The 288,358-nt window shown below is 39.8% G+C and overlaps 1 protein-coding gene, 2 long non-coding RNA genes and 1 other non-coding gene across 7 annotated transcripts; 1 reads left to right on the plus strand and 3 right to left on the minus strand.

Moving 5' to 3' along the window:
• Positions 1-49,779: 49,779 nt before the first annotated feature.
• LOC131489514 (U6 spliceosomal RNA) lies at positions 49,780-49,885 on the minus strand. Its single transcript, XR_009250616.1, has one exon. It is a non-coding gene; the product is annotated as a U6 spliceosomal RNA (small nuclear RNA).
• Positions 49,886-52,039: 2,154 nt separating this feature from the next.
• Positions 52,040-58,655, minus strand: LOC131509245 (uncharacterized). The gene is made up of 3 exons (XR_009260398.1): positions 58,531-58,655; positions 54,485-54,596; positions 52,040-52,393 (listed from the first exon to the last, which is right to left on the minus strand). It is a non-coding gene; the product is annotated as an uncharacterized LOC131509245 (long non-coding RNA).
• Positions 58,656-63,920: 5,265 nt separating this feature from the next.
• On the plus strand, positions 63,921-159,601 carry NPR3 (natriuretic peptide receptor 3). Of its 4 annotated transcripts, none has more exons than XM_058716799.1 (8): positions 63,921-64,711; positions 78,130-78,252; positions 88,813-88,979; positions 126,692-126,827; positions 132,759-132,853; positions 134,225-134,360; positions 136,926-137,013; positions 158,798-159,601. In XM_058716799.1, exons 1-8 carry the CDS (start codon positions 63,955-63,957, stop codon positions 158,814-158,816), a joined length of 1,521 nt encoding a protein of 506 aa, XP_058572782.1. In that variant the 5' UTR covers positions 63,921-63,954; the 3' UTR covers positions 158,817-159,601. The 4 variants fall into 4 exon arrangements, with proteins under 4 accessions (XP_058572782.1, XP_058572790.1, XP_058572766.1 ...); XM_058716807.1 differs by having other exon boundaries at positions 136,929-137,013; XM_058716783.1 differs by lacking the exon at positions 158,798-159,601 and adding an exon at positions 138,037-138,978.
• Positions 159,602-187,522: 27,921 nt separating this feature from the next.
• Positions 187,523-222,854, minus strand: LOC131504493 (uncharacterized). Its single transcript, XR_009258022.1, has 3 exons — positions 222,630-222,854; positions 221,066-221,133; positions 187,523-187,807 (listed from the first exon to the last, which is right to left on the minus strand). It is a non-coding gene; the product is annotated as an uncharacterized LOC131504493 (long non-coding RNA).
• Between the last annotated feature and the right edge of the window lie 65,504 nt (positions 222,855-288,358).

Genomic DNA, 288,358 nt, shown 5'->3' on the forward strand with positions numbered 1-288,358 from the left:
CTCTGCAGATAATTTGTGATATGTTGTTTGGGCGGAAGTATGAGAAGCAAGTTTAGCCTCACAGAAATGTGTAGTTGGAAAAAAGAGGAGTATTTTAATAGCTTCTCAGATACTGTAGATAATCTTTGATGACCATCCCAAAACATGGCAAGTGGTAGTTTCTTAAGGGTTAGTTGCACCATTGGCAACAACTCTAGTCAGTTGTTTTCCTTGAAGTGAGAGGCTCAGGTTCTTTATATTTGAGAAATGCCTGCCAGACCCACAAGTCTGAATAATCCTGTTCGGCAGTCATTCTTGCAAGTGAAAATGGTGCTCCATGGACGAAAGCATGGGTTTTAGTTCATAATCCAAATGGTCATGTTTGTGCTTTTCCTTGAGACAGCTATTGAACTTCAATATGTGTCTCCTAAGAATAAAAACATTTTCTACCTAGCTTCTCTATTATCACAACTTAGAAAAATTCACCGGTTTTACCCAATGTTCAGTTTATATTTAAATTTCTCCAATTGTTCCCCAAAACGTTCTTTGTTTCTTTCCCTGATACAGTGTCTGGTCAAGGTTCGTGCCCTTGAATTGGTTATCGGTCTCTTTTAATCTAGAATAATTACATACTGTTTCTGTTTTCCATAACACTGACTTTTTAAAAAGAGTCCAACTTGGGGTGTCTGGATGGCTCAGTCGGTTAAGCGTCCGACTTCGGCTCAGGTCATGATTTCGTGGATCGTGGGTCCGAGCCCCTCTTCGGGCTCTGGGCTGACAGCTCAGAGCCTGGACCCTGCTTCGGATTCTGTGTCTCCCTTTCTGTCCCTACCCCTCCCCTGCTTGTGCTTTCCCTCTTTCTCAAAAATAAATAAACATTAAAAAAAATTTTAAAGAGTCTTGTAACATGTCCTACTTTCTGGACTTGTTACTTCCTCATGGCTTAATTCAGGTGAAATGTCTTTTGCAAAAATACTACCTACGTGAGGTTCTGTACTTATTACAACACACCCTAAGGCCCATCAGGCTGGGTTGCTTCACTCACATCACTAGGTTAGTTAAGGTAATTGTCAGATCTTTCATTTTAAAGATACCTTCCCCAACCCTTTTAATTCCTTGAAAACCATGTAGGTTTGGGGGACTTAGTGTGGAAGGGAAGAATGGTTCCAGTGAATTGGTGGGAGACTGCCCTTGGCCATCCTGGACGTATCATGATTGAACCAGTGGACTGTCACTGGAAACTGGGCTGTGGAGAGCTATGGAAACCAGGAGAGTTAGTGGTAACCATTTATACCCCCTTGACCAGCTGTCCTGGTGAGTGACAAACTGCAACAGCCCATAAAGAAAATACTGCCAATGTCTCAGACACTATAGCAATGTAGAGTTTGAACCCTGGTGCAGCCACAATGCTGGGAGGGCTTAAGGGGCACATGGAGTACAGTGGGAGGAGGTAGGTACGATGGACCAACAGAAGTCAGTATTGAACAGTGTTTTATGTAACTTAGTTTTCTTTTTTTTTTTTTTTAAATTTAAATTCAAGTTAGTTAATATATAGTGTAGTGTTGGTTTCAGGAGTAGAATTTAGTGATTCATCACTTACATATAACACCCAGTGCTCATACCAACGAGTGCCCTCCTTAGTACCCATCACTCACGTAGCCTACCCCCTCCCACCTCCTCTCCAGCAACCCTCAGTTTGTTCTCTATAGTTAAGAGTCTGTTATGGTTCGCCTCCCTCCCTGTTTGTATCTTATTTTCCTTCCTTTCCTATGTTCATCTGTTTTGTTTCTTAATTCCACATATGAGTGAAATCGTATATTTGTCTTTCTCTGACTTAGTTCGTTTAGCATAATACCAGGTCCATCCACGTTGTTGCAAATGGCAAGATTTCATTCTTTTTAATGGCTGAATAATATTCCATTGTGTATACACATCGCATCTTTATTCATCAGTCAGTGGACATTTGGGCTGTCTTCATAGTGTGGTGATTGTTGATATGTTGCTGCTATAAACGTTGGTAATTTAGTTGTTTCTTGTCTCCCTTTTCGTTTAAAAAATTTTTTTTTAAATATTTACTTTTGAGAGTGAGAGAGAGAGACAGAGTGCAAGCTGGGGAGGGTCAGAGAGAGAGGGAGACAGAATCTGAAGCTGGCTCTAGGCTCTGGGCTGTCAGCCCAGAGACTGACGAGGGGCTTGAACTCACGAATGGCAAGATCATGACCTGAGCCAAAGTCGGATGCTTAACCAACTGAGCCACCCAGGCGCCTCTCTTTCTTTCTTTTTTATTTTTTATTTTTATTTTTATTTTTTTTTAAATTTTTTTTAACGTTTATTTATTTTGGAGACAGAGAGAGACAGAGCATGAACGGGGGAGGGTCAGAGAGAGGGAGACACAGAATCTGAAACAGGCTCCAGGCTCTGAGCTGTCAGCACAGAGCCCGACGTGGGGCTTGAACTCACGAACTGCGAGACCATGACCTGAGCTGAAGTCGGACGCTTAACCGACTGAGCCATCCAGGCGCCCCATCTTTCTTTCTTCTTTAGTTTTAAGCTTTTATTTAAATTCCAGTTAGTTAGCATACAGTATAATATTAGTTTCAGGACTTTTCTCTGAAAGAAGTTAATAGGGATAACACCAATATTGGCTAAAGTTTTAGGTTTAGTTGGGAGTATGAGGAAAATCAAAGCAACTTGCAATGACATGGTATTTGATAGAACTTCATGCCTACCCTGTGATGGGGGCTTAATCTTCCCACCAGATGAAAGACCAGAGAGGATGATAAAGGCGAAAAGTCTTGAGTGGTTCTGTGTATGTGTGTGCATGTGCACACACACACACGTACCATATATATATTCCATCAATTCCTCCAGATCCACTGTACCTTGGTCTGTGTCCTGGGAGGCTATATGTGTGGATCACAACAGGTCATCCTGTCTAGTTTCTGGTTGGGCTTAGTCCATCATGAAAAGGAGAGGGAGGTGGAATGGTTCACTTCAGGCTGGCTGTGTTTCTCATCACTGCTCTTCTCAAGGTGACTTTTTTTTTTTTTTAAATTAAAAACATTTTTTTGGTTTATTTTTGAGAGAGAGACACACAGAGAGAGAGAGAGACAGAACATGAGCAGGGGAGGGGCAGAGAGAGGGAGACACAGAATCCGAAGCAGGCTCGAGGCTCTGAGCTGTCAGCACAGATCTCAATGCGGGTCTCGAACCCATGAACTGTGAGATCATGATCTGAGCCAGAAGCTCAACCTACTGAGCTCCCTAGGCATCCCTCTCAAGGTGACTTCTCTGTGAGTTTCTTCTTTTGGGTTCCAGTAACTGCTCTTTCCCCTCACATTTTGGCTGTGGATGGTAAAAGTTCCCTCCATTGTTACCAGTTATAGTGTGGTAACCTTGCTGTCTTCCCCACTGGCTCAAGTCTTTTTACAGGGAAGGAATGTATTGAAAGCTAAGGGACTTGGCAATTTATAAAAGCGTTGGTGGGGCGCCTGGGTGGCTCAGTCGGTTGAGCGACCGACTTCGGCTCAGGTCATGATCTCACGGTTTGTGAGTTCGAGCCCTGCGTCGGGCTCTGTGCTGACAGCTCAGAGCCTGGAGCCTGCTTCTGATTCTGTGTCTCCCTCTCTCTCTGTCCCTCCCCTACTCATGCTGTCTCTCTCTGTCTCAGAAATAAACATTAAAAAAAAAAAAAAAAAACGTTGGTGATAAGCAGGTTGTTGTTATTACCCTTCCAGTGTGGCTGGAGAAATGGGTTGCTTTGGTGAACTTTGGCGTAGGTCATGGGTTATGGCCGGGCTCATCAGGGTTGGATTTCCATACATGTGAATGGAAAGCTTTGCATATTTCATTTGTGTTTTTAATAGAATCCAGCACATCTTTTAAATATAGGAATATTCTGTTGTGAGTGGCTCTTGAGGGAACAGCTGGTGTCATGGGCCATCTATTAATGTGGAGAGGTTGTCTTTCTGTTGGCTCTGGGTCTCACATTTGCAAGAGCTATGTGCAAGGCATCTGGCCTCATGAGTCTGTTCTATGGACTGACTTCAGCCAGTTATTTTTTAGAATTCTCTCCCGCTCTTCCACTGCCCTGCTGATTCTGGGTGCTGTGCACAGTGAAAGGGCTTTATAGACTTCCTTTGTAATTTGACCTGGAAGTAATTGGCTCCCGTTGTTACTATTGGACAAAGAAATCTCAAATGGAATCTTCTTGATGACAGTTGTTCTAACTAACAGCTTTGGTGTATAGATATGCTTCACTTCATGCAGGAAGCTATTAGCAACAATTAACAAAATGTATTTATACGAAAATACATATTTTCATTTGTATCAGCCAATCTCAACTTTTACAAATGTCCCATACAAAAGAGACTAAATTGCCTTCTCTGTGGGCTTGACAAAGTGGGAAAGGTCTGACAATTCTGCCAGACTACACTGGAAAAGTTCGTAGCATACAAAGTGCCTATTCTCCATTGGAGCTGCCATTCTGGAGGTCGCACAAGCAGTGGGAAGATCCTTGGATGCCATCTAGTGGCCATTTAGGGACTGTCAGGGGGACAGGAGTGCTGCCCAAATTATCTGCTCAAATAATTGTCATTTCCAATTGGTTGTGGACCAATACTTTTGTAAAATACAACAAAAAATTATCGCAAAAGTTATATAAAAATACACACAAAATACAAGTCACAATTTTTAATTATTAGATTCAACAAAGAACAAAATTTTAATAAATATCAGAACAAAAAGTAGAAAATTAAAACTACACATTGTTCATTGCAAATGTAAACAAAACTAAACAAGATGTTAGGGTGAAAAAGCTATCTTCCCATGTTAAATGCCTAAACGCAGTTTTTTTTAAAGTATTTTTTTTAATGTTTATTTTTTTTTTGAGAAAGAGTGTGAGCGTGGGAGGGGCAGAGAGAGAGGGAGACACAGAATCTGAAGCAGGCTCCAGGCTCTGAGCTGTCAGCACAGAGCCCATTGTGGGGCTCGAACTCATGAACCATGAGATCATGAGCTGAAGTCAGATGCTTAACTGACTGAGCCGCCCAGGCGCCCCATAAATGCAGTTTTGAACAAATGCCATAGTATTTAAATTTTGTACCAAATATTTGATACAGTTATTTAAGTTTTATATCAAATATTTGGTATAAACATGTACCAATATTTGCTGTGTACAAAAATTTTTAATGTGGTAAATGAACTTGTTTTTTTACTTGTTTCTGAAATAATTTCAGACTTCAAAAAGTAACAAAAACAGCCCAGAGGATTGCTATAAGCACTCACTTGCATTCTTACTTGTTATTATCTTATATAACCACAGTAAGATTGTCACAATCGGGAAGTGAACATCAACACAATACGTCGTCTTACGGACGTTGGAATTTCACCTTGTCCCACCAATGTCCTTACTTTTAGTCCTGGTTCCAGTTCAGGATCACAAACTGCATTTTTCTCATCATGTCTTCTTTGTTTCCTCTAACTTGAAGCACTTACTCAATCCTTCTTGACCTTGATACTCTGGAAACATGCTGGCCAGTTATTTCATAGGATATCTCTCAATTTGGGTTTTCTGACGTGCGCTGCTGATAACACTCAGGCTCTGCATTTTTTTTTTTTTTAAACATTTTTTTTTTTAATTTTTTTTTCAACGTTTTTTATTTATTTTTGGGACAGAGAGAGACAGAGCATGAACGGGGGAGGGGCAGAGAGAGAGGGAGACACAGAATCGGAAACAGGCTCCAGGCTCTGAGCCATCAGCCCAGAGCCCGACGCGGGGCTCGAACTCACGGACCGCGAGATCGTGACCTGGCTGAAGTCGGACGCTTAACCGACTGCGCCACCCAGGCGCCCCAGGCTCTGCATTTTTGACAAGGATGTAGCCTTTTTAGTACATCTTATCAGGGGGTACACGATGGTTATTTGTCCCATTACTGGTGACAACTTTGACAGTTTGGTTAAGGGGATATCTGTTAGATGTCTCCCGTGGAGTTTCCCAAGGGGGAGGACGAATAATGTGGGTCTGATGAGGAGCCCACTTTAAGGAGCAAGGAGGACCTCTCCCCTGCCTCTGCCTCTGAGCCACCAGGCGAGTGAGGGAAGCCCCAGCATCAGCGAAGAGGGCTGCAGGGCAGGGTCCTCAGAAGGTGCCACGTTTCTGCTAAAATGGGCATGTGGGGAACATTCTGAGAGGCTGGAAATGCTAAAGGATTTGCTGCTGATGGAAGCTGATTCTAGAAGGCACAGGGAAGGAAGGGAGATTGGGTGAGAGGAGGGAAGTGCAGAGCCACCTGGTGGGAAGAGGCTGTGAGGACAGGAGGCCTGGGGGCTCGGCCTGCGGCTGGTGGCCAAGGTGGAAAGGCTTGTGGGGCTGGGTGGGCTTAGGGTCATGGCCAAGTGACCTGAGAGCCCATTGGAAATGTGGAATTCGGGCCCAACTTCAGACACTGCGAAGCAGAATCTACAGTTTTCACAAGATGTTCCAGTGGCTTGTAAACATCTCCAAGTTCAGAGAGCACTGTCTCAGAGAAAGGGGAGTAAACACTTTCATCCACATCCGTGTCACTGGCATTGCTAATGTCAGCAGCCTGCACCTCCTCCCACGAGTCCAGCACTGGGGCGGCAAGCCACCTGCCGTCCCTGGCCCACAGCAGCGGCCCCTTTCCGACTGTCGTTCATGGCAGCTCCACCTGGAATCTGTTTCTTTAGCCCTCGCAGTGATTCCGAGATTCATACCCACAAACAGACCTCTTTCTACCTAAACCAGCTGGGCTAGTTTCTGTGGCCTGCCACTATGAAGCTTGACCAGTCTACCTCTTCTCTCAAAGTGGGTGCAACCAAGCAGTGCTCCATGGTGAGGTGAAAGAGGAGGCCACCTGCAGTGTGTCCAGCTTCATGAGTTTTCTCCTAATGGGACCACAGACCAGGAGAATTGAAAGATGGGATCCAGGCAATTCGGACCGGAGACTATGAGACTACACCCATGAGCTGACTTCACTACTGTCATGGGCTGAATGTTTGTGTCCCCCCCGATATTCAGATGTTGAAGCCCTAACCCCCAGCTGACTGTATTTGAAGATGGGACCTCTAAGGAAGTAAGTAAGGTTAAATGAGGTCATCAGGATGGGACCCTGATCCAATAGGATTAGTGTCCTTATAAGAGGCACCAGAGCTTCCTCTCACGATCTCTCTCTCTCTCCCTGTCTCTCTCTCACACAGAGAAGAGGTTATATGAGCATACAGAGAGATATACAAGCTAAGAGAAGAAGTCTAGAAATGAAACCTACTTACTAACACCTTGATCTTGGGCTTTCCAGCCTCCAGGACTGTGTCTGTTGCTTAAGCCATCCGGTCTAATACAACTCGGAGCTAATACAACTACTCTAGCTGTCCCCACACATGACTTTCTGAAGGATCAGTACTACTTAGGCTGCACAATGAGGTCTTTTTTATAGTGAGTGAATAAGGAATGGTATGATTTCATATTATATTATCTTCAGTAGGTAAAGATTTTGTTACAGAATCGATACATATACACCAAGAATTTATATATGTGTATCATATATAGTATAAAAATAAAATATATTTATATATAATATGGCATTTATAAATATATACATTTATTTTAATGTTAATAGAAGGGCACAAAACTTTGGGTGAAAATGTCAGGAGGGGCAGGGTGGGGGGAGGAGTGTGTCCTGTTCAGCAGGGACAGATGTGCCTTCTCCCTACAGGGCAGTCATTGCTCTGACTTCTCACAGTAGAGTTTGGTTTTGCCTGTGTGGTTTTATAATATATATATATTGTAAAATATATAAATAAATATTTAAATAAATTTTAAATATTTAAAATTTAAATTTATTTAAATATTAAATATTTAAATTAAAATTTAAATAAAATAAAATATATAATGTAAACAGCATTATATAGTATGCATCCTCTCACATCACACATCTTTCCCTCAGCATTTGGCTTGTGAGATTCATTCATGTTGGGATGCATGGTTACAGATTTCTCACTTTCATTGTGTTGCTCTTCTGTGTGCCATTTCTCTGCATAGTGTCTATGTTTCACGTGGATGATTCTGTCTAAAACTCTTTCCTTATGTACAGTGTGGGCAAATCTTCCTTGACAGTTGCCCATGTTGTTGAGGACCTATTTATCTTGCTTCCTTTGAATGACAGTTTAATGGCTGGGTATTCTTTTCCCTTTCCCTTTTTCTGTACGCCAACAATATGTGTTCCTTGTGGAGGGCAGGGTGTGGAGGGCAAGGTCAGCTCTTTTGGGACCAAGTGCAGCTATTGGTTGGAATCCTGGTCTTTCATTCTCTTCTGAGCCATTAAGATGTTCTGTCCAGGCTCATTTCACAAAGCCATTGGTGTGTCCCACCCTGGTGGGCATAAGCCCGGTCCCCTGACTCAACCTATTGCCCTGGACAAGCTATGGCTACACTTTCTGCTTCTGTTTTTAACCTCAATGGATGGATGCAGGGGAAATAAGTATACAACATGAAGTAAACAAAATAGTGGAAACTCATTCTAGCCAAAGATTTAAGATGTTCATTATTTTGCCAGAAGGTGGTAGCAAAGTTACAATCAGACCTTGGGTAAAAAATTTCAATACCCAGTGAAAAGCAAGCCAAGGCAAATGAACACAAAAAACGGGAACAAACCAGGAAAATGAGAAAGTGGCACCTGCTTATTTAATATGTAATTTTTATCTTATAATCCTGCTACCGGAGTTAGGTATTATTAGAAGAAAAAAGTCTACAAAGTAAACACAATTCTTACCTCTTAAGTGTGAAGAAATGAATGATTATGAAAACTTCTTTAAGAGTCAAAAGTCTCTATCCAACTAAATTCCTACCCTCTCCCTAGTATTTGCTACTGAATTAAGAGACTGGAAATGAAAACGGTAAACTAATAAAGTTCACAACATGCTATGAATTTTCACAATGGTATCCCATTTGGTGTCAAGTTACATTATTCCATACATCCTCCAACAGGGAAATGTTGGGAAAGAGACTAAGATCTGATGGTTAAAATGTTCTCTATTGAGATTATCATGATTAGTTTATGAAAATTGAAGTAAACAATGATGAGAAGAACCAAACAGATACTTTCCTTGCTTTTTTTCTACCCTGTTCAGGTTATTTTCAACATTTCTTCATTTTCTTTCCCATTGTTGCCTACCTAGTGAATCTTCCAGTTCGCTTGTTCATTCATTCATTCATTCATTCACTCATTCACTCATTCTTTATTCTTCACTGAGTCTACCGTATGCCAGGCATTGTTGTAGATGCTACAGAAATTATGGTGACCGAGAAAAATAAGGACTCTGCTTTGATTATAGTTGTGCTAGTGTCTTACTAGTTTTTAACAGACTGAAAGAGAAAATTTTAAGTCTTTAAGATTTTCAGAGGCTAACCCTGTTACCTAAAACCTTATATGACATGAACTTTTCCCCTCAGGTGTGGAGATGCTTTAATTATCTGGGGTTCTGAGAAAAAAAGAGCCCAAGGTGTTAAGATTCTGTAATTTTATTTCCACCAAACAAAATTCCAGACTCTTCTGGCAATTTCCAACGTCTCACAAGTCTCAGACTCAGAAAAGAAGTTCTAATCCATGGCGCACTTCTGAGCCATGCATATGGCAAGGTTTCCTTAACATATGAGGATGTGGGCCGTGACCAGAGCCAAGAATTAAAGGGTGCTTCTCTGCATCTGTGAACTTCTTACATGTGAATTCTCAACTCGGAAACTGGAAATGTTTTCAGGGAAGGATGAAAACCTCTGAAACCCAAACTCAAGTTTCTGCATGTGCTCTGCCCCAGAGTTGCAGGGGCTCTCTGGCATCTGCGATGGGGAGACTTGACCTGCAGGGACTTAGGGCGAAGTATGAGTGTTCACTGGTTAGTGCACAAGTCACGTGTTGACCTCAGTGCATCACGTGGGCCAAACCTGCCTTTCAAAACACTAGCGTGTACTAGAATGCCTTATAATCCATCCAGATAGCTTCAGTGGTGTTTACTTTCACAAATGGCTCCATGTTTTGCAAGAGGATGATCCTTGTTTGCTTGGATCCTTGTTTGATTGTCTTCTTTATAATGTCCTCACCATGGCATTAACATAGATGTTGGAGTCAGGTGATGTGGATTACAGTCTTAGATCTGGAAAGATTTGTTAGCATTTGGACCTTTATTAAGTTGCTTAATTTTTCACAGCCTCAATTTTCTCATCTGTGAAAGGGGATAATATTAGCAATGGTATTGTTGGAGTGAAATGAATATTTTATCATATATGGGCATGCATAGTAAACACTGCATAAGGGTTTATTCTTGCTTTTCTCCCCTGGGAGTTTAGGACAAGACAAGTGGCTCATCAGACTAGCTCATTATGTGATGCAACCAGCCGTACTCACACGCGCACCAGCCTTCACAACCCACTCCTCCTAGTCCATGTTGGTTGCAGGTTGTCTTATAACCGCCCAGAAGGGTTGGAGAGGAGACCGTCCTATTTTAGGAGCAGAAGGAGGCAGTAGGAAAGAGCTCTGGTTGTAAGCATTTTGCTGGAGCCCAAGGACCACAGCCTTCAGAAGACCGCGGCTGCTCAGGTGGAGGAAAAGTAGGCCTGCCTTTGTCGTTTTTCCTCTCTAAGGACCTCTCTCTGCCTAGCGGCTGTCGCCTCTACTGCCATGGCTCCCTGAGCGGTCCCGTCATCCACAGCATCCTAATTAGGCCCTGGACTCTCTCGGGAAAAGCCTTGAGATCAACCTATCGCCCCCCTCTTAGGAATATCGTTTGGCCCTTTCTTTCAAGGGTTTAGTGTGTTTTCTAAGCTGCTCCTGAATACATCCGAGTGCAGTTCAGCTCAGCAAGTGAGGAGGGGACACTGCATCATGTACTAATTACCTTCCATGTTTCCTGACAGATGTCCCCTCTGGTCTGGGCGAAAGCAAGGGGGCCAACAAGTAGAGGAAGAAGGCCCTGAAGATGGGGCACTTCGGTCTGCTTTTACATTCAACATGTGAAGGGCATCTTTGTGACTTTCTGTGTGTTGCTCAGGGGGAGCAGGAGAGACAGGACAAGGGCTTGGGGGCTTGGGCACATTGGGCCTGCTTGGCTTCTCTGCTCAGAAAGGGGAGCGCTTGTGGGAGAGGCGCTAAGGCAAGAGCACCCAGGCTGAAGATGCCAGCTCTGACCCCAAGGAAAGGCATGGAGCCACATTTCTCTGTGAGTGACAGGATCGTTCAGTCTTCTCATCGCTCTTGGTCTAGACCAGCACTGTCCAGTTGAACTTTATGCTATTATTTTGAACAATTATGGAAAATTAAATTAAAGAAAAATTTGAAGTCTGTTTTGTGGCCACGTGAGCCACATTTCAGGTGTTCAGTAGCCACACATGGCTAGTGGCTACCATTTTGGGAGCACAGGTTCTGACCAGCAGCCCTGTGGGGGTGGGATGGGCATTACTGTTGAGCTGCTGGTTGATGTCCTGATGCAGAGAAGAGACCAGAGACTCAGAGACCCTCAGGAGCCCAGTGGGTAAAGAAGGCGAGAGTGGTGGGTGGGTGAGGGGTGGCAGTGGTGGGCGCCAGGCCAAACTGAAGAGTGTGCATGCACCCTGCCCTGACAGCAGCTTTTACTCGGCTCGGGCTAATTGTTGCCGTTTTGGGGATGTGGGTCCAGGGGTGCCACATCTTCCTTTTTTCTTTTTGACATGGAAAATAATGATTTTTAAAAATTCAACATTATTCAGGTTAAAAACAAAAAATCCGAAAAGCCAAAACCTAATCACATTGGAGCCTTGACACAGTCCATGAGCCATCAATCTCCAGTTCTCCAGATGGATCAAACCCCTGTACCCGAAGCAGCTTCCGTGGAGGCAGCTTCATGTAGAGAGACAACACTGTGGGACTGTTGGCTGTGGGAGGCCAGAACTCGGCTGTGAGCTTCTAGAAATGGACAGACTAAAGGAAGGAAATTGTGCCAGGAGTAAAAAGAAAACAAAACACAAAGCACAAGCTGGTTGTTTTTTTTTTTTTTTTAAGTTTATTTATTTATTTTGAGAGATTGAGAGAGAGAGAGAGAGAGAGAGAGAGAGATTGAGAGCATGTGTGCACAGGGGAGGGGCAGAGAGAGAGGGAAAGAGACAATCTCAAGCAGGCTCTGTGCTGTCAGTGCAGAGCCCCACATGGGACTTGATCTCAGGAACCGAGAGAACATGACCTGAGCCGAAGTCTGATGCTTAATCAACTGAGCCACCCAGGTGCCCTGATTTTTTTTTTAAAGGTCAAAAGTCAGAGAAGCCTCCAATATGTCACAGGCTGGGAGAGAAGAATGCTAGGGGTTGGCATCCAGTGATGAAGGATCTCTACTAAGAGGCTGTGATTCCCCCCAGTGATCATAGTGTTCCCCACATCAGCGTGCTGCGGCTCATTCACAGGCAAGGAGGAGAAAAGTGTTTCTGTGCCTCAGTGCACACAGCTGTTTAATTGCCCCCAAATCTTCATCGTAGGGCTCCAAAGTCATAGTATAGGAAAGCATCTCAAAACAACAATACTAACATTTAAGTAAAAGGAATAGATGGTGGGGTGGGGGGAATATTTATTAGTTATAGAGATGTCAATTAATGAATAATTGTCCTGCTCTGTGTTGAATGCTATCCATATTCAATTCAATCAGTTGTTTTAACTTATAAGGATTAGAGATAGCTTTCAAATTATCAAAAGTAAAGAGTATAATACAGAAAGCGTCTGTTTTACAAATTCAACACTGCAAAAAAATTGCTGTCTCTTAAAGTTCCAGTCTCTTCAACCATCTATTTTACTAGATTGTATTTACCATGCATTTTGGTTCAGATACTTCAAGAAAAATGGTTTGTTTGCATTTCAAATTCCTGGATTATGTCTTAGTTATGACTCAAATGTTCTGCTGATTGTATTAACACTGCTGTTTTATAATGCTCTTCTTACATGATGCCAGGAATGTTGCAAAAACCAGATTGAGAAACCTCAGTCAAACTGAGGCAAACATGAACAAACTTCATCCAAACGGAAGTAGGACTAGCAGTTTTCAAACAGCTATTTAAAAGGGCTGCGTTTGGTGGTGGCTGGGTGGCTCAGTCAGTTGAGTGCCCTGTTCTTGGTTTTGGCTCAGGTCATGATCTCACAGTTTGTAGGTTTGAGTCCTGTGTGGGGCTCTGTGCTGATGATGTGGAACCTGCTTGGTATTCTCTCTCTCCATCTCTCTCTGCCCCTCTCTTACTCTCTCTCTCAAAATAAATAAATAAACTTAAAAAAATGGCTGAGTTTTGTTTTGTTAAATTTCACTGTAGCCAACATTTATTGAGTGACTAATTTTTTTTAATGTTTCTTTATTTTTTGAGAGAGAGAGAGAGAGACAGAGTGCAAGATGGGGAGGGGCAGAGAGAGAGGGAGACACAGAATCTGAAGCAGGTTCCAGGCTCTAAGCTCTCAGCACAGAGCTCAACACGGGGCTTGAACTCACAAACTGTGAGATCATGACCTGAGCTGAAGTTGGGTGCTTAACCCACTGAGGCACCCAGGCACCCCTTGAGTGACTATTGTATACCCTCTCTTAAGTGCTCTAGGGTTGGGATATAAGGATAAATTTAACACTTTCATTCTTGCCCTTAGCAAATTTGAAATTCAGAAATGCAGTCATTGAAGGGCACCTGGGTGGCTCAGTAGGTTAAGCATCCAACTCTTGATTTTGGCTCAGGTCATGATCTCACAATTTGTGAGATTGAGCCTGGCCTTGGGCCCTGCGCCAAGTGTGGAGCCTGCTTGGGATTCTCTCTCTCCCTCTCTCTCTGTCCCTCCCTCTCTCACAAGCGCACACACACACACACACACACACTCTCTCTCTCTCAAAATAAATAAATAAACATTAAAAAAATAAAAAGAAATGAAGTCATTGATATCTTCTTCTGAAGTTCGATGGAAGTTGGCCAGTGACGACTGAAGGCTTAAGGTATTCCAGGCAAAATGCTAAGCATTTGAGTCACTACATGATACAAACAGGAATAAGGAACTTACTGAGTAATGTAAAATACCATCAAGGTGTTTACAGATACAAGAGAATTAAATTCTCTCTCAGGACGTGGATGTTTCTGGAAAAGGAAATGCTATTAAGTGACAAAGAGGTTATTGCCTTCAGATCATGGAGTCATTTTCTCCTTGGAGCCTTGGACCTTGTACTTTACTGAAGCCCTTAGCAAGTTTGTTGAGATAACCTCTTTCCCCGGAGGCAAAGTCCTCAGAGAACTTGCATTCATGAATACAGTATTTTGACAGGCACTTCAGCAAAGGGCAAAACTGTTCTGGGAGGTAGGGGCCTTGCCTTCTCTATTTGTCTTCTTAAGCTGCCATGGCCAAATACCACAGACCAGGTGGCTTAAGCAACAGATTTTTTTTTTTCCCCCACAGTTCTGGAGGCTAGACGTCCAAGGTGAGGTGCTGATGGGGTTGGTTTCTGGTGAATCCTCTCTCCCTGGCTTGTAGACCGCCACTATTGTGGGCTCACTGGAGACAGATCTCTGGTGTTTCTTCTCCTTCTTGTTCTTCTTGTTCTTAAGTTTATTTATTTATTTTGAGAGAGAAAGAGAAAGAGCAGGGGAGGGGCAGACAGAGAGAGGGAGTGAAGGAGAATCCCAAGCAGACTCCACCTTGTCAGCACAGAGCCCAACACAGGGCTCCAACCCACGAACTGTGAGATCGTGACCTGAGTCAAAATCAAGAGTCAGACTCAACTGACTGAGCCACCCAGGCACCCCTCTTCCTCTTCTTATAATGACACCAGTCCTTCCTGTAGGATTAGGGTCCCACCCTTATGACTTCATTTGATTATAATTACCTTTTTAAAGGGACTCTCCAAATACAGTCAAAATGGGGGTTAGGGTTTTAACATATGAATTTTGGGGGGATAGAAATTAAGCCCATAACAACTTCTTTCGTTTTAGATATCAGATCATTTCATTTAGGAAACAGTAGTGCCTGAAAGTAATGACCCCCACCCCAATTTTATTATAAATAAATAAATAACAACCAGGTCCTTCGAGGTTAACCCTGGAAAGAGAATCTCCCGGAGAGGAGGAATGGCTAGATCCCACAGCCCTGTTTGTCTCCCAAGTTCCACTGACCTGCAGGGGGGATGTCTTGTGCACCCCAGCCACCAGCTCCATGCTGGCTGGGGGTAGTGGTGAGAGTAGCCAGCATCATTTCCCTTTTAACAAAACTGGCCTAACCAGGGAAGCATGGCCTTCCCACACATGACTACAGCACAGCTGAGCCGAGATTACGAGATTATGTCACTTAAGAGAGCTTTCAGAAGAGCTAGGAAGTGACAAAAGGCAGAAAATTACTGACTGCCAACAGGAAGCATAATCATCCCTTTGGCCAAGTGTTCTCTGGGGTCCACTGGAGCGAGCTGTCTTGTATCCTAGTTCCTGGGGTATTAAAGATACCCAACCTTCCAAATTCTATCCCAAGAGACAATTCCTAAGCAACTTTTTTTTTTTTTAATTTCCCATTTTCCCCACTAGCTGGTTACTCCAGCAGTGACCACCCTTCTCCAGGAGAAGTCATGAAGGCAGAACCCCGACACCATAACCGTGCCAGTGTGCCTCTCAGTATTTTGTAACAGGTCAGCCCTTTGTATCCATGCTTGTGGCTAAATGATGAGTCATCTTTATCTTTCTAGTGTTCCAACTTAAGCACCGAGCTGTGCTGGGCACCCTTGGTGGAATAAATTGCTCACATAACATCTTTCTGTTGGGGTGCTAGATGATCTCTATTTCATCCCACCTATTCACCCTTGCAGCTTTCTTCCTTCCAAATGACAGACGTCCAGTGCCCCTGCAAAAAGGAGTCAAATGGGATGAGAAAAAATAATTCTACTGAATCTTGCTGGCAGAGTTTAATTTTCATAATTACTCAACAAGCTCAGACAATATGAAAATCCACCCGAAAATCTCCATAGGCTGGCCCATAGTTGCACAGAAATAATGAAAGGACTAAAGCAACATATTTACACCTAGACATTCTGAGCATCTCATGTTTGTGACAACATTTAAAAAATACTGTTTCCCATACATGCATTTTATCTACCAAGTAAAAATTTATGGCAAATGCTTTCATGTAGTAAATTAGCAGTAAAAACCAAGGTTATTTTCCTAAATCAATCGAAGCTATAATTCTCAGCCTTCTGCTGTCGTTCTTCAAAGCAGGCCCCCAGTCTAAGGTCTGGGAGGCGATGCCAGTTCCCAAATCAGCTCCTGACTCTCAGTGCACAGGATTCCTCTTTGAGCATTCTCTTGAAGAACTAAACCTACTTCCTTAAAGAAAACATTATAGAAACTTAGAGCACTGTGTTGTGATCTTATTTGAGACAAATGTTCGAAAGGATTTCCCTTTTCTTTTAAAAATTTTAAACATGTTTATTTATTTTTGAGAGAGAGAGAGAGAGAAAGAGAGAGAGGGAGAGAGAGAGAGAGACAAAATATGAGCGGGGGAGGGGCAGAGAGAGAGAGAGAGGGAGACAGAATCCGAAGCAGGCTCCAGGCTCTGAGTTGTCAGTACAGACCCCGATGCAGGGCTTGAACCCATGAACCGTGAGATCATGACCTGGACTGAAGTTGGATGCTTAACCAACTGAGCCACCCAGATGCCCCAAAAGGAGTTCCTTTTTTAAAAATTTATTTTAATAATAAAAAAATAGACAATGATAGAAATGACCAGGAAGCCAGACTCAATTTTTCTTTGAGAATGTTTAATTTCCATGTTTCCAATTTTGAGTATTTGGGCAGGATGATAGCCATGAACAGGACCTTTTCAATCCAGTGATGACCCTGAATTAAAACAGGTCTCCCAATCATTCATTCATACAGTAAGCATTTGTTAAAGGTCACCAGGTAGGTCTGAGGGGTGCCCAAGTGGGATGTGACACTTCCTTTGCTTTCAAGGGTATATAGTCAGGACCCACAGCGGGGTGAGCGGTCCCCTCAAGCAGGCCACTCAGTAGCACAAGCAGCTTGGTGGCGTTTGTGGGAAGAAGAGTGACTGAGAGGTTTAGGGCAGTTTGGAACAAAATGGAGTCATGTGTCTTTCCACATAATACAGTAGGACGTGAGGGGAGACTGTGGCTGTCTGGCTCCCTGGGCTCAGCAGATGTCAGAAAAAAAGTTATGTAGATGACTCAATAAAACGAAAAGATAGGAACCAGGCTTTTGGTCAAATACAGCTTATTTGCAGGAGGATGGGCAGGGAGAGGAGAAAGTGAGGAGAAAACATGCCTACGTGCAGCAGTGCAAATGCTGAAGAGTCTAACGGGCAAGTGCAATCGACTGACCAGAGAACCCCAGGTAAATGGCATGGGGATGAGCTGATGGATGCAGAGGGCGTTAGGACGGTGATCAACATGCTTGCAGCAGCTCTCCTGGAAAAGACTCAAAGGACTTTGTGATAGTTAGAAATTCATTTTCATTGTCTGTAACCCTCTACGATGCTTTTTAATATCTGTGCTCTTCCTTCTCTATTAATCTCGCTCTAGACCATCCATGGGAATTCCCCGCCACCCCTCATTTTGCCTTCCTCTGAGCCTTCAAAGCTTAGCTAATTCCTATTTTATCTGTAAGGTGGCAGTGTCTAACACAGTCAGTAGATGTCACTGTCAAATAGTTAAGGTGTCTACCCAACCAAGCCCTTAGGTCAGAAGCTTCAGGTTCCCTTTGATGGATTTACTCCCTACTTGGTTGGCTCTGTAAGGTCTAAAATCTGAGCATAGTATTTACTTAAGAGAGTGATGTAGCCACCTCTCCATTTCAGATATGACGTTTGAGACTTGGTGTGCCTGGGGTCTGTGATCACAGGCTGTCACCGGCCTTCAGCCACAGCACATTGCCTCATGCTCTAAGAAGCCACAGTTGCCCTTCAAGGCTGATTCAATGGCATTTAATGGTATCTAACCCTGGCCCATTGCCCTCTGGACTTAGATCTTTAAGTTGTGGCCAAAATCTTAGCTCTGAAGATGGAGACAGGATCAGGTACCACATGGTCCTGAGCGTAGGAGCCAGTCTGAATGTGTCCTGTCACTTGATAGCAGACAGACACTCTTCATCAGCTACTCAGGACTCCAGGCGCCAGGAAGTAAGTTGAGGTCAGGGAGTTTGTTTTATCTACTGATTTGGAAAAATATTTAGCCTCCCTGGAACAGGGATGTGCATTCCGTGTGCCTGAAGCCATGAAATTTGGCAAGTCCTATATCAGATGCCTAAAACCATTATACAACTCAGTCTAATTTTGATTGTAAGGCTGCCAGAAGGAGTCAGGTCTCTTGTTTGGTCCAAAAGTCCCCTGTGACAATTCTTAGGGCCCAACAATCAATACCAACCCACAACAACAACAATAATAATCTTCGTTGCCTAGATTCGATAACATGGCTTTGGATAATCAGAAGCTAGAGTTTGGGCCAGAAGGACATGTGAGAGCTTATGCAATTATTTGGCCCTCCTGCAAATGAAGACAAAGGTATCTGACAGCGTGGATTAGAATGAAAACATCTCCCAAGCTAATGTTTCTTCTAAAATTGGCTCTGGCGACCCAAAAAGAAAAGCCATCTTTCTTATAATTTTTCAAAGAAGAGGCTGTTGCATGTCCGAGATAATTTTTATTCAAAATTGTCTTAAAATTTCATTTCTACTTAATTTTGCATAGTATATATGAGTCTGCAAGAGCAAACACTTAAAACTTCATTCCCTGGCAAAGTAACACTTAGAACAGAAAAGCAAACTCAAAACCAGTATGTCTAACACTTACCTTCCAAATGACTGATGACACTTAACGTTGTGTTTGTGATATGCACGAAACTGTGGAAAGAGCGTACGTTTTAGTTTCAAATAGATCTGGGTTCAACACATCCCTCAGCATATCCCTCGTCTTCCTCAGCTTTATGTTCTATTCATCACACCAAAGTGTATCCTATGGAATGCTGGTTTTGTAGAATAGAAAACAAGGATCTCAGGAAAGAAGAAAAGAAACTTAAAAAATTAAGTTTGGGGGGGGCGCCTGGGTGGCTCAGTCGGTTAAGCGTCCGACTTCAGCCCGGGTCACGATCTCGCGGTCCGTGAGTTCGAGCCCTGCGTCGGACTCTGGGCTGATGGCTCAGAGCCTGGAGCCTGCTTCCGATTCTGTGTCTCCCTCTTTCTCTGCCCTTCCCCCGTTCATGCTCTGTCTCTCTCTGTTTCAAAAATAAATAAACGTTAAAAAAAAAAATTAAAAAAAAAAATTAAGTTTGGGAAGCCCTAGGTTGAATGAAGTTCAACTGGCTTTTTAGTTGTAGGGTCACTCAGAGCCTTTACTATATTAACACAAAACCAAACTATCAAAGAGGGGAGCTATATAAATGAAAACACAATGGACATCCAACGGTCGCCCAAACTTAGCTATGGAAACTTTTTCTCTTAGAACATCTCATGGAATCCATGAATTTAGAAAAATCAGGACAACATATCTCAGGACTCTTCAGGTTGCAAATTATAGAGACCAAACACCAGCTGCAATATTTGCTTGAGTAACCAAACCAATGGCAGGACGAGGGTGGCAATAGTGTCATGGGCAGCTGGAGTAGCTTATAATAGTTAATATTTATTGTGGGAGGGCCATGTGCCAAGCCAAACACTGTTCAACATGCTTCACATGCGTTAATTCATTCAATCCTCACAACAGCCCCCTGAGTTAAATACTATTATTATCTTTTTACAAAAGTGAAACTCAAGTTCAGAGAGGTTCTTTCCCAAGGTTACCTAGGCAGTCTGACTCTGAGCGCACACTTGGAAACACTGTGTGTTGTGCATCTCCAGAGACTTAAATGCTGTCAAAGTTTATTTTCTCAGTGTGATTCTTGTGTCCTTGGGTCTGTTTCATTCTCTTCAACCAGCTTTCCCCATGAGAGTGGTGACCTGGCTCTCACCTCTTAGCTTGCCCCTCACCTATTTCCCAGGAAAGGCATCCTTCCATGTAATGCTCTATTGAAAACATTCTGGAGAAGGGCTTTGATTAGCCCGACTTGAGGTCACACTTCCAGTCTTCATGGGCAGGAGGGTGACGTGTGCTAATGAGCTCAGCTCACGGACTGCTACCGTGGCTGGCAGAGTGGAGAACACGATTAGCCACCTCCATTAGATCAACATGGTCTTCATGATAGCATGATGGGGAGCAGGTCTCTGAAAGGAGGAAGCTGTGTTTTCCAGAAGAAAAGGCTTGGGGCATTGGTATTCTGAACTCTGACACACCCTGGGATCTTTTAGGATCGAATGGGATATGTATGTAGAGATGCCAGCACAGTTCCTGGCACTGAAATAGGTTGTCAGTTTCTTGTGGCTACTCTTCTATTCAGGTTGCAGGAGAGAAAGACCCTCGTTTTAACAGGGACACTAAACTAAGTAGAGGCAGAACTAGCTGGGAAGTGTGCTTTGAATAAAAATCACAGTTAGTCAGGTCAAGATCTAGGCCTCAGAGGTCAGGCCAACCTGGAGGACAAACAAAACCAGGTCACAAGTCCAGGGAAGGACACACAATAACAAGATCCAGATTTGTCACAGAGCACAGACATGCTCAGATGGGACAGGTCAGGAGTCAACGTCTGGAGGTTTCCCATCTAAGTGAGAGGGTGCAGGCAGGAGTCCAGCCAGGCAGGAGGTCCAGCTCAAAGTGAGGTCAGAGTGTAGGATCCCAGATGGGTGGGGGGAGGGGGGAGGTCAGGGAGCAGCCCTCAGACCTAGAACAGACAGACAAGGCTTCAGATTCCAAAATCAGGGGTTGACTAGGAAGCAAGTGATACCAGAGAGTTTCCTCCAGATCCTGGATGGGAAAGATCACACAAACAACACACTGATTTACTGCAACCCACCACATCCGCAAAATTGTGGAGGCCATCACTGGCTACTTGCAGGGATGGGCTGCCAAATCCCAAATCCCAATGGGGATATGCACGGAGCTCTTGTGTTGCCTGCCAATGGCTGCAGTCCTGAAGGATGACGGTCTTCTTCAAGTTAGCCTTTGCACTGGCGGCTCTGTTCTCGGATGGGTAGGGTGAGGTGTGCCTCCTTTTCTGTGAGGATCCACAAGGTGGGTCCTCCTCCACCTTTGCTGTTGTTCATTTCATGCCACTGCTGTAATAAATTACCACAAACTCAGCGACTTAACACAAATGTATTACCTCACATTTCTGGAGGCCAGAAGTAAAAGCTGGGCCAAGATCACTAGGTTAAAATCAAGGTGCTGGGAAGGCTGTGTTCCTTCTGGAGGTTCTAAGGGAGGATCCCTTTCCTTGCCCTTTCCAGCTTCTAGAGGCTGCCACATTCCTTGGTTGGTGGCCCCTCCTCCATCTTCAAAGGCTTAGCATCTTCCAGCGTCCAACTCTGACCCTCCTGTCTTCCTCCTTAAGGACCCTTGTGATTACATTGGACCCCATTTCCTTCCAGATAATCCAGGATAGTCACCTCTTCTCAAGGTCCTTAACTTACTCATACCTGCACAGTCCCTTCTGCCAGGTGCAGAAACATATTCACAGGTTTCAGGGATTAGATGTGGAAATCTTTGGTGGGGGGAGGGGGGGCGCCATTAATCTGCCCACCACAGCTGTCGTGTTCACTGTTAAACCTCCAAACAGCTTTGGCTGTTTGCCACATACATACATCATTTCCACAGTGCTTCCATTGGTCTGTTCCAGGTTTTATAAGCACTAGCCTGGGTACCTTCAGGAGGAAAGCTGCATGCCCTGATGTATTACTAGCTCTCCCCATGGAGGAGGGTGAGGTGGGAAGGTTCCTGCTGTTCGCTGAGGGAGGGGGCTTCTGTAAGAGCCATTGTATATAGTAGAGGCCCAGGTCACCCACAGAGCCCTCCCTGGCCATTATGTTTTCCTCTGCGAAGGGAAGAATTTCTTGGCAACCTGTAGCTAGCTGCAGCCATATAAATCTGCTATATTTAAGCAACCTTTATGGAAAAGCAAATGGAATGGATAGGCCTCTGGAAAAACTCTCATGCCTGTGCTCCAGGAAAAATGCATGAGACTATTCATCAGAGTCTTGTTTGTAATGGTGAAAAACTGCAAACAACTCAGATTTCCTTCAGTAGCAGAACGGATACATAAACTACTGATACAACCTACAGTAACCAGCACAAATGACTTAGAAGTATGCATATTAACATGGAAGAAATATTAAAAATCTAGTGTTAAGTGAAAAAACCCAAGTTATAGAATTATATACTTAGGAGGTTAAAGTTTAAAAATATGCTTGGGATAGAAACACTTTGGCTTCAGAGTAGTGGGCTCCTCCGGGCAGGAGGGAGGGAACGACATCAGTAAGGGCTACATAGGCAGCAGCAACCTCATGGAAGGGGTTCATGTCTTTAACAAAAAAATGGGAAGTGAATATGGCAAGGCAAAAATATTTGTTATAGCTAAGTGGTAGGGACCATGTGTTTATTGTATCATTCTCTATACTCCCTTGTGTATTTTGAAATATTTAATAATAAAATAATAATTAATAAAAAAACTAAGCATGAGACATAACAGAGTTAGATTTTATTTTTTAAAGCAATCTTTTTTTTTAAGCAACAATTTTCTTTTTGTTTTTAATGCTTGTTTATATTTGAGATACAGTGCGAGAGGGGTAGGGGCAGAGAGAGGGAGACACAGAATCCGAAGCAGGCTCCAGGCTCTGAGCTGACAGCACGGAGCCTGACACGGGGCTCAAACCCACAAACAGTGAGATCATGACCTGAGCTGAAGTCGGACGCTTAACTGACTGAGCCACCCAGGCGCCCCAAAAGCAACATTTAAAAATGTATAATATAATGTTAAAAAGAAATTTGAACTAGTTCCATCATGGGGTCAAACTACATACTAAGCCAGTGAATGATGTGTAGATTTTCAACACTGTACCCTGACTTAGGACTTGAGCTGCAGTTCTTTAATTATAATACAGCTAGTAATCTGCTTGTCTGTCTAAATAGCATGGCCAGGGAGAGTGTATCCTCTTGTTTTACTCTTATACAAAATCCCACTTGAAAAGGGGATAAGGTGTTTGTGTGTGTGTGTGTGTGTGTGTGTGTGTGTGTGTGTGTTTTCTAACACTAACTCTTGCTAAAAAACCTCCAGTATGGTAATTTCAGCATGAACTTGCTTTAGCGGGGTAAAATTAATGTTCCAGATTCCCCCCCCCCCCCCCCCAGGGACTTAGGCAGTAGACATGAGTTTTCTCTATGGAACTATGTGCTAGGTAAATATTTTATAATGAACACAGGATTATCTCTTCACCATGATCATATTGAATATTGAATATGACATCATCCAAACGTAAGAAGGCCACTTTACCAGTTCTACATTTCTGCCTTATACGAATGTTACAGGTGAGTTTAAAAGTGACCACTATTTAGAAATTTGCTGCAATCCTCCTGTGGCCATTCTTTTTCACTCACCTAGTACTTTGTACAGTCTTTACTCTGCAAGTACCATGTTGTCCTATTTCTCCAGTTTTCTCAAATTGCAAGGAGAGGTTCCTGACACTCTGTAATGAAGGAGAATTTATAGCTGAAAAATAAGATTTTAAGGAGTTGAGGTAGTGGAGTCAGAAGTGAACATATAAAAGTTTTTACACCATTTTTTGTTGTTGTTCACTAAGAGAAGTAAAAATAATACATTCATGGATGCTGCTAGGCCATACATTTCCTCTGTGGAAAACTTAAAATGCATCTCTTTTTCTGGATGGACACAGCCTTAATCAGCCAGGTGCCCTTGTGCACAACTTGACCAACCTACGTGGCAGTTCTGAGAGGGATTATTCATAGCATTTTACACATCTTAAAATAGTCATATGGATATGCTACAAATAATTTAAATGTGCTTGATAGAAACTTTTTTTCTTTAAGTTTACTTATTTATTTCGAGAGACGGAGAGAGGCAGAGAGAGAATCCCAAGCAGGCTCCATGCTATCAGGACAGAACTGTGAGATCATGACCTGAGCTGAAATCAAGAGTCAGATGCTTAACTGGCTGAGCCACCCAGGCTCAGTCTCGACAGAAACTTTATAGGGTCTTTCTTCTGTACTTGAAGCAATATGCATGCAGATAATCTTTGCTGAGATGGCACGTAAGCAATAAGAAACATTTTTCTTCCTCTGCCTCTGTGTGTCCATCCCAAATAGTCAGTAAGTCGGGCTGTTGAGTCATTTCCCACACTCACTGTGGTTCCAAATGTGATGACCCCAGCAGAGCCCAGGGCAGGTGGTGGGAGCAGGCATCTGGAATGCAGTAACGCAGAGGTAAGTTGTTTCAGACACACGGTACCTATGAGGAGAAATAAAATAACTTGAGTGCCAAGCTCTGTTTCCTGTTTTTGCGATGCCCACACGCAGTCCCATCCAGTCAGTTAAAAGTAAGCAGTCCCAGGCAACTGGAATTCTGAAACCGAGGAAAGCATGGCACAGGGAACTTTGTGTGGATGGAAGAAATGATGGATTTCTTTTATTATTTAGTATACCTCCCGATAACTGGCTAGGATTAGAAAATTCCAAAAGGAAAGAACTACAGAAAAGCTGGAAATGTTCTGTTGACTTTTTTTCAGACCACTGACTCTGTTTCAATCAGAATCAAATTAGCATTTCTCATATACTTTTAAAATATACAATTTTGACCAATGACACAGGAAAGTTGCAAGTACAACACAGAACATTTTTACCTCTGAGACGTCTCTATTCCTCTTTGTAATTAGTATTTTGTGGGGAGAGCCTCTAAAACTGTATACACATCCTGTACCTCATTAAACTGACAATTCATTGATTGCTTTTCCAATATGAATATGGGTTCATGTGTTTGGGTAATAATCTGTGACGACTGTAATTTATCTTGATAAACTGTCCCTGTTTTGGCCCCTGCGCAGGCTGGCTTGTGTCCTTTTTGGCATGTCCCCTCATTCTTTGAGTGTTTTGCTTTCTGGCATAAGATTCTCCGGGTTCGTCTTCTACTTTCCCTGCCCCAGCCTGGGGCGGGTCAGCCATTTCCTCAGGGAGCCCTGGTTCCTTTAATGGCCGGTGGTGTTTAGGATTCAAATCTGGGTGCTGGGTGTATTCACTGTTATCAGAACATTGTTGCTTCCAGGCCCTTTTAGTAGGTAGATTCTTTCTCTGTCTCTCTTCTCTCTTCATATATGCATGTACAGAAACACACACTTAAGTTTATAATAAGTTCTGTATCGGCTATTTATTGAAGCTCTTGACCTCATGCCAATACCTTCAGTCTGAATCCATCACCATGAAAGTTCTTTCCTTCCTTTCAGTATTTGTACCTCTCTTCTGCATGAGAAACCTGGTTCCATTAGCTTTACAGTTGTCCCCCCTTTTGAGAGTTTTCGTTTTCCTTAGTTTCAGTCCAGAAGTAGACGACCTTCCTTCTAACCTATTGTCTAGTCGCTAGTAGCCTAATGCTAGGTCACCACACCTCTGTCATTCACCTCACTTCCTCTCATCACATAGGCATTGTATCATCTCACGTCATTACAAGAAATAGAAGCGTGAGTCCAGTAAGATCTTTTGAGAGACCACATGCATACAACTATTATTACTGTATATTGGTATAATTGTCCTACTTTATTAAAAAATTTTTTTTTAATGTTTATTTATTTTTGAGACAGAGAGAGACAGAGCATGAATGGGAGAGGGTCAGAGAGAGAGGGAGACACAGAATCTGAAGCAGGCTCCAGGCTCTGAGCTGTCAGCACAGAGCCCGACGCGGGGCTCGAACTCATGGATGGTGAGATCATGACCTGAGCCGAAGTTGGCCGCTTGACCGACTGAGCCACCCAGGCGCCCATAATTGTCCTACGTTATTATTATTGTTGTTAATCTCTTACTGTGCGCAATTTATAAATTAAAGTTTATCATAGATACGTATGTCCGGGAGAAAATATGGTATATATAGGATTGATACTCTCTGTGGTTTCAGGCCTCCACTGGGGGTCTTGCAATGTATCCTCTGCGGATAAAGGAGGACAACCATAGTTTACTTCTTTGATCACCCAATCTTCCATCTCCGCTGCCAACCCTTCCCCTGCCCAGGTGCTCTCTTCACTCCGGAGTGCTGGTGCCCTTTGCCCTGCTCCCCTCCACAGAGACACCCTTCTCCAGCTTGCCCCAGCACCCCCACCTGGTGCCTCCCAGGTAAGGACACACTCCTCTTGTGCAGAGCTCTGACAAACCCCACCGGGGCACCCCAGTGTGCAGATGGACACTGCACTCTCCCTGCTTGGCTGACATCCTGTTCTGGGCCACTGTGGCCTCTTCCCTCTTCCTCCCTTTTCCTGCCTCATCTGGTAGCTTTAGGACTGAATGGTTTGAGAAGGAAAGAGGAAAGCAGAAGGAGGAGGAGTTAGACGCACTTTTTAAGAATGAAAGGACCCTAACCTTAACCTCACTAAATAAATCTTGAACCATTTAAAAAAATAGCGTTGATCCGAAGACGTGCCAAATTGTTGGCCTTCTCGGGGCGCCCCGTGTCTCTGCTTGGCCCTGGCTGTCAAGTCTTCTTATCTATGTCTTAGTTCCTTCCTTCTGTACAGTCCCAGAGTACAATCCCAAGGAAGTAGGCTTCTCTCAGTTTCCTTTATCTTCCTGAGTTTTCATTGGAGAAATGCTCTGTGGTTTACCTTCATTTTCTATTTTCAGGCATTCTATTTCCACTTCCATTCTTTCTTTTCTAGAAATGCCCATCAGGGGCGACTTGGGTTTGCTGGCATCAGAGTTCTCAGGCTTGCCAAAGAGATGTATAGCAGTAGGTTTTTTGCTAGAATTGGTTTATCAGGAACTCGTCACTGAATTTCTATACATGTTTATTCCTGAGTCTAGAGCTGTTTTTCTTCTTTGGTTTGTTTGTGTTTTTAAGACTTGGCATTGCACCTGACACCCAAGAGGCAATCATTGCATGTTTGTTGCATGTTTGTTGGATCCTGACTGATATGTACCCCACAGTGTTTGAACACTTGATGAGCCAAAGCTGGGGAAACTCCTGACTTTTCATTTATTTGGTCAGCTGTCCCCTTGTTCTGGGGAAACTAGTCAAGACAGGCCTTTAGTAATGAAAGGAGATGCAAAGGCCTTCTTTTGGAACTGACAGGTATTAGCTAAATGACTTGTCTATGTGCACAGGGACCCACAGGGACAGAGCCGCCTTGCTATCCATTATTTTTGTATTAGTGGGGTTTTTCTAGGTGCGGATCCAGGCCATGATGTTTTGGATGTTAGTGCTCCAAATATTGGTGCAATGTGTATTCTTGCTCCCATATCAGAAGCAGAGACCCTGAAGAGTCTGGGAACACACGCAGTCCCCAGTCTTCTCTTATGCTGGAGGAGAAGCTGTGCCAAGAAACTTTGCTTGGGGCAAAGGGACATGGGTGGGATTTGGCTGACCCCACGTGGTGTTGTTAAAGATTGAATACCGCATTTGGGAAACGTATTGATATAGAAATGCGTTCTGATGTCTTTTGGGGCTAAAGAACAATAGTACAGTCCTGGGAGTTTCCTGTGAAACCACCATCAGTTGTCCTGGAAAGAGGTCTGTCTTGAGGAAGGAGGTGGGAGCATAAGGGGTGGGTCTTTGCAGAGGCAGAGAAGAACTCTTCTTTTGTCTAAGGCCTAAGGTTGGTTAGCCTGGAGTGCTTTGGGAATGATTTCCAGGAAAGCTTTTATTTCACATGCTCTTAGGCTTGCTTTGAGCACTTCATTCCAACTAAAAAACAAAACAAAAACAAAGCCCATTCTTTACCCCACAAGTCTTCATTTTGATCAACATGCTCATGTGTATCATGGTGGCTCACAGCATTTAATTATCTGGCTCATCCAACATGATTGTAAAGAAACAATGAAACTAAAATAAAAGCTAAAATGTCAAAGTGAAAAGGTCAGGGATGATCTAGTTAGTTTCACAAAAGGGCTATGTTGATTTCCTGATGGAACAATTCTTTGTTGTATGGGACTGTCATCCCCGCTACAGGGTATTCAGCATTCTTGATTCCCTTAATTTTGGGGACAACCAGAAACCACTCCACACATTTCCAAATGCCCCTGTGGAGAGGAAAGTAACCTTTCCTGTTGAGAACCACTAAAACATTCATTTTTTAGAAGATAGGAGGCTGGACTGGTCATGTGACTGTCCAAATGACAGCGTGAATTAGAGAGCGGGGAAAGAAACCAGGTTCTCTCACTCCTCCAGGTAAGTCTTATCACTCTCTTCACCTCAAATTATGAAACGAAAGTTCAGAGTGGTTAAGGGCATGCTTTGGATCACACAATTCATAAATGGCAAAGCCTGTAGTCAGACCCAGATTCAAAGTCTAGTTTCAAAGCCCACCCATTACACTTTATCATGCGATGCTCATAAGCTAGCTCATATCCAGTTTGAAAATGAAGACACTAGCATGATTGACACTTTCTGCAGGATAGTTCCTCCTCCCCCAACTCACAACTAATAAAGGGAGAATCCTAGATTTTTCTGATATTTCTAAAGTGTTCTAATTTTTCTTATAAAACATACTGTAAAAGGTGACATTTTAAAGTGACAGATGATGCAAAAATCTCTAATTTTTTTTTTTGCTATTTCTCAACAATCAACTCATTTTGAATTGTGCAAATAATTAAACTTGCTCAACCCTGCATTCTTTCAATGTGACCAATTTTATCATGGGAGTTTTCATACAGATAGATGTAAAATGTTGATAAAACATGCTGCTATTAATGTATTACTATTAAAAGCAAATTCTTTGGATTTCTAACTGTGGAGATTAGGGATTATATAGTATATTTTGTGTAAAATGAAACTAAATATTAAGAACATGTTTCTGTATAGCCTCTCTTCATAAACCTAGCCCATTAACTAGTTCTGTTGATCTATGTAATCAGAATCATTCAGATGATTTGGCATTTGGAACTGGCACACATGAGATTACTTTTTTCCTATATGGACAATATGAGAGCTATTCTTTACTGAAATATTCTCAGTGCTAGTTGTTCATGTTTCCAAGACACTTGTAAAGCAAGGCATAATTATAAATTAAAGAGACCTATGCCACCGGTGATAATTAAATCCTTCTCATTGTTGTAGATGGTCACCCAGATAATCATAACATGCTGATATTAAGCTTTCTGAGATTATTTTATAAATGTAAACGTAAAATTCAAACATTCTTGGAGGACTCTATCTTACATATGAAAGCATTTCCTTTTAGCTATCAGTGCTTTGTTCCTTATTAGGGGGCTGTAATTCTGAGTCTAACTCAGCCATATAATTTAGAATAATTTAAAAAATGTATTTAGAAAGTCAATGCTTGCAAAATTTGGTTGAGTTGATCTTTTTAAATAGAGCAGAATGTCGCTCAGCCTTACTGGATCAGAAACATTTTAAAATAAAGTGCTGTGTTTCACAATCACTGGAAAGCAAAATTCTCCACATGTGCATTTACTCAAAATAGCTAGATAATTATTAGCCATTTCATAACTAGAGGAATGGTCAGAATCTCAACCTCTGCTCAATTAACATGATTTTTTATGCAATTTGACAGACATGTATTACTGTATTCTTAGAAATTGGAGTTTTCGCCCACTCCATAGAGATTATCAAGAGGCTAAGTATTTTTTTCTCTTTATATACAGTATGTAGAATATCAAGGGCATAAGAACTATCAGAAGGCATATGGAAATTTTATACAAATACATATCTAGGAATTTATAGCAGCAAATCATTGTAATACCCTTTTCTTTTTTTTTTTTTAACTTTTTTTTTTTTTTTTTTTTTTTTTTTTTTTTGAGACAGGGAGAGACAGAGCATGAACAGGGGAGGGTCAGAGAGAGGGAGACACTGAATCTGAAACAGGCTCCAGGCTCTGAGCTGTCAGCACAGAGCCCGACGCGGGGCTCAAACCCACGGACCCCAAGATCATGACCTGAGTCGAAGTCGGCCACTTAACCGACTGAGCCACCCAGGCGCCCCTGTAATACCCTTTTCAAAGGGTTCCTCACACATTTATTCTAAGGATGATGCCATGGCTCTAAACACTGTTTCTCAAACTGGGGTTCACGATCCCTGGGTGCCAAAGGATGCAGTCTCAGATATCCATGAGTTCTCCATAAGAAAGTTTAAAAGTTGCACTTATGTGTCTAAGGTACTTGAAAAACTTTTAATATCAGCATGTTATGGATCACCTGAGCGACCATCTCATAACAGCACTGCCAGGAATTTTTGTGCCTCTACGTGAGTTTGTGTTTCTGACTCGTTCACATCAGAGAACAGTACTCTATCCTGGGTTAATAAGAAAAAAGCACAGATATTTTCATGCCAAATGAAGGCCAAGTAAGGACCGGGCCATGCTGTCCCGAGGTTTCCCCGTGGATTGAAGGGATAAAGTGGCGGGAGAATTGAGTCATCAGCAGGCATGCGATAGCACAGCAGTGCTGAACTCCAAAATGCCTGCAGTATAGCTGTCACTACCACCTGCACATCGGGAGCAGAGCAGCTCAGGTTCAGAAAAATGTCCTTTGTCAAGTTCAACTTATGTAAGTAACTTGAATGATAGTGGTTTTGTCATTTTTGTTTGCATTGAATTTTAAAATTTGTTGTGCTTCTCTCAACAATAGCCAAATTATGGAAAGAGCCTAAATGTCCATCAACTGATGAATGGATAAAGAAATTGTGGTTTATATACACAATGGAGTACTACGTGGCAATGAGAAAGAATGAAATATGGCCCTTTGTAGCAACATGGATGGAACTGGAGAGTGTGATGCTAGGTGAATAAGCCATACAGAGAAAGACAGATACTATATGGTTTCACTCTTATGTGGATCCTGAGAAACTTAACAGAAACCCATGGGGGAGGGGAAGGAAAAAAAAAAGAGGTTAGAGTGGGAGAGAGCCAAAGCATAAGAGACTTTTAAAAACTGAGAACAAACTGAGGGTTGATGGGGGGTGGGAGGGAGGAGAGGTGGGTGATGGGTATTGAGGAGGGCACCTTTTGGGATGAGCACTGGGTGTTGTATGGAAACCAAATTGACAATAAATTTCATATATTGAAAAAAAAAAAATAAAAAAGACCAGGGGGACACCAGGGTGGCTCAGTGGTTAAGCCTGGACTTCAACTCAGGAGTGCAGAGCCTGCTTAGGATCCGGTCTCTCTTTCTCAAAAATAAACAAACATTAAAAAAATAAATAAATAAAATTTGTTGTGCTTTATAATTTCATAAGTGCTACAAACCCAAGGATTTTTACTCCTGTTTTGATATTTGTACACATCTAAGTAACATTGCAGTAAAAAGTAACTTAAGACAACATTAGATGGTCCATAAAATCTTTTATTTATTTTGGGGCACCTGGATGGCTCAATTGGTTGAGTGTCTGACTCTTGATTTCAGCTCAAGTCATGATCCTAGGGTCGTGGGACCGAGCCCTGCATTGGGCCTCCGTGCTAAGTGTGGAGCCTGCTTGGGATTCTCTCTCCCTCTGCCCCTCTCCCCTGCTCTCTCTCTCTCTCTCTCTCTGAAAAATAAAAAAAATTAAAAAATCTTTTTTTTTTTTAATTTTGTTAAAAGCGGTCCTTTTGATACATGGTGCTCTAAACATTTTGAACCTTTTCTCTAGGAATAGCCTTTGTTGTGCATTTCTTTGGATATTTTCAGTAGTCCACGTCTTTCTCCTCTGGTCTTGGATGTGTTAAGGTCATTGCAGCAGACATTTTGTTGCCTGCCCAGCACCCACGAAGCCAACCTCTGGTTACTGCCCCTTTTTTTTTTCTTTTTTTTTCAACGTTTTTTATTTATTTTTGGGACAGAGAGAGACAGAGCATGAACGGGGGAGGGGCAGAGAGAGAGGGAGACACAGAATCGGAAACAGGCTCCAGGCTCCGAGCCATCGGCCCAGAGCCTGACGCGGGGCTCGAACTCACGGACCGCGAGATCGTGACCTGGCTGAAGTCGGACGCTTAACCGACTGCGCCACCCAGGCGCCCCTACTGCCCCTTGATTTTCCTTTCTGGAATGCAGTCTTGGTGGAACTGCCAGTCACAGTGCCCCCTCCTGCCTCCATTCCCATTCCCTGGCCTGGGGCTGGACAGGGGATCCAGATGATGTCAGGCAGACTCTCCCTGGAATCTGAGGCTTGAAGCACAGTGACACAAAGACTGAAAATAGTTGACGCTGATTCATTCCAATGGTGGAGGCTCCAAACAGCCTCCTGCTTATTAATTCCTGCTACTTTATTCCCTGGGTTTGCCTAGATTCTGTCCCTCCCCAAAGTTGCTGATCAGCCATTACTTTAATTCTGTAGGCTAACCTTACCTTTCAATGAATCCCTCTATTTTTGATAAGGTTAGCCAGAGTTGGTTTGTTATATACACAACCATTGATGGGGCCATAAGGGTAAAGTCTGGTAGAAAGGGTTAGCGATAATGCTAGGAAGTTTTGTCTGGGGTCAACAAAATAATGTGGAAATAAAGCCATATGGATAGCATTTACTGGGGCTCCTCATCTGGCTATTCATTCTATAAACACTACTGAAAGAAACTGTGGAGCTTAGCGGCTTTAGCATCAAATAGAGCTGGTTCTCTGACTTACCAGCTGTGTGTGACCTTGAGCATGCTACTTTAACTCTCCAGGCCTGTTTCCTCAGAGGTAAGTTGCAGATAGTAATAGTATAAACCACATGGTATTGTTGTGAAGATTAAATGAGACAAGATACGTAAAACTTACAGTAAATACTTACAATATAATGTGCTGTTATTACAGTTTTGATATGTATTATGAGACAGTCATTGAACTACGTGCTGGGGGCGCAGAAGTAGTAAGAGAAAAGAAATTAAATCCACCCATATTTTTCTTGGAAAAAACATTGACTTTGAAGAAGTACATTGATAATCTGCTTCAAGTGCAAAGCAAGGAATTAAGCATCTCCAGGGAAATGCTTAATTAAAAGCCAAGTGAGGATGGGAAAAGAAATTAGCCAAAGAATGACAGATCGGAGATTTTAGAGTAAAAAGTGATGTAATATGACGCAGCCTGTGTGAAGTTAGGGGACAGTTGTTATCTGTGGTTTATTTCTGGAGTTCTCTATGGGATTATGGAACTAAGGGATGGCACCCAGCCTATAATTTATATTATACTCCAAAAACAGACCCTTGAAATGGGATTTTGGGATTGGGTTGTGTATATATTCAAGAAGCACAGAGATAACTTGCTTGGTAGGGGAGAAAGCGACATAGATAATTCATGGCATGCAGTGGCATCATGCCTACCCAAATTATCACTGCCTGACAGCAAGAAGTGAAGTGCAGGTGAAGGGCACAGCGTGGAGAGATCAAGTGGCTGTGGGACTTAATTGCTATAGAGATAGTAGTGTTTGTAAGGATCATGGAGTCACCTGGCTCCTTCTGAGAACCCTAGACAGTCCAAGAGAAATGAAAAGCTTTAAAGATAAACTTAAGAATACACACAGGGAGCCAGAAGGCCTCCGTGACAGCTTTGAGGGAATCCTTCCTTTTTTGTGACTGCAGGGTTGATATGGCTGAGGGGTAAAGGGTGAAGAGGTACAAAAACGATCAAATGCTTATACCTGCTAGGCTTACCTGGGGTAAGGGCAGTGGTGGGCCTGGAGTGGGACATGAGACGAGGTTGGTTTGAAGACATTTGGGCAGACATGGACAAGGCTGAGAACTTTCAGTCTGTAAATTCCCCTTAACTCCCTTGCCAACTGAGGAAACCCCACCCCTCTTCGAGGGAACAAGCCTTCCTCTTCTATAAAAGTCTTTTATACCTGGCAATTGTCTCCCAAACTAATGTCATCACTCATTGCCTCCAGGCCCATAACAAGAGTTAAAGCCTAGAGAGCCCTGATAGAGAGGCACAAAGGCTGGTCTGGGAAGAGAGAGTTTATACAAAGCCACAAGATGTCACTAATCTGTACTGACAAGAGTCTGGGGAGCAACTGTGAGAGCAGGCTGTAAAGGTGTTAGACAAAAAGGGACACTATTTAAGGCTCTTTTGGTCTTAATTATTAACATTGGAGTGCTCTTCAGGGATTCTACATTTAGTGTATTGACTTTAGTGCGTTAAATTGGCTAACCAAAATCTGTACTCAGCGGCCATGTTGTGACAGATTGTATTTTCCGAAGCTTTTGGAATATATATCCCATCTCATATGCTTAGCCTTAGGCTAAGTCAGTTCTCTTGCTATCACAGTATAGTTTGGAGGAAAATGGTCATTTTGATATCCCGTAGAGGATGGAATTATGCTAATGGGACCTGGGGGTCAGGAGGTAGCAAACCCCTTTGATGTCTTACCAAGAAACGAGTATGCCTTAGGACAAATAGGATCTGGAATAAGAAATGGTTGTGCGGTAAGTCTGGCTGAGATCCCAGCTGCCCTGCCCCTTGAACCTTATGACCAGCCGAACCGGCAGTAGGAGAAAATTTCTTTGGGAAAAGAAACTCCAATATAGTAAAAATAAAATTTTTATTTTCTCATTTTTATAAAATAATATATGCTTCTTACGAAAAAATTAAAAATTTTTAAAATGTTTATTTAGAAAGAGGGGGGCGCCTGGGTGGCTCAGTCGGTTAAGCGTCCGACTTCAGCTCAGGTCATGATCTCGTGGTTCGTGGGTTCGAGCCCCACGTCAGGCTCTGTGCTGACAGCTCGGAGCCTGGAGCCTGCTTCAGATTCTGTGTCTCCCTCTCTCTCTGACCCTCCCCTGCTCATGCTCTCTCTCTGTCTCAAAAATAAATAAAACATTAAAAAAAAAATTAAAAAAAAAAAGAAAAAAAAAAGAAAGAGAGAGAGAGAGAGAGATTGTAAGTGGGGGAGGGACAGAGAGAGAGGGAGACACAGAATCCGAAACAGGCTTCAGGCTGTCAGAACAGAGCCTGATGCACAGCTCGAACTCACAAACTGTTAGGTCATGACCTGAGCCAAAGCCAGATGCTTAACCAACTGAGCCACCCAAGCACTCCCCCTGCCCTGCTTCTTATGAAAATGTTAAGAATACAAGAAAAAAGAAGAAAATAAGTAAACTATAACCCCACAACCCATATAACTGTGGATTCTATTTTGATGCATCTCCTCTCAGTGTTTTTTTTGTTGCTATTGTTTTTTAAATGCATATGTCTTTTTCTTCAGAAGAGCAAATTATATAGGACACAGAATTTTATAACTTATTCCATTAAGTATGTTAAAAGCACTTCTTTATTATTCAGTTAAATAATATTTAAACATTATAAAAATTTTTTAATGCTTATTTATTTTTGAGAGAGACAGAGAATGAGAATGGGTTAGAGGCAGAGAGAGAGGGAGACAGAATCTGAAGCAGGCTCCAGGATCTGAGCTGTCAACACAGAGCCCGACGTGGGGCTCAAACTCACAGAGCTGTGAGATCATGACCTGAGCCGAAGTCAGACGCTCAACCCACTGAGCCACCCAGGCTCCTCTAAACATTATTTTAAATACCTGTTTCATGGTTCGTTGTATGGATAGCTCATAATTTACTTAATTTCTTAGCTGTGGATAGTTAGATTGTTTTCAATCTTTAGCTGTTATGACAGGTTTTGCTGATCAACACATTAAAAATTTTATTCTATTAAACTAAAACCACAACCTATAAAAGAAAGAAAGCTATGACCTGAAAAGTAATATTTCTTTAAATAAAAAAAATTTATGTGGAAATAATATACATGCATTTGAAATTGGGGAGGAGGAGGGTAAAGCATGCATGTGTCCTTACAACAATGTAAAACTTACTGAACGTAATGCTTTTGTGATTTAGGTGATTAGTTCAGCTCCATATCCTACCGCTTGGAGTGATGTCTGGTACAGAATTATGTGTAAAAGCCACAGTTTGTATACATTTCCTTTTTTTTTTTTCCATAAGAGCTGATAAATATCAAATAGCACTTCTACATGACATTTCGGTTTTGGTTAATTCCGCCTAAGAACGACTTGCCTAATAGGGGCCTGTATTAATCACGATTTCTATTTTCCATATTTTATGACGTTTGACATCTTGGGAGGCCCTGGCTGGGGAGAGACTGCCCCTTCCAGGGCTGGCTGGTTCCTGGAGCCCCAACAGCTCCCTGGTGAGTGTCATTTTCATACGCACATTAACCCATCCAAAGTCTGACTCTCCAAAGTCTGACTCGCCAGCTACTTCCTTTATTTCACTCACATGCCAAGCCAATGTTTCCCCTGCCCTAAATCAGGTACTGGGCAACTGGAGACCACCCCTCTAGTTTAGAGCCCTGCAAAATTATTCAAACTACTCAATCTTAAACTTGCTCAAATCTGTCAGTCCTGCCTCACCCCTCCCTTCCCCCAGGAACCACAATAAAGACTCTGGGTCATCCTTTCTCCTTTGCTGCTTCTGCCTCCTGGCTTTCCCTTGGGGCCCTGGCCCTGTGTGGTGTGGTGGCCGCATCCACGCCCCCACCTTGGGAAATGTAAGGAATAAACTCTTCTTTCAAAGGCAATTGTCTCTCTGTCACCACCATACTTAACTAAAACAAATCCCTAGTACATCTTAGAACACCTACCTTTTCTCCTTAACCATAAACATTCTAAAGCTGCCTGGGGTCCCAATCCCTTAGCCTTTCCTGGTTTATGGCAACATCCATGCAGGGCTGGTGGGCATCTGAGGTTTTAGGAATGCCCAAACCCTGAAGTTCTATACACTGTGTGGACAAAGTGGTTCCCCCCATAATACAGAATGCCCTTTGTGTATTACAATCTGGGTTTTGTTTTTTACTTTTAACTGGATCTTCATGGTCTTCCCTTGTTCAAAAGAAGAAAATAATCCATTATTTTGCTTCATAATCTTTGAATAGCTGCATGAAACAAGAGGGCCCCTGGATTTTAAATGACAAAAATTTATCTATAGCAAACGGAAATTTTACCCAGTGCGATTCTTTCCCCAAAGCCCAGTAACTGGGCTTGTAAAAGATGTTAACCAAAGCCTCCATTTGATCTCCATAGCTCTGGCAGCTTAAAAATAACTCCTGCTGAGAAACAGAAAAGTGCCGGCAAACAATGAGATGAGGAAACACAGGCACTTCTAGGAAAACCTGTGATTCAATAGGAAAGTATAAATCAAACAGAAATAGAACCTGAGGGCTTATGTACATATTAAAAAAGACTTTTTTTCCCCTCTGAAAAATAAGCTTGGTAGATAGATTTTTTTAAAAAACGACTTACTTGATGAAATGCTGAATTGAGAAAATGTATAAAATTAACTCAAACATTAAATGCTCACCGAGTAGCACGTTTACACATTGCAGGCTCAGGACAAAAATTGCAAAAGTTCTTAATAACATAATGTGTGGTAATACAATAAAACCTGTCGTACCGAGGAATGATAGAGTCACCACGCCTTAATTCTTGGCTTGTCTTCAGTTGGTGGCAATTAAGGTATTCCCTTCACTTTCCAGGCCCTCCTCCATCCGTGAAATCAAAGAATTGGACTGGCTGAATTCTTCCAGTTCTAAAATTCTGACATATTAATAATTTACTTGAGACTCTTTCTGTGACAATTCCAAGCCCATCTTTAGATCTTCAAATTAGAAAACCCTCTGGTAGAGACCTTTCCTCTTAATTTATTAGCAGGACCAAACACTTCTGATATATGTCAAAATATAGATGCATGTATTTACAATTTATAATAAAGAAATGAAAAAAAAAAGATTAATGGCTAAAATGGAAAACTCTTTGACAATGATTTCTCAAAGCAAGGAGGGTAGATGGTGTGCAGCACAGTTATGGAGTCCGGAAGCCCACCACATTGGTAGGCTCTGAATCGTTCTTCACTATGAGAGTGACGGTTGACACTGGCAAGTTCGATCCTAGTTCTGGTTGAATCTAAACCCCTTATTTTGCTTGTGGAATACTCCTTAGGAATATGGGCTTTCAAATTAAATAAATGGGTTCGGATCCCAGCCCTGTCACATACTACCTCTGCTACTGCAGACAAATCATTCCATTTTTTTGAAGGCAGTTTCATCATCTCTGAAATGGAGCTGAAATGCCTACTTTGGAGAGTTACTGTGAGGTTTCAATGAGATAATGTATGTAGAGCACTCAACTGTGCTTTGTTCTTGTGGAGCGAGCACTCAAAAAGGAGTTCCTCTTACGGTTCTTCAAAAAACTGAAAACAGAACTACCCTACGACCCAACAATTGCACTACTAGGCAGTTGTCCACGGGATACAGGTTTGCTGTTTCGAAGGGACACATGCAGCCCCATGTTTATAGCAGCACTATCAACAATAGCCAAAGTATGGAAACAGCCTAAATGTCCATGGATGGATGAATGGATAAAGAAGATGTGGCAATACTACCCAAAGCTATCTACACATTCAATGCAATCCCAATCAAAATTGCACCAGCATTCTTCTCGAAACTAGAACAAGCAATCCTAAAATTCATATGGAACCACAAAAGGCCCCGAATAGCCAAAGTAATTTTGAAGAAGAAGACCAAAGCAGGAGGCATCACAATCCCAGACTTTAGCCTCTACTACAAAGCTGTCATCATCAAGACAGCATGGTATTGGCATAAAAACAGACACATAGACCAATGGAATCGAATAGAAACCCCAGAACTAGACCCACAAACGTATGGCCAACTCATTTTTGACAAAGCAGGAAAGAACATCCAATGGAAAAAAGACAGTCTCTTTAACAAATGGTGCTGGGAGAACTGGACAGCAACATGCAGAAGGTTGAAACTAGACCACTTTCTCACACCATTCACAAAAATAAACTCAAAATGGATAAAGGACCTGAATGTGAGACAGGAAACCATCAAAACCTTAGAGGAGAAAGCAGGAAAAGACCTCTCTGACCTCAGCCGTAGCAATCTCTTACTCGGCACATCCCCAAAGGCAAGGGAATTAAAAGCAAAAGTGAATTACTGGGACCTTATGAAGATAAAAAGCTTCTGCACAGCAAAGGAAACAACCAACAAAACTAAAAGGCAACCAACGGAATGGGAAAAGATATTTGCAAATGACACATCGGACAAAGGGCTAGTATCCAAAAGCTATAAAGAGCTCATCAAACTCCACACCCGAAAAACAAATAATCCAGTGAAGAAATGGGCAGAAAACATGAATAGACACTTCTCTAAAGAAGACATCCGGATGGCCAACAGGCACATGAAAAGATGTTCAACGTCGCTCCTCATCAGGGAAATACAAATCAAAACCACACTCAGATACCACCTCACGCCAGTCAGAGTGGCCAAAATGAAGAAATCAGGAGACTATAGATGCTGGAGAGGATGTGGAGAGACGGGAACCCTCTTGCACTGTTGGTGGGAATGCAAATTGGTGCAGCCGCTCTGGAAAGCAGTGTGGAGGTTCCTCAGAAAATTACAAATAGACCTACCCTATGACCCAGCAATAGCACTGCTAGGAATTTATCCAAGGGATACAGGAGTACTGATGCATAGGGGCACTTGTACCCCAATGTTTATAGCAGCACTCTCAACAATCGCCAAATTATGGAAAGAGCCTAAATGTCCATCAACTGATGAATGGATAAAGAAATTGTGGTTTATATACACAATGGAATACTACGTGGCAATGAGAAAGAATGAAATATGGCCTTTTGTAGCAACGTGGATGGAACTGGAGAGTGTGATGCTAAGTGAAATAAGCCATACAGAGAAAGACAGATACCATATGGTTTCACTCTTATGTGGATCCTGAGAAACGTAACAGAAACCCATGGGGGAGGGGAAGGGAAAAAAAAAAAGAAAAGAGGTTAGAGTGGGAGAGAGCCAAAGCATAAGAGACTGTTAAAAACTGAGAACAAACTGAGGGTTGATGGGGGGTGGGAGGGAGGGCAGGGTGGGTGATGGGTATTGAGGAGGGCACCTTTTGGGATGAGCACTGGGTGTTGTATGGAAACCAATTTGACAGTAAATTTCATATATTAAAAAATAAATAAATAAATAAATAAATAAAATGAAAAAAAAAAAAAAAAGAAGATGTGGCATATATACACAATGGAGTATTACTCGGCAATCAAAAAGAATGAAATCTTGCCATCTGCAACTACATGGATGGAATTGGAGGGTATTATGCTAAGTGAAATTAGTCAGTCAGAGAAAGACAAAAATCATATGACTTCACTCGTATGAGGACTTTAAGAGACAAAACAGATGAACATAAGTGAAGGGAAACAAAAATAATATAAAAACAGGGAGGGGGACAAAACAGAAGAGACTCATAAATATGGAGAACAAACTGAGGGTTCTGGAGGGGTTGTGGGAGGGAAGATGGGCTAAATGCGTAAGGGGCAGTAAGGAATCTACTCCCGAAATCATTGTTGCACTCTATGCTAACTAATTTGGATGTAAATTTTAAAAAATAAAAAATAAAATTAAAAAAAAAGGAGTTCCTCTTATTATACTATATTGCCTTCTTGGATCTCAATTCTGTGCCCTAATGATCTTGTGAGATTAGGAAAAAAAAAGAAAAAATGAGACATGATTTATAATAATATAAAGGAAGCTGGGGGGAATGGAACATCTAGTATAAGAGAAAGATGAATTGTTTTGCAAATATAGAGAGTAGATCCTAATAGAGTTTACAAAGGGAAATTAAGAAATGACAGATTAAAAAATTTCAGTATCAGATTGGGAAGGAACATGACATTTTTAAAAAAAAGTTTATTTTTGAGAGAGAGAGCGCACACAAGCAGGGGGAGGGGCAGAGAGAGGGAGACACAGAATCTGAAGCAGGCTCCAGGCTCTGAGCTGTCAGCACAGAGCCCGATGCGGGGCTCAAAACCCACGAACCAAACTGTGAGATCATGACCTGAGCCAAAGTCAGATGCCCAACCCACTAAGCAACCCAGGTGCCCTGGGAAGGAACATGACATTTTGACTGTCATAAAGCTTTCATACCACAGACATGTTGATAAGCAGATGGCAAAGGGTATGATTACTATTTGGGTGGTAACAGCAGAAAACAACCAGTGGCTTCACATCTTCTTCACCCTGGAGACTGAATGAAATACATTCAAGGCCATTACGTTTTTTTCTGCTTGGAGTAGACATTTGCCTTTTTTTCCCCTGTCTTTTAAGAGTTCAACTTTTTTTGTAAGAGCACCCAGCTCTTGTTACAAGTCTTGATGGGAGGAGACACCCACCTTCCATGTCAGAAGCCAAAGAGAACATTTTCTCCTTTCCAACCAGGCTAGCCCTGGAACTGAGGTCTGCAGACTGGACCATCTCTCAGACTCTGGCTCCTCTCAGAGATATGGAGGCATGTGGACTAGGCTCTCGCTGGGCCTACCCCTGCTGAGTTCTGTGGATTATCTATTTTATGGCTTGGTTGTGAGCTTTGCATTGCCTCCAGTGGCTTCCCAGTGAGATCCCTTTTTTCCTGAAGAAAACCTGTTTGGTGCCCCAGAAGCGGACTCTGAGGAAAGACTTTGAAAGCAAGTAGCTTATTTGGGGGGTGGCAGAAACATTGGTTAGGAGGATGGTGAAGTGAGATGGGAAGGGGGGCAGCTGATACAAGGTGTATAATCACAGCTACCACTGTGGGCCCCTGAAATGACCCCCCAGCGGAAGGAACTCTTCGAACCTGTGGAAACATGGATCTTTGAGTTAGCTTGCTTACGTGGGGCAGGCATTGGGATCGCGGGCATTGGGATCGTTATGCACTGACTTCTGTTAGTCCTAGCCTGGGGACCGCTCTGGGGCTGCTCACTGTCCCACCGTTCCATCTGCCCTTAGCACAGGGAGGGCAGGCTTCTCCTGCTCTGGGGAAAGCCTCCAGTTAGAAATGCAGCCAGTGGCCATTGACTCTGGGCTGCAGCACACAGAGGGGATATAGGTGAGGTGCTGAGAACAGCCAGTCCGAGTTGCTTGAGAATCAGAACCAGGACTGACACATGCCAGAAGCAAGGCTGCAGCCACGCCGGCCGCTCCCGGGTCAGTAATGCCAAGGTCACCTGCCTCTCTGACACGTCCACGTCTTCCTAATAGTCTCAGCCCCCCAGGCGCACCTCCTTCCAGATGACTGGACCTCGGCAAAAAGAGGCCAGGCAGCTGTGTGCTGGCTGGTAGGGAGTGGAAAGAGGAAAGGCTCTCCTTGACCTGATTTCCACAGTGGGAGGCAGAGCACCGAATCCCACCTAGATTGTCCTAAAATTGGGAGGAGTGGGGGTTGGGGAGGCCGTGGGGGAAAAACCCTGATGAATATGCATTGCAGAGATCACTTCGGCATCTCAATTTTCACCTTCATTGGCATCCCCAAACCATGCAGCCAAACAAGAAAATCACCTGCCTAACATGATGAATTATTCTTCATGTAACTAATATGAAGCCCCCTCAGGATCTACACCCATCTCCTGATCTGGCTATCAGGCCAAAAAGCAGGGTTAAATCACACAGTAAAACTCGGCTGGGGAAGTGCCAACCTGCTAGGGAGGATAGAGGCTGTATGAGGGAACGCACGGACATGCGCTAGCAGCAGCCGGGAGGATAGAGATGGAACTGGATCCTGAGGGTGCCAACTGAAGGGGGATTAGAGCATAATGAAATAAGAGTTGATCACGGGAGCATTCTTCCGTGATATGTGATTTAACACCTTTGGCAACGACCCTGGGAAATGATAGTTCTTGAAAGTTTGAAGAAAGGCAAGGCCCACACCAAGTGAAGTAGAAATTCCAGAACTGCTGTGGCAGATGGTGGAAAAGTAGGTCAGAAAGCTCAGAGAGGAGTGCATGCTGGAATGGACATATAATCGAAGGCCAGAAAGCCCATTCTGGGGAGGGGCCCAGAGAACAGTCCATTTATCAACATATTAAAGAATGCTCTGGTGAGAGGGCACCAGATTCACTCTTTGGTTGTTGTCCCTGTAGCACAGGGCTGACGATAGAACTGGGTTTCCTGATAAGAAGGGGATAAAAGAACTCCAAAATAATAAAGACCAGCAGGTCTTTAATCATCAGAAGCAATGAGGCTACAAAATTGAAGGGTCATGGGGGTGGGTGGATCTGATGTCTAAGAAGCCTACAGAGTTGGTTAATAGATGTGCTCCCCGGGAGAAAGACAGATGGGCAGGCAACAAAGGTATTGCTTAATTTAAACCATTGAGAGAAATCAAGGATGGATGATAAAAGGGTTGAATGCAGCCAGACCTAAAAGTCATAATCCTTTGCTCAGTTTTCAGACATGAGCTGTTTTAAGGCTCCGATACCCTGAATTTAGGAGCCATGTCTCCAGAAGGAAAGATACTGCAACAATATGACAAGTAGATATAGTAATGTTTCCTCTAGTCCTTTCCCAGAGAGACCTCTGGCCATTTGCTTAGATAACCAACCACTGGGGAAAAGGAATAACCAAACATTTCAAAAACTGTTGGACATAGGGTACAAGTTGACATTGCTATCTTAGAACCCAAAGCAGTTTTATGGATCACTGTTACAGTGGGGGCAAGTGGGAGGCCAGGTAATAGAGTCTTGACCCAGGTCTATTTTCTAGCGGGTTAGCTGGGTCTATAGACTGACCAGTGGCCATTTCCCTGGTCCCTAAATTGGTATATGGCAGAACCTCTACATTTGCTCCTGGGCCTGAAAGATAAGAGCACCACAGTGGGAATCCCTGAAGCTCCTTATCCCCTGCCCACTGCCCCAGCCCAGTTAATATTACATCCTCATGGGAAATAGCACAGGCTCATGTTACCCTAAGTGATGTAGGGGGTAGTGGCCCTCATGCATCCCTGTTTAATTCACAGATTTGGCCCCTACAAAATCTAGACTGATCACGGAGGACTACAGAAGATTACCACCACTCAACCAGGTAATATCTTGAACTGCAGCTGTTGTGCCAGATTTGGGCATGTACACAAAGCCTTAGGCACACAGGTAGTGGTTAATGAACACTGATGTGAATGAACACTGAAGAACACTGATGAATGTGTTCCTTTCCATTCCCGAAAGGAGGATTAGAACAGTTTGTATTTCACAGAGGTGGACAATGGTATACATTTATGGTCTGTGAATGCTCTTACCTCGAGCCCCTGCTCTTTCCACATGAAGTGGATGACTAAGTGTTCGGCCCAAAGCTCTGCTCCTTGTGAATACTTCCCTTCACTGACGTGTTTCAGGGCTGCCCCTGAATTGACTACAGCATGGCAGCAGTCCATTTTCAGCCCTGTGCCCCTTCATCAGTTGGTCAGAAGGGGGCTCTACTCCATACTGCTTTGGGTGTGAGCTGAAATAGGGAAACATGATAAACCCACCTAGAATGCATTCCTCTGCATTATATTAATGGATTTCTGTCACCTCAACTTTGTTTAACATTGGTCACCTTAGGTTAATATTGGAGAAACCCAAGCTGCCTGAGGTGGCATACCGTGAATCCAGAATCTTAGGTGAAGTTACCTGTATCAGTCTAGGTTCAACCAGAGAAACAGAACCAATGGGAGATATATATTAAAAGATTTATTCCACAGAATTGGCTTAGGTGATTGTGGGGATGGCAAGGCAAGTCCAAAATTTATAAGGTAGGTTTGCAGGAAAGGCAGGTCAAATTTCTTGAGTAAGAGCCTTATCTGCTATCCACGGGTGGAATTTCTTCCTCATGAAAGACTCAGTTCTACTCTTAAAAACGTTTCAACTGATTTAATCAGGACTATCCAGGTTATCTATAGTTTCCTTCAGTTAAAGTCAACAGGATTGTGGACTTTAATTATATCTACAAAATACCTAGAAACGCCTAGATTAGTGTTTGATTAAATAACTGTAGGACTACAGCTCAACCAAGTTGATGCATAAAAGTGACCATCACAGTACCTACAACATTAAATCCAATCTCATTTAAAAATCAAATCTTGTAATGTATAGCATGGCGACTATAGTGAATATAACTTTATTGCATTTTTGAAAGTTGCTAAGAGAGTAAAGTTCTCATCACAAGAAAAAAATTCTGTAGCTATGTTTGGTGACAGATGTAATCTACACTTAACGGTGGTGATCATTTCCCAGGGTATGCAAATATCTAATCATTATGTTGTACACCTGGAAATAATACATTGTATGTCATTTATACCTCGATCAAAAATCAAATATGAATGTTTTTCATTTCTTTAAAGAAATACTTCATTTTTTTCTTAAGTTTTTATTTAAATTTTAGTTAGTTAACATATAGTATAATATTAGTTTCAGGTATAGAATTTAATGATTCAACACTTCCATACCTCTTTGACATCGGTCATAGCAACACTGCTTACTAAATGTGTCTCCTGAGGCAAGGGAAACAAAAGCAAATATAAACTATTGGAACTTCATCAAAATAATAAGTTTCTTCAGAGCCAATGAAACAATCAACAAAACTAAAATGCAACCTATGGAATGGGAGAAGATTATTTGCAAGTGATATATCTGATAAAGAGTTGGAATCCCAAATATATAAAGAAGTTATAAAACTCAACACCCAAAATAGGGCAGTTAAGGGGCACCTGAGTAGCACAGTCAGTTAAGCGTCCGACTCTTGATCTAGGCTCAGGTCACGATCTCACGGTTTGTGAGTTTAAGTCCCACGTGGGGCTCTGAGCTGATGTTGTGGAGCCTGCTTGGGATTCTGTCTCTACTTCTCTCTTACGCTCCCTGCATGTGCTCTCTCTCTCTTTCTCAAAACAAATACACTTAAAAAAATAAAAAGAAATGGGCAGTTAAGAAATGGGCAGAAGATATAAACAGACATTTTTCCAAAGAAGACATCCAGATGTCCAAGAGACACATGAAAAGATGCTCAACGTCACTCATCATCAGGGAAATGCAAATCAAAACCACAATAAGATAGCACCTCACACCGGTCAGAATGACTAAAATTAACACAGGAAACAACAGATGTTGGCGAGGATGTGGAGAAAGGGGAACCGTCTTACACTGTTGGTGGGAATGCAAACTGGTGCAGTGACTCTGGAAAATAGTATGGAGGTTCCTCAAAAAGTTAAAAATAGAATTACCATACGACCCAGAAATGGCACTACTAGGTATTTATCCAAGAGATTAAAAAAAAAAAAAAGACTTCTTTTTTAAGGGCAGTTTTAAGTTCATAGCAAAATTAAGAGGAAGGTATAGAGGTTTCCCATATTCTTCTGCTTTCATATGTGTATAATTTCCTCCTAATTATCAATAGCTGACACCAGAATGGTACATTTGTTACAAATGATGAACCTACATTGACACATCATAATCACTGAAAGCCCACGGTTGACATTAGGATTCATTCATGGTGTACATTCTATGGGTTTGGACAAATGTATAATGACACATATCCATCATTATGGTATTAAAAAGATGATTTTCACATGCTCTGTGTTCTTTGTACTCATTTCTGTCCACTCCCCAAACTCTGGTAACCATTGATCTTTTACTATTTCCATAGCTTTGTCTTTCCAGAATGTCATATAGTTGGAATCGTACAGTATGCAGCCTTTGCAGATTGATTTCTTTCACTTAGTAATATGCATTTAAGGTTCCTTCATGTCTTTTCATGGCTTGACAGCTCATTTATTTTAGTGCTGAATAATATTCCATTGTCTGATGTGCCACAGTTGATTGATCCATTTACCTACTGAAGGACATCTTGATTGCTTCCAAGTTTTGGCAATTATGAATAAAGCTTCTATAAACATCCATGTGCACGTTTTGTATGGGTATAAGTTTTAAATTTCTTTGGGTAAAAGCCAAGGAACATGACTGCTGGATCATATAGTAAGAGTATGTTTAGTTTTGTAAGAAAAAGCCAAACTACTGTACCATTTTTCATTCCCATCAGCAATGAACGAGCGTTCCTGTTTCTTCACATCCTCATCAGTATTTGGTGTTGTTAGTGTTTCAGATTTTGGTCATTCTGGTAGGTGTGTTGTGGTTGAATTGTTTTTTGACCAGCAAGTTTTTAGATCTTTCCATTACTTTGTGAGTTATTTGGGAACACTTTTGAATAAAGAGTTCACCAATACCACAACAAATAAAACTGAGTGTTACTGGGTACTAGGCAGGGCACTTTGGATTTTACCCGTATTGTGTCCTTAAATACCATGAGATCAGTACTATTGTTGCCCTCTTTCATTTGTGAGGAAAGTGAGGTTTAGGGAAATTGCCTAAATTCATTCAGCTGGAGTTCAGTCTAGGTCTGATTGACTTCAAGTTTCTGGCTTTTTATTTTAGAACAGTTTTAGATTTACAGAAAAGTTACAAAGATATACAGAGAGTTCCTGTATTCCCAGTGCTATGGACTGAATGTTCTGTCCCAGAGTTCATACGTTGAACCCCAGTATGATGATATTGGGAGGTGTGACTCTTGGGAGGTGATTAGGTAATGAGGGTGGACCCCTAATGCATGGGATGAGTGCCCTTGTAAAAGAGAACCCAGAGAGCTCCCTCACCGCTTCCACAATCTGAGAACACAGTGAGAGATCGGCTCTCTACGAAACAGGAAGTGGGCCATCACCAGACGCTGAATCTTCCAGCACCTTGATCTTGGACTTCCAAGCCTCCAGAACTGTGAGAAATAAACGTTTTTGTTCAAGCCACCCAGTCTATGGTATTTTTGTTACAGCAGCCTGAATGGGCTAACATACTCAGTTTCCCCTAATAATAACATCTTATGTAACTATGGTACATTTGCTCAAACTATGAGTTTAATATTGGTACATTACTACTTACTAAGCTCTAGACTTTGTTCAGATTTCACCAGTTTTCCCACTAATGTCCTTTTTGTATCTCAGGATCCAGTCCAAAATACCAAACTGCATTTAGCAAAGCTTATAGTTTTGTGGTACCTGGGTGGCTCAGTCAGTTGAATGTCCGACTTCAGCTCAGGTCATGATCTCACAGTTTGTGAGTTCGAGCCCTGCATCAAACTCTCTGCTGTCAGCACTGAGCCATCTTCAGATCCTCTGTCTCCCTCTCTCTGCCCCTCCCCTGCTCATGTTCTCTGTCTCTCTCAAAAATAAATAAACATTAATAAAAAATTATAATAAAAAAAGCTTATGGTTTTAACCATTTCACTTGGATTGCCCTATAGAGAAGTTTATAAATCTACAAAAAGGTATACAGTTCCATAATCGTTCTATGGGTCTGGGTGGCACAGCTTAATAATGGGACTGTTCAGGTTGAACATTTTTGTTTTCTTTGACTATGTTTGACTGTTCTGATTTTCAGATATACTTTGACTTTGGTATCTGACCTAAAAACTCAGAAACTTTTCCTTAATGCTTTTTGGAATAGGTCTCAGTAACACTTTTTTAGTGTCTTAGTTTTTCAGAGAAACAAGCTCCCTAATAACCATGATAGTGCTACTTAAAACTTTTAAGTCCTCTTGTCCTGATGACTTCCTTCGATATGCCTTTAGTGACCTCTTCCTCTTCCTTTCCATTCCTGTTGCTATCAATTTAGTCCATCCAGGAAAAGACTGTTTCACATCTGGATTATTATAAGAACCCTCAAGGGCTCTTCTAACCTCTAGACTCCCTTCAGTTCCAAACCCATCTTTAATATCATGACCAGACTGACCTTTTAAAATCTTTAGTTTCATCATATTATCCCCCTACCTAGAAAATCCTCAGGCTCTGCTTGATGATTTCGGGAGAAATAATCAGGCTCTAAAATGTTATTAAAACCTTTCTCTATTCTTTTTCCAAACCATAGTCCTATGATTTTTCCAGATGAACCCTTCACCCTAACAAGTCCATTCCTCTGAGTCCATCCAGAACACTGTCACTGACTCAGAGTTCATGCTTATGAGACTACCCTTGTTTGGAATGTCCATTGTCTTCTCTTTTCTGTGTCCAAATATTTTCTATCTTTTAAAGAATGTTCAAGGTTTATCTGATGGCTCTCTAGGATGTATGAAGAATAACTCTCTTCTCTTAGTAATTCAGAACCTCTACTGTTTAAGTTTATCAATGTGTAAAAGTGATGAAGGAAGCCAATTTGTAGTTCTAATTATGACCTTGATGTGTCTTCTCATTTTGTTATTACCACCACCCACCTGTACACAGTCTCTGTCTGGGCAAAATTCTCTTGCCTTGTGCTCCTGGGTACAACTGGAACAAGAACAGAACTTCTAAAGACTTTCTGTAAAACAGAATAAAATGAAAATAAACACCAAATTTCAAGAAGCCACAAATAGCCCAATTTACAAAATATAAATTACTCAATTTACCTTGAGTAGTACTAGTTAGGATTAAGTTCAGATGTATTGGCCAAAAACTCAAACAAAGAATGGCTTAATAATATAGTTTGTTCATTCTTATAAAAGAAGCCTACCAGTCTGTCACTGGGGACTCAGATATTGATTTTTCTTTTCTTTTTTCAGTCATCACTATAAACATTTATTTTATTAACAATTTTTTTTCAATGTCTATTTGTTTTTGAGAGACAGAGAGAGACAGAGTGTGAGTAGGGAAGGGGCAGAAAGAGAGGGAGACACAGAATTCAAAGCAGGCTCCAGGCTCTGAGCTGTCAGCACAGAGCCCAATGTGGGGCTCGAACCCACGAACCGGGAGATCATGACCTGGGCCGAAGTCGGACACCCAACCAACTGAGCCACCCAGACACCCCTAAACATTTATTGACATATATCTAGCCACCATTGTTAAAATCTTTTCTTTTTAAATTTTTTATTTTAATCACCCGGTGCTCATCACAAGTGTACTCCTTAATCCACGTCACCTAAAAATGTGGAATGCTCACAAATTTGTGTGTCATCCTTGTTCAGGGACCACACTAATCTTCTTTGTATCATTCAAATTTTAGTATATGTGCTGCCAAAGCGAGTGCAGATACTGATTTTTCTACTCCACCATCGTTGGCACAAGGACTCCATTCCCAAGGTCATTTCACAGTCTAATATTACTGCTGGAACTCTAGCCATCATGTACATATTCCAGGGAGGAAGAAGAGAAAAGACCAAGGAGCTCAGTATGCCCCCCCTTTAAGAGTCTTCCTGAAGATTTTACCCAACAATTAATTTCCACTTACATTTGATTAGTCATATTTATTATTATTTTATTATTTTTTATCCTTTTGGGTTTTTGATTTTATCTTTAAAAAATGCTTATTTATTTTTTGAGAGAGAGCGAGCGAGAGACAGAGAGAGACCATGAATGGGGGAAGGGTATAGAGAGATGGCGACAGAGGATTGGAAGCCGGTTCTGCACTGACAGCAGTGAGCCTAACGTGTGGCTCGAACTCACGAACTGTGAGATCATGACCCTAGGCAAATTCAGATGCTCAACCAACAGCCACCCAGGCGCTCCTCAAGTTTTTATTTAAATTACAGTTTATTAACCTACAGTGTAATCTTAGTTTCAGGTGTAGAATTTAGTGATTCATCCATCATTTAATAAAACACTCAGGGCTCATCACAAGTGCCTTCCTTAATATTCATTACCCATTTAGTCCACCCATCTGTCCACCTCCCCTCCAGTAACTCTCAGTTTGCTCTCTGTAGTTAAAAGTCTGTTTTTGGGGAGCCTGGGTGGCTCAGTCAGTTAAGTGTCCAACTTCAGCTCAGGTCATGATCTCACAGTCCATGAGTTCGAGCCCCACGTCCGGCTCTGTGCTGACAGCTCAGAGCCTGGAGCCTGCTTCAGATTCTGTGTCTCCCTCTCTCTCTGCCCCTCCCCTGCTCATGCTCTGTCTCTCTCTGTCTCAAAAATAAATAAAAACATTTAAAAAAAGTCTGTTTTCTGGTTTGCGTCTTTTTTCTTTCCCCTATGTTTATATGTTTTGTTAGTTAAATTCCATATATGAGTGAAATGATATGGTATTTCTCTTTCTCTGACTGACTTATATCACTTAACATAATGCTCTCTCGCTCCATCCACATTGTTGCAAATGGCAAGATTTCATTCTTTTTGATGGCTGAGTAATATTCCATTATATGTACCACATCTTCTTAATCCATTCATCAGTCGATGGGCATTTGGGCTCTTTCCATAATTTGGCTATTGTAGATAATGCTGCTATAAACATTGGGGTGCATGTATCCCTCCAAATCAGTATTTTTGTATCCTTTGGGTGAATACTTAATAGTGCAACTGCTGGATAGTAGGGTAGTTCTATTTTTATCTTTTTCAGGAAACTCCATACTGTTTTCCAGAGTGTGATTGGCCATATTTAGTTTCACACTGCCATACTTAGTTTTGAGGGAGGCTGATCAATATAGTTTTTCATTAGAGAAGATCGTTGCCTTGAATAAAATGGGGTTATGCTAATAAGCACAAAGGGAAGAATGGGTATTGGGTGGACAATTAGCCCTCTCTACCACACATTGCTTCTATGGCTGAGAATCTCTGTTCAGAAGATGTCCTTGCGCTACAAAGCTCGAAGTCACATTGTCTCTTTTGTACTTTGAACTTCTCCCCAGTCTCCATGTAGGGGTGTTGTCTTAGAACCCATTATGTCAGCATTTCCTCAATCTCCTGGGCTGGCTCACCCCAGAAGAGCCAAATATTTCTCTAGGTTTGTCTTTCTTGGTTTCAGTTTTTGGCCAGTGAGTCCCACCTCTTTCTAGGTGACTCTCATGAAAACACAAGTTTAGTGTACTATGTTGTGGAACTGTCCTCTAGGATAGTAAACTGTAATTTTAATGGCTCCCAATAAAGCATGGATCTGGTACTTACCCCCTATGTGATGCCTTTCCACGTTGATTTTGGATTTGGCCATGTGACACACTTTGGTCAGTGAGACATCAACAAATGTCAAGTCAGAGACCTGATATGTGCTCTTGCACTGAGGCTTGCCTACTTTTATCAGCTCTGTGTAAGAAATGCAGGCCATCTTGTCAGAGACGCTGCATGGATAAGAATGGAGACATTCCAGCTGGCAGCCCCAGTTGATCTCCAGGCATGTGAGTGAGGCCCTCTTGGATCTTCCAGCCCCAGATAAGCTGCCAGATGATTATAGTCACGGGAGTAATTCTAGACAAAATACCAGAAGAACCACCCGGTTGAGCTCACGTACAGGATCATGAGTAAATAAATGGGTGCTGTTTTAAGCCATTAAGTTTTGAGGTGGTCTTTTATGCAGAAAGAAACCTGAGCCATCTTGGATATTGCTCAGAGATGTTGTGGCTTGGGCTAGGGTTGTGGATGGGTCATACCTGCTAACCACAAGGCTGTGGTTTCAGGAACATATGCTCTAGTAAGCACTTGTTCTCGTCATTCAACATCCTTTCTCCCTCTTTTGGTAACAATACTGGGGTTTTACTTGGGGCCATCAGTTATTCAGTTCTCACATGTGATTGCTTTGGCCACGGTGTTTGGACAGGAAGAGGTAGGTGATCTAATCCAGACAATTAAAAGTCAGGTTTAGGATTTGTTCAAATTCTCTTTTCATCTAGAAGACAGACTCTGCCGTTATGTAGGGTCTGAGGAAACTGGTTCAGCCCTCTTTTTTGGTAATGAAGACACACTAAACAGGCATTAGGAAGTTTTGCTCTAAAGACGTTCCTAAAGGAAACCCTCGTGTAGAGCTTGTGGGGACGTAAACTGATGCTGCCATACTGCAGAGTAATCTGGCCATAATAAATACAAACACATACACCTCTGACCCAGCAACAAATGCCCTAGGGAAACTCTCTAGGGGACACAGATGACCATCTTCATCAGAGCAGTTTCTGGCAGCAGAGAATTAACACTAGTTGAAAGCTAGGAGGATGAACAAGTGAAATATTGTGGAATACTATGCAACATTCAAAAGTAATAATGTAGTTCAGCACCATGGCTGGCTGGAAGATCTTGGCACTCATCTCCCCCACAAAAACAAACAAAAATCCCAGTAAGTAAACAACTACAAACTGGTGAAAACAGCTCTGGGGAAGCTCTGGACTACAATGAAGGAGCAGTAGAACTCTGCAGAGCTAAGAAACTGAGGATGGCTGCATAGAAAAGAGTAGGGGGGCGCCTGGGTGGCGCAGTCGGTTAAGCGTCCGACTTCAGCCAGGTCACGATCTCGCGGTCCGTGAGTTCGAGCCCCGCGTCGGGCTCTGGGCTGATGGCTCGGAGCCTGGAGCCTGTTTCCGATTCTGTGTCTCCCTCTCTCTCTGCCCCTCCCCCGTTCATGCTCTGTCTCTCTCTGTCCCAAAAATAAATAAAAAACGTTGAAAAAAAATTTTAAAGAAAAGAGTAGGAAACATTTTACCTGTGTCATCCCCTCCCCCTGTCCAAAACAACTCAGCTCCAAGAAGGATCCCCTTGGAGGGATTTTACCCCATGGAGGAAAAAGAGAGCAGAACCCTAGTAAGCCTCACTGCCCTTGCAGCCTTTGCTATTGAGGACACCTGCAGTCCTCACCAATACAGAAACCATCTGATGGAGCTGCCCAGACTCCCCACTGGTCCCCACTGCTATGCTTCTTCCCCATGGCTGGAGCTGTCACTGCACTGACATAATAAGGGCTATTATATGACAAACCCACAGCTAATATTATACTCAATGGTGCAAAGTGAAAAGCCTTTCCTTTAAGATTAGGAAAGGTAAAAGGATGTCCATTCTCACCACTTCTATTTACCATAATATTGGAAGTCCTAGCCATGGAAATTAGGCAAGGAAAAGAAATGAAAGACATCTAAATTGGAAAGGAAGAAGTAATAGTATCTCTTTTGCAGATCAGATGATCCTATATAAAGAAAACCCTGAGAACTCCACTAAAAAACTATTAGAACTAACAAATGAATTCAGTAAAGTTGCAGGATATGTAATCAACATAAAAATCAGTTATAGGTATCTATACGCTAACAATGAAGTATCTGAAAGAGAAAGAAAGGAATCCCATTTATGGTGGCATAAAGAACAATAAAATACTTAGGAATAAAGTTAACCAGACAAGTGAAAGACCTGTGCACTGAAAACTATAAGACAAATTGAAGAAGACACAAATAAATGGAAGAGATACCCCATGCACTTGGATTATACGAATATTGTTAAAATGTTCACACTACTGAAAGCAATCTACAGATTCAATGCCATCCGTATTAAAATTCCAATGGAATTTTTCAAAGAACAAATACTATCCTAAACTGTTTATGGAACCCTAAAAGACCCCAAGTAGCCAAAACAATACTGAGAAAGAAGAACAAAGCTGAAGTATCACACTTCCTGATTTCAAACTATATTACAAAACTATAGTCAAAACAGTATGGTTTTGGTATAAGAACAGGCACACAAACCAGTGGTCGGAGCTGAGAGCCCAGAAGACCCATGCATATATAGTCAACTAATCTTTGACAAGGGCAACAAGAATGCACAATGGGGAAAGGGTACTCTCTTTAATATGATATTGGGAAAACTGCATATCTACATGCGAAGGAATGAAATTGAACCTGTATCTTACACCACTCACAAAAAATTAAGTTGAAATGAATTAAAGACTTACATGTAAGACCTGAAATCATAAAAATTATAGACAAAATCAGGGAAGAAGCTCTTTGACATTGGTCTTGGTAATGATTCCTTGGATAAGACACCAAAAGCACAGGTGACAAAAGCTGAAAGAAACAAGTGGGGCACATTAAACTAAAGAACTTCTATACAGCCGAAGAAACCATCAGGAAATTGAAAAGGCAGCCTATGGAAGGGGAGAAAATATCTGTAAACCATATGTCTCTCTCTTTCAAAATAAATAAACTTAAAAAAAATAATAGAGTACTGTATACTTGAGTACTTGCTGAGAGTAGATTTTAAGCATTCTCACCAAACACACAAAAAGAGTTAACTATATGAGGTGATGTATGTACTAATTACCTTGACCTTGGTAACTATTCCACAATATATATGTCTATCTCATCATGGCGTTGTACAATGTAAATAAGTGCACTTATGTTTGGGAATTATTCCTTAATAAAGTTAGGAAAAAAAGAGATCACCAGTTTTAAAAATTAAACAAAATTAAACAAAACAAATTAAGGATGTAAAATTTTCACCTAATAGTTAAGATCTATCCATGTCATTCTCTGTGAAAATGAGAAATAGGACAATACAATTTCTATTTTGGAATAACACATGCATGCATGAGAAACACTCTTTTTCAAGAATATAGATGTATCAATGGCATATATTAAACACAGAAAGATGATCCCATGGAGTAAAAGGAATGTGAAGAGAGCAATGAAGGAGAGAAATTAAGAAACTTTCAGATCGATATGTGCCAGATTGAATGTGCCAGGAATTGAGGTTGTGATTAATTAAAAAATTTGTACTTGAGGTTTAAAAAACCCCATAATGATTTATTACAACATGAATGATTTGCAATTTGAGACAATTCATACATGTAATATACACTTGAATATGAGAAAGTGCCCACGTAGAAAGTCTTCTCCATGTCATACTTTGAGACTTCCAAGAGTCTGCAACGCAATGGATTCTGTTTAAAATAATCTTTACTATTTCCCCCAGGCAGTTAGTAAAGGAAAAAGAGAATATGGGCTGACAAGAGAATATTTTTGTAGGATGGATGAAGAGGAAAGAAGAACATTTAATGCCAAAGGAGTTGTCAACAATTGAAAAGTAACAATGTCAGCTTGAAGAAACAATTTTCTCCACTAGTGTCAGGGCGAAATTTGATGTCACAACATGATCACCAAAAGTATGAGAGGGCAAATGTCAAGAATTTTCCTGATGTTTTCTTCATGGCATTCTATTCTATTTTAGTCTTATGTATCAGCTATCCAAGATTTAATACCTAGTGGAATGTACTTGCTGGAAAGAAATAAAAAATTGCATCTCACGGCATTGCGCATTAGTGTGACAGAAATGTTCCTCATCGACCTTAAATTCCTGTTCATAGCATTACAAAAGATAATGAGCTGATTTCTTTTAGGGTACTGCATTTTTCTCACTGGCAAGAAAATAATCAAGAATTGAGCACGAGTGATGAGATGCTGGTGTATCAGTGTGTTGAGACCTCTTAAAATTGATATTTAGGATTTGTAGCTTATAAGATTATTTGTATACTCAGAAATCCAATATGGTCATATCTGAATGTTCTGAAAATTATGAATTTAGAAGTTTATATATGTATGAGTTTGTATCTATGAGCGAATTTCTCTTTGAATTATCTCTTTTTTCATTACTTTACTATTTCTCTTCTAAATTCTGTTTTATGGGAAATTTGTATTCTTTGGATTTATTAATGGTGCGGGATTAAAGAAAAAAATCGCAGCCCTCGTGCAGTTTATATTCTAATAGGTTAATGCTTGTTAATTTAGAGTACAAACTGTTCGATACTGTAATGTAATAACACCAGGAAAATTATATTTATGTTTTTGAAATTTGATATAATTTTGTCCTTATAACGTTTCTCCTAAACATAGCATATTCGGCATTATAATGTGATTGCTAGTGCATAGATTTAAGTATAACTTGGGTCAAATCATATCCCCAAATAAAACAAATGACTGTCTGATATGATAGGTTTAAGCTATAGAACACCATTATCCTTGATACACTATAGGGATTTTGAAAGGTTTGCTGAATTGGACAAGAGCATTAAGCCCTGGGCCTGATACTTTTATTACCTGGGTTTTTAGTACATTAGGATACCATTCTATTCTTTTCTCATTATTTATTATAATGTACACAATCTATAAGTACGTTCCTTGCAGCACAATCCCCTTTGTACTTCCATGTAATCTTTCTATTGCTTCCCCATCCTCAAAGTCCTGCCCCTTTGAGCAGCTGCTTCAATTTTTTTCTCTTTTTAAAGAAATCACTCTGTGATGTATCCCTGTCTCCCTTGTTCCTGTTAGTTCTCTGAGGTTGGAGGCAGCCTGGATTTCTGGAGGCTTTTAGATGTTAAGGGCAGCTGTGGGTGGCAAACATCAGCGCCTGCTCTCTTTGCTCCACTGTGCAGAAGGAAGAATATTGAACTAGCTCTTGTCTCAAGCTTACCAGGAAATATCTGAGGTTGGACATCCAGGGCCAATATCACAGTGATTGCCAAAAGTGTTTCCCCCTAGGGAAGCCACTGTCACCAAATAAACATTATTAAGTGAGGTCTGTTGTGATGAGGCAATAGATAGTTCTAAGCAAGTTACACATAAGCCACACCATTTGGGGTTTTGAATTAATTCCTTCATTCCATAAACATTTATTGAACACTTACTTGGTGTAGTACTTTTTAAAAAAAAAATTTTTTTTTAATGTTTATTTATTTTTGAGACAGAGAGAGACAGAGCATGAACGGGGGAGGGTCAGAGAGAGAGGGAGACACAGAATCCGAAGCAGGCTCCAGGCTCTGAGCCATCAGCACAGAGCCTGACGCGGGGCTTGACCTCACGAACCGCGAGATCATGACCTGAGCCGAAGTTGGACGCTTAACCGACTGAGCCACCCAGGCGCCCCTGGTGTAGTACTTTTACCAGGCATTGAAAGGAATTTAATAATGAGAGCTGCCATTTATTAATTTCCTCCTGCATACAAAGGGCTGCATCTATTTTTTCTGATCCTTACTCCTACAACTCTATCTACCTATAGATATATTGTTTATATATAAAAATATGTTTATAAATATATATAAATACGTATATATTTACAGTATATATACTACAACAATATATATAATATATATATTATATATATTTTTTATTTTATTTTATTATATTTATTTAATATAATATATATTATTATTTATATATAATATATATTATTATATAATATATATTATATATTATATATATATAATATATATATTAAATATATATAATATTTATTATATATTTTATTATATACATATTTATTTATTTTGGGGGGGGAGGGACAGAGAGAAAGGGGGCGAGAGACTCCCAAGCAGGCTCCGCACTGTCAGCACAGAGCCTGAGGTGGGGCTCGATCTCACTATTTTGAGATCATGACCTGAGCTGAGATCAAGAGTCCAATGGTTAATGGACTGAGCCACCCAGGGACCCCAACACCAGAACAATATTATTTTCTCCATTTTAGAAGCAAGAAAATTGAGGCAAGTGGGAAACTAGCCAAGGAGGTGAGGTGATAGCCTACTGACGTGCTGTGAGGGTTCTACGCATGTGCTGGCTTCCCAGGACGCCACTCTGAAGCCTGGATCCCAGCCCTGATGTGCCTCCCTGGAAATGGAAGTAAAACTGAGTGTGCTCATAACCCTGAGGAGCACGGTGGAAGCTCAGACGGGAGAGGTGGATGTTGCTGAGGTTTGTGGCTGTTAGTAAAGGCTTAAAGGAATAGCACAATCCAAGAGAGGAGGACCCAATGGCTGTGGATTTTGCCCTAAGGACATTTTTCCAAATTTCCACTTTATATTTTTATGTGCTTTCACAAATCCTTTCTGGAATAATTCAATGCAATGTACAAGTAATTATACCAACAGAATATAGTCAGTATTGGTATGCATGAAGCTGAGGCATATACACTGTTTTTTGTGAATGAGATACTCTACATTAAATAATTTACCTCTAAATCAATGATAGGAGAATTCTTCATGTGGCTGGCAAATCCTAGGAAACATGTCAGTACTCAGGTTAAATCAGACCAGTTGTATGTTTTTCAGAAGTCTTTCTAACGTCACTTTGTCTCAGGACATCTTCAAAGAAGTGAAAACAGAATGTAGTTAATGGAAGCCTGTAGTTAATGGAAACCTGACAGTAATTTAGAAACAAATCTGACCATAAGGAAGAAAATCTGTTAGAGCTGTGTTTTCAAAAGAATCCCTCAAGGCCACCTTTCACTGCAGTTTCTGATGAAATTGAATCATAAATTTAAATAGAAAAAATATGTAATTGCTATTATTTATAGTGCTGGAAAAAATCCTAGATTTGTATAATAGAAGAAAAAGGGTCAATCAATGAATAGGGTCCCTGCTAAAGAAAGCTAAAACCCAGAGGCAAAGTTTTAATTTAATTTTTTGGCATTCACTGATTTCCCTCCCATGTCTTGAATGGTTTCCTCTAAAACATCAAATATATGTTAAAAATAAAACCTCAATACAATACTCATTAAATTACAGAAATGTTGTGAATTGTGTGTAATATTCTTTCATCTTTTCTGCCTCTAGGGGGAAGTGTGTTTTCAACAATTCTGTCCCCAGAAGGTATTTTCTTTGTGGGCTGAAGGCTTCACAGGAATATTCTTTAATGTGACCTCAGGGCTGGCTTCACAAGGGAGATGTTCTCTGCGAAAATCTGGAAGGGCTCTTGCTTTAGAGATTGCCATGGGGATTGTGAGGGAGAAGATCATACAGACGATTAAAACTGGTGGAGAAAATTTCCTTATAGCATTTCTAACACATTTCAAAGAATTACATGTTGAGGTTCCTTAGATAATGCTGTCTTTCCTGGTGGTAGAGGAATTAACATATAGACACTGCTTTCATTTCAAAGAGCTGGCAACCAAACAATTGAATATAGAAAACTGGCCACTTTATTTTAAAGTTAAAAAAATATAGTTTGTGGATATGGATGAAAACATTTCTAAATCCTATAGAAAGTCTATTAGTTTCTGTAATAATCATGTTTAGAGCTAACATTGCCTTTCATTTGGGTAATTTTCTTTTATTTTCCAGGACTTCCCTGTAACTTTCTTTTGTTTTCATTCAGCAATTGTAGCCATAATGTACTAAGTGAAAAGGTTAGCAATCTTCCTCCCCCCATATCAGTGTTTTACAGAATTAAAAGGAACAGTATTTAAAAACTGAGTCTGAGGGATGAGTTATTTCTATTTGTTTTCTTTTCCCCTCTCTTCTTGGTTTGATTCACTTTTATGATTATAATCCTGCAAAAAATTCTATTATAATCTATTAATAATTATCTTAGTGTGCTGTATATCCTCAAAACTTAGCCACATATAAAATAAAATTTTTATATAAAGACTGTTATTATTTAATGAAAATTAGCATTGTTTCCAAACCTTTTTTAGATGGTATAATAGGTGGTAATGCTTATTTCTAATTCAATCTCAGGGATGAAGATATATTTAAGTATGTATTTTCTATTCTTTGGCCTTAATGAATGAAAGGTGTCAGGCTGCATGACTTCTAAAATCTTTTCTAGTCCTAAGATTGGAGAACTTCATGATAGTCAAGATATTCACACAGACTTCCAGCTATTTGGAAGAATTTTAATTTGATGGAAAGTAAACTTGTAATATTACAATTCATATACTTAAATTACTTGATGGGGTTTCCTATGATGTGCATATTTTCAGTTAAAGATTTTTCTTCAAAAATCCTAATTTCAAGGGGGTGCCTGGGTGGTTCATTCAGTTGTATCTGACTTTGGCTCAGGTCATGATATCATGGTTCATGGGTTTGAACCCCCCATCAGGCTCTGTGCTGACAGCTTGGAGCCTGGAGCCTGCTTCAGATTCTGTGTCTCCCTCTTTCTCTGTCCCTCCCCCGCTCATGCCATCTCTCTCCATCTTTCAAGAGTAAATAAATATTAAAAAAAATAAAAATCCTAATTTCTATAAAATAAGTCCTAGGGAGGTAATGTATAGCATGTTGACTATAGTTAAGACTGCATTGCATATTTGAAAGATGCAAAGAGATCTTAAAAGTTCTCATTACAAGAAAAACATTTTTGCAACTATGCATGGTGATGAAAGTTAACTAGACTTATTGTGGTGACTATTTTCCATTATATATAAATATGGAATCATGTTGTATATAAATTATACAACATAATACATATTACAAGACTAATATGTTATGTATTAATTACACCTCAATTAAAAATAATCCTAATTTCTGCTCATTGAAAAATTTTAAGGGGTGCTTTGAACACCAGCATGGGCAGTAATGCTGGTTTTTCTGGTTCTGCTGTCTAGTTTGGGGGCTCTTCCTTTCCACAGGTTGGTTTCTCGGTGCCCTTGAGTAACAGGCTGGAAGTTGAGAGCTCTGATCCAAAGGCCACTGGGAGACTATGATACTCACCCAAACGCAAACGTACTGCCCTGGGCGTGACCTTCGGTGCCGCTGGGGCAGAGGCCTTCACGCCTGGTGCCACTGAAACCCCAGACTCTCCTAATAAACCCACACCACATAGTGTGCAGAATCATATCGCCATTGGCTGGTGTTCCCCAGACACAGGGCACAGAAAGCAGTAATAGGAAACCTTGGTTCCTTCATGTCTCCTGGCAACCAGTTTCAAAATCCATTTACGACCCAAGGAATTCGTGATATAGTCGTGTTCTCTTTTTTCTTTCTTCCTTTTCTTTCTTCCTTTTCTTTCTTCCTTTTCTTTCTTCCTTTCTTTCTTTCTTTCTTTCTTTCTTTCTTTCTTTCTTTTTCTTTCTTTTCTTCCTTCCTTCCTTCCTTCCTTCCTTCCTTCCTTCCTTCCTTCCTTCCTTCCTTCCTTCCTTCCTTCCTTCCTTTCTTTCTTTCTTTCTTTCTTTCTTTCTTTCTTTCTTTCTTTCTTTCTTTCTTTCTTTCTTTCTTTCTTTCTCTTTCCTCCCTCCCTCCCTCCCTCTTCCTTCCATCCTCTTTCTTCCCAGGAGTTCAGGGAGGATTTAATTGCTGTGAAGTGCTAAATCTAATTTCCAGTATGTGCGAATTACCTCTTTGTGGAATTAAAATTTTATACAGATGCCTCTTTTGCTGCTGATTAGCAGCTCTGATTAAATAAATGAGAGTTCATGCAGGGGTTGGAAGGTCCTACTTGGAAGTTTTAGGGATCATGGTGCATAATCTGAAATCTAAATGACCCAGAGAGCGAAATGTTATCCATAATCACACTTCCGGTGCCAGAAAGAGCGTTAAGGAGGTGCTTTAAATGGCAACAGGCGCTGTTACTTGAAGTTGCCACGTCTCCTTAAGTCCCAGTTTGCCTTTTCACCGTCACAAATAAGAGCGATTGCTGTTTGGGGCCTCCGTGTTTAAAAGAAAAAAAAAGAAAGAAAGAAAGGACAAAGAAAGAAAAGAAAAGAACAACCAACCAGAAACCAACCAAATGCAGCGCCTGGGACGGTGGCACCGGAGATAGCAGTCAGTCGGCTGCAAGTTTCTGCCGAAAGAGGGCGTTGGTCTAAGACTAATAGAAATTCGTGGACACAGACAGTCTAATGAAAGCCCATTTAAAATCATTTTCACCTTATTTTAATTTGTGGCCTTAAAGTATCAGAATTCCCCAGTCCAATGTAGCACGTTCACACTGCAAATGACCTCGGCGTGTTGTCACTTTCAGCGGGTCAAGTTCCATTTGGACCTGCCCTGTAGCGCAGCGGACTTCCGCGAGGCTCCTCTGGCCGCGGACTTCACGGCCGTTTCCATCCTTGTCCCCACTGCCGTTGTGGCTGTGACCAGTGGCAAGCCTAGGTCTCCGACACAGGACCTCTCTCGGCAGTGCAGAACCCGGAGCACAGTGTGTCGCGCGCTGGCGAGGAGAAGCGGTTAGAGCGGAGGGTGGTGCTGCTGCACCCAGGGGACCCTCGAGTGACGATTTAGGGAGGTCTCTTTAGTTACCTGGTTTGGCAAACAAAACCCTGAGGACGCTTCGGAGATGCTCTTCAAACTATTCGCCACTTCGAGAAGCGGAACTCTTCGCTCGCCTTTGCGAGCAACAAGTTTCGCTTTTCTGCTTGCAGGGCGCCGGCTGAGGGACTTTGCGCGGGGACACTGGAATCCTGGAAACGCTACGACTCCAGCGCGAACCCGCGTGGCCCAGGGGGAGGACGCGGGCGCGTAGCAGGGGAAAGCGGGGTAGGGAGGGCTGTAAGTAACGCCTCGGCTAGCTGGGAGTTCTGGGTCCTCGATCGAGCCGTCTGCCCTGGGACCTTGATCCCTGTTCCCTGACCTTGCGCCAAGGGACCAGGAAGGTCGGTGCCCGCCCCGAGTTGGCGCGTCAGGAAGGAATTTGGCCGGAGTGAGAAAGAGGTGAGAGCGAGCGGGACCTACGGAGTTTTGCAACGAAACTACAAATTTCTAGGACCACCCCCTTCCTCTAATCCAGTTATTTTTTGCATGGTGTGTGTGTGCCTGTGCCTACTTCTTTACTGTCAAACACATTTCCCTGTGTAAACCCTGGAGCTGGGGAAAGCGCTGCCGCGTGCGCGGCCAGGGTCAGGCGGGGGACCCCAGGGGTGGTGCGGTGTGGTGGGGGCTCCCGCCGGTGCGGACGAGGGCGACTGCGGCTTTAAGGCCAAGGCCGAGGGGTAGCTGGGAGTTGTTGGGGTTAGGGACCCGGGAACGGTGGGAAGGTAGGGGTGCGGGGAGGAGCCCTGATGTAAGAATGTTAATGAGAGGCTCCCCCAGCCCAGCCCCCATCACTCCCCACCCCCACCCACCCCACCCGCTGGAAATACAAACCCAGCCTCGGAGCGCCTTGTGTGGTAACACGCTCCGCCGCTGCCACGCTATTTAAACGCGGACTATGGATCCAGGAACCGGCGCTAATCAATGAGATCAAATGCGGGGGAGATGCACCGTCAATTACAAGCACTTGGACAAGTCTAACTTTTTTTTTCTTTTCTTTCCTTTCCTTTTTTTGTTTTGTTTTGTTTTGTTTTTTTACAAATACGCTTTCAAAAGCAATCTTAGCAACGCCCAAATAAGAAGCCACCTCTAAGTAAAATAGTATATATAAAGGGAGGGCAAATATATATATATTTATAAGTATATATATATATATATAAATATATTACAGGCGTACAGGTTTACACGCGGTGAACTTTTTCTTCCTTCTCTCTCTCTTTTTTAAACGAGTGACATTGCAAAGGACTCTTCCTCTCTGTCTTTTGTTAAGTTAGTGAAAGGGATATTCTATTTTCTTAGAGCGCCCAAGGGGGCGCAGGGACCTCGCAGAGAAGAGTGGGGAGGGAAGAGGGAGGGTGGGTGGGGGGCAGAGGGCGAGTCGGCAGCGAGGGCAAGCGCTTTCCTGCGGCACGATGCCGTCCCTGCTGGTGCTCACTTTCTCCGAGTGCGTCTTGCTTGTCTGGGCGTTGCTGGTCGGCAGCACCGGTGGCGGTGGCGGCGAGGGCGCCAGCCCGGGCGGAGGGCGCCAGGAGAGAGAGGCGCTGCCGCCGCAGAAGATCGAGGTGCTGGTATTGTTACCCCAGGACGACTCCTACCTGTTCTCCCTGGCCCGGGTGCGGCCGGCCATCGAATACGCGTTGCGCAGCGTGGAGGGCAACGGGACCGAGAGGCGGCTTCTGCCACCCGGCACTCGCTTCCATGTGGCTTACGAAGACTCGGACTGCGGCAACCGCGCACTTTTCCGCCTGGTGGACCGCGTGGCGGCGGCACGCGGCGCCAAGCCGGATCTCATCTTGGGGCCGGTGTGCGAGTACGCGGCAGCGCCTGTGGCCCGGCTTGCGTCGCACTGGGACCTGCCTATGCTGTCGGCAGGGGCACTAGCCGCCGGCTTCCAGCATAAGGACACGGAATACTCGCACCTCACGCGCGTGGCACCCGCATACGCTAAGATGGGTGAGATGATGCTCGCCCTATTTCGCCACCACCAGTGGAGCCGCGCCGCGCTGGTCTACAGCGATGACAAGCTGGAGCGGAACTGCTACTTCACCCTCGAAGGGGTCCACGAAGTCTTCCAGGAGGAGGGCTTGCATACGTCTGCCTACAATTTCGATGAGACCAAAGACTTGGATCTGGACGACATCGTGCGCTACATCCAGGCCAGTGAGCGAGGTGAGCAGGAGCGCGCCCCGGGCTTCCGGCCCTAACCCTACCGCTCTCGGCGTCTCTCCCTACGTACCCGTCCGCTCCTCTGCGGAGTCCACTACCCACTGCTGCACAGAGGACAGGGGGAGATCGCACACACGGGGATTCGCCGGGGCGTGCGCTGTTTGGCTGCGACAACCTTTGACTATCGCCCTTCCAGGTCTCGGGGTGAATGTAGAGGGCCTGGGGGAGGGGCGTCTGAGCCTGCAGCTCCCGCTTGACCAGGTCCGACAGGTGCTGTCGAACCGCTTGGGCTTTTCTTCCTCCCTCCCCCTTCACCAGCGCCAGTCTAGTGATTGGGGGCGCACTCCGATGCCCTGCTCCAAACATGGTCTGAAAACGTCTCAAGGCCGAAAGAACTTGTTGCCCAGTCGTTTACCGACGTGTCGCCCCCCACTAGTGCGGAAGCGTATGCGGACTCACTGCTGGCTCGCTGCTATTTGGCTAGCTTGGTTGTCCGTTTTTCCTGGCTGCTCCTTCCACAAATCCCAGCTTTCTTTTAAAGGGTCATTGTTTCGCCCTTCTCGTTTCTTCTGTGGCCCTTATAAACGAGCTCCTGCGGTTTCCACCAAGAATGCCTCGTTGTGTCTGGACTCAGGTTCACTTAACACCCCCACCCCCGGTGCGTTCGAAACCGTTGTCTCTAAAGCGTCCTGACAGAGGCTTTGCGCGAGAGCGCTGGAGAAGCGGGCGCTGTGCTGCTTTTCCAAGTGTACCCCCCCCCCCCCAAGTTTTCTCCCCGGGTCTGTGGAGGTTTGAACAGCCACCTAACTGAACAAAGCTCAAGGTTGAGGATGGCGGCTATGGCTACAGCGAGCGGGTGGAGAAGCGGGTGGTCGCGGATACCTAATTGCAGATGCCCCCAATAAGGCCCCTTTTACAGCAGCGTAGGCTGCGTGAAGGTGGGCTGAGGTCCCAGTAAAGTGCGGTTCACTCCTTCCGGGTGTCAGGTTTGGGGTGCACGGTGCTCGGGGAATCCCACCTCTGCTCCCCCTCGGCGCGCACGCGCCTGGATTGTCAGTGGTGCAGTCCGGGCAAAGCTGCCCACGACCCCACAACCCCACGACCCCACGCGGGGAAGCTAAAGGGGAGAAGGGCTGAGCCAAACACAGGGCTAGCCCACGACTTGGCAAGGCCAGGCGCCTGGACGCTGGCCGTGGGACAAAGCGCAACCGGAAGCTGGGGGCTCAGGAACAGGTGAGAGCGGGCAGAGGCTCCACGGAGGATGGCGCTGTGGCAATCCCTTTTTCCCAGGTTGGCCACTAGGACTCGACTCGGGAGTGAACGCACTCTTTAGAGGGAAGAGACGGGAGGTGTTGACAGTGGGGATGCACCGCCAAGTTTTGAGCGTTGAACTCCAGTCTGTCTGCGCCGAATCCCTGCCAGACAAGCAGGCGGGGCGCCGGTTTCGCTGATTATGAAAAAGGGCACTTGTGTCCAACCGCTGCGGACTCGCCACGCCCGGCGGAGAAACCCACGTTTACTTCTTTCCCCTCTCCCTGTCCGCAGGTTACCGCAGACCCCTGCAGACCTCGGGTTTCTCTGTTCTTCGGAACCTGGTTTTTCAGCTCTTGACTTTCGAGGGCCAGGCGTTTCCAGGGCCTGGCTTTCGAGGCCAGGAAAGGCTGGGAATCGGGGGCGTGTTACCTTGCGGGCGCGGGCCGCGATCCGCCTAGGCGTCTATGCTGCCAAAGCCCTGAAGGTCTAAATGCTGGTGGTGGTGAGCCATGTATACATGGCCTGCGATTCCTGGCCTAGCGGAGCGGTCAGCCCGGAGGAGGACAGGCCCCTCAGCCTCACAATGGTGTGGCTGAGGCGAGGGGTAGAGAGGAACCAGTGCCCTGGTAGGCCTGGGGGCTCAGAGGCCTTGGGCTATAGTCTGGTGCTGCCGATTATTTTAAACCCCGGAGCCTCAGAGCTGTTCCCAGGTCTTTTTGCTGCTGCTTCTATGTTTTTCTTCCACGTTTGAATTTAGTAGTGGAAGTTTGCTGGGCTGAACTGTATGCTTTACAGGTGATAAGGCCACCATGCTTACTCTGAAATACATTTCCAGCAGTGACCTGGTGGAAATACAAATATTCAGAAATATACAACAAAAGTTTCTCTCCTAAGCCTTCACCCCACCCCCCCATTTCTGTACCCTCAGGAGAGAAAGTTGCTTGATAACAAAGCTCTCTTTGGGCACCTTTTTAAAAAATTAAAAAAAATTTTGTTTATCTAATTAAAAAAATGTTTATTTTTGAGAGAGAGAGACAGAGTGTGAGCAGGGCAGGGGCAGAGAGAGGGGGAGACACAGAACCTGAAGCAGGCTCCAGGCTCTGAGCTGTCAGCACAGAGCATGGTGGGGGGCTTGAACTCACAAACCCTGAGGTCATGACCTGAGCAGAAGTCGGAAGCTTAACTGACTGAGCTACCCAGGCACCCCCAGAATGGTTATTTATTTATTTTGAGACAGAGAGAGAGCAAGTGGGGGAGGGGCAGAGAGGTGAGGGGGAGAATCCCAAGCAGGCTCTGAGCCATCAGTACAGAGCCCAACTCAGGGCTTGACCCACAGACTGAGAGTTCATGGCTTGAGCCAAAATCATGGCCTGGGCTGCTCAACTGACTGAGCTACCTGGGCGCCCCTTTCTGGGGACATTTTACTAATCACTCTTACTTCTCCATAAGTGGTTAAAGTACTAATCACTGTTACTTCTCCCAGAGCACCTGCCCTGGCTCAGGCATTCACTGGCAAAACAGGTGGGCTGCTGCTAAACCTCGGTACCTCGGGCTCCTCAGGTCAAGTAGGGGTGGTTGGGGCACCCCATCTTGGGGATGCTGGGAGGGCTAAATGAGCTAACACACGGGATGTGCTGAAGCAGTGCCAGACACACACGGAATGCTCAGCAAATGCGAGGTTTTATTATAGTTATTACTATTTTATGTATGTGATGATAATTGCCCTTGCAGGGGTGAGGCCCTGCTGTGGGGAAAGAACCCTGGGAGGAGAAGCAGGTGCTCTGGCTTTGGCATCTCCACTCAGCTGCTGTGTGGCCGGGCATGGCACTGACTTTCTTTGAGGTGGAATTTCCTCCCCAAAACGGTGAGGTTGGATGAGAATCAGGCCTCTTCACACTGATCCTGGGTTTGGATTTGTGCTCATTCAGGTATGAAACATATGACGGACCACATTTGTGTCCTTGAAAACTCCATGTTAAGCCTCAGAGAACTAGAGAGTCTCCCATTTCCCCCCTCTTTTGGAGGTAACATTTTTGGCAGTTTTTTTGATCTTAAATTAATCTTTATTATTTTTTTTTAACGCTTATTTATTTTCGAGAGAGAACATGAGCGGGAGAGGGGCAGAGAGAGACAGAGACACAGAATCCAAAGCAGGCTCCAGGCTCTGAGCTGTCAGTACAAAGCCAGATGCAGGGCTTGAACTCATGGACCATGAGGTCATGACCTGAGCTGAAGTCAGGTGCTTAACCGACTGAGCCACCCAGGCGCCCCTGATCTTAAGTCATCTTTAAGATCATATTACAGATGTCTGAATTTCTTAATGGGTAAAAACTGATAATGCCGCCATCTCAAATAATAATATGACTAAAATTTCATTTGGTCATGTGCTGTACTGTAAAATGAAGAGACATTAATCATTCCTTTTAGGGACTTAGCATTGAAATCAATAGTTAAAAATTTCCCCCCTCTTTTATCTTTAACCAACATATATCATCAGCAAAATACACACACCTGAGTATATATTCATAAAAAATAATGATCTTTATTTAAAACTGATTCAATTCTAACGCCTACTGCTGCCCTCAGTATTCTATACTCAGCAATAAATTTAGTTTCAAAAAGGCTAGTTTAAAAATAAAGATTTTTTCAAGCAATAGAGGCTAGCAGTTGTTTTGTCTATACATGTTATGAGATGCAGAACGAGAAGTATTCCACACACACATTGTTGTGTGAAGAACTATAGTTTTATCCTTTTAGTTATTAATATGTCATTACTCTGGGCCTGCATAACAACTGTAGAGATAACAGTACTTAATCAGTACAAGAGCCATTTATTTTTAGAATTAGCCTGGGGTAAATGACCAAGTGGTGGGTCAGCAGAATTTTTGAGCAAAGAATGCATGTTAAGTGTAAAATAACTAACACACAGCAGGGGAAGAAAGAAGCATTGTAAGTTGTAGTGTAGAAATTCTGAAAGCCTTTGGAGTAGATGGAACTTTGTGAACAACAAAAATAAAAGTGCAATCTCTGTTTTGCAAATGAAACCCATTGTTGTATAGTGTAGGAACAGCCAGAAAGAAGTATTTTTTAAAAATATTAATCTTATGGGAGTTAGTTACACAGTTACATAGTTTAAAAAGTCAGAAGATTGGACGTTTGGGTGGCTCAGTGGGTTAAGCGTCTGACTTTGGCTCAGGTCGTGATCTCACAGTTTGTGAGCTTGAGCCTTGCATCCGGCTCCAGGCTGACAGTGCAGAGCCTGCTTGGGATTCTCTCTCCTTCCTTCCCTCTCTCTGCACTTCTCTCTCTCTCTCTCTCTCAAAATAAATAAATAAATAAACTTAAAAAAAAATGTAAGATTACACAAGCCTTATTAGGAACAAGGATTTCCTATCTTGTATTTCCCATTTCTCACTTCCCAGAGGAAAGCTTTTTTTCTTTTCTTTTCCTTTTTTTTGTTGCTGGCAAGTATATTGGTTGAAGCAAAAACAGTATTTGATCAAATCAGCAGCTTTTTCTATCCCCAAATTCTTTCCCTGAGAAAAGAAACAAGTGGTTGCCTTCCATGATGCTAATTTCAAAAGAAATATTAGCCATAACTTCCCATACTAGTGAATTTTTAATTTCATATTTTTTACAGATGTTACCTGTGAATTTATTTATGTAACCTTCCTCAATCTACACACACACACACACACACACACACAATTTATTTATTTATTTTTAATTTAATTTATTTTTTAAAATTTATATCCAAGTTAGTTAGCATATAGTGCAACAATGATTTCAGGAGTAGATTCCTTAATGCCCCTTACTCATTTAGCCCATCCCCTCCCACAACCCCTCCAGTAACCCTTTGTTCTTCATATTTAAGTCTCTTATGTTTTGTCCCCCTCCCTGTTTTTATATTATTTTTGCTTCCCTTCCCTTATGTTCATCTGTTTTGCATCTTAAAGTTCTCATATGAAGAAGTCCTATGTCTTTGTCTTTGTCTGACTAATTTCTCTTAGATAATACCCTCTAGTTCCATCCATGTAGTTGCAAATGGCAAGATTTCATTCTTTTTGATTGCCGAGTAATACTCCATTGTATATATGTACCACATCTTCTTTATCCATTCATCCATTGATGGACATTTGGGCTCTTTCCATACTTTGGATATTGTAGATAGTGCTACAATAAACATTGGGGTGCATGTGTCCCTTTGAAACAGCACACCTGTATCCCGTGGATAAATACCTAGTGCAATTGCTGGGTCGTGGGGTTGTTCTATTTTTAATTTTTTGAGGAACCTCCCTACTGTTTTCCAGAGTGGCTGCACCAGCCAGTGCAAAAGAGATCCTCTTTCTCTGCATCCTCGCCAACATCCGTTGTTGCCCGAGTTGTTAATGTTAGCCATTCTGACAGGTGTGAGGTGGTATCTCATTGTGGTTTTGATTTGTATTTCCCTGATGCTGAGTGATGTTGAGCATTTTTTCATGTGTCTGTTGGCCATCTGGATGTCCCCTTTGGAGGAGTATCCATGTCTTTGGCCCATTTCTTCACTGGATTACTTGGTTTTTGGGTGTTGAGTTTGATAAGTGCTTTATAGGTTTTGGATACTAACCCTTTATCTATTATGTCATTTGCAAATATCTTCTCCCGTTCTGTTGGTTGCCTTTTAGTTTTGCTGATTGTTTCCTTCGTTGTGCAGAAGCTTTTCATTTTGGTTCATTTTTGCTTTTGTTTCCCTTGCTTCTGGAGACGTGTTGAGTAAGAAGTTGCTGCGGCCGAGATCAAAGAGGTTTTTGCCTGCTTTCTCCTCGAGGATTTTGATGGCTTCTTGTCTTATATTTAGGTCTTTCATCCATTTTGAGTTTGTTTTTGTGTATGGTGTAAGAAAGTGGTCCAGGTTCATTCTTCTGCATGTCTCTGTCCAGTTTTCCTAGCACCACTTGCTGAAGAGACTGTCTTTATTCCATTGCATATTCTTTCCTGCTTTGGTCAGAGATTAGTTGGCCATACATTTGTGGGTCCATTTCTGGGTTCTCTATTCTGTTCCATTGATCTGAGTGTCTGTTTTTGTGCCAGTACCATACTGTTTTGATGATTATAGCTTTGTAATACAGCTTGAAGTCTGGGATTGTGATGCCTCCTGCTTTGGTTTTCTTTTGCAAGATCGCTTTGGCTATTCGGGGTCTTTTCTGGTTCCATACACATTTTAGGATTGTTTGTTCTAGCTCTGTGAACATGCTGGTGTTATTTTGATAGGGATTGCATTGATGTAGATTGCTTTGGTTAGTATTGACATTTTAACAACATTTATTCTTCTTATCCAGGAGCATGGGATATTTTATCATTTTGCTGTGTCTTCTTCAACTTCTTTCATAAGCTTTCTATAGTTTTCAGTGTATAGATTTTTCACCTCTTTGGTTAGATTCGTTCCGAGGTGTTTTATCCAGAGGAAAGTATTTTCAACCCTTGCAGCTATTTCTGTAGGTATTTGGTTTCAGACCTCCAGAAAACAGGTTACTTTGATTATTTCAGTTTTTGTTTTTCTCTCTTGCCATCCCAGTGGAAGATGTTAGTTTGGTTCTCTTCTACTGCGTGTTCACCACACACTCAAGGTTTTCCCTGCAGCCATCCTTTCAAGTGGCTGTGTGAAAATTTTTGGTTAGCTCCGCATTCAGTGTCTATATCATTATTGCCTTCTAAATGCTATTTGTAGTTGGCCCATATAGGCTATTACAATGATATTTCCTTTATTGCTCTAGTTTTCCTTGGGCTAAAAAAAAGTCTGTTTTTGATTGTTTGCTTAGTGTCCTACGAGCTTATAACTAAATCATCTATCAACTCTATTTTAAGCCCCTGAAATGTTCCGGTTTGGTTATTATCTAAACAGTTTGCGCAGCTGTCAGTCGGGATTCTCTCCCCAACACCCCCCTGTATCTCCCATTGCCTCCCTATCTCTCTCTGTCTAGATCTCTGTGTGTTCGTCTTTCTTGGCTTATGCTCTTGTTTTGGTGAGCACATCCTCTAGGAGTTTCTCAGAAAGGGTGGATGAGAGCTAAAGCTTGATACCTTTCATGACTGAAAATGTCTTCATTCTTCCCTTATACATTATTATGGAATTCTAGGTTGGAAATCGTTTTCCCTCAAGATTTGAAGGATTGTCTTCTAAATTCCACTGCTGCTACTAGGAAGCTGAATTGATTTGGATTCTTGACCTGTTGTTTGTTATCTGTTATTTTTTTTCCTGAAAAATTTTAGAATTTTCCTTTTGCTCCCAATATTTTAACATTTTTAAAAATTATTTTATTTAAAAAAACTGTTAATGTTTATTTATTTTTGAGAGAGTGAGAGAGAGAGAGAGAGACAGAGCACAAGCAGGGGAGGGGCAGAGAGAGAGGGAGGCACAGAATCCAAAGCAGGCTCCAGGCTCCGAGCTGTCAGCACAGAGCCTGATACGGGGCTCCATCTCATGAACCATGAGATCATGACCTGAGCCGAAGTTGGATGCTTAACTGACTGAGCCACCCAGGCGCCCCTAGAATTGTATTATTTTGATGTTCAATCTAGGCTTCCTGGATCAAAACGTTACTTTTCTTACTCTTTTTCTCCTATTTGCTACCCGTCATTTATTTATTTATTTATTTATTTATTTATTTATTTATTTATTTATTAAATTGAAGTTAGTTAACATAAAGTGTAGTCTTGGCTTCAGGGGTAGAACCCAGGGATTCATTTCTTACATATGACACCCAGTGCTCATCCCAAAGAGTGCCCTCTAACGTCCATCACCCATTGCCCATTTAATCCATCCCCCCACCCACCTCCCCTCCAGCAGTCCTCAGTTTGTTCTCTGTATTTAAGGGTCTTTTATGGTTTGCCTCCCTCTCTGTTTTTATCATATTTTTCCTTCCCTTCCCCTGTGTTCATCCGTTGAGTTTCTCGAATTCCACATATAAGTGAAATCATATGATATCTGTCTTTCTCTGACTAATTTCACTTAGCATAATACACTCTAGTTCCATCCACGTTGTTGCAAATGGCAAGATTTCATTCTTTTTCATCACTGAGTAGTATTCCACATATTCTTAATCCATTCATTAGTCTTTGACATTTGGGCTCTTTCCATAATTTGGCTATTGTTGATAGTGCTGCTGTAAACATTGGGGTGTATGTGCCTCTTGGAATCAGCATTAAAAATTTTTTTTAATGTTCATTTTTGGGGGGGAACAGTGTGCGAGTGGGGGAGGGGCAGAGGGAGATGGAGGCTCAGAATCTGAAGCAGGCTCCAACCTGTGGAGCTTGAACCCACAAGCTGTGAGATCATGACCTGAGCCAAAGTCGGACACTTAACTGACTGAGCCACCCAGGTGTCTCTTGAATTAGCATTTTTGTATCCTTTGAATAAATTCCTAGTAGTGCAGTTGCTGGGTCGTAGGGTAGTTCTGTTTTTAATTTTTTGAGGAACTTCCAGAGTGACTGCACAAGTTCGCATTCCCACCAGCAGTGCAAAAGCGTTCCCCTTTCTCCACACTTTGCCAGTCTCTGTTGTTTCCTGGTTTAATTTTAGCCATTCTGACAGTACCACCTGTCTTTTAAAAAGAAATTCCTCTTCTTTAGATATTCCTTTGACTATGCCCCAGATTTCTATTAAGTTTTGGTTTCTAATTTCTGCTATCATAGTTTTGATTTTCAGCACATGGCATATCTTGCTTCACTTTCATGACATAACATCTCTTTTCCTTTTTTTTTTTTTTTAAAGTTTATTAATTTTGAGAGCGAGTGAGCAGGGGAAGAGCATAGAGAGAGAGAGGGAGAAAGATAGAGTCCCAAGCAGGCTCTGCGCTGGCAGCACAGAGCCCGATGCGGGGCTCAAACTCGTGATCCATGAGATCATGACCTGAGCCGAAACCAAGATTCAGATGCTTAACCGAATGAGCCACCCAGGTGCTCTGAAAATATGTTTTTACTGCTGGTAAAACGTATTAGAAAATATGGATTTAGCTTTGTTGCCAAGAGGGCCTATTTGCTATTATTTCTCCCCTAATATGTGCCCTCCACAAGCAGACGTGTCCCAAAAAAGGAAGGAAGAAAAGGCTGGGTCCAGCATGCCATTTTTGGTTTTAGACTCACCAATCCAACAATTTAGTCCTTTTCCTCTGGGGTGGGTGGGGGGAGAGGGATAAATGGAGGTCCATTGAGAGATGAGGAGTGTCGCTCTCTCAGAGGTTGCTCCAGATGGAAACTTGAGCCGGGGGAAAAGATAGCCTCCTAACTCAGTTATGCTACCTGCTCTGTTTCTGGTTCTCTGAATTGACCTTTGTAGTCACCCCTCTGCACTTCTCTCTCTGCCCTTCTTAGAGTGATTGCAAGAACATATTGTGATCGTGAGAAGTCACTTAAAGAAGACACTGGGAATCAGATGGTGGAGGATGCCATGGAACATCACAAGTTCTTTGGCAAAGAGAAAAATAGAGCAGAATGAGAACACCCAGAAACTTAGGATCACACTATCATCCCCTCTTTCAGAAATTTAACAATTTGACCAAAAAACTTAGTATTTATATATTTAACTATACTTAAATACAACACAAATTGTCTTAATTGACCTTCATTTAAGCAGCCTGTAGGATTAGCTGAAGGTCTCTTTTTCTCTGTACACTTTATTGACTGTTGGTGAGTGCTGGTAGTTGTATATTTCTCCTGAGTATGCCCACACTCTTCTCACACTTGTCCGTGTCCTTTCCAAGAGTTGTTGCCAAATGTGTTTATACCACTTGTACTTATTATCATAAGTATGTAATTTAATTAGTTATTATATAAGCTGATGAAACATGAGTAGGAAGAGAAAGCTATTTTAGTGAAAACTATTTTAAACCTTCCGACAGATTGTATAAAGGCAAGTTGTTAAAAATAGTTGCTGTGGAGTTAGGCATGAATGAAATAGCCGTAAGAGATTAGGGAACAGCCTACAGATCGAGAAGGATTCTTCATTCTCTCTGCTCTGCTGGTGTCTGTGAGTACTTGTTCCAACTTAAACTGGATGATAATGTACATTATGGGTTTGTTTTATGCAAGAAAAAAACAATATCCTGTCCATGGACTTGGAAATTAAGATTTCCTTTTTGAGAGTTTAACTACATGGTCAACACAAAGTGGATGAGGTATAAAATAATCAAAATCAGGGCACTTAGGTGGCTCAGTCGGTTGAGCATCTGACTTTGGCTCAGGTCACGATCTCACTGTCCGTGGGTTCAAGCCCCACATTGGGCTCATTGCTGTCAGTGCAGAGCCTTCTTGGGATCCTCTGTCTCCGTCTCTTTCTGCCCCTCCCCCGCTTGTGCTCTCTCTCTCTCTCTCTCTCTCTCTCTCTCTCTCTCTCAAAAATAAATAAACCTTAAAAAAAATAATCAAAGTCTGCTTACATAGACACGCTGCTGCTGTGGGTCACTCTTGCCCAGCCCAAGCAGGTACTGACATTTTAAAGAAAGAATATGTCTGTCAGAAGGTTTGGTCTTGGTGGTGATAGGAATAGGGAGGAGATGGGCCAGGACTGTAAAAATAGACAAAGAAGTGATAGAGGGGCAGGTGTCGGGCATAGCCTGTCCAGGACTTGGGGAAGCTTGTGCTCTGGCCTAAGGACACAGCCTGCTCGGTCCTGGGCCAGGTATAGCACTTGTATGGCCTGGTGCCTTTGGGTGCCTGAATCCTCCAACTGACGTCCCTGAGTCTGATTTCATCCTCACCAGCATTCTACTACCTTACAATTTGGCTTATCAGTTGGCATGCCCAGGTATATGCTGACACAAATGTGTTCGTGACCACTCTGGTTATCATTGAAATCGAGCAATCTGCATCTCAGGGTACCTAAACACATCTGAGGTAGGGGGTGCCTGGGTGGCTCAGTCAGTTAAGCGTCTGACTTCGGCTCAGGTCATGATCTCATGGTTCATGGGTTCAAGCCCTGCATCGGGCTCTGTGCTGACAGCCCGGAGCCTGAAGCCTGCTTCAGATTCTGTGTCCCCCTCTCTCCCTACTCCTGCCCCTGCTCACGCTCTGTCTCTCTGTCTCTCTCTCTCTCTCTCAAAAATGAATAACAATTAAAAAACCCCCCAAAACATCTGAGTTAGGTTATTGGGACTCTGCCTCCAAGCAATGACTCTATTTTTTATGTGCTGACAGAATCAGGTTCTATATCCAGGGGTTTAGAGCCAAGCTCCAGACTATGATCAGTTGATCAAAAGCTGATAAGGGCTGCTGGACAGTCAGCCAGAGCCTCCCAGGGCCTTCTGCAGATGCCCACTCTTGGAATCTGTGCTTTTCAAACTTGTCCAGCCTCAGCCTTGTCCTTATTGGCTGCTCTGTAGGACTCTATGGCTCTTTTGTCATTCCAGGGTCGAGAATTGAATCAGAGCTAAAACAAGGGTCTAGGTCATAATGAGCGATGAAGAGTTTCTTTGAAAGCTTCCTTGCTAAGGTACCTTGGAATTTGACTATTTATTCCAAATATAGAACAATATTTCCAGGCACAGATAACACCTATCCCCACAGTTATAGACCTTTAGGAGTTTTGTATTGTTAAAACTTGTTTTTCAGACCTTTTAGCCTGCACACAGAGCCCTTTTGTGGTAAGAAATGTCAGAGTCATGATTGAACACTTTGAATTAACATGCACAGTAAACAATATCAAGTGCGTAAACCTTCACGTAGGTTTGTTTTACGTCTTTCAGCACCCATGCTTTTTCAAAGAACGTGTACATCGCGGAGGGCTGCACGCATGGTGGTAATATGGTTATAGCCCCCAGGCCTCTCCAGGCCTTCTGTTTCCATGTATGCAGCAAAACACAGTGGTCTGTGTTTTGATGGACCAGGGCCATCAACAATGATCAAATTAACTAGATAACGGCCAGGTACCCACTTCACTGTTGGCTGATGTAGCTCTTATGTGGCGGGAAACAATGTTCTGGAGCTGTTTAAAGCTTCTCAAGTTTGACAAGTGTGGGTATAAGCTGAGAGAACATGAGGTGGGGCCTGGAATTCTGTTAACTATTTCCTATATACGTTGAGACAGCTTGAGAAAAATGTTTCAAAATTCAGACAGCAGAAAGCTTATACCCCTCACTGAATCCTGATTTGCCAAATGACTGTTCTCCCTCAAACCATTCAGTTTGCTTCTTCAGGAAAATGTATTTTCCATGCTGTTAAGTATTAAAAGCAGTTGACACACTTGACTGGCTTATATTGGGTAAATCTGATGATACTTTTGAGGTATTTTTAAAGAACTTTATTTTGAAGTAATTTTACACTTTTGGAAAAGATGTAAGAAAGTATAAAGAACCTTTGCACAGCCTTCATCCAGATTGTTGCCAATTATTAACATTTTGCCACACATGCTTTCATTCCAAATCTCTCCCCTCCTCCTTCTCCTCCTACTCCTCTTCAAACACACACACACACACACACACACACACACACACACACACACACTCACACAATGATCTTTTTATGGACCACTTGAGAAGTAGGGCCATCATGTTCCCTTACCCCTAAATACTTAAGTCTGTGTTTCCTAAGAACAAGGGCATTCACTTACGTAACCACAGTATAAATATGAAAAGCAAAAATTTGAACACAGACGCAACACTGCTATCTAATTTACAGACTTATTCAGATTTCTCCGGTTGTCTCAATAATACCCTTTATAGCAAAACTTTTTTATTATTTTTTTTGGGATCCAGAATCACACACGGTATTTAATTTTCTGCTCCTAAAAGTCTTTTTAGTTTAGAACATTTCGTCAGGCTGCCTTTGTTTTCATGAAACTGATCATTTTCATGAGCAGAGGACATCTATTCTATAGACTGTCCCCCAAAGTTGAGTTTTTGGCCTCTCTCCTGATGAGATTTATGTTGCCCATCTGACATTTGGATCCTGGGTGTAGGCTCATGAATGTGTTCCCATGGTTGATGATATTGGCTTCCATCACTTGGTTATGCCGGTGACCGCTTGCTTTCTCCACTGTAAAGTTACTATTCATTCCCTCTGTAATTAGTAAGTAATGAGTGAGGAGATGCTTTAAGGGCTATATTAGTACCCTGTCTCCCTCCCCTGGTTTCCACGTCCCCACTATCCTCTGGGAAGGGGTGTTTCATGCATGTTGTTTGTTCCTCCTTCCCCAGTGGTGATCATGTGTGCAAGCAGTGACACGGTCCGGGGCATCATGCTGGCAGCGCACAAGCACGGGATGACCAGTGGAGACTACGCCTTCTTCAACATCGAGCTCTTCAACAGCTCTTCCTACGGTAAATGCTTATACCGCTTCCAGTCTCCCCTCCCTCGAAGGTGTCAAAATGAGGTCATGAGAAAGCTAGTAATTTGAATTACCTCAGTAGATCTGGTTCCATAAAAAGGGTTTTAGAAATCTGTGATATTGAACACTCTGGGGACTGAGTTCTCATGCTTTTCTTCTCTGAGAACTCAGCAAGCAGATACCTCATACTGGTGATGGCAACAGACTTGTTTGGGAGTGAGCATAGCTGTCTCCAGTCCTCCAGATGGTTGTAAATCTAGGCCCTAAAGACCCCTCCTCAGTGTGTTTCCAACTGCAGGTTGCCACCATGATTGACTATTGGAAGAATGTTAGTGAGATTTGGGCATAATTTTTAATAGAATAGACTAGAATATATCAACATAATAGAACATGTCAAAGTGTATTACACATTGCATGTGTATTATTTCATAAAACTTTTATTTTGGAAATATAATTGTATGTGTGTATATATTTATGCATGTTACACATGTGTTTGTAATGGGTTATAGTGTGAAAGTAAAACAACTATTACTGTAAATTGAGGTAAAACATTTTAAAAGCTACTGCTCCCAGCCCCTCTTCCTTCCAGATTACTGCCCTTTAAGCTTCTCCTTTGTAGAAGTTTGAGATCCACCAACACATATCAGTGAAAGAATATAATTTCTTAAAATGGATCTGGGGAAGTTCCCAGTGTTCCTGTGATGGAGGGTGTTTAAGAAGGCCATGAAGATCACAGATACAAAACATTTTCTCCATATGTGATTAGGGCTCTCTCTGAAGGAGACAGTATAGAGCAATGGCACATTTTCTTAAATACTGCATCTTGACTGCTCAAAGCTGAGCAGTTATAGGGAATCATAAGTGTGCTTATCGCAAATGGCTTGTTTATGCTGAGCTCGACTTCCCAGTTCTTGCTGTTGAGATATGGTTAGACAGGATCTAAACATTGAAGCATCCACCTCAGTTTCCTGCTCTGATACCCTGGCTTATTCAAGCAACCCAAGCAATAGCGCATTGTGCATAAACAGATAATAAAACACAGTTCTCACAGGGATAAACAAAAGTTGATGAAACACAAGTAGCTACTGCTTCCTGTAGTGGATAAGATTGGAGATTTGAGGCTTGTAGGGTAAACACCATGTTTTTCCTCCTTGCTGCCATGGTTGTCTTTCCCCTTCTCTTTGTATAAGCAAGTGCTGGTTTCACTTTTTGACCACAGATCAGAATGTAATTATGTTATTGGCTATGGCATTGAGTTCACTGAGATAGTAGTAGAGACTGGTGAAAAATGAAAAACATTTATCCTGAGTTTTGTAAGTTGGTAATGCAAACATAGTATTTATTTGGAGAAAATGATGTGAATGCACAGTATAAATGGGCCAGGGCAATGCAAATATTAGGTACTGGAATTTCTTGCATCCGCAGGTAAAGCTTGTATTACTTTTCCTTGCTAATTATAATACATGAGTATTAAGAAAATTTGAGAGAAATAGAAAATCACAGGGTAGAAAGTAAGTTACTATAAATCTGCCACCCAGCTAAAAGTATATTGATAATATGTAGAAGTATGTACGTCTTGCTTATTTTATAAAAAACATATTTACGAAAATATTTTTTAATAAAGTGTTGATACTGTTTCAAGTGTGGCTATGTAGTATTTTGTAATGCTGATATGCCATCTTTATGTAAATAGTCTGTCATTTTTCAATATTTATGCTGTTCTCAGCTTTTTACTATTAAGAACAGTCCTATATTGAGTGGCTTTGTATGTGCGTGCACACATGCACATACACATAGTTATACATACATATTATCTGTAGGATAAGTTTCTTGAAGTAGAATTTCTGGGTCCAAAGTTTTAAGTTTTTTTTTAAATTTATTTTTATTTATTTATTTATTTATTTATTTATTTATTTTTATTTATTTTTGAGACAGGGAGAGACAGAGCATGAACAGGGGAGGGTCAGAGAGAGGGAGACACAGACACAGAATCTGAAACAGGCTCCAGGCTCCGAGCTGTCAGCACAGAGCCCGACGCGGGGCTCGAACTCACAGACCGCGAGATCATGACCTGAGCCGAAGTCGGCCACTCAACTGACTGAGCCACCCAGGCGCCCCAAAAGTTTTAAGTTTTGATAGATATTGCCAAGTTGACCTCTAAAGAGGTTTACCACTTTATGCTTTTGCAACAAGCTATGAGATTGTTTTTCTGCATCCTTACATCATCTAACTTTTAAATTATTTTATATATTTGAACTTTTTATGTCCATAAGCTAAGTTTTTCAGTTTCTTTATTTATATTCTGTACCATTCTTGTTGAGTTCATTCTTAGAGGTTATGTTTTCTGGTTGTTACTATGATGGTGATCATTTCCCATTACATTTTATAATTGTAGTTGTTATGTAGATAAGCTATGAATTTTTATTTATTTATTTTGCAAGAATTCCACATATTAAATCCTCTGTTCCAGTAGTTTTTATATCATTTTCATATAGGAACAGAGTTTTTCCTTCATTTTGAAGTTGAATATATATTTTTCTTTTCTTATTGCATTGGCAAGAACCTCCAGAATAATATTATATTATATGTATAATATAATATGTATATGTATAATGTATATATTATATTAATTTTTGACTTCTTGAACTGAAGTACATGTTAAGGTATCCTTTTATTTCTAGTTTCTTAAGTGTGGTTTTAAAAATTGGAAATGAGCAGTGAATGTTATCAAATACACTTGACATATACTTTTAATAAATTTCCTAATATTGAGTTCTTGTAGTATTCTTGGAATTAAGTACATTTTGTCATGATGACTTTTTAGATGCACTGCTGATTTTATGTTTTTAGAATCTTATTTAGGATTTTTGAGTCTATATTCACGAGTGAGATTGGACAGTAGTTTTCTTGCCTTGAGGTGGTATTGCCAGTTTTAATATCAGGTTTATATTAGCTTTATAAAATTAATCGGGACACTTTCCATTGTTTTTGTGCTCTAGAACAGTTTATATACCATAAGAATATTCCTTGAAAGATGGAAACAATTCAACTCTGTATCTGGACCTAACTTCTTTTTAGAGGTAATTTTTGAAAAACTTAAAAAAATAGTTTTGAAATAATTTTAGACTTAAAGAAAATCTGCAAAAATAATATAGAGAGTTCATGTATATCTTTTACCCAGATCCCTCTAATGTTAACAACTTAAATAACCATAGTACAATTATCAAAATAAGACTATTAACATTGGTACAATACTACTAACTAAACTACAAGTCTTATTTGAAATTTACTACCTTTCCTCCTAATGATCTTTTTCTGTTCCAGGATCCAAACCATTTAGTTGTTGTATCTCCTTAATCTTTACCAATCTGTGATATTTTCTTAATCTTTGTCACTTATGACCTGACACTTTTGATGAGTTTGTTATTTTGTAGAATGTCTCCCAGTTTGGATTTATCTGTTGTTTTCACATGGTAAGATTGAGTTTATACTTATTTGGCAAGAGTACTACAAAAGCCATGCTGTGTCCTTCTCATTGCATTATATCAGTGTATAACCGGTGTATAATTTTGGGTCAACTTTTTAAAATATATTTTTTCCATGAATTCAGTTTTTCTGCTTCTTGAAAATTTAATTGCAGAGTTACACAGTGTACTCTATACAACCTACAAAGTATCCTTGGTGTTTCTGATTAGGTACCCTTTCTTTTTCACCTGATGGTTGTCAGGTTTTGGGCTCTGGCATCAGTCTCTCTGAGGGGCTGTGCTCTTGGCAAATTGATGCAACCCTGCCCTCCCCCGCAAGTCTTAGTTTCTTCTAATGATAATAATAGTACTTACTTCTTTGTATCAGGCTGAGTAATAAATGAGATAATGTATGTGAGATACATAGCAAACTTCTTGAAATATAATGAATGTTTAATAAATATTAGGTTTATTATTAGTGTTAGTTTGCTTTGATGATTATATATAGTACTCAAAAAATGGTAAGTTCATAAACTTTTCTTGGTATAGTTTTATAGATAAGTTCAGGCCATACATTCCATTAACAAATTAACCAACTTTATCTAATACAGCCTAGGAATGGATGTAGGTGCATTAAGAATTACATCTGCATGCAAGACTCCCACCTATAGTGATTTAAACAAATGTAGAGGTTTATCCTTTACAGAGGTGGGCAGTTGAGAGCAGAGGTGGTCGTTCCATAATGTCATCAAGGATGCAAACTTCTGTTTTTTGGCACCTTTAATCTTAGTGAACAGTGTCCACCCTCAAGATCACAAGATGGTGGCTAGGACTCCAGGGATTGTGTCTTCAATCTAGGCAAGATGAAGGGGGAAAGAGACCATCTCCGTTGACTCAGTTCTGTTTGAAGGCTCTCTGGAAGCCTCTCTCATTAACTTCTTACATATCATTTGCTACCCCTAGTTGTGAGGGAGGGCAGTAAATGTGTGCTTTCAGCTGGACTCATTGTTGTCCCAAATCAATTTAGGAATTTGTTACTAATGGAGAAAGAAGAATGGATGATGGGAAACAAATGTCCCTGTTTGCCACAGACCCTGAAGCCCTTTCCTCCTCAGAGTAGAAGCAGTAGACAGAATCTTATGGCAGGCAGGGGGACCTGGACCAATATTCTGGTGTCCATTATCAGTAAAGGGTCCTCTCTGAGATTTTGTGCCTGAAGAATCAGATATATGTTCAGGAAAAGTTTTTCAACATCCTCCTCTCCCTGTGCTTCCTCCATACAAGTTCTAGGAAAAGGCTCTCTTTTAATTAATACTTAACTTGCCATTGGATTAAAAAAACATATGGACACTGTGTTCATATTTACTGATTACTGGATTGTTTGGTCTTGATGACTACTCAAAAAAAATGATCAGATTTGCCCAAATTATATTGTTACAGGAATTCAGAATATACTATGGGGGGGTGGGGGATTCAAGTGATGGAAAATAAGACCGAAAGGATAGGTTTAACAAAATCTAGAGAGAAGATGATATATATTGCCTTGTAGAGTTTTTTTTTTTTAATTTTTATTATTATTATTTTTTTTTATTTTTGAGACAGAGAGAGACAGAGCATGAACGGGGGAGGGTCAGAGAGAGGGACACATGGAATCTGAAACAGGCTCCAGGCTCCGAGCTGTCAGCACGGAGCCCGACGCGGGGCTTGAACTCACAGACCGCGAGATCATGACCTGAGCCGAAGTCGGCTGCTTAACCGACTGAGCCACCCAGGCGCCCCGCCTTGTAGAGTTTTTAATAGCACCTCTTGGCATTCTTCTTCATTGGCATTATTGTCTTTGGATGTAAGTTAGGTGGCAGGTTATTTAGGTGATCCTGTCCAGGACTGTAAGATTACCGTAGAGCTTTCTTGACTTCCTGATGAACTCAGAGAGCACTAATTAAGGTGAAGATGAAAGCGAAGTAGAGCTACGTGATGCACATAAATTGACTTGTTAAAAGTGGAAAAATAGAAACATTGAGGAGAGATTAGATTTATTATGTCTTGCTGTAAAAATAGTATATGCCCATTAAAGTCAGTTTGTGACCATGAGAAAAGAAAAAGAACTTTCATACAGTCTTTGAACTGTAACATTTAGACGCTTCCTCCTCTGATCTTTCTCTCTGTGTTTCTTTGTTTTTAACATTTTTGTCATCCCATCGCATTGCTCAGTTTTAAAGCTTGGAACACCCCAAACTCTGATGAAATGAAGGCAGGGCAGGTATGGCATGGCACCAGTGTTTGGAGTCTGGCTTGCATTTGAATCCTGCCACTGTTGTTTATTAGCTAAGTGGCTTGGGGCACATTAATTTCCTTGAGCCGCAGTTTCCTTGTCTGGAAGGTGGCAATCATACTTAGATCTTCTTCATGGAGTTGTTATGAGGAATAAAGAATGAAATGCTATAGGAAATGCCATTCACAGTGGAATCACGCAGTAAGTGGTGCTGTTATTACTGATGGGAGGAAGAGTGGACCAGCCTAGCTCATGACAAGCATTTAACACCTAGACATTCGGAGAGGGTAGAGTGAGGCAAGGTCAGTCCAGGTGAACTCCAGGCATTCATTTCGTGGATGTATTCTGTGACGTTTCAGCTTGTTATCCCAGTGTGGGTACCTTTTGCCAGTTCCAGCTCCCTGGCCACAGGAGGGCTTGATGGTGAGCAGGTTACTTCCTCTTTCACAAATATTCTGTGCCCTTACTCTAAATGCTAGCTTGGTGCTCCATGATGTTTAAAACAAAACAAAGCAACACTTTCCTCACTCCTGAATCAACTTCAAAGAATCACCTTCCCTGCCCTACTTTTCACTAGCAGACTTCTTTTTCATCTTCTTGATCCCTTGCTCAGGAGCACTGAAAGAATATGACATTAGTGCTCACCACTCTGAACGTGCCATCATCAAGGTCACCAATGATCTCACTACCAAAGCCATTGGCCTACCTCAGAACAAGTCTCTGTGCCTCTAAAGCAGTGCTGTCCAGTGAAACTTCTGTGACGCTGCCTCTGTTCTGTTCTAGGTTGCCCAGTATGGTGGCTACTAGCCACACGGAGCCATTGAGCACCTGAAATGTGGCCAAGTGTGACCGACCGAGGAACCAAATTTAAAATTTTATTTAATTTTAATTAATTTAAATGTAATTGGGCACACATGTGGCTGGTGGCTGCTCTATTAGGCAGCACAGCTCTAGAGAATTCTGTATTGTTTCCACCCATTTGTTTCTGGAAATCCTGTTTTTCTTTCTTTCTTTCTTTTTTTTTTTTTAAATATAATTTATTGTCAAATTGGTTTCCATACAACACCCAGTGCTCATCCCAACAAGTGCCCTCTTCAATGCCCATCACCCACTTTCTCCTCTTCCCCACTTCCTAACCCTGCTTTTCTTAGTTTTGGTGGCACAGCATTCTTTGGTTCTCTGTTAGCTCCTCTCTGTCTCCTCTTCCTCCTCCTGCCCACTAGAAACAACATCCACAAGGTGTCTGTGCTCAACCCTTCTCCTTCTCTTTCTTATCCAATGTGGTCACTCCCTGGTTTCACTTGAAGCCATTTGGAAATGGCATCCAATACTCTCTAGTGCTCACTCCTTTTTCTGGCTTCAGACTACTATTTCCAACTCTAGCCTGGTGTTGTCATTTGGGCATTCTGTAGTTAGTCACCTTGGGTTGACCGTGACCCTAACTGAAGTCATTACCATTTCCACCTCATATATCCCTCTTCCGCCATCTGGCTCTGCGCTTTCCTTTAATAACATCCCATTTTCCTTTCCTCTTTGGCGTCATCAGCGACGTGCCTCTCTTTTTGTTGTCCCTCACTCCCTAACTCTTCAGAGTCTTGAGATTCCTCTTGCACTGTCCTCTGCTTTTATTCTCAAGGACTCTCCCTCTTACGATTGTAAAAGCAGTAAATATTTTGTATTTATAATTTACTAGATTCAGAAAAATGCAAAGAAAAGAAAAGAAAAGAAAATTTTCCTGTAATTCTAACTACCCAAAGAGCCATGTTTAGTTTTTTGGTGTGTGACTTCCCATTAGAGCCTCTTGTAACCTCTTGCCTGGATTACTGTGGCTGTGAACGCTCCGTGTCTCCCCATTCTAATCCATTGCTATTTCCCAAGGCATGATTCTGATCATGTCATTCTTCTGTTACACTCGTAAATCTCTAGAGGCACCCAGTTGTCTACTGAATTAAATTTGTCCTCGCTGATGGGGCATCATGCCAAGCTAACTGTGCTTTTCCAGTGTTCAACACCCTGTGTATGGGAAATGTTACTGACATATTACAATAAGAAATGCCCACAAAAGTGAGAAGTTACAGTATCGATTATGGTTGTGACAAGGGAACTATTTAGTTTGGCTCAGATTTATTTAAGCATTATTGTTTCCATTTTTTTTTTCTAGAAGACAAAACTCTACAGTTATTCCTCTTTGGATTGTGGTAGACAGATTTATTACATTGGATTTCACTTCTTTCAGAAAAGAGTGTTTTCCTATTTCATAACAGAGATAGTTACTGTTTCCAGTTGTATATGTATTTTCTAATTCCACAGAATAAAACCCTTTAGGGTTAAGTATTTTCTTTCTTATGTGTCTGGAGAATACTCTTTCCCAGAGCTTAGAAACTCTGACCCTCTTTGCCTACAAAATACCATTCCTGTTGAGTCTTGGTATCTCAAATCAATTATAAATGAATCAATAAGTATTGATTGCATGCTTATAAGAAATGGGTTCCTCCTTGGGATGAAGAATGTTCTGGACATTCTTAGAATTGGGGGTCTTCCTGGCAAATGGATCTGGCTCCTTAACAGAGACTGTGTTGCCTGGGTCTTGAGCACCCCGCTGGGTCCCCTGGCTGGTGGCAGTGGCTGTAACTCACTCACTACGGGCACAGCTGCCGTGCATGTTGCAGCTTCCTTGGTGTTTGGGAGGTTTCATATGAAGGAGGAGGACTTTGTCAAGTTTTGTTTGGTGGCTTGAAATTTAATCTGTGCTCATTGAGAGCAGATCTAGTCCTTAATGAATTCTGTCCTCAGCTCTGTCTTATTTATCTTTTAACAGCTCCCTGGCACAGAGTAAGCAATTAATAAATGGTTGCTATTAATAGGATTATGGTTATACAGATGCCCCCACAAATAAATTCTTTGCCTCTGCCTTTTCTCATGCTCTAGACTGAGGCTCCCAGCTGCCTACTTGATGTCATACACATTTGCACCTTTGCCTGTGCCACAGGCTCTGCCAAGCACGCCTTTCCATCCTGTTCTCCTTCTATTAAAATCCTATTCACACATTTAGGACCAGCCGATACCTGCTCCTCCACCTCCCTCGAAACCATCCCCCTTAGGAGTGTGGGAGCCTCTTGCCTCTTCCTCTACCCTCTGCATTGTTTCTTTGTATTCCCCCACCTCCTGCTATAGTAAGCTAACTGTTACCCTGTAATAACTTCAGTTATTTACGTGTCTATTTCTGAATCCCTCTTTTTTTTTTTTTTTTTTTTGAGAGAGAGAGCGAGAGAGAGAGAGAGAGAGAGAGCGAGCATGGGTTGGGGAGGGGCAGAGAGAGAGAGAGAGAGAGAGAGAGAGAGAGAAGGGGAGAGAGGATCCCAAGCAGGTGCCACACCCAGTGTGGAGCTTAACGGGGGGCTTAATCTTATAGCTGTGAGATCATGACCTGAGCCGAAACCAAGAGTCAGATGCCCAGCTGACTGAGCCACCCAGGTGCCCCTCTAAACCCCTCTGTGATGGCGGTGGAAACTGTTCAAGACATTCATGACGTGTCCTGTGCTGGCTATCACAGAACCTTGTGTGTGGTATACAGTTAGTTAATGTTTGTCTGATTTAAGCTGTGGTAGAAGTTCCAGAGCCACCGACTCTTTATGGAGCTTTGTCTATAAGAGCAGAGTGAGTTCCCCGAGCCCTGGCTGCACACTTCCCAGGCATCCTCACTGCTTAGCTGCTGGGCTCCACGTGTCCACTGTGGACTAGGGGCTTGGTGTGAACAACTGACTTTGATGTTGAACTCTAGCGGGCTGAATTCCTTGTTGTATTTCCAGAGATCTGTAGGGGTCATAATGGTAATTCATAGAAACAACAGTTTATTGCCACATGTTGGAAGCCCATGTTTCCTTTTGGGGTCCTGCAGGCCACACATTTCCTCAAAAACGAAATCATAACGAGAAGAGTAATGATTCTTATCCATGTAATCTGCCTTTGCTTTTGTGAGAGGGAGTGCTGTGAAGCAGGGAGGACCCAGTTTCTCAATGCCTCAGTTTCCTCATCTGTAACATAGGATAATGTGCCCGAATCACAGAGAGTCTTGTAAAGATTCAATGAGTTTATATGTATAAAGTGCTCAATAAACAGAGCTTTTATTGTTATATATGTCCAATAAATGTTAGCAATTTTAATTTTGTTACTATTGATGCACTGACGAATATTGTCCAAAAAATAATTGTTATGGTGCTCCCAACACTACAGAGATATAAACCCTCGTGTTCACTTGAGCTACTTTTATTCTGAAGAGATTCCAGAAATATTTCAAAGAATATCAATAATGTCAAACTTTTCCCTGTGAATGGTGCCAGCTTTATCATACTTGTGCATAAGTCTTGTGCACAAGACTTGTGTTGTCACACATAGACTTTCCTGTCATTCCACATCTACATAACATCAGGCTTGTTGCACAGTAGTAACAACTCGGTTGACCTCCACGGTTGATTGTAGGTATTAAAAAAATGTGAATGGAAAGCAAGACAAATTTACTTCTTACTCCTTCAGTGCTGGATTCTCAGGTGCTGAAAGTACAGTTATGTGGTTGAGGCAGTGAAGTCCACAGTGCTTTTATATTCCTCTCCCATTTCAAAGGAACACGTGTCCAAAAGGCCTTCTTCTCCTTTGAGGATCTTGATGTGGTCATGTTATATCCAAGTGCAGAACTGTGACAATACCGCTTGCCCCAGCTGCCAAAAGTAACATGTAGTGACACGCTGCAGCTGAAGAGGGAGAATGGCCCCTTTATGGTGACTGCCTTGGAATTATAAATATTTTTCTTTCTCTGTAGGAGATGGCTCGTGGAAGAGAGGAGACAAGCATGACTTTGAAGCTAAGCAAGCATACTCATCCCTCCAAACAATCACTCTACTGAGGACAGTGAAACCTGAGTTTGAGAAGTTTTCCATGGAGGTGAAAAGTTCTGTTGAGAAACAAGGACTCAATGAGGAGGATTATGTAAGTGCTTGATTATGAGCCGAGACCTTCAGCATCCCGAAAACAGTCTTCTAATTAAATCAGAGGTGACAGTGTCCTATTCTGAACCATTCAAAAATCCCTAGGTTCACGTCTGAATGTCACTGAACTTTTTGTCTTTTTTTTTTCTGACCAGTTCCCCCCTCCTCCATGTCCGTCACCCCACTTTTCCAACTGCTGCAGGAAGGAGAATTGCTTTTTGTGGGTACTTGTGGCCATGCTGAGCAGATGTCTATAGACTTCCAAGGCTTATTCGACTGGGAGCATGGTGGGGGAGAAGATGGACGAAGGAATGCCACAGTTTTGCATGCCTAATTTTTCCAAAGCTTGATGGCATAAGATATTTTGGGTTTTAGAAGGCTCTTTCTTTTGGCCATCTTTTTGGCGACTCTGCTTTTCTCTCCTATGGTAGCGTCACTTCCCCTTGGGTATTCTCGAGCTTCCCACTCCATTAGTGGTGTTTTACTGATGCATTTTCCAAGGGTGGACTAGGGTCAGAAGCTTTGGCCACACTAAGGATTGAGCAGAGAACTCATCTGAGAGGTGGCACCAAAGACAGCCGGCCACACCTCACTTGGTGCCATTGTTTTGCTGCTTCTGGCGTACTTTGCTATGCGGGCCCTCAAACTCTGTGTCCTTCCAGCAAATTCTTTCTCAGAGCAGGGTGAGCAGTGCACTCCTCAGGCTGGTTGGGGGGTTGTGTGTGTGCCGGTTTTCAAAACTGTTCATTCCACAGTGTCCAAAGTGGAAAAGGAGCACCTTCTTAATCATAGATATATGGCTTTGGATAGTCCTTGCCCAAAGTGGATAATGACCATCTTCGTAAGACGAGCTTCATTTGGTCACTTCCAAACAGGGCCTCTCTCGATTTCCTTATTTGAAGGAGTACAGGGTGCAGACATTGTCCTCAGACAGACCTACATTCAGAGCTTGAGTTGAACACTTTTTAGCAGTGTGATCTGGGGCAAATTGCACAGTCTTTGTCCAAACTACTGCTCCCTGTTGGAAGGATTACAGATAATCTATCTGAAGCTTTTAGTGCTATCCGCATCACAAAGTTGGAGCTCAATAAATGAGGCCTCTTTTATGCTATTATCACATTATACCTGTCTTTGTAAGAATGATTTGCTATCAAATGATGTACAAAAGTTCTCATAAATATATTTATTCATGGCTTAAATGTTATATATGTGTATAATATACATATCATTTAAAGTATATACATATGCATACATACTGGATGGTTCTGATTTAGAAAGCCAAAAGGTGTGTGTGTATGCAAATGTGAGCCATGTATGTAATTTAAAATTTCTAGTAGCTACATTTTTTAAATGATTTCAGGAATAAGATTTAGCGATTTATCACTTACATATAACAGCCAGTGCTCATCCCAACAAGTGCCCTCCTTTTAATGCCTCTTGCTCATTTAGCACGTCCCCCCACCCCACATTCCTCCAGCAACTGTCAGTTTGGTCTCTGCATTTAAGAGCCTCTTATGGTTTGTCTCCCTCTCTGTTTTTATATTATTTTTGCTTCCCTTCCCTTATGTTCATCTGTTTTGTATTTTAAATTCCACATAGAAGTGAAATCATGTGATATTTGTCTTTCTCTGATTTATTTTGCTTAGCATTAATACACTCTGGTTCCATCTGTGTTGTTGCAAATAGCAAGATTTCATTCTTTTTGATCACTGAGTAATATTCCATTGTAAATATGTACCGCATCTTCTCTATCCATTCATCAGTCAATGGACATTTGGGCTCTTTCTATAATTTGGCTATTGTTGATAGTGCTGCTATAAACATGGGGGTGCATGTTCCCCTTCAAAACTAGTAGCTACATTTTTAAAAAGTTAAAATAACCAGGTCAAATTAATTTGAATAATACATTTTACTTAACTCACATATAAAATGTTCTTTCAACATTTAATCAATATAAAAATTATGGATGAGATTATATATTCTTTTTTATTATATAAAGTCTTTGAAATTCAGTGTGTGTTTTACCCTAATAGCATATCTAAATTCAGTTCAAATGCTCAGTAGTCATGTGACTAGTGGCTACCATATTGGAGAGTGGGTTCTGAATAATGAAAGAAGTAGAACTTTTGCAATAGAGACCAAGTTGAAGGAAACCTGTGATCGTATTGTCATTATCCAAATCCTTTGCCTCAGGAATAGGAAAGAATGTAAAGGGCACTGAGCACATTTTGTTTGGCCTCCTACCTGAGGCTGTTGAAGTTAAGTATTACAGTAGAGGCTGTCCAACATAATGATACTTCTTGGGCAAAAGAAGTATGTATCTTTGTACCTGCTACAAAGATCCATAACATATTCCAAACCATGTGTCAGTGCTTTAGAGATTAGTTGTAGTTGTGGATTTTAATACTGCTTCCCTCTGATGATGGGATCATTAAAACTGACTTTATAAATAAATAAAAATTATGAGTAGAAATTAGAGCTCGTTATAGTAATTTATTCCAGTTCTGAAAATATGTCTACTTTTCATGCTTACGTGTGTTTTAGTTGGGCTCTTTTGAGTTCATCAGGTTAGTTTAGACAGGAGGTTGTGGGGGCTATTGTGGGAGAGGGAGCTGTGGGAGCCAAAGACCCAGGAGCTGGTGCAGCTGGGACTTACAGGTGCGAGACTTTGCTCTAATGCAGCAGGAGATGCTTAGCACAACTAGAAAGACTTAGTGGTCTTCATTCTAGGGCTCAGCTCCTTTCTAGGTCATTCTGCTTCTCTTCTTTGTACTAATGGGTTGTCTTATCTCTTTACTTAGAATTTCAGTTCATGACACTCATCATGGGCTCTTCGGCCTCTACTATCGATTTCAAATCCAGCAATTTTGGTGGAATCTCTTATTAGTTCTAAAATTTACCACTTATTCTTTGAACAATCACATGGCTTGTGGATAGAGACAATTTTCTTTCTTTTCAATTCTTCTCCTAAGTATGCTTGATTGAAGGTATACTTCATTAAATTAAGCATATTAAATTAAGTATATTTTATTAAAAATTTTAATGGCACTGGCTAGGATTCCAGCGCAGAATTGAATATAAGCAGTGATAATGGACATCCCTGCCTTGTTCTTAACTTTACTACAAAGAACATATAACACATTTCATATCTGTTCATATCACTGTTTAAATATAATGTTGAGTGTGAAGTTTTTGGGAGAGTCCTTAGATTATGGAAGTTCCCTTCTATTCTTTGTTGGTGAAGTTTTGTTTTGTTTTGAAAGAATTACATATTTTGTTGGAATAACTGAAACGAAAATAGCATAGCAAGCATCGAAGTTTATATAATGTAGGTTTAAGTTTATATAATATAGGTTAGGGGAAAGGCTTTGGACACAGGTTAAAAAAATTTTTTTTAACGTTTATTTATTTTGAGAGAGAGAGAGAGAGAGGGAGAGCAAGCAGGGAGGGGCAGAGAGAGGGAAACAGAATCCCAAGCAGGCTGCACGCTGTCAGTGCAGAGCCCGATGTGAGGCTGGATCTCACAAACTGTGAGATCATGACCTGAGCCGAAATCAAGAGTCAGACACTTAACTGACAGCCACTGGCACCCCCATAACTGACAGCCACTGGCACCCCCAGACACAGTTTTTATTGTAGGCACTGTAAATTGTAATATATCGTTGACACTATGTCATATATGTTAGTGTTGTATTCATCATATTTAGCATGTTGGCAGCATCCCTGGAAGGGTTGTGATATTCTCAAAATGCAAAAATTGGAGGGGCGCCTGAGTGGCTGAGTCAGTTGAACATTTGATTTCAGGTCAGGTCACGATCTTATAGGTTTGTGAGTTTAAGCATTGTGTCAGGCTCTGTGCTGACAGCTCAGAGCCTGGAGCCTGCTTCAGATTTTGAGTCTCGCTCTTTGTCGCTCCCCCACTGGCTTTCTCTCTGTCTCTCTCAAAAATAAATAAACATTAAAAAAATGAGAAAAATGCAAAAATTTGAAACTTTAAATTTTTATAAGGCTATACTAAAACATTGGGAGGTTGGAATGGCTATGATTTTTTTAAGTAAAATTACTATCCTATATTTTTAACTTAACAAATTTTGATGGATTAATGCAATTTTGTTTCCAAAAAATTGATCTCCTTTCTCTTCCTCTCTCCCTTTTCCCCTCCATTTTCACCCTTTGTCCTCTCTTTTTAAATTTGGGCTGTTATTGAGATAATTGCAGAGGTACATGCAGTTTTAAGATGCAATACAGAGAGATCACTTGTATACATTGCCCAATTTCCTCCATTGGTAACATTTTGGAAGATTATATATATATAATCACAATACAGATATTGACACTGACCTTACTCAGCTTTCCTCAGTTTTATTTGCACTCCTGTGTGTGTGTGTGTGTAACATAGTATATGCATATTAAGTTCTATGCAGTTTTATCACCTGTGTAGGTTGGGGGTGTTTGAATTTTATCAAATGCCTTTTCTGTATCTGCTGAGATAATCAGATGGTTTCCTCTTTATTCTATTATAATGTAATGAGTTACATTACTAAATTTTCCTCTTTTCCAGTTTTATTGAGCTGTAATTGATATATAACATTGTATAAATTCAATGTTTGATATATGCACATACTGCAAAATGCTTACCACAGTAAGTTTAGTTAATATCCATCACCTTGCATAGTTACAAACTTTTTTCTTGTGATGTGTTTAAAAAAATTTTTTTTAATGTTTATTTATTTTTGAGAGAGAGAGAGAGAGAGAGAGCAAGTGCTAGTGGGGGAGGGGCAGAAAGAGAGGGAGACACAGAATCTGAACTTGGGAATGGCGAGATCATGACCTAAGCCAAAGTTGGACGCTTAAGACTGAGCCACTCAGGCGCCCCTCTTGCGATGAGTTTTAGGGTCTAGTATCTTTGTAACTTTCAAATATACAATACAGGATTGCTAACTATAGTCATCATACTGTACATTAGATTCCCAGAACTTATTTATCCTATAACTGCAAATTTTTGTACCTTTTAATCACCTGCATTACTAGATTTTTCTAATTTTAATAATGTCTGCACTCCTGGCATAACTCTGGTCGCTCTACACTTCAAGACTTTGAGCTTTTCTACTGCCCAGGTCATATAGTGGAGAATAAGAGGCTATTTGCTGCCTGTACATTAGCATCTCTGGGTCAAATACCTACTCTTGTTTCCCTTGTCTTTGGTGGGTGGTTTGGTGGGTGCATGTGTGTGGTATATAGAAAATCAGATTGCTGGGGCACCTGGGTGGCTTAGTCAGTTGTGTCCAGCTTTGGCTCAGGTCATGATCTCTTGGTTCGTGAGTTCAAGCTCCGCATCAGACTCTGTGCTGACAGCTCAGACCCTGGAGCTTGCTTCAAAATCTATGTCTCCCTTTCTCTCAGCTCTTCCCCTGCTCATGCTCTGTCTTTCTCTATCTCAAAAATAAGTAAAAACATTTAAAAAGTTAAAAAAGAGGATTATTAAAAAAAAAGAAAATCAGATTACTTAGGGCTCTTCTATCATTGGGGCTGTGGGTGTTGCATGTACTGTAATGGTCATTAGTACAAGTGTCTTATGATGATATTTCTACCATTCCTATAGGTAATATAAAAATATTTTTAAAAGTACATTTGTTTTCTTACTATTGAACCTACTGGAGACCTGTTCCATTCTGATACATCATGTTTTAGTAGGGCCCCACGGGCACCACTGGAGATGGTGTAACCTGATGGTTAAATATGCAGGCTGGGGGTGTCATAGACCTGGCTCTGTCTCTTACAGTTCTTATCTTGGGCACATTTCTGAAACTCTGTGCATTAGTTTACTGACTCTAAAATGGGGATAATAATTTTTAACTGACAAGGCTGTTGAAAGAACTCAAGGATTGTATATAAATAATACTTAACACAATGTCAGGCATTTAGTAAATATTCAATGGATGATAGCTATTATTTCTCTTACTCTTGTTTCTTATACTCCAGACCAAAGTGTATGATGCTCCTGCATGCCTACCGTAACTAGTACTTGTACTTAACCTTCAGATCTCAGCTCAGATACCATCATCTCCGTATGTGTCTTTCCTGACACTCCAAACTATCTTATGGCACTCTGATCCTTACCATCATAGCCTCTCAGCTAGGTGGGGAATTTTCTTTTTAAAATTTTTTTGGAATGTTTATTTATTTTTGAAGGAGAGAGAGAGAGACAGAGCATAAGCAGAGGAGGAGCAGAGAGACAGGGAGACACAGAAAGTGGGCTCCAGGCTCTGAGCTGTCGGCACAGAGCCCAATGCGGGGCTCGAACCCACAAACCGTGAGATCATGACCTGAACCGAAGTTGGACACCTAACCAACCGACTGAGCCACCCAGGTGCCCCATCAGCTATGTGTGGGATTTTATAATTAAATCTTGTCTCTTCTACCAGACTGTCACCTCTGTGAGAGCAGGAACTATGTCTGTTTCTGTTTATTCTTGCATCCTCTTGCTGTATGCTTGGCACAAAGGAAGCAGCCAATACACTTAAGCTTTTATTATTATGCTTATTAGTTTAGTTATTATTAAACCAGAAGGACATCAAATTCAACCTACTCCTTGCATGGTGACGGAAAGGTAGAAACTGAGGTCCAGTCAGGTGAGGTGGCCTTTCCAAATGTAACCTGTATGCTGCAATCAACATAGCAATGGTGAGTGTTGAATAAATCCTATGCCTAGACCTTGTTAGGTCCACAAAACCAGGAGTTCAGTTTCACTTGTCCTGTGGGAGATGGTATTGGGAGACAGTAATGGGTTTTCACAATGGGGATTCTGAAGACCCTCTAGCAGTCATTAGAAATCTAAAGTTAGAAGTAAAGCTCTGCTGGAGAGGCCCTCAAGTAGCAAAGGGGCTCCCAGCGTGGCTCAGACAAGTGTTTGCAGAGTGCCTGCCTGGCTTTCTCTAGTGGTTTTATTGTGTTGCCCACATGGGCAGTGGCTCTGACTCAAGGATATCTTAATGGGTGTTTGGCCTTTGCCATGTGAGTGGTTCCAATTCTAGGGCACTGGTATTTGGTTTTAGAATGCACTGTGTGGTGGCCAAGCCAAGATTAGTTGCATCCCCTGAATCCTGGTTCAGTGACTTTCTTTTTCCACTACATCAGTCTGACCCTTTTATTAACAACATGCCCACTATGGGGAGTGAACCCGTGACTTGAAGATTAAGTGTCTCAAGCCCGACAAGTGAGTCTGGCAGGCAACACAGGCTGAAGGACTTCTTTTCTTGCACACTGCCTCCCCAAATATACACTTTTAAAATACCAATTTCTCCTTACTCTTTCACACACTTCACAAAATCTGCTGGGACTCTGTCTCTTCTTCATCAGCAGCAACCTGTATTTCCTGTTTTCTTCTGGAGTGTAAATCATTATTTCTTAGATCATGAGATGTTGTTTACTGAGTGCTCCAGAGAACATGGCTGTGAGCTTGATCTGTGACCATGCGGTGGTTCCATCTGGGGTGAGATCCTCATCACCTACAAATTCTTAAGCAGGTATATAAATATCCATGGCCACGAGCTCTGGAAGCCCACAAGATGTGCATTTCTATGCCAGGATGGATATTAAACATTACGCGCCTCAGTGTAAAGCATTCTCATACACTGACGGTACTCACAGAGATGTGGACCATTTATCTTGTAGCAGACCATATGTGGTGCATATGTGAAAATATCCATGTTTCGAGAGAAATGACATTAAACACAGTGGAGTGGGTTCATTTAGTTCTTTAGTGAGAAGTTCTTTCCAAATTCATCCAAGTTTCCATGACCTCTTTAAGTGGATAATGGTCTCTTGACTTAGTGTGCATTAACTCTATACTTATGTACAAACTTTTGTAAGTGAACATGTGCGTATTTCTAGAGAGAGGGGCCAGTACCCCCCACTTGATTCTTAATGGGGTCAGTGTCACAAAAAAGTAAGAATCATTGAACTAGACGATGGCTAGTCAGCATGCCATTTGCCCAATTATTGTCTGAAGCCCCTTTTATTCTCATGGATAGGGCACAACATGGTGTATGCACTGCTGCACTGAGAAATCACTCCCCTGGAAGAAAATGAAGAAACACTTAAATACTTGAATATTTACTAATCTTAAATTTGAAAAACATTAGTTTTATTGCTGAGATGAAAGAGATACCAAGTCATTCCTTCCTTCCTTCATTCTGGGCTAGGGAGTCAGTCTAGTCTTTCCAATTCCTAGTGTTTTCACACTGTCTTTAAGAGGTAGACTCAAATTTGTCCTTGCTACTATTTCTCAGTTTAGGCTGAGCCAGCGTTGGAGACATCTCTGGCTGCCTCTGGCAGCCTGTCTGACTTCTCAGTCGTGTAAATCCCACTCTTGGCCTTGCCCCTTTCTCCCTATTGTGTTTGGCACTTCTGAAGCCCATTCACTGGCTGGCTTCACGAGCTGTTGGCTCTGCCTTTGGGTGAAGCTCACCTTCTTTCCCTGATGTTGTTGTTGTTTAAATCAAAATAATATATGCCATTCTAGATTGACTATAACAAGTGAAAAAAAGAAGCAGACTGAATTAAAAATAAATTTATGGTACTGTATGAGTTGTAGACAAACAGGAGTGTCCTGTTCCTCTCTATTCCTGACTTCCATTCCTTAGAGGCAATAATCCTTAATGTTTCTATTGGCTTTTTCTAGTGTTGCCCTCTGTATTTCTAAAATACCTTCTTGATATTGCTGTTTTTGATATGAGAAATTTGATATAGCTCATCATTTCCTAAAATGGAAAAAGATTAGCTCCTTTGCACACTTTCTCTACAAATATGTACTTTTCCTCCCATCCTCCTAATATTTTGTAGCATAGTTTTTACTTACAGGTACATTCATAAAATAAAATTTGAATAATAGCTATCCCCCCTTATTAAGAGCTATTATTATTATGACCATATATATTGAACCATGTAGCAGAACCGTGTAGTGTTCTATGATTACATTTCCTTTCCTGTGTAGCTTTTTTTCTCCGAAGTTAATAATTTCCTTCCTTTTTAAAAATTTGCTTCCATGTAGTTCTGTTTCATTCTCATTCCCTAGAATGATGTTAGTGATTTTTTTTAGCCCTTTGTTTTCCTGCTCCTGTTTAGAGTAATTACTTCCTTTAGTATAAACCTGGAAATTCCTTCAGTTTTCTCCTGTATCAGTTTCCCTTTTTAGTGGATATTAAATCTCCTTCTTAGTTGAATTTCACCTTAGTTTTGAAGAACAAGATGATATGAGTAGAAAATCTTTTGAGACTTTGAATACAGAAGACATTTTGTTTTATTTTTATATATAGTCAGTTATTTAGCTGGGTATAAAATTTTAGTTTGAAGATTAATTTTCCCTCAAATTTTGATGACATTGCTCTATTGTTTTTGCAGCTTTTGGTGTTACCATTCTGATTATTTATCTTTTTCATGTTATTTTGTTTTTCTCTATCCTGAAGACTTTAGTATTTTCTTTACATAATGGTGATTGCTTAATCAGAGTCTAGTCTGGAAAAATTAAATACTTCAACAGAAGGAATTTAATTGGAGAAACTAACTTTAAAGTGTAGAAAGAGCCAAAACACCAAATAGAATAGTAAGGCAAGCCAGAAATTAGCAACAGCAAAAAGCCATTACCACCTCCAGAGCTAGAAAGACCAGGGAAGAAAGAGTTTTACGGGATCAAAGACTTAGAGCTGCTCATAGGAGCTAGCAGCATGGAAGAAATACAACCTCTCCCAGAGATGGTACCTAAGGCGAGGTGAGAGAGAGGAAGACATATCCTGGCTTTCCCCTTCCTGACTCTTCCACCAGTGCTTCTTTTGGCTGAACCAACCAGAAGTCAACTGACAGGGAAATGCAGCCTGGAAGAACCGTCTTCCTATGATTTAGAGCAAAGCAAAGCAGGTGTAGGGAGGGAAATGAATTGGAGACCATAAGGCAGACAAGTGGCTCACTGGTGCTCTGATGTTTCACAATGATTTCATCTTGGTGTGTGTCTTTTAAAATCTTTGTGCTGGTCACTTTGCTTGCTTTTTCCAGAAATTTAAAGTTGGATGTTGGCTCTTGTCAGTCAATTCTCTAATTTTTTCTCCCATTTTCCAACTCTGCATTTTTCTTTTCCTTTCTGAGAGATTGCCTCACCTTTATCTTCCAAAGATATTTGGAATTTTTAATTTCTGCTATCATATGTTAAATTTCTAAGAGTTCTCTCTTGTTCTCTGAGTGCCTCTCTTTCTAAAAAATAGTACCCTGACATTGTTTCCTGGATTCAATATCTTATCTTTCTGCATATATCCTTTCATTAGTTCTAGACCACATTTAACTTACCTGAAGTCGGGATCCATTTCATAACTGGTAGACTGTCATAATTTAGTAAGTAGAATTTTTTTCTAAGGGAACATAAAACAAAGGTGCATTTTATAATTCTGGTATCTTACTTTTGCTGACACAAGGTGTTTTTTGTAAGTTTTCTTTAACTTACATTGCATTTTACTTACATCAGATTCCTTATAAAAATATTGTGATTTCTTTCATATTACAAGGTTTTCTTAAACTGTTGGTAATCCTTAGCTGTCTGTTTATATTTAAGGGTGAGCCATGAAAGAGGCTATCTAGAAGCTCTGTGTAAATGGGAATGTGTCTAGAAGTAGACTTTATTGTAGGGTAATAACATGTTGAGCTAGCTTTTTCAAAGGGTTATCCCAAATATGATTAGCTGGAGGTTGTATCTCCTAGGCTTATCGGTTTCATTAAAGAATTCTCCTCCAACGGGGCACCTGGGTGGCTCAGTCGGTTAAGCATCTGACTTCAGCTCAGGACATGATCTCATGGTTTGTTTGTTTGAGCCCTGCAGAGCCCAGCTCTGCACTGACAGTGTGGAACCTGCCTGGGATTCTCTCTCTCTCTCTCTCTCTCTCTCTCTCTCTCTCCCTTTCTGCCCCTCTCCCACTTGCACACATACTCTTTCTCTCTCTCTCTCTCTCAAAATAAATAAATAAATAAACTTAAATTTTTTTTTTTGTATATAAGAAAAAAGAATTCTCCAAATCTCTTCTTGAGAATCATAAGCCTTTCCTACATTCTGGGAGCCCATGGTGGGGAAGCTTCACCTTTAGGATTGCAGACTTTCCACTGAAACCTGATTTTCAGTTTTATGCTTCACCTAAGCTCCAGATGTGCCTGGTACCTTCCTGTTCAGACCTTTTTTTGTGTCAACACCTTCAGCAAATAAACATCCTTTTTTCTGCCTGGTTGGGAAGGGGCAATTTTTTTTCTGGGTAAGGTTTGGTGATGGCTGGAAGGTGGGGTGCACTTGAGTTGAAGTGATCCATTATTAGACTTTCAATGAATCCCGCCATTTTCATCTGCAGGGCATCCCTACCTCCAGAGGTAACTAGTGTTTCCAATTCTAGAACCTCTGTACAGGAATTTTTTGTTTCTTACTGGAGCTGCCTGCCCTGTTCCTGTGCACACTCTAGTTTTAGTTTTTCAGGTCTGTTGAATTGGTTACCCCTTTCCAGCTTCCAAAATTTTGTTGACATTTCTCATCTATTTCCTTCCTGTACTCTTTCCACTTATAAGTTTATACCTTAAAAGATATTTTTATTGTTGTTTTGGTAGGGATTTTGGAGGGAATGTGCGTTTTACCAGAGTGGTTTACCAGAAGTCACCCTGGATTGTTGACTCTCAGTACCGTGTAAATGTTCAGAGATGGTGATGGCATCTTGGGATTTTTTGTTGTTGTTGTTGTTGTTTGTTTGTTTGTTAGTGCAGGGGTAGGAGGGTAATCTTATATTCAAAGCAAGGAAGAAAGAGAGTGTGTGTGTTGGAGAGAGGGATCTATCACGTTTCTTTTGGTCTCAAATGCTGTAGCTCCTTTAGAAATTCCTATTCAGTTATAGTTTCCCTTCTAGTGGCTACTTTTTCTTGATTTACCAACTTAGTGCTCACTCTCTCCCCCTCACAGACATACCTGCCTTCTGTGATTCTTTAAAAGCAATTATATACAAGTGACATACATTGATAGTAATACTAAGAAAACGGTTGTCTTTTACAGGTTTGTCATACTGGTGTATGAAGACCTTTTTCTATCTTATGTCTAGGGCTAAACTCCTCTAATACAGCTTATGGACCAGCTTCACTTGTAAGTGATTCCTTTGTATATATACAGGAACATCATCTAGGGATCCTGTTGCCAGTATAAGTAGAAGTTTAGGTTTTAAAGTAGATTTTTTAAAAAGCCAAGTCGACTCAGTTAAAAGTTTGAAGATGGGTTATTTAAATAAAAATAATGGGAGCTATTTGTGTCCTGATATGTTATTTGTAATTTATCACAATGCAGTGGTTGCAATTTAAAATCCTTTCTAGAATCTGCTAGGACTCTTTTATTGTAAAAAAAAAATATTTCAGAAAAAAAGTTAAAAGACATTTGAAGATGTAAAACATGTTAAGAGGGCCCCAATGTGGGGCTCAGTTACCTTCCTATGCAGGGACTGTCTCCTCTGAATGTGATCCAACCCTTAGTTATCTCCGGGGTTGCAGACAGCATTACTCTAGAGCCAAAGGCAGCCCAGCTGGGAAAGAGCTATAGAAGAGAAGGCAGAGTTCCTGACTGTGAACTAGGGCAGTGAACTTGGGCCGAGAAAGCCTTTGGCCAGGTCCCTTTACCTCTTGGGGCTTCCTCTGTTGTAAAACCAGATATTTGGGCCACCACCTCGAGAAGCTTTCCCATTTCCGGGTTTCTGTTATTAACATGTGGAAAGTGTTTTTCTAATTTAGAATTGTCCTTCTCTGGGTATGGAATGTACATATCCCTTACTGAAAAATCACAGTGTAACAATCATCACAAGTGCTCCCCAACCCCCGCCCCCCCCATTTTTAGGAGACTTTTATGACAATGTACTATTCTGCTTGTAACATTACATCAGGAAAGTCTCTTGGAAATTTTCATTACTCCAGCTTTAAAAAAACAAAGGACCAACTTTTCTTCAGCTTTGAACTGGTCACTATTCTATGATGTGTAACTGTTTATATATGCATAATTCACCTTTGTATACATGAATTCAGTAATTGTAGTGTTCTGTCTTCAGTTTGCATTAGCAAAGATACAGCTACAAGTGTACTTTTGCAAGCACAAAATTACAGCGTAGTTTTTAAGAATGGATCAGAACTGTTTTTTAGTATTTCTCCAGCTAATTTCAGAAATGGCTTTTTGTTGTTGTTAAAGAAAGGTGTTCTAGTTATAAAGAATATGTAGAGTCTTTTTTCTATGAAATAATGCTTCATCCTTAGTGTTTTGGCTTTCAAATTCAGTTTCATGCTTCTTAATGCCACCTCTGTTCTTGACTTGGGGTAGAATTTGGTAACTGCTGTTTTTATTTCTAACCAGGTATTCTGAGCAGGGGGTGATTTTATAACCTTGAATATTTGCTCGTTTGAGGTTACAGGCCACCCATAGCTTGTTTTTTCTCCTTATTTAAAAGTTGAAAATTTAACTAATTAAACAAATATTCCGGCAGTGTTTGGTGCACAACGGTATTGTTAGGGAGGTGGGATATGTATTTGGGCATTTCCTCTCTTCCAGGTTTCCTCTGACACTCAAAAATGAAAAGGGAATCTGGAGAGCAGCTGATGTATCTAGCCAAGGTATTTGAACAGAGACAAGTTTAATAAATCATTGTTTAGATAGGCAGACATTACATTTTGGAAAGTCCGAAATGTTGAAAAACAACTCTCAATTCCTTCAATGAGGGGATGGCCTAGCAGTAAAGCTGTCTAAACCAGCTTGTATTTTGACACTGGTTTTGCACAGGAACAGTGTGGGAAGTGACATCAGTTGAAAAGTTATCAGATCATCAAAAAATCTTTGCCAGACACTTCCCCCCCTCTTGTCTTAAAATAGTATCATTTAATTGACTCTGTGCACTCTGATTGAGATTTTAAAAAATTAGCTCTTCGGTTAAAGTAATGTAAGAAAAAACCCGCAGCTGATGGATGCAAGCCGTGTTGGCCCCTCTTCTGGTGAGACTGTGCACAGGCAAATTTTCGTGTCTTCCAGAGATACGCCAGAATGGAGGAGACTCTCCCCCGTGCACCAGCCATCACCCCTTTTTGTCCTCACCCCCTTTCTTTAAAGCCAGCCCGGGAATAATTTGTCCGAATGAAAAGACCCTTTCAGGCACTGGAGAGCTTTGCTAATTGTATTTGAAAGAGTAAAAGCAAACCACAAGTTGGCTTTTAACAGCAGAAAAATAATGAGTTCACATGCCAACATATTAATAAGATTAGTTTTATTAGGAAAATGTAATCAGCAGACAGTGGCACTGCAAGAGGAATGGCTTATTAAAAGCCATTCTTTTTTCCAGCTAAAGAAATACCAATTGGCTTTCAGAACACATTTAAATAAAGATGTACTGAAATCTAAAATATAGTTACTTCCCTTGTCTTGAAATACAGAGGAAAAATCCTTTGAAATAGATTATTCTTACAACTTTTAACTCAATTAGTTGTGCCAAATTGGAATGTTTTAAAAAATTGGGAATCTCCCGGTTAAAGTACTTTTTTGTTTGATTGTAAATAATTGTCCATTTGCTTGTGATTTTCACATGTTGGCAGGTGTGGATTGCTTAATTGCAAAAAATACTATTTTTTTTGCAGAATAGGTGCAATCTGAAAATGTTTAAAGAAGAGCCACAGTACCTATGAGAAAGGACTTTTCCAGGCAGTAGGTTTCATTTTGACCTTTTGAAAGACCATTATTGTTTTTTCCATTTCCATTGTGTACAGTGATGTAATTTCAGTTAGAAAGATATTTTGCAGTAAGGGTGACAATATACTCAAATATGCATGACTAAAATAGCAATGCAGTGTGGAAATGTATTTCACAATTGAAAGGCTAAGCTGTTTTACTTTTTTCTCACATCTATTGTCACTTAATGGAGTAGAGGGCATTTTAGTACATTTGGCCAAATTCTTCACAATGAAAACACAACTTAACTTCTTTTTTTTTGGTGTTTATTTATTTTTGAGAGAGAGAGAGAGAGAGAGAGAGAGAGAGAGAGAGAGAGAGAGAGAACAAGCAGAGGAGGGCAGAGAGAAGAGGGAGACACAGAATCTGAAGCAGACTCCAGACTCTGAGCTATTAGCACAGAGCCTGACGCGGGGCTCGAACCCACGAACTGTGAGATCATGACCTGAGCTGAAGTTGGATGCTTACCAGACTGAGCCACCCAGGCGCCCCTTAACTTCTTTTTAGAATTATCAGATCACATAAAATATGGCCTGTGGATACATGACCAGTCTAGCTTGCAGAAAGAACATGCATTAGCTCCCACAATTATACTCCTTAGCATAAGTGAAGGAGCACATGGCAAAATTGTAGAGGTTGAAAGCTCTGATTATTATTTTTTTTTTTTTGCTTTCTCCCCTGGTTCTCCTGGGCGCTCAGGGTCTCAGCATCCGTCTTTTTCTACTTGGTGAAGAACTCATTTACACAAAGATACTGGGGTTCAGCAGATGGGCCTTACCAGGATATCACATTTAAAGGAAGGATCTAGAAAAGGAAGACTCACATAAATGAACCTAAAGGTGGTATTTTGCTGTCAGGAGGAGCCTGACATATGAAAGAGCCTCAGGTGAAAGAACCTCCCATATGTCAGGATTCATTCTTTCTCGGAGAGCTCTGCTCAGGAGACATTGCTTTAGTCAGATCACCCCACGGCTAGAGCAACACAGTGATTTCAGAAACTTCAACTCCGTTACACGAAGCCTTGCTCTATTTCACGAGTAGAGCAAGCAGCAAAAGAACTCTGCATCTCACATAATTTGACAGGAGCCAGAAGAGAATGCCCGTGTGTTCAGCCTTCCAGCTTGGGAGAAGGGAGGCAGAAAGGGCCTGGCCAGCTTTGTTGGCCACTGCGCTAACACAGGACTCTGGTGTTCGATGCTGACAGCAGCCACAGGTTTTTAAAGTCCAAGGGTAGATTTCTGGTTCATGAGGCCTGGCCATTGATGCTGCTGCCTGTGTGGGTGGATGTGGTGGAGGAGCCCAAGGTAGTGGTTCAATAAATATGAATTAATGGGCATTAAAACAATTGGTGACCTTGGGGCATGCCACCTTGTGTGCCAGAGACTTTAATCTGTGAAATGGAGAAAACCGCACTGAGTTGCTCTTGGGAGTTATGAAAAATGATTGTAAAGGGGTTTTATAAGCTTAAGCACTTTGAGTGATAGTGTCCAAGGAAAATAGCCCCAGTAGCTGAGAGCAGAAGATCCCATAGCCCTGCAAGCAGCAGGCAGTAGCAATGACACCCTTCCTGGGGCCCAGCCAATTGTTAAAAGAGAGGAACTAGAATAATATATTGCTAGGGACTCAGTCCTCTTCCAGTTGTGAAATTTGAAAGTAGCTCAAGCTGTAAGAAATTATTTTGGATTAGTGTTTATTTTCTGATTCTTTCCCCCCTGGAGTGAATTTGCTTCATTTCGTAAATTTCTGAAAAAATCTTGCTCCCACGGGCTGTGATTGGAGGCAGGGAGGAGATGAACAGGGGATATCTTTTTTTTTTTTTTTTGGTATAATAAACAATTTGACAATTGGTCTAAATTTGGAGATCTTTATTAATTATTTCCTTTATTCTATCCTTTTCCTGTTATCTCTGTGTGAGATGATTACCCACTCACCGAAGTCAGATGGCTGTGTTTCTATCCTGTCATAAAGATCTTGAAGATTTGATTTCATTAGCAAATGGTCCTGTGTCAGATTTGCCCAGTGTTGCCATACAAGTTACATGCATTTCAGTTTTAGGACATTTTTCCTTCTCTCTGCTCAGCAGTGACATGTATTTATGTCAACCCTATGTCCAAGAATTTCTTGGGTAGAACAGATTTCAGGTGTAGTTCATATGCTCTCTAGGTGCACATGTATTTTTATTGACCACTTGACCCAGTTTATCACCATGTGTATAGTTAAGCCTGAAGATGGTTATTGTTTGAATCTGTGTGGATACCATCAAGCATTTATCGAGGCCTTCCTTTGGTCAAGGCATTGTGCTGGGTCCAATGAGGACAATTTAGTGTCTGTGTGTGTGTCTCTGGAAGGATAGGTAAGAAGAGATGGGGACAGATGAGCCTCCTAAGTGAAGCTAAGTGACTCCAAGCTTAGAAGTTGGAATGCCATTAGACACATTTAGGGAATAGTGAGCAAAATAACCTGGCTTGACCGGAAGGATTTCACAGGGGAGTAGTTTGGAAAGGTCTCCTTCTGTTTTGAAATTTGCCCCTCCCTTGACTTCCAAGACAACACCGTCTCCAAGTTCTCTGCCCACTGCGGTCCCCCCTAGTGTCCTTTCATGAATCCTCTTTTCCACCTGCTCCACAAATACTGGTGTTTCCCAGGGTTCTTCCCTTGGCCCTTTTCTCTCTAAACACTACTTCTGGGCAGCACATCCACTTGTCTAGGTGGGATGTTCATCTCTGTGGATAGCACCTAAATTTGTATCTCCAATTGCAGCCTCTCTCCTGAGTGGCAGGCCCCGCTTCCAGTTTCCCACTGGCTCCTCCACCTGGATAACACGGTATCTGCCTGCCTCATCCTTTTTTTGGGAATTGCTCCATTTCAGCACTTCACTGGAATAAGCATAAAGGGGGTGAGTGAGGATGGAAATTTGAATTCAATGAACTTGTTCTACCCCCAGAAGGAAGTAGGAAGTAGGAGACTATAGTCAATAAGAGATTTTCAAGGATTTTGAAAGTGGAGCAGCTCCAGGTGATGACAAGGTCTAGGGTCTTACTCCTCAAACAGTGGTCATGGAGTAGCTGCATTAGTATCAACTAGGAGATTGTAGAAATGAGGAATGTTGGTGCCCCATTCCTCAAACCTACTGAATCAGAATCTGCATTTGAACAAGATTCCTAGGTGAATTGTATGCACATTAAAGTCTGAGAAGCATTGGTCTAGGGCATGTGCATGAGAGTGAGTTGAAATTGAGTGCAGATGAAATTTGTCAGATAATGGCAGTCAGGGAACCAAGAGGCTATGGTGTTGGATGAATGAATAATGCACAGGGACATTGAAATCTCCCAGTCTGAATGCAAGAACGTGGGTGGAGAGGAAGAATGTGAGCTGACTGCCAACCTCCTTAATGCATTCATTATGCCCGGGGAGTGGGGGAGGGTCCTTGCATCAGATGACAGTGATATTTGACAGAGAATTTTTGACATCTCAGTTCTTTGAGAACACAGTCTCTAATTAGGACTTTCCCCCTTTAAGTTCCCTGTCTCAGCTCTTAAAATAACATAGCAGGTTCTTAAATGATGATGAATTGGCTTTATGAGCAGTGGACTTAATGAGGCTAAGCCCTTTTTTTCTAGCTTATTTCAATTTACAATTTGTCTTTTCTTTTTCTTCTTCTTCTTTTTTAAAAATTTAAAAATTTATTTTTATTTTTTTAGCAGCCCTAGAGCTCTCTTTAACAATTGAAGAATCTGGTATCCAATATTATTGCCCCCCCTTCCGCCTTGATCCTATTTCCCTGACAATTAAAAACGTGTTTGCTAGGATAAACTTTTGCATTCTTTTTTTTCTTCCTCCTGATATGCAGATAAGGTCTTGGAAATCTTATGTTAGAGAAGTCATGTTAGTCTTTGAAAGAGGCTGATATCCTTGGTGTTCTATCCCTGCGTGTGAATTCGGTCCTTAGGGAAGTGCCTTGCTTGATAAGCAAGTTAACACTGATGATGGTGCTGGTTTGGAGTCTGGAGTCTTTAGTTCTGGTTGTGGCTCCTGATATCTGCGTGACTTCAAGTGAATCAGGCAACAGTTGTGGGCTTCAGTTTCTCATTTACATAATACGCTGGTTGGACTGAAGGAGCTCTAAATTCCCTCATGTTGTGGAATTTTGTAATTCTGTAATTCTTTTGGGCTATACCGGGAATTTCTTCTTTTGTGGCCAATATATTTATTGAGCTTAGTCTTATTCTACCTTTTAAAATATTGGAACTACCGCCATGATTCAAAGTCATGACACATCTGCATCTAGAATACTGTCACTGTTTTGGTAACTTTCTTAAGAGTAATGAGTCTCCTCACATTAGCAGAGTGTATGTTAGCTGTACAGATTTTAAGAAAGAAATGGAGTATCTTTTAATTGCTCAAGGGGATAAAAAACTTTTCTTAATGAGATAGACTTAAAAAGACCAGTCTCTTCAAAATGTATGATAATATGTAGCATGATCCAACCTTGTGAAAACTATGGGCATTTCTTGAAATTTGAAGACTTAACTGAATTCTCAAACTGTAGACCTGAAGGCATACTTTCAGGATAATTACAAGGAATGACTATTTTTCCTGGTAGTTAGTAAGCATATGAAAGTCATTATTTGCATAGTTTTCAAAGGCTGTCTTAAAATGTGTTCCAGAATGATTCAGATAAGTTCATTATGATGGATTCCAAATGGGACTGAGAGTGTGGTGATCATTTGGTATGTTGCTCTATTCTTTTAGCATGATATTTAAGATCTATAAATGTCTTTAAAAAAATTATTGATTTAAAATTAAAAAAATTTTTGATTGATGATAGAAGACAAAGAACTAGACTGAACAAAACATGAATGTTGACCTGATTGTTAGTATTTTCATACGTTCTAATCGCACCAACTGTGGAAAATTTCCACTATTTTCCAGGCTGGAGTTGTTCATTTAGGGAACTGATTAGTAAAGAAAACTTTTTTTTAAGAGAGAGAGAGGGAGGGAGGGAGAGAGGATCTTAAGCAAGCCCCATCAGTGTGGAGCCTGACACAGGGCTCAACCCCGTGACGCTGGGATCATGACCTGAGTCAAAATTAAGAGTCAGATGCTCAACCAGCTGAGCCACCCAGGCACCCCAATAAAGAAAAATTTTTATGTGGGAAATTTAAAATATATATAAAAAGAGGGAGCACGGTGTAGTGAAGCTCCATGCCCCCATCACTCAGCTTCAACAACTCAGTGTAATTTAATCTATAAACTTTCCCCCACCTTCATCCCCAACTCCTGATAATTTTGAAGTAAATCCAAGGTGTCCTCTACTTAATCTGTAAATATTTTAGTTTGTATCTAAAAGATAAGACTCTTTATTATTTTATACAAGTATACAATACAGTATTGGTAACTATAGTCACCATGCTATATATTAGATACCCAGAACATATTCATCTTATAACTGAAAGTTTGTACCTTTTGACCAACATCTCCCCATCCATTTCTCCCATCCTCAGCCCCTGGCAATCACCATTCAACTCAGTTTCGATGAATTTGACTTTCTTAGATTCCACTTAGAGGTGAGATCATAGAGCATTTGTCTTTCTCTGACTTATTTTGCTAGCATAATGCCCTCTAGGTTCACCTATATTGTCACAAATGGCAGGATTTCCTTCTTCTTTATGATTGGATAACATTTCATTGTATATCTACCAGTTTCTTTATTCATTCATCGATGGATACTTAGGTGTTTTTTGTGTCTTGGCTATTGTGAATAATGCTGCAATGAACATGGGTTGGCAGATGTCTCTTCAAGATATTCCTTCAGACATATACCCAAGAAGTGAGATTGCTGGATCATATGGTAGTCATAGTTTTAATTTTTGAGGAATTTCCATACTGTTTCCCATAATGACTGTACTAATTTACAATCCCACATACAGTGCACAAGTGTTCCCTTTTCTCCACATCCTTGACAATATTTATCTCTTGAGTTTTGTTTCATTTTTTTACTTTTTATTAAAAAATTAAAAAAAAACTTTTAAAATTTATTCTTGAGAGAGAGAGAGACAGAGAGCGGAAGAGGGGCAGAGTGAGAGAGGGACACAGAATCCAAAGCAGGCTCCAGGCTCCAGGCTGTCAGCACAGAGCCCGATGCAGGGCCCAAATCCACAAGCGGTGAGATCATGACCTGAACTGAAGTCGGACACTCAACTGAGTGAGCCACCCAGGTGCCCCATTTACTTTTTATTTTTTAAATGTTTATTTATTTTGAGAGAGAGAGAGAGAGAGAGAGAGCTCAAGCAGGGGAGGGGCAGAGAAGCCCAAGCAGGCCCCATGCTGTTATCTCAGAGCTCAGTGCAGGGCTTGATCTTAAGAACCATGAGCTGAAACCAAGAGTTGGACACTTAACTGACTAAGCCACTCAGGCATCCCTTGTTTTGTTTTGTTTTGTTTTGTTTGATTTTAATTTTAATTTTACAGTTTATTTATTTTGAGAGAGCGATAGAGAAAAACAGAGAGAGAGAGATAGCAAGAACGGGAGAGGGGCTGAGAGAGAGGGAGAGAGAGAATCCCAAGCAGACCCCATGCTGTCAGCACAGAGCCTGAAGTGGGGCTTGATCTCACGAACCATGAGATCATGACCTGAGCCAAAATTAAGAGTCAGGTGCTTAATCCACTGAGCCATGGAGACACCCCTTGTTTTTTAAATAATAACCATTCTAAGAATTGTGAAGTAATATCTCATTGTGGTTTTGATTTACATTTCCCTGATGATTAGTGATGTCGAGTACCTTTTCATTGTACCTGTTGGCCATCTGTATGAACTGTTTGGGAAAAATGTCTATTTGGGTCCTTTGCTCGTTTCTAAATTAGATTATTATTATTCTTCTCTGTTGACTTGTATGAGTTCCTTATGTATTTTGAATAGTAACCCCTTAACAGAAAAATGGTTTGCAAATATTTTCTCCAATTCTATATGTTACCTTTTCATTTTGTCGCTGTTTCCTTTGCTGTGCGGAAGCTTTTTGATGTGATATAGTCTCACTTGTTTGTTTTTGCTTTTGCTGCTTGGGCTTTTGATATTATTGTCATATCCAAAAAAACATTGCCAGGACTAATGTCTACGAACCTTTTTCCTATGTTTTCATCTGGTAGTTTTATGGTTTCAGCCTCACATTTTGAGTTAATCTATTTTGAGTTAATTTTTGTGAGTGTTGTAAGATAGAAACCAATTTCATTTTTTTACATGTGGATATCTGGTTTTCCCAACACCATTTATTAAAGAGACTATCCTTTCTCCATTGTGTATTCTTGGTTCCTTTGCCAAAGATTAGTTGATCATATATGTGTGGGTTTATTTTTAGGCTCTTGATTCTATTGTATTGACTTCTGTGTCTATTTTTATGCTAATACCATACTGTTTTGATTACTATAGTTTTGTAATATGGTTTGAAATCAGGAAGTATGATGCTTCTTGCTTTGTTCCTTTTACTGAAGACTGCTTTTGCTGTTTGTGATCTTTTCTGGTTCTATACAAATTTTAGGATTTTTTTTTATTTCTATGAACATTGCCATTGGAATTTTAGTAGACATTGCATTGAATCTATAGCTTGCTTTGGGCAGTATGGGCATTTTAACAATATTATTTCTTCCTAACCATGAATGGACAGGATATTTTCCATTTATTTGTGTCTTCTCCAGCTTCTTTTTATCAATCTCTTAAAGTGTCCAGTGCACAGATATTTCAGTTCCTTGGTTAAATTTATTCATTTCTAAGTAGTTTATTGTTTTTGATGCAAATACTCTTATTTCTATTATCATAAATTTGTTTTACCTGCTCTTAAACTCATATAGCACATACTATATGAATGGAATCATACAGTGTATACTCTGTGCCTGGCTTCTTTTACTAATATGCCATTTTGGAGATTTTTCATGTTTTATGTATTCACTTTTCTCTTTTTAAAAGTGCTGAGTAATATTTTATTATATAAATATGCCATAATTTTACAATCTATTCTCCTGTTGATGGACCCTTTTTTTCAGGTTGGGACTATTATGACTAAGGCTGCAGTGAGCATTCTTGTACAAGTCTTTTTATGGACATATGCTTTCATTTTCATTGGGTAAATATGTAAGAAAGAAATTGCTGGGTCACAGCATAGGTCTATGTTTAACTTTCTAAAAATCTGCCAAAGTAATATTGTTTTAAATCCCCACTAGCAATGTATGAGAGTTACAGTTGTTTTAAAATCTCATCTACGTTTGGGGTTGTCAACTTTTTACTTTTAGCTATTCTGATGGGTGTAGGATGGTACCTCATTGTGGTTTTTAAACTGTATTCCCGTGGTGACTAGTGATTTTGAGCCTCTTTACATGTGCTTGTTGGCTTACTTTACTTTTGTAACTTGTTTGATGAAGTGTTTTGCCCAGTTTTAAATTGGGTTATTTATTACTTTTGTTATTGAATTTAAAAGTTCTTTTTAAATATTCTGAATGTAAATCAGAAATATGTATAATGAACATTTTCTTTCAACTTTTCACTTCTTGGTATTTTTAATGATACTTTTTGATGGCAGAGGTTTTTTTTTTTATATTGATGAAGTCTTTTTTTAATGTGTGTTGCTTTTTTGTATTCTTTTTAATAAAACTTGCTAATCCCAAAGATAAAAAGATATCCTGTTTTCTTTCACAGCTTTATATAGCTTAAAAAAATTTTTTTTTAATGTTTATTTATTTTTGAGACAAAGACAGAGTGTGAGCATGGGAGGGGCAGAGATAGAGGGAGACACAGAATCCAAAGCAGGATCCAGGCTCTGAGCTGTCAGCACAGAGCCTGACGTGGGGCTCAAACTCACAAATTGTGAGATCATGACCTGAGCTGAAGTCGGACACTTAACTGACTGAGCCACCCAGGCACCCCTATAGTTTTAGCTTTTATGTTTAGGTCTGTGATCCTTATCAAATGAATTTTTGTATATGCTGAGAGATAGGAATCAGGTTTTAGTTTTTTCCCATATTTTAAAAGTAAATTTGTCCCATTACCGTGTGTTGAAAAATTCTGTTTTTCCCACTGTGAATGAAATGCCTTGGTCAAAACTCAGATAACGATATTAGTGTGGATTTTGGATTCTATTCTGTTCCTTTAATCTATTTATTTGTATATATACCAATTCTATACTGTCTTGAATACTGTGGCTTTACAGTAAATCTTGAAATCTGATAACACAAGTCCTCTAATTTGCTTTTCTTTTTCAGGGAAGTTTTGCATGTCCTAAGTTCTTTCTTTTTTCTGTATAAATTTTAGAATCAACTTGCCAATTTCTAAAAAAAAAAAAACTTGCTGGGATTTTTTATTTGGATTGTATTGATCTGTAGACCAATTTGGGGAAAAACTGACATCTTAAAAACACTAAATCTTCCAATCTGTGAACATATATCTCTCCATTTATTTGAGTCATCTTTAATTTTTCTCAATAATGTTTGTAGTTTTCTGTGTGGCAGTTTTGCATGTCTTTGGTTAAATTTATTGCTAATAATTTTATGTCTTCTGATACTGTTGTAAGTAGAATAAAAAATTCATCTTCAGTTTTTTGTTGGTAGAATATACAGTAGAATATACAGAAAGTACAGTTGGGGTCTGTATGTTTACTTTATATAGTTTCTGTTCTTTAGATTGAGATATTTACTATCTAAATAGTAACTAAAAAAGATATAACTAAAAGATAACTAAAGATATAACTAAAAAAGATATATCTTTTTTAAAATTAATTTTTATTTATTTGCTTATTTTAATTTTTAATTTTTTTAACATTTATTCATTTTTTTTTTTTAATTTTTTTTTTTCAACGTTTTTTATTTATTTTTGGGACAGAGAGAGACAGAGCATGAACGGGGGAGGGGCAGAGAGAGAGGGAGACACAGAATCGGAAACAGGCTCCAGGCTCCGAGCCATCAGCCCAGAGCCCGACGCGGGGCTCGAACTCACAGACCGCAAGATCGTGACCTGGCTGAAGTCGGACGCTTAACCGACTGCGCCACCCAGGCGCCCCATAACATTTATTCATTTTTGAGAGACAGAGACAGAGCACAAGGAGAGGGGTACAGAGAGAGAGGGAGACACAGGACCCGAAGCAAGCTCCAGGCTTTGAGCTGTCAGCACAGAGCCTGAAGCAGGGCTTAAACTCACAAACTATGAGATCATGACCTGAGCCAAAGTTGGCCGCTTAACTGACTGAGTCACCCAGGAGCCCCACTATTGATATCTTTAAGATCATGGACTCAATTTGCTTTTAAACTTATCCAGTGAATATTTCTTTTTTCAATATTGTACTTTTTAGTTCTAGAATATCCACTTGTTCTTTTTTAAACCTTACATTTCTCCACTGATGTCTCATTTGGTCCTTCTTTTTGGTCATCTTTTTCTTTAAATCTTTGAACATATATAAAGCTGCTTTAAAGTTCTTATCTGCTGATTTCAACATTTGGATCATTTCAGGGTCACTTTTTGCTCACTATTTTCTTGACTATAGATGATCTCTCATGCCCCTGAATGTTTACTTTTTTTGAGTTTGTAATGGATGTTGTGGATGATGTTATAGAGAGTGTATTCAGTTATGTTCCCCTGAAGAGTGATTTTTGTTCTAGCAGGCAGTTAAATTACTGACCACCCACTTTGAACTTTTGGAAGCTTGGTTTTATTTTTTATTAAGGTGATTCTGTTTTGGGTTACTTTCAGTTTTAGGATGAATCCTTAGTCTCTTGGTATAGACTTTACTTCTAAGGTGTGGCCCAATGGGGTTTTACCAGAAAGCCTGAGATATTTCTCAAGTTACAAACTCTAGAAGGCAGCAATTTAAATGTTCTTTAGCTTCTTCAGCTTTCCAGCTGTTGCTTTCTACTGGATTCCTTGGTGTCTTTCTTGTATATGTGCAGTTTAGAAATCAATTAAGGACTCGGGGCGCCTGGGTGGCTCAGTCAGTTGAGCATCTGACTCTTGATTTTGGCTCAGGTCATGATCTCACAGTTTGTGAGTTCGAGCCCCACGTCAGGCTCTGTGCTGACTGCATAGGTCCTGCTTGGGATTCTCTTCCTCCATCTCTCTCTTTCTGTCCCTCCTCGGCTTCCTTTCTCTCTCTCTCTTCCAATTTCAAAATAAATAAACATTAAAAAAATCAACTAAGGACAGAAGTTTATGAAACAGGTTGGAATGCTCCCTTCTCTGTGGCTCTCTTCTGCCCGGGATTTACTCCCTCATTGTATGTCCTCAATATCAGCTCTGAACTACACCCTCTGACCTCTAAAGCCAAGAAGGCTGTGACTTTCTGCTTGAGTCCTAGATACCCCAAGACAAGGAGTACCCTTAGAGGAAAACCATATACATTTAGTTTTTATGAAATGTGGTCCATTTTTTCAAGGATCAAATTTCCTCTGTTTTTGGCCTCTTTTTTGGTCACTTCCCATTGTCTTCAATTAGTCCTTTTTAAAACTTTTTGTTTAGAGAGTTTAATTTCTTTTTGAAAAATTAATCTAATACAAATTACTCTGCCAGTACTGGAACTCTTTTTAAAAACACAGCTATAATACTATTATCACACCTGAAATCTTCCAATAATTCCTTAATTTCCTTTAATAAACAGTGTTCAAAATGTGTAGGGAATTAAGCTTCTTGTAGGGGAGATAATATTTAGTTTTATTGTGTGTGTGTGTCTGTGTGTGTGTTTAGCAAACTTGATGGCAAAAAATTTATTAAAAGAAAAAATGTTCGGCAGTGTCCAACTCTTGATTTCGGCTTACATCATGATCTCACAGTTCATGAGTTCAAGCCCTGCATCGGGCTCTGTTCTGACAGTGTGGAGCCTGCTTTGGATTCTCTGTTTCGCTCTCTGTCTGCCCCTCCTGCTCATGCTCTCTCTCTGAAAAGTAAATAAACATAAAAAAAAAAAAAAGAAAAAAAGTTCATTCATTTACTGGCTGAGAATTATTTGCTAGTTTCAGCATGAGAATCCTGTATTGGGTGTCAAAATCTGGAAGTCTTTCTCTTAGAAGTACCTGCTGAATCAATTTTATGGCAATCTCAACTACATTAGACCCAGTCAAAAGCAAAGAGTGTGTGAAAAAGGCTTTTGAGCAGCTAAAGCAAACATCTAATTTATTAATTTTATTATAGGAGAATCTCTCAAATCCTCACTCAGAAACTGTTTACCCCCATTTTAAGTACAGTTACAATGAGCTTTGTGATTTCTTTCTCCAGCTTACAGAACATTAATAGTAGTAAGCCTGAGAGAAGAAGATGGCATCTAGAAGTAGGCACAGTGAAAGTAACAGGTAGTGACAGGTGACAGTGGAGTCAACTCAAGTGAGTACAGTCTCTGTGTTAGATGCAGGGCTAGATTCTAGGAAAACTAAGGTACCTAACATATGGTTTGTGCATTAAGGGGCTTGTGGAATGTCAGGGTATGGAGGCATGCAAAAGAGTAAAATAGACTGGTGAGTGACATAATATATTCACTAAGTGTACTTGTGGAAGAAAGGAGGAATTGGGTGGTTCAGGGAAGGATGCAGCAAGAACAAGTTTGAGTGGCTCATAGAAAGTTGATGTGTCCATTAGGATCCTGGGAGGAAATAAAAGACACACTGAAAGGAAATGAAAGAGAACTCAGTAAAGGGACTATTACAAAGGTAAGTGTGGAATTAAGGAAAATCAACAAACAATGGCAGAGAACCTCATGGCCTGCAAATGTGGGAAGCTGTTACAGCCCCTAGACTAGAAGGGGCAAGAGGAGGGAGAGGTTTCTAGCACCCATGAGGTCTGTGGCTGTTGGGGAGAACCACCTGTGGCATCTGGTGGAGGAGTGCAGCCTCTCACATCCTGACCATTATCTCCTTCTACCCTCTCATCTGCTGAACCAACCAGAAACCAGAGGGCGAGGGGACCCAGTTGATGTTGTCCATATATGCCAGCCTCACAGGGCACAGAGCCGGTTGAAGAAGGGTAGAAGGTGGATCTGGAGAGGGTAATCTGAGAATGTCCAGTAAAGTTGAGTAGGAGTTTGCTTTGGATGAGACAAGACTTATGTGGAGGGCATTCCAAGCCCAGGGGCTAATGTGTAAAGGTACTTCATGGCATGCTCAGAGAATCTAAGAGATTTTGTAAAGAGTAAGGCATAAAGTTCTTTTGGGAGTGTGGCTAATAATAAAGAGTGTTTTTCACCACCCTGAAACATTTAGACTTAGTTCTTTAGCTGTTAAAAACCCTGGAGTCAAAAAAAAAAAAAACAAAAAAACAAAAAAACAAAAAAACAAAAAAACAAAAAAACAAAAACAAACCCTGGAGTCACCAACAGGAATGGCTAGATAAGGAGATGCAGAACAATCAGTAGCCAAGGGAAGGAAGCATTTCAGAAAAGGAAGTGGGTCCCAGTTCATGTTCTATCAGAATGGAAGAAGTGAGAATATCTAGAAACATAGAAGTCTGGTGTCAGCATTGTGTAAAGAGCCCAATACACTTTCCTTTTCTCTTTTTTCTTTTCTTTTTTCTTTTCTTTTCTTTTCTTTTCTTTTTGTTTCTCTTCTCTTCTCTTCTCTTCCCTTTAGAGAGAGAAAGTGCACATGTGCACATGGGGACAGGGCAGAGGGAGAGGGAGAATCCCAAGCAGGATTCACACTCTGTGCTGAGCCTGCTGCAGGGGCTCGATCTCATGACCATGAGATCATGACCTGAGCTGAAATCAAGAGCTGGACACTTAAGCGACTGAGCCACCCAGGTGCCCCCCAGTACACTTTTCAATAGCAATGAAGCCTACTGGACTGGCTATTGTCATAGCCTTACATATGGAGAATCGTAATAAGTTAATATCACATTCAGCATACTTATGCTACCAAGGCAGGAATGTATGTGGCTAATTTTACAGGCACTTCCATCAAAAGTGTTTGTATTATTCAAAAACTTTGATACTTAGAGAAATAATGTTCAAGAACCTGGAAACTTTGCTGATATGAGACATCTTTTTTTTTTTTTTTTTTTTTTTTTTTTTTTTTTCAACGTTTTTTTTTTTTTAATTTATTTTTGGGACAGAGAGAGACAGAGCATGAACGGGGGAGGGGCAGAGAGAGAGGGAGACACAGAATCGGAAACAGGCTCCAGGCTCCGAGCCATCAGCCCAGAGCCTGACGCGGGGCTCGAACTCACGGACCGCGAGATCGTGACCTGGCTGAAGTCGGACGCTTAACCGACTGCGCCACCCAGGCGCCCCGAGACATCTTTTTTTATTTGATGAAACTGGGTAGATGAAGCTTTGCTACATTTATTACTATTATTTTTTTTTTAAATTTTTTTTTTTCAACGTTTTTTATTTATTTTTGGGACAGAGAGAGACAGACCATGAACGGGGGAGGGGCAGAGAGAGAGGGAGGCACAGAAGCGGAAACAGGCTCCAGGCTCTGAGCCATCAGCCCAGAGCCTGATGCGGGGCTCGAACTCACGGACTGCGAGATCGTGACCTGGCTGAAGTCGGACGCTTAACCGACTGCGCCACCCAGGCACCCCTTTATTACTATTATTTATCAAAGTCATCATATTTTATGTTGTGTGCTAGTTAAAAAAACATTATATTAGTAGATCTTTTATTACATGGTTTGGCTGCTGATGTGCTTGGAACAGACTGGTCTTTGGAGTAGGACCCTCATCCTTAACATCCAGCTTGTTTAGATGCTCCTTTGGCATAACAGGGCTTTTTATTGATTGCTGGAACACAGTTAACTTTATCTGAGTCAATGACTTATCAGAACTCCTGATCCACTTGATCTGAGTCATGTTGTATTAGCTCTGGCTTAAAGACTGAATTAAGAAATGAGGGACAGTTAGCTTGTACCTTCTCCTCCTTTCTTCTTTCATCTTCTGCCATCTCATTCCCTCTCTAGGTGTGGGTTCTATTCTTCCATCACCCTGAAGAACATTGTCTTAGTCTTCTCATTCATAGTCTCTCATTGCTCTTTCCAGTCTATGTACTCAACTTGTAGAGCTACCAAGTCAATTAAAAACACAAAGTAGAGCACAAAGCTTTTTTTCCAGGATTAGTTGGCTGAACATATCAATAAGATAAATGTCATAACTAGGCAGTTCTGGTTTGGAACCCTACTAAGAGCTTGTCCGCCCCAACATTTTCTGGAATTTTGACCTAATCCATTGACCAAGATATCTCCATTCTGTTAAAGGGTTAGTCAGAGTCTCTTTCAGGGGATAATAACAGGACTTATCTATGAAAGTTTTGTAAGGACTAAATGCAGTAGAACTTAAGTGTTTACATATCTCTTAGCATGTAGGAGATGTTCAGTAAAAGTTAGCTGTTATGATAATTATCTGGCAGTAAAGAGAACTGCTTGACTTTATTCAACCTAGCATTTTGTAAACTTATTAGACACATTACTGCTATTTCTAGAGTCATCCATTACATTTTAAAGAATGCTGCCTCTGTGGAATACAGCTTGGGAAACTCTGAATTAAAAATTGAACAAAATTAAGCTGCTGACTGTTCACAGTGATTGAATAAATCAAAAATGCTAGAACTAGGAATTAGGGTTCTGGATCTAAGCTCAGTCCTTACCACATCTTGAAATTGCTTAAAGAAAAAGGGACCGGTTTTATTTTAAGATACAAGACAGAAATGAAAAGAAGTAACTACCACCCCTCCCCCCCAAAAAAAACCCCATCTAAACTTGGATTTTTGCTCATCTCTTCCTTGCCGTTGTATCTATAGATGACTCAAGAAATTCAGGAGAAGTGATCTGAAGTTCTCAGGTTGTCTAAAAGGATGTCATCAAGTTGGAGAAATTAGAATTTACATGTTCTTTCTGATTTTGGCCTTTTGGAAATAATGAAGCCAGAAATTGTCCTCTCATGTTTCCTTGTCTCCATCTCCCTTTGACTTGGTCACCCCTTGTACTGGCTTGGGCCTACCTCACTACCTGCTGCATGCCCCAGCCCTTCTCTCATTGGATTTTGGTATACACATTTACCCACTTCAACATTGAGCCTGACAGGACCACAGACCCCTGGGAAGAGAGGCCAGAGAGTGTCTAAAGCAGTCTTGGGGGTTTGGTCACCAAGCCTTCCAGAGGTACATCTGGTCAGGTACTGGTGGAAATCAAGGCCAAAGGCAGACATTGCTCACTTGATCATCTGAAAGCCAGGGACAATTATGTCATTATGTATGTGTATTTCTCAACTAAGCCATCAAGGGTAAGGGTGATGAGAAGCATCTGGATATGACGTGTGACACATTCAGAGGGTAGATATATCAGATGACTGAATTCTCTGCATGAGCAAGGGGAGAGTTTTTAAGTCATTATCATTTGCTTGTGCTCCACATCCACCAATTCCAACAGGCCAATTCCATGGAGTCCTCCTCTACCTTGTTGGTCCCCACCAGCAGGCCCCGCATGCCTTCCTTGCTGAGGTTTGCTTGTGTAAATAAATGAGTGCCATGTATCAGCACTGTGGTGCCTGCATTTAGCCTCCACTGCTGCTGCAGTCATTAAAAGGGCAGCCAGTTGCTGTGGTATGGAAGACAAATGAGGGGTCATAAGTTGACTTAACAATCTTATCAGGACTGCTTTTGTTTAATGATGCATTATGTGTTAGGTGATGAGAGAGAGAAAAAAATCTACCTCTGTTTGTCGGCAGCCACACTCTAGGCTATAAGATCTGAGTTAATCCTAGTAGGTATTGCTATAGGGGTGGAGCTGAGCCCAGGATAGAGATAGTTATTTGAAAATCTTAGGGCAAACCCCAGCATAGGGAGAAAGAAATATGTCAGATATTATGGCAATGCTTCAGCCTAGCACATAACTGGGTTCTGGCTCTCTCCCTGATGTGCTGCCTCACTGTTGTTAATAAGCCACTTGACCTTTGCATTTCCTCAGATTTCAACTAGGATAAGGATTTAGATTTTCAACTTAACTTTCCTCAAGGCTAAAATAAGCAAGTGACCAAGTGTGAATTCCATGAAGGCAGGCCCAGTACAGAATAGCAGACATTGGGAGTGTCTGCCAGTAAGAATGAGAACTCTGCCTTTTGGTGTTGAAGAGGTTGTGATGTCCATTGGCTTATGGAAGTTCTTGCTGTTATCCTAAATTATAGAGTAAAAAAAAATTTAATGTTTATATTTGAGAGGTGAGAGAGGGGCAGAGAGAGAGGAGACACAGAATCCAAAGCAGGCTCCAGGCTCTGAGCTGTCAGCACAGAGCCCAATGTGAAGATTGAACTCCTGAACCATGAGATCATGACCTGAGCCGAAGTCAGAGACTTAACTGACTGGGCCACCCAGGTGCCCCCTAAATTATAGATTTTTAATTTTTTTTCCAACTTTTTTTTTTTTTTTTTTTTAATTTATTTTTGGGACAGAGAGAGACAGAGCATGAACGGGGGAGGGGCAGAGAGAGAGGGAGACACAGAATCGGAAACAGGCTCCAGGCTCCGAGCCATCAGCCCAGAGCCTGACGCGGGGCTCGAACTCACGGACCGCGAGATCGTGACCTGGCTGAAGTTGGACGCTTAACCGACTGCGCCACCCAGGCGCCCCTAGATTTTTAATTTTTTAATTCAACAGAAAGTTGAATTAAAACAAATAGTATCTCTGTTTTTATTTCATGTAGATCACTTATAAAGTGTTCATCAAATGTATAATGTTCTCTAAGCTTTGGCCTACCCATGTAGCATGCCCAGGCAATTTCTTTCCCCTGTCCATGATCAACAGGGGCCCAGCTGGATAAGTTTCATTTGAGGGTCTTATTACTAATTAGACAAGTTGCCATTGTTCCTGCTATGATGGACCCGTCTCTGGGTGTCCTGGACCCGTCTCTCTTCTTACCTTTTCAGAAAGCCATCAAAATTTCCCTTTCCTCCATCTCCCCTTCAACTGAGTGAGAGGTTAAGGGTCATGTCTTTTTCAAAAGACTTTTGAGAAATGTTGCCCAACACCCTCAGCTTTCCTCATTTGCATTACAAACCATTGGTTTGTGGCAAGGAAGATAGAACCGCTGTGTGATATGCTTGAGTTATGTGGATACCACAAGCAAAATCCCAGGGCAGCCTAGCCTTAGCATTTAACTTTGGTAGCTTTCTCCCAGTAGCCTCGGTCTGAGAGCTTTAGAGTCTTTCTCAGGTATCCAGACATCCCAGGAGCTAGATTACTGCTGTGTTACTCATTCTCACTTTACAGAACAGCTGAGGCATGCAGCATACTTTGCTTACTTGTTTGGAACTCAGGCATTGAAGAATTCATCTATCAATCTATCAACTTGCTCCTCCAAAGAGAAATAAGAAAGACTTTGCTCACTGTCACAGATAAGAGCCATGTTATGAATGGCAACTCTATATGCTCAGTTAAAATATAACAAGATTTCTATTCAGCTTTCCCCATGCTATCATTAAAAAAAAATTAAAAAACACTAATGGACATGGCTGACAGGCACTATCAGAGAGGAAGGCCAGTGGCAAAATGGCTTTATTTCATTTGGAATATCTGATGCTGGCCAACTAAAAGGGCAAGATCAGGAGGATGGAGATGAAATGATGAGAGAGTTAGTGCCAGCATGCTACCTTGTTCTGGAAAACTTCCCAGAGTGAGTGGAAGATGATGAACGACTTCCATCTTGTTTAAATGATAGATACTTTATTTGATGATACCCAGCACAAATAATTATTACTCTGACTCTTGTCCCTCATTGCTTCATAACTTTCTGCTTCATAACTTTCTAGTATGGAGTTCATCTATGTGTTTTATGGAACTGTGGGGCTATTTGGTTGAGATTGTAAACTCCCAGGGCTCAAGAACTACATTGTTCTCTCTTTAAAAAAAAATTTTTTTTAACACTTATTATTGAGAAAGAGACACAGAGCATGAGCAGGGGAGGGGTAGAGAGACGGGGAGACACAATCTGAAGCAGGCCCCAGGCTCTGAGCTGTCAGCACGGAGCCCGATGCGGGGCTTGAACTCACAAACTGCAAGATCATGACCTGAGACAAAGTCGGTCACCTAACCAACTGAGCCACCCAGGCGCCCCAAGAACTACATTGTTCTCTTAACTCTGTTCGGTATCTAGCAGGGGAATGGCTGCATTTAAGAATTTAATTAAGACTTATGCTTAATGACGGTATGGAAGAGCTTTTTGGCTAGAAATGATGCTAAATACTGGAATACTCAGGTAAGGGTATCTTATTTTCTTTGATTAGTAACTATAGCATGATCTGTCATGGATCATGGATTTCGAGGTTCAAATTTTGTTATGACCACAGGCAGGGGGACAGAGCAGATGATCTTGTTCCTTTCAGCCTGGAGGTCGAGTGAAAAATGTTTCAAAGGCAACTTAATACTCTGGCTCTTTTTCTTCCTCATTAAAAAAAATGTTTGCACTTGTGATTTTTAGTGTCTATAATGTGCTGATGGGCTTTCCTCCCATTAAAAAACACATGTGGATGTGAGAATGTTCTCCTCGAGAAAAGACGGTCTCTGGGGTTTTGCTTCTGGCTTGAAGTCCTATGAGGTAGGTGTTATGAAACCTCCTCCGCAGCAGCCCAGGGTGCCAGTGAGCCTCAGAGCAGGTCAGCAGCTCTCCTGCTAATTTTGGCAGGAGAGGGAAACACTCAGCCACTTTGAGAGGAAAGAAGGTAAATTTTGCGATCCATTTGCAAATCAAGATAGAATGAGTTTTCAGACCTGGCCATGTGTTCAGAACCTATCTATTCTCTTCTACCATCAAACCTGTTAGGAAAAGGGTAATCCAAATTCATGTTTCTCAGCCAGATAATCTGCAATTGTAGAAGGGGCAATTTAGAGGGCACAGCAAGAAGGAAGGAAGAGGAGGGGCCAGAAGGTGGTTGATGCTGGGGCGCATGTCCAGTGCTTTAGGTGCCCAATGTCAGCATGGTGGCCCTAGGTTTTGAGCAGGAATCAGGAGGGGGAGGAAGATAAGTGGAGAGCTGATACCCAGTGGCTGGTAATTTACAATTTAACAGGGCTCAGACTAGGCTCCCCAGGAACAAGGAGAGGGAAAACCTTCAATTAGAGAGTGCAGAAAGACTAATGGGGAGTGATGCTCTTTTGGTTCTCAGAGTACTGAGAGGATTAGACCAGAGTTTTTCTGAGCCACTTTATATTTCCCATAGTCCAGGGCTGTATGACTTCCCTGTGTAGCAGGATGAGTTTTTTTTGTTTTTTTTTTTTAATTTTTTTAACGTTTATTTATTTTTGAGACAGAGAGAGACAGAGCATGAACGGGGGAGGGGTAGAGAGAGAGGGAGACACAGAATCTGAAACAGGCTCCAGGCTCTGAGCTGTCAGCACAGAGCCCGACGCGGGGCTCGAACTCACGGACCGTGAGATCATGACCTGAGCCGAAGTCGGACGCTTAACCGACCAAGCCACCCAGGCGCCCCTGTAGCAGGATGAGTTTTATATAATTATCCTAGGGAAGATAGATTTTTTTGAAAAATGTTTTTTACCATGGCCTAAGAAATTACACAGCTAAAGACCACTATGTTATTTTTTTTAAGTTTATTTATTTATTATGAGAGAGAGAGTGCAAGCAGGGGAGGGGCAGAGAGAGAGGGAGAGAAAATCCCAAGCAGGCTCCATGCTGTCACTGCAGAGCCCAATTCAGGGCTCAATCTCATGAACTGTGAGAATGGAGCCAAAATCAAGAGTAGGACACTTAACTGATTGAGTCACCCAGGTGCCCCTAAAGTCCACTTATTAAAATTCATTAACTCATCAGCATGCACACTTTCTTAAGCCATGATGACTTCATGGCTTAAGTGAAAATTTCATATTCCTTTGGAAAATTGAATTAGCATAGCCAAATCAGCAGAAAATCATCTTTGACTAGATGTTATTTGTACATCATTCTTCTTTGCCTAAGAAAATAATGACTCTCTGAGACTTAAGCTGATGGTAAGAGTGAAAGCCAATGTCTACCATTTGCTTTCTTAGTCCCAGAAACTGTTTCTGATGTTTTATATGCAATCACTAATTCAGTCCCCTGAAGAGCTCTGTGGGATGAGCAGGCACTAAACCCCCATTCAGCCAGTGAGGAAATTTAAGATTAGGGAGATTAAGTAATGTGTCAGGGCTAGGATTAGACTTTGGGCCCTGCAACTAATTCTGAGCTTTTCTGCGATCAGACACCTCTCTTCTCCCAGATGGTCCGTGGAACTGACCAGTGCGGGCTGCACACCTTATGCTTGGGCAGAATTAAGGGTGTGACATTCTGGAAGTAAGAACACTGCTTGGCATGTTAAAGCATGAACAAGGAGCCTTAGTTTCCATTAAGTGTAAAATGGGTCCATAAGATATGTTATACCATAAGTAGAATGCTTATTTTCTGAATACTGCTGTTAGGAATTAAAGGCTAAGCAGGATCCCTAGGTTTATAATTCTCTATATGTAGACAATAACAACAATAAAACCCAACAGTGAGTGCCAACTCTGTTAGGCACTGTTGGAAGTCTTTTACATCTATTAGTTCATTTAAACCTAAGAGCAACTCCACGAGATAAGTACTACTATTTTCCTCATTTTCCAGATAGGGAAAACTGAAGCCCAGAGTTGTGGAGAAACACATCCAGGAAGTGGCAGCTCTGGGTAGTGAGCCCAGGCTCTAGCCATTATTCTAAACAGCCTCTCCGCACTGGACTTTGGCAAATGCAAAACATTTGCTTCTATGACAAAAAACAGGACTCACCATCCTTAAGGATGAGATGAGGCCAAGTAGCACTGGACATTGAGCTGTGTTTTCTATGGATGTTTGTGTATTTGAACTAGGTGATGCAGGTCAGTTGTGGCTCTCTTCCTATGGGAACCTTTTCTAGGAATGAGGCATAGAATGCCTCATCACAAAGACTTAATGGTGGTCATCTGTGGAATGCTGAATTCATTCTGCTCCACGGCATTCCATTCTTGACATTTTCTCCTGAAATAAAAAGACTTGCTTTTGTGTGTGTGTGGTGGTTTTTTTTTTTTTGTACTTTTATACAGAATTTGTAAGCTACTAAATTTCAAGATTGTATTTTCTCATTTCATGTTCAATGGGTTTAAATATGGTACCTGAACTTTCAAATGATGCTTATTGAATGAAACAATGCTCAAAGAAATTAAATGACTTCCCCAAATTCACATGGAGCTTAAGTTTTTTGAGGGGAAGGGTTATCTTACTTCAGCCAGGACCTGGCTGGGATAAACCAATGGCCCAGCATATTTCCATTCCTGTCCTTAGAACTTGGGGTGGGGAGGGGTAGTCCAGAGGGTAGGTAGAGATGGTCAGATCCACAGGAACCAGTACAAACACAAACTGGAAAGAGAAACTGAGATGCCATTGCTGATGGAAGAGAGGACACAGATGCCAGGCAGGTAGGAATGGCAGTGCCCACAGATGCCAGGCAGGTAGGAATAGCACTCCTCTTTGAATCCTTAACACCAGCACTAGAGTAGGCTTTCAATAGTATCCAAACATGAATGAGTGGATCCCTACTGTTCTTTTAGTCAGTTTTATATTCAGAGCATGGAGAGATCATGGTGACTGATGGAGATGAAAACCTAAAGGGGGAGGTTGGACTTAGGCTGGCTTGAGGTAGAGAGTAGACGTGAGGAAGAAAGAAGGCACCCGTATAGAGGGAACTATGGGCAAGTGTGATGCACCTGGAATACTTAACCTCGTCAACAGGTACAATTTCCTTGACTTGTGTAATATCTTTACTGCTCTCCAAATTCCTAAACCTGGGAAGGATTTTCCTCACTAAGCCAGTACCAGGAAAATCTTGGCATGATTCTTGTTGGCTACACTTTGCCCATCTCTGCCATTGCTTGTGAACCTTGAGTCTAACTTGTTAACCATTTGATTTGCTTACATTATTCATGAACGTTGAGTCATTGGTGTTTGGGCTCACCCAACTGGGGTTTCCTTTTCAGGTTAACATGTTTGTTGAAGGATTCCACGATGCCATCCTCCTCTACGTTCTGGCTTTACATGAAGTACTCAGAGCTGGTTACAGCAAGAAGGATGGAGGGAAAATTATCCAACAGACTTGGAACAGAACATTTGAAGGTGAGGATTTAGTCTATAAGATGACAACACTCTGTAGATGATCAAGCTGCTTCTTCCCTGGTTCTGTTTTTCTTTCTTACACCTATGGGACTTTGTCAGTTTCCTGTTTTCCTCAGCTGTAAAGTAAGGATAATATGTCAAGTTCAAACTACCTCACAGGCTTGTTGTGAAAATTAAATGAGATAAAGCTTGTGAAAGTGCTTTGAAAGAATCCCACTGAAACAGGAAGTACCTTGTCTCCTTTTGATTGTTAGATAACAACTCTATGCTTCTTCAAATTAAATTTGTCACAAGCCTTATTCACAACAAATAATTAGTTTGTGAAGAGTTCTGTGATCAGTTTTAAATGAAATAATCCCAGATACACATTCATCAATTTAATCATGGGTAGTTTGAGATTATAAGCAAGTCTAATCAAGCCCTCTGTTTTTATTTTATTTCTAAAATGGTGAATATCAGCTGTGGCTTTCTTTAGAACAGAGAAGTATATGAACCACAGCAAAAAAATGGCCCATAATCTCATCACTCAAGCAACCTCTGTTGACATTTAAAAATTGTACAAGAATGAGACTATTCTTGGCTGGAAAATTTAAACAGTACAAAAATGTACAAAATTAAAAGTGAAAGTTTTCCTTCCCACCCTAGTCTCCTCTCCCTAATGTAACCACTATTAACAATTTCCTATGATTTAGTCTAAAAATATTTTGTGCCTTCTGCCAGCACATATGCATTTATATATCTTATCAAAAAAATTTATACAAAAGGAACCATACAATGAATGTCACTCTTCCATCTCATCTTTTTTTAAAACTTGTATGTCAAGTAAAAAATTTTTCCATATGAGCACTCATGATTCAGCACAGTTTAAAATGATGGTTCTATATTTTTCTACTATATGGTTGTACAAGGATTTCTTTAATCAGTTTCCTATTGACGGATACTTCAGTTGTTTACAGTTTTTGCTGTTACGCAAAATGCTATCTCAAGCATCTTACACATCTTGATGAATTTTTGTGAGTACATCCAATGGGGAATATTTCTAGTCGTGAGATATCCGGGTCCAAAAGTATGTTAGTGCCTTTTAAGGTGCATTAAATATTGCCAAATATCTTCCCAAAAGGTCTCCTGGTCTGAATTCTTGCTAATAGTGTATAGAATTCTGGTTTCCTTTCACTTCACTGACAGTCTCAAAGAAGATTAACATGGGACTCAATGAGAATGACCCAGCTGCTGGAGCCTTGCAGATGTCAATTTTATATTCATGCATCCATTCATTCATCAAATATTCTTGAGCACCTGCTATATGCTAGGCACTGTTCAAAGTGCTGAGGATTCAGCAGTGAGCTAAAGACCCTCCCTGCAATCAGTTGAGCTTTCCAGGTAGTGGAGGGAACTGGTGATAAACAAACAAATACACCATTTCAGGGGCAATAAAATAAAGCAGGGTAGGGAGATAGACAGTGACAGGAGGGGGTGGTGGGAGGACTGCTAATTTAAAGAGAGTGGCTGGGGAAGGTCTCTGGTACATTGAAGTTGGGTAGAGACCTGAGTAAAGTGAAAGAAATTATGTAGATGTTTAGGAGGGAACATTCCAGACAGAGCAGCAAACACAGAGACCTTGAGTGTATCTGGCGAGAGAGTGCTGAGTGGCCCCCCTGAAGAGCAAAGAGGACTGTTGGGCTCAAGCACAGCACGTGAAGGGCAGTGTGATAGGAGCCACAGTCAGAGAGGGAGTGGGGGACAAATCACATGCATCTGGAAGCTGTGCTGGTGACTTTAGTTTCCACCCAGAGTGAGATAGAAAGCCACCAGAAAGTTTTGAGGGACATGATCTTTCTGAAGTCTTTAAAAGGAGTCCTTACGGGGACTATGTGGAAAATAAAGTATAGTATACTGATGGGTATCATTTAAAAACCACTGATATGGAGTACAGATTGCTGGACCAGGAGTTCAGGGAACCTGCATCCTAGCCACTGTCACACTATTTTGGGCTTCTCTGTCATCACCTGTATGAAGGAGTTGGACTAGCTGATGACCGACAAGAGCCCTTTCAGTCCTACATCACACTAACCCCTCCTGTGAGCCCTTTCATACACTGGGCTATGCTTACATCTATTTGCAATTCAATTAATGGAGTTTTTCAGTGATGGGAACAAGTACTGCCAAGTCTAGATTTGGAGCGCGCACGCTCACAGACACACACACACACACACACACACACACCCATTCATTTGGGATTTCAATGCACTCCATTGCCTCATCCTGCCCTTGTTTATTAGGAATGGTAGGACAGTGCTGAGAGGTCAAGTTCCAGTTGTCTGGGCAGCAAATATGGTGACAATTGGCTTTAGTTTCTCTGTGGTGGTTTTAGTGAATGTCATGTCTTACTTGACACTAGAGTAGCATCTACGTTAAGTTTAGACAGATTGTAGGACATGACAAACAAATAAGCCTCCAGGATTGTCTTGCTCAACTTGTGACTGCTTCAGTTGAGGAGCTGGAATCCAATCAGATAATTCAGGGGGCATATTAGGACAGAGTCAGATTTCCCAGAAGTTGTGCCCAATACACTGAGAAACTAGTGTGTGTGTGGACACAACCTTGGTAGGCCACATCCCATTTTTAGCTGTTCCTTACTACATGGTGTGGTCATTTGTTCTTGGTCTTCTGAAGGAGGTTGTTAAGGGAAGGGCAGGTGCCCACAAGGGCTGGAATTCAGCATTGTATAGAGGGCATGGACTAAATTTTCCCATAGGTCATCCTGATGCTTCCATTCTAGGGCCAGGTCTACACAGACAGTATGAAATGAGTCCTAAAACAATCAACTATATAGTCGAGTCTAAACTTAGACTCTTATTTGTCCAGATATAAAGATAATTGAAGCCAATGTAAGTTTTGGGCTTGAATTATTTGGAAAGCCGATTTTATTTGCTAAACAATGATCAGTCTGAGGGTAGCTCCCAAAAGAACTCTGAGAAATGGTCATTCTGTAAGTGACCATTAAATTGTTAAGGGAAAAATACTCTGGATGTTATTTGACAAATTTGGATTTTATTACTGTGAAACCAATGACCGTCTTTCAAGGCTCTCAATAAATGGCCTGGGAAGAAGCTGAATTTCCTCTCTGTGGGAGAGGTCAGAGTGACAAGGTAAATAGGACTGTGGCTCAAACCTTGAAGTCCACTACAGGCCAATGGAAATGAGGGTGGAAAGTCTCATTACTTATGTACAGGAAAATTCTGCTGTCAGCTTGACAATCTCACCTTATACACAATACTCTCAGGTGAAGTCTCACTTGCTAATTGGCCACCCTGAGGGTTTTCACCCCATTTCTTGGCAGAATTGTAATAGCTTAAAGTGTAATGAGGTCTTGGATTACTAGGGCCACCTTGTCTTATAAAATACTCTACAAAACCCTTAGCAGAACACATCTTTCTTTATAAACACCTCTGAACAGAATAACAAATGGTTTTGGATAGACAATATGTTTGGAGATAAATATGATGTTTTCAAAAGATTTTAAAAAATGTTTATTTACATTTGAGAGAGAGAGAGAGACTGAGCACGAGCAGGAGAGGGGCAGAGAGAGAGGGAGACACAGAATCTGAAGAGGGCTCCAGGCTCCAAGCTGTCAGCACAGAGCCTGATTTCGGGCTTGAGCCCATGAACTGCAGGATCATGACCTAAGCCGAAGTCGGATGTTTGAGTGAGTGAGCCACCCAGGTGCCCCAAGATAAATATGATGTTTAAAAATGACATATGTGACTTAAACGTTGTATAGGCTGTCAAGAATAAACAAGTTTAAGATAGGTGTATCCTCTGTAACCGGCATATATTAGAAAGACAAAAAAATCAAGATGAATGGTAGCTCCATTCTGTTTGCGGCAAAGTAGACCGAAGTCTGGAAAAATCAGTGGGCCCTCAAACCATAACCAAAAGGACAGTAAACCCAAATACTTGCCCTCTCCAAACCACACTAGAGGATGGAACTTTCCCTTGGGATCCCTTTTCCCAGACATTCATTTTACTTCCAGAGAGAATCAAATCAATAGAAACACTAAGAATTACACTGAACTTTAACACAGTTTAAAATGAAAGAAAACAAATTGCCTTAGTTAATTAGAATGTGGCTGACCTATGCATTCTCTTGCTTAGTTAATGAAAATTACAGTATAGACATTTGATATCAACTAATGATACATATTCTCTTTTACTGATTAGCTGTCTAAGCCACTGTTGCTAGCCAAAGCAAATTGAAATCCTTTGTGTGGGCACTCAGGCTTTCCATGCTCTGGCCATCCTGTGCCAGCCTTACATCTCACTGCTTCCTTCCACACGCATGGGCCACCTACCCCAGAATGTCACGGTCCCTCTGGTTCCTTTCAGCTTCCATGACTTTGTAAATATGAACAAGTCTGGCCTTTCTGCTTAGAATACTGCTACTTCCTGATGGCTGCTTGTCTAAATCATGGATTTTACTAGTATTCCTATGAAAGATCTGCTCTTTTACTGAATCCTCCTTGAGTCTCCAACTGGATGTGCCAGCTCCTTTTCTGAGTGGTGTGGGCATGGTCAGATGCCCTCTCCCAGATTCCGGGCACAGTAGTGGTGGTATTCCAGGCACAGTAACAGTAGAAGAAAACAACTAACTTCTTTTATACTTGTGGTGGAAGTGTTTTACCTGTTGTAGCTCATTTAATCTTCTCAACAGTCTCTTGGCTGAGAGGTACTATTGTACCTCTTTTACAGTCCTGAAGGTGGAGACCCAGAGGGCTAAGTCCTTACCCAGGGTCACAGAGCTAGTAAATGTGAAAGCTAGGATTAAAATACATGCAGTCAGGGGCGCCTGGGTGGCGCAGTCGGTTAAGCGTCCGACTTCAGCCAGGTCACGATCTCGCGGTCTGTGAGTTCGAGCCCCGCGTCAGGCTCTGGGCTGATGGCTCGGAGCCTGGAGCCTGTTTCCAATTCTGTGCCTCCCTCTCTCTCTGCCCCTCCCCCGTTCATGCTCTGTCTCTCTCTGTCCCAAAAATAAATAAAAAACGTTGAAAAAAAAATAAAATACATGCAGTCAGATTCCAGTGCAAACAAGTGAAATCCTTAGTCCAGGCTGCCCCTGTCTTGAGTGGGGAATGTGTCCAGTTCAGCACCTAGTAACGACCCAGAACTCATGTGGATAAACAACGAGTGACTTCATGTATCTATATGAGATGACAGATGTCAACTAAACTTACTGTAGTGATCATTTCACAATATACCCGAGTCAGACCTTTATGCTGGATGCTTGAAACTCATACAGTGAGGTATGTCAATTATAGCTCAATAAAACTGGGAAAACACCCCCAAAACAAAACACAATAAAAATGAATTAATGAACACAAGTAGGGTGAAGACTAGTTCTTCTTTAGCTCTTGGCTCCCATGGCCTGTGAAGCAGGCCCTCTGCTCTCCTGTACATTGAGTGTGCCTATAGTGATGCACATTCACTGAGTCCTGGGCCTGGAATGACTTCTCTTCTATAATGTTTGGCCAGTGATAACACGAACTCATGACAGGTCTAGGAGTGCACCACACCTCCAGCCTCTCTCTCTTTGCAGTTTTTGTTTGTTTTTAATTAATACAAGACTCTGGGATAAGCATGCTGCTTTCAGGATTAGCCTTAACCTTTTTTTTTCCTAAACATATTCCCCAAAGAGGGTCATTTATTTCTTTTTCTTTTCATTTTTAAATGGAGAAATGTTAAGAATTTAGGAATGCAGACACAGATGAAATTACAATGTCTTTCCAAATGCCAACAAAAATGCTCAGAGTCTGATGAGCTTCCCTGTGGCATGAGTTTGTTTAAAAAATCCTGTCAATTCATTTTCTTGTTTTTGGTGGCAGACAGAGGCCTTTGAAGTCACTAACTTGGAGTTCTTCCTGTCTCATCCTCTAGGTATTGCTGGGCAGGTGTCCATAGATGCCAATGGAGACCGGTACGGGGACTTCTCTGTGATTGCAATGACAGACCCAGAGGCAGGCACCCAGGAGGTGAGCGAATGAGACTCTGCCTCGGCTGCTCCTTCTGCTTGTTGAGGTTCCAAGGAATGCATTTGTTCTGGTGTCCAAATAGCTGTCCCCAGAGCAGCCTCCAAATAAAAATGAGCTGGAAATCTAGGAGTTTCCAAGTAGAGAGGGCTCCCTTCTGGTTGAGGGGATCCTGGAAGATTTCAAGAAACGGTTCCATGTTTATCCTGAGTGGGGAAATCCTGTTTCCAGTGGCCAAATGTGCTTCTTTGATGGCTCTCATCCAGGGTTGATGTTTCCATAGCACTTGATGTGACCCTGGCCTAAAGGGCTTGCTGCTTTTCTCTTAGTACACATATATGTGGCCTTTGTGGGAGGAGCAGAGCCAGCTGGACCTGACACTTGCTACATGTACTGAATGATTTTTCACCCTTGGAGTGGCCTGAGTCTCATGTGCATTCTAGTCTCTCCCTCTGTAAAGGGAGGATAGTAATAGTCTATTATGGGCTCGTTGTGAGGTTAAAGTACTTGGGACATGCTCTGTACATGCCAGTGATTGTTGTATTTTGGTGATTTTCTAGAATTCTTTTTACTATGACATGAGCTAGCCTGTGAGAGCTTGCTGGCCCTCCTTCAGAAGACAGAGGGGGAGATGTCACAGGCCACTCAGGAGCAGTGTGCTGGTGCCCAGGAAAAAAAGAGAAACAGATCCTGAGAACCTGGGTGGGAAGGTACTTCTAGATCAGGGCCCAGGTAGCTGATGGAACATCTGTTTGAACCAGAAACCGTGGGTGAACCTTGAAGTGAGCATCAAAGAAAACTGAACCAAGTGAAAAAAAAGTTGTCTGGAAATGGGGTGCAAATGGGATAAATTCAGCAGAGAGGAGAATGTAACTCTCGAAATCAGGGAATAATCTTCCAAACAGAGGAGGGTGAAACAGGATGTTCCTAAAAGATACTTTTGACCCTTTATGTGCCCAGCTAATTGAGTGGTATGAGGCTGTGTACCTGGACTGGCTTAATCTGGGTATGAGATGCCTGACTCTCTCCCACATCCCTAAAAGTAACTGGGGCCTTACAAATGGCTGCCTGTGTGTGGGCTGCTCTGTGGCAGACGGCAGACGGGTCAAGCAGCACCTCCTCGGATGAGTGAGGGAGGAGCCATGAGTTCCAAGATTATTGTTTTCTGTGTAACCACTTTCCTGCCATGGGGAGCCACAGTTCTCCCTCAATTATGCCTCCTTTGAAAGCACCATCAGTGACCACAAATCCTGACTTACAAAGTCCTCAAAAACACATCACTATAGTCAGTGTCACAGGGGAGCCCACCCTATGCCTCCTTTGGAAACAGATAACTTCGACCTTTCAGTTTGCATGTTTTCTGCTTTTACGTAGGTTATCGGTGATTACTTTGGAAAAGAAGGTCGTTTTGAAATGCGGCCGAATGTCAAATATCCTTGGGGACCTTTAAAACTGAGAATAGATGAAACCAGAATCGTGGAGCACACAAACAGCTCTCCTTGCAAATCATGTAAGTTTAGAGACTTAACTTGTGCTGTGTTTCACCATCTTTAATGTCAGTGTTATGCAAGTTTAAAAGACAGATGTTCTCTAGGAGCTCATGTTCTGAACGTTCAGCTTTCTTTTTCCGATGTGGTAAAACCCAGGGGAACAGTTCACGAACTGGCACCCCACCTTCACCAGAGGTTTCTAGGTCTTTCTTCTCTTTCATCTTTTCCCAAAATGCTAGATGACTTCTCCCTATTACTCCATCTCTTACTATGTATCATCTCTTAGCATCTGGCATTACTAGTTGGGGAAAATAAAAAGATCAAATAGGAAATGTGTAGCAAGTCTCAGTCTGATCTTCAGAGTTTGTTGGTACCTTCCTACCCCTCAGACTTAAACACTCCCAAATTTGCAAATTAGCAAATAAGTGTAAAATATATTATTCATGAGAAGCCTTGTCATAAATATAGAAGCAAGTGGACATTCTTTTATTTTTAATTAAAATTTTTTAGTGTTTATTTATTTTTGAGAGAGAGAGAGAGAGAGAGCACGAGTGGGTGAAGGGCAGAGAGAGAAGGAGACACAGAGCACAGAGCCTGATGTGGGGCTTGAACCCATGAATCATGAGATCATGACCTGAACCAAAGTCAGATGCTTAACTGACTGAGCCACCCAGGTGCCCCAGCAAATGGACATTCTTTTTTTTTTTTTTTTTTTTTTTAATTTTTTAACATTTATTCATTTTTTGAGAGACAGAGAGCACAAGCAGGGGAGGGGCAGAGAGAGGGGGGGACACAGAATCCAAAGCAGGCTCCCGGCTCTGAGCTGTCAGCACAGAGCCCGATGCAGGGCTTAAATTCATGAAATGCGAGATCATGACCTGAGCTGAAGTTGGACGCTTAATGGACTGAGCCACCCAGGCGCCCCACAAGTGGACATTCTTATAAGGAGCTTACAAATAGGAGTCTGTTGGAAATCATTGCTTTAGAGAGACCCTTTGATAAGCTAGTGAGGGAGAACCAAGTGAATATTGATCTTTCGGGCCAGTTGGTCACTTTAGGCTAATGTATTTATGCTTATTATTTTGGGTCCAGCCTTCAAACCATGTTATTTATGTATATGCAATAATTACGGGGAGGAGTAGGGCAGAAGTGTGTTAAGAACATTCTCTGGAGTTACTGGGCATGGGTTTGAAATCCCACCCTTGTCACTTACTGGTTTTGTGACCCTAGGAATATTCCTTTACCTCTTTAAACCTCAGTGTTCCCATATGTAAAATGAAAAAAATGCACCCAACTCTTTTTTTTTTTTATTTTTAATATATGAAATTTACTGTCAAATTGGTTTCCATACAACACCCAGTGCTCATCCCAAAAGGTGCCCTCCTCACCATCACCCACCCTGCCCTCCCTCCCACCCCCCATCAACCCTCAGTTTGTTCTCAGTTTTTAACAGTCTCTTATGCTTTGGCTCTCTCCCACTCTAACCTCTTTTTTTTTTTTTTTCCCTTCCCCTCCCCCATGGGTTTCTGTTACGTTTCTCAGGATCCACATAAGAGTGAAACCATATGGTATCTGTCTTTCTCTGTATGGCTTATTTCACTTAACATCACACTCTCCAGTTCCATCCACGTTGCTACAAAGGGCCATATTTCATTCTTTCTCATTGCCACGTAGTATTCCATTGTGTATATAAACCACAATTTCTTTATCCATTCATCAGTTGATGGACATTTAGGCTCTTTCCATAATTTGGCTATTGTTGAGAGTGCTGCTATAAACATTGGGGTACAAGTGCCCCTATGCATCAGTACTCCTGTATCCCTTGGGTAAATTCCTAGCAGTGCTATTGCTGGGTCATAGGGTAGGTCTATTTGTAATTTTCTGAGGAACCTCCACACTGCTTTCCAGAGCGGCTGCACCAATTTGCATTCCCACCAACAGAAATGCACCCAACTCTTAGAGCTGTTCTGAGGATTAAATGAGATAATGCATTAAAGGCTGACACTATGCTGTTTATATAAAGCTAGCTTTTTGTCATGTTTATATAATAACTGGGACACTACTGAATTTGATTGTTTCAAGTTGTTATTCCCATCTTTGCAAAGCTATATAGGACATTTTGACATGAAACTCTGGCTCTGGTGAGAGAACATCTAAAAACAGAATATTAACCCAGTGCATTTTTCACCAAATCTTCTAGCACTTTGAAGTGTCATCATCCATCTGTGAAAGTAAGATGTGCTGGGTCAGTCCCATGGTCTGTCCAGTTGTCTTCTCTATGAACTCAGTGTGGATGTGTCTAAAACTTCAGTCCTTGTGCTCCTCAGATACTTTTGGAACCTGCTTTTTCTCATTGTTCTCACTCTCTTTGAGTGGTATGTTCGTCCATCTGGTCCTTTCTTAAATGCTTCTGAAGCTTTGCGCTTAGCAAACAAATGAAGGTGCAGGATCCCCTAGAAAATCTTTCTTAAAAAAAAGGAAAATTTGCCTCAAGTGGGAAATTGAGATACACCTTCCAGTGAATGAAACTTGAGACATTTCTGTTTCTCAGAATGAACTCTGATTATCTATGTTTCTTTTTTAAGCAGGTGGTCTAGAAGAATCGGCAGTGACAGGAATTGTTGTGGGGGCCTTACTAGGAGCTGGTTTGTTAATGGCCTTCTACTTTTTCAGGTGAGAACTGTTTTTATCAAGTTTTAAAATTCACTCTCCTTTATTGCCCTTGTCACTTGCCTTTGCACAGTCCTCCCTATGACTTGTCTATATCTTGGTCTTACCCCCAACGCATGGTGGTTAAAAGAACTAAGCTGTTCTTCTGTGATGGTCTTTGTGACCCTGGTGGTTTGGTGGTCAGTGGGTTAGCATACTGGGTAGTGGGTCAGGCTTTCTGTTGCATCCCCCTGTCAGCCACAGAGCCACTGCTATCCTTTGATCACAAATATTCTGGCACAAATTCCTACTACCCACCAAATGTGTAAGTAGACAAAGGAGAAACAACTTACCTATTCTTAAGCTTCCTCCAATTCAGAAATAGGTGTCTGAGTTCACCTTCTGAAGAGGAGGAGGTGGCCCTTAATCTACACTCTCAGGCTGGTGTGTGCTCAGTTTGGAGAATCCATGTGCTTAATTATCACTGTGGTTAAGCCCCAAAGTTTGTAAACTTGTAATATTTATGTGTGTTCAAGATACTGATAGTCCCAAATGATGAGGGCGATTCATTCCTTTGTAATCTTTGGTGATTGAGTTTGTGGCTTATTCTCATGTCATTAGACCAAGATTTCTTCATTTCTGTATGGAAATTTAACTCTGGGTGTATGTGATTCTTTGTGGGAACAATTGTATTCCTGTTCCTTTGGTCACAGTATACTTAGTCTGATCTTTATCTAGGGCACATCCTGGGAGTTAGGGAGAGCTTCTGTGGCAGAACAGACAAGACTTAACCCACAAGGCACCCAGGGAAAAAGGGGGAGGTTTGTTCTATGGCATTTCAGAAAGCATGCCAATTTTCCTCCTTGAAGAAGTGCATAATGCCTTGGGGCACACAGCTTTAATCTCTGACCAGGGTTTCATATTCTGTCACTTCTCATTTATCAACCCAAACCCAGATGTCCCTTGAGGGCATTCTTTGTAAGAGAAACCATAGTATTTTGTAGCCAACTGAGGTTTTATTACTGCATTCACTTTCCCTTTACCCAGGAAGAAATACAGAATAACCATTGAGAGGCGAAGCCAGCAAGAAGAAAGTAATGTTGGAAAACATCGAGAGTTACGGGAAGATTCCATCAGATCCCATTTTTCAGTGGCTTAAAAGAAAGCCTTTTCTTTTGCCCTGAGATTCTTTAAGGAGATAGATGGGATGAAAGACATCAACGGAACAGAAGGGGCGCTCTTGAAGAACTCATTCTTTTAAGCAGTTAGTCATTTTGTTGTATAATTTCTTTAGAAGCTCAGGAACTATTATTAATCACCATATGCCTCCTGGCCTTTCATCTCATGACAAGCAAATATGAGAATATAACATCACTCTGTTTAAATAGTCACACTGTTTCAGGGCCTATGATTAGATTTATGTTTTGAAAATGCGATGTCTCCATATCTTGATGGCTTTTGGGGACATTTCACATAAGGCTACAACGTGTGGTTTTCCTAAATGAAATGTTTTATAGCTAGAATAAAATCATTTTTAAAGTAGAATATTCTTGGAAAGAATTTAAGATCCAAAAAGAAGAAAATGTAATGAAAAATCTCAAGGTTGGAAATACAGCATTCCTTTTTCTAGTGCTGCTGGATGGATTTGAGGTTGAGGAATGCTCTGTCCAATGTATATATTCAGGTCCTGATGTCATATCTTGAAAAAGGGTTTCCTGCCTGTCTCCTTCAGTGTCTCATAAAAGCTATTCTGGAAAGTTGTAACTATTAATAAGATAAGAGGATTTATATAAGAAAGGCAAATCTAAAATGTTTCATTTTTTAATGTAAAAAAACCCTATTTCACACTAACATTTTATTTTTAGGTATTTTTAATCTTATATTTTGCTATTAGAAAATGTGTCTATTTTTTCATTTTGAAGATTGAATTTCACTTATATTTTAAAAGCATGGGTAAAGTGTACCACAAAACAACGATGATGAAAGATGCTTCTCTTTTTCTCTGTTTCCCTCTTGCCCTTGGTTATAGCCAAATGCCAATTGCTGCTTTAATTACAGAGACCTAGAATTGCATTCAGATCACAGACTCTACAGGAGTATAACAATTTACCTGTTTTATTTTTTTATTATTATTATTTTTTTAATATGAAATTTATTGTCAAATTGGTTTCCATACAACAACAATTTACCTGTTTTAAATGCAAGTTATTTTCAGGATGGACCTCTTCCAGTTCTGGTCAAATGATGAGTTTCGGGGCGCCTGGGTGGCGCAGTCGGTTAAGCGTCCGACTTCAGCCAGGTCACGATCTCGCGGTCTGTGAGTTCGAGCCCCGCGTCAGGCTCTGGGCTGATGGCTCGGAGCCTGGAGCCTGTTTCCGATTCTGTGTCTCCCTCTCTCTCTGCCCCTCCCCCGTTCATGCTCTGTCTCTCTCTGTCCCAAAAAAAAAAAAAAAAAAAAAAAAAAAACGTTGAAAAAAAAAAAAAAAGATGAGTTTCAAGATAAAGGGTGGAATTTATTGGAATTAAGTATGGTTTAAGGCAGCCTTTTCCCTCAAGAACAACTTTATAAAGAGTATTAGAATTTAACAGTAAGCACAGAGATGATAAATTTAAAAAATGCATACATGACGTTTTACTAAAATTCAGTGATGTTTTGGTTAAAAGAGGGAATCTAGATAGCTTTTATATTCCTTTTTAGTTGATTCCACAAAGCTTAATAGTCATCCGCTAATAATCCGTGTAATGGTGGGTTATGGGTGTATATGTAAGGGATTTGAACAGAGTTGAATAGGTATTTGCCGAATACCTACTTTGCACCCAATACTCTGCACAGAGGTTTAAACTCAGGTTGCCATTTTTGCTTATAATTTATGGAGAAAACAGAGAAGAATAGGAAGTTGCCAGATTAGTGTACTATCTTGTAATTATGTCACTAGGGGCTTTCCTCAATAACATTTTGAACATCTGGAAAATAGTTTTAAAAATTATCTTAATGACTATAAAAGACCATGTATAGGGAGGAAAATAGAGGAGTTAGAATAATTCCTTGGTAGTGATGGAGGTCGTAGTTGACACAGGTAATAGTGGAGGCAGAGAGAGTGAAAGCTGTGTGTCTTGGAAGCTGGCCTGAGGTTGCTTCCCAGGAGGAGTCTGCCTCTGTCACTCCTACTTCAACTGGCCAATGGATTATTTCAGTGAATGAATTATTTCTGTGTAAGGCATATTTTCCCTCCACGTTTAAAAAATAGGATTCAGGCAGCTGGAGAGCACATAACAGAATGAGCTCTGATCAACCGAAATGACCATACTGTAGTTCTCCATAGTGGATGTGAAGGAAAAAGTGCTGACTTCAAAAAAAGATGGAAAAAGAAAGCAAGAAATGCAAGCTCCAGAAATTCCAATGTAGGAAGAGAGTTTGGGAGGTATAATCTAGAAAAGCAAAACATTTAACAGCTCAGGACTCCTTAAAGTGAAAACATAATGGAAGGTTTGCGTCCATCTTATTTTTGTTAATTGAGAGCTTATTTCTCTCTAATTTTTATTTTTCAATGATATTTTCAATGTGTTTTAGAGATATTCATTTTATACCATCTCGTGTTCGTAAAAAAAAATTAAATTTCAAGCCTATGTGCTTATTACAGGGGAAAAATCACTCTACCTGGTTGTAGTCTTTGGGTATAAATGTTTCTAACCTTTCTGGAATTTATATAGGGGCCCATTAACTCTAACATTTTTAAAGCGAATATCTTTTATTTCTACTTCAAGTAGTAGAATAGTTCTAAACTTAATATTTTACACCCAGATAAAATGGTAGAATTGAGATTTTGAGTCTTTTAAATGTGGCGGAACAAATCATGAGGTTTCTCGTATGTGCATGCCATTCTTTTCCAATCTTAAAGCAGTTCTGATTGCTTCTTTACATGTCTGGTTTCACTTCTTTCCTCCTTGAAATCATCCATGTGTTGCCAAAACTCTGTTAAGTTTTGAAAACTCTATTACATTGGAAAACTTTGCTAAAAGTATAGATGTTTGGCCCAAGCTTACCCTGGGTTAATACCTCTGGAAATTATAATTTCGGATTTAAGTTCCTAAGTGCTAAACAGCACCTTTGACAACTAGTCATTCATACTCCACCAGAAGCCACATATCATACAGTAAAATGAGTAAGGCTTTAGTTCTTAAATCACCCTATAAATTTTTACCCTGAAATCTAGGGTGTTCAGATTTCAAAAGGGAAACTTCATCAGTATTTTTCATCTGGACAAACAAGCTGATGTTTATATAGGTCAAAATGAGTATATACTTTCTGTATATACTTATGGTGTTGGAAATAAGTATAGGTTTTATGGTCATCATTGTCACCTTCTTAGGGTTTTTTTCCCCCTTGGACTCAAAAATAAAAGCCTTCTCCAGATGATCATTTCTATCCAGAAAGAAATTTCTGTATAGAGTGCATACTTTCCCCCAGGCTGATCACAGGTTCCATGAGGAAGCCCCTACAGCATTACATTTCTCCGAACTGTCAGCTTGTCCTTTCCTGAACTACATACATGGTTCCATAGGCTTTAAAATAGTTTATGTATTTTTTTTTTTTTTTTTTTACATTTCAGATGCTATATTTAGTGGAGGGAGAAGAGAAAGGCATGGGAAGATAATGCCCGTTTCTCCTCTTCTCTAAAATTCAGATTTTTACTTTACTCACAGGCTTCTAGAGTTAGCTTATTCCAGGTACCTGTGTCCCCTTTGTCCCTAATTTACCACTTTCCTTCTGGTTGGTACTGATTTTGGAAGTGTAAGATATGCCATTGGCAGGGAAATTAAAGCTATTGTACATACAGTGACAATTCAGAAAGTCATTTCCGTGGCATCACCACCTTCTTGTGAGTGAGTATACTGGGCTATTTGTGGAAGTCTGTTTAGGACGCCAAGTAAAATATTATACCACCAGTATTAAGGGGGTGTTTATAAATTGAAAGGAATGCGGACCTATGTTTCTTGGGACACAAAGAACCCAGATCCTGAGTGGGTACAGGATAAAGCCAAACACCAACCAAAATCAGGCCTCTCGATCTGTATTTCATGGGTTTTGTTTAGTTATGCCCTGTTGGTTAGTGCTTCATGGAGAAGCTGAAAATGGGCTGAATTTCTCCTTCACTGGAACAAACTGAAACTGTCTGAAAACATGGAATATATTTTGGGGGCAGTGCAGAAGCATAGAAAATGAGAAGGTGCTGTTCAGAAGGATCTGTTTCCTTTTCAGTTGATCTTTAAACTACAGAATACCCAGTAGCTTAGCCCATCTTCAATAGCCAGACTCAGCAAGAAGCTTGGGACACACCCAGCAAGAAAAGTCAAGAGTTTGATCCTCCGAAAGAAACAGAAGAGGGTGGCATTGCAAGCTGCCACTGTCTTTACCACCCCTTTCTCCCCTACTCCCTCTGCCCACCCCTCCACCATCCATCATGGCTCCAAAAATGCATCGGCATCTTGCCCATGCAGGTAGAGACTTGAGTAGGACCTCTGCACTTCCTCAGAGGGAAAGAAGAGAAAACAGTGCTGCCTGTAAGAATGTAGCTGGCTTTGGATCAGAACCCTATGCTGACTTGACCACACATGCTCTCGGGGCAGTTCAAGCCTGTGATGTGCGTATATTCCAACAAGCCTGGCTTTGGTTTTCAGCATGTAGATCTCACAAATGTCTCTTGCAGGCATATCCCACAGCTAGACTCTAGGATTAAAATGACTTTCAAAGGGTGCTGGATTGGAGTTTGTTCAAATTTTTCATTAACCACTAACGTTAATTCATACCAAAGGGAAAGCAATTCTAAACCAGCTGATGCTGTTAATGTTCATGTTGTAAACTACTTCAAACACGGTGAAAGGGTTTCAATGGGAGCTGAGTCTCAGAAGTAAAAATCTGTATGTTATAATAGCTCTTTGATGTATCAGGTGTGGAATGATTTCTAGGGGAAAGATTTGAACAAGCAAAATTAAGAGTTAGCAAAGATGCTGTTGCTTTGATTCACATGTTTAAAGATCTAAATTTTATGCACAGGAATAAAGGGCCCTTCCACCAAGGGTGTAAATCATAACATAGACTACCAAACTTTATTTGCTAGGGGAACAAAGCTGTCATACAATAATTGGGCAGAAAATGTTGAGAAAGAGGAAAATTTGGATTTCAAAACCAGATACTCTATTTATTATTTAATGCCGACATCTGACAAAGTTCAGTGTGGTGTGTCTTACTTATAAGACAGTGATAAGGCGCTCCCAATAACATGCAGATGCTGTGAGTTTGCAGACCTTTTTGCTGGGTCCTGGGAATCTGAGCTTTGTGTCCTGTGTGTGGTGAATGGTTGAAACCAAGAGGACATGGAACAGACACTGTGGAGGATTGCTTTTGTAGCCTTTGTCTTCTGGGCCATTTATTACTCATTGTTATCTTAAATATAGGACTACCAACCAATATGAATCTACCATGAGGATGGTAGAAAAGTAAAATAAGAGCTGCACAAGCTATATACAATTTATTGTTCTAATGTAAGTAGAACTATCTGCATATAATGTGATTTAATTTATTGTTTTGTGTGGAAAATGAAAGTTAATGACTGTGGATATAACCCCTGTTTTGTAGAATATATTTTTATTTCTGGTGCAAACTGATCATTTAAAGTATCTACTTCATTTGGTGTTTGGATATAAATATGTATGTTCTTGTAAATGTTTCTATTAAGCAAGAATGCCACATGCTCACACTATAACAATGGTGTTCTCATTAAAAATACATCCCAAAGAAACTTTTTCCTGTTTATAATTCAACCAACATACACTGCACATACCCATATTCTCTGGGGACTTTGTTTTCCTAGGGTGAGTTTAAGTAAAGATCAATTAGTAGATGTGATGAATTGTACTGCTTGAATGGTACCCATGAAAGAACTCAAGAATTTCTGCCCAGCAAAGGGAAATTCATAGAAATAAGAAAAAAATTACTATTATTTTACTTTTTTATATTTTATTATATATAGAAAGAGAGATAGCATGAGTCGGGGAGAGGGGCAGAGGGAGAGAGTGTCCCAAGAAGTCTCCATGCTCAGCGTGCAGCCTGACACAGGGCTTGATCCCACAACACAGGGATCATGACCCAAGCCAAAATCAAGAGTTGGATGCTCAACCAAGTCACCCAGGTGCCCTAAGAAAACAATATATTATAATGAGTGGTGAACCTTGAATTGGAGGGTAAGGGAAGAACCCTTCAGAAATCCTATTACCTGCATCTCTACAGCTTGAGAACACTGCACAGCTACACAGTTGGCCTCACTGACTCCTATTGCCCAGTTTGAAGAGGTCCCAAGTCAGTTTTGTCACTAGAGAGTTCTTCAGGTTCTGGTGTACTCATTAGACTGATGAGATTTAAGCATCTCTAGTTTCCTCAAGGTTGTAAAAAGCTGCTTCATTACCTGGAAAATTACTTATGGTTTGTTTTAAGCCAGAGCACCACATAGCGATTTCCCTGGTCTTCCTGCTCCTACCACTGCCATGGAGTCCCCTGACAGCACCACGAATGCCACTCATACTGGGGGCTCCTGTTTGAGAGGATTCTGAGCCGGATGCTGATTCTGGGCTGGAGGTTGGAGTGGGGGCTGGGGGAAGGGTGTGGAAGGGCAAGCCAGAAATGAAGGGTGGGGCCAGGAAACCTCCAGGAAACACAGGCTGTCTTAGTCCACTCATACCAAAAATACCAAAGACTGGGGGTCTGAACCAACAAATTTATTTCTCACAGTTATGGAGGCTGCAAGGCCAAGATCAAGATGTCTCCCAATTTGGTTCCTGGCGAGGGCTTCTCGGCTTATAGATGGCCGTCTTCTTGCCGTATCCTCACATGTCCTTTCCTGGGTGCATGTGTGCACAGGGAGATAGGCAGATAGAAATGTTGGGAAGCTGGAGCTAGTGTACTGAATTGACAACATGCAGAATCTGATCTGATGAATGAGGAGGCACAAGGCACCTACACAGGGTTGGCAGCTAGCTCCCTTAGCATCAGAGCTCGCACTTTGGGGAAGTAAGAACCCTGGGGTTATTTTGATTGAAGGCACAGTTTCAATATACTCACAGAGAGGAAGTAAAGTCACATTTATTACTTACCAATCCCAGAAATGGCTGTGTGTGGGGCAGGTAATGCAATGATAGAGATAGAACTAGAGAGAGAGGTAGACAAGTAGAGAGGGAGAGGGACTCTCTCATGTCTCTTCTTTTTAAAATTATTTTTTAATGTTTATTTATTTTTGAGACAGAGACAGAGTGTGAGCAAGGGAGGGGCAGAGAGAGAGGGAGACACAGAATCTGAAACAGGCTCCAGGCTCTGAGCTGTTAGCACAGAACCCAATGTGGGGCTCGAACCCACGAACCATGAGATCACGACCTGAGCCGAAGTCAGGTGCTTAACCGACTGAGCCACCCAGGCGCCTCTCTGGTGTCTCTTCTTATAAGGACACTAATCCTATTAGATCAGACCCCCACTCTTGTGACCTCATTTCCAAATAGAGCCACATTGGGGGATTTGAACTTCAACATATGAATTTTAGGGGGAATACAAATATTCAGTCCATAATGTACAGAGTATTCCTAGTGTTTTCCCATATCACCCTGGGGACCACCCTGGGGACCTGGGCCTTCTTGAATCTCCATCTTGTGTATTACCTCCTCATCCCTCTATGAACTTCTTCATGCATACGCAACATCCCACGAATGGCCAAATATGCTTCATCACTGTGGCTAGTGGGGGCTATGTTCCCCAGAGGAGCTCTACGGAGCTCCAAATACCATTGATTTAGTACCACACTCCTTCCCTAATGCTAAATCATGGGCTTCTGGAGTTGACAGAAATAGGAATACTAATAGGAGAGGTACCAATGGCTGTGTTTTTTTTTAAAGAATAGCAATTTAAAAAATCATCTATTAACACCAAACTAGAAGTAAGGAAAAGAATTCCATTTGCAGGCTTTGTGCATCCCTGAGCATCGTTAGCTGCTGAAGCTCTATCATTCCCATTTCATAGATGAGGACACTGTTGGAGCCAGGTTATAACCCGGCTCCATTCTTGTGACTTGCACCCTGTGGTGAGTGGGATTGTCATAGTCCCAACCTCACAACTTCTGTGAAGACTTCAGACTTAGAACCCTGCCTGGCATAGAGTGAGGCATTCAGTAGGACAATTACGATACTCTCCTGTTGCCCTGGATAAGGGGACAAAGCCCCCAGCTTGTCATTTTTGAGGCCTTTCAAGACAATTTGGCTTGGTGACAAGTAGCCCTGCCCTGCTGTAGGAAGAGATGACAATAAGGAGGAAGAGGTCCCTCTTCTGTACATTGGCCCCCATCCAAAGGGGCCAGACAAGGGCCAGTGTGGGCCAGTGACAGCCCTCAGAGGATCAGAGAAGTTTCATTCAAATCTGCTTTCTCCTTGGGGTGGAGGCGCCTGCTGGCCTAGCGCATCAGCACTGTCACACACCTGCTTTCTTGCCCTGGCTTATCAGAACCTCTAAGAACTGAAGAACCTAGCATCCCTAAGAACTGCTCCCTGGACGTCATTACCCTGGGGCAATCATGCTAGCAGCTGTCATCTGTCAGAGCAATGACTGCCCTCCCCCCAATATAAAAGACCCTCATGGGTCCCGAAGAACATCTTTCCCACCAGTGCCTGACCTCAGTCCAAGTCTCTCCTGGGAATTCTGGGATTTTTGCAGCACCTCATAAAGGTGTTAGTGGGTGGGTGGGGAGATTGCATAGTGTAGACAAAAGGGATTCTTACTCCACTGCTACCCCAGTGGGCCAAGAGAGACCAGGCATCAGACAGGCTGGTAGAAGATGATTGCATCAAAGCCCTAAAGTTCTTAATACCTATAGGGGTACCTTCCAGGCCCAGGGACACCAGAGACCAGAATAGAGACAACACTTCTCTTCCAGAAGGGCCTCCGATAGTTCAGAATGAGGGTCAAGTAAGACAGGTCTGGGAGACTGCATTCCAGGCTGTGTCACCCCCTCCTTATCCTGTAGTGTGGTGGCCAGTGCTGGGTGCTCTCCATGGAGGGTTTGAAAAAGAACCAGCTATGCAGGAGAGATCTGTGCTCCTCCAGCAGGAGCGTCCTGGGTGGTGTCAAAGGTATTTTATGCTTTTAGGAAAAAATCCAACAAAAGACTAACTAAATGAAACTTGTCACCTGGTGTCTTAACTGTATACCCCTCATGACTGTTCTCAGTATTTAATGAAGAATGAGCAAGAGTGTGTGCCCTTCTCAGTTCAGTAACAGTAGTGAGCTATTGAGAGCTCTTTGCATGCCAAGAGACCTATGCACCTTAAATGGGTTAAGCACCATAAATGGGCTAAGCACCTTAAATAGGTTCCTTTTCTGAACAATGTGTCAGTGTCACTCCTATGAAATTCCTATGACACACTATTCATGTGTCACGCTTATGAAGTTCGACTATGGTCACTTTAAAAGTGTGTAAATGGAGGCACAGAAAGTTTGCCCAAGTCCTCCCAGCTACCAAGTAGCCGAGCTGGGGTTTGAAGTCAGGCTGCTGTTTCTAGACAATGACCATGCCAAACGACTTAGTCCAGTAGAGTGGTCATTTTTCATCTTCTGTAAGTAGACCTGGCTTCTTTTTCATCACCTTTCACATCCAGTCAGATTCTCATCCATCTCTCCCTGTCCATCTTCTCTGCCACCAAACAAGGCCTTTATCACCTCAGCCCCAAAGTAGTAGAGAGCAGCCTCCCAACTCCTCAACTCCCCTCTTTTCCTCCTTCTTTTCACTGCCGCCATGTTGGTCTTCCTAAGATGCTGCTTTGACAATGTCACTGTCTTGCTCAGTAACCTCTAATGAGCTCCCCTCTTCCCCATCAGATTCCACACCTGCCTCTGGTGTTCACAGCCCTACGCCCTCAGTCTGGCTTTACTGTCTTACTAGTGGCAAGTCCTTAGGTTCAAATTGTGCTGAATTTGACTTCCTCAAACTGATTTCCTTGTCACACACAAAACATTCCTCACACTTTCCTGACTGCAACTTTTTATCCCTTTTGTTCCTCCTGCCGGGAAAACCCTTGGCTTTCTAGTCGGGTCTGTTTTTCACCGGAGGTTCACACCTGCTGCTCTGCAGACCTCCCTGGCCACCCTGGCTTCAGGTGAGCTCTCCCTCATTCTGGGGCATTTATTGTCTCAGTGATTATGATTGGAGCCTCTGCAGATGCATTCTGTTTGGACAGCTAGTGTTTGTAGAAAGAAAAAAAAGGAATTTTAATGCCTTTGATGGGGCAAATACTCTCTAATTTGCTGGGAGCCCTCCACTCCCAATGTTTTTACATCCAGCGTTCTTCACTAATTTACATCAGGTTTTGGGGCTTGCACTCTGTTTTGAACAACCTTGTAGCTTTGTCCCATCTCTTCAGTCGCCACCTTATTTATCCTTTTATCATTATAACCTCCACACTGCTGGTCTTCAAAGAATTCCCTGAAACTTTTCTTTCCTTTTATCTTCTTTGTCAAGTACTAAGTATTCCAAAATAAAACATTTCCTGCACCAGGGGAATTATTACCCAAAGAAACTCTGTATAGTTTTTGTAAGGTTAATACTCCATGATGTTTCTGCTTTGTGAAATTTTGTTAAAACTTAGATTTTCTCAAATGGCCTGCTTAAATCTCTGTGTTTTTGTAAACTAGCTGTGGGGGTCTCAGCAAACCACAGGCCTTTGTTTGCCTCAGTTTGCCCCTTGGTACAATTAGGAGAATAAGTCATTTGAAGGGTTCAAGTGGTTCCTGATATGCAGTGGCAGGTCAACAAATGGGGTTGCTACTATTTTAGCACCTCAAGTTCTTGGGCTCCTAGTGTCAAGATTGGCCCATAACTGTGGCCCTGGGATCTTTCTTGTATGTCACCTTGTGTGTGGTAGATTCTATCTACTCCTTAACTTCATTTCATAGATGAGGACCCTGAGATGTGCACAACGTTGTGGGTGGGAGGTTCCCAGCAGAGAGAAGCAATGATGGCTCACACTGGTGGCATCAAACTTCCCAGGACCCTCCAGGGCTAAACTATCTCATGCAGTCCCTGCCACAGCCCTGTGAGGCAGGCACTGCGATCATCTCTGAGACAGAGTCTTACACCTTGCCCTGGTCACCCAGCCAGGAGATGACAAAGCCAGGGCGTGAAATACGGCAGTGGCCACAGTAACAACATGAGATTAGTGTTGTTCACACCCTAAGTATACCTAGATGACCCTCAAAGACCCTCTCACCTTTAATCCTCTGTCGCACACTGCCCTATCAGACATTGATCGTGATGATAAGAAAAAGATGCTACCTTTACAGCAGAATTTAGGACTGCAGCTCAGAGGTTTCCATGTCACATCTTCAGGATGGTTGTCTGTCCAGGAAGCGTTAGCAGTTTGTGCTTTAATAAGAAAAATAAGGACAATAATAGGGAAATGTTTATAAACACTAATTGACTGAATATATAAAGCTTTGTTTGGCTTTTTTTTTTCCCCGTGAGATTACAACTATGATTTTGTGTCTGAGCTGTGAGAATACCTTTTCTATCATCAAATGGTAGTGATAACAGTGGTCCCCCCACCCCTCGCTTTTATGTCTTTACTTGACAGAATTAAACATTGGTAAATGATAGTTGAAATTATGAAATCCATCAGTCTGGAGACATTAGTCTGTTGTCTGATGGGATTACATAATGTCTGCTTGTTTATTCACTGTAACCTGAGAATAGATCCTGGGCCACGCTTCCCCCTTGTTGTATCTCAGTGTCTTGGAGATATCCATCTGTTTAGTAAATCTTTGCTGGCTGATTCTATTAGAGGCCACACAAACCTGTGTCTACCCCAGATTCCTAATAGTTTATCTTTGTCTTCCTTGAGAGATCTCTCACATTCTGACTAGTTGAGTGATTAACAGGCTATTTTTAAACCAAAACTACTGGCAAAATAGACATCTCATACCTCTGCTCTTTCCTTCAAAGGTTTTCATAACTGTTTCTTAAAACCAGCCTCCAGTGTTAAACTTTTAGTTAGATTTACAGGCAGCTCCTATAGTGAAACAGAGCACTAATTATCGGTTCATTATAACAATAGTGATAGTGATAATAATGCAACAATACACTTGCAAACGATCATGCTGAAACATTTTTTTCTTACTCTATTAAGCATTTTCTATCTGCTTAAAATTTTTTTCTTGAAAAATTTGAGTATAGTTGACACACAATGTTGCATTAGTTTCAGGCCTACTGCATAGTGATTCAACCTTTCTATATCTTATGCTGTGTTCACCCCAAGTAGTCCCCGTTTGTCCCCATACAACACTGCCACAGTATCATTGACTATATTCTCTGTGCTGTGCCTTTTATTCCTGTGACTCACTCATTCCATAACTGGAAGCTGGTGTTTCCCACTCCTCTTCACCCATTTTGCCCATCCCTTTACCCCCATTTCCTGTGACAACCATCAGTTTGTTCTCTGTATTTACAGGTCAGATAACGCTTTTTGTCTGTTTATTCATTTGTTTTGCTTTTTAGATTATGAGTGAAATCATATGGTATTTGTGTTTCTTACTTAGTGTATCCTCCAGAAAAGCACACTGAAACATTTTTTTTTCTTTTTTCTTTTTTGAAATATTTTTTTTTCTTACTTTAAGCTTTTTCTAGCTGCTTTGACTTAAGAGAAAAAAAGAAAACCCCCCGAACCAAAACCCTGTATATTAGTCTGGATGCTTTTTTTGCATTTTATTCTTAATTTCTACCCATCCAAGATCCTATATCTTCTCATTCAAGTAAGCCTTGGCCCAAAAGCTTTCTTAGATCTTATTTAAGAATTAATTGTCATTCTCTGGTTCAACTCTGTCATATAAAGAAAATATGTGTGGAGTTGTGCTGGAGTTGTTTGTACTAGCTTGTGAAAACAATTTATTATAGTTTCAGAAACTTTGTGAGCTGGTTAACAAAGTCATTCTTCAAAGCTAAGTTATATAAGCTTACAATTAAATTCATTTTATTAAAAACAATGGTAATAAATACTCAAAATTTCACTTTCAAATTATTTTGCTATTTTCTATGCATTTGAGAGTATTTACATCTATTCTATCTGTAAGGTATCTGTATGGAAATATAAAATAATCATGTAACACACTGTATATCTCTTCTTAGCTCCACATTCAGTGACATCAGCTTGAAATTGGTCATGTTTTTCCATTTCTTTGTATCTTTTTCAATTTCCTTAATAAGCTTTCTATGATTTTCAGCATACAGATTTTTACATCTTTGGTTAAGTTCATTCCTAGGTATTTTATGATTCTTGATGCAATTGTGAATGAGATCAGTTTCTTTATTTGTGTTTCTGTTGCTTCATTATTAGTGTATAAAAATGCAACTGATTTCTATACATTGATTTTGTATCCTGCGACTGTGCTAAATTCATGTATCAGTTCTAGGAGACTTTTGGTGGAGTCTATCGGGTTTTCCATAATAATGTCATGTCATCTGCAAAAAGTGAAAGCTTGACTTCATCTTTGCCAATTTTGATGCCTTTGGTTTTCTTTTGTTGTCTGATTGCTGATGCTAGAACTTCCAACACTATGTTAAACAACAGCGATGAGAGTGGACAGCCCTGTCGTGTCCCTGATCTCAGGGGGAAAGCTCTCAGTTTTTCCCCTTTGAGGATATTAGCTGTGGGCTTTTCATAAATGGCTTTTATGAAGTTTAAGTATGTTCCTTCTATCCCGACTTTATCGAGGGTTTCTTTTTCTTTTAAGAAAGGATGTTGAATTTTGTCAAATGCTTTTTCTGCATTGATTGACAGGATCATATGGTTCTTATCTTTTCTTTTACTAATGTGATATATCACATTGATTGATTTGCAAATACTGAACCAGCCCTGCAGTCTAAGAATGAATCCCACTTGGTCATGGTGAATAATTCTTTTCACATGCTGTTGAATTCGATTTGCTAGTATCTTGTTGAGAATTTTTGCATCCAGATTCATCAGGGATATTGGCCTGTAGTTCTCTTTTTTTGCTGGGTCTCTCTCTGGTTTAGGAATCAAAGTAATGCTGGCTTCACAGAATGAGTCTGGAAGTTTTCCTTCCCTTTCTATCTTTTGGAAAAGCTTGAGAAGGATAGGTATTATCTCTGCTTTAAATGTCTGGTAGAATTCCCCAGGGAAGCCATCAGGTCCTGGACTCTTATTTATTTGGATTTTTGATAACTGATTCAATTTCTTCACTCGTTATGGGTCTGTTAAAATTTTCTATTTCTTCCTGTTTGAGTTTTGGAAGGTGTGTGGGTGCTTAGGAATTTGTCCATTTCTTCCAGGTTGTCCAGTTTGTTGGCATATAATTTTCACAGTATTCCCTGATAATTGCTTGTATTTCTGAGGGGTTGGTTGTAATAATTCCATTTTCATTCGTGACTTTATCTATTTGAGTCCTCTCCCTTTTCTTTTTGAGAAGCCTGGCTAGGCTTCTCAATTTTGTTTATTTCTTCAAAACACCAACTCTTGGTTACATTGATCTCCTCTACTTTTTTTTTTAGATTCTATATTGTTTATTTCTGCTTTGATCTTTATTATTTCTCTTCTGGTGGGTTTGGGGTGTTTTTGCTGTTCTGGTTCTATTTCCTTTAGGTGTGCTGTTAGATTCTGTATTTGGGATTTTTCTTTTTTGTTGAGATAGGCCTGGATTGCAATGTATTTTCCTCTCAGGACTGCTTTTGCTGCATCCCAAAGCATTTGGATTGTTGTATTTTCATTTTCATTTGTTTCCATATATTTTTTAATGTCTTCTCTAACTGGTTAGTTTACCCACTCATTCTTTAGTAGGTTGTTCTTTAACCTCCATGCTTTTGGAGGTTTTCCAGACTTTTTCCTGTGATTGATTTCAAGTTTCATAGCGTTGTGATCTGAAAATGTGCATTCCATGAACATTGGAAAAATAAATATTGTTAAAATGTCAATACTACCCAAAACTATCTACACATTCAATGCAATCCCAATCAAAATTGCACCAGCATTCTTCTCAAAACTAGAACAAGCAATCTTAAAATTTGTATGGAACCACAAAACACCCCAAATAGCCAAAGTAATATTGAAGAAGAAGACCAAAGTGGAAGGCATCACAACACCAGACTTTAGCCTCTACTACAAAGCTGTCATCATCAAGACAGCATGGTCTTGGCACAAAAACAGACACATAGACCAATGGAATAGAATACAGACACCAGAATTGGATCCACAAATGTATGGCCAACTAATCTTTGACAAAGCAGGAAAGAATATCCAATGGAAAAAAGACAGTCTCTTTAACAAATGGTGCTGGTAGAACTGGACAGCAACATGCAGAAGAATGAAAGTAGACCACTTTCTGACACCATTCACAAAAAATAAACTCAAAATGGATGAAGAACCTGAATGTGAGACAGGAAACCATCAAAACCCTTGAGGACAAAGCAGGAAAAAACCTCTCTGACATCAGCCACAGCAATTTCTTAATTGACACATCTCCAAAGGCAAGGGGATTAAAAGCAAAAATGAACTATTGGGACCTCATGAAGATAAAAAGCTTCAGCACTGCAAAGGAAACAATCAACAAAACTAAAAGGCAACTGATGGAATGGGAAAAGATATTTTCTTTTTTTTTTCAATATATGAAATTTATTGTCAAATTGGTTTCCATACAACACCCAGTGCTCATCCCAAAAGGTGCCCTCCTCAATACTCATCACCCACCCTCCCCTCCCTCCCACCCCCCATCAACCCTCAGTTCTCAGTTTTTAACAGTCTCTTATGCTTTGGCTCTCTCCCACTCTAACCTCTTTTTTTTTTTTTCCTTCCCCTCCCCCATGGGTTTCTGTTAAGTTTTTCAGGATCCACATAAGAGTGAAACCATATGGTATCTGTCTTTCTCTGTATGGCTTATTTCACTTAGCATCACACTCTCCAGTTCCATCCACGTTGCTACAAAGGGCCATATTTCGTTCTTTCTCATTGCCACGTAGTACTCCATTGTGTATATAAACCACAATTTCTTTATCCATTCATCAGTTGATGGACATTTAGGCTCTTTCCACAATGTGGCTATTGTTGAGAGTGCTGCTATAAACATTGGGGTACAAGTGCCCTATGCATCAGTACTCCTGTATCCCTTGGGTAAATTCCTAGCAGTGCTATTGCTGGGTCATAGGGTAGGTCTATTTTTAATTTTCTGAGGAACCTCCATACTGTTTTCCAGAGTGGCTGCACCAGTTTGCATTCCCACCAACAGTACAAGAGGGTTCCTGTTTCTCCACATCCTCTCCAGCATCTATAGTCTCCTGATTTGTTCATTTTGGCCACTCTGACTGGTGTGAGGTGATATCTGAGTGTGGTTTTGATTTGTATTTCCCTGATGAGGAGCGACATTGAGCATCTTTTCATGTGCCTGTTGGCCATCCAGATGTCTTCTTTAGAGAAGTGTCTATTCATTTTTTCTGCCCATTTCTTCACTGGGTTATTTGTTATAACTTTGTTATAGCTTTTTATCTTCATAAGGTCCCAGTAGTTCATTTTTGCTTTTAATTCCCTTGCCTTTGGGGATGTGTCGAGTAAGAGATTGCTACGGCTGGGGTCAGAGAGGTCTTTTCCTGCTTTCTCCTCTAGGGTTTTGATGGTTTCCTGTCTCACATTCGGGTCCTTTATCCATTTTGAGTTTATTTTTGTGAATGGTGTCAGAAAGTGGTCTAGTTTCAACCTTCTGCATGTTGCTGTCCAGTTCTCCCAGCACCATTTGTTAAAGAGACTGTCTTTTTTCCACTGGATGTCTTTTCCTGCTTTGTCAAAGATTAGTTGGGCATACGTTTGTGGGTCTAGTTCTGGGGTTTCTATTCTATTCCATTGGTCTATGTGTCTGTTTTTGTGCCAAGACCATGCTGTCTTGATGATGACAGCTTTGTAGTAGAGGCTAAAGTCTGGGATTGTGACGCCTCCTGCTTTGGTCTTCTTCTTCAAAATTACTTTGGCTATTCGGGGCCTTTTGTGTTTTCATATGAATTTTAGAATTGCTTGTTCTAGCTTCGAGAAGAATGCTGGTGCAATTTTGATTGGGATTGCATTGAATGTGTAGATAGCTTTGGGTAGTATTGACATTTTGACAATATTTATTCTTCCAATCCATGAGCAGGGAATGTCTTTCCATTTCTTTATATCTTCTTCAATTACCTTCATAAGCTTTCTATAGTTTTAAGCATACAGATCTTTTACATCTTTGGTTAGATTTATTCCTGGGTATTTTATGCTTCTTGGCGCAATTGTGAATGGGATCAGTTTCTTTATTTGTCTTTCTGTTGCTTCGTTGTTAGTGTATAAGAATGCAACTGATTTCTGTACATTGATTTTGTATCCTGCAACTTTGCTGAATTCATGTATCAGTTCTAGCAGACTTTTGGTGGAGTCTATTGGATTTTCCATGTATAATATCATGTCATCTGCAAAAAGCGAAAGCTTGACTTCATCTTTGCCAATTTGGATGCCTTTGATGGGAAAAGATATTTTCAAATGACATATCGGATGAAGGGATAGTATCCAAAATCTATAAAGAACTCACCAAACTCCACACTCAAAAAACAAATAATCCAGTGAAGAAATGGGCAGAAAACATGAATAGACACTTCTCTAAAGAAGACATCTGGATGGCCAACAGGCACATGAAAAGATGCTCAACGTCGCTCCTCATCAGGGAAATACAAATCAAAACCACACTCACCTATCACCTCACGCCGGTCAGAGTGGCTAAAATGAACAAATCAGGAGACTATAGATGCTGGAGAGGATGTGGAGAAACAGGAACCCTTTTGCACTGTTGGTGGGAATGCAAACTGGTGCAGCCACTCTGGAAAACAGTGTGCAGGTTCCTCAAAAAATTAAAAATAGATCTACCGTATGACCCAGCAAAAGCACTGCTAGGAATTTACCCAAGGGATACGGGAGTGCTGATGCATAGGGGCACTTGTACCCCAATGTTTATAGCAGCACTTTCAACAATAGCCAAATTGTGGAAAGAGCCTAAATGTCCATCAACTGATGAATGGGTAAAGAAGAAGTGGTTTATATATACAATGGAATACTACTTGGCATTGAGAAAAAATGAAATCTGGCCATTTGTAGCAACGTGGATGGAACTGGAGAGTGTTATGCTAAGTGAAATAAATCAGGCAGAGAAAGACAGGCAGAGAAAGATACCCTATGTTTTTACTCATATGTTGATCCTGAGAAACTGAACAAAAGACCAAGGGGGAGGGGAAAGGGGAAAAAAAGTTACAGAGAGGGAAGGAGGCAAACCATAAGAGACTCCTAAAAACTGAGAACAAACTGAGGGTTGATGGGGGGTGGGGAAGAGGGGAAAATGGGTGATGAACATTGAGTAGGGCACCTGTTGCAATGAGCACTGGGTGTTGTATGGAAACCAATTTGACAATAAATTACATAATAATAATAATAATAATAATAATAATAAAGAAATTGGTCATGTTATGATTATTTCCACCACAGAAATCAACAAATGCTATAAATCATGGCACATTCCCTCCAGAGACCTGGTTGTTAAATGCTCACCAACATACCAACTGTTTACCATTCTCCCCTTCCTACTAAGTGAACCCAGAATGCAACTTGTCAATGATGTTTCTCTTTCACAGAAAAAGAAATTGATATTCTGAGAAGTTACATGATCTGTTCAAAGTCTCACGGTTGATAAGCAGTAAGCTCAGCACTAGAGCCTAGGGTTTCAAAAGACTCTAGCCTATGCTAGAGAATGAAGGACCTCAGACTCTAAAAAGAACCTCGAATATTAGTATAAACCTCCCAGCTTAATGGCTCTGGAGAAAGTGCTGCCCTGAGGGTCTCCCAAGAGATCAAAGATTTGATTCCTGTGACAGAAATCCCTAAGAGACAAAAATGCTTTTATGGCCATAGCTAGGAGTCCCAAATTGCTTTACAAGAAGCCGTAGATATTTTAGTGAGGTTTGTATGTACATTGGAATTTGGGGGATGGGAAGGGGAGGTCCAAAAGATTGAGAGCCCTTAGGAATATGATAATTGGAAGCCTTGCTTTTGTTGAACTTCTTAGAACCCCCATCTCCTCCTAAATTTACAACTCCCACCCTCACACACCACATACCCATACATAGCACACATAGGGAAATTGGCAACATGATGAAAAATATAGAAAATAATAGGCTTTCCAAGTAAGATCTCAGTCCATGCATTTGTATAATACTTTAACTTGTGGCATTTTCAATATTATATTTATGATGTAAAACCAATTAAGCACACTCATAGTACAGCAGAGAAATTTTACAGGCTTCCTCAAGAGTAATGAATATAATTTTCTAAATAGAAGGGGGAATCCAGCATCAGCCTTCTATATAAACTCTCAGAGACCCACCGCAATTTTTTAAATTCTTTTATAGGACAGTGCTTTTAATATTCTTAATTTTATTCCATAAAATCAATAAAATGAATGTAATAATTGAAAGTAAATTAATGGATTGTTTCATCTTTTCAGGTTGTTATTTGGATGGCCCGGCTACTTCCCTTAAAGGACTAGTGTTTTCTTTTTCTACCCTCACTGGCCAAGCATGTTCAATTCCTCTGTAGGCATCGTATCTATGCTTCTGTGATGGTATTTCTGACTCAATATTTGACTTTCAATTTCACACCCAATTTCCCACCACTCAAATTTTATCTTATTTTCTATCTTAGAAACTTAGGTACATTGTAAATATTTCCCTTGACAACCACAATATGTAGTGTTAATAATAGAGTATTTGTCTAGAGACAATGTTATGCTAAATAAAAACGGACTGGGAATAGTCTCCTTGTCAAGCCATAGACTTAGGTATTCAAATTGCAATGACCCCCTGAAATTTTCAAGTCTGAGTGATGCTTTCTGATATATAAATGAAGGACTGTGAATAAGCAAGAAATGGACACTGAGTGCATCTACTGGCCCTCTAGAGTGTTGGGGATCATTTAGATGTTCACATGATTCTCCTCTTCACTATTATTACATTCAGACAGGATACTGAGAAGTGTAGGAGGCTTATGGTGTTTAGTTTAACATAGAACTTTCAATGGCAAAGAGAGATCTGGGTAACCTTGATAGATTTTTATATCGCTGTGTTTGCATATCATGTAGAAGATACAGAGTCCAGCCATGTCCTATCTCAATTAAAGCCACTCTCTCATTACTTCACTACATTTGGTGAAGAAGATTCCTGATGTGATCTGGGCTTCTCACCCTTTGCTTGAGAAGCCCATGATAACTCAGCTTTACTGTTAAGTCCCCAAGAGCTTCATTCCTTTCAAACATGTACAAGAGACATTCCTGCAGCCTACTTAGGAAACTATTTCTTGAGGTACAGTCATCACATTTCTGAAAAATTATGGTGGCAGCTGATCCAAAATCTTGGCCTTGAACTCCAGCCAATGTTTTCTTGAATCCAAAGTGTCCTGCCAAAACAAAGTAATTGCACAGCTGACAGAACCTCTCTTGTTACCTCTTAGGAATGACCATAATTTACAGCCTGCAATGCCAATGGGGGTCTCCTAGTGAACATGCCACTCTGGGTGCATTTCAGTGAGTCACCTCAAAGCTAATGATCTTCTCATATTTATCTTCTCAGGAAAACACAAAATTCCTCATTTCTTTGAGGAGAATGACATCACTGATAAGGAGCTCTGTTTTTACTGTAACTGTATACTTCTTTTTTCCTTCTAGATGTCTACTGGTTTCCTGACACAACAGTTTGGTATCATTTCCTGGGACCTCCAATACTGGAGGTGCTGGTTCCAGGCTTCAGGTGGCCATGACCAAAGCTATCACTACAGAGACTTCTTAAAGGAAAGACATCCCATTTGGCTTTAAAAACAGGCAGGCAGGTGAGGTGGTTCCCAATGGGGAGGTGGTTAAGGGGTGGGCAGAAGAGATGAAGAAGATTAACAGGTACAAACTTCAAGTTATAAAATAAATAAGTCACAGAGATGAAAAGTACAGCATAGGGAATATAGTTGATACTATTGTAATAGAATTGTATGGCAACAGATGGTGAATATGGTTATCATGGTGAGTACTGAGTAATGTATAGAACTGTGGAATCAGTAGTTTCAGTACACCTGAAACTAATGTAGCATTGTATGTCAATTATACTTCAAAAATGGACTAAAAAAAAACAGCTCCTACAAAATTCAACTTGGGTATGTGACTTGAAGGTTGTTAAAGCAGGAGGAAGCCAGAAAGAGAAGAAAAAAGAAAGTGAGAAAGGCAATGAAGCAGAGAAAGACCATGAGACTGGTCTGTAGGACAGGAAAAAGCCATCCTCTTAGCATGGGATTCCCAATGCAGCACAAAAAATCAATCAATCAATCAATCAATCACCCAGGCTGTTAATGTTCTAAGTACAGTTGAAATCACAATTCAGAAAAGACCCCCTTCTGTGCTGAAAGATTGATTATGTGATGTTGTATAAAGAGTTGCAATCATTCATTGTTAATTCAATAAATGTTTTAAGTACTTGTTGCTAGATGTTGGGGACATGATTTTTCTAAAAAAGAATGAGATGGCGGAATAGCATGGAAGTTTTTTTTGCATCTCACTTCCATGAAATACAGCCAAATCAACACTAAACCATCTGCACACCTAGAAAACTGATTTGATGATCAACACAACAATCTGCACAACATGAACCACAGAATTCAGCAGGTACATGACATGGAGAGGTGAACTGGGGGAGAGAGGAGCTGCGGAGGGCAGGGAGCTGTTTTTGCTTGTGGAGAGAGGACAGAGAGGGGGTGGGGGGGAGAGTATGGGAAAAGCACCCCCCCCAAAGCAACTGGAGAGAAAGTGGAAAAGTGGAAACAGCTACAAGGACTGAACTAAAAAGGGAAAAAGGAGAAAGGAGAGTGTTTAAATTCCATTAAGAATGTATAAAAGGGGGAGCGCAGAGTCTGAAACTCCACAGCTCAATACCTGGCGGTGCTCTTGTGGGAAGGGCGAATCCCCAGAAGCAGAGTGGGGTCTGGAAGGTTCTCCGTCCACATGGGGAAAAGCAGTTCCACTGCCAGAAGGGCATTTGGTAGAGTCTGTGCAGCCACCTAGTCCCAGCAGGTCCCAGAGAACAACCACATTCACTTGTGCTGGAACAAGGTCATTAAGGGTGAAGCCTAGTGCCAGATGTATGTTGTGGTTTTCCATAACCCCTGAAACACTGCTGCTACATGATTGCGTGAACTTTTTCTGGGGCAGGGTGGTGCCCAGCCGCAGTCTCTGGGCGTTGATAGCAGCATGGTCCTATGAACATTTGTGGGTGCAGCCAGCACCTGGCCATTGCTTGGTGAGACCCTCCCCCAGCGGATCTGAGTGGGTCAAAGCTGCAGTCCCTCAGAAATGAGGGATTGGGAAATACAGTCACATCCGAGAAAAAATTCAGGAGGGAGGTGCTGCTTGGCAACCTGATGGCTTGGTCACAGATAGTATAAAAACGGGGAGTGGACAGAAGCCAGAGACAAAGGATGGGTGTGTGATTGCTGGTCAGGGAGAGCACAGAGTTCTGATACTAGAGACTGGGTAGCTGGGTGACACCATTTTCACTTCTCCAGCGCATGTGCACACACACCTACAAGCGCCACAAACAATCCACCTCTTTAAGCTAAGCAGCGCCATCTAGTGTAGAGTGGAGCAGTTACACTAAGTCCCGCCCAACCGGGCCAACCTTGCTCTTCAGGAACACCACAAATCTCTCCACCAGCTTAGTTTATGGACTATAAAGTGCTTCACAGTTTGACTCCTAGGGGAAACTAATGTAATTTCAATTGTATTTCAGTCTGTTCTCTGGGTCCATCTATTCAATTTTATTTCTTTCTTTTTTATTTTTTCTTTTTTGTTTCTTTTCTTTTTCTTGAATACAGAAAGAGAAAAAATATTTTTATTTTCAATTTTTATTAAAAGCACTTTTCCTTATTTTTTCTACTATATTTTTTACTTTTTTTGTAAATTTTTCAAATTCTATTTTACTTCCATCATTTCATTTTATTCTATTTCATTGTATTCATTTTCTCAAATTTTCAACCTTTTTCCTTTTTTTCTCTTTCCTCCCCTTTTTTCTCTAATCTATCAAGCTCTTTTCAATAGCCAGACCAAAACACTCCTAGAATATAACATCATTTATTTGATTTGTGTGTGTGTGTGTTTTTAATTTTTTAATTTTAAGTTTTTTTACCTTATCACTTCCTTTTCTTCCTTCAAAATGATGAAATGAAGGAATTCACCCCAAAAGAAAGACCAGGAAGAAACGTCAGCCAGGGGCTTAATCAACACAGATACAAGCAAGATGTCTGAACCAGAATTTAGAATCACAATAATAAGAATACTAGCTGGGGTTGAAAATAGTTTAGAATCCCTCTCTTCAGGGATAAAAGAAGTAAAAGCGTCAGGATGAAATAAAAAATGTTATAACTGAGCTGCAATCTCGAATGGATGTCACGGCAGCAAGGATAGATGAAGCAGAGCAGTAAATCTGCAATATAGAGTACAAACTTATGGAGAATAATGAAGCAGAAAAAAAAGAATGAGACTAAGGCAAAAGAGCACGATTTAAGAATTAGAGAAATCAGTGGCTCGTTAAAAAGGAACACCATCAGAATCATAGGGGTCTCAGAAGATGAAGAGAGATAAATGGGGTAGAAGGGTTTTGTGAATAAATCATAGCGGAAAACTTTCCTAACCTGGGGAAAGACACAGACGTCAAAATCCAGGAAGCACAGAGGATTCCCAATAGATTCAACAAAAACCAACCATCAACAAGGCATAGCCATAGTCAAATTCACAAAATACTCAGGAAAGAAAGAATCATGAAAGCAACAAGGGAAAAAAAAGTCCTTAACTTATAAGGGAGGACAGATCAGGTTTGCAGCAGACTTATCCACAGAAACTTGGCAGGCCAGGGAATGGTAGGATATATTCAATGTGCTGAATTGGAAAAATGTGCAGCCAGGAATACTTTACCCATCAAGGCTGTCATTCAAAATAGAAGGAGAGATGAAAAGTTTCCCAGACAAACAAAAATTAAAGGAGTTCATGACCACTAAACCAGCCCTGAAAGAAATTTTAAGGGGGACTCTCTGAGGGGAGAAAAGACAAAAAAAAAAAAAAAAAAGAGACCAAAAGCAACAAAGACTAGAAAGGACCAGAAAACACTACCAGAACCTCCAACTCTACAAGAAACATAATGGTAATAAACTCATATCTTTCAGTACTCCCTCTAAACATCAATGGACTAAATGCTCCAATCAAAAGACATAGGGTAACAGAATGGATAAGAAAACAATATCCATCTATAAGCTGTTCACAAGAGACCCACTTAGATCTAAAGACACCTTCAGATTGAAAGTAAGGGGATGGAGAATCATCTATCATGCTAATGGTTGACAAAAGAAAGATGGAGTAGCCCATACTTATATCAGACAATCTAGACTTTAAAATAAAGACTGTAACAAGAGATGAAGAAGGGCATTATATCATAATTAAGGGGTATATCCACCAAGAAGACCTAACTATTATAAACATTTATGCTACAAATGTGAAGCACCCAAATATATAAATCTATTAATCAGAAACATAAAGAAACTCATTGATTCTAATACTATAATAGTGGGGGACTTCAACACCCACTTACAGCAATGGACAGATCATATAATCAGAAAATCAACAAGGAAACAATGGCTTTGAATGACACACTGGACCAGATGGACTTCACAGATATATTGAGAACATTTCATCCTAAAGCAGCAGAATATACATTCTTCTCCAGTGCACATGGAACATTCTCCAGAATAGATCACATATTGGGACACAAACCAGCCTTCAACAAGTACAAGATTGAGATCATACCATGCATATTTTCACACCACAATGTCATGAAACTTGAAATCAACCACATGAAAAACTTTGGAAAGAGAACAAATACTTAAAGACTCAAGAACATCCTACTACAGAATTAATGGGCTAACCAAGATGTTAAAGAGGAAATTAAAAAGTACATGGAAGCCAATGAAAATGATAACACCACAGCCCAAAGCCTCTGGGACACAGCAAAGGCAGTCATAAGAGGGAAGTATATAGCAATCCAGGACTTCCTAAAGAAGGAAGAAAGGTCTCAGATACACAACTTAACCTTACACCTTAAAGAGCTGGAAAAAGAACAGCAAATAAAACCCAAAACCAGCAGAAGGTAGGAAATAATAAAGATTAGAGCAGAAATCAATGCTTTCGAAATAAAAAAAAACAGATCAATGAAATGAGAAGCTGGTTCTTTGAAAGAATTAACAAAATTGATAAACCACTAGCCAGTTTGATCAAAAAAGAAAAAGGAAAGGACCCAAATAAATAAAATCAAGAATGAAAGAGGAGAGATCACAACCAACACAGAAGAAATAAACACAATAATAAGAGTATATTATGAGCAATTATACACCAATAAAAAGGGGAATCTGGAAGAAATGGACAAATTCCTAGAAACGTATAAACTACCAAACTTAAACGGAAGAAATAGAAAATTTGAACAGACCCATAATGAGTAAAGAAATCAAATTAGTAATCAAACATCTCCCCAAAAACAAGAGTCCAGGGCCAGATGGCTTTCCAGTGGAATACTACCAAACATTTATTTATTTTATTTTTTTTTAATTTATTTTGGGGACAGAGAGAGACAGAGCATGAACGGGGGAGGGGCAGAGAGAGAGGGAGACACAGAATCGGAAACAGGCTCCAGGCTCCGAGCCATCAGCCCAGAGCCTGACGCGGGGCTCGAACTCACGGACCGCGAGATCGTGACCTGGCTGAAGTCGGATGCTTAACCGACTGCGCCACCCAGGCGCCCCGGAATACTACCAAACATTTAAGGAAGAGTTAACACCTCTTCTCTTGAAGCTGTTCCAAAAAATAGAAACGGAAGGAAAACTTCCAAACTCTTTCCATGAAGTCAGCATTACCTTGATTCTAAAACCAGACAAAGACCCCACTAAAAAGGAGAATTATAGACCATTGTCCCTGATGAACATGGATGAAAAAATCCTCAGTAAGGTATTAGCCAACCAGATCCAACAATACATTAAAAAAATTATTCACCACGACCAAGTGGGATTTATACCTGGGATGCAAGTCTGGTTCAATATCCACAAAACAATCAGTGTGATACATCACATCAATAAAAGAAAGGACAAGAACCACATGATCCTCTCAATAGATGCAGAGAAAGTGTTTGACAAAATATAGCATCCTTTCTTGATAAAAAACCGTCAAGAAAGTAGGGATATAAGGATCATACCTTGAGATCATAAAAACCATATATGAAAGACCCAATGCTAATATCAGCCTCAATGGGGAAAAACTGAGAGCTTTCCCCCTAAGGTCAGGAACAAGACAGGGATGTCCACTCTCACCATTGTTATAAACAAAATATTGGAAGTCTTAGCCTCTGGAATCAGACAACACAAAGAAATAAAAGGCATCCAAATCAGCAAGGAGGAGGTCAAACTTTCATTCTTCACAGATGACATGATACTCCATATGGAAAACCCAAAAGGTTCCACAAAAAAACTTCTAGAACTGATCCATGAATTCAGCAAAGTGGCAGGATATAAAATCAATGCACAGAAATCAGTTGTGTTCCTATACACCAACAATGAAGCAACTGAAAGAGAAATCAAGGAATCGATCCCATTTACAGTTGCACCAAAAACCATAAGATACCGGGGAATGAATCTAACCAAAGAGGTGAAAAATGTATACACTGAAAACTATAGAAATCTTGTGAAAGAAATTGAAGAAGACACACACAAAAAAATGGAAAAAGATTCCATGCTCCTGGATAGGAAGAACAAATATTGTTAAAATGTCAATACTACCCAAAGCAATCTACATATTCAATGCAATCCCTATCAAAATAACACCAGCATTCTTCACAGAGGTAGAACAAACAATCCTAAAATTTGTATGGAACCAGAAAAGATCCTGAATAGCCAAAGCGATCTTGAAGAAGAAAACCAAAACAGGAGACATCACAATCCCAGACTTCAAGCTGTATTACAAAGCTGTAAGTATTAAGACAGTATGGTACTGGCACAAGAACACACACTCAGATCAATGGAAAAGAATAGAGAACCCAGAAGTGGACCCACAAACGTATGGCCAACTAATCTCTGGCAAAGCAGGAAAGAATGTCCAATGGAATAAAGACAGTCTCTTCAGCAAGTGGTGCTGGGAAAACTGGACAGCGACATGCAGAAGAACGAAACTGGACCACTTTCTTACACCATACAAAAATAAACTCAAAATGGATGAAAGACCTAAATGTAAGAAAGGAAGCCATCAAAATCCTCAAGTAGAAAGCAGGCAGAAACCTCTTTGGCCTTGGCCGCAGCAACTTCTTACTCAACACATCTCTGGAAGCAAGGGAAACAAAAGCAAAAATGAACTACTGGGACCTCATCAAAATAAAAAGCTTCCGCACAGTGAAGGAAACAATCAGCAAAACTAAAAGGCAACTGACACAATGGGAGAAGATATTTGCATATGACACATCAGATAAAGGGTTAGTATCCAAAATCTATAAAGCACTTCTCAAACTCAATGCCCAAAAACCAAATAATCCAGTGAAGAAATGGGCAAAAGACATGAATAGACACTTCTCCAAAGAAGACATCCAGATGGCCAACTGACACATGAAAAAATGCTCAACATTACTCAGAATCAGGGAAATACAAATCAAAACCACAATGAGATACCACCTCACACCTGTCAGAATGGCTAACATTAACAACTCAGGCAACAACAGATGTTGGTGAGGATGTGGAGAAAGAGGATCCCTTTTGCACTGCTTGTGGGAATGCAAGCTTGTGCAGCCACTCTGGAAAACAGTATGGGGATTCCTCAAAAAATTAAAAATAGAACTACCCTACTATCCAGCAATTGCACTACTAGGTATTTATCCAAGGGATATAGGTATGCTGTTTTGAAGAGACATATGCACCCCAATGTTTATAGCAGCACTATCTACAACAGCCAAAGTATGGAAAGAGCCCAAACGTCCACTGACGGATGAATGGATAGATGTGGCATTTTTATACAATGGAGTATTACTCAGCAATCAAAAAGAATGAAATCTTGCCATTTGCAGCTACGTGGATGGAACTAGAGGGTATTATGCTAAGCAAAATTGGTCAGTCAGAGAAAGACAAATATCATATGACTTCACTCATATGAGGACTTTAAGATACAAAAGAGATGAACATAAGGGAAGGGAAGCAAAAATAATAAAAAACAGAGAGGGGGACAAAAACATAAGAGACTCAGATATGGAGAACAAACAGAGGGTTGCTGGAGGGGTTGTGGGAGGGAGGATGGGCTAAATGTGTAAGGGACATTAAGGAATCTACTCCTGAAATCATTGTTGCACTATATGCTAACTAACTTGGATGTAAATTAAAAAAATGTGTTAAATAAAAATTAAAAAAAACCCCAAAACCTAGTTTCCAATGCAAAAAAAAGAAAGAAGCAAAGGAATAAAGAAACAAAGAAAGAAAGAAAGAAAGAAAAATAAAGAAAGAAAACCTAACTAAACAAACAAAAAACTGGCAAGCTCCCTTCTTCTAAAAGGAATAACTGTTGAATTTTTCTGAAAGAACATTCTAGACTTCACTGTTCATTTTAAGCCAAGGTAGGTTCTAGGCTCAGGATCCTCTGGGCTATAGATTCTAGAATCCAGGAGCCTTGTAATTGGGCAGGCGGGAAGATGGATCCCTAAACTTTGTAAATCTTGGTGAGAAGATTAGAAGCCGAAGGCCTTGGATGACTAAATGCTGCCCATGCTAGAAGACTCTGAGGGTCTCCAGGGTTTGTTACTATACTTAAGAGTCTTCAATGTCTTCTTCTTTCTGATAAAAATATACCCAGAAGAAGCACTGAAGAAAGATCACTATGTTCATCTTTAGGACCAGCCAGTGGGAAGAAAGATTTGGGGGCTGGTTCTGACAAGGAGGCTAGAAGTCCACCAAAGGTCATCCAAGTGAGATACCTAGTCGTGGAAAAATTTCTCTAGAACATTCATTCTCTGTTCCTGCATGGCGTTAAAGCCCAAGTCCTGGTTTCTGCAAACTCCCCATCACCCCTTCATGCAAAGGGCAGTGGTGCTTTGGCATATGCTCTTACTGCTCTGGAGTTTATTCAGTTCCTTCTGCATTTTGGGACCCTGGAGCTTTCCCTTATTTTTTTTTTTTTGTGAGCTCAGTTATACATTTACAAGAATGTTTGATACTTTCTCTCTCTCTCTCTCTCTCTCTCTCTCTCTCTCTCTCTCTCTCTCTCTCTCTCTCTCTCTCTCTTCCCTCTCTCCAGTATTTCTATCTGCTCAACAGTGTGCAGTGTCCAGGCAATCATATCCCCCATACTGCCAGAAATAAAGTCTTTGCAATCTGATTAAAGGGAATGAAAAGACATTAAGAAAGAAACAGTGGGTGCCTTTTCTTACTCTTAGTTGGAAGGGTCAAGCACTGGCAAAGTCCTAAATCTGGTTCTTTAGGTGAGATGAGTTTCTGTACAGGATGGTCTGTATTATTCCTGGGAAGAGCTCTGTAACAGGGGCATTGGTTACATTTTGCTGCAGGTTTCCTGGGTGTGGCTCCTGGACCACCTAACTGAGTCCCTAAACCTCTGTTAGTCATATTTACTACCTGGGGGATGGAGGCTCCTATTTATGCCTATGGACTGGACTACTGGTCTCTGCTTCTTAAGTTCTGACCCACTGGCTGGTCTTGTTTTTAGTTATTTCTGATCCTGTGGTTTCTCACAGGAATGAGATAAGCCTGAATGTTTTGAATTAATGTCTTGCTCCAACCTAAAGAACTATGTATGCATATCTGCTGGCTTACTTGATCCCCAGGTTTCCCCCCAAGCCCAATCCACTCTTGTGTTTTAGCTCTCAGGATATAAGTACTTTCTTTTAGTCTTCCCCGAATGGATAGGGGCAAATCATATGAAGACTCTTCCTTGACAGTTCAGGTAGTATTGGTTCTAAGGAGAAGAGACTGGGTGGGTCTGTGGTATCAAAAGATACGGATCTATCAAGACATTCAGAATTGAGGAGCCTCAAAGTTGGCAGAAGGGAGGTCTTGCATACATCTCTTCAATCCCTTTTGTATTCTGAGGTTATTATCTCAACTCTATCCTCATTACATTCAATACTTCCCGAGTCACCAGGAAGGACAGGCAAGTCCAGACCCCTTAAAACTTCATTCTTTCTCCCAAACATCTCCTTGTTTTCTGTGAAGAAGTCTCTCACCAGGTTTCTTCTCTAGTTTATTACCAATGAGATAATTGGAAGTCCTTTTTTTTTATTGTGATAAAAAGCACATAACACAAAGTTTGCCATCTTAGCCATTTTTAAGTTCAGTAGTGTTAAATATATTCGCAGTGTTGTGAAACAGATCTTCAGAACTTTTTACTCTTGTCATTCTAAAACTCTATACCCATTAAAAAACAACTCTCCCTCTCCCAGGTAACCACAATTCTTCTATTTCTGTGAATTTGACAAATAGGTACCTCATATAAGTGGAATCATACAATATTTGTTTTTCGTGACTGGTTTATTTCACTTAGCATAATGTCCTCAGGGTTCATCCATGTTATAGCACGTGGAAAGATCTCCTCCCTTTTTAAGGCCAAATAATATTCTACTGTATGTGTATACATTTTGTTTGCATTCATCTGTCAATGGACATTTGGGTTTCTTACATCTCTTGGCTATTGTTAATAGTGCTGCTATAAATATGGATATGCAAATATGGTGCATATTTGCATAAATTAGGTGCATAAATCAGGTCTTTGAGACCCTGATTTAAATTCTTTTGGGTATTGTGAGTGAGATTGCTGGATCATAGGGTAGTTCTATTTTTAATTTTTTAAGGAAACTTCATACTGTTTTCCATAGCAGCTGCAGCATTTTGCATTCCAACAGTGCATAAGGGTTCCAATTTGTCCACATCCTCGCTAATACTCATTTTCTGTTTTTTTATGATAGTAGCCATCCTAATGGGTGTGAGGTGGCAATGTCTTTCTTATACTTCTTCATGAGATACCTGGAATTATGGGTGTTTTGAAAAAAATCTGATCAGCTAACCTCTGGTTGCTCAGTTCAACTTTCAATGGCAGATGGGGATTCAAATGATCTTCAAAATTCAAAGAAACTGTGACAAATTAAGCATTTTCTGATCAAGAGTGGAAAACATCCAGAACATTTATGTTTGCTTTCCATCCAAAATTATCACTCAATTAATGTTCACCACCAAATTCCACCTGGTTTCGTTACATAAACTTTATAGAGCTCCCCTTACAAGACTTCTGTGTGTTTTCCTGATGATGGAAAGACCACTTCATCTTGGCTTCTGCTTTTCTTCTGTGAGCTCATGCTAGGGTCATTGTGCCGTGTCTTTTATATGTTTGGACTAGACTAGAACTCCAATCCCTCCTGACTCTAAGTCTTGGTCTCTCTTCAAACTGGGGTGGTTGGCTTCTTTTGGAGGTCACAAAGGTCACCTTGGCTACCTCTAAGTAATGACCACAAGCAACATATTTTCACTGTAAATGGCTTTCTTGTTCATCAAATTTTATTTGAGGTTGATATTGGATCAAAACCTGGTGTATTCAGCTTGGCAGCCTGCGTTCCTAAGAGCATCATGCCATTCCCAAGGAGGGTATCTCATGGTGCCTTTCTGCCTGGTGTGTCTCTCTTCTCATGCATGGCTCTAAAATAGTAAATCATATATCTTATATTGCCTTTTATTTCCTAATTATCTCTTGAGTTACAGCCCTGCACCCATTCAGCACAGCAAAGTACATGGCAAGGAGAGAATTTATGACTCACAATTGCTGAATATTTCATCTCATTGCCTGAAGGCAACACAGTGTGCCAACCTATGCTTGACCAAACACTATTAAACATTTCAGTCCAATACAACTGAATGCTTCTGCCCTTGAAACTCACTGACTTTTGGTGCTTTGCAAATAAGTTGGTATGGGACCATAAGTTTTTTGGTCATGTGAACAAAGTGGTGTTTCTCAAACTGTGGACCCTGTTGAGGTAAGAGATCCTATGAACCCTATCTACTCTCACTTGAAAATACCTTGCAAAAGTACCCTCATCATAATTAAAGGACACAATAAAGTATGTGAAGGATTGATATGGAAAGGAAATTTTTTTCATGACCAAAACTATGGTGAGGATAAATCAGAAATCTCAAAAAAAATTCAATGGCAGAGAAGAAAGATTGAAAGGAAACTGGGTCCCTGATGATGTTAATGATCTATCTGGAGCCAATATTTAAAAGACTTACTGTTAAGTGACATAATTATTACTTAAGCTAGTTGAGTGGGAGTTCTCGGTTATTTGCAATCCAAGGCATCCAAAACCATGAAGCCATGTGTAGGGTTTTAACAATGGGAAGCTGCTAAAGGGTTTTAGCAAAAATATTACGTGGTCATATATGAATTGCAAAAAGATGGTACAGTTTCACTGTTGATAATGGTGTTGTAGGGGTTTAAGGATGAGTGCAGGGGGGAAGTATAAAAGAGGACCAAGTTTGAGAGGGAAAATTATGAGGTACATTTCAGACACGATGGATTTAATAAGCCTTTAAGTTTTCTTAGTGAAGATGCCAAGTGGGCAGTAAAATATATGGAACTTAAGAGTTCCATATTTACCTCTGGAGATAAATTTAAGAGTCAATGATATATGTATCAATATATCAATATATCAATATATATCTATATCTATTGAAGTCCCAGAGATGGATAGATGGTCTTGGGATGAATTCTTGAGGCACTTAAATATTTAAAAAATTTTTTAATGTTTATTTATTTTTGAGAGAGAGAGAGACAGAGAGTGAATGGGTGAAGGGCAGAGACAGAGGGAGACAGAATTTGAAGCAGGCTCAGAGCCTGATGCGGGGCTCGAACCCACAAACCATGAGATCATGACCTGAACCAAAGTCAAACGCTCAACTGACTGAGCCATCCAGGTGCCTGGAGGCACTTCAATATTTAATGCCATGATAGGAGAGGATGAATCTCCAAAGGAGACAAAGAAGGATATGAAATGTAGGTCTGAATACCTTAAAGTCAGTCCATGAATTTCTACCTCCCAAGAAACCATCGGGCAGAGGACTGGACTTGATGATTTCTCAGAATTTTTCTTCTTCTGAGATCCTTGATTCTAATATAATTATGATTGCTCCATATTGTGGCATCAATGATAAATACTGTTGAATCTTTTTTTGAATCCTGTCAATCTCAAATAATCCTTCTGCTTTTGAATTTAGATTGCATATTATCTGTATTCCTGTTAGGGCATAATCCTACTTTGTATGGTAGTTGTCTGTGACTATGCCTCATTTATCTTACTAGAGAAGGCATTCTTAAAGTCTAGAAACATCTTATTTATGTATTTATCCTTCTCCCCAAACTGCTCTACTGAACGGGCAAGGTGTTTTGAATATAGTAGGACACCAATACATTCTTTGGTGAATTAGTATTTGAGAAGTATTTAAAAATACAGAGTGAAATTGCTAATTTTTAAAACTGAATTCTTGAACACAAACTAGAAAGTCTGACTGAACATAAAGATAAATAAAGATCTCATCCCGGAGAGATCTAAGGGTCATGGAACATTTCTCTGAAGTCCTCTACCTAGTGAGCAGCCAGCTGTCTACTTAAGGTGGTAAGATTATTACCAATCACTGACTTCCAGATTTCTGATTCAATCTAATCATCAAAACATACAGAAGATAAAATAATCCTTACCCTGACCAGCATTCTTATGCTCCCAAAGCTGATAATTTTTCTATTTTCTATAGTACTACCAAACTGGATCCTTCCTTAGTTGAGGAAGAAAGGAATGCCACATTTAACCAAAGCAGTCTTCAAAAATGGATTTAGCATCAGAGATCGGTATAACCTGCAAGATAGTCAATGTTGTCAGCTTGGTCTTACTATAGTACAGTTCTGTGACTGTGTATTTAACTGGTGTCCACCCAAAATAACACACTTCACATTCAGCTGAGTTCATTACAAAATCTAAAAGTTGGCAAAAAATTGATCCCTTATTATAGGGAAATTGGGTAAAGCATAGAATGGAAGATTAAATGAAACTTACGTTTATTTATATCTTCTATTTGCTGGGATCTTTAACACTGTAATTTCATTTGATAAGAAAAATGAAAGTATATGTGCACTTGTTTTCAGGTCTTACCCATATGTTCCTAAGTAAGTAGAATTTTGAGTATTCTTACACCATTCACAATTATCAATTTGAGATGAAAATTAATTAAATGACTTCTATGTCCGAGGTCTTAAAAAAATCTAGATAGGTACTTTTGCTTTCACATATCTAATAGTCCCTCAAAATTCCCTCTTTTTAAAGCCAGCAACCATTAAGTTACTCTTAAACCCACACTAAGTACTATTTAATACAGGGGACAGAAAGCCAGATAGGTCTGGTTTTTGGTATCAGTAGTGTCTTTGTTGTGGAGAGATGTCAGTTTCCAAATTCTCACTACACTGTACAGACCTGTGTACCTCAGGCAACTTTATAGCTGAAACCCCACTCCCTGGGGACTTATAGCAACTTGTAAATCCATGAGGAATTTTTCAGCAAAGTTCTATTTCTTAGTTTATTCATGGATTAGACTTATAAGGGTAGATTCATTCTAAGGCTCTAATGAGCAGGGTTTTTTTTCACACTGAAAAGAACACTTGCTTCTCTTTTTCCAACATTCAGCTTATGATGGTTTTAGAATTTATGTTCTCAGTTATATCCCCCATTGACTTTGAAATCTTAGAAAATACTCACCGTGGTTCTTCCCAGAATCCAGCACTATTCAAAGCCTTTCTTTATGTAGCATTAGAAAATGGAGACCTACAAAACTATTTCACATGAGTTTGTTGCTCTGGTTTACTTCTAAGAACATTGGCTGTGCTCTTCCGACTAACCAGAACTCATGACAGTGGTCTAATAACTGAGCGATGTCTGTTATTAGGGGTGGAGAACACGAAGCGGATTTCCATATTAAGTTTCTCAGAGTTGGGCTGAGGGTAAGTTCTTTTTTCTTCCACTTGAAAAGATTTGAGCTAGATTTTTTTTTTAAACAAAGAGATGTCTCCAGAATGAAGTCCATAAAACCAATCTGAGAACTACTAATGGTCCCATTGCCCATTTGGTTATATGTGCGAGCACCACATCTGTGACTGGTCTGGATTGTCTCATTTCATTGACTTCTATGGGGCTAACAGTATATGGGCTTTTAAAAACAGAGCTGAATTTCTTTTATTCTTCAATACTTGCTCATTTCTGTTTTACTATTTCTAAACTTCATTCTTTTCTGTTTCACCTAACTCCAAACGCATTTCAAGGGTATCTTTCTCTTTTTTGGATGATAAGACATAACATTTTTGAGATGAAAGGTCCTTTAGAGTTCACCCACTATAATGTCCTTATTTTACAGATGAGAAAAATGAGTCACAGAGAAGGGAAGGAAATTGCTTGCCATAATTTAATGGGATTTGTCTTAGATCCTAGTTCTTCTGAGTACCGATTCAGGCAGCTGCCTAAAGAGGCAATATAATCTGAATCGGGGATCAGAACTAAGGCACATATCTGAACAGTTTGTTCCCTCACTATATGACTCTGTATTAGTTTTCTACCCTATGTAACAAATTGCTACAAACATAGTGTTTTAAAACAATATACATCTATTTCTTTATTATACCATACTATATGCCCTCAGCTCTCAGAGGCCACCCTCACTCTCTTGACATGTGGGCCTTCTAACATGCTCATTTACTTCTATAAAGCCAGCAAGTCTCTAACAAGATTGAGTCTTATACAACTTAACATAATCAAGGAGAGACATTGAATCACCATTGCCATATTCTATTGGTTAGAAGCAACTCACAAGTACTGCCCAGACTCAAGGGGATGATATTATAGAAGGGCATGACCACCAGAAGATGAGGATCTTTGGGGGTCACTTTAGGGTTTGCACACTACAGCTCCCCAAAATTATTGACTTAGGCTAACATCAGAATGAATTCCAGGCAAGCAATATTTTCACTGTGGATCACTGCAAATTTGCAAATATATTTCTAAAGGTATATCTCCAAGATCTATCCTCTACCTTATTCAATAATTTTATCCTTTTTACCAATGACTCCATGAAGATACAAAAGATGAGTTTTTCACATTTATAGGCAAATGAGATCAGGCTAACAAATAATCTGGATGACACAATTAGGTTCTATTTTTATTTCCATGCTAATGTTATGGGGATATTTTTTTGACTTAAAGAAAATGATCTTCATATTTGAATTTCCTTGTATGTGACCACCTATTCAGCCAGAGACACCCATTTGCTTTGTGGAATATTAGGACTTTTGCAGCAGAAATGCAAGGAAAAAGACAATGTTAAATTTTAAACTCCAAAATGGAAGTTTGGAGTTCACAGACTGACAATATTTTGAAAGACAGGCTTTGGTGGTGGAGAATAGATTTTCTAAACTTCTTTAGCTCTTAGTAACAGTTTTGATCATGGAGTTTTAATATAGGTAAAGGGCAGAGGGGACTTAGGTATGATGTCACAGAAGTCATTAAGGAAGGAAGGAAAACTCATCCCTTGCAATCTCAGAGGGCTGTGAGAAGGAGAAAGAAGGCAGAATAGGATATGGAGCTCTGATGTTAGGGCCCTTTGGGTCCTTATTCAAGACCTCCAAAATTTAAAGGTGCAGAAGTATTCAGATATGTATATGGAAAGCCAGTCATATTGAGATGATTGGTCAGTTTCCCTAGGCATAGCCTGTGGTAACCTGCAAACTTCTGGAATTAGTCTCACAATGGGCTGGGCATCCATAGCTTCTAATATGGTGTATTACTGACAGAGAGCCAGCTTGATCAAAGGACTCAAGGCATCACTTCAGCTTCCTGTAATCCATCTGTGTCATTCGCAGAGCCCAGAAATTTTCACATGCCGCAGAGAGGGCACATGAGATGCCTAGAGGGCTTGGATTGGACTGAAAACCAAGGTTCACAGTGACAATGTAGGACCTTACCTGAGCTCTGTGATCCTGGAAGACAAAAGACAGGAAGAAATCCCCCATCTTTTTGTGTTCCAGGAAAGAGCTCATTGCAAAGAACCACCCACCCTCACCCATATGACCTAGATAAGATTCTCCCACACTGCCTGGTTTATCTACAACAAGGCCAGACACACACCTGCTAAATTCCCATTTTGCCTCATAAATCATTAGGTGAACTGCTTTTGTCTATTGACCAATCTGAAAAAAAAAAAACTTTTTAATTGAACTTTAGCTAGTTAGGATTCTCTCCTAACTTCAGGTCTCTGAACTTTGGCCTACCCTCAGCCTCAGCCAGCATACAACCCCTCCTAAGAATAGGCTGGCCTCAGAGTAAAATATTCTCTGGTAACTATTCCATCATACCACCCTTTCATCCCACCTCCCCACATCCAGTTATTTTTACTCTTGTTTACTCCTCTCTATAAAAGAACAATTCTTTTTGCTGAACTCTTGAGAAGCGTGCAGACTTCATGCTCAAGACATTCTCCCTATAACAATAGTCCCTAATCCTACTGTTTTTTCCTCTTTTGCAACAATCCTTTTGAATAAAGTCTCCCCTTAGTAAGTCTGGATTTGTTTTTATTTGATAACAGCATACAGCAAGTTTGTAACCAGAGTCAAATGACCAGAGCCACTGATCCAGCTGTGAATGACCCAAGGCTCAGGTGAGGTCATGGACACCTCTGGGATGAGACCAGTTGAGTTATTCCACTGTACAGACCAGCAGGACTAGAGGAAGTCACTTGGATATGAGGTCCATTTGCATCATCATGAAATCTCATGATTCTTTCCTTCAAGTAGTCAACATCTTGGAGAAGAGAGGCTGGAGTGTTCCAAAGGACTAAAAATTTACTCAAAAGAATCAAGTCAGTTTCTTCTGGCCTAAAAGTCTTTTTCTGAGACACTGTTACCGGAAAATTTTTTTTCTTGCCACTCAGCAGGGTCTTATGAGGGTGACTAGTTCTGTTACCAAAAGTTTACAGAAGCCACTTTTTCTTAGCACAACTGACAGTAGTGAATACAAATTTGTGACCAGCTACACTAGAATTATGAATCAAATAAAACAAGATGATGTTCCACAGCAGTAAATGTAAGATCCTGCCTTTGAGTTCAAAAACATGTAAGTACAGGATGCGAATATTTGGTTTAGGAACAGCATGGCAACACTCAGGAAGAAAAAATTAGAGGTTGTATTAGTCAGGAATATTTTGGTTGCAACTTACAGAAACCCAACTGAAATTAGGCAAAAGGGCAAAAAGGGAATTTATTGGCTCTCAGAATCCAAGAACAACCAGACTGAGGGAAGGAATGGAGTTGTTGGGTTTCAGGGATAAATGGGGCAAGGGACACAAAAGCCCTGGGGGCTCTCTATTCTAGTCTTGGCTTCTCTTTGGGTGGCATTCTCTCCTTTGGGTTTTCTTCTCTCTCACTACTGATGATCTTTCCACACTAGGCAGTGTTATGCTCCTTAAATGCTTGTGAGTCTTACCTCTTCTGACTTTTGCTACTGAACTTAAAAGAGGCTCAGAAAATTCTGTGGAAGAATTCTGATAGGGCACCTGGTAAAGGGCTTTCCTGTAGCCAGGGAAACACAATCATGCAAAAAAGGAGGTTTTCAAAATAGCAATTCAAATGTGCTTATGGGGAGGGGGAAAGAAGAGGGCCATTCCAAAATTTCATGAAGTAAAGAGGGCTTCTGGATAAATAGCCCTAAAGTTCAAGTATAAGTGTGTGCCTACATTAATACTAAGTCAGTGAGAGAATGTGTTTCTCAAAGCTTCATGGTAGGAGGCTGCATCTGTAGATGTGAAGTTTAGGGTGCAGCAGTTAACACACCTGAGGCTGAGGTTTTATCATGGTGGTCCTGCTTATAGGAGATTACAGACCACATGGAAGGGACTTCTGGGGAAGCAGGTAGCCTGGTGAAGCAACTCAAACCATTCCATGTTATTGCTGATGCAGCTATCTCGAGGACCCCATGAAAGCACTGAGGATGTTTAGGTTGGAGGAAAAAGCCTAGGAACATGCAGTTGTTGTCAGCTGCTCTTATTCTTTATAAACTGATGCATAGAGACTTCGGGACAACAGACTGATTCAGTATAAGGACTTCCTCATAATGAAAGCTGTCCTGGGGTTGGATGGGTGTGTATGATGAAGTGGTGAGGTAACAATAAATGGCATTATAGGGTTCATTTATTCACTCTTCCATCTCTTCATTCATTCAGCAAGTATTTATTCAGTAACAAATAGACAACAGGGACAAATAGACAACACATTCAATAAGAGCAGCTCATCACTGCACTACATACACCTGGCCCAGTGTACTAGCACTATATTAGTATTTGTTAAATGAATGAAAGATATGAACGAGCGAGGGGGCATGGTCACTGTGCTGGGTACTAGAGATGACCATAGGTTCCTCAAGGAACTGACAATCCAACACTTGATTAACAGGGACGATGCTCTGCATGCATTGTTGCTCTGATGGATGATGTGCAGATTGCTTTGAAAGGACAAAGGAGTGGTATTGAAAGTGCTCCTGGAGCTCAGAGCAGGGCTGGCAGAGTTGGAAACACTCCTATTGGAAAAGGTGACGAAGGTGGAGGGTAATGGGAAGGACATTCCCAGAGGAAGAAAGAGTGTAGAGAAGGGAAAGAGGTAGGGCCAGATGGTGCTTCTTGCTCCTGGGTTGTTCCCTGGACTGATGGAAGCCCTGCTGTAGGCCCTATGGTGCTGTGGTTCTGTTCCTTCCATTTCTGCATTGCATTTCCTATTCCTGCCCCATTATATGTGCTGGGCTGGAGGGGGACAGCCAGGGAACTCTAGGTGTGCTTAGGAGGTCTTGGGGTGGGGAGAAAGAAGGAATTGGCTATCTTAGAAAGTGGGTAAAAAGCAGTTTAGGGCATGTGTTCACCTTGGAAATGTTCTATTTAACAACTGGGTCATGCACATCTGGTGTAGAAACTTTTTTCTACTATAAGTGACACCAGTAAATGTTTAAAAAAATGTTAAAAATGTTATTAAAAAAAAGCACCTAGGTTCTCTCCACCTTCATAAGGGGAGAGGGCAAATGTCTAGGATGACCAAGGTACCCTAACCTCCTCAGAAGAAGCCCTTCACTCAGTCCTTCCTCAGAGCATTCTCATTTTCACTGTCACCCCCCCACTCCCTTAACCAAGCTGAACTCTTTTCTCCATTGTGATGTGATGTGATGTCATGTAATACTTTCAGTCTCATAAAGGTGTACATGATAGACCAAGTTTAATCTCTTTTACCCATTCATGGTTCATTTACATTTTAATACCAGAGAACATTTTTAGCCAAAGCAATGCCATCCTCAGTGAGAAATTTGAGCATCTTCAATAGAAGTGGGAGGATTTAGAGGAGTTATGACAAAATTAACTTCTTCCCCCACCAACCCCCAGGATTTTTTTTTCACACTGGGGGTCATGCATGGGGAAACCAATTTTGTGAGTTGCAGCTAGTCTTTTAAAAAGAATGAAAGAGAATTGAATAGGATGAAATAGAAGAGATAAAAATATCAGAGTCATAGCATGTAGTAAGAATAAGTGATGCTTCACAAAATGTATTTCAGGTAAATATAAATATGTGTGTATGTGTAAATAATGTAAATTGTATTTTTTGCTGTGGGTTGTAGTAAAGACAAATGTTTGAAAATGCTGCCTTAAACTTATTGTCTAGAAAAGTACAATTTGATATTGCCTAAATGATTTGGCTTTTTCTTAGATAGAAATAATCTTGGCTAGTCCATCTTGTTTGGTGGTGGGTTCTAAGCAAAATATTTTAATTTACTTTTTTAAGTCTCATATCAGAGGAGTAGAAGTCTCTCAGTTTTTCCAAGTCCCCTCAAGAAAAGATATAAAGTGAAATACCTAACAATTGTTTCCTGCCTACTTAAGCAAATGATTCTTTGCCTGAGATTATAATGCTCCTGGGGGAGCAATGGGAGAGATGAAAACTTAGTGTTTCTAAGAGCCTTTGAGGATTTGAGTCATTGATAATGTGTATCTGCTCTCCATAAGAGTAAATGTGGATTTCCTATTGGACTTTTCTATTTTTTGAAGGCAGAAGAGCCAACGTGGCTTGTTTAAATTAAATAAGGTCACTGTTTGAATAACTAATCTTGCGGAAGAAAAACTAGATCCACTCCTGGTATTGAAATGTTCCTCTGTTCCCAAAGGCCAGCTGTATCCTTGAGTCTACAGCCCCAGGTGATGGGGCAGAAGAAGGCACAGAAGTGTTTTTAAAGATGATTCCATTTTATGGTAACAGTATATGAAAATGATAGTCTATACAAACATTTTTTCCCCCAGAAAAGTCTCCTGAGCTCTGCAGAGATACATGGAGGGTTCCATTTTATCAAGTCAAAAGGAAGACTGAAAGTGCCAAGTCTATTAAGGTGAAATAGATCCCACTGGAAATTCAGGACATGTGTGAGAGCTTCTGCTCCAGGGAAACCACCCAGAATTGTAACCTAGCTGTTTATGTGATAAAGTTTGCCTAGAGTCTGTGCCACCCAGATACATTAAAAAAAAAATGAAAAGAAAAATAAACCTACAATTCTTTGGCTAGATTGATAATGAGTAATGATTAACAAAATGTTCTTTTCCTTGGCCAGACTCCCAGGAGAGAGATTCTGCTTCTCCCAGGTGGTTTAGAGAGGAGCCTGACTTTGTGTGTTCATCAAGTTACAGAAGGGGAGGCAGAGCTAATGCCTCTCCTACAGGTGAAGTTCCTTGCCTTAGGTGGTCTTTATGGGTCAGGCTGCCTTCTCATTACATCGTGATCATTTTACAAGTGAAACTCCAGGAAGCAATGGGCCAGTGAGCAATCCCTCTGACTTCTCAGAACTCTCAGACACACAGGAGTAAGTGGTTACCTTAATGCTATATGCTTCACAAGTTTCAGAACATAGCCTGGATGCTCCCTCCCTGAAACCCCATATGACACTATCCCTGAGGAAAATACAATGTGCTGAGAGAAGTCACCTCCAAGCCTCATATATTATCTAATTTTAGCATGAAAAATTTTTTACTTAAAAGGAATAATAGCTTGGGGAAGGCTGGGAATATCAAATGCTATTAGTATTTCTCTCACATTTGTCCCCAAGCAATTTGAACAGACTTGTTTGTAGTTTAATAAAAAATGTCTATAAAGAAGTGGTGAAATTAAAAGTGGCATGCTGGGTCCTGGTAAGCACAATTTTAGGGAGATATGGATCACCATGATTATCAGAATGAGGGAGGATGGTGCTATTGACAATGCTGCCTGAGAAATGGCAAACGTGATCTTTTAAACAGAGAGCTTTGCTTAGAAATGAATGGTCTGTCTCACGTTCTTGCAAAGTTACAGGAATTATGCCAAATATGATCCAAATTTCACTAGAAATGGCTTATGGACCAGAGAACTATGTTTGGAGAGACAGTTGAAGAAAATTCAGTAAAGGCCATGAAATGTAAATGAAATTTAAGAGGTGGGAGCCTTCTATGAATGCCTGTAAGGAGCCTTTCCCAAGAAGAGTTCTTTTGGGATGAACTTCTCAATTCCTGTTTTCATCACTTGCAGCCTAATATATGCACTTCTCCTCTGAGCGAGCTGGGCATGTGTATACTTGACATCTCCCCTAATCCTCCATATTACTTAGCAGAATGCAAGAGTTTCACAGATAAAGGTTGAAAGGAAGGATGAAAGAAAAGAAAACAGAAAGCTTATAATGAGGAAAATGGAATGAGGGAAAAGAAAGAAAGAAGGAAGAAGAAGCAAATCCTACTAGAGCCTAGAAAACAGAATGCAGACAGAAATAGAGGCAGGCTTCATTTATCCTGTTTCTTTTTTTTTTAATGCATTTTTTTAATTTTTGAGAGACAGAGAGAGACAGCGTGAGCAGGGGAGGGGCAGAGACAGAGGGAGACACAGAATCAGAAGCAGGCTCCAGGCTCCAAGCTGTCAGCACAGAGCCCGATGTGGGGCTTGAACCCATGAACCATGAGATCATGACCTGAGCTGAAGTTGGATGCCCAGCTGAGCCACTCAGGTGCCCCATCACCTATTTCATAGTCATGCAGTCTCGCTGCAGCCAGGACTGATGTCTGCTTCCTTATTCTGGGAGAAGGGGGGAGTCTTGTCCATTTGGGCTTGGGATATGACCAGGAGTGGGATTCTAGAATAAGCAGCACCCACAAGGCCTCCTAGGAAGGCCAGTCAGATTGAATTGACTTTAGACAAGAGAAAGAGCAAAAGAGAAGAGAAGGAGGGGGCCCAGACGCAGTATATGGGAAAGAACTGGGCAAGTGAGTGTATTTCTGATATACAGCAGAAGCTTTGTATGTTGTGCAAACTAACAGTAGATACATGAGGTTAGTCTTGGCACGGAGTAGGTTCTCAATAAATAGTCACGAGGTGAGGTCTGATAATGGAATCTGGGGGTGGGCAGAGAAGTAGGTGCTAAAAGACTGAAGGGAACAAATGATTTTCAAGCATATTGGAAAGATTTATGTTTCAAATTGATGTGCCAATTATACATCATTTTATTTATTTATTTTTTGGTGAAGCAATTGCCCTAAGGATATCGTTGGCAACATGTGTTGTGTTGTGTTGTGTGTGTGTTTGTTCGTGGTCGTCAAATGGACCACTTCTTAATTCAAGACTCTGAACTATTTTGTTGTGAACTGGAGGCCAAGCCAGAAGCTTATCTCTCTGCAGGCATCACTGTTCCTGTGAGGGGCCACCTTTTCCTCCTCCTGTTTCCTTACTCCTCGTTTCCACCATCATTGCCACTTGGCAAGGACTGGGACCCCCATGTGAACTGTGCACACCTGCTGCTGCTTGCTGATGTTCACTGAAGGCTTAGATTCTGTTGCTGCCAGCACCTCATGTCCCCCACAGAACCCCCTCTCCTTTTTCTGGGATTCCCATATCACTGCTGGGGGTTCTGCAGAGTCCCACAGCTGGACCAGAAGGGAGTGAAGGAGAGTGCTGGCACAGCTTCTGCAGTCCTGAGCTGGAATTTGGGATGTTTTCATTTCAAAAGCTGCTAGCTGCAAGTGGTGATGAGATTTCAAGGCACTATATACATAGTACTGTACTTCGGGAGAAAAATGAGTTAAGGAAGCATCTGGGGGTTGGCTCAGAATCTAACCACAATGTTTCTACAGCAAATTGGCTACTAATTTGCCAATTATCAACTTAGAAATGGCTATTAGAATCAAGACATTCACTGAGAACTAATAGAACTAATATGGTCTAACTATTTTAGATTTAGTACAAAACTCAGATGGACCTAACTTGTTTGAACTAGGGCCTTCAAATAGAGTAGATTGAATACATCCTACTCCAGCAGGCTTGCCTTCATTACAGGCTGATTTTGCCCATAGAGGAAAGTGGCAATAAACTCTGATATTCTGGTGGTACTAACACCTTCTGGATGTTTGTAGAGGGAACAACCTTAGGCCAAGTTAACATGAAAAGAGGAAGTTCCTGAACCACTTGCAAAGGGTTGAGGCTGAAGAACAGATGTCTCTGGGCTGCCCAGACATCTACCACATGACCCAGCAGTGCTACCACTGCTGAAACCCCAAGTCTACAACTCAGGGTGGTCTGGAAGTGAAGGATTGTTTTCTTGAAAGTGGTTTCAAGAATGTAGCTCCTCACCTAATAAAAGGAATGTGCAATTATTAACTGAATCTAATATTAGCATCTGCAAAATAAAGAGCAATTGGGCATGCTATGAAAGAGAACAAACCTTGCACGCACCCACTGCCAGGTAAAATCTGTTCTTTTTCAGTCATAAATCTTTTTTGGATGCCAGAGGAGAATTTCACTTCCGTCAGAAATACTGGATGAACCAAAGAGAAAGAACATGCTGTTTTGGAGATGAAAGCATCTTGAGTTTAAAGCCCTTGGTGTCTTTTCTGTCTGTTTTGCTGGCTTCTTTCTAATGGTGTCCTTGACTTGACCATGCTTTGCATTATTTTTCATAGGACGAGGCAGCAGTGGGGAAAGGTAAGGATGGGTCATTTGCTTCAGGCATTAGCTTCAGTCAGAGAACTAGCATCTGACATTGACTCTCATTATTCTCCAGAGTGGACCCTTGGTTAAACTTCTTTGAACACCAAACCTTGATAATTCTAAAGAATACATTGATTTTATAGTTTTCCTAAACTCAAGAACACCACTAATTGAGATGCAGAAGTTGAATTAACTCGTTCATCAAATAAGGTTACCACTCTTGCTGAACCAGAGATTCAAATTAGAAGTAGCCACTTTACTTACATGATCTACTTTGTCTTCATGAAATCCTTTGATGTGGGGCAGTGGTTTTCAAAGTATGATCCTCAAAACATCAGCATCACTTGGGAACTTCCTAAAAACATACACTCCTTGGCCAAAATGAAGAAATCAGGAGACTATAGATGCTGGAGAGGATGTGGAGAAACAGGAACCCTCTTGCACTGTTGGTGGGAATGCACATTGGTGCAGCCGCTCTGGAAAGCAGTGTGGAGGTTCCTCAGAAAATTAAAAATAGACCTACCCTATGACCCAGCAATAGCACTGCTAGGAATTTATCCAAGGGATACAGGAGTACTGATGCATAGGGGCACTTGTACCCCAATGTTTATAGCAGCACTCTCAACAATAGCCAAATTATGGAAAGAGCCTAAATGTCCATCAACTGATGAATGGATAAAGAAATTGTGGTTTATATACACAATGGAATACTACATGGCAATGAGAAAAAATGAAATATGGCCTTTTGTGGCAACGTGGATGGAGCTGGAGAGTGTGATGCTAAGTGAAATAAGCCATACAGAGAAAGACCGATACCATATGGTTTCACTCTTACGTGGATCCTGAGAAACGTAACAGAAACCTATGGGGGAGGGGAAGGAAAAAAAAAAAAAGAGGTTAGAGTGGGAGAGAGCCAAAGCATAAGAGACTGTTAAAAACTGAGAACAAACTGAGGGTTGATGGGGGGTGGGAGGGAGGGCAGGGTGGGTGATGGGTATTGAGGAGGGCACCTTTTGGGATGAGCACTGGGTGTTGTATGGAAACCAATTTAAATTAAAAAAAATTAAAATTAAAATTAAAAAAAAAAAACAAACATACACTCTTGGGTCCCACCCCAGATTTACTGGGCCAGTAATCCATGTTTTAGTTATGTTTCCCAAGTGTTCTTTTTTTTATTTTTATTTTTATTTTAGAGAGAGTGTGAGCAGGGGAGAGGGGCAGAGGGAGAGAGAGAGAATCCTAAGCAGGTCCCAAGCTCAGAACAGAGCTGATGTGGGACTTGATCCTACGGTCCTGGGATCATGATCTCAGGTGAAATCAAGAGTCAGACACTCAACCGATTGAGCCAACCAGGCACTCCTCAAGTGCTTCTAATGCACAATAAAGTTTGGGATCCACCAATGTAGGAAACATTATCACTATGGAATTTATTATATGCCATCTTATCTTGGATCTTTGAAGCCCCTTATAGCTAAAATTTTCAATGTTAAATCCTAGTTTTCTAAACATCTTTGGTATCAACATTGCAGTTGGTAGTTAATAAATATTTCCTATAGATGGAGCATCTCTGAGGTAGTAAGTCATTTTTACTTTATTCCTTTCCTCCCTCCCTCCCTCTCTTCCTCTGTCCTTCCTTCCTTCCTGCTTTCTTTCCTTCTCCTTCTTTTGTTTTTTGTATGTATGTATGTATGTATGTATGTATGTATGTATGTATGTATGTATTTTTTGGACTGGCCCTATACCACTTTAGGAAACATCCTCTTCCCTTTTACATATATTTTAGATGGCGCTGACAATCAAGCAGATCTTATATCACCTGCCACTTGGTGAGCCACTAAGTGGCCAAGCCACTTAACCTAGGCTTACCAGTCATAGTGCTCCACCCTTTGGACACAGTGATTGGTCCGGAGATCCTAGCAGGGCCACTGAGAATCTTTGGAGAGGGAGAGATCACTGTAAACTCTATGAAGGAGAGACTCTCTTTATTTCTGATGTTGTGAGGACCAAGAAACCAGGTAAACTTAAAGCTTTTGGGAGGCATATTTGCTTCCACATGGAGATAGTCTGCCCAGGATTGAAGCCAACTCAGAGGAAGACAAAGCCAAGTTTTGGAGGGAGAGAGGGCAGGGAGCTGATGTCATCTTTTGAAACTTCATGTCTTGAAGCTGGAGTCTGTTTTCTTCCCAAGGAGAGAGATTCCTAATCAACTCAACATTCTTTGTGAATACCTTAAGTTAGGATTTTGGGGACATTCATATTAGTGATTTTTTTCCTTATCACAAAAGTAAGAAATACATATACAAATTTGAATTTAGCAGAACTGTGTCATGTAGAAAGTTAAAGTTCCTTGTGGTTACCTCCACTTCATGAAAATCACTGTATATAGTTTTGGGTACATTCCTTTAGATGTTTCTATCAACATACTAACAAAATGGGATATTAATTTGAGAATTTTCTTAATGTCTATTTTGCTAGAGGCCCATAAAATCAAGAGTAAAAAAATAGGTGTCAACACCTACATTCTAGAGTGAGGTTATCAGACTGTTTATGTACAATTTGCAAAGTGATTGATCCAGGTCTGCCATTATTAGCTCATATAAGAGGTTATATTTTTCAGAAGGCTATGATTTAATGAGATTGACAAGGCAGATAGGAGCACATTTCTGGAGAATAATTTTGGTGTGGTGGGGATAGCCCCCATCCTGGGGTGGAGTCAGAGACTGACTTCCTTTCACCCTAAGTCAAGTTGAGGAGAAGACTTCAATAAAATAATTCAGAAGACCTTTTATGCATCCCTGAAATTTGGGGGACATGGTATTTGGTGGCTCATTCATCCCTCATTCCTACCTGCAGGGCAGCAGAGGGAAGAGATGAGACTGAACTCATAATGTGATTTGATTTGATTGCTTGCCAACTGTTTCTAATTTGGAACCATTGCAAAACATGAAATCATCCAGGCAGAATGCAACTATTTGTTTTGGTTGACAGTTGAGAAACTTCCCTCCATCACAGCCAATCACAGATTTCTCCTCCAAAGCTACAACCTTTTTTTTTTTTAACGCTTTCCTGAGTCACTGCTTCTATCTTGGGTTGTCTCCACTCAGTAGACTCAGGCACAGCACAAATGAGGTTATTCTTGTGTGAAGAGATTTTGTAGGGCCAGTTATATGTATAATGACTTTAGTTACGAATGTACAGACAATAGAAGTCTTTACAATAATTTCCAGGTCTATGTCCAAATTAACATCAGAACTTTCTGGAACTATAATTCATTTTCTTGAGGCTGTATCTACCTTTCCAACCCCAGTTTCTTCCTCCTATACCCAAATGAACGCCACTGTATGAAGTTCTTGAATTCTGCCTATGATATCTCCCCTCATTGAATCCCCTCTTTCCTGAGCATCTAGCCTTTAGGTTCTACTGCTTATAAATACTGTAAGAATGTTGTTTATAACAACCACTTATTAACTTTAAATAAGCGTAATTTTTTTGCCACATTACCTCATTTTCACATTATAATATCCCTGTGACATATTATTGTCTTTGTTTTAAAAAGAAAACAGAGGCTCAGAGGGATTGAGTGATTTGCCAATGTTATAGCAAGTTAGTAGTGGAAGGAGGACAGGAATTCATGTTTTCCTCTTGCAAGGTCTATATTCTTTTCCTTTCAACCCCATCTCCTCAGCTGCCTGCTGTCTGAAGCCACAAAGATTATGCTCAGTTTCACCAGCTTCAGCTTGCTTTCTCTGCTGTGTATCTCCATCATTTCTCTTCAAACTCCCTAAAGCTTTTTCAAACTATTTTAGAAGTTTCTAGTAGTAGAGTTATAGTTCACATATTCTGACCCTGGTCAGATTGATGCTGCTAGTTTACAAAGGAATTTGGGGGAACAAACTGCTCCAGTTAATCAATCCAACGTGAATATTTGAGATTTCTATTCAATTAAGTTTTCTTCAGTGGTGTTTTCTCTCTTCCTTCCTTCCTTCCTTCCTTCCTTCCTTCCTTCCTCCCTCCCTCCCTCTCTCTCTCTCTCTCTTTCTTTCTTTCTTTCTTTCTTTCTTTCTTTCTTTCTTTCTTTCTTTCTTTCTTTCTCTCTCTCTCTTTTTCTTTCTTTCTTTCTTTCTTTCTTTCTTTCTTTCTTTCTTTCTTTCTTTCTTTCTTTCTCTCTCTCTCTCTCTCTCTCTCTCTCTCTCTCTCTCTCTTTCTTTCTTTCTTTCTTTCTTTCTTTCTTTCTTTCTTTCTTTCTTTCTTTCTTTCGTAAAATGTTTCCCTCCAAACAGAAAAGAATGAAATCCTCATTTGGGAAGACTTCTGAAAAAAAAAACCCAAGACTTTTCTAAAGAGACAAGGATTTGAGCAAATATCTGAAAAATGTTGGTAAGTTAAAAATTCACTAAAAAATCATTTGTTTCATTATTATCCTGTAGGTATATAACATTTATTTTTACTCTTCCCATATTACTCTTGGCTATCAGCAATTTTTATTAAATCTTTGTTCCGTGTAACAGTGTCTTGGTAACTTTTTGGCTAAAAAGAGCAAAAAGGATAATCTTTAATAATATTATTTGTTTTTGGTATCACATCATTTAAAAATAGTTGACACTGAATAATAATGGAAATAAAGAATTAAACAGATTATTTTTACTTGTATATGGCTGCTTGAACAGACACTAAGTGACTTTTATAACTGATTTCAAAATTTACATCTTCCTTTTTAAAAAAAAATACACTTTCAAGTGTGTTAGGTTTTATCTTAATCTGTTTAAATATTAGGCTTCCTGGTTTATATGTACACTGAAAGTGGCTTGGATTAACAGCATTTATTCTTGGTTCTTGGAAAAAAATGACATAACTTCTTAATTTTATATGTCCCCAAACACAAGTCCCCAAGCAGCATTTACAGTAAATGTTTACATACATAACCTCACTTGACCTTCAAAACAAGCCAGTGAAATGTTGTCATTATTTACAAGGTGAGAAGTATAAAGGTCAGAGGACCCTATTCTATAAATATTAAGGTTTACAGGGCCTATAGGAGGAGAGGTTCACTGGGGCTGTTTGGCCCAATCTGTGATCTTAAGAGGGATTTTTGTTTTGGCTGCTAAGAAGTAGAGATTTTATCTATGGAAACAGGGTTTGCCCTTGTCTCTGATGCCAAGTTCAACCTAGATTTATTCTTCTTTTTCAAAAAGCCACAATGCTGTCATTTAAGAAACTGTGATGGTCACTCAGGGGTATTAGGAAATGGCAAGCCAGTAGGGTTGCAAGATAAAATACAGGACACTTAGTTAAATTTGAATTACGGGTAAATAATGAATCAATTATTTTTTTATTAAAAATTTTTAAATATTTATTAATTTTTGAGAGAGAGAGAGAGAGAGAGAGAGAGAGAGACAGAGCATGAGCGGGGGAGGGGCAGAGAGAGAGGGAGACACAGAGAGAGGGAGAGGGAGAGGGAGAAGGAGAGGGAGAGGCTCCTAAACAGGCTCCAGGCTCTGAGCTGTCAGCACAGAGCCTGATGTGGAGCTCAAACTCATGAGCCGTGAGATCATGACCTGAGCCAAAGTCCGAAGCTTAACTGACTGAGCCACCCAGGTACCCTGATGAATCATATTTTAGCATAAGTATGTCCCAAGCAATATTGGGACATTGTTATACTAAAAAAAAGTATTATTTATCTGAAGTTCAATTTTTAAAAAAAATTATTTATTATTTTGAAAGATAGAGAGAGTGTGTGCATGTGTGAGCCAGGGAGGGGCAGAAAGAGAGGGAGGGAGAGAATCCCAAGCAGGCTCTGCATTGTCAGCACAGAGCCCAGTAAAGGGCTTGAATTCATGAACCATGAGACCATGACCCAAGCCAAAATCAAGAGTCAGCTGCTTAACCAACTGAGCCACCCAGGCACCCCCCGAAGTTCAATTTTAACTGGGCATCCTGTATTTTTAATTTGCTAAATCTGGCAATCCTATGAACTGGCTTCCTAGGCAAGAAGTTGCTGGCCTGGTCCAGGCTTTAAAGAGAGTGAATCCACTAATAACACCATGAGAGGCAGACAAACAGAATTTAAAGCTGGATTGTTTGTTGCTTGGGTTCATATTCTGATTCCACTGTTTACTACCTTACTTTGTCTTCCTGAGTCTTGGTGCCCTCCTCGGCAAGACAGCAGGTAACAGTTTCTATCTCCTTAGGATTGTTGTGAGAATGAAATAAAATAACTCAGAATACTTTTCACATACGAAATGCTTTATAAACTTTGTTTTTATGTTAGTATTCTATATAGCATCTTCTCTTCTCCAAGAACACAGTGATGAAAATACTTTGAATTATCCAGTATATATATCTTTCTGTCTGTCTATGTCTATATCTACATCTATATCTATATGTAGAGTTTCTTACTGGCCAGAATGCTTATATTTAGTATCTGTACTGCCTGGTGAATCTCCTTTAAAAATATATTTTTTTCCCATTTGTAGTGTGTTTTGTGTTAAGTTGCCTATATTTATTATTATTGGTTTCAACTTTGGCTAAGAAAAAGATTAGTATTCAGTTTTAACACGTTTGAAGATATGTTTGACTTCATCTTTTTATTAGCTTCATCTTAATATTTGTAAACTTTTAATGTATAATGTATTGTAAACTCTCTTTCTCTCTATATACACAGTTTTATTGCAATTTAAAAACTATTTTCCATTACATCCTAAATTTCCTGAATTCAGATATTAATTAGGGAACAATTTAGGGGAAAGTGCAACTACTGTATGCTCTGAATAGTGCAGGCATTGCAGTTTTACCAAATGTCATTTTCCTGTATGCATGTGTCTACATACATATGCCTACACATGTAAGCATGTATGTACATATGTAAATAAAACAAATGTTTTTGGATTTAATTAGTTATCTTTTAATTTATGGTTACCATATGATTCTCCCTAAAACTGATAAATCTAGTAATAGCTACACATGATGGATGAGGGACCTGAGCATGTATAAGTTGAATGAATTTTTCTGACGTTTTTAGAAAGTGTGATGACTATGTACCTATCATTGTGCTAGTAAGCATTGTGGGATTACACAAAGCTGCACCAAACCCTAGGGGCTTATGCTTGTTTGAGGATGGAAGAATGGGGAATAAAACACATGTAAAAGTAACCAAGTAAAAGCAGCAAGTGATGAAGGACTTATGATGAATGCTGATAATGCCATGGAACCAGATGTGTGTTTGTCCTATTGCAAGGACAGGTGATGGATCCATCTGGTGCATTTTACAACAATGACTTTAGGTAAGACACTTCCCCACTGAGGTTTAACTTCCCCTTTCCTTTTCTTTTTCTCTTCTTTTCTGCTAGATAGAAACTTGCCCATTAAGATTAACATGAAAGGTGACATTTTATAATACTGTCTGTTGCATCACTAAATAGCATGCTTTAATTTTTAAAACTTTTGATGGTTTTCAAAGTTTCAAAATATTTCAGACATAAAGTACATAAAATAATATTTTAATGAAAATGAAAATAAAATTAGGTTAACTTTTTTATATTAAATGAACAAAACTATTTACCAACATACTGTGCCCCCCAGTGCCTAAATGGAGGTAGTCAACTTGCTCTGCGTTTGTGGTGGCACTGGAAGTGACCACACCCTTCAGCAAAGTAATCCATCAATGTGCATCAAGTGCCCCGACAATGTCTATACTTTCTATACTTTTGTCTCAGTAAATATGTATCTGAGCAACTAACTTAAGAAATACAGGGAAGAGTCGGTTACACACATATAAATGCACGTGTGTATGTATTCTGTTTATCTAAATCTATATATTTGAGGAAACTCTCACAGTTTTGACCTTCATATCCATATCTCCTGTTTTAGAAGAAAACTGGGCTGGCTTCCTGAGTGGGCAATCGGCACAGCTGCACAGGGTCTTATGCTCAGAAAGGTCTTCATACTTGGGGTTTAATGCTCTGTAGTTGTCATCCTGAAATTCTAGATAATTTTATCTTTGAATTTGTGTTTTGTAAGTGAAGTCTGAAGGTTCAATGAAGCTTGCACAGGGGTTTGGAGCCTTGATTTACCTGTGCTCTTATCCACCACCATCTCTTTTGGATGGGTTCTCTGTCTCCCATTCCCTGAGAGTGTTCAGTTATTGTTGCTCTCTTCTACCCCTGGTGGGGCATGGGCATGGATGGGCAGAGGATTGGGGTCAAGCATATGCACCCTACACTGTGGGGTGAGGCCCCAGACACCTGTGAATTCACCTGGAAGCTCCCTGTTGCATTCAAGGGAATGCAACATTAAATAGCAAATAACTCCCCACCTCCACACCACATTTGACAGACTGAAAGACCACAAAAGAAAGGAAAAACTTTATTTCTTGCTTTTGTGGACCAAGATATCACATTTGCGTTTTTCATAGGGTCCCATAAGTTATATAGCTGGCTCTGGAAGAAAAATGCTTGGAAGAAATTCTCTGGAAGAAATTTAGAAGGCTTGGGATTCCAATGCAACTCTAGCAAGAAGTTATTCTAGATAAAATGGGACAAAGACAAACTCTTCCCTTTAGTTTCAGACCCAGGCTGCAGGAATTGAAGCCAGGAAGGGAGAGAATGCAAACAGAGCCCATGTCATTCCTGTGGGCAGAGCTTATGGCTTTTCCCACACTAGAAAGAGTCTTCAACTCTTGGCCCTGAGAATTATTGCCCTTCTGGGGTGTGTGTGTGTGTGTGTGTGTGTGTTTGTGTGTGTGTGTGTGTAGGAGGGAGGTGTGGAAGTCATTGCTTCCTGAGTTACTTTCTGCAATATTTTTTGTGACTTTCTTCTTTGTTTCCTTTTTCCCTCCATTTAAAGAAATCATCCCATTATTTGAGATGAAATTTGCCCCAGAGCTTTAATTCTTGTGTGTGAAGATTTGTTTTCAAAGTGAAAAAAACGAACTAAGGTAGATTCAGCACTGCAGGCAGACTCATCAATCTTGTCTGTAATTGGGTCTGCCATTGGTGAGTAGCCACTTGAGAGGAAATTGCTCACCCATGTGGAGTGAATGAACTCTTTCAGGGCGCTGGGCCTCTACAGAGGGCCGCACCATGGCCTCCTGCCAGACAGTATCCTCGTGTTGCCTGGCTCCGCTGCAGACTCAGTTCAGACCGGGGAGCAGTTTGTTCCTCTGGTCCTGCAGATAAGCATCTGTTTGCTCTAGCTCTTCCTGGTTCAGCAGGGCCGAGGTCCCTTTAGAGAGGCATTGACATTTAAATGCATGAGGGCTTTTGGTGATAGGAATAGGGAAATGGACTCACCAAGAGCTTTAAGTCCCTTTGTTTGAAAGAGGGAAGAGCAAGCAATAGTAGTTTCCTGACGTCAAGGTGAAAGCTGATGAGGTCATTTCTGCTTCCAGTCCATTAATCTCTGGCTCATTTGAAGCCAACTGTTTATAAAGAAATGCCAGCTTCATTGGCAGTTTCTCCATAATTGTTCTAAAGAACTGGCATTACTTTTTCTTTCCTCCAACATATTCCAAATAATGCCTTGTTGCAAGAACTCAAGTAAGATAGTTACCCATCCAAATTAACAATGTGAGATCACCTCTTTTAGCCATCAGAGGCATTGGAGATAAATAAATTAAGGCAGTGGAATTCCCGTGTTTATGCTTTCAGATGATTTTACTGAAAGAACATTTAGCTGCCACTCCTTCCTGTTTTGAAAGAACCCTCTGCTTGGGAGGTCAGTGACTGAATTCACATCTTTAATATTTTGCATAGAATCCTTCAAAAAGAAGACCTCTCTTCCTCTTGAATGAATTTCAGGGCACAAAAGCCCAAGTGATTCTTAGCTATTATTTGGAATGGCATGGTACCTTAGAGGAGAGGGTAAAAAAAATCTCCCAATGACCTTTATGTTATAGGGACTATACGAGAGCTATAACAGAATAAAGAATTAATGGCTTTGTGTAAAACAGACCTTCTAGGCTCATCCATTAGAAAAAGTAAAGAATAATGTTCTTCTAGAAAGAACCGAACTAAATGAGAGATATTTATAGTTGGGGTATAGTAAGAGTCTAAGAAGATAAAATCACTGAGATGAGCCCATAATTTAGTTGAGGACAAGATTGTTGAAAAATATTCCAAAAGCACTTTGTTCTAAATCTCTTAGCAATAATCACCTTGGATTATGGTTTTGTGTTGACTTGTTGATCTCTCCCACTTGCCTAAGTTCTCTAGCTTAGTGTCTGGAACAAATACAATCCTTAAAGGCTTAGTGAATGAAACAATGGATGAAAAGACTCATTTCTATATGTTATGAGGTAAGAATAAGGAGGAGCAGTCAGGGTGTGGTGATACCCAGAGAAAAATACTTGATGTGTTGTTAAAGCCTTTGCCTCAAACAAGCCAAAATGAAAACTTACAAGGGGAAAAATGTTCCCTGAAGGGAAGACTGTATTGGCAACACCCATAGTGTCTTAAGCAACATTAAACACAGGTCTTGATAGATGAGCTAGGAATTTGGAGCATATATGCCCATGGGAAATCAGCCAAAAACACTGCATGGCTATATATTTTAAATCTATAGTAACAGCTCAGACAAATTGTTCTCAACTCAGGTTGTTCTCAACTCTGACCCTCACAGGGCTCCTTCCTGGACAAAGCTGCTTTCCTTTCCCCTTGCTGTTCTCATTTTGCTCCCTAGAAGAGAGCAAAATGTTCTTCATGGGATTTTATCTTTAAATTTCTGTGGCCAATGAGGAGAACCCAAGGGCATGTCTCGGGAAAATGGAAGGACCCAGGAGTGCAGCCTCATCTTTTTCACAGTGTGATAAATTTAACACTTTAATAGTCTAAATCAAACGAAGTAAACTTGGAGCCTTTATGTAACTTGGGGAAAAATCATGTTTTGACAAATTTCATACAGTTTAACTGAAATCAAGCCTGCTAACCAGAATCAAAGGCTACATGCAACTGTCCATAGTATTTCTAAACTGTTGTCTAAATAGATTCGTAAGAAGACAAGGTTATCCAGAGTAACGTTCTTCCACAGGCCAACCTGACATGACAGGAACGTTTATCAAGGAATGAAATTCATGTCAGGCATGAACATGTTCAGCTGTCTCCTTCATTGCTATGATTGAATTTGTCATAGCACAGGACTGTGCTTGCATACCTGGTTTACCCAGATATCTTTTTTGTGTTTGACAGTTACTACTGTGGGATCCTAACGTCCTGCTTCCTCAGAGGAAGGTTAATTGTCTTACACCAGTTTTACAACATATAGAGTAGAGTATAACTTGTTGGGCTCGGGAAGTGTGGTGGAAGGGCAAAAGCATGAGAATCAGGAATCCTTTCCTCTGGGCATCTTTGATCAGTCTGATTTGCAACCATTACACTGAACAGAATGGAATGGTGGCTTCTTTAGTTCCTCTGAGCTTCCACTAGTCTATATTTGTGCCTCATTCTGAATCCACCCCATAGGGCTGAAACTAGATCTGCCTCTGAAGATAGGATATTTAGTGAACAGCCTTCTGTTGAGCAGACACCTTCTCAATGAGGACATCCTTCAAAGCAGAGAAGAAGGAGCTAAGCAGGGGGGAAGGGTTGTATGTGAGCATTGCATAAACAAGGACCAGGCTGAGGAGAACTTGAAACTCACCTTAACAGGGCCTTCTCAGCCGGGAAAAACCTCAGAAGGAAGGAAATGTTCTGGGAAGTGTTTTATCTTCCTCTACAGTGACTCCCCTTAGCCTCTAGTCTAAAGCTCCAGTCCCTTGACACAGCCTTCCAAGCCTCCCTGATATGGTCTTGCTTACTTTTCCAGCTTAATTTCTTGCCTCTCCAGCCTCAAACTTTATGAACTGACAATCCTTTTTCTTCTTTATGTACCATGCCATACTCAGGCTCTGCCCTTGCATGCTGCATCTCCTCTGTTTGGCTAATTTCTTCTTTAGCCTTTATGATTCAAGTTAAGCATCATCTTATTCAAAATATTTCTTCAAGACTCACAAGACTGGATTAAGGTCCTTTTTTGGGCATCCATAATATTCAGTGCATATCTGCATGGGTGACCTAATGGCATTGTTGTATAATTATTTGTCTCTTCTTTCCCTACCATGAGAGACACTGATCCCTCTTCAGGAATGAAGAACATATTCCCTCAGATGCTGAAAGTGCCACTGGAGACAGCCCTTTGATGTCAGCTCCCCATGGTGATTGCCTTTGTTGCAAAGAGCTGCCTAAGCCAAGTCAGGTCCCTTTTTCTGGGTGGTCAGCATCCAATGATTAACCAGCACAGAGGTTAAAGGCTCAGCCCTTACACCTAGGTGGGTTAAAGTCTGATGCTTACAAGAACTTCAGAACTCTCTGCAGGGTCAACTGCGGCCTCCATTGATACTACATCCTAGCTCAACTTCTCCCTGTGCCTAATCCTGCTTCCTTCCTGCCTTTCTATGGGTGTTGGTTCCAAGAACTCCCTAATTAATTCTCTGCATGTTGTTCTCCACCTCAGAATTGGCTTTTAGTGATCCCAAGGTATGACACCTACCTTCACTTGATCTGAGAAAGTTGAGGACAGAGACAGTGCCTTATTCATCTTTGTATTTCTAGCACTCAGCAAGGTGTCTGGCACAGAGCGTGCTTTCAACCAGTGCTGGTGAGTATGTCTAATAAATGAAATTCAAAGTAAGAGGGGCATTTGGTATAGTTCAAAAAATGAAGGGGACGTCAGGTTTCCTCTAGAAGGCATATAGCTTTATCATACTGATAGCTTTCACAATTAAATAGGGGAAGAGGCCTGCAGTTGGAGTTAACATATCTGGGTGCAAGTCTTGTTCTTCCCCTTACTTGTGAAGTGTGTGCGTTGCTGGGTTCCAGCACCAAACAGAAGGCACTCTCAAATGAGATGATTTGGGAATTTAATAAATAAAAGGACTACTTACAATGTGAAGGCCAAGTTCAAGAAAACAAACAGTGCAGTATTTGGGGCTATGAACATGTTACCATCTCTAGGTCTAAAAGGGAATGGTGAAGAGGGCTGAGTCTAGAAGGGAACTGTGGTTTGCTAGGGGAATACAGCTTGTTCACTGAGACTTGGTAAGAAGGGAGTAGGGGAAATAAAGGCCCAGGGCTTATTCTCCACTGGCCTCCCCTCTCCTGCCAGTGTCTACCATTGGCCAAGCCCAGTGAGAAGCCAGAAGCCCAGGGGCTTCTTGCTGCAGGCCAGTGGCTTCACAGGAACAGAGGACAGAGAAGGGGGAGAGGGTGAAGGGAGGATAATGGGTCTGGAGTGACAAACAGAAGATACCCAGCACAGGGACCACACAGGCTCAAGAGTTTAACTAATTTGCCTTTTAATTAGGGAAGGGAGCTCCAGCTAGACCACTGGATGTGTAAGATACATAAACATGTCTTGTTAACTGTAAACTGAAATACCTATATTACATATGGTTTAATTGAAAATATTCACTTAATGTTTCCAAGACTAGGTCTTCATACAATCCAAATCTAGGAAGAGTTGCATCACACAGTGCTACTGATTCAGTAGCAGGAAATCACTCCAATGCCTGCTGGCTATACTGCATTTTAATTCATGGGGACTGGGGTTTGGAAAGGCCAATTTTCTGAATCATGACCTTGTGCCCTGAAATTTTAGTTCTTCTTCGGTTCATACATAAGCATGTAGCACATTTTCTTCTGTGAGGGGCTTCAGAATTATGAGCCACTAAATGCTGCTGGTAGAGTTCAGAATTATTTGGGAGAATGGTGTCTTTGATTTATTTGCTCAATATTCATTAAAATAATCTATATCATAACTTCTCTAACTCCTGCCATAGCTTTCATCCCCATCCAGTGGAAAATGGCAGGATTTCAAATCTTCTGGAGTAAAGAAAATGTGTCCAGACTCAATATCATTTGTGGGAAATGAATTCATAACAGTTGAATTTCGTTTTTAAAAACTACAATTCTTTCATTAAAATTTTTTTTATTATTTAAAAAATTTTATTGTATTATTTTGTTTGTGTATATATGTGTGTGTATGAAACTGGAGAGTTTGAATTTCCTGTGTCCAAAGCAAAGGGCATTATGGAATGTGTGCTCGTAAAGCAGCTTCAGTGTCACTGTTTAATTTCCTTCTCTCTGTCTCTCTCCCCTCTCTCCTTCTATCCTTATTTCTTGCACACATTCATGCATGCAGTCACTTCATACATGTTTACTGAATACCTGCTGTGGACCAGTCACTCTTCTAGGCAGTACAGACACAGAAATGAACAAACTGTGAAAAACTGCTGCTTATATTCTAGTGGGGGACAGACAATAAACAAGATATGTAAGTAAAATATATAGTATTTTAGATATTGGCTTGGGAGATGTTGCTTGGGAGAAAAATCAATTAAGAAAGGAAATAGGGGGAGTTGAACTGCAATTTTCAAAGAGTGATCAACATAAAATGAAGTTATACTTTGTATCACAAGCAAACAATTTTGGCTCTAATCCTCTAACGTAAAGACTGGAAAATTCAGTGAGATTCTCTGTGTCCTACGTTTTTCACCTGTGAAGTAACGGAAATGGAATGGGGGCAGAGAACATAGAAATGTTCTAACTTTAGGGAAACTATTTGGTATAATGGCTCCCCTGCTACCACCTTGGTCTGAACCACCATCATGTCTTGTCTGGTTTATTGCAATAAACACCTCATGGCCTCCCAGCTCCTAACTCTACACACATTAGCTAGAGTGAGGTTTTAAAAAGTCAGATCTTGTCACTCTTTTATTCAAACCCTGCATTGGCTCCCAATCCATACAGGTCCCAATCCATACAGAGAAACTGCTAAAGTCCTTACAGCGGCCTTCAAGGCCCACTTTGATCTTTCCTATAGTTTCTTCCCTCACTCACCCTCCTCTGGCCACAATGGCATCTTCATTCTTTCTTTAATATCAAGAATTTTCTGCCTTTTAGGTCTTTGCTTTATCTTCCTCTCTCTGGAATGCTTTCCCCAACTTATCCACTTTACCAACTCCCTCAAGTCTGCTCAGTTCTCTTCTCAGTGAGGCCTATGTCAACTCCCTAATGAAACTTCTCAACCTCTCTCCTTTACCATTGGCACCCCTGACCCCCATCTCTTGCCCTACTTTCTTATTTCCATGGTACTCATCACTTTTACACATTCGATAACATTTACTAAACAATTGACTTATTATATTTATGTGTGTCTCCAACTGCTAGAAATAACTCCATGAGGGCAGCCCATGTGCCAAGAACAATGCCTGGTCTAGAGCAGAAACTCAATAAGCATTTGTTTAGAAATAATAGCTTCTCATGTACATGTCTGTGCACATACATGTGCACCCCCCCCCCCCCCGATACATACTTTTCCTATATTCTCATTTTCTCTCACACTGTCCTTGGTCTAAAACACTTTCCCACACACTTTTTGGTCATATATCTTGCTGCTATGGGCTGAATGCTTGTGTGTCTCTCTGCCAGATTCATATGCTGAAGCCCTAACACCCAGGGTGGCTATATTTGGAGATGGGGCCTGGAAGGAAGTATTTAAGGTAATTATTAGTAATTACATACTTAAATGAGGTACTAAAGGTGGGACACTGATCCTATAGTATTAGTCCTTTTAAGAAGAGATGAGAGAGAACTTGCTCTCTTTCTCTATCCTTGCTCATGTACTGAGGAAAGTCCATGTGAGCACACACTGAGAAGGTAGTTATGTATAAGTCAGGAAGAGAGTTCTCACCAGGAACTAAGTCAGCCAGCACCTTGATCTTAGACTTCTAGCTTTCAGATCAGTGAGAAATAAATTCTTGTTATTTAAGCCTCCCAGTAGCTGGTGTTTTGTTATGGCAGTCCTAACAGAATAATACACCTACCCATGTGTTTAGACTCATCTTAAATCTCTCCTCCTCCATTAAGTCATTGCCAAACATATTAGTCCATAAGGACATCCATTTACTGACTTTTGATAGCATTTTTAGGTAAATGACAGTTTTTAGAGTTTGATTATAGTTTGCATTGACTTGTTCTTTGTTTTATGTAGGTGCTTCTGGTCTCCCACATCAAGTATAAGCTACTTTATGAGGGCAGAGGCTGAAGCAAATACAGGTCCCTGGTGCCAGGTTCCCTCTGAGGAAAGCAACTGCATCTTATTCACAGAGAGGATTATAGGATTATTTTATTGCCCAAGGTCACACAAATGGTTCTGAAACAGAACTGGATTCAGTTCTCATAAAACCCAGATCAGCATTCATTTTTTTTTTCATTTTTTTTTTTTCAACGTTTTTTTAAATTTATTTTTTTTGGGACAGAGAGAGACAGAGCATGAACGGGGGAGGAGCAGAGAGAGAGGGAGACACAGAATCGGAAACAGGCTCCAGGCTCCGAGCCATCAGCCCAGAGCCTGACGCGGGGCTCGAACTCACGGACCGCGAGATCGCGACCTGGCTGAAGTCGGACGCTTAACCGACTGCGCCACCCAGGCGCCCCTCAGCATTCATTTTTGATAGGTGTTGAATTCATAGATAAATGAAGGCTTTATAAAATATGTTTATGATAAAATGTAGTTTCTAAGGACACCAAAGCATGTCTTCCTGACACCAAACTAAGGAATAAGAAGCAGGGTGCCAGAAATGAAATCTTGGATCTCATCTCAGCTCTCAATTATCTGTAACATTGTGTACCCTCACCTTCATGCTGTGTGGGCAAGCTAGTCAGTGACAGTGGGGCTGAAATAATGAGGAATAATAGGAAAGTAAGGGAAGGGGCATGAACTATGTATTCAGTGATCAAGCAGGCAGGCAACTGAAAGGGATAAGAGGATAAACACATTTAGATAATTATCCTTGTGGAAAAAAAATAAGCAACAACTCTTTGGTGTATCAGATTATGGGAAAGGGGAGGCTGCTATACCGACTTAAATAGGAGCTTCCACAGACTTTGGAGACATTATACGTATACTTTCCCATGTTATACATTTCTACAAACTAACAAACTATTTCTAATTAAAATGCGATTTCAAAAATTCCTTCTCCTAAGTTACCATAGCATGTTTGGTGGTTGGGTTCTCAGATCAGCCTGCAAAGGTCTTTTTGACATGAAATATTGCAACTTTTGTGTAAAAATGACAAATTGAAAATAACATAATTTACTGCTGATGGTTAAGTTAAAGATATTTAATTTGAGAAGGAGGAGAAAGTGGATACACATTCCTGTAGAATTCTGGAGGAATTTTGGGGGTCTTTCAATCTTACACTTGATCTTAGCCAAAAGGCCGAGAAGTGATGGGGGTCTTTCAATCTTTGAATAGAGCTGTTTATTCTGTTTATTTTTACTTGTAAAGGCACAACTTTTGTTTTCTTTAATAGGCATCTGCTTAAGTACTACTTTTTTCACATTTAGAACAGGAAAAATAAGAACGAATAAAAAATAAGCCAGACATTTTTATCGGGAAAGCAAGAAGAAGCAAAGAAAAGGGGTTAGAAAAAGTGTGACAGAATGTTCAAAAGACAGCATGCTTGATGAGTGGGCTGGAGGTGTGTAAAAGAAAGGCAGGGGTTGCGTGTGTGGATAATCTAGTGCAAGTTGATGGAAAGAGTGAGGTTTTGGAGTACACCTTGATGTGGACTTGCATTCTGGACAAACTGAATTCTGGATAAATTTCTCCGTTAATTTCCTCATATGTAAAATGAGGAAAGTCTTTGCCTCCTAAAATCGGTGTGAGGATTAAATGAGAGAGTGTAGCTAAGACCAAGAGTAAAGGAATCCAAAAATAAGAGTCATTGGTAAGAGTGCTGCTGCAGCCCAGTGGGGTGGCAGTGTGCACATAGGCAATAGGGACAGAGCACTGGCTGTTATTGTCTGGAATGCACTAGAGCAGGAAGGTAAGATGGGAAAGGGCACGGTAGGAGCACTAAGGGAGGAGCAAAGCGTGTGCATGTTCAGCCTATTCTTCTATGCCCCCAGTGGAGGGAATAAATGCATAATGTAATGTATTATACTGTGCTCTGTTCTGCAGTGGAATTTTGTATAGCCTCAATTCTTTTTTTTTTTCATCGAGAAAGTAGCACAATATCTCTGGGGTCTTTATCTGTAAGCACTATTGGGTTGCTTGTGAATGTTAAAAAGAAATGAAGGTTATAGCCTCAGGGCACTATCTCTGAGTAGCCTTGTGCTGTAGAGGAACAATAGGAGCATTGCTCTGTAAAGCACTGTGTCTATTTATTATTTCCCTTGGAGACTGTTAGAAGGCAACCAAGTCACAGTGAGGTTGCAATAAACAGTAAGGACCTTTTCACATCTTTCTTAGGACTGACTTCCCTCTTTGCTTTGTGTCTAGCTTGGCCAATCCACAGCCTTGTTTTCCCAGGATGACTTTTTCATCTCTCTTTTCTTTTACCACAGGGATTCTCTGTTCGGCTTTAGTGGGCTTTTAGTCCGGGTGGGCTTCCATACCTGGTGCCCCCTTGAGTCCAATCTCTCATTTAGGTGGCTCTTTTCTTACACCTGTACCTGTGGAAACCTCTTTGTAGTCCTCTTCACCTCATACTGCCCAAATTCCCTAAATAATCTCAGGGAGCCAGTTGCATTCAAGGAAGGATGGGCTTATTGGTTAGCTACTTAGATTTTCAAGAAGTAATTGTAGGTAACTGTGCAATTGTTTTAAAACTTCATTAAAAAAAAAACCCTGCAAATTAACTATACAAGTCAATCTTCCAATTTTCTGCAGAAGCCAAAATTTATGGGAAAGAATGGAGAATTGGTTTGAGATTTGGTGGTGTTACCAGCACTCTCTGTCCTGGGAAGGGAAAAACAAATCAAAGGATTAGGGACCTGAAGGGACTTTCCAGGCCCCAGGAAACTGCCTAGGGGCCTAGAGTCATGACAATCTTCCCACTCATGGATGCCCCACAGTCCAAGACATGACCTAGATATATTGTTTCCAGGCAAAGAAAACTCCACTGGGGTATTGAACAGAATATTCTAAGAATCTTTTAAATCAACAGCTCTGCTGCTTGACCATGAGGAATGTGCCCTCCCTGGGGATGCCTGGAGGAGACGGAATGTGCACCAACAGTGATGCCTTACCTCATCCTCCTCCAGTCTCTGTGGGCCCTTGTTCTGCAACATGATAGCTAGACCTCCCTGCCCTATGCATCTGCACTCTGGGCAAAACTGTGAAGTGGATTAGACTTGCCTTTCAGTTCATCCATTTCATCCTTATGACACTTTATACCCTCATGCTGCCCTCTGGCTGTTCAAAACTTATTTGGGGCGATGCAGTATATATTGAGGTTTGCAAAAATAGATAGCCTATTTATAGATGTTTTATCTCAAGAGTTTTTTAAATTTTTATTTAGAACTAATTACCAACATTTGGAATTTGAAAAACAAAATCCCAGATTCTCAGCTTTTCATGAAATAATTCCAAATTTCTAGTCTCAACAGATCACATTTCCTCATGTCATAAAGCTATCCCCTTTAGATGGAGTTTGGGCTCTTAATTTTGCTACAGTCTTCACCTCTCCCTTTTAATTTAAATTGATTTGTTTCACTCAATTTAAAAAATGTATAGGCTCATAAATATTGTGGTTTGCTACTTTCCAGTGTAGGAATATGGGTAAGCAATACAGGCATTCATTAGATTTGAACCCCAGCCTGTGTGATGGAGGGCACATTACTTAACTCTAGACATCTTTTTCTCATCTGTGAAATGGGGATAATAATGCTTCTTTCATAAGTTATCATGGGGAGTATATAAAATGATTTCTACTGTATGCCTACTACATGCCTACTCATAGAAAACTCCGAATTAAGGATGGCTATTTGGGGGAATTCCTCTCAAAAAGTATTTACTGTATTACACTTTCCCTAACCTTTTACCTCAATTCTCCTCTCTCTATGCTTGTTTCCAACTCTTACAAACAAACAAGGAAACAAACAAACAAACAAACAAACAAACATTTTTGCCACTCATTCATCAAATATGGATTTAAATATCAACTAAGTGCCAGCCAACATGTTAGGTACTGGAAAAAGCAGGGTGCAGGAAGATATATTTCCAAAATAAGACACAGTCCTATGTCCCAAGGAATTCATGGCCTATTATACAATAATGTCACACTGTAATTAGTGCTACAATTGAGCTATACATTAGGCCATGATAACATCAAGGAAGGCACAGCAGTAAACACAACTGAAATAATCACTTCCATTTGCAGTCTTACAAATGGAAGTGCTCATAACCAGGCTCTCCCAAAAACAGAGAAATAAAAGCCCCTTGTAGTATTTGCCAATTTCCATGGTGTAAATACTCCCACCATGGCTGATCTCAAGCTACCAATAACTAGCAACTAGCTCTTGTGAGCCAGTGGGAGTAGGTCCCAGGACTTGTTGTTTATACAGAACTTTCACCATACAAAGCCCCTTCTTGTGTATCCTCTAAGCAGGCACAGTTTGGATTATTACCCATTTCAGAAAGAGAAATGAGGCCCAGAGAGTCCTGTAATTTTCCCAAGATCATAGAGGTAGTAAATACAGTATCAGAGAAGAAGGTTTTTGACTCATGTCCAGAATTTTTGCTAACATAGTGTCTTGCACAGTATCCCTTCAACTTTTTCAGACATTCAAAGATTAAAAAAAAATTACTACTTATCCACCATGTCAGGAAGTTAAAACAGAATGTATTCCACTAAAATGTAGGAGTAACTAAGAGGAAGAACATTATTCAGGGAATAGGGATCCTACACAAGAAAGAGGTGAAGGTAATCCCAAGGATGGTGAAGGGAGTGATGTACCAAGAAGTCATCTTATAGGAATAGCCTTGTAGCAGGCCTAATGTTCAACAATCCAGATTAGAGCATGTCAGAGGCTTTGAGGGAGATTTTTTCTTTTTTTAATATGAAATTTATTATCAAATTGGTTTCCATACAACACCCAGTGCTCATTCCAGCAGGTGCCCTCCTCAATACCCATCATCCACCCTCCTCTCCTTCCCACCCCTCATCAACCCTGTTTGTTCTCAGTTTTTTTTTCTAATTTTTTTTAACGTGTATTTATTTTTGAGACAGAGAGAGACAGAGCATGAATGGGGGAGGGGCAGAGAGAGAGGGAGACACAGAATCGGAAGCAGGCTCCAGGCTCTGAGCCATCAGCCCAGAGCCCGACACGGGGCTCGAACCCATGGACCGCGAGATCGTGACCTGAGCTGAAGTCGGACGCTCAACCGACTGAGCCACCCAGGCGCCCCTGTTCTCAGTTTTTAAGAGTCTCTTATGGTTTGGCTCCCTCCCTCTCAAACTTTTTTTTTCCCTTCCCCTCCCCCATGGTCTTCTGTTAAGTATCTCAGGATCAACATAAGAGTGACAACGTATGGTATCTGTCGTTCTCTGCTTGACTGATTTTACTTCACATAATACTCTCCAAGTTCCATCCATGTTGCTACAAATGGCCAGATTTCATTCTTTCTCATTGCCAAGTAGTATTCCATTGTATACTTCCAAGTAGTATTCCATTGTAGTATTCCATTGGCTGAGGTCAGAGAGGTTTTTTCCTGCTTTCTCCTCTAGGGTTTTGAAGGTTTCCTATCTCACATTCAGGTCCTTTATCCATTTTGAGTTTATTTTTGTGAATGGTGTGAGAAAGTGGTCTAGTTTCAATCTTCTGCATGTTGCTGTCCAGTTCTCCCAGCACCATTTGTTAAAGAGGCTGTCTTTTTTCCATTGTATATTCTTTCCTGCTTTGTCAAAGATGAGTTGGCCATACTTTTGTGGGTCTAATTTTGGAGTCTATATTCTATTCCATTGGTCTATGTGTCTGTTTTTGTGCCAGTACCATGCTGTCTTGATGATTACACCTTTGTAGTAGAGGCTAAAGTCTGGGATTGTGATGCCTCCTGCTTTGGTCTTCTTCTTCAATATTACTTTGGCTATTTGGTGTCTTTTGTGGTTCCATACACATTTTAGGATTGCTTGTTCTAGCTTCGAGAAGAATGCTGGTGCAATTTTGATTGGGATTGCATTGAATGTGTAGATAGCTTTGGGTAGTATTGACATTTTAACAATATTTATTCTTCTAATCCATGAGCATGGAATGTTTTTCCATTTCTTTATATCTTCTCCAATTTCCTTCATAAGCTTTCTATAGTTTTTAGCATACAGATCTTTTACATCTTTGGTTAGGTTTATTCCTAGGTATTTTATGCTTCTTGGTGCAATTGTAAATGGGATCAGTTTCTTTATTTGTCTTTCTGTTGCTTCATTATAAGTGTATAAAAATGCAACTAATTTCTGTACATTGATTTTGCATCCTGCAACTGTGCTAAATTCATGTATCAGTTCTAGGAGACTTTTAGTGGAGTCTATCGGGTTTTCCATGCATAATATCATGTCATCTGCAAAAAGTGAAAGCTTGACTTCATCTTTGCCAATTTTGATGCCTTTGATTTCCTTTTGTTGTCTGATTGCTGATGCTAGAACTTCCAACCCTATGTTAAACAACAGTGGTGAGAGTGGACATCCTTGTTGTGTCCCTGATCTCAGGGGAAAGCTCTCAGTTTTTCCCCTTTGAGGATGATATTAGCTGTGGGCTTTTCATAAATGGCTTTTATGATGTTTAAGTATGTTCCTTCTATCCCGACTTTATCGAGGGTTTTTTTTTTTTTCAAGAAAGGATGCTGAATTTTGTCAAATGCTTTTTCTGCATTGATTGACAGGATCATATGGTTATCTTTTCTTTTATTAATGTGATGTATCAAGTTGATTGATTTGCAAATACTGGCAGTCCTACAGCCCAGGAATGAATCCCACTTGGTCATGGTGAATAATTCTTTTTATATGCTGTTGAATTCAATTTGTTAGTATCTTGTTGAGAATTTTTGCATCCATATTCATCAGGGATATTGGCCTATAGTTCTCTTTTTTTGCTGGGTCTCTGTCTGGTTTAGGAATCAAAGGAATGCTGGCTTCACAGAATGAGTCTGGAAGTTTTCCTTCCCTTTCTATTTTTTGGAACAGCTTGAGAAGAATAGGTATTATCTCTGCTTTAAATGTCTGGTAGAACTCCCCAGGGAAGCCATCAGGTCCTGGACTCTTATTTGTTGGGAGATTTTTGATAACTGATTCAATTTCTTCGCTGGTTATGGGTCTGTTCAAGTTTTCTATTTCTTCCTGTTTGAGTTTTGGAAGGTGTGTGGGTGCTTAGGCAGTTGTCCATTTCTTCCAGGTTGTCCAGTTTGTTGGCATATAATTTTTCATAGTATTCCCTGATAATTGCTTGTTTTTCTGAGGGATTGGTTGTAATAATTCCATTTTCATTCATGATTTTATCTACTTGGGTCCTCTCTCTTTTCTTTTTGAGAAGCCTGGCTAGAGGTTTATCAATTTTGTTTATTTCTTCAAAAAACCAATTCTTGGTTTCACTGATCTGCTGTACAGTTTTTTTTAGATTCTATATTGTTTATTTCTGCTCTGATCTTTATTATTTCTCTTCTTCTGCCGGGTTTGGGGTGTCTTTGCTGTTCTGCTTCTATTTCCTTTAGGTGTGCTGTTAGATTTTGTATTTGGGATTTTTCTTGTTTCTTGAGATAGGCCTGGATTGCAATGTATTTTCCTCTCAGGACTGCCTTTGCTGCATCCCAAAGCATTTGGATTGTTGTATTTTGATTTTCATTTGTTTCCATATATATTTTTAATTTCTTCTCTAATTGCCTGGTTGACCCACTCATTCGTTAGTAGGGTGTTCTTTAACCTCCATGCTTTTGGAGGTTTTCCAGACTTTTTCCTGTGGTTGATTTCAAGCTTCATAGCATTGTGGTCTGAAAGTATGCATGGTATGATCTCAATTCTTGTATACTTATGAAGGGCTGTTTTGTGATCCAGTATGTGATCTATCTTGGAGAATGCTCCATTTGCACTCGAGAAGAAAGTATATTCTGTTGCTTTGGGATGCAGAGTTCTAAATATATCTGTCAAGTCCAACTGATCCAATGTATCATTCAGGGCCCTTGTTTCTTTATTGATCCTGTGTCTAGATGATCTATCCATTGTTGTAATTGGGGTATTAAAGTCCCTTGCAATTACCACATTCTTATCAATAAGGTTGCTTATGTTTGTAATTAATCGTTTTATATATTTGGGGGCTTCCGTGTTTGGTGCATAGACATTTATAATTGTTAGCTCTTCCTGATGGATAGACCCTGTAATTATTATATAATGCCCTTCTTCATCTCTTGTTACAGCCTTTAATTTAAACTCTAGTTTGTCTGATATAAGTATGGCTATTCCAGCTTTCTTTTGACTTCCAGTAGCATGATAGATAGTTCTCCATCCCCTCACTTTCAGTCTGAAGGTGTCCTCAGGTCTAAAATGAGTCTCTTGTAGACAGCAAATAATGGGTGTTGTTTTTTCATCCATTCTGATACCCTAAGTCTTTTGGCTGGAGCATTTAGTCCATTTACATTTAGTGTTATTATAGAAAGATATGGGTTTAGAGTCATTGTGATGTCTGTAGGTTTCATGCTTGTAGTGATGTCTCTGGTACTTTGTGGTCCTTGCAACATTTCACTCACAGAATCCCCTTTAGGATCTCTTGTAGGGCTGGTTTAGTGGCGATGAATTCCTTCAGTTTTTGTTTTTTGGGGAAGACCTTTATCTCTCCTTCTATTCTGAATGACAGACTTCTGGGTAAAGGATTCTCAGCTGCATATTTTTCTGTTCATCACATTGAAGATTTCCTGCCATTCCTTTCTGGGCTGCCAAGTTTCAGTAGATAGGTGCTACTATCCTTATGTGTCTACCTTTGTATGTTAGGGCCTGTTTATCCCTAGTTGCTTTCAGAATTCTCTCTTTATCCTTGTATTTCGCCAGTTTCACTATGATATGTCATGCAGAAGATCAATTCAAGTTACGTCTGAAGGGAGTTCTCTGTGCCTCTTGGATTTCAATGCCTTTTTCCTTCCCCAGATCAGGGAAGTTCTCAGCTATGATTTGTTCAAGTACACCTTCAGCCCCTTTCTCTCGCTCTTCTTCCTCTGGAATTCCTATGATACGGATATTGTTCCGTTTGATTTCATAACTTAGTTCTCTAATTCTCCCCTCATACTCCGGGATTTTTTTTTATCTCTCTTTTTCTCAGCTTCCTTTTTTTCCATAATTTTATCTTCTAATTCACCTATTCTCTCCTTTGCCTCTTCAATCTGTGCTATGGCCACCTCCATTTTATTTTGCACCTCATTTATAGCATTTTTTTTAGCTCCTCATGACTATTTCTTAGTCCCTTGATCACTGTAGCAATAGATTATTTGCTGTCCTCTATGCTTTTTTCAAGTCCAGCAATTAATTTTATGACTATTATTCTAAATTCTTGTTCTGTTATATTGCTTAAATCATTTTTGATCAATTTGTTAGCTGTCGCTACCTCCTGGAGTTTCTTTTGAGGAGAGTTCTTCTGTTTTGTCATTTTGGGTAGTCCTTGAGGTGGCTCCAAACTATAGGGCACTTCCCCTGTGCTGTCTGGAGTAACTTGTGTTGCAGGGCGGGGCCACAGTCAGACCCAATGTCTGCCCCCAGCCCACTGCTGGGACCACAATTAGACTGGTGTGTACCTTATCTTCCCCTGTTCCAGGGGCAGAACTCACTGTGGAGTTGTGTGGCTCCTGTCTGGGCTACTTGCACACTGCCAGGCTTGTGGTGCTTCCGCAGGGTGCAGGGGTGGTAGGGGCAGGCTTAGTTCACTTTGTGGTTGGTGGTCCCCTGTGGGAGGGGCCCTGCAGCACCGGGAGGGAGGTAGACCCATTGGAGGGATGGATCCACAGAAGCACAATGTTGAGTGTTTGCACGGTGGAAGCAAATTCAGTGACAGGAACTGGTTCCCTTTGGGATTTTGGCTGGGGGATGGGAGAGGGATATAGCTTGTCAGCACCTTTGTTCCCTGCTGAGCTGAACTCTGTCTTCCAGGGCTCAGCAACTCTCCTTCCTGGTGTCCTCTTGCCCTCCCCCACTCTCCGAGAACAGAGCTGTTGACTTTTAACATTCCAGATGTTAAGTCCCGCTGGCTGTGAGAACTCATGCAGTCTGGCCCCTCTGCTTTTGCAAGCCAGACTGGGGGGCTCTGCCTTGCTGGGTGGGTTGCCCCTCCACCTCTCAGCTCCCTTCCACCAGTCCCTGTAGCACGCACTGCCTCTCTGCCCTTCCTACCCTCTTCCATGGGCCTCTTGTCTATGCTTGGCTATGGAGAGTCCATTCTGCTAGTCTTCTGGCAGTTTTCTGGGTTATTTAGGCAGATGTGGGTGGAATCTAAGCAATCAGCAGAGCGAGGTGAGCTCAGTGTCCTCCTATGCCACCATCTTCCCTCAGCATCTTATCAAACATTTAAAAAGAATTAATACCAACCCTTATCAAGATCTTCCAAAAAATCAAAAAGAAGGGAACATTCCCAAACTCATTTTATGAGTCAGCATTATTCTTATGCTAAAGCCAGAAAAGACAGTAGTAGAAAAGTCTATAAACTAATATCTTTGATGAATATAGATACAAAAATTCTCAATAAAATACTAGCAAACTGGATTTAGCAGCACATTAAAAGGATCATTCACCATGAGCCAGTGAGATTTATCTTGGGGATGTAGGGGATGGTTCAACATACTCAAATCAATCAATGTGGTATATCACATTAATAGAATGAAAGAAAAAAATCGTGTGATCATCTCAGAAGATGAAGAAAAAACATTTGACAAAATTCAATAGCTATTCATGATAAAAACTCTTAGCAAATTATGTGTAGAAAGAACATATCTCAACAGAATAATGGCCATATATGACAAACACACAGCTGACATCACACTGAATGGTGAAAGGTTGAAAGTTTTTCCTCCCAAATCAGGAAGAAGATAAGAATGGCCACTCTCCCCACTCATATTCAAAATAGTACTGAAAGTCCTAGCTAGAGAAACCGGGCAAAAAAGAAAAATAAAAGGTATCAGAATTGGAAAGGAAGAAGTAATATTGTTAAAATGTCAATACTACCAAAAGCCATCTATAGATTCAATGTAATCTCTATCAAGATTCCAGTGGCATTTTTACAGAAGTAGAAAAAACACTCCTAAAATTTGTGTGGAACACAAAAGACCCTGAATAGACAAAGAAATCCTGAGAAAGAAGAACAAAGCAAGAGGCATCACACTTCCTGATTGCAAACTATATTAAAGCTATGGTCATGAAAACAGTATGGTAGTGGAATAAAAAACAGACGTATAGACCAGTGGAACAGAACTGGGAGCCCAAAATAAACTCATGCATAGATGGTCAACTAATTATTTGAATACTCAATGGAGAAAAAACAATATATTCAATAAATGGTGTTGGGATTATCAGATATTTACTTGTAAAAGAATAAAACTGGATCATATCTCGTACCACTTACAAAAGTTAACTCAAAATGTATTGAGAACTTAACTGTAACACCTGAAATTATGAAACTCCTAGAAGAAAACATAAGAACAAAGCTCCTTGATGTGGGTCTCTTGGTAATAATTTTTTGAATATAATACCTCAAGCACAAGCAAAAAAATAAAAAAATGAACAAGTGGGACTACATTAAACTAAAAAGCTTCTGCACAGCAAAAGAAACTATCAACAAAGTGAAGACAACTTGTTCAGTGGGAAAAAAATATCTGTAAACTATGTATCTTATAAGGGGTTAATATCCAAAATATAGAAGGAACTCATATAACTCAATAGCAATCCCCCCCCCCCCCCCGCCAAATAACCCAGTAAAAATGGGAAAAGAGGGGTGCCTGGGTGGTTCAGTCAGTTAAGTGTCTGACTCTTGATTTCAGTCCAGGTCATGAATTTATGGTTTGTGAGATTGAGCCCTGCATAGGGCTCTGTGCTGACAGCATGAAGCCTGAATGGGATTCTCTCTCTCTCTCTGCACCTCCTCCACTTGCTTGCATTCTCTCTCTCTTTCTCTCTCCCTCTCTCTCCCTCACTCAAAATAAATAAATAAACATTAAAAAAAATGCAGGCAAAGGACCTGAATAGACATTTTTACAAAGAAGATATACAAAAGGTATATGAAGAGATGATCAACATCACTAATCATTAGAAAAATGCAAATTTAAACCACAATGAGATTACCTCACACCTGTTAGTCTGGCCATCGTCAAAAAGACAAAAGATAATAAATGTTGGTGTGGATATGGAGAAAAGGGAACAATTGTGCACTGTTGGTATAATTGGTAGAGCCACAATATAAAACAGTGTAGAGGATCCTCAAAAAATTAAAAATAGAACTAACATATGATCCAGCAATTCCACTTCTGGGGATATATCCAAAAGTAACAAAACCACTAACTTGAAAAGATATCTGCACTTCCATGTTCATCACAGCATCCTTTACAAATGCCAAGATACAGAAACAAGTGTCCATCAATGGAGGAATGGATCAAGAAGTTGTGATATGTATATCACATATATATGATATATATAAAAAATGAGGAAATCCTACCATTTGCAACAACATGGACAGTCCTTGAAGGCATTATGCTAAATGAAAAAAGCCAGACAAAAACAAGTACTGTATTATCTCACTTATATGTGGAATCATAAAACAAAAACAAAAAAACAAAATTAGTAAAAGAGATCAGACTTGTGGTTATCAAAGGCAGAGGGATGTGTAAAGGGAGAATTGGAGGAAGGTGGTCATAAGGTACAAACTTCCAGTTATAAGATAAGTAAGTATGAGGGATGTAATGTACAACATGATAACTATAGCTAATACTGCTGTATTATATATGGGAATGTTATTAAGAGAGTTCGCATCACAAGAGGAAAAATTTTTACTTTTTTTCTCTTATTATTGTACTTATCTGAGAAGATAGATATTAGCTGAATCTATTGTGGTAATCATTTCACAGTATATGAAAATCAAACTATTATGTTGTATTCTGTAAAACTATACAGTGATATATGTTAATTATTTCTCAATGAAACTGGAAAAATTAAAAGGCCAAGAAAAAAAAAGAATAAGACATAGGAGAGTAAGATAGCAGTGGACTAGGAGAACTCTTAAAAACAGCTAGATAATCATCAAATCATTCTAAATACCCCAGAAATTGATATGAAGACTGACAGCACAAACTCCACAACTAAAGGGAGACAAGAGGCCACACCAAGAATGTAGGAAGTGCAGAGATGTGGTTTAGGGAAAAAATGGATCATGGGTGCTGCAGAGGGGAGAGGGCTGTGGTCTTGGAGAAGGAAGTGAGAGAGAGGGAGAGAGGGAGATAGAGGGATAGAGGGAGAGAGAGAGACAAAGAGACAGAGAGAGACAGAGAGAAGCACATTGGGGGAATGCACAAGGAGAATGTTTCCCCAAAGCCATTGGTTTGGAAAATTACAGCGGATGAATTTTGTGAGTTCTTGCAATGAGTGGGGCTTTAAGCCTGGAGTTTTAAAGATCAGCAGGGGTGGCTGGCATAGAGCCTGGAGGGCACTGCACTGTGTCTGGAGAGAAGGCAGGCAAAAATCCTGGGAACAGACAGCATGGAAACAGTGATGTTTCCATGAGGCACACTATGGGGAGATTACAGCTCTTCTTAGAGTACATCTCTGAGAGGCAGTGTTCATGGAGAAGTTTCTCTGGGAACAAAGGCACTGGCCAGAGCCATCTCCCTCCTCCACCCCTCATTATAAATACATAGCCACTTGTGGGAAGCAGCTCAGTGCAGATACTGACTGCCTAACTTGCTAAGTCCCATCTTTCTGTACTCTGGCAGGACTGTCCTTCTGAGTCAAGGGTACTTCAGTCTAAGTGCAGCAGTCTCCTCCCCCAGAAGACCAGCACAAAACCCTTTCCATACCACATCTCCCAAGTAAAGAATTCTACAGGGCCTCAGTTCTGGTGGAGTTGGTGTCAGGTCTCATTTCACAGACCAGAGAATACCTAGTTAAAAGTCACCACATTCAGGCCAGGGACCAAACACTGCCCACAGCAGGCAAGGAGAACCTCTGCAGACGACTGGCCTGAAGGATGGAGCAGCCACAAGACAAAAGCATAGCACATGCAACACACACCAGAGACACTCCCTGAAGCTCCAGGCCCTGGGAACTACATGACTTCTTCTTCATAAGGACATTACTTTTAGGAGCAAGAGACATAACTGGCTTTTCTAACACGAAGAAGAAAGCAGAGACTTAGACAAACTTCAAGATGGAGGAATTTATCCTAAATGAAAGAACAAGATAAGGCCATAGCCAGAGGTCTAAGTGAAACAGATATAAGTAACATTCCTGATGGAGAATTTAAAGCAACAATCATAAGAAAAGAAGACAACTGGATTTGAGAAACAAATAGAAGACATCAGAGAGACCCTTACCACAGAGTTAAAAGAGTTAAAAAAGAGTTAAAAGAATCAATGAGAAATGAAGAATGCAACAAATGAGATTGTAAACAGGCTTTATGCAACGGACAGAAGGCTGGAAGAAGGAGAGCAATGAATTAGTGATATGGAACACAAAATGAAGGAACATAATGAAGCTGAAAAAAGAGAGAAAGAAAAATTATGGAACATGAGAACAGACTTAGGGGACTCAGTGACTCCATCAAATGTAATAACATTAATATAGGAGTCCCAGAAGAAGGAGAAAAGGAAAAGGGGGCAGAAAATTTATTTCAAGGAATAATAGCAGAAAACTTCCCTAATCTGGGAAAGGAAACAGACATCCAGATCCAGGAGACACAGAGAAGTCCCATCAAAATCAATAAAAGCAGGCCAACACCAAGATATATCGCAATTAAATTTGCAAAAGATAGTGATAAACAATCTTAAAAGCAACAAGAAAAAAAGAAGTTATAAGGGAAAACCCATAAGTCTAGCTGCACTTTTCTCAACAGAAGTTTGTCAAGCCAGAGGGAGTGGCATCATGTATTCAAAGTGCTAAAGGGGAAAAATTTGCAACCAAGAATACTCTATTCAGCAAGGCTATTATTCAGAATAGAAAGAGAGAGAAAGAATTTCCCAGACAAACAAAAACTAAAAGAGTTTGTGATCACTAAAGCAGCCCTGCAAGAAATATGAAAGGGACTCTTTAGATGCAAAGGAGAAACCAAAAGTGACAAAGATGAGAAAGGATCAGAGAGGATCTCCAGAAACAGTGAGAAAGAAAGGAATAAAATGGCAATAAATACATAGCTATCAATAGTTACTTTGAATGTAAATGGACTAAATGCACCATCAAAAGACATTGGGTGTCAGAATGGATAAAAAACCAAGACCCATCTATATGCTGCCTACAAGAGACTTATTTTAGACCTAAAGACACCTGAAGATTGAAAGTGAGGGGGTGTAGAAACATGTCAAAAGGAAGCCAGAGTAGCAATAGTTATATTGGACAAATTAGACTCTAAAACAAAGACTGTGGGGTGCCTGAGTGGCTCAGCTGGTTAAGTGTCCAACTCTTGATTTCAGCTCAGGTCATGATCTCATGGTTTGTAAGACTGAGCCCCACATCAGGCTTTGTGCTGACAGGTTTTGTGCAGAGCCTGCTTGGTATTCTATCTCTCTCTCCTCCCACCTTTGCTCTCTTTTTCTCAAAAATAAATAAACATTAAAAAATATGTACCAGGCACATCTTAAACTGTTTAAAAATAAAACAAAGACTGTAAAAAGACAAAGGATGGCATTATATAATCATAAGGGGACAATGCAACAAGAATATATAACAATTGTAAATATTTATGCACCCAACATGGAAGAACCCAAATATATAACACAATTAATAAGTAACATAAAAGAACTAATTGATAAAACAATAATAGTAGGGGGCCTTAACACCCCACTTATATCAATGGACAGATTGTCTAAACAAAAAATAAACAAGGAAACAATGGTTTTGAATGACACACTGGACCAGATAGACTTAATAGATATATTCAGAACATTCCATCCTAAAACAGCAGAATATACATTCTTTGCAAGTGCACATGGAATATTGTCCAGAAAAGATCACATAATTAGGTCACAAAGTAGTCATCCACAAATACAAAAGGACTGAAATCATACCATGCAACTTTTCTGACCACAATGCTATGAAACTAGAAGTCAACCACAATAAAAAAAAAAAAAAATGGAAATCCTTCAAACACATAGAAGCTAAACAACATGCAACCAAACAATGAATACATAAAAGAAAGTGGTCCAGTTTTATTCTTCTGTATGTTGCTGTACAGTTTTCCCAACACCATTTGCTGAAGAGACTGTCTTTTTTTCATTAGATATTCTTTGCTGCTTTGTCCAAGATGAGTTGACTATATAGATGTGGGTCCAATTCTGGGTTTTCTATTCTGTTCCATTGATCTATGTGTCTGTTTTTGTGCCAATACTACACTGCCTTGATGACTACAGCTTTGTAATATAGCTTGAAATGTGGAATTGTGATGCCTCCAGAATTGCTTTGGCTATTTGGGATATTTTGTGGTTCCATACAACTTTTAGGATTATTCTACTTCCCTGAAAAATGCTGGTGTTATTTTGATAGAGATTGCATTGAATGTGTAGATTGCTTTGGACAGTATAGACATTTTGACAATATATGTTCTTCCAATCCATGAGTATAAATGCTTTTCCATCTCTTTGTGTCCTCTTCAATTTCTGTCGTAAGTGTTTTATCATTTTGAGAGTACAGATCTTTTACCTATTTGGTTGGACTTATTCCAGGGTATCTTATTGTTTCTGGTACAATTGCAAATGGGATCAATTCTTTGATTTTTTTCCTGCTGCTTCATTATTGGTATATAGGAATGCAACAGAATTATTTTATATACTGTGACTTTTCTGAATTCATGTATTATTTTTAGCAATTTTTTGGTGGAGTCTTTTGGGTTTTCTACATAGAGTAATCATGTGCACTGCAAATAGTGAAAGGTTGACTTCTTCCTTGCTAATTTGGATGCCTTTTATTTCTTTTTGTGGTCTTACTTCTGAGGCTAAGACTTTAGTACTATGCCAAATAGTAATGGTGAGAGTGGATATCCTCATCTTATTCCTGACCATAGGGGAAAGGCTCTCAGTTTTTCCCCATTGAGGATGATGTTAGCTGTGAGTCTTTTGTGGCCTTTATGATGCTGAGGTATGTTCCATCTATCCCTAGTTTTTTGAGGGTTTTTATCAAGAATGGATGTGGTATTTTGTTAAATGTTTTTTTTTTCTGTGTCTATAGAGAGGGTCATATGTTTCTTATCCTTTCTTTTATTAATGTGGTGTATCACGTTGATTGACTTGTGAATATTGAACTATGCCTGCAGCCAAGGAATAAATTCAATTTGATTGTGGTGAATAATTCTTTTTCTAAAAATGTTTATGTATTTTTAAGAGAGAGAGACAGACAGAGCATGAGTGGGGGGAGGGCAGAGAGAGGGAGACATAATCTGAAGCAGGCCCTAGGCTCTGAGCTGTCAACATAGAGCCCAGCATGGGGCTCGAACTCCTGAACCGTGAGATCATGACCGAAGCCAAAGTCAGATGCTTAACCGACTGAGCTACCCAGGCACTCTGTGAATAATTCTTTTAATGTACTGTTGGATTTAATTTGCTAGTATCTTGAGATTTTTTGCATCCATGTTCATCAGAGATATTGGCCTGTAATTTTCCTTTTTAGTGGGGTCTTTGCTTGGTTTTGGAATCAAGATAATGCTGGCCTCATAAAAGAAGTTTGGAAGTTTTCCCTCCTTTTATATTTTTTGGAGCAGTTTGTGAAGAATAGGTATTAACTCTTCTTTAAATGTCTGGCAGAATTCCCCTGGGAATCCATGTGGCCCTGGACTTTGTTGTGATATTTTTGATAACTGATTCAATTTCTTTGTTGGTTATGGGTCTGTTCAAATTTTTTTATTTCTTCATGTTTCAGTTTTGGTAGTTTCTATGTTTCTAGGAATTTATCCATTCCAGTTTGCCCAAATTGTTGGCATATAATTGCTCATAATATTCTCTTAAAATTGTTGGTATTTCTGAAGTTTTGGCTATATCTCTCCTATTTCAGTAATGAGTTTATTTATTTGCGTCCTTTCTCTTTTCTTTTTGATAAGTCTAGGGGTTTATCAATTTTATTAATTCTTTCAAAGAACCAGCTCTTAGTTTTGTTGCTCTGTTCTGGATTGTTGTTTCTATATCACTTATTTCTGCTCTAATCATAATTATTTCTCTTCTTCTGCTGGCTTTAGGCTTTATTTTCTGTTCCTTTTCTAGCTTCTTTAGGTGCAAGGTGAGGTTGTATATTAGAGACTTTTATTGCTTCTTGAGGTAGGCCTATATTTCTTTCTTTCTTTTTTTAAAGCTTATTTATTTATTTTGGAGAGTGGAGAGAGAGAGAGAGAGAGAGAGAGAGAGAGAGAGAGAGAGAGGCGAGAGGGAGAGGCGAGAGAGAGAGAGAGGGGGGGGGGAGAGAGAGAGAGAGAGAGAGAGAATCCCAAGCAGTCTCTGCCCTGTCAGCACATAGCCTGATGTGGGCCTCAAACTCACAAACTGTGAGATCATGACTTGAGCAAAATCAAGAGTCATATGCTTAGCCAATTGAGCCACCCAGGCACCCCAGGCCTGTATTTCTATGTACACCCCTCTTAAGACTGCGTTGTTTTCATTTTCATTTGCTTCCATGTATTTTTAAATTTCTTCTTTAATTTCAGAGCTTTCCAAATTTTTGTCCTTGACTTCAAGTTTCATAGCGGTGTGGTCTGAAAATATCCATGGAATGATTTCAATCTTTTTGTACTTGTTGAGGTCAGATTTGTGACCCAGTATGTGATCTATTCTGGACAGTGTTTAATATGTACTCAAAAAGAATGTGTATTCTGATGCTTTAGGATAAAATGTTCTGAATATACCTATTAAGCCCATCTAGTCCAGTATGTCATTCAAAGCCATTGTTTCCTTATTGACTTTCTGCTTAGATGATCTATCCATTGTTGTCAGTGGAGTGTTAAAGTCCCCTACTATTATCATATTATCAATGAATCTCTTTATGTTTGTTATTCATTGATTGATATATTTGGGTTTTCAAGTTGGGGGCATAAATATTTATAATTGTTTGATCTTGATGTATACCCCTTAATTATGATATAATGCCTTTCTTCATCTTTTGTTACAGACTTTGTTTTAAAATCTAGTTTGTCTGATATAAGTATGGTTGCTCCGGCTTTCTTTTGATTTCTGTTAGCATGATAGATGGTTCTCCATCCCCTCACTTTCAATAATCAGGTGTCCTTAGGTCTAAAATGAGTCTCTTTTAGGCGGCATATAGATCTTGTTTTTTTTATCCATTCTGATACCTCTTTTGGATTTCTATACACCATTAATGAAGCAGCAGAAAGAGAGATTAAGGTATGAATCATATTTGCAATTGCACCACAAATAAGATGTCTAGGAATAAACCTAACTAAAGAGTTGAAAGACATGTATTTTGAAAACTATGAAACACTGATGAAAGAAGTGAAGGGGATACAAAGAAATGGGGAAACATTTCATGCTCATGGATTGGAAGAACAAATATTGTTAAAATGTCTATACCAAAGAAATCTACACATTTAATGCAATCACTATCAAAATACCACCAGCATTTTTCACAGAGCTAGAACAAACAATCCTAAAATTTGTATGGGACCACAAAAGACACCGAATAGCCAAAGCAACCCTGAAGAAGAAAAGCAACGCTGGAGGAATCACAATTCCAGACTTCAAGTTATAGTACAAAGCTGTAGTGATCAAAACAGTGTGGTATTAGCACAAAAATAGAAATGTAGATTAATAGAACAAAATAGAGAGCCCAGAAATGAACCCACAACTATATGGTTAATTTGTTTTTGACAAAGCAGGAAAGCATATCTGACAGGAAATACAGTCTCTTCAACAAATGGTGCTGGGAAAACTGTACAGCTACACACACAAAAGACAGTGGATCACTTTCTTACACCATGCACAAAAATGAATTCAAATGGATTAAAGATTTAAGTGTGAGATTTGAAACCATAAAAATACTAGAAGAAAACAGGCAGCAACCTCTTTGACATCAGCCAGAGCAACTTCTTCTAGACATGCTCCAGAAGTTAGGGAAACAAAAGCAGAAATAAAGTATTGGGACAACATCAAAATAAAAAGCCTCTGCATAGCAGAGGAAACATTCTACAAAACTAAAAGGCAACCTATGGAATGGGAGAAGATATTTGCAAATGACATATCTGATAAAGGGTTATTTTCCAAAATATATAAAGGACTTGTAAAACTCAACAGCCAAAAAGCAAATAATCCAATTAAGAAATGGGCAGAAGGCATGAATAGACATTTCTCTAAAGAAAACATCTAGATGGTCAACAGACACATGAAAAGATGCTCAATATCAATTATCATCAGGGAAATACAAATCAAAACTACAATGAGATATCACCTCACACCTGTCAGATAGGCTAAAATCAACAACACAAGAAAGAACAGGTGCTAGCAAGGATGTGGAGAAAGGGGAACCCTCATACACTCTTGGCTGGAATGGACACTGGTGAAGCCACTTTGGAAAACAATATGGAGGTTCCTCAAAAAGTTATAAGAGAACTACCCTATGATCCAGAAATTGCACTACTCAGGATTTACCTCAAGAATACAAAAATACTAATTCAAAGGGATACATGTACCCTGATGTTTATAGCAGCATTATTTACAATAATCACACTATGGAAGCAGCCCAAATGTCCATCGACTGATGAATGGATAAAGAAGATGTAGTTTATATACACAATGGAATATTACTCAGCCATAAAAGAGAATGAAATCTTGCCATTTGCAATGACATGGATAGAGCCAGGGAGTACTATGCTAAGTGGAATAAGTCAGAGAAAGACTAACACCATATGATTTCACTCATATGTGCAATTTAAGATACAAAACAAACAAAGGGGAAAAAAAGAGAGAGGGAAACAAGGCAACAAAAAGACTTTTAACTGTGGAGAAAAAAATTAATGGTTACCAGAGGGGTTGGTGGGGGATGGATAAATTAGGTGATGGCGATAACAGAGTGCACTTGCTGTTATGAGCACTGGGTGTTTTATGGAGGTTTTGAATCACTATATTGTACATCTGAAACTAATGTTGCACTGTATATTAACTAACTGGAATTTAATTAAAAACTTAAAAAAAACACACACTTAAAGAAAAAAATAAACACATAAATAAAAAATAAACATTTTGTTTACGTGCTAGAAAAGGACAGAATAAAGAACATAAAAAAAAGAAATGTTAAAAAAAAAAAAAGAATGTAAGATACCAAGAAGGGTCAGTAAAAAAATAGTTGAGTCTGTGGGTAGGAATACAGGAAGCCATCATACTGTTTGAGAAGATATTGTAACATATCTGTTCAGTGCTTTGTTAAAACTCTGATTCCTTCTAGGTTAAATAAAGATACTTGTATATTGTGGGCTGACTAAACACTGCTTTTATATGGGCCATTGACATGTGAGATTGATAAAGATTAGGATTTTCCTGAAAGATATAGTAAATGTAGAAGACAGCAGAATTTACAAAAGCTAACATCTAGAATCTGAATCCTTCTCAAAGAAAGGCAATTCTATTTCTCATTGGGATTAAAATCACCCTGAAAGGTATGGTAAACATTGACAGAAGAAGCAGTTTTGAAAATATGTGAATTCACCAGAGATAAGAAATGCCTTGAATGCCAATTGCTGAAGATATAAGGAGATAGCAGCAGAAACATTTTATTCAAAGATTCAAGAGTTTAACTTATACTGCAGGGTAATTATTGATAGCACTTACAGAGGAGTCTATCACAAAGTCTGATCATTGATAGGAAGAATCTATCTTTGGTCTTTTGCTTTTTAAACCTGGAAATTTGAATTATAAAAGCATGAACATATGTAAAAAAGCAATTTCTTTTGTAATCTCTTTTAGTCATTAATTCAGACTTTTCTAAAAGGAACAAAAATATAACATGGTATTGAACACTTGTAAAGTTCTTATATCCCTTCTCTAATTTGCAGAATCCACCAGGAAGGAAAAATACAATTTCTACTTTTCCCATGAGAAAATATACTAAGAGATCAGCTGCAGGCAAAATATCATATAGGAATTCATAAACACTGAATGAAAAAAAGTCCCCTATCTATAGGAATCACTGCAATGATCATTAGACCATATACATTCAATTAATATATCATTACTGAATGGTAATTTAGGGACAGTCCCTAGAAATAAGAAGTAAATTTAGATTTATTCATGTGATTTCCCTACTTTTCTCTTTCATATAAAAGCTGCATTTTGAATTTTAAGGATGAAATAGCATATGTTTGCAATGCATTCACTCATTCATTTAGTCACTCATTCAATTGATTACCCAAGAGATTAATCTAGTATCTATCATAGGCCAGACACTGTTCTAGAACAGTGTCTAGATTTAAAAAGAGATAGATAAGAACTTTACCTATTGTAGCTCAGAGCTGATGATATTAGACAATTAAATCAGAATAGGGTGGAGTAAAGGCTGTGGTAGGACAGATCTGTGAAACATATAAGCATGTTTCAGAGCTTTTTGGAAATAGTTGTGGAGAGGGCTAAACTTTCGAAATCACACAGGAAGATGATTTAGACTTGGTTACTGGTCATTCATATGAGGGCTGTTTCTGAAGATAGAAATTGAAAATATCAATTACACTTATTTTAGAAGAAGTAAACATTTCTATCAATTCAGGTTAACCTCTGATTTAAAAGAAGAGAATTGAGATAGCTTCAAACTTGCACCAGGCTGGTCCAAACCTATGACACTAACTCAACATCAAGGAATTTCACATGTTAGATTTAAAATATCCCTGTTCAATACATGAATAGTGGGGTGCCCAGGTGGATTAGTCCATTAAGTGTCTGACTCTTGGATCTCGGCTCAGGTCATGATCCCGTGGTTTGTGAGATGGAGCCCTGCATCAGGCTCTGCACTGACAGTGGGGAGCCTGCTTGGGATTCTCTTTCTCCCTCTCCCTCCCTCTCTCTCTCCTCCTCCCTGCCTTCTCTCAAAATAAATGAATAAATTTAAAATAAAAATACATGAATGGTTATGAGCATTTAATACCAATCAATGGGCATTTAAAAATATATTCTAAAGAAGGCTGGAAAATCCTATTAAGATTTAACTATCAGTTACACACCTTTTAAAAATCTTGTGACTTTACAATTATATTTAACTTGGAACCAACAGAATCCTAACTCTTCTTAAAGATGAATGTCTTAACTCTGCTCTCTTATATTGGCCAAGCGCAGTGACAAAATAACATATAAAGAAACCACTGACTGTCAAAAAACTAAGGGACACTAATTGCAAAATACTTACAGATTGAGCAATGATGAAGAATTCTATTGACTTTATCTCCCCAGATTGCTTTTGTATAAAATCTAGAAATTCTTTAAATTCAAAACTGGAGAAGAAAAATGGAGACATGGAATACCATGTAAAAATAGAGACCATTACAAAATTCCCTTTAAACTTGGTCATCCTTTTCTTCAAATACACGTGTTGAAAACAAATTTGCATCATACCTAGGCAGGATAAAGCCAAATTTCAGGATTCGTGTCTTTAATGTTTTTAACCCCAACCCCCCAACAGCCATATTAATTTAAATCTCCAAGATGCCAATAGCTAGGTTTAAGAGACATCATCACACTGAAAAGGTGGACTCTGTTGTAACCGCTTATTAAAAACAAACCAAGCCAAACTTGTGGTTTAAAAATTGGGACCAGATGATGCTTAATAAGCATGAAATGCTTTCGGTGTTACAAACGAGAACCAGGTGTGGAGAAAAGCAGCTTGAAGCTGAGCATGGCTACCTATAAGCAGGGCTCATCTTCCTCTCAAAGGGTGACAGTCAGTAAACTACATAGCCTGGTTACCACCTTGTCTTCTTTAGGTGAGCTGTCCAACTGCACAGAAAAAACTGGGCATTCAAAAGTGGAGAATATGAAGGCTGTTTCTTAAAAAAATGTGTGTGTTCTACCTAAAAGTACCTAAAAGTAGACAGGGAGGAAATGAATGCTCAACATCAAGGCAATTAATAGAGATTCTGGATAGGGTGGCTGCCTCTCTAAGTGCCCAGCCATGAGGGGCACCAAACAATCAGCAAGGTGATTCTGACTTTTAACTTAATAAACCTTTCTCTTTTAGTGAATGTCTGATATCTGAGTGATCTCTGTAAAGTTATTTTACTCTCTGGGCCTTGATTTTCTCATTTGTAAAATGTGACAGTGGGGTCTTAAGATCTAGTATCTGTCTTCTGCAATAGCACTCTATGGTGTTGTCTCCAAAATGTGTCTGTTCAAGAGAGCAATTAAAAGAAGGCTTCTTTATTTCACTCGGACGTCAAGCTGTAGCCACCAAACCCTTCTATATTATTGGTTCTGACTTCAAAGGAGCAGGATAAACAAATTCTTTGCCAAGAGAAAAAAATCAGTTTTGCTGTTTTCCCCTCTATTCATACAAACTCATTAAATCAAAGTTTCTAAGCCCAAATATCTGCCAGTTGTCCTTCAGTGGGTCTATATTAAATAATCTCCACCTGGCTGAGACACAGTAGGAGACAGACTTGTGCTCTCAAGAGGATGACAATGCCATAACTCAGTGGTTGCCAAATTTCAGCATACACCAGAGTCATCTAAAGGGCCTAAAACACAGATAACTGGGTTCTGCCTTTAGAATGTCTAATTCAGTTACTTTGGGATGAAGTCCAAGCATTTGCACTTCTAAGAAGTTCCCAGGTGATGCTCATGCCCTTGGTGGGGTCTCACCTTTTAAGACCCATTGCCATACTGAACGTAAAGATGCGTAGTCTAGGTGAACAAACATGACATTATTATATTAGAGCCATTGTTATTTCTATTGGATCTTAAGACATAGCACTGTTAGGCACAACAGAATATAAATAACTTCAAATATAAAGATATCTTTCAAACTATGTCCCTATTTTTCTGCTATTTTTCTGCATTTGAGCAGGAGTAAAGGCATACTGAAGAGGAGCCTATTGGCAAACTGATGGTGTTGACATTAAAGCTATGTTGGCTACTATCCCCAACTAGGTTTTCAGGACAGATTACATAACTGGGGGGCTCCTTGTTAAAAAAATTATTAAGAATTTCAAGATGGTAACAGCAGAGCATTACACCAAGCACAGGGCCCTTCTAAGCACAGGTCCCTGTGTGACTGCATGTGTGACACCCATGAAGCTGGCCCTACCTATTCTTGTCCTGAGGATTAGGAACTCTGGTTCTATAAAAACCAGATGCTAGGAGTAAGAGAGAGGTTTTGAAGGGAAGTAGAGAAGGCAGGGACAACTACCACTTCCACCTGGGATAATTGGAGCATTTGTCACCAATAACAAAAATTAAGCACCTACTGAATAATAACATCCGTTGAATAATCATACTCAGCTCCTGCCCTATAGGGCTTTGTAATTTTATGAAATAACAATATACATTTAAGGACAAATATATTTTAAGCCCCATGAGGACAAGGAAATATTGGGTTTATTTACCACTGTATGCCATGATCTAGCATGATGCTTAAAGTGGATGTTCATTATGTATTAAGTGAAGGAGAGAATTTATCTACAGTGGATGTCCTCTGTCTATGGGCAGGGTATGCAATCAAAGAATGAGATTTCTCAATAATCAGAATGTTTATTACCAGGTTAGAAAGCAGTGGGTTCCTTTAACATATTTAGTATTACAATAAATATTTGCTGAATTAAGTTGGATTGAATTGTAGAATCCTTTACCAGCATAAGCTTGTAAAGAAAGAACTCATGAAAGAAAAAAACCAAAATCTATTATCATAAGACTTGGGTTTGAATACCAGTTCTGTCAATCACTATTTGTAAGAATTAATACCATTGGTCACTTTTTCTGGAAGCTTACTCTTAACCTTCCTTACGTGAAGAAATGAAGAATGAGAAAAGTGAGAGAGTACAATGTTGATATATTATAATTTCTAGGCAGCTTATTTTAACAGAAATAGAGAAATATTTTTGTGCTACAGAAAACAAGAAATGGAGGGATAAGGTATTTCTGGCTGTGGTAGTTGGTGAATTCTTCCTGGTATAAGCATGGAAAAATTAAGAGATATAGAAAATAAATATTTTAGTTACAGAGCTGAGGGAGAGTAGCAAAATAAAGAGAACATAATTATCAAACTCAAATGGTTATATAACATCCAAGAAAGTAACATAAACTAGCTGTGGCTGTAACTGAAAGAGTACAAGCCCTATCTAGAAATGGCAGCCAATTGTCATTAAAGATTCACCATTGCCTCAAATCCATATTTTAATATTGAATCTCCCAATTTTTAAATACTGGAAACTAAGTCAAAATTTGAAAAACACTTTGATGTTGAAAAGAAAAAGTAATTGTGGGCAATATCTGGCCTCTGGGTTTTCAGTTTACCGTTTCTGGCTTAGAAGGAGAGTTGACTTGTACTGGTTGCACTGAGGTGAAGGTAGGGCAGGAGTGTGGCAGAAGCAGTGGAAAGCAGTCAAAATATAGAGAAGCTTAAGCAGCAGACCTGGCTGAATATCAGAGAGCTCACTAGCTTTATTTTTATCTATCTATCTATCTATCTATCTATCTATCATCTATCTATCTTTAATGTTTATTTATTTTGTGTGATAGAGATTGAGTGTGTAAGCAGGGGAGGGGCAGCAGAGAGAGGGAGAGAGGGACAATCCTAAGCAGGCTCTGTGCTAATGCAGAGTCAGACTCAGGGCTCAAACTCATGAACTGTGAGATCGTGACTTGATCTGAAATCAAGAGCTGGACACTTACCCAACTGAGCCACCCATGCACCTTATCACTAGCTTTATTTGATCAAAGATAATTTTGGAGACATATTCACTCATTTACTTGACAAATATTTAGGAGTGTCTCTGATGCTCCAGGCACTGTGCAAAGCAATAGGGATGCACATGAGTGTCTTAGGTTAGGCTTCCAAAACAAAATACATAGACTGGATGGGTCAAATAACACATTTATTTTTCCAACTGCTCTGGAGGCTGGAAGTCTGAGATCAGGATTACATGGATGGGTTTTGGTGAGGGCTCTTTTTCTGGCTTGCAGATGGCTGCCTTGTTGCTGTGTGCTCATACGATCTCTACTTGGTGCACATGCACAAGGCTGGGGAGGAAGAGAGAGAGAGAGAGAGAGAGAGAGAGAGAGAGGGAGAGAGAGACAGAGAGATGATAGAGTGAGAAAGCTTTCTGGTATCTCTTCTTTAAAGGGTACTAATCCCTTTAAAAGGGCCCCACCCTCATGATCTCATCTAACCCTAATTATCTCCTAAAGGTCAAATACCATCACTTTGGGGTTTGGGGCTTTAACACTGAATTTGAGGAGGGGACACATTCAGTCTATAATGAATAAGTTGTGAACCCTACTCTGAAGGAATGTTTAGTCAAATAGGAAGACTAGATTATATTTGTGTGTGTATGTGTTTGAATCTTTAGTAGAACATCCATAGAAAGCTACCAATAAACATTAAGAATCTAGGTTAAGTAATCTCTGTGTTGTGCTGGGCTATGGGAAGTAGATATCTGAAGAATATTCAAGTAGAGTTGGTTTTTACACCAAATCTCAAAAAGTCTGTGAATTTGAACACAAAGGGATGGGTGAGGTATTGCAGACAGTTGGAACAACATGAACAAAGACATAAATGATAATAGAAAATATTTATAGGAAATATTGGAAATTCTATTTGGTTGAATACAGGATAGCCAGTGGTCAGGTCCTGGAGTGATCTTAGTTTTGGGATAAGGAGTTTTGGACTTTATTGTATCAGCAGTGGGTGCATTGATTTTGGGGGTGAGGAGTAACATAATAAAAACTGTTGTGAAATAATAAATTTCAGTGTAATGCATAGGATGAAATAGAAGATAGGGTGAAGGGGGCCATGAGATTCTTAGAGTCTAGTAATACTCTTGGTGAGAATAATAAAAGCTTGATCAGTGTAGTGGCAGAGGGAATGGAGAAGGAAAAATTACACAAGATATCTAGGGCACCAGATAGATTCATTAACTGTTCCTTATGAGGGATCAGTGGGAGAGAGAATCAAAGATGATTCTGGGGTTTTAAACTTGGCTGGTTACACGGATGCTGGTGATCCAAACCAAATAGGGAATGCAAGAGCAGAAGCAGGATGCCGTAATTAGGAGAGTTGGGTGGACATGTTAAATTCTATTGTGCAGCTGTTGACTTTGAGGTGCCAGTATGTTTCTAGATTGAGCTTAGAAAGAAATAAGATTTGAGAGCAGAGGAAGGGTCAGATATGTATACTTGGAAATCATTCATATAGTGACAACATTTATAGTTTTGGAAGGGAATAGAGGTCCTCAAGAGAGACCAGAAAAAGAAAAGAAGATTGATGAAGACATGTCCATACTGAGTGGGGAATTCTGCTATTTTGTGATCAAAAGAGAATGAGGACCAGGGAAAGGAGTGGTCAGAGAGATCAGGAAGAATCATGATGGTGCAGTGTTTTATATGTCTTCACAAAAAAGAGTTTCAAGAAAGAGGGGCAGGTGATCAATGGTATCAAATTCTACCAGGACATAAAAAAGAATGATTGAGAAGTGGACACTGGATTTGGCAATTAGGAGATTAGTGATTATCAGCAGAGACTGAATTGTAGTATTTTCCTTAAGTTACAAGAATATCCTGCTTTAACCACCTCCTACTTTCATGGGTATGGACATGTGCATTCACATAACAAAACCAATTCATACACATAACAAGTTCAATATTAATGCACAATGTAGAGAGACTTGCAAATGTTTTTTAATACAATTTTATTCTTATCATAGGCAAGAAGGACACACAGTGCTCTTGAATTGAGTCAAAAGGCTGAATTATGGGATTTAAAACTTTAATAAACAGTTAAAAATTCTTTCAGTTCCATTCCAATTGAAAAGGCCTATACATCTGAAAGAGGGATGCAAACTGCTAGGAAGAAGCTGCCTTAAATGTAGGACCCTCAGTTTGAACAGTCACTCAGTGAGCAGCCTCTTTTCTGTGAGCTGTCTGGCAGCCAAACATGCTTATGAGATTTTAAAAAAGGACTGTGAAGGCATAAAGGCTGAGGGCATACAGAGAGGATGTGTACTTGCTCTGTAATGCCATCATGGAGATCTCACTCATGTCCTAGGCTGCACTGCTATGGGATAGGAAAATCCTAACCAATGATAGTTGCAAACACAATTGCTGAGCTTTTCTGAACAAAGCTTTGTGTTCAGGCACCACTGAAAGTGTCCACATAGTCAAAGGCTGCCAACTTCACCCTTCAACTGGGTGAAATCTGTGCCAGGAGAAAGGGGTTGGAGGGCCTTTTATTCACTTGGTAATTATACAGAAATGGGTATTTCATGCATTTTTAGAAATGGAGAGTGGGGTGAGGATAGAAAGGCAGGCACTTAGTGCAGTGACAGCTCTGGTCATGTGGCTTGGCCTCATAGGCACCACCGCAGTCTCTTTGGGGGCAGCGTGTCCAGCACTGGTCCGGGCTGGCACCAAGTATGAGAAGAAATGAGAGGGCAATCTGGCATTTTCTTATTTGTTTATTTTTACCTCTCAGGCCTGCTGAAAACAACTGGAATCTTCTGAGTTGCTGAAAGCACATAGGCTTCTTTGATGGAGCTCTTGGCCTCTGCCACTCTAAAGCCAAAGAGGCTCATTGATTAAGTTGTCGGGTGACCATGCCCTCTGTAAATTCAGGTCAGACCAGAGGCAATGGTTAATAGCTGGCAGGTAACTGTCCCTAATACAATCTTGCTATAACCTTCAAAGCTTAACACAAAATAGTATTCCACTGAAATCCAAACTGAAAATTGGGAAATGTTTTGAGCCTGGGCATCTGCCTGTGTTATTTAGCAAAGGAAATTCTGGGAAAGCAAAGATAAAGAAGTAGAAAAGAATGATTGAACACAGCTGTAGAGAAGCCATGTAGATAGCCAAGGACAAGGGTCAAAGGTAAACTCAGACCCTTTTTTTCTTTCTTTTTTAAGGATTAGGGGTGAATCAGGTTAGGGGATGGTAGACTGTGAGGACCGGTTTACATCACACTCAGGCTACTGATTGTTACCCTTGGTTATGGTCCCATCAAATGAGCTCAGAGTCCAGTTAGCCTTTACTGGATTGCCTTTTATTTCAGGGGAAAGGGATCCTAGGGCAGACTGTTAACTTGTAGGCTCAATAGTTTGGTGTGGCTCTGACTGAGTCCAAGGACCAAGTGGAAGTTTATGAGCAGGTCTGCACCCTTTAGCTCCATAAGTTTTTTATGATTTTCATTGAAGAATTCCCATTGAAGAATTCATCAGACTCTGATTTACTCTAAATCAAATCAAGTTTATCACTATTGGGAAAATTTACTGGGCTTGGATTTGGGGAAAATCTAAGAATTTTAGTACCCAAAGCCCTGGAAATCTGGGTTTATCAACAATTAGCAATGTGACCCACACCAGACCAAGGTACTTGGCTTTTCTCAGTGATAAGGAGCTATATTATACTGAGCACTTGCTACCTACTACGCATTGTGCTAAGTGCTCTACTGGCGTTACCCAAGTTTTTCTTTACAATATCTCTATGACAAAGGTATTGAGTTATCCTCCAGTTCTCTCTTTTACAGAAGTGGCTAATTGTGTGAACTTGAGACTCAATTTCCTGTCTGTAAAATAAGAGCTTAGACTAGAATGATTAAAAAATACCTTTCATTTCTGATATTTAATGGGTTTCAGGTTTTAGACGATTAGAAACAAATTACTTTCTGGAAGTTGGAAAGAATCAACCAGGAGGAAAAAAGAGTGTGATATCAATAACTTGAAACCATTTTCCAAATTAGATAAAATTTACCCTACCCTTAAAAGCAATTTCTTATACATCTAGTAACTAATAGTTTTAATAGTGGGCTTTGACACTGTATTGAGAAATTAATTTTCTCATAGCTCTGGAGGTGGGAGTCCAAGATCATTGGCAGGTTTGGTTTCTCCTGAGGTCTCTCTCCTTAACTTATACAGATGGCCACCTTCTCACTCTGTCTCCATATGGTTTTTCCTCTGTGTGTATTCCTAGTATCTCTCACATGTTCAAATTTCATCTTCTTAAGGACACCAGTCAGATAGGATCAGGGCTCACCCTAATGACCCCATTTTAACTTAATCATCCTTTTAAAGACTCTATCTCCAGAGACAGTCACATTTTGAAGTAGTAGTAATAATGTTTCAACATATGAATTTTGAGGGATACAATCCAAACTATAACAGACATTTTGATCATCAAAACAATACCATGTATTAGCAACCCAAAAAGTACTTTTGTGCTTTTTACAGTTGAGAAAATTGAAACTCAGAAATGTTAAGTAACATGTCTAAAGTTATATGGCTGGTAAGCGGCAGAGCTAAGATTGGACCAGGTTTTCAGACCCATTCCTAGTGGTCTTTGCATCACATTGCTTCTTGAATATTATTTAGGGGGTCTCTCTTACTTAGTAAGATGGCTGAGAATTTCTCCTCCTGAGTATGAAGTGACAAACTGCTGGTTGTTTAGAGGTCACTTGTAGCTTGGACACTAATGAAGTTAAATAGAATCTGCTTCTCATAGATTGGACTCACTGTTAACCCAAAAGCCTTATAAAGTGAGATCAAGAGAGTAATATTTATCCCTATTTTCCCCTGGTATCAATGATACCCTGTGTTTTATATGAGTACAAAAATATTTTGCCCAAACCATTGAAAGTTGTCTCAATTCTGGCTGCTAAATGTGGCCAGATATATAGTCCAACTCACATCTTGGTTTTTGGACACTCCTGTGAAGGAAAGTAACTCAGGTAAAAATTTACACCTAAAGAAGTGGTAGGAGAAGAAAATAAAATGTTCATTTGGAGATACAAGATCATTTCCCCCTACAACATAAGTAGATTGCACTACGTTTTAACTTTTGGGGGATTATGGAATCCCTTTAAGAGTATTTTTTCAGAAAAATGCACATACACATTTTACTGATAATTTCTGGAAGTTCATGGACTCCTAAAGCTCATCAATGGATCTTGTATTTGAAATTTGGTGATTATTTTTCTCAGTTTAAAAATAACAAAAATTTGGAGTAAAAAAAAAAAAAAACCTATAGTAGTAGAAAGGCAAGAAAACTAGGTTCCAGTTCAAGTTTTGCTAGAATGATTATATTGTATGATACTTAACATTTTGGTTTTCACTTTTTCATTAATAAAAGGAGAAAGAATGATTTCTAAAGTCATGACAATTAAAACTTGCATGAATCTAAGCTAAATATATTTCAAAGTTAAAAGCTTTGAATGCCAAGTGGTAATCCTATTCCAACCCCCACTTCTACCATATATCATTCCCTTAGAGAATGCTAGAGACTATTTCTTTCTTTTTCTCGATAAAAGAGAAAGAATCTTGCTAATTCCCATCTAAGGGAAGCTAGATCTAGGAAATTTCAATATTTTTGGCCAGGTTAAATCCTGAGAGGACTGTGGCCCCGGATGCAGATCTATGAAGTTGAAACTGGTGAGGCCCCTAATTAGTGAACATTTGAGATCTTTTTCTGAATCACACAAAATCCCTCTTCCCAAATAACCCAGAAAACAACCCCTGAAGTCTATTAAGCACCAAGTGTTCTCTACTGAGTCTGGGGTAACTTGACTCACCAAATTGATCCCTGTTGCTTCTCTCAAGCTATAAAATACGTCCATCTATGTCTGAGCCATAGAACCTGCCTCCTACTTAAGTGAAATTTGTCTCTAAATCTCACAAACCTGATCCTATTAGCTCTTCCATAGAAAGTACCATAGACTAAGTGACTTCAGAAATTTCTGACAGTTCTAGAGGCTAGGAAGTCCAAGATCAAGGTGCTGCCATTATTCATTTCTGGTGAGAGTTTTTTACCTGACTTAAAGACAGTTGCATTCTCATTGTATCCTAAGCTTGACTGGTTCTCAAATGGCAAGACATTAAGACAGAGTGCTTGGGTATCTTTTCTTATAAGGGTACTAATGCCATCATGAAGGACTCACCCTTATGACCTCATCCAAACCTAATCAGCTTCCAAAGTCTCCATCACCAAATACATCTCATTGGGATTATGTCATCAACATATGGATTTTGTGGGGGATACAAACATTAAATCTTTATCAATGTTTGCACATGGTTTGAGTTATGGGTTCAACTTCATTCTTTTGGCATGCTGATATCCAGTTGCCATTTCAACCATTTGTTGAAGAGACTCTTCTTTCCCCCATTGAATGGCCTCAGCACTCTTACTATAGTTTGATTTTTTTTCCATACTCAAATTCTATTCCATTGATTTATATGGCCAGTTAGTTGTATGCTAGTACCACACTGTTTATGGAGCTTTGTAGTTAGTTTTGCAATTGGGAAGTATGAGTCCTCTGATTTGTTCATCTCTTTCAAGATTTTTTGGCTAGAGTTCCTGGCAATTCCATATGAATTTTAGGATCAGCTTTTCCATTTTTGAGAATAAAAGCCATTGAGATTTTTACAGGGGTTGTGTTGAATCTGTAAATTTCTTTGGGGAGTATTGGCATCTTAACAATTTTAAGTCTTCCAATTCATGAACATGAAGTGTTTTTCTATTTATGTAAGTTTTAAATTTCTTTCAGCATTGTTTTGTAGTTTTTAGTGTGCAAATCTTGCATCTCTCTAGTTAAATTTATTCCTAAATATTTTATTCTTTTTGATGCTATTGTACATGGATTTTTTTGTCTTAGTTTCCTTTTTGTTTTTGTTTTTCCAGCTTTACTGTTAATTTCCTTTTTGGGTTGTTCATTATTAGTGCATAGGAACTCCTTTAAAAAGGCTTTGGACATAGATGAAAAGATTTGTAAATTAATATTCATTATACATTAGTTAAAATAAATGTTTAAGGTAAGTAAATATAATGTTAAATGAGTATCTGTTCTAAATTGATTTTCAATTAACCAATCAACTACCCTAAATGATCACATTGGATAAGAGAATTCTAAGTTTTAAAAACTTACATTTTTATAATACATTTTTATATTCCAAAAGTATCACCAATACATTATTTGCAAATGTTATGTTTACTACTATTTCTATGAGTAGAGAATGAATACTTAAATGGGCTAAGTAGCATTTACTCTGCTAAGAGCTCACAAGGTAAATGACTGGGGAAGCAGTTTTTACACTGCATTTGTTGCCTTTGATATTCAAAGAAGATACCTTTGGATATTAACTGTGTGTCCCTCCCTTCCAGGCTTTGAGAAGCAATAAATATAAAGGGAAGAAGCTCAGGATCTGGGTTCAGGTTCTAACTCTGAACTACCTCTCAGCTAAGTAGGTAATTTCATGATTCTGAATTTTAGTTTTTCTCATCTAGTAAATGGGAAAAACAAAAACTGCTTAATGTAGCTGTGAAAATTAAATGTGGGCAATCTTTTATGAAATTGCCTGGTATATAGGATGCCCTCAATATTAAAGGAGAGATTTTGAAATATTTACTCAGTTATTATATATTATATTATATTATATATTTATTTCACCTATTCATTCTGTCAGGTCCAACTTTGGGGCCAATAGCAACTGTGCAAGATGCCTATGCTATGCATTAAATACATGCTGAACAAATATTGTCTTTTATATGATTAATGAGCAGTCAGTGTTACTGTTTTTGGCCATGAAACCTAGCAAAGTTAATGCTCCAAAAGAGATTAGGGCTTCATTATTACTGCCCTCACAAACTAGAAGTTTGATGGTTTGTTCTTTTTTTTTAAAGTTTATTTATTTATTTTGAGAGAGAGAGAGAGAGAGAGAGAGAGAGAGAGAGAGAGAGAGAGAGAGACAGAGGCAGAGGCAGAGGCAGAGGAAGAGAGAGAATATCCCAAGCAGGCTCCACACTGTCAGCACAGAGCCTGATGTTGGGCTCAAACTCACGAACCATGAGGTCATGACCCAAGCCGAAATAGAGTCAGAAGCTCAACAGACTGAGCCACCCAGGTGCCCCTGATGGTTTGTTCTAATTATGAGGGAGCCCCTCTAGGATTCTGAGAAATTTTCTTAAAAGCACATGGCTAATTTGGTACATCAAAAGCCTCTCATGCACTTCCCATTTGTGAGTGATTCTAAGTTGGCTTTACCTGAAACTTAATAACTGGTACCCTCTAGTTTATGAAACCCAAACTGGAAGAGGAAGAAAAGAAGGCATCCTTGCTTTATGTCCATGTCATGGATGTAGCACTTTTTGAACTGTTCTGCCAAAGTATGAGATTTTGAGTTTTTCAAATATGAAAATGTCATTGAAGAGATCATGGATGATTGGGCAAATTCCTTCAATAAGATGGCTAGAACATGGTTCAGAGGGTGAATTATATACCATATGGCATGTGATCCTCATTAAATAGAAGAAATCCAGGAGCTTTAACAGATGTTTTGCTGAAGCAGATCTCTTGAATGGAGTCAAAATCCCAAGGTAATGTTAGTCCAGTTTGTTTGATCAGAGGAATTGGGAACTGCTTAAAGAATGCCATGCCTGGATGAAGTGGTGTGAGCCAAGGACATTTGAAAGAAATTAGGTCTTTCTAAGTTTCTTTGTGTTGCTTGGACATATTGAGGGTCCCATTTACAATATGCCTTGGCGGAAGCATCAAGCTGCCATGTAACATAGGTGGAGAAAATTTTCTTTTCTGACAGAGACTTTCTAAAGAAATGTAGTGAATGTAAGGAACTTGAGGGAGTTATAAAAAATTTAAGTGTTTCCTATAATGGATGGTTTTCAGAGTGAAAATTATAAATGGTAAGCAACTCTGTTTTCTGCTGTTCTGTCTTAAATATAAAAATGGAGTTGGCATCTCAATGCCTTTGTTTCCCTTCTGAAATTCTTCCCAACATCTGGAGGGCAGCAGCTTGTGAACAAGGTTCTCCTCACTAAACTTTAGTAATTAACTCCATTCCTTTCTCTAAACAAAAAAATGTAGGCCTTATAAATGTTAATGTCATGATTTATTAAGAAGTGGTGACAATACCTTGTGCCTCCTAGTGAATAAAAGTAGGAGCAGAAATGGAGAATAAAGGGAACTGTTTGGAGAAGATGAGGATCAGAATCAGTGATGATTTAATTTATATTGAGTGAACTGTCAGCAGTGGCTACAAAAAAAATGATTTGCGCTGACTGGCAACAACCCAGTTTAGAACTTATTTTTTAATGAAGAACATTTTGGAGGCATATTAATCAGACAAATTTAGGCTATGTTCTGTTAATTAAGAACTTCCAAATGTCTGTGGTTTAAGATACAAAAATTTTGGTTTTTGTTCCCATTATATATCAGTGGGTCAGAGGGGGTTCTGCATTACATAATTGCTCAAGGCCCCAGTCTGATAGACACCCTACCACTTTACCTTCTGGTACAAGCTGTGGCACGTCACCTTCTAGGTTGTTACAACAGAAGAGAGAACTGTGGAACTTTTATTGACAAAGGCCTTAACTGAGAAGGGACATGTCATTTCTATTCACAATTCACTGGTCATTTCTAGTCATGTGGCCTCACCTACAAATGAGGGAGAAAAGAAATGTAATTCTGTGTTTCTAAAAGGAGAGGAGAAATTGATATACAGAAACTCCACTGCAGGAAAGAAGGGAATAAGAACAAAAAGAAGGAAAGAAACAAGCATTTATTATAAAAGAATGGACCTTGGAAAGTAAATGTCAACAATCATTCTGGGGATAATATCCAAACCCCTTAACCTGATCTATAGGTCTGTATAAGATCTGGCCCTTGCCCACTTATATTACCTCCTGTCACACCTCTCTGCTCAGTGCTCCAGCCTTTAGATCTTCTTCTGTTCCTCCTATATGTCAACTTTTCCTTACCTCAGGGACCTTGCATCAACTGTTACTTCTGTCTGACACGCTCTTCCCTAAAATATTTACACCCTTGTCATCCAGAACTCTGCTAATATCTACTCAGAAAACTTTATTGATCTTGCAATCTAAATAAGCCACCCTTCCTAGTCATTCCATATCTATGCCTATATAAACAGATAAGCTATTTTATTTTTGCCCCAGCATTTTTCATTACCTGATATTTTCATATTTATTTCTTTTTTATTGTTTGTTCGCCTTCACTAGAATATATTCCAAGAGATTAGGGACCTTGCTTGTGTTGTGTTGTTCAACACTGTATCTCTTTTACACAGTAGGCATTTAACAAATGTTAAATGAATAAATTCAAAAGAAGCTGAACAGAATCCTTTGGAGGCTAAAGTCACCAATGGTGCTCAGTATTTGTAAAAATAGGCATTTTCAACATGAACCTAAGTCATACCTGGAAATGAGGAACAGAAGACATGGTATCCACAAGACCAAGGAGAAGAAAGAGCCACCCAGCTTCTTTGAATAAGAATGGGGGAGAAATACAGAGGTGAGGGATGGAAGTAATATGAGCTTAGCTAGTCAGATGAGCCAAATCAACTCTGTCCATTAATGGAATGAAACAGATTTCAGAAAGATATCATATACCCTAACATTTTGTGGCTCTAAAAAAACCCATAAAACTGTATTAAAAGTAATAAGTTGATTCAGTAAAATATATCAAATTGTTAGGAGCTCTGTCAATACAAGTGGCTAACAATGAAATTTTCATTTTAGAGCTGATTGGCCAATGTGAAGGAAGTTCTTGTGTTCAAATTTTAAAGCTCAAACATATAAGCTAGATTTTCTGGTGTGGGGTAGGGAGATCCCAGTTTCATATTTTATGGTTAGGTTTTTAGAAGTGCAGTTTGTAATGAGTTCTGTTGACTTGAATGAGACATTTAAGATTATGGGATCTGGTAATAAACACAATGTATCACTTTTAGGAGGTAAATTTCAGATGTCTTTCTTGAAGATCTTCCTGTTACTGGAAAAGCTGACTATGTATGTATAAAAATCCTGACTTTTGGCATTCCTATGAAGTGTTTATAAAATCTCATTCTGCTCCCAGATTTCAGGGAATTAAAAGTGTATGTGTTCATCTGTTTGAAAGTCTCTGAAGTTCTGAGCTTCATGCGCACCTTTGACTTTTCCTTCTCTGACCTGACATGCTTATCTTCGCGGATTTCTGAAAGACTTTTTGGATGAGGGTATGAAGGAAGAGATTCTTCAGTCTCTATAGTTTTCATTAGTAGAGTGTCATTCTTCTTTATTGTGTTTCCCTATGGCTTTGCACATAGCTTGCTATTGAGTGGTCCAGCTCTAGGATCAGATGCCTCTGCTGGCATTTTTCAAGCCATTTCTTATATTCCAATAACATCTTAATAAAACCGTTATTTTTTGCACAGGAGCTCCTTTGACCTCTTTTGGGAATCTACTCTAATACTCTGTGGCTCTTGTTCATAAGAACATTCTTTTTCCTAATATCTAGTCTAAACTTTTCCTTCCTTAGCTGAAGGCCTGTCTCCCATTTTCTGAAATTACAAGTGATTCCCTTTCCTCACTGAAGACTAAACTTTATACCTAATGGCTAGAATGTCAAACAAACATTAATCTTGTCTCCTGCCTCTTTACAGATGGAGTAATGCCCAAAAGCAATTTAGCTTTAGACAGCAGAAGTATTTGTGTAGTGTTCTTTAACCTCTGATTCATCTCAAATCATTTTGGTTTAAGCTTTATTTCTCAAAGATGCCAACAACATAAGAATCTACCTTGAAACTTAATAATCACTCCATACTCCTACATTTCATTTTAAATTATGTCTCTCCCTTACATAAGGTACCTACTGTAAAAAGGATACTTATACATTTGCAAAGAACCATTTATATGCCTCAGCAATACATGTATCATTTGAAATTTTCTCTTCATAGATAGGGCCTACTCTAAGACCACTTAATATGCAAAAAATTCATACTTTCCAAAGGGCTATGTATGGGGCAATTGTTCACATCCAGGCAAACCTCCCCACTTCCCCCACCACTCTAAACACACATACACATGGGCCAGTCACACTGAAATTCCACCTTTGGGAATGTAGCCCTTAGGGATAACTAGTTTAGGATTTTCATGTTGATCCCCTACGAGGAGGAGGACACTGACATTTCTTGATATTCTCTTTATGCTTTTATTTCCAAACTAAAAGGGAAGGGATTTCAATATAAAGAGCTGAAAAGAGAAGAGCTAGTGCCCTGAGGCAGTAGTTACTTATTTCTTTTAGTGTGAACTAGTTTGATCTATTCTTCACTCTTAAGATATTTCATTTAGATCCTATTTTGAGCTAATGGAATTTTAATGGAGAGGGCATAATGGTGGAAGACATGGGCAAGGGGTAGTGATGATAACCAAAAGAAAATTTTCAAGTGAGTGGGAGGACAGACTAGTGAAAAATGTTTTAATAAGGAGTTGGGGATGTTTAGAAGAGCAGAAGAATTCCATGGAAGAGCATCTTCTCTCTATCCCAAGTTGAATTTTTCTTCTACTACATGCACTAGAAAAATTTGCAAATCTATGTTCAGGTTACTGGTTTGCTTGTCTGTCACCCTCATAGGACTCCTTGAGGACAGGAAACCAGAAGACATGGGAGGATGCAAGTGCTATGGGGAATACAATATGGAATGGGGTAACAGGAACATAGAGGTCTGGAGGAATAAAACTATAAATAATTTCATAATAACAGCTGCATAAACTAAAGCCAAATAAAATTTAAAATAAATAGTCCATTAGCTAAGAAGATTTCCAATGATTTATGGTAGGCTATCAGAATGTCAAGTGTATTGCATGCAGTTTTGTACTTATAGAAATGGAAATTAAAGGGGGTTGAGAAACATTGCATCAGATTTTGGGATGCAAACCTTGTGGAAGAAAAAAAAAAGGAGTAAATGGTCCAGAAAAGACATAAAATTCAAATAGTCTGTTGAAATAAATGGTGATGATGGCAATGACAGAGGTGACAGTCAATATTTACTAATAAGCATTTGTTGTGTGCCAGGGACTGTGTTGAATCCTGTTCGTGAATTTTTTTTTTAATTTAGGTTTATTTATTTTAAAAGAATGAGAGCAGAGAAAGAAGGAGAGAGAGAATCCCAAACAGCCTCCATGTGGTCAGCACAGAGCCCGATGTGGGGCTCAAACTGATGAACCATGAGATCATGACCTGAGCTGAAATCAAAAGTTGGACGCTAAACCAACTAAGCCACCCAGGTGTCCCCAAATCCTGTTCATAAATTATTATTTAATCCTTACAACAGTTTTTGAGATAGGTACTATTATTATTCCCACTTTTCAGAAAACAAAAACAAACAAACAGACAAACAAAAAACCCAACAAAACCCTAAGGTTTAGAGAGGTGAAGTAAGCTAGGAAATAATGGAGGCAGAACCTGGCATCTTAACTTGAAGAAAGGACTCAATTCCCCATGTAGGTGAAAATGAACCCATGCAGGTTGGAAAATGCACCACCAGAAGAACTGGGTTTTTTTGGCTGTTTTTCTAATTTTTTTTTTAATATTTATTTATTTTTGAGAGACAGAGAGACTAAATGCAAGCAGGGGAGGGGAAGAGAGAGGGAGACACAGAATCCAAAGCAGGCTCCAGGCTCTGAGCTGTCAGGACAAAGCCCAATGTGGGGCTCAAACCCAGGAACCACAAGATCAAGACCCCAGCCGAAGTCAGACGCTTAACTGACTGTGTCAGCCAGGCGCCCCATTTTGGCTGTTTTTCTAATAGTAATACCATCAATACTCCTCTGTGAAGTCTCTTGTGGACAACATCAAATATTGTGAAATGGCTGCCTATGGTTACAAATGTATAGATTACAAGTATTTTTTTTTAAGTTTTATTGATTTTGCAAGACACAGAGACAGTACAAGTGGGGGAGGGAAAGAAAGAGAGGGAGACAGAGAATCCCAAGCAAGCTCCATGCTGTCAGCATTGAGCCTGATGTGGGGCTCGAAACCAGGAACCTGTGAGAACATGACCCGAGCTGAAACCAAGAGTCCCGCGCTCAACTGACAGAGCCACCCAGGTGCCCTGCAAGAATTGATGTTTTTAATGTTTTCTTGCAACAGCAGGCTACCACACTGGGACTTCACCTCATGGTCTTCATTTTATTACAGTGATCTAAGTTAGTGAATTTCATATTCTCAGCTCTTTATATCAGACAGATATAGCCATGTTACCACTTGTCAAAATCATGGCAGGTAAACACGGACAATTTTGAGGAAAAACTTTAAAATACTGGAGGTAGCAGTATTTTAGTAGTTGTATTTAAGAACTGATTCTCAAGCCGTTGTTGCCACACAAAAACATGGGGAAAAAACAGCACAACAGCAGGAATCCTAACATTCCTGGATCAAGTTTCAACTGCCATTAAAAATGGTTTGAAAAAAAAAATGGTTTGGCATTTCCTCATGAATATCTGTCAAAATGTCCTCACATTAGATAGTCTTCCAATATGTTGAATAAAGTTAATGGAGGAGTCACAAAAATAAGAATTTTGTAGTTTGATAAACGAAGTTGTTATAGGAAATAATGTTTTATATTTTGTTTACTATTTTGGCCAGGGCTATAATGTTTGTTTAAAATACTTTCCATGGAAAAAAAAATGGTATCTGGTCCTTGAAACTAAAGGGCTAGTACTAAATTGTTTCTTAGAAAAGTCAGGTTTGGTTCAAATAATTTTATCTTTGGTATATTTTTCTGTAAAATGGCCTATTGTGAGATTAAGGATGATTTGTACTTACTATCAGGAATCAAATAGTATTTGACCTACAGTAAGAATGCAATCATACTTTCTAGAATCATGGCATAGCCTGGGTTCCTCTGAAAGCAGAGCCTGAGACTAAGGCTTGCATGCAGGTAGTTTATTTATTTATTTGGTTCTGAAGACAAACAGGGAATATGAAACAGGGAAGTAGGGAAAACCAATACAAGGATGCATTATTGATTTGAAAACCACTGTAGGAAAAGTAATGTAGGTGCTTCATCCAGCTGGGAACTTCTGATGAGCCTTTTGAAGTGTCTCTTGTACTGTTGCCTAGAGTAGGAGTTGGCTAATTATGACCTCTGGGGAAAATCTTCCCCAAATCAGCTATTTTTGTAAATAAAGTTTTATTGGAACACAGCTGCATCATTCATTTATATATTTTCTATGCTTGTATTCAGGTTATGGTGGCAAAGTCAAGTAGTTGTGAGACTGTACGGCTTGCAAAGCCTAAATTATTTTCTATCTAGCCATTTACAAAAAAAAAAAAAGAGTTTGCCTACCTTTGCCTTAGAGGATGAAAAGAGGAAGCATTTATCCATTAGCTTTCCTCCCCAGTGGTCAAGGGTCTTTTCAATGGGGTTATTAATTCTCCAGCCTTCTGGGTTGCCCTCATGTAGTAAGCAGATTCTCACACTTTGGCATTAAAGAAAGCCTCAGTGCAAGAAGTGAAAGATCCATTACATGGTCTAAGATAAGTCACTATCATATTAAAGCCAGGACAATTTGGTCAAAGTCTGTATGGAATTGCTATAGGATTGGAGTAAGAAACTGGGTGAGAGAATATGAAGTGTGCACAAAAGGTGCCCAATATTTATTGAAAATGTCATGACATCTTACATTCATTCATTACAAAATATTTATTGAGCACCTATCTATCATATGTCAGACTCTTCTAGATGCTAGGGATATGATGAGGAACAAAATTGACACAAATGTCTGCCCTCATAAAGCTTATAATCAGGTGTAGGAGACTGATAATAAATAATCCATAAAATACATGGTGTGTTAAATAGCAATGAGTGTGCAAAGAGCTTCTGATGGAAGAGCAATGACCCTGAGACAGAAGAATGCCTGGTGTATTTCAGAAATAGAGAGGTGGAGCGTGATTGGAACTGGTAGGGAGGCAGATCACATAGGCCATGTTAAATAGAAAGAACTTGGGCTTTTATGAAGAATGAGATGGGAAGCCAGCCATTGGAAGGTTTAAACAGAGATGGACTTTTTTTTTCCTTCTAAAGAATTTTAAAAAATTGATATGTAACTTAACTTACACATAGGTAAACTTAAACACAAGTGCACAAATATTAAGTGTGCAACTCAGTAAAATTTTACATATATATTCACCCATGTAACCAACATCTGGATTAAGGCATAGAATATTGCCATCAATTGAGAAGATTCCTTGCTCCTTTCAGTCCGTATCCTATCTCCTCAATGAGGTAATCACTCTTCTGTCTTCTTTTTTTTTTTTTTTTAAATTTATTTATTTTTTATTTTTTAATATATGAAATTTACTGTCAAATTGATCAGTTGCATTCTTATACACTAACAATGAAGCAACAGAAAGACAAATAAAGAAACTGATCCCATTCACAATTGCACCAAGAAGCATAAAATACCTAGGAATAAATCTAACCAAAGATGTAAAAGATCTGTATGCTGAAAACTATAGAAAGCTTATGCAGGTAATTGAAGAAGATATAAAGAAATGGAAAGACATTCCCTGCTCATGGATTGGAAGAATAAATATTGTCAAAATGTCAATACTACCCAAAGCTATCTACACATTCAATGCAATCCCAATCAAAATTGCACCAGCATTCTTCTTGAAACTAGAACAAGCAATCCTAAAATTCATATGGAACCACAAAAGGCCCCGAATAGCCAAAGTAATTTTGAAGAAGACCAAAACAGGAGGCATCACAATCCCAGACTCTTCTGTCTTCTAATACCACAGATTAGTTTTTTTTTGTCCTTGAATCACATTTACGGGGAATCATACAATATGTACTTTTTATCTGGCTTTTTGTGCTCCATTTTATATTTTGAGATTCATTCATGTTATTGCATGATCAGAAGTTCTCTCTCTTTCATTGTGGAGTAATGTTCCATTGTATGAATGAATATACTATTGTTTATCCATTCTCCTACTGATGGGCAAAAGCCCATTATGAATAAAGATGTTATGAACATTCTTGTTTATTTCTTTTGGTGGCTATATGCACTTGTTTATCTTAGGTATACCTAGGAGCAGAAATGCTGAGTCATTGGGTGGGCATTTGTTTAGCTTTAGTACAGGCGGCCAAAAAATTTTGCTAAGTGGTTCAATAAATTTACATTCCATTAGCAATATATGAGTGTTCCAGTTGCTAGACATCCTCGCCAACTCTTGATATTGTCAGTCTTTTAATTAATTAATTAATTAATTAATTATTAAAATATAATTTATTGTTGAGTTGGCTAACATACAGTGTATATAGTGTGCTCTTGGTTTTGGGCATCTATTCCCGTGATTCATCACTTATATACAACACCCAGTGCTCATCCCAACAAGTACCCTCCTTAATGTCCATCACCCATTCTCCTCTCTCCCCCACCCCCCAACCATTCTCAGTTTGTTCTCTGTATTTAAGAGTCTCTTGTGGTTTGCCTCCCTCCCTCTCTGTTTGTAACTATTTTTTTTCCTTCCCTTCCCCCATGGTCTTCTGCTAAGTTTCTCAAGTTCCACATATGAGTGAAAACATATGATATCTATCTTTCTCTGACTGACTTATTGCAGCAACATGGATGGAACTGGAGGGTATTAAGCTAAGTGAAATAAGTCTATCAGTCTTTTTAAAAGACATTCCAGCAGGTGTGTAATGGTACCACAAAGTGGTTTTAATTTTCATTTTCCTGATAGGTAATAATATTGAGCAGTTTTAAATATGCTTTTTGAGGGATGCCTGGTGGCTCAGTCCATTAAGTGTCCAACTTTGGCTCAGGTCATGATTTCCCAGTTTGTGGGTTTGAGTCCCATGTCAGGCTCTGTGCTGACAGCTTGGAGCCCGAAGTCTTCTTTGGATTCTGTGTCTCCCTCTCTCTGTCCCTCTTGCACTCATGCTCTGTGTCTTACTCTCTCAAAAATAAATAAACATTAAAAAATTCTTAAAAAATATGATTTTTTGGCCATCTGGAAATGAAGTAGCTGTTCAAGTTTTGTTCATTAAAAAAATTTTTTTTTAACTTACTGATTTGTAGTTCTTAATATATTCTACATCCAAGACATTTCTTAGCTACATGTATCCCAAGTGTAGTTTTCTAGTTTGGAGCTTGCCAATTTACTTCCCTAATGATTCATTTCAATGAACAGAAGTTCTTTATTTTAATGAAATCCAATCTATTATTATTATTATTATTATTATTATTATTATTATTATGAGAGAGTGAGCATGTGAGCAGGGGAGAGTGACAGAGGGACAGAATCTTTTTTTAAGCTTATTTTTTTTATTTTGAGGGAGACAGAGTATGTGAGTGGGGGAGGGGCAGAGAAAGAATCCCAAGCAGGCTCTGTGCTGTCAGTGCAGAGCCCCAGGCAGGGCTTGATCCCACGACTCTGGAATCTTGACCTGAGCTGAAGTCCAGAGTCAGACACTCAACTGACTGAGCCACCCACGTACCTCAAATTTATCATTTTTACAAATGGTTACTTCTTTTTGTGTCCTGATAAGGAAATCTTTTTCTAGCCCAGAAGCAAATGTCTGTTTTCTTCTAAAAACTTGACTGGTTTAGCTTTTATAGTTCAGTTTATGATCCATCTTGAATTAACTGGTTTGTGGTGGGGGATATACATATTTCCCCCCATTTTGATATCTTATTGTTCTAACACTATTTATTAAACATATTATTCTTCCTTCATTGAATTGCAATGGTCCCTTTGCTATACATCAAGTGGTAATGTATATGAGTTAATTTCCAGACTCTATTCTGTTCCATTGTTCTGTTTATCTCATCTTTCTCTCATACCATATTCTTTTAATTTTGTAGATTTAGAAGAAAACTTGAAATGTGATCATGTAAGTTCTTCAACTTCATTTTTTTTTCAAAATTGTCTTATTCTTGGTTCTTTGCATGTCCTTAAAATTTTTAGAATCAAGTTGTCCATATTTTTCAGTATTGTTCTTTTAGTGATTATTCTAGAAAATTTAAAATTTATCCCTTCTGGGGCGCCTGGGTGGCGCAGTCGGTTAAGCGTCCGACTTCAGCTCAGGTCACGATCTCGCGGTCTGTGAGTTCGAGCCCCGCGTCCGGCTCTGGGCTGACTGCTCAGAGCCTGGAGCCTGCTTCCGATTCTGTGTCTCCCCCTCTCTCTGCCCCTCCCCCGTTCATGCTCTGTGTCTCTCTGTCTCAAAAATAAATAAACGTTAAAAAAATTAAAAAAAAAATAAAAAAAATAAAATTTATCCCTTCTAGCTCATGATCTTTTTGTGATCTCAACATAGGGTATTCAGCAAAACCTCTCCTCTCTGGCTGAGCCAGATATCTACCTTCTCCCAAGCACTGTGACTTTGGAAATCTTTTTCCAACTTTCATCATCCTAGAAGCTGTTCTCTGATAGGATTCCTGGAATCTCTCCTTGCACACATGTGGCTCAACACTCAGGTAAAGGTCCCACAGAGAATTTTCATGCAGCTTTTGGGGGTTCCTTTTCTGTGATTCCTTTGTTTCTGGTACCCTGACCATGCCCTCCCCCAAATCCTAGCCACTTTAGTGTTCCTGAACTTTCATCTTGGTTTCATCTGCCCACTAAACTGCTGTTCTTTGAAAAGTGTCAGGGAAAAGGTGGAAACCACCTCATATGAGTCCCTTCTCTTAAAGTTTGTAGCACTGTGTTGATCTATGTACAATTTCTTATGGCAAACTCTAATGATAAATATTTTATCCAGTTTTATGGCTGCTTATAACAGCAAGAATAGGTTCAATACCAGCTACTTTGTCATGGCCCAAACAAGAAGTCCTGATTTGGGTTTTGAAGAGATTGCTCTGGCTTCTTTCTGCAGAAAAGACTGGCAGTGGTGGTGCCAGGAAAGAATCAGTGAGATAAGTAAGGTGACTATTGCAGTAATCCAGGTGAAAGATGAGAGTGGCTTGTCTAGAGTGTTAGTTAGCAGTGATGTGTTAAGAAGTGGTCAAATTTGGAATATATTTTGAAGATAAAGATGGCAAGGATTTTCTGATAAATCTGATGAAGAGTGTCAGAGAAATAATGGGGTCCATGACAGCTCAAAGGATTTTAGCCTGTGGTACTGGAGGAAAAAAGCTTCCATTTACTGAGCTAGGAAGACTGCAGTAGTTGGAAATTTGGGAAAAATACTAGAAGCTTAATTTGGACCTATTATTTGAGATACCATGTAAGAGTCAAATGGACAGTTGCATATATGGCTCAGTAGTTTAAGAGACAGAGGAGGAACTGGTGACATAAATTTGGGAGTCATAAGCATATATATTGTATTTAGTCATGAGATTAGATACAACCACCAAGGAATCAAGTAGAGATATAAAAAGAAGTTCAAAGATTATGTCTTGATGATACACTTATTAAGAACTTAATTATATCTTTATAAGCCTAATTTATAGGCAGCCTAATGGGGAATTATGGTAGGAAGAATCCCTCTTTACTGAGAATCCATTAAATTTTATATAAATTTAGGCACTACATGCTAATCAGGTGTTTGAAAAAATTATTCCCTGGTTCTTGGTCTCCATACATGCATGAGAATAAAATTAGAATTTAGTTCTAACATATTTACAAGACTTTTTTTGTAGAAATTTTTTTGTGAATCAGAAGGATACACGTGTGAAAAAGAGTAAAAATCACTTATGTTTACTGATGACAGTGGGGCATGTAATATTATGTTAAGACTTAAGAGACTTCATGAATTGCCCTTCAGACCAATTTTTAAAGAGCTGCCATACTAGTCATATGCACAATTTGGTCTTTCTGAATATTAAGACACTTTTTCTTTTGGAAGGGCATATTATGGCTCAGCTCAACTATATATGTATATATATTTAAAGATTTTTTAAAAAATGTTTTTTATTTATGTTGAGAGAGAGAGTGAGGGAGAGGGGCAGAGAAAGAGGGAGAGAGATGGGGAGTCTCTCAGAGCCCAATGCAGAGCTTGATCCCACCAACTGTGAGATCATGATCTGGGCTAAAATCAAGAGTTGGACGCTTGCTTAACCAACTGAGCCACCCAAGTGTCCCATCAGCTCAACTGTATTTTTAAAAACAATATATAAAGTGAGAAAGGCTATTTTAATAATTTGAAAAGTTGAGCTTTAGCCTTTTAATTTAAGAAATCAATCAAGTTCCCTGCATATTTCAGAGTGTAACTTCTTCCATTCTTTCTTCTGTCTTTTATCTCTGTCTCTTAAGAGACAATAATCTAAAACAGTAGCCAAAAGCCTGACACAGCCCATAATAAAAATGACTAGATTTTTTCCCCCTCAAATACATTATCTTATTTTTCTCTAATGATAACAGGATGAATTTCAGATGAAATGCTTTAATTTGGCTCATGAAGTAAAAACTTTTAGTGACCACTCCATGCTCTGTATTAGCACAGCCCAGTTGTTAGAGGTGGTCTGGTAGAGGGGACAAAGTGAACACAGCTGAGCCAAGAGCTTGTAGGAAAAATCTGGTGTAATACTGAAGCGTTTTTACTCACAACTGTAAATCACAGTGAAAAATGCCTATGAGTCAGAATATGAGAACAACACTAAAGATATTAATCAAATAGGAAGTGGTCATCTTAATGGTGAAACAAGGCTAAGATGGATGTGATCACTATGAAAAATTAGGAAGTTTAAAGTTATAGCAACTGTGGTTACATAAAAGAATGTTCATATTCTTAAAAATACACACTGAGGGGCACCTGGGTGGCTCAGTCAGTTAGGCGTTCGACTTCAGCTCGGGTCATGATCTCACGGTTTGTGAGTTCGAGCCCCGTGTCGGGCTCTGTGCTGACAGCTCAGAGCCTGGAGCCTGCATCAGATTCTGCATCTCTCTCTCTCTACCTCTCCCCTGCTCACGCTCTCTCTCTCAAGAATAAATAAACATTAAAAAATTTTTTAAAAAATACACACTGAAGTATATAGAGGTAAAGGGGCTTGATGTATGCAGCTTACTTTCAAATGGCTCAAAATATAATATTATATATATACATACATATATATATATAGACACATACATACATATATATATACATACATATATATATATATATAGACACATACATACATATATATATATATACATACATATATATATACATATATATATATGAGTGTGTGTGTGTGCGTGCACATACACAGAGAAAGAGGGAGAAAGAAAAAGAGAGAGAAACCTATAATTGATAAAGTAAAGAGGGGCAATATGTTAACAATAGGTGACATTCTTGCAGCTTTTTAAAGTGTTTGAAATTATTTCCATATCCAAAGGTTAAAAAATATATACACATACCCATGCACAAACACACAAGTGCACACACACAAAGGGAAATTAATCATGAACATTGCTGCCTAAGCCATATTCACTATCATTCCTCCTCATGCATAACCACCTCAAGAATGTCTTTGGAATCTTTCAAATGACCAAGCTCCTCATGCTTCATCTCAGGCATTGTCACTTCCTGTTCTTTTCTCTAAAGGACACAACTCCTATGACAGAGAAGATGAATCTGGAAGACAGAGGCCACATAACTCGGCTGCTCAATGTGCTAGTTTTCAAAGCTTTGTTGAGGACTAGGCCCTTATGGATTGAAACCTCCAAACTCTCCGCGTCTGGCTGTGGGTTTTCTTTAGCCCAGCCCACGTGGCTAATGGTCTAGAGAATAGAAGCAGCTCTTCTGCCTCCTATATTTAAGTGGCAGCTTTAAATGCCACATGGCACATTTAAATGCCATGTGATGAGACCTATTCTGTGTTTTCTAGCAGGAGAAAATTTGTCAGATATTAAGTTCTAAGGCTCATTTCCTAGTACATGGATGTTGAAATTATATTTGTTTTTTTAACATCTTCACATGATTTTGTTTTTTAAAAATTTATTTATTTAAATTCAAGATAGATAACATACAGTGTAGTGTTGGTTTCAGTAGTAAAACCCAGTGATTCATCACTTCCATATAACACCCAGTGCTCATACCACCAAGTGCCCTCCTTACCCATTTATTAGCCATCACCCATTTAGCCCACACCCCCCACCTCCCCTCCAGAAACCCTGTTCGTTCTTGGTATTTAAGAATCTCTTATAGTTTGCCTCTCTCACTGTTTTTATATTATTTTCCCTTCCCTTCCCCTATGTTCCTCTGGACTGTTTCTTAAATTCCACATATAAGTGAAACCATATATTTGTCTTTCTCTGACTGACTTATTTTGCTTAGCATAATACACTCTAGTTCCATTCATGTTGTTGCAAATAGCATGATTTCATTCTTTTTGATGGCTGAGTAGTATTTTATTGTATCTTCTTTATTCATTCATCAGTCAATGGACATTTGGGCTCTTTCCATAATTTGCCTATTGTTGATAGCACTGCTATAAACATTGGGGTGCATGTGCCCCTTTGAATCAGCATTTTTGTATCCTTTGGATAAATACCTAGTAGTGCAATTGCTGGGTCACAGGGTTATTCTATTTCTAATTTTTTGAGGAACCTCCATACTGTTTTCCAGAGTGGCTGCATTCCCACCAACAGTGCAAGTGTTCCCCTTTCTCTGTATCTTTGCCAACATTGTTGTTTCTTGAGTTGTTAATTTTAACCATTCTAACAAGTGTAAGGTGGTATCTCATTGTGGTTTTGATTTGTATTTCTCTGATGATGAGTGATGTTGAACATCTTTTCATGTGTCTGTTAGGCATCTGGATATCTTCTTTGGAAAGGTATCTATTCATGTGTTTTCCTCATTGCTTCACTGGATTGTTTTTTGGCTATTGAGTTTGATAAGTTCTTCATAGATTTTGGATACTAACCCTTTATCAGATGTGTCATTTCCAAACATCTTCTCCAATTCTGTTGGTTGTCTTTTAGTTTTGTTGATTGTTTCCTTCATTGTGCAGAAGTTTTTTATCTTGATGAGGTCCCAATTGTTCATTTTTGCTTTTATTTCCCTTGCCTCCAGAGATGTGTCTGGTAAGAAATTGTTGTGGCCTAGGTCAAAGAGTTTGCTCCCTATTGTCTCCTTTAGGATTTTGATGGCTTCCTATCTCACATTTAGTTCTTTCATCCATTTTGAATTTATTTTTGTGTATGGTGTAAGAAAGTGGTCCAGTTTTATTTTTCTGCATGTCGCTGTCCAGTTTTCCCAACACCATTTGCTGAAGAGACTGTTTTTTTTCCACTGGATATTCCTTCCTGCCCTATTGAAGATTAGTTGGCCATCCATTGTGGGTCCATTTCTGGGTTCTCTATTCTGTTTTATTGATATATGTGTCTGTTTTTGTGCCAGTACCATACTGTCTTGAAGGTTACAGCTTTGTAATACAGCTTGAAGTCCAGAATTGTGATGTTTCCAGCTTTGGTTTTCTTTTTCAAGATTACTTTGGCTATCCAGGGTCTTTTCTATACAAATTTTAGAATTGTTTATTCTATCTCTGAAGAATGCTGGTGTTATTTTGATAGGAATTGCATTGAATGTATAGATTGCTTTGGATAGTATAGGCATTTTAACAATATTTATTCTTCCAATCCATGGGCATGGAATGTCTTTGCATTTCTTTGTGTCTTCTTCAATTTCTTTCTTAAGCTTTCTACAGTTTTCAGTGTACAAATCTTTTACCTCTTTGGTTAGGTTTATTCCTAGGTATCTTATGGTTGGTGCAATTGTAAATGTAAATTCCTTGATTTCTCTTTCTGCTGCTTCCTTATTGGTGTATAGAAATGTAACCGATTTCTGTATGTTGATTTTATTTCCTGTGCCTTTTCTGAATTCATGTATCAGTTCTGGCAGCTTTTTGGTGGAGTCTTTTGGGTTTTCCACGTAGAATATCATGCCATCTACGTAGAGTGAAAGTTTGACTTCTTTGTCAATTTGAGTGCCTTTTTTTTTTCTTTTGGTTGTCTGATTGTTGAGGCTAGGACTTCCAGTACTGTGTTGAACAACAGTGGTGAGAGTGGACATTCTTGTCATATTCCTGACCTTAGGGGAAAGCTCTCAGTTTTTCCCCATCAAGGATATTACCTGTGGGTAATATCTGGCCTTTCATATATGGCTTTTGTGATGTTGAAGTATGTCTATCTATCCCTAGTTTCTTGAGGGTTTTTATCAAGAAAGCATGCTGCATTTTTGTCAAATGCTTTTTCTGCATCTATTGAGAGGATCATATGGTTCTTATCATCTTTTATTAATGTGGTATATCATATTGATGATTTGAAAATATTGAACCAGCCCTGTAGCCCAGGAATAAATCCCACTTGATTGTGGTGAATAATTATTTTAATGTACTGTTGGGATTCAATTTGCTAGTATTTTGTTGAGATTTTTTGCATCCATGTTCATCAGGGATATTGGCCTGTAATTTTCCTTTTTGTGGTATCTTTGGTTTTGGAATAAAAGTAATGCTGGCTTCATAGCATGAGTTTAAAGCTTTCCTTCCATTTCTATTTTTTGGAATAGTTTGAGAAGAATAGGTATTAACTCTTCCTTAAATATCTGGTAGAATTCCCATGGGAAGCCATCTTGCTTAGGACCCTTGTTTGTTGGGAGATTTTTGAAAACTGATTCAACTTCTTTGCTGGTTATGGGCCTGTTCAAATATCCTATTTTTTCCTGTTTCAGTTTTGGTTGTATGTGAGTTTCTAAGAATTTGTCTGTTTTTTCCTTATTGCCCAGTTTGCTGGCATATAATTTTTCATAGTATTCTCTTATAATTGTTTGTATTTCTCTGGTGTTGGTTGTGATCTCTCCTCTTTCATGTGTGATTTTATCTCTTTGCATTCTCTCTCCTTTGTTTTTGATAAGTCTGGTTAGGGGTTTATCAGTATTGTTTATTCCTTCAAAGAATCAGCTTTTAGTTTCATTGATCTGTTCTGTTTGTTTGTTTCTATATCTTTTATTTCTGCTCTAGTTGTTATTATTTCCCTTCTGCTGTCTTTAGGCTTTATTTGCTGTTCCTTTTCTACCTCCTTTCAGTGTAAGGTTAGGTTGTATATTAGGGCCGTTTCTTGCTTCTTGAGATAGGCCTGAATTGGAATGTACTTTCCTCTTAGGAATGCCTTTGTTGCATCCCAAAGGGTCTGGGCTGTCATGTTTCCATTTTCATTTGCTTTCATGTATTTTTTAATTTCTTCTTTAATTTCCTGGTGACCCCTTCATTCTGTAATAGGGTGTTCTTTAACTTCCATGTTTTTGAGGACTTTCTAAATTTTTTCTTATAGTTGATTTCAAATTCCATAGTGTTGTGATCTGAAAATATTGGTATGATCTCAATCATTTTGTACTTGTTGAGGGCTGATTTATGACCCAGTATGTGATCTTTTCTGGACAGTATTCCATGTGCACTGGAGAAGAATGTGTATTCTGCTGCTTTAGGATAAAATGTTCTGAATATATCTGTTAAGTCCATCTGGCCCAGTGTGTCATTCAAAGCTATTGTTTTCTTGTTGATTTTCTGCCTTGGTTGTCTGTCCATTGTTGTAAGTGAGATATTCCTGACTCCTACTGTTATGGTATTATTATCAATGAGTTTCTTTATGTTTGTTATTCATTGATTAATATATTTTGGTGTCCAAGTTGGGGGGCATAAATATTTATAATTGTTAGATCTTCTTGATGGGTAGACCCTTAATTATGATATAATTCCCTTCTTCATCTCTTGTTACAGTGTTTATTTCAATTTTCTCTAAGTTTTTTTTTTTTTTTGAGAGAGTGCACGTGGGTTGGGGAGAGGGGCAGACAGAGAGAGAGAAAGAGAATCTTCAGCAGGTTCCATGCTCAGTGCAGAGCCTGATGCAGGGCTCGATCCCACGACACTGGGATCATGACCTGAGCTGAAATCAAAAGTCAGATGCTCAGCTGACCAAGTCACATAGGCACCCTGACAGTCTTTGTTTCAAAATCTAGTTTGATATAAGTATGGCTACTCTGGGTTTCTTTTGACCTCCATTAGCATGATAGATGGTTCTCCATTCCCTCACTTTCAATAATCAGTTGTCTATAGGTCTAAAATGAGTCTCTTGTAGGCAGCATATAGATGGCTCTTGTTTTCTTATCCATTGTGATAACCTATGTCTTTTGTTGGAGCATTTAGTCCATTTACAATTCAGAGTGATTATGGAAAGATATGAATTTAGTGTCTTTGTGTTACCTGTAGAGTTGGTGTTCCTGGTCATGTTCACTGGTATTTTGTAGTCTTTGTTGCTTTGGTCTTTTTTTTTCCCCTCACTCAGAGTTCCCCTTAAAATTTCTTGCAGGGCTGGTTTCATGGTCATGAACTCCTTCAGTTTTTGTTTATCTGGGCAACACTTCCATTCTGAATGTCCTTCCATTCTGAATGACAGCCTTGCTGGATAAGAATTCTTGGTGCATATTTTCCCCATTCAGCACATTGACTGTTTCCTGCCACTACCTTCCAGCCTGCCGAATTTCAGTGGACAGGTCTGCTACTAACTTTATGTGTCTACCCTTGTAAGTTAAGGAAATTTTGTCCCTAGCTACTTTCAGAATTCTCTCTTGATTTTATTTTGCAAGTTTTACTATGATATGTCATGGTGTTGACCTATTTTTGATTTTGAGGGGAATTCTCTGTGCCTCTTGGACTTGAATACCTCTTTCCTTCCCCACATTAGGGAAGTTCTCAGGTATAATTTGTTCAAATAAACCTTCTGCACCCTTTTCCCAGTCTTCTTCTTCTGGGACTCCTATGATATGGATTTTGTTTTTCCTTTCATGGAATCAGTTAGTTCTCTAAGTCTCCCCTCATGATCTAATAATTTCCTTTTCCTCTTTTTCTTAGCTCCACTATTTTCCATAATTTTATCATCTATTTCACCTATTCTCTCCTCTGTTTCCTCAATCCTCATTGTCCCTGCAACCAGTTTGTTCTGAATCTCAGTTTTAGAATTTTTTTATTTCATCCTGACTAGTTCTTAGGTCTTTGATCTCTGCAGAAAGGGTTTCTCTGGTGTCTTCTATGCCTTTTTAAAGCCCAAATAGTGTGACTTATGACATGACTGCTGTTCTAAAGTCTTGTTCAGATATATTGCTTATATCTGTTTTAGCAAGACCCTGACTGTGATTTCTTCTTGACCTTTCTTTTGGGGAAAATTCCTCTTTCTTGTCATTTTGGCTAAGTTTCTGTCTTTTGTATGTGTGTGTGTTTTTAATTTTAATTTTTTTATTTAAAACTTTTTTTTAGGTTTATTTATTTATTTTGAGAGAGACAGAGACAGCACAAGTGGGGGAGGGGCAGAGATGGGGGGGAGAGAGAGAGAGAGAGAGAGAGAGAATCCCAAGTAGGCTCCACACTGTCAGTATGAAGCCCAATGTGGGGCTCAAACTCATGAAACCATGAGATCATGACCTGAGCTGAAACCAAGAGCTAGACACTTAAGCGACTGAGCCACCTAAGTGCCTCTGTCTTTTGTGTGTTTTAAAAGCTTGTTATGTTTCCTGAACCTGAGTATGAAGTACTAGCAGTATCAAGTACTGCTATTTTAAAAAGGGGTCATACATTGTCCAGGGCCTAGAACTTCAGGAAGTGTTTCTGTTGTATGCTGTGTGCACTCTGCTGTTGCGTTTTGGCTGCTCTTTCCCACTGGTCAGTTCTATGCAGAGCTTCTCCTTGCTTGCAGTGGTGGAGTGTTTTGACCTTTCACTAGGTGTATTTGGATTTGTTTATTGAAGTAACTCTGGAAAAAAAAGCGTGTGTGTGTGTGTGGGGTGGGGGGAAGCTTCATCCCAAAGAAAAAGGAAAGGGAAGAAAAACAATAAGAAAGAAACAGAATAAAAAAAAAAGTATAAGGCTGATTCCAAAGAAGGGGAAAAAAGAAGAAAACAGAATGAAAAAGAAGAGTAAAAAAGCCTGATCTGAGAGAGAGAGAGAGAATGAACAAACAAACAAACAAATAAGAAACTATGACTCTGATTCCCCCCCCAAAAAAAAAGAAGAAGAAGAAAGAAAAAACGGAAAAAGAATTGTCGATGTCATTTTGAGGCACTGGATTTTTAGTGTACTTGGTACATGGGGGTTGCTGGCTGTGCTGGTCTTCTGGAGGAGAGGCCTGCTGTGCTGGCTGAGAGTCAGTCTTGCCTCAGTAAGTAATAGTTGCCAGGCATGGGGATGGGGGGTTTGGTGTAAGCAGATCCTGCCTCCACTGGAGTCCCACCATGTTGGTGTCAGGGAGAAAATGGCGCCACTCCAATATCTCATCCCAGGATTGGGGATCTCACTCCCCTCCTCACTGTTCAGGCAGCCCTCAAAGAATAATGAGGGCAGTCAGCACACCCTGCACAACTCTCCTGAGTTCTTTCTTCGGTGCATGGCTGGGATTCAAAACTCAAAGTCTTAAAGGACCTGGCACCATGTGGATCCACTCCCCTCCTCTAGAGCAGAGACTCTCCACCCTGCTGATGAAAGGCCTTTTGCTGGCACCTTCAGGGTCTTTTGTCCTTGGGAAGGCAATAAGCCCTCTTCTAAAAGTACTCCAGGAAGGGGAATGGTCTCTCCCAGTGTGCTCTGGAGATCCCTACACTATCCTATGCACTCTGGGGTCAGCTCCCTCCTCCACAGGAGTGCTCCCCCCAGCTCCACTCCAGAGAAAGTCACACACTTCCAAAGCCTCCGAGTTCGAGCTCCAAATGCTGTTTGCAAAAAAGAACTGGGACACTCGGTACTTCTCATCCCCCAGTCCGTGGTCCAGAGGTTTTCCTCTTGTGCTAATTCAATGTTGTACTTTCTTAACCCCTCTTTTTTCTCTTTTTTTGTGTCTCCACAGAAAGGGTTCCCTCTCCTCCACAGCACTGCCATTTTTATTTCCCCCAATTCACTTCCACGCACCTTGCACCTTCCAAAATGTCTCCTTCCAACTGTGGAGATCCTTCTGCCAGTCTGCAGATATATTTCCTGTGTGCTCCAAGTGATCTGACTTCAATATAGCTGCATTTGAGGGATGAGGAAAGCCTAGTGTCCCCCTACTTCTCAACCATCTTTACTCCTCTTCTCAAACTATTTTTGTTAATTGACTCCAAATTTGCTTTGAAAGAGGCTGAAGAACTATAAATACATTTACAGAAGGTATAATGTCCATTTGGAAATCAAACAGTTGAATGTAATAAAGTAAGCAATGCCATTAAGGTAGATCTGGGGATCTTGCTAAAACACAGCTTCTAATTGGTATTCTGAGTGGGGTTTCTACACTTCCAAACAGCTCCTAGGAGATGCTGGTCTATGGATTGTACTGAGTAGTGAAGTGTTATGAGGACACAGAAGGAGGAAGGGCTCATGGTGGCCTGGAAATCTTCATGAAGAGGAAGGTTCTAGAAGGGCTGTGGAAGGAAAGTAAGCAGAATTTAGGTAGATCAGGAGGGAAGAGAGCATTTCAGGTACAGAGACTGGCTTGAAGACACAAGGATGGGAATGCACTTAACTTGGTAGGCAAGCTCCCAGCATGAGTTTGTGAGTGTTTGTAGTGGAGAGGAGGAAGTAAGTTTAGAATGGAGATTTTGAATATTGGGCTAAAGAACATGGGCTTTAAATTCTAGACAATAGACAAAGAAGGTGTTAGAGAAGAGGAGGATGTGACAAAAGTCTGTTTGGACAGGCTACCCCAGACGTTTCCACTTTCATGGGACAGAATCATTGTAATCCTCTTTCTATGGGACTTCTATGGGAGTATTTGAAAAACACAAGAAGCTACAGAAAAATCATCAAAGGAGATGTCTTGCCTAAATAGTTTTTGGCTCTAAACTCTTTTTCTCAGAATCTGCCAGATAAATTAATTGTTGGGGCCAGTGTTTAAATTGAGTACACTCAGAGTAAATTAGGGAAGTGATCAACATTTAGTTGTGTGATGTGGGGAATAAGCTTAGGAATTCCCTGGGTTTACACCAATGGGTTAACAAGGCTTAAAGAATTAGAAAGCCATAGGATGTTCACACCCAAGTTTGGGTAAACAAGATTAGGTAAATAGGTATAGAAAGGGCAGGGCCAAGGCCTCAGTATAGAGAGGGTGGGGCTAAGGCCCCAGTATAGATAAGGTTAAGGCAAAGGCCCCAATATAGACCAAAGGTATATGAGGTAAACAAGATTAGGTATTTAGGGCAGAAACGCCCCCAATTTAGTACTATAGCAGAAAGATGCTTTCACAGGAAGGAAGGAGCAAGTTAGGTAAGCAGGTAAATAGGGCTATAGACCCCTGCAGGGTGAAGTTGCCCAGAATGGAGCTACTTAGCAAAAGAAAGGTGCTTTGTTGACCCTGAGGTAGCATGCTCTGTCTTTCTTATCCCCTGGACCAGTTTAGGTAAACAGAGGTGGTGCCTCACATCTGCTGTAAACAACCTCTGCCAGCACCAGGATTTTGTTTTGTATTAACCCAAACCCCTAACCCCACATATCTTCAAAACTCCCTTTCCCTCACGTCCATGAGTTAATGTTCACAGTTTCATTGTCTCTTTGTGCACGTCCATCACCATGTTTGTAAGACTTCTACAAAGTCTTTTATTAGATCCTAATAAAAACGGAGGAAGTACCCTTCATCGGGGTTCTTGTCTTCTCCCGGACATTAGCCATCTCTCACATTTTTAATTCTGTGCCCCACTTTCTTGCTGGACAAGAAAGAACTCCAGACCCTGAGTCTAAGACAGTGTGAAACTGAATTCATATCAGAGATAGACTGAATATTATAGTTTGAGATGGAAAAGGAAAGCTCCAAGATCCTTTATAACTATAAGATTAATAGGAATTAGTAATGCAGAGTTGCTTATTTAAAAATAATAAAGTCTGTCACTTAGGTATATAAACAGGAATATGATATAAAAGTTTGTAAAGTGTCCTCATAGCTCTTTAACTGCTATTGGAGACTGAGGCTTTCAAGTAAATAACATAGCTATGTAACACAGTACTGACTCCTTAGTTTTAGCTGTGAAAATAGAGGTTTATATGAATATTTTCTGTTTCTCAATTGTCTCCTTATCTTCTAATGATAAATTAGAGCAAAGGATATTTATATGCAGTCTTCCTGTGAAATGATAGGTCTTCTTTACTGGTTTCCACCAAAGATATAATATTTTTCTTTCTCTCCCCACTTCCCTGGGTGTTTTCCTCCTTTAAGTTTAGCACCCACATGATCCTCTTGGGAACATAGGCAGAGAACAATTATTCATGTGCTGCAAAGGTAGATTGCAAAGCACTCTACTTCAGATAGCATCTGTTAAAAGCTGAATTGTGTCTTCTAAAAATTCATATGTTGAATCCTTAAACCCCAGTACCTCAAAATGGGATTACATTTGGAGATTGGGTCTTTCAAAAAATGATTAATTTAAAATGAGGTCATTAGGGTAGGCCCTAATATAATATGACGGGTATCCTTATAAGAAAAGGAAATTTGGACATAGTTAGCTATAAATGGGAGATGATTTGAAGACACAGAAAACATATACAAGCCAAGGAAAGAGGCCTCATAAGAAACTTTGGTACCTTAATCTTAGATTTCTAGCCACTATAACAGTGAAAAATTAAATTTTTGCTGTTTAACCACTCAGTCTGTGGTATTTTGTTATGGCAGCTGCAGCAAACTAATATAGCATCATTTTCTCTTCATCTCTCACCTTAATCAATCAACTAAATAAATGTATGAAACATCTTCCATAAATAAGATACTGTGCTGGGCACAGAGGGAGATAGAGAAAAATACAGGATAAAGAGAAATGTAAGACATATATTCGTTCTTAAGAAGGTGCCATTCCTAGGGGACTTCTAGGGAAGATGGCAGAGTAAAAGGCCCCTGAGCTCACCTTGTCCCATGGATACAACTAGATAACACTCACATCAGTGTTTACAACCCAGAAACAACTAGAAGACTGGCAGAATAAACTCCACAACTAAATATAGAGAAGAGGCAACATCAAAGAGGGTAGGAAAGACAGAGACAAGGTCAGAAACAAAGGGGACTCAATGGACTGTTGTAGGAGGGAGGGACACTGTGAGAACAGAGAAGGGAGAGAAACAAACCCCCACACTGGGGAGCCTGTATGGGGAAGGTGAATCCCCATAACATTTGGCTCTGAAAACCAATGGGGCTGAATTTTGTGAGTTGTTACAACCAGTGGGACTCAAAACCTAGAATTCTAAAAAAATCAGTGGCTCGGCTCTGGGAAAGTCAGTAGGCTAGAGGAAACTGAGTCCCTGTCCTTAAGGAGACAACACAACAAATAGCCTGTGGAGATACAACCATAGAAGCAGCAGTCTGAAAGGCAATTGTCACGTCTGGGAGGGAGAGTTATTTACTAATCTCAGTGTGTCTGAGAGGGACAGAAATCTCTGGGGAACTCCTCTGGGCACAAAGGAACTGGCAGGTGTCATCTTCCTGCCCTGCTGCCCAGCATAGACACACAGACACCTGCAGGATTTGCTACCTAACTTGGTAGCACTGTCACTACACACTCCCGTGCTGTGCTTCCACTAATTCACCCTTCCAGAGAGCCTGCCTCAGTCCAGGTGCTGTAAGGTTCCTCTTGCAGAGGAACAGGGACAGGCAAAGCTTGCTAGCACTGCTTCACTTCTACCCCCACCCTCAACTTGTGCTTGGGTGGATCTGTCCTCTCCAATAGTCTCTTGGCCAGAGCCCATACAGGGCAGTGCCACAGGCATGAAAGTGTGCAAGCAACTCCTACAGTGGCCAGCACCACTCCAAAGTGATTCCTGCCCTGGAGAAAGGGAAAGATAACCCTATACACAAGTCAGGCAGAGGGCCTAGCAGTGGGCTGGAGGCAGACAACTGGTCTGACTGCAGCCCTTGCCCACCAAATGAAAGCTTCGCAGGGGACAACACAAGGAAAACACTCTGGAGCTTGGTGCTATTGCATCTCTGGCAAATGCCTGGTCTGACTCAACTCAAGCCCAAGGTGACCCCAGCCTGGCCCACTAATACCACAAGAACTAAACACTGCCCACATTAGGAAAAGAGAGCCATTGCAGATGACTGGACTGAAGGAAAAGGCAGCCAGCCATAACAGTAGGGTGTTAGTATCACACATAGGAGATACCCCTGAAGCACCTGGTTCTGGTAAAGAGAGAATACTGCATGCAGGGTACTACAGGACTTCTTCTTTATAAGGCCATTCCTTTCAAGTACAGGAAATTTAGCCTGCCTTTCCTAACACAGAGAAACCAAAACCGAGAATTAGACAAAATAAGGAGACAGAGGAATATGTCACAAATGAAAGAACAGGACAAAATCACAGTAAGAGACTTAAATGAAATGGCATTAAGTAATATGCCTGATAGAGAATTTAAGGTAATGGTCATAAAAATACTCACTGGACTTGGGAAAAGAGTGGAAGACATCAGTGAGACCCTTAACAATGAGATAAAAAAGAACAAGTCAGAGATGAAGAACACAATAAATGAAATTAAAAATATACTAGATGTAATAAATAGTACATAAATAGTATGTCTAGTCATAGATTAGATGAAACAGAAGAATGAATCAGTGGCCTGGAGGACAGTAATTGGAAGTAATCAAGCTGAGCAGATGAGATGGGAAAAAATATGCAAAGTGACAACAGACTTAAGAACTCAGTGATACCATCAAGTGTAATAATATTCACATTATAGGGATCGCAGAAGGAGATGAAAAAGAAAAGGGAGCAGAAAATTTATTTGAAGAAATAATAGCTGAAAACTTGCTGAATTTGGGGAAGGGAAAGAATCCAGATCCAGGAGGCACAGAGATCCCCTAACAAAATCACACCAATGAGGTCTACACCAAGACACATAGTAATTAAGATGGCCAAAAATTAGTGATATAGAGAGAATTTTTAAAATTTTTTTAACGTTTTATTTATTTTTGAGACAGGGAGAGACAGAGCATGAACAGGGGAGGGTCAGAGAGAGGGAGACACAGAATCTGAAGCAGGCTCCAGGCTCTGAGCTGTCAGCACAGAGCCCGATGCGGGGCTCAAACTCACGGAGCGCGAGATCATGACCTGAGCTGAAGTCAGCCGCTCAACTGACTGAGCCACCCAGGCGCCCCTAGAGAGAATTTTTAAAGCAGCAAAAGAAAACAAAGGTAGTTACATACAAGGGAACCCCATAAGGTCATCAGCTGATTTTTTCAGCAGAAACTTTGCAGGCCTGAAGAGAGTGGCAAAATAATTCAAGTGCTAAAAGGAAAAAAAAACCCCTGCAGCCAAGAATACTCTATCCTGCAAGGCTATCATTCAGAATAAAAGGAGAGCTAAAGAGTTTCCCAAACAAAAATTTAAAAATTCACAATTACTAAACTCTACAAGAAATGTTAAAGGGAACTCTTTGAGTAGAAAGGAAAGACCATATGCAAGAGTAAGGAAAGTAGGAAGCACAAAAGCAATACAAATGAATATATTTATAAAAATCAGTCAAGGGACTCACAAAACAATAGGATGTAAATTAAGATACCATATATCTACAATGTGGGGAGGAGAGGAGTAAAGAATGGGTTCAAATTTAAGCGACCATCAACCTAACATAGACTGCTATATATAGGCGATGTTATATACAAACCATATGGTAACAACAAATCAAAACCCAGTAATAGATATGCAGAAAATAAAGAGAAAGGAATCCAAGTATTTTACTAATGCAAGTCAGCAAACTGTGAGAGAAGACAGCAAGAGAAGAAAGGAATGGAGAAAAAACTACAAAACAACCATAAAACAAATAACAAAATGGCAATAATTACATACCTATCAATAATTACTTTTGGGGTGCTTGGCTGGCTCAGTCAGTAGAGCATACGGCTCTTGATCTCAGAGTCATGAGTTCAAACTCCATGTTGAATGTAGAGATTACTTAAAAACAACAACAACAAAACCCTCAAGGAACTGGGAGGCAAGGACATGTCTTAAAAAATAAATTACTTTGAGTGTAAATGGACTAAACTCTCCAATCAAAAGACACAGGATGACAGAGTGGATAAAAAAAAAAAAAAAAAGACCGATATATATGCTGCCTACAAGAGTCTCATTTCAGACCTAAGGACACATGCAGACTGAAAGTGAGGGGATAGAGAAACATTTATCATGCAAATGAATGTCAAAGGAAAGCCAGAGTAGCAATACTTATATTGGACAAAATAGATTTTAAAACTAAGACTGTAACAAGAGACAGAGAAGAACACTATATAATAATAAAGGGGACAATCCAATATAAAGATATAATAATTGTAAATATTTATGTGCCCAACATGGAAGTACCCAAATACATAAAGCAACTATTAACAAACATAAAGGAAATATTCAATAGTAATACAATAATAGTAGGGGAATTTAACAGCCCACTTACATCGATAGACAGATCATCCACAAAGGGAATTAATAGGGAAACAGTGGCTTTGAATAACATACTGCACCATATGGATCTAACAGATATATGTATAACTTTCCATCCTAAAACAGCAGAATACACATTCTTTTCAAGTGCACATGGAACATTCTCCAGAATAGATTACATGTTAGGCCACAAAACAGGTGTCAACAAATTAAAAAAGGTTGGTTGAAGTCATACCATTCATCTTTTCTAACCACAATACTATGAAACTAGAAATCAACTATAAGAAAAAATCAAGAAAGACCATGAATACATAGAGGTTAACATGCTACTAGCCAATGAATGGGTCAACTAAGATCAAAGAGGAAATAAAAAAACATGGAGACAAATTAAAATGAAATCACAGTGATCCAAAATCTTTGGGATGCAGCAAAAACTGTTCTAGGATAAAAGTTTAGAGCAATACAGGCCTTCCTCAAGAAGCAAGAAAAATCTCAAATAAACAACCTAACCTTACACCTAAAAGAGCTAGAAAAATAAGAACAAACAAAGCAAAACTCCAAACCCATGGAAGGAGGAAAATAATATGAATTAGAGCAGAAATAAATGAAATAAATACTGAAAAATAATAGAACAGGCCAAAGAAATCAGAAGTTATTTCCTTTAAAGATCAAAAAAAACCTGATAAACCTTCTGCCAGATTCATTAAAAAAAAAAAAAGACTCAAATACAATTAGAAGTGAAAGAGGAGAAATTACAAAAAACACCACAAAAATATAAAGAATTATAAGAGAATGTTATGAAAAATTATAGGCCAACAAATTGGACAACTAGAAGAAATTGATAAATTCTTAGAAATATATAACATTCCAAAACTCAATCAGGAAGAAACAGAAAATTTGAACAGACAAGTTACCAGCAGCAAAATTGAATCAGTAATCAAAAACTCCAAACAAACAAAAGTCCAGGGCCATATGACTTCACAGATGAATTCTACCAAATATTTAAAGAAGAGTTAATACTTACTCTCAAATATTCCAAAAATTAGAAGAGAAAGAAAAGCTTTCACATTCATTCTGAGGCCCACAATACCCTGATACCAAAACCAGATTAAAAAAAAAACAAACATAAAAAAAGAGAACTATAGGCCAATTTCCCTGATGAACATGGATGCAAAAATCCTCAACAAATTATTAGTAAATTGAGTCCAACAATACATTTAAAAAAGTCATTCACCAAGACCAAGTGGGATTTATTCATGGGATACAGGAGTTGTTCAAAATTTGCATATCAATCAACATGACATATCACATCAACAAGAGAAAGGATAAGAACCAGATGATCATTTCATTAGATGCAGAAAAGCATTTGACAAAGTACAACATCCATTCATGATACAAACCCTCAACAAAGTAGGTTTAGAGGGAACATACCTCAACATAATAAAGCCACATATGAAAAAACCCACACCTAACATCGTACTCAAAGGTGAAAAATAGAGCTTTTCCTCTAAGATAAGGAAGAAGACAAGGATGTCCACTCTCACCACTGTTATTCCACTTAGTATTGAAACTCCCAACTATAGCAATCAGGCAAGAAAAAGAAATAAAAGGCATCCAAATTAATAAGGAAGAAGTAGAACTGACACCATTTGCAGATGACATGATACTATCCCTAAAGACTCCTAAAGACTCCACCAAAAAATGGCTAGAACTGATAAATGCATTTAGTAAGGTCACAGGACACAAAATCAATATACAGAAATCCACTGAATTTCTATATGCTAATAATGAAACAGCACAAAAAGAAATTAGGAAAACAATCCCATTTACAACAGCACCAAAAATTAATAAAATATCTAGGAATGAACTTTTAAACTTGGTTGAAAAATATAAGACGCTGAAAGAAATTGAAGACGTCACAAACAAATGGAAAGATATTCCATGCTTATGGATTGGAAGAACAAATGTTAAAATGTCCACACCTCCAAGGCAATTGACATACTTAAAGCAATCCCTATCAAAATAGCAACAGCATTTTTCACAGAACTAGAATAAATGATCCTAAGATTTGAATGGAACCACAAAAGACCCTGAATAGACAAAGCAATCTTGAAAAGGAATAAAAACCACACGTGTCAGAATTCTAGGTTTTAAGATATACTACAAAGCTGTAGTAATCAAAATAACATGGTACTGGCACACAAACAGACACATAGAGCAATGGAACAGGAAAGAGAGTCCCAAAACGAACCCATGATTATATGGTCAATTAATCTTTGACAAAGGAGACAAGAATATGTGATGGGAAAAAGACGGTCTCTTCAAAAAATAGTGTTGGGAAAACTGAATAGCTAACATGCAAAAGAATGACGCTGGACCACCTTCTCACATACACAATAGTAAACTTAAAATGAATTACAGACCTAAATGTGAGACCGGATACCATAAAAATCGTAGAAGAGAGCACAGGTAGTAATTTCTTGGACATCAGCTATAGCAACATTCTTCTAGATATATCTCCTGAGGCAAGGGAAACAAAAGCAAAAATAAACTATTGGGATACATCAAAATAAAATGGCTCTGTACAGCAAAGGAAACAATCAACAAAATTAAAGGGAACCTATTGAATGAGAGAAGATATATAAATGACATATCAGATAAAGGGTTAGTTTCCAAAATATGTAAAGAACTTACACAACTCAACACACAAAAAAACAAATAATACAATTAAAAAATGGGTGAAAGACAGGAATAGACATTTCTCCAAAGAAGACATCCAGATGGCCAACACACACATGAAAAGATGCTCAACATCTCTCATTATCAGGGAAATGCAAATCAAAACAAATCAAAACAGTGAGATACTACCTCACATCTGTTATAAAGGCAAACATCAAAAACACACAAAAAAACAGGTTTGGTGAGGATGTGGAGAAAAAGGAATACAAACTGCTGCAGCCTCTGCGTAAGACAGTACAGAGGTTCCTCAAAAAATTAAAAATAGAACTATCCTATGACTCACTAATCAGACTACTGGGTATTTACCCAAAGAAAACAAAAACACTAATTCAGAAGGATATATGCACCCCTATGTTTACTGCAGCATTATTTACAAACTATGGAGCCAAACTATGGAGGTGGTCTAAGTGTGCATGTATTGATGAATGGATTAAAAAGATTTGGTATATACAATGGAATTATTCAGCCACAAAAAAGAATAAATCTTGCTATTTACAACAATATGGATAGAGCTAGGGGGTATAATGCTAACTGAAATAAGTTAGTCAAAGAAAGATGAATACCACATGATTTCACTCATATGTGGAATTTAGGAAACAAATCAAATGAACAAAGAAAAACAGAGATAGACCAAGAAACAGACTGTTAATTATGGAGAACAAACCAATGGTTGCCAGAGGGGAGGTGGGTGTGTGTGGATGTGTGTGGGGGTAGATGCTGGGGGTTAAAGAGTACCCTTATCATGATAGTTACTGAATAATGTATAGAATTAGTGAATCACTATATTGTACACCTGAAACTAATTTAACACTATATGCTAACCATACTGGAATTAAAATTAAAAACTTAAAAAAATAAATAAAATTTAAAAAAGAAGTGTATAAAAGATGAAGATGTGGTACCCAACATCAGTACTGAAACCTGGGTGTTGTGTATTCAATGCTATTTCATCTTTGTGGTAGTGGCAGTGATAGATAGAAAGACCGGATGAACACCATAATAATCTCCATAGATCGCAGTCAATCACAACTTCGTTTTCCTTTGTAGGCTTCTAGTAGTTAGAGGAAACAATGAATCTACAACAGGAACATTTGTTTTGTGAATTACTCGTGCTTTCTTTCAGTTACAAAAACAAGTTATATAAAATTGAATTGTTGAGGGGTGCCTGGGTGGCTCAGTCAGTTAAGCATCCAACTTCAGCTCAGGTCATGATCTCATGGTTCATGGGTTTAAGCCATGTGTCCGAATCTGTGCTGAAAGCTCAGAGCCTGGATCCTTCTTTGGATTCTGTGTCACCCTCTCTGCCCTTCCCCCACTCGTGCTCTGTCTCTCAAAAATAAATAAACGTAAAAAAAACTGAATTGTTGAGAAAACATTAACGTAAATAAAAGGAAAACATAGGCACCCTAAGACTTTTACAGCCAACGGTAAAATAACAAGATTATTTAAAGTTGAAATGTGTCAGTTTTTGTGGTTCAGTAATTTAGAAGATACCCTTCCCCTGCCATTATCTTTAGAGTTAGAAAATAGGAGACAAAAAGATCATTTTGGAAAAGCCTGTACTAAACTTTAAAGTTAGTTGAAAATATTTGAGAAGTGGGCCTAGGACCATGGCTATGCCTTCAGTGAATTTGGGCAATTTCCTGAGAAAAGGATTAGTCAAACCACAATTAAAATTTAAACTTTTCAGTATAATGTAATGGTTTCATACATTTTGGATGTAAATTCCTTGTAGCTATGGATAATTTGTTGTCTTTTTCCCTAGTAGGATTCATTACGGATTTTAGTACCTAAATTGGATTGAAGAATGAGTACAAATATAATTGTTTCAGCCTAAGAAGAATGACAAGTATTGTGGAATGATATTTTAAAATGTATACTACAAGTGATCATAACTTTTCTTTATAATAAAGAAAAACAATAACAACATTAGTAATTGTTACAGGATGTAGTACATATGAATAATGCAGAGTTAGGTTGAATACAATTTAGTGATCTTTGTGTTTTTATAGTATTTGTAAAATTGCTATTTTCTTTCCAGTAACCATGAATCTAGTTTTTAAACAGCAGACAAATTGCTTCTAATTTTAGTGATGATCAGAGGAAATTAATGAGAAGCATTTGATTTTGTACATCAGGCAAACCACGTTGGTTTTGATATCTGTTGTATTCTAGGAAATACAATTGTTCAATTACCTAAATTGTACTTTACCATGCTTAAGTGGGCTTAACCAAGGGATGGAGTAGATGAAAAGAGGTGAGGAAGAGGGAAATCCCAAAGGGATATTTTGATTTCTACAATGAAATAGCAGATTACTATGGCTTTACTTTAAAAAAGATAAGACTAAATGATAGCCAAGAAGCATGGGTATCATCTGAGAGCTTTGTAGAAATGCAGTATCTCAGATATCACCCCAGACCAAATTAATCAGAATGTGCATTTTAACAAGATCATATGATTCTTATGCATATTTAAGTCTGAGTAGCTTTTGTTAAGGTATCCCTCCTCTACAGTACTTACAAGTACTTTCTATTTTCATGGTATTTTGCTAGGTAGAGAATTCTTCTCAGTTTAAAGCCTAATAACCCAGTGGTTGCATTTAGGTAAAAGGCTTTAAACTACAAAAACAAAGGGCTTCTATGTAATCTAAAGCATTATTATTTTTTAAGTTTATTATTTTGAGAGACACACACACACACACACACACACACACACACAGAGAGAGAGAGAGAGAGAGAGAGAGAGAGAGAGAGAGAGCAGGGGAGGGGCAGAGAGAGAGGGACAGAGATAATACCAAATGGGCTCTGTGCTGTCAGTGCAGAGCCCAAGGCAGGGCTCTTTCTCAGAAACCATGAGATCATGACCTGAGCTGAAATCAAGATTCATATGCTTAACCAATTTAGCCACTCCAGCGTCCCTGATCTAAGGCCTTATTGAATAAAAGGGAAAATGTTTGCACCAGAACCTGTATTTCCTCTAAAACTGAGCCATAGAAGTGACAATTACATATAGGTCAGTCAATTTCTTCAGTAATATAGAACAAAGTAATTTACATTTGTTGGATCTTGGTTTTAGCTTATTGTTAGAAATTCTGGGCATAAAAGTCATTATGCATAAGAGCTTGAATGGCTCTTATGGGTGATGTCAGTTTTTACAGACACATGTCTCCTAAGAATGAATATGCTATCTGCTCAGAGCGAGAGGGCATACTTCTGAAATCCTGGCTGCTTTGGGTGAAAGGAATGTTTGTGGTATGATTATGTTTATTCAGATTGCCTGAGGTCACTCTGCTAATTCTTTGTTTTAAACTTATGATAGAAAAGATGAATTTTAAGGAAGATCTTTGAATTATGCATATATGGGCTTGAGAATTAAGTATTTCATTATCATTGCCTGAAGACATTTGAAGAACTGTTGATATGTTGAAAGGGTCTTACAGTCACTAAATGCAAGACAATAGAGGGTGTATTAACTTAAATATTCTAGACAAATATTAGCAGATCAAATTATGTTACTGTGAGCCAGCTGAGAACTTGACATCTATTGATGCAATTTGTGGTTACATTAAATAGTTGGTTTTATTAATTAAGTGGGAACTTCATCCTTCCAAATTCCATCTCCTCTGTAGTGTATATCTTGCAAAGTTGGTACTTCAAGTGCCAAGGTGTTAGTCTTAATAGTACAATTTATTTATTATTTGTTTATTAATTAGATGTAGTCATTCTTTTTATTTAAAATATTTTGATAATTCTTTTACTGAAAAATACTCAGGCTGACTTTAGGAGTTTGTATTTATTTACATCAGCTCAAAATTGGATTTTTAAAATTATATTAAAAATAATTTATTGTCAAATTGGTTTCCATACAATACCCAGTGCTCATCCCAACAGGTGCCCTCCTCCATGCCCATCACCCACTTTCCCCTCTCCCCCAAGCCCCATCAACCCTCAGTTTTTCTCAGTATTTTAGAGTTTCTTATGCTTTGCCTCCCTCCCTGTCTGTAATTTTTCCCCCCTTCCCCTCCCATATGGTTCTCTGTTAAGTTTCTCAGGATCCACATATGAGTGAAAACATATGATATCTGTCTTTCTCTGCCTGACTTATTTCACTTAGCATAATACCCTCTAGTTCCATCCACATTGCTACAAATGGCCAGATTTCATTCTTTCTCATTGCCAAGTAGTATTCCATTGTGTATATAAACCATGTCTTCTTTATCCATTCTTCAGTTGATGGACATTTAGGTTCTTTCCATAATTTGGCTATTGTTGAAAGTGCAAATAAACATTGGGGTACAAGTGCCCCTATGCATCAGCACTCCCATATCCCTGGGAGTGCTATTGCTGGGTCATAGAGTAGATCTATTTTTAATTTTTTTGAGGAACCTCCACACTGTTTTCCAGAGTGGCTGCACCAGTTTGCATTCCCACCAATAGTGCAAGAGGGTTCCCATTTCTCCACATCCTCTCCAGCATCTATAGTCTCCTGATTTGTTCATTTTAGTCACTCTGACTGGCATGAGGTGGTATCTCACTGTGGTTTTGATTTGTATTTCCCTGATGAGGAGTGACGTTGAGCATCTTTTCATGTGTCTGTTGGCCATCTGGATGTCTTCTTTAGAAAGTGTCTTAATAGTGCAATTTAAACAATTTTCTCAACTGAAACCTATACTTCTAACTACTAAATGATTGAAAATTATATTTCAACGTATATTTTCTGGTTGTAAAGATAATGCATTTCATTATAGAAAAAATTAGAAATGGTAAGAAAAAATAAACAATTTTCTCAATACTTTGGTTTAATTTCCTTCAAGGAATATCAACTTTCTGCTAAAAATCTTTCTACTTGCCTAATCTCAATGAAATAAATTGGCAGTAGTTTTTGTAAAAAGCAGTATTTTCTAATACAAATACCATCCAGCTAAAGACCACCAGGAATATGTCTTTAATTGAACAAGTTTGCTTTATTACTTGATACAGTAAGAAAAGATGCACACTATGGAACCACTGGGTGTCTCAGTAAGAAGGCTGTTATGGACTGAATGTTTGTATCCCCCCACCAGATTCGTGTGTAGAAATCCTAACCCCCAACGTGATCATGATTGTATTTGAAGATGAAGTGTTCAGGAGGTAATTAGGGTTAGATGAAGTCATGAGGGTGGGATCTTCATGATGGGATTAGTGCCCTTATAAGAAGAGACACCAGAAAGCTTGCTGTCTCTCTCCACTATGTAAAGACACAGTAAGAAGGCAGCCATCTACAAGTCAGGAAGAGAGTTCTCAGTAGAAAGTAACCATGCTGACACCCTATTCTTAGACTTCTAGTCTCTAGAACCATAAATAAATAAATTTCTGTTGTTTAGGCTGTCCACTGCATGGTATTTTGTTATGGTAGCCTAAGCAGAATAATAGGGTGTTGGAAAGAATCTATTATATACGGTATTTTGGCTTTGGTTGAGTGATTTGAGGAGGGAATGTAAAAAGCAGGAGGTTTGCTCTACTTAGGATGCTGTCAGAAGGTGGAGATAATTCCATAATTGGTTTTCTCAATAAATGGATAAGTCAGACAAAAAGAGTAGATAAGGCTATAACTGGCAAAGAAGGAGCAATCATTTGAAATAACTAAGGGAGAGAGATGTTTGGTATTTTGTGGGTGGCACAGTGGCCTTGATTTTGTCTATGTTTAGAGTGAATTATAAAGTGATATTGTTTTGTCTCACACTGTCATAGTCTCAGACTGACCTTGTCTGATATTGGTATCATGTGAGATTTTTTTTTTTAATATTTTTTTTAACGTTTTTTTATTTTTGAGACAGAGAGAGACAAAGCATGAACGGGGGAGGGTCAGAGAGAGGGAGACACAGAATCCGAAACAGGCTCCAGGCTCTGAGCTGTCAGCACAGAGCCCGACGCGGGGCTTGAACTCACGGACCGCGAGATCATGACCTGAGCCCAAGTCGGCCGCTTAACCGACTGAGCCACCCAGGCGCCCCATCATGTGAGATTTTTTTATGTCCAGCAGGGGAATACATGGCCTAGCTGTGAACACAGGGCCAGTTTCTTAACAACAAGCTTATTAGCTGTACATGCCAACCAGTTCCCAGATTCTGATTCCCAGTTTCTTCTTTTTTACTAAGTATAAAGTTGGTTCCTAGATGTTTTAGAAGAATTATATTTTCCAATAATAAAAGATGTAAAAATCCTCAACAAAATATTAGCAAATTGAATCTAACAATAGAGGGAAAAAATCATTCACCTTGATCAAGCAGTATTTATTCCAGGTATGCAAGGGTGGTTCAATACTCTCAAATCACTCAATGTGATACATCACATTAATACAAGCATAAAAACTATGTGATCATTTCAATAGATGGTAAAAGCATTTGAAAAAGTACAATATCCATTCATGATAAAAACCCTCAACAAAGTAGGTTTAAAGGAAACATACTTCAATGTAATAAAGACCATCTATAAAAAACCTACAACTACCATCATACTCAATGGTGAATAATTGAGAGCTTTCCCCTAAGATGAGGAACAAGAAAGACAAAGGTATCCACTCTCACCACTTTTTTCAACATAATACTGGAAGTCCTAACCATAGCCAAAGGCACCTAATTGGTAAGGAAAAGTAAAACTGTCACTATTTGCAGATGACATGATAATATATATAAAAAACCCAAAAGACTCCACCAAAAAACTACTATTATTGACAAGTGAATTCAATAAGGTCACAGGATACAAAATCAATGTATAGACATATGTTGCACTTTTATACACTAATAATAAAGGAACACAAAGAGAAATTATGAAGGCAGTCCTATTTATGATTATACCAAAAATAACAAAATACCTAGAAATAAACTTAACCGAAGAGGTGAAAGTTCTGTATTCTAAATGTGAAACCTGAAACCATAAATATCCTAGAAGAGAGCACAGGCAGTAATTTCTCAGATATCAGCTATAGCAACACTTTTCTAGATATGTTTCCTGAGGCAAGGGAAACAAAAGCAAAAATAAACTATTTGGTAGTAAAAAAAAAAAAGCTTCTGTACAGCAGAGGAAACAATCAATAAAACTAAAAGATAACCTTCTGAATGGGAGAAGATATTTTCTTTAAAAAATTTTTTTTTAATGTTTACTTTTGAGAGAGAGAGACAGAGAGTGAGTGGGGAAGGGACAGAAAGAGGGAGACACAGAATCTGAAGCAGGCTCCAGACTCTGATCTGTCAGCACAGAGCCCGACATGGGGCTCAAACTCATGAACAGCAAGATCATGACCTGAGCTGAAGTCAGACGCTCAACTGATTGAGCCAGCCAGGCACCCCAAGGGAGAAGATATTTTCAAATGACATAGCCAATAAAGGTTTAGTATCCAAAATATATAAAAAAACGTATACAACTTAACACACAAACCCCAAAAAATACAATTAAAAAAAGGGCAGAAGACATGAACTGAATTTCTCCAAAAAAGACATCCAGATGGCCAACACACACATGAAAAGATTCTCAACATCACTCATCATGAGGGAAATGAAAATCAAAGCTCCATCAGGGAGATGAAAATCAAAGCTACAATGAGGTATCACCTCAAGTCTGTCAGAATAGCTAAAATCAAAACCACAAGAAACAATAGGTGTTGGTGAGGATGTTGAGAAAAAGGAACCCTTATGTACTGTTGGTAGGAATGCAAAGTGGTGCAGCCATTGGGGAAGACAGTATAGAGGTTCCTCAAAAAATTAAAAATAGAACTACCCTATGATCCAGTAATCACACTACTGGGTATTTACCCAAAGTATACAACAACACTAATTCAAAAGGATATATGCACCCTTTTGTTTATTGCAGCATTATTTACTATAGCTAAACTATGGAAGCAGTCCAAGTGTCCATGTATTGATGAATGGATAAAGAAGATGTGGTATATATATATATATATATATATATATATATATATATATATATATACACACACACACACACACACACACACACACACACACACACACAATGGAATTATTCGGCCACCAAAAAGAATGAAATCTTGTCATTTGCAACAACATGGATAGAGCTAGAGAGTATAATGCTAAGCAAAATAGTCAGAGCAGGAGAAATACCATATGATTTTATTCATATGTGGAATTTAAGAAACCAAACGAACAAGCAAAGACAAGACAGAGAGAGAGAGAGAGAGAGAGCGAGAGAGAAACTTAGAATAGATTCTTAACTATAGAGAACAAATGGATGGTCACCAGAGGGGAGGTGGGTGGGGGGATGAGTGAAATAGTTGACAGGGATTAAAGAGTATACTTAGCATGGGGCACCTGGGTGGCTCAGTTGGTTAAGTGTCCGACTTTGGCTCAGGTCATGATCTCACAGTTTGTGAGTTCAAGCCCTGCTTTGGGCTCTCTGCTGACAGTTCAGAGCCTGGAGCCTGTTTCAGATTCTGTGTCTCCTTCTCTCTCTCTCTGCCCCTCCCCAGCTTGTGCTCTGTCTCTCTCTCTTTCTTTCTCAAAAACAAATAAACATTAAAAAAAAAGAGTATACTTAGCATGATTAGCACTGATAATGTATAGAATTGTTGAATCACTATGTTGTATACCAGAAAATAATAAACACTGTATACGAAAAAAGAAAAAACTTAATAAAATTAAAAAATAAAAAATGATATATTTGCAAAAAAAGAGAGAAAGACCAGGATATAGATCAACTTCCATTTATAGGAAAAATTAAAATATAGAACCATTAAGCATTCTCTTTAGTCCTGAAATTATACTTCTTCAGACACACTGTCATCATAGGGAAGCATGAAGGTAGACTGGCTAAATTTAAAGCATGCTAAATAATTAAATAACAAAGCAAAGTTAAAAAAAAAAAGGTGCCATTCCAGTGAGGGACATAAGTTACACATACATTTTAACATGAATATCTTTTTAAAGCTAATAATATATAGTCATATTTACTTGCTTTATTTATTCATCCACCCCTTCAACAAATATTTAATGAGTACCAATTTAAGTGTCCAGCACTGTTCTAAATGCTAAGGATGTAACCGTGAAAAAAAAAAGGGCCTATATTCTGGAGGGATATATGTGTGTGTGTGTGTGTGTGTGTGTGTGTGTGTGTGTATAGACATTTTATGTATACTTTATATATACATTATACATATATAATTTATATATATACAATTTATCTGGTGTCTTGGGAAAAATATAAAGCAGCTTGGCCTACAGAGGGAGAGAGGGTGAAATAGGTATGATTTGAGGTTGGATGGTCAGCCAGGACTTCTTTAATAATGTGGCATTTGAGCAGAGACTTGTGGATTTATGGGAAAATCAAGAATGTATTATGTTAATTTCTATGTAGGATCAGAGTATCCAAGGAAGAATCCACAGTCTATAGGGAAGCAGACATTTAAACTGAGAATTCCAACATAATTAGATAAGTGTTATAAGCAGGCCATACATAATTAAATGCCAGATATTCACAGCTTGTACTCAATAAAAATTTATTGAATGAATACATAAATAAATGAATATTAGAAACAGTGAATAAAATAGCAGCCCAGAGGAAGGGAGGAAATATTTTTGAGTAGGATGGCAGTTTTCAAATTGAGTTCCGCACACCCTGGGAGTTCCATGAGTCCCCTTCATGGGCAGCTGGGAGGTGATGGGGAGAAGTGAAGATGGATCAAGTGGGGCTCTGGGCCCTCTCCCTGTATTTCAACAGACATTTTATCTGCTTTACCTATTGGGTGCCCATGAAAGATTATGTCTGAGTAAAGAGCACTGCAACTTGTAAACATTTGAAAATCTCTGGGCTGGCAAGTCAGTAAATACTTTCTCAGAACATTGAAAGGGGATAGAGTTTGAGTGAAAACTGCCAGAGGAGATTTAACCAAAGCAGAACCTAAAAAGAGCAAGGCTTTAGGAAGGATGGGAGCAGAAAAGAGTTAAACTGCACTTTGTTTACTTGTCTAAAACCTCACAAACCCAACAAGCCCTGACCACAATTTAGGGTTAGAAGAGGCTCGGTGAGCTTAAGGTTACCTTGCTTTCCTGCCATAACCCATTAAGATTTCTATTGGGGTTGCAGAGAATGTAAATTATTGAAGGCCTGTAAACATTCCTTCCATAACTTTTCATTTCATTTTATTTTTTTATAGTTAACTGATCTTTTCAATTTTTTTATTTGGAAATTTTATTCTTTTTATTGCAGAATTCTGGTAAAGAAAAGAACATGGAAGCTGATCCTCATTTAAACCTTTGGTCATAAGAGTACGCTGTAAGTCAATGGCTTACAACCTCAGTGGCCTTTAAATCACCTGGGGAGCTTTGGTACCTACTAATGCCTGCATCCTACCTCCCAGAGGTTCAGGCTTAATTGGTCTAGGGGACAGCTTGGGCATCAGTAGCTTTTTGAACTCCTCAGGTGATTCCAACATGTTGATGCACTCTATCCTATAAAAGTTTTACAGACAAAATAGAAGGCAGGATAATACATCAGAATTATGAAGTAAAAATGGGATCCTATATAATTTTTACACATTCTAAAAATTTTATCACTGTTAAGACATTAATCATTCAGTATTATTAATGGGATAGAAATTCATACTTTTGTAGGGACAGAGAATCTAATTTAATTTAATTCCAGCATAGTTAACATATAGAGTTATATTACTTTCAGGTGTATAATATAGTGATCCAACAGTTCCATACATTACTCAGTGCTCATCAAGACAAGTGCACTCCTGATGCCCTTCACCTATTTTGCCTACACATATATATCACATCTTTTTTTTTCATCTTTTTCCTTCTTTTTTTTATCATATGAAATTTATTGTCAAATTAGTTTCCATACAACACCCAGTGCTCATCCCAAAAGATGCCCTCTTCAATACCCATCACCTACTCTCCCCTCCCTCCCACCCCCCTTCAACCCTCAGTTTGTTCTCAGTTTTTAAGAGTCTCTTATGCTTTGGCTCTCTCTCCCACTCTAACCTCTTTTTTTTTTTCTTTTTTTTTCCTTCCCCTCCCCCATGGTTTTCTGTTAAGTTTCTCAGGATCCACATAAGAGTGAAAACATATGGTATCTGTCTTTCTCTGTATGGCTTATTTCACTTAGCATCACACTCTCCAGTTCCATCCACGTTGCTACAAAGGGCCATATTTCATTCTTTCTCATTGTCACATAGTACTCCATTGTGTATATAAACCACAATTTCTTTATCCATTCATCAGTTGATGGACATTTAGGTATTTTCCACAATGTGGCTATTGTTGAGAGTGCTGCTATAAACATTGGGGTACAAGTGCCCTATGCATCAGTACTCCTGTATCCCTTGGGTAAATTCCTAGCAGTGCTACTGCTGGGTCATAGGGTAGGTCTATTTTTAATTTTCTGAGGAACCTCCACACTGTTTTCCAGAGTGGCTGCACCAATTTGCATTCCCACCAACAGTGCAAGAGGGTTCCCATTTCTCCACATCCTCTCCAGCATCTATAGTCTCCTGATTTGTTCATTTTGGCCACTCTGACTGGCGTGAGGTGATATCTGAGTGTGGTTTTGATTTGTATTTCCCTGATGAGGAGCGACGTTGAGCGTCTTTTCATGTACCTGTTGGCCATCTAGATGTCTTCTTTAGAGAAGTGTCTATGCATGTTTTCTGCCCATTTCTTCACTGGGTTATTTGCTTTTTGGGTGTGAAGTTTGGTGAGCTCTTTATAGATTTTGGATACTAGCCCTTTGTCCGATATGTCATTTGCAAATATCTTTTCCCATTCTGTTGGTTGCCTTTTAGTTTTGTTGATTGTTTCCTTTGCTGATATCACATCTTCTTTCTTCGTTCTTCTATCGATGGATACTTGGGCTGTTTCTGTAGTTTGGCTATTGTAAATAATGCTACAATAAACATAGGGAGGTATATATCCTTTCAAATTCGTGTTTTTGTATTCTTTGGGTAAATACTCAGTAGTCTCATTACTGGGTCATAGGGTAGTTTTATTTTTTAATTTTTTGAGGAACCTCCATACCGTCTTTCCCAGTGGCTGCACCAGTTTGCATTCCTACCGGCAATGTACGAGGGTTCCTCTTCTCCATAGCCTCACAAACACCTGTTCTTTCTTGAGTTTTTAATTTTAGCCAAAACAGACACATACATAGATCAATGGAACAGAACAGAAAGCCCAGAATTAAACCCGCTATTATGTGGTCAATTAATCTTGGACAAAGGAGGCAAGAATATGCAATGGGAAAATGACAGTCTCTTCAACAAACAGTGTTGGGAAAACTGGAGAGCTACATGCAAAAGACTGAAACAAGACCACTTTCTTACACCATACACAAAAATAAATTCAAAATGGATTAAGGAGTTAAATGTGAGAAACTATAAAAATCCTAGAAGAGAGCACAGACAATAATTTCTCTGACACTAGTTGTAACATTTTTTAGACATAAATTTCATCTTAATGGAAAATGGTTTATTTTGCAAAATAGAAAAAAGAGCCCAATCAGGAAGTTGAATGTGGCAGTGTTAGTATGTGAATTCTGAGAAACCTGGAATGAACCCATTATCCAAGCAATAACAGTTTACATATCCCTTTAGTTTTACTTTATCAGTGCAATTTTTAGATTCTGTCAAATATCTTTTTAGTATAGTGTCTGCAAGAAAGAGGTGCCTTACAATTCTTATCAGATAGTCATTAACAACATATCTTGAGTCACTTGTGCTCATGTGAATGGTCTGCTTTTCAGATATATCAGTATCCAACCATATTTGGATCAAATCCTTTGGCTAAATGTGGACTTCTGAAAGTCAGAACAGAATTATATCTTTTGCCTGCCGATCTTCTCATTAAATAAAAAATAAATTAGGCAGGATGCACATTAATCAACGTTAGTCAGGGACCTCATGGTTCCTGAGAGCACAAAGCCAAGTGGTAGGGGGCAAATATATTATGCCACTATGAACAGGATGATGTCAATTACCCAGGATAAAACTCTGAGATATGTATGCTCCCTTATTTAGGATGAATACTGTTTTGTGATCAACTCAAAACCTCTACAGACACAAAAATTTCTCCTATAAAGAAAACACAACCACATACAAAGTACAGTTTGTGTTAGCTTAGCATTGTACTATCCAAGACTAATGAATATATGGCAAAACAAAACAAAACAAAACACTTTTGCTACCAATGAAACATGTACCTTCACTTTCCCTGTGAGTTCTTATCATTCTTACCTGAGTTGGGTGGTAGGACCTTGCATGACATTCATTCATGGGACTGACATTCATTCCCAGTCTATTCTAACCCTGTTTTCTCTTTGTCTGCAAAAACTAGGAGCTAACAATAGAGTTCTGGATAGTCATGGAAATGGTGAGTACTTAAGGAAGATGCACTGTGAAATATAACAGCTCCATGGACATTGCTGGTCAATGATTAGGTTTTACATACTGCAACAGTGTGTTACAGTGGCCTTGAAATACTATGGAGAAAAGCCACAGAGAAAGTCAAGGTGGGCAGGTACTTCTAACTAACCTGGTATTTTTCCATACAGATTTTAGTTTTAGGATAAATTGTTTTGAGGAAGCAACTCTGGCTAGAAGCAATTTCAGGTGGAGGAACATTTACTCACAGAGTTTCAAAAGCATTATGGCTAGATTAATCCAGTTGAAGTTATTTGTTTTACAGAGAAGGAAATTGGGGGTACAGAAAAGTTAAGTGGCTTACACAAATTGCATAATCTGATAGAGACCAGGGAAGAAGTAGAAACCAATGTCTCCACCACCAATGTTTTGGTATGTTTTGCTATAGTTCCCATTTGAAATCCTTTCTTTGTAGCTTTACTGAGGAATCCCCAAATAGAAATATTCAGAAATGCTATTTATTTTATTTATAGGCCATGATGTAATAATATATTTGGTTGATAAACAAGACTAGTGCTCATTGTTCCAGGACCACTTGACAGCCTGAGGTGGTCTCCTTGTAATTTAGATCCATTTCCATATTTGAGTCTTATGTTTTAGAAACACATAGAAAAATAAAAATGCTTATTTGCAAGGCATGTGTCCAAAAGCACCTATGATATAGTCAGATAATTTCTTATCTTAACAAGGAAAACTTCCAAGTGAGAGTCTAGCATGGTCATGCAGCTGTGTCTTTATCATCTAGTGTCTTTGCTCACACAGTACAGGTCTCCAGAGAACTTTATCACCAACTTGCTATGTGACCTTGCCTATCTTTATGCTTTTTTTTCGTCCTGTCCATAAAATTGGGCACCATGTAAAGTAACGGAATGGGGAAGTTTATATAATTTTTGAGAATGACAGAAACTGACTTATGTGTTTGTGGCTACAATATACATAATTTAGGATATAAACTATCTAATCCAATCATTTTTAAGACTGCCTTAAAAAACTAGAGTAGCTCTCCCAGCTCCATCCCTGAGTGCTCCATCCATAGGCTACATTCCATTTATAGTTCCAATTCCTTTCTTTTTTTCTTTTCTTGCTCACATATTATTACATCCTTGTTAAGGCAATGTATTGCAAAGGAATGGTCTTCCAGGAAGCTTTGTTTTAATAGACCCAATAATAGGTAGCCAAGTGTTCCTCCTCTCTTCAACTTACCTCTTAAGAGTTCCTCCTATTTTAGGGAGACAAGCTGAATGCTGCCCCACAAAATAAGGCAGAAAGAGCACCAGTGCCACCACCTGGATGAAGGGAGAATGAGGCACCACATAGAAAAGAGAAGTCACTACATGTCAGAGGGTGAGCAAGCTGCCTTGCTTGATTCTTTGCCCTTTTCAGTTCCTTGTTGCAATATCTTCTTCTATTTTTCTTCACTTGTTTTTACCCTTCCTACACATATTTGTTAATGCTTTCTCAGTTTCACCACCACCCTGGTTTAGGAAGAGGTCCAGGGAATGATGAGGGGCCTACCTTAAATTGGGAGATGAGAGAAACCAGAATAAGATTACTCTTCCTTTGGAGAACTTATCCAACAGGTTTTATGCCCGGATGCAGGTTATATGTTCTGAACATAGAGGAAATGCCTCCTTGTAAAGGTCTTCTTCATGCTGTCCTAGGTTTAGTTACACTCTATCAAATCATTAGCCCTGAAATCAGGGGGATAGGGTCAGAAATTTTCTTATTCTGTAAAGAAAGACCATATAAAGTTTAGTTCCTGTCTGCCTTGTGACATGTGAGTTATGTAATGATACGAAGTTCTATTCTGTCTGATATGGTTTTATAGACTACTCTAACCAGGGATTTAGGATGACTGACTATAGATGCTCCTTAGAGTAAGAAATAGGCAGAGAGACAAAAGCCTTCCCAAGTGGACCGTCTTGATTTCCTTATTTTCTCTAGATAGTTTCTAGTTCTACTGTAGAACTAGGAGTCATGTGCTGTTCTCAGCACCAATTTAGAAGCAAAATAGAAGAACCAACTCAATTTTATAAATCAAGGTTAGTTTTTATTTTAGTAGTTTAGATAATCATTACTAATGCAAAATATTCACTTTTAGTAATCCATTTTAGGTATCCATGGATCCCAAGGGTGTGCTGGAGATGACTCAGAGGCTATAGGTTCTGGTAAAGAGAGGATGGGGCAGATTGGAGGGGAGGTCTTACTGATCAATCAGAGGAGCTTTACTTCCATCTGCTTTCTACATCAATATTCTGGGATACATTTATTTTTAAAGAAAAATTTTCTAAAGATTTAAAAAGATTAAGTATAGATAATTATGCCTGTCAGAATCAGTCCTAAGAATGACTGAGATATCCACCAAAAGTTGTGTGATTGATTTAATGCTTCAGCTTTGACAAACAGTGGTGATCCATTTTCAGTGTTGGACAACGTACATGACTCCTGTATTCTTTAAATATTTTCAGTGGTTTGTTGGGACAGATCTTTTGTTTTCCTTTTTGTATTTGTTCAGGTTGTTTTAAATTCCCTATTGGATTAAGGGTTAACTTCTGTTAGACCTAAGGTATTTAAAGGAATTTAGTTGTCTTTTCTGGAGAAATTATAGTAAAATCTGAAATTCAGTGCTCTTTTTAATCCTCATAGTTCAAAGCTTAAAAATAAAAATAATGAATAAATAAGTTCTGAATATTTTGATTTTGATTTAGACTTTGTCTTCTCAACCCTTCACAACCTACTACAAGGTTGGGTACATAGTAGATGTTCAACAAATACTACTGGGTTGAGTTGAATTTTTTAGATTCTAAAATTAACAAGTGCTGAACTCAAGATTTCAGAAGTAGTACTATATAAACTAACAATGTCTACCTTCATAAATCTTTTTAGAGCATTTCTGATAATGGGATGGAGATGGCAGAGTTAGTTATGAGGGAATCTATTCCTCCCTCCCTTCCTTCCATGTTTCCTCCCTCCCTCCTTCCCTCTTTCCCAACCTCTCCTTCCTTCCTTCCTTCCTTCCTTCCTTCCTTCCTTCCTTCCTTCCTTCCTTCCTTCCTTCCTCTCCCTTTCTCCTCCCTCCCTTTCTCCCTCTATCTCCTTCCTTCCTTCCTTCCTTCCTTCCTTCCTTCCTTCCTTCCTTCCTCCCTTCCTTCCTTCCTTCCTTCCTTCCCTCTCTCCTTCTCCCTTTCCCCCCCCTCTCTCTTTTTCTCTGTTACTCCATCATGACCAGAAAACTAATGAATTTTTGGAGAAGAAAGCCAGGAAGTTAAGACTTATTTTACCATTACTGAAGCTGTATCTGTCAGTGTATTATTGTCAGAAGAGATAAACAGATCATAAGAGACCCAGGTAAAGAGATTTAACTTATGCAAAAGGTAGTATTGCAAAGCACTGAGGAAAGCACAATCTTCACTACTGGTGTTGAGACTGAATGTTCATATGGAAAAGAAGAAATCTGATCTTGTACCATACCATATACAAAACTGAAACCAGGTGATAAGCAAAACAATAAAGATTTTAGAAATTAATTCCAGCAAACATTTTCAGAGTAGGAAGAGATTTCTTAAATAGTATGCAAAAAATAATAACCCTAAAGGGAAAACTGCTCATGGGAAATCTCATATATAACGAGTGAGAGTGCAAACTGATACAACCAATTTGGAAAATTAATCACGATCTACTAAAATTGAGGATGCAGATACATTATGATCCTAGAAGCAGAACTGATAGGTCATAATGTATGTGTGTCTTCAACAGAAATGGATATATAGGATGCATGAAAAAAAACCCAGCCATTATTCATAATAGCCTTAATTTAGAATTAATAATGTTTTATTTCTTGATCTGGTTGGTGGTTACACACATCTCTATTTTATAATAACCCATTATGCTACACCTTTATGCTTTATGCATATTTATGCACCCGTATTATTTCTCACGAGGTCAAGAAATAAAACGAATCACTAAAAAATGTTAATTGTCTGGGATTGCATTGAATGTGTAGATAGCTTTGGGTAGTATTGACATTTTGACAATATTTATTCTTCCAATCCATGAGCATGGAATATTTTTCCATTTCTTTATATCTTCTTCAATTTCCTTCATAAGGTTTCTATAGTTTTCAGCATACAGATCTTTTACATCTTTGGTTAGATTTATTCCTAGGTATTTTATGCTTCTTGGTGCAATTGTGAATGGGATCAGTTTCTTTTTTTGTCTTTCTGTTGCTTCATTATTAGTGTATAAGAATGCAACTGATTTCTGTACATTGATTTTGTATCCTGCAACTTTGCTAAATTCATGTATCAGTTATAGCAGACTTCTGGTGGAGTCTATCAGATTTTCCATGTATAATATCATGTCATCCTCAAAAAGTGAAAGCTTAACTTCATCTTTGCCAATTTTGATGCCTTTGATTTCCTTTTGTTGTCTGATTGCTGATGCTAGAACTTCCAACACTATGTTAAACAACAGCGGTGAGAGTGGACATCCCTGTCGTGTTCCTGATCTCAGGGAAAAAGCTCTCAGTTTTTCCCCATTGAGGATGATGTTAGCTGTGGGCTTTTCATAAATTTCTTTTAGCCTCTACTACAAAGCTGTAATCATCAAGACAGCATGGTATTGGCACAAAAACAGACACATAGACCAATGGAATAGAATAGAAACCCCAGAACTAGACCCACAAACGTATGGCCAACTCATCTTTGACAAAGCAGGAAAGAACATCCAATGGAAAAAAGGCAGTCTCTTTAACAAATGGTGCTGGGAGAACTGGACAGCAACATGCAGAAGGTTGAAACTAGACCACTTTCTCACACCATTCACAAAAATAAACTCAAAATGGATAAAGGACCTGAATGTGAGACAGGAAACCATCAAAACCTTAGAGGAGAAAGCAGGAAAAGACCTCTCTGACCTCAGCCATAGCAATTTCTTACTCGACACATCCCCAAAGGCAAGGGAATTAAAAGCAAAAATGAACTACTGGGACCTTATGAAGATAAAAAGCTTCTGCACAGCAAAGGAAACAACCAACAAAACTAAAAGGCAACCAACGGAATGGGAAAAGATATTTGTAAATGACATATTGGACAAAGGGCTAGTATCCAAAATCTATAAAGAGCTCACCAAACTCCACACCCGAAAAACAAATAACCCAGTGAAGAAATGGGCAGAAAACATGCATAGACACTTCTCTAAAGAAGACATCTAGATGGCCAACAGGCACATGAAAAGATGCTCAACGTCGCTCCTCATCAGGGAAATACAAATCAAAACCACACTCAGATATCACCTCACGCCAGTCAGAGTGGCCAAAATGAACAAATCAGGAGACTATAGATGCTGGAGAGGATGTGGAGAAACGGGAACCCTCTTGCACTGTTGGTGGGAATGCAAATTGGTGCAGCCACTCTGGAAAACAGTGTGGAGGTTCCTCAGAAAATTAAAAATAGACCTACCCTATGACCCAGCAATAGCACTGCTAGGAATTTACCCAAGGGATACAGGAGTACTGATGCATAGGGCACTTGTACCCCAATGTTTATAGCAGCACTCTCAACAATAGCCACATTGTGGAAAATACCTAAATGTCCATCAACTGATGAATGGATAAAGAAATTGTGGTTTATATACACAATGGAGTACTACGTGGCAATGAGAAAGAATGAAATATGGCCCTTTGTAGCAACGTGAATGGAACTGGAGAGTGTGATGCTAAGTGAAATAAGCCATACAGAGAAAGACAGATACCATATGTTTTCACTCTTATGTGGATCCTGAGAAACTTAACAGAAAACCATGGGGGAGGGGAAGGGGAAAAAAAAAGAGGTTAGAGTGGAAGAGAACCAAAGCATAAGAGACTGTTAAAAACTGAGAACAAACTGAGGGTTGATGGGGGGTGGGAGGGAGGGAAGGGTGGGTGATGGGTATTGAGGAGGACACCTTTTGTGATGAGCACTGGGTGTTGTATGGAAACCAATTTGACAATAAACTTCATATATTGAAAAAAAAATGTTAATTGTCCCAGCATCCAGTTTATACCATTCTTATATAAGCACAAAGATAAATACTTTGTCAAACGTTTTGCTTAAGTCTAGATACATAACATATATACATAGTATCCTGATCTCCTTAGTAATTTTGTCAAAATGGAAATATTTCCTCAACATGCGTTGCTCTTAATGAACCGCAGAATAGAACCACATGAGGCAGTATATTGTCACATAAAGAACATAAAAATGGAAGTCAAAATGCTGCTACATCAGTTTGGTTAGCTGGAACGCCTTGGAAAATCAGTTGGTTACCTTCCTCTTTTCTGAAAAGAGATCTTGAAATAGATGATCACTTGGGTCTTCTCTGGCTCTAAATGTTTTAAGGTTTAGTAACTGCATGAATAAAGAATCTCTAAAATATCTTGAATTCCTGTTCTAAAAGGCTTCCATGATATTGAATCAATAACCAATTGGCATAATACAAAGGCACATCACAAGTCATGCATTCCAAATTATATTCAGTAATAACTAGTTAAAAAACTAGAAAATTTGTGGCTAGAACCTGTAAAATCTTTAAGCAAAATTTGTTGAGCAGTGTCAATGTATATACAGTTCATGCTGGTGTTAAAAGGTGGCTTACAAATTCAGAGCAGGAGAGAACTAGCCTAAAAATTATTCTACTTTTGCTTGAGGGTCCTCAGCACAGTTCATGCTATTTCCAGAAGGCAAGGTCTAGCCACCTACCTCTCAAGTCTTGATTCCTGGAAATATTATCTAAAGGCCATAATTCATTCATTCAATCTGCAAGTGTCTATTCAATTCCTATTATATGTTGGCACTGTGGATAATTCAAAGATGGAGGAAATATTATTCTTGCCCTCAAGTTACTCATAATCTGCTTATTGTTTTGAACAAATGTTATCCAACTTTGATTAACATGAAACTTGAACAAAAGCCCTTGACAGACATTGATTTATTAATTGATGTAACAGGAAAATAATTATCAGCAGAAAGTTGATAGAATTATTTGACAAATTAAAAAATAAAGTAGTAATAATTATCAAGCATATCCTGCATTAGAAAGTGGTTCAAATAATGTCAGAAAATGCTTATGCTATAATGTTATGTTTAAAAGGGTGAAGAAAACTTGAGTATGCAGCATGATCTCAACTATGGAACACAACAAAAGAAAAGCACATTTAAACGTGAATAGTGGTTATCTCACATTAAATTTATTTACACCAAGGGACATATTTCCTTTATAATCAGAAAAATATATGCATTTATTTAAAAAAAATGAGTAGTGTAAACTTTTCAAAAAATAGAGTAAAAACCCTAAATCTGTACTAGTTTACTTGGAATTAATCTTACTGAATTAGAACAGTGAAGAACAGAAATATACAGCACTTATAATTAAAGGCCATACTAGAGTTTATTTAAAAAATAAAAAATAAAAAAACCTCACAACCTGCAGCAGAGAGATTGGAGTATCAGAGAATAGGAGGAAAGGAAATGCGACTCTATGGTTGGGAAGGGATTTTGGGGAAAACAACTTGCCAATTTTTCCAGTAATAATATTATTGTTTGCCTGATAATCATACTGTGTCTGCCAATGACATTGTTCTCCAGTGACAGTGAAAGATAAAAAGGAGATATGTGACATGTTGCTATGTGGAGAAACATTTTCCCTTGCAACAGGAAGAACAGAGAATCTTACCTCCCCTAGGCCTTCAGAATCCTTACTCATGTCTCTGAGGAGTAACAGAGTTTTAATTTAATTTTTAGTTTTATGGGTGTTTTGGTTAGTCTTATTTATTTTATATGTTTATTGAGGTTTAACTGATGTACAATGACATACACAATTATTACGTATTCAATTTTATGAGTTTTGATGACTGTAATAAGACATAGATGGAACAAGAAAGTTCCCTCATGCCCTCTTTCCCATCAATCAATGCCCCTGACCTCCTCCTCAACCACTTTCTGATTGCTATCACTACAGATTAGTTTTGCCTGCTTTTGGATTTCTTAAAAATGGAATCAGACAGTGGATACACACAAACAGAGCATTGAAACTCCTACTCAAACAAGAATCCTGGATGTTATCAAGCTGTTCATACAAACAGGTAAGGAACTCACTACAAAAGCAACCAAAATTAGCTTAAAGTTGCCTTTTCCTTTTTGTTCAGTTTTCCTAGATGGAAACCTCTGAACCTCAAGGTACCACTTTCAGGATGGTGGAAACTGACCATGAAATCAAAAGACTTGGGCTCCATTCCTGTTAATTCCACACACTAGCTTCACAGTTTTAAGTCATTTGTTTCATTTGTTCTCTTTAGTTTCTTACTCTCTAAAATGAATATAACTCCAATAGCCCCTATGTACATAAATAGTAGGATTAAGTTTTCTTTCAAGGCTTCTTTCCCTCTAAAAAGGTGGGAGTGGTGGTAAGCATGTTTGGTCTTAGGTACACTCCTGCACTGGCCCACAGTCATTCCTTAGACCACTGTTCCACTTTCTACTGGTCAACTACCACACCTCATAACTGACTTCTCCAGGATATTGCCACAACCCTGCACAATTTTGCCCCAAGTATAGACCCAGTACTCTTTAATTCCTTCAAAGAATAGTCAAGACAAGGCTGCAGTATTTAACAGAACTTTACTGAAGGCTTGCAGATAACAGAAGTTCAACACAGATTATCTTAGAATCAGGACAGATTCAGATTCTGTGGGGAATGAAATTGATATAATTTTGGGGTTTCCTATAAGAAAAACAATACAAAAATATTTTGCTTTGCAAGTTTGAAAACCTATGAGCATGTATACAGATTGCCAGGGCTCCTATTAAGACCTCTGAAGAGGCCCTGCAAAGTGAAAAACCCTGATCATTAAGCTTCTTTCTCTTCATGGTGAATTCACCTTTGCTTATAACCACTCCCAGCAGTTCCCACACCCAAACTGATTACTGCATAACTCCTGCCAAGCTTCCATGAGATGTGAATACAGTTCAACTCTTATCAGTGGGCATATTGGAGAATCATCACCACAGGCTCTATTTTCTTTCCCAGGATGCATCATGATAGGAAGATCCATTTCCATCAAGGAAATGCTAATCCCTATCTCCAAGATGTGGCCTGGACCACTTGTCATGGACATGGCAATCACAGTGATTCATAATATATGTGTCAAAGCCTGAAGCATACAGTATTAAAGCCCTTTATGACACCAGGTTTGAGAAATCACTGATTTCGCTGGTGTACTTCACAGTCAGGTCTGATGCATTTCTCAATCTGTTGTTTAGATGATGTGAAAGAGAAGGTCAACCTTGCTTGTTCCTCTTGACCATCAGCCAACTGACCCTTTTCTATGAGCCAGTCAGTGTTTAGGCAAGGATATAGACACATTTACCAAGAACAAAAAGTATTTTCCAGCAAAAGGGAACTTAAAACAAATTTTAAAAATTGTCCAAATCTTTGGTGTCATGCTCTTGTTAATAGACTAATTTTACATTAGGAAACCAAATTCTTAACATTTCAATCCAACAGGTTTTCTAAGAATTGCCTATAAGGTACTGCCTTATAACTGCTTGACAACAACAATCTATCCTGGAACAAAAGGAGAACTTACCTAAAGCTAAAAAA

The sequence above is a fragment of the Neofelis nebulosa genome, chromosome 1 (assembly GCF_028018385.1).
Source record: "Neofelis nebulosa isolate mNeoNeb1 chromosome 1, mNeoNeb1.pri, whole genome shotgun sequence".
In the NCBI taxonomy this organism is placed as follows: Eukaryota; Metazoa; Chordata; class Mammalia; order Carnivora; family Felidae; genus Neofelis; species Neofelis nebulosa.

Coding starts and splice junctions, on each gene's coding strand:
- NPR3 (XM_058716783.1), top strand. CDS start 63,955: ATGCCGTCCCTGCTGGTGCTCACTTTCTCCGAGTGCGTCTTGCTTGTC. Junction 134,361..136,925: donor CAGCTCTCCTTGCAAATCAT/GTAAGTTTAGAG, acceptor TTCTTTTTTAAG/CAGGTGGTCTAGAAGAATCG. Junction 137,014..138,036: donor ATGGCCTTCTACTTTTTCAG/GTGAGAACTGTT, acceptor CCCTTTACCCAG/GAAGAAATACAGAATAACCA.